The sequence below is a fragment of the Desmodus rotundus genome, chromosome X (genome assembly GCF_022682495.2).
Source record: "Desmodus rotundus isolate HL8 chromosome X, HLdesRot8A.1, whole genome shotgun sequence".
In the NCBI taxonomy this organism is placed as follows: domain Eukaryota; kingdom Metazoa; phylum Chordata; class Mammalia; order Chiroptera; family Phyllostomidae; genus Desmodus; species Desmodus rotundus.
The window spans coordinates 14,122,123-14,410,480 of NC_071400.1; the positions used below are offsets into that span (position 1 = coordinate 14,122,123).

The window sequence follows — 288,358 nt, forward strand, 5'->3', positions numbered from 1 at the left end:
GATCTCCAAAATATATAAAGAACTCACACGACTCCACTCCAGGAACACAAACGATCCAATTAAAAATGGGCAAAGGACCTGAAGAGACACTTCTCCAAGGGGGACATACAGAGGGCCCATAGACATAGGAAAGGATGCTCAACATCACTAGCCATCAGAGAGATGCAAATTAAAACCACAATGAGATACCACTTCACACCAGTCAGAATGACCATCATAAAAAAATCAACAAACAACAAGTGTTGGAGAGGATGTGGAGAAAAAGGAACCCTAGTTCACTGTTGGTGGGAATGCAGACTGGTGCAGCCACTGTGGAGAAAAGTCAGGAATTTCTTCAAAATACTAAAGATAGAACTGTCTTTTGACCCAGTGATCCCTCTGCTGGGAATATATCCTAAGAACCCTGAAACACCAATTCAAAAGAACCTATACACCCCAATGTTCATAGCAGCACAATTTACAATAGCCAAGTGCTGGAAGCAACCTAAGTGCCCTTCTGTAAATGAGTGGATCAAAAAACTGAGGTACATTTACACTATGGAATTCTATGCAGCAGAGGAAAGAAGGAGCTCCTACCCTTCGTGACAGCATGGATGGCACTGGAGAGCATGATGCTAAGTGAAATAAGCCAGTTGGTGAAAGACAGATACCATATGATCTCACCTTTAATTGGAACCTAATCAACAAAACAAACAAACGAGCAAAATAGAGCCAGAGGCATGGAAATAAAGGACAAACTGACAGTGATCAGAGGGGACGGGGGAGGGGGAGAATGGGGGAAAGATGCGGAAGGGGCAAGTCAAGGAACATGAATAGAGGACCCATGGACACGGACAATGGGGTGGGGACTGACTGTGGGTGGGGGACAGGGCAGAGGAGAGCAAAGGGAAAAATGGTGGGACAACTGTAACTGAACAACAATAATTTTTAAAAAAGAATACTATTGGGACAATTTTTTTTTTACATAAAGTGTATGATTTAATGAGTCCTGACATATGTATTCATCAATGAGACCAAGTTCAGAAACATAACAGTCACCTCAAGAGTTTTCTCCTGCCCCTGTCTGCTACTGCCCATCCTACACCCAACCATTGATCTGCTTTCCATCACTATTGATTAATTTATACTCTATTAAAAATGTTATGTTAATTTAATCAAACTGGTTGTTACATTTGGTATGATTGCTTTCATTCAACCATGAATATCATTATTCTGAAATTCAACTACATTGCCGTGTATATTAATAGCTCATTTCTTTCTATGCTGGTTAGTGTTCTGTTATATAAACATATCACATTTTGAATCTGAATTATGGTTTAAATAATATTATTATTTCAATGCCACATTTTCTGGTTTTTATAATCATACTGTGGTTGTATAGCGAATATCCTTGTTGTTAGGAAACACAGCCTGAAATATTTAGGAATAAATAGATGTGATGTCTTCATTATTTCTAATGGCTCTTGAGAAAGATATAGAATGATAAAATAACTGTCCCTCACAGACTGACTACAACAGGGAGCACATCTGACCAAACAGTGTTTCTGGTCAACCAATTTGTGTAGAGGGAGAAGTGGCCTGAGGTGAAAATATATACAGATTATGGGGAAGTGGTCAATGGCTAGCCATCTGTCAGGGGCCTGGAAGGAAAAGAATTAGAAGATCAGAGACAAGTAGTTCTGCATAGAAGCATGTAGATGGATACATGGGAATGGGTACAAATAGGCACCACCAAAGTGACACTGAACAACCAAGTAGAAAAAATAGCTTTGCCAGTTAACATTAGCTAGACATTGTCACCACCTACTCCAGAACTTCCGAGATGGACACATGAATGGTATGGTCATGCTGGCAAAGACAGCAGCTACATATGGGTCCAGCAACATTAACTCCTACTTAAGAAGTCCAATCTAGTATTGCTACTTCTGAATACCCAACTTATCTGCAATGCAGACCAACACTGTATGGCACTATTCCTTGAAAAGACATACTGACCACTGGTGGCAAGTTGCTGTATTGGGTTCTTTTATCCTGGAAGGGCCAAGAAGTTGATTCTCACAGAGATAGATAATTATTCAGGCATGAGTTTGCCTTTCCTGCTTGCAGTACCTTAGCCAGCCCCGCTATCTGTGGTCGTATGGAATTCGTGATCCATACACCTGACTGCTGGCATGGCATAGCAGCTGACCACACTACCCCCTTACAGCAAAAGAGGTGCAGTAGTGGGTCAGAGACGATGGGGTCCACTGGTCATATCAACACCACAGCATGCAGGGGACAGATTGGGAGAAGAAACACTCTAAAAATAAAGAGCAAACATTGAAGGCATAGTGTATTTTTTAAATCACAGACCTCTTTATGGTGTTGTACTCTAATATTAAGTATACATGAATCCAGGAACCACGGGGTAGAAGCAGGAGTGGCCCCAAATACCTTTGCTCCTAACATCTGACTGGGAGACTTATCTCTAGGCTCGGCAAAGCTGCGTGTCCTGTTTCCCAAAGGGGGCACATGCTTTGCAGGGAACATGGCAAGAGTCCCAAAGAACTACCAGATACAAGTCAGAGCTGATTCCAGAGCACTTTGGATTCTTTGTGCCCAGAGACCAGAAAGTGAGAGAAGGAGCCACCGTCCTGGCAAGCGTAATGGAGCCTGGTGTTCTGGAGGAGGCAGAGCGGCCTTTACAGAATGGCAGCATGGAGGAATTAAGTGTGGATCCCAGGTGACCCGCACAGGTGCATCCTGGTATTTCCTCTCCCCATTGTAACTGTGAATGGAGAAGTACTGTAATCCCAGACAAAGAGGGTCTCACACCACTCAGGAATGAACGTTTGGGTCCCACCACCAGTTAAGGACCAAGACCTGCTGAAGAGATAGCTGGGGGCAAGGGGAATTTAGAAAGGATAGTGGATGAGAGAGAGAACGACTGCCAGTTGGGGCCCTAAGACCAACTTCAATAACTGGTGTGATTATCCATTTGACTGACCACCTTCTTCTGAGCTTTCCCTCAGAAAGAAATGTCGATGGGAAATACACAGAAGCTTCTTCACTAACCTGGGTGGAGGAGCAGATCTATGATCCCAAAGGGTGGATGGCGGTGACCGTAAGAATGTACCACATGTATCTCCTACTACAGGGAGCATACACGACCAAGGTCCTCAGTTGCTACGCTGTGGAATCTAGAGGAGGTTGCTGTGCCAAGGCCACACCTCCAGCTGGCCTCTCCCCAGCAATGACTGAGTGGGAGACATAGGACTCCTTTGTCAGCTGACCTTGGCTCAAAGACATTCTGAAGGCAGGGAAAGCCTAAGACTCGTGGCAATCCAGGATACTTCCACCTAAGCTTTTCTCCTTGTCTCCTGCAGCCCAAGCCCGAATCGCATTGCAGTCTGACTGCACTCTGAGACTCTCTGCACACCCTTCTTATTTCCTTTCACACAAGCATGTCCTCTAATAAAATCCTTGCACATTTAGACCCTCATTGGCATCTGTTTTTCAGAGGATCTGGACTAACATAGTGGGAAAATGTAGACAACAGACAAATCTTGCAGAAGGGCCCATCAGAGTTCTTTTACTATTATTTTTTAAAAGATTTTTAAAAATTTATTTTAGAGGGGAAGGGAGGGAGAAAGAGAGGGAGAGAAACATCAACGTGTGGTTGCCTCTCATGCCCCCCACTGGGGACCTGGCCCACAACCCAGGCATGTGCCCTGACTGGGAATCGAACTGGCAACACTTTGGTTCTCAGGCCAGCACTCAATCCACTGAGCCACACCAGCCAGGGCTCTTTTATTATTATTGTAACCCTTCTTCAAGGTTAAAGTTATATAAAAATAAAAGTTACAAATAAATGACCCCCACGTGTTTAAAGGCAGTTATAATAAAAAAAAAAGTCAATCCAATATGGACCCTTTCGTTGTCCATAGATGAGAATTCAAATATGACTACACTATGCAAATGATAGAAGCACATTTTCTCATTTTATCCGCCCGAATTTTAGAATTTGACTTCAGACCACCCACCTTAATATTACTATTCTCACGTGAAAATGTTTCTCTCTACCTTCTCCCTCCAGTTAAACCCAGATAAAAGAGTTTCTTTTTTTTAAGATTTTATTTTTATTTATTTTTAGAGAGAGAGGAAGGCAAGGAGAAAGAGAGGAAGAAAAACATCAATATGTGGTTGCCTCTCACGTGCCCCCTACCGGGGACCTGGCCTGTAACCCAGGCATGTGCCCTGACTGGGAGTCGCACCGGTAACCTTTTGGTTCGCAGGCCCGTGCTCAATCCACTGAGCTACACCAGCCAGGAAAAGAGTTTATTAATGTCAGCACTGGGGCTGAGAGCCCACATCCTCTTTTAAACCATTGACAGAGAAAGCAGCTTTTACATGGAATTTACCTAGTCACATGCCCAGACCCATGTTTCTCTTCTTACTTGAGCAAATGCTTGGGGATATTTACATAGTGATTCCCTTTTCTTTCTTTGCTGGTCTGTTTCTACAGCGTCACTGTTTTCAGCGGATATGTGGAATAAACAGAAGACCCTATCAGTCATTTCCTTCCACCATGGTTTTTGCCTGTTGTCAGAGATGACTGCATTGACCATGAGAAGGATAGGGTTTATTTTCCTGTCCCAAGTCAAACAAACAAACCAAAATCTGGTAGGGACAGTCTTTACACTTAAATGAGCCTTTTAAAATCTCAAGTACTTTGAGCTTGAATAGAGTAATCATTAAATACATGGTAAAAAAAAAAACCCAAAACCTTAAAAGATTGAGGACTGAAAAGGGACCTTGTAGACCATGTTGCCCACCATCTTCATTTACCAAGGGACAGAGTGGGGACATCGCTTGACCATGGTGGCAGAAATGGGGTTAAAATTTAGGTTCCAAGACTTCTCAAATTAGTCCTCATTCTACTACATCATGTCCCACTGCTGATGACTTTTACCATTGTAGATTGCAAAAACAGTATCATTGTATTCTTATGAATCCAAGTAGAATGCACATGCATACATACAAACATAGCTACTGACAAAAATGTTATTACCGCATTGAAAGAAGCTCAGAAAGCAAAGGGGAAACAGAAACCATAATGCCACTGTCCAACACAGCATCTTGATAATAATGGTTTTCAAGTAGCATAATTTCAACTACTTCAAGAGCCTCACTGGCACATTTATTAGTACTCTCTCATAAAGCGGCTTGTTCAGTGTGTCTTCACTACTAACTTAAGTATGCACTGTCAGACATTTTGAACATATCTAGATTATAACTCATTATATTTTTGAACCGATCGTTTAAAATACATACCTTCACAATTTAAGAAAACATCAAAGCTGGGTGAAGATGTCTAAGGAAAGACATATAGTATTTTTTTAAATGTTTATAAAAGACCACAAGTCACATCCTAACACTTTATTGTAGGTGAGCCTTAAGACACAGGTGTTACCATTGCTATGAGGATGGATTCTGTCCTGATCCTTTAAGGATTCATGAGGGCAATTTACGTCTTTTGAGATATGTCATTCAGATAAGGATGAAAGTACCGTATTTTTTGGATTATAAGACTCACCAGACCGTAAGACGTACCTAGGTTTAAGAGGAGGAAAATAGGGAAAAAAAACCCCCTGCTCCACTGCCCCTCACCACCACCGTGAGGCGAACCAGGTAAACTACATTCAGACTATAAGACGCATCCCCATTTTCCGCCCAAATTTTGGGGGGTGCATCTTATAGTCCGAAAATACGGTATTTTCTTTTACTAAAAAGCACATTCATTTTGAAATATTAAGACAGTTCTCACTTTAAGCAAACTGAAATCCAAATTTGAACTTGCAGACCAGCACATTTGAACAATTTGCGTTGCAAAGCACAAGGTTTTTACATAAGTCCTGAGACTTGTGTGTTAAGCAAAGTAAACCTCTGTTGAAGGGGGGAAGTGACTTGTTTTAGACGTGAACTGAATTTAAAGGAAAATAAACTTTACACAAATATCTCTATGCCTTTTTCTCCAAGGAGCTGGACAGGACTTGGAAAGACCACCTTGTGAAGCCACCTGCTTTTCATAGCAATTGCTCTCCTCTAAGTCCCCTCAGCTAGGTTCCCCAAACTAATCCCCACTAAGACAATTGTTTAGTCGTATGGCTCCAGTCTATAGTGACGGAATTTCAGGCACTTGACATGTGATGGGAAAGAGCTTTTTGGATAAGAAAGCCTTCCAGGTGCTCCTTAAACCAAAAGATTCTAGTCCTGTCTGCTTTCTTTGTTATTATCCCAAAATGTATTTCTGAGCCTGTTCTTCAACTCTTGCTAAACACGGTCAGAATTTGGAAAGGCACTTTGAGATATTTGACACAATTTACAGGCTACCCCAAATCATTTACAGGCCACTCTAAACTATTTCACAATAGCTATTTCAATAAGGCTTGTGCAAAGCTTCAAGGTTATCTCAAATTGCATTAGACCATGCTTAGGAAACCAGGCAGGCAGCGATCAACTTGTGGTGTTTTTTGTCACCTGACAATCAGCTTTGGTTGTTTGTTTATTGATTTGTGTGTAGGGTAACTGACCTTTGTTGAACATTAAATTCAAAACCTGTCATAAAACAATTAGGCCTATTTCACTCGCTAACACTGTGTCTAACCTGCCAATTCACTTTTATCATGGAAAAAAATAAAAAGTTGAGCCAGAAACAAATCTAACCAGATTTTTGAAAAGCTCTTTTGAATGAATGAATATGAATCAAATAATATGTTAACCAAATTTCCTCTCCCCCTATTTTCCAGCTGATTTCTCTTAAGCATACTTGTCAAGAAAAAGGATTGGCATTTTAAGAGAAAAAGATATTTAATTAAAGCCTGAAGTTAGCATACCTACGATAATGGGCAGCAGAGTGAAGAGAAAGCGAAGACTTCCAGGCTATGGAGCAGAAGTCTGCAGTCTCAGGCCTGGTTCTGCCCTGCCTTTTTTTTTTTTGTTTCTAAGATTTTACTTATTTTTAGAGAGGGGGAAGGGAGGGGAGAAAGAGGGCAAGTGAAACATCAATGTGTGGTTGCCTCTTGCGCACCCTCTACTGAGGATCTGGCCTGCAACCCAGGCATGTGCCCTGACTGGGAATCGAACCAGTGACACTGGTTCACAGGCCCGCACTCAATCCACTGAGCTACACCAGCCAGGGCCTGCCCTGCCTTGATCAAATTATTTCTAATCTCTGAAACTCAGTTTTCTCCTCCAAATCCCTTTCACCTTCAAAAGTCTATGTGATCACTGATGTTGAAGGGAAAGCTGTTCTTTAAGTTTCAAACTTCTAGAATACCACTTGTATTAAATATATATGTAAATAATTTTTGTAAAAACCAGACGGGTATGATTCTTAAATGCTAATTTGACTGTCTTTAGGTGGTATGTTTCTGAGTGATATTGTTGTTGATGTTTCCAATTTTTAAAATAGTAAATATATATTACTTTTTAATTAAACATGTTTAAAAGGTTCAGCCTAAGTGTAATGAATCAAAAAGTCGGCATTACCTTAGAGCACAACATTAAGTTTGCTTCTCATGAGAGTTTTAATAGACTTTATCTTAGTAATCCCAGACCATTTCTGTGAGGTAGGTGGAAGTTCTCTCATTTCTAAAAATCAGCATTTTTCATCTGAGGTTCTGCAAGGACATTAAGCCCTGATGCCCTAAGATATACCTCCCACCCCCGTGAAATAAATTAACTATGCTACTATGCATCTGGAGGGGAACTAGTCATATCTCCTTGGGAGAAACTGAGAAAATCGTCACCCATATATTTTCTGTGTTCAGTAGATCATCTGAGAAAACCCAGCTGGAAAAGGATACACAGCAGGCAAACAAACCCACACAATTGATCATTTGATTTTCAGTGTTTTAAATTACACTTTGAGTTAGCAAAATGTTTTGAGTGAATTCTAAATACTGTTCTAGGTTCTAGGAATATACACAGAATGTTTTTTTTTAACCTGAGTTAGATTATGAGACTCACTCAACCAGCAGCTAAATCTCCCAAAGAACAAAGATAACCATAATTCAGACCTGTTGAGTTAACAAGGTCTCTTCTGTGTCCTAGATCAAAGAAACGGAAGCTAATTTTTGGTTCTAAGCTAAATTCCTAAAAATTTATTCTCGTACGTCATTTGGAACTCCACATGAGAGTCCACCTGCACATTAAAAGTTAATTTTAAAATTGTTAAATGCTCAAAGAAGAATTGACAATAAATGATAAGAAGGACATTTTCGAAATAAACTCCCGGAACTTCATCCAAATGTTAAAGCTATCTGATAAAATGTAAGAAGCATAAGACCCAGTGTGAATCAGGTTGGTTAAATGAAAACACAATTTCATCATATTATTTGATGAAATAATTGAGGGCTGCTCAAAAGAGGTCAGGACTGTCAGGTGGTGTCTGGCAGATTCTGCAGGTCAAATCAGGCAAGATGTGAGGTGTAACACTGAGAAGCTAGCTAACTAAGCAGGCGTGAACTCATTATACTCCATCTATGGTAACATTTTTTTCTGTTCTAAAAATGCACCAACCTCTGACCTGACTCAGAATCCTTCATGCTGTTGTATTTGTATCTACCCAAAACTCATGTGTTGAAATCTTAATGCCCACTGTGATGGTATGAGGAGGTGGGGCCTTTGGGAAGTGATTAGGTGTTCAGGGTTGAACCCTCATGGGATTAGTGCCCTTATAAAAGAGGCTCCAGAGAGCTGTAGTCCCTTTCACCATGTGAGGTTACAACAAGAAATCTGAGGGAGAGGGCCCTTACCCAGCCATGCTGGCACTCTGATCTTGGACTTCCATCCTCCAGAAATGAAAGAAAGAAATTTCTTGGGGGATCCAACATGGCAGCGGAATAACTGGAAGTTACCCTCACTTCCTCCCAAGACCAAGCTGGGATTACAACTAAACTATAGAACATTCATCCAGAATAACCAATTGAAGACTAGCTGAACAGAAGTCTTATAACCAAGGATTTATGGAAGAAGCCACATTGAGACTGGTAGGAAGGGTGGAAATATGATAAAGGCTAGCCCTATGCCCACATGCAGCAGCTGAAAATCTGCAGCGATATCTCAGCTACAAAGATTCCCCCTGAGGAGCATGGGGTCACAAACCCATGCCAGACTTTACAGCCCAGAGCACCAGAGCCAGGAAGAGGCACTCACATAACATCTGTCTGTGAAAATCAGCAGGGATTCTGTCGGCCAGAGAGAGACAAGAGTCTACTAGATGCACGAGTGCCCTCTTAAAGGGCACACAAAACCTCATTCACAGCCCCTCACCCTGAGTTCCAGTGGAGGGAAGGTGGCTCAGGGCAGAGTAAAGTAATGCGAGGAGAGACTGAGGTGTGTAGCTCTTGGAAGAGAGCTGAAAGGACAGCCACCAGAGTCCCTGTGCTAAGTTCCTCCCCCACATAGCCCACAGATGCCATCTTTCTTGGTTCTAGCACTCCCCTCCACATTGCATCAGCCTGGAGGAATGCAATAAGCCCTGACTTCTGACTCCCTATCACTCCAATCTGCAAAGCTCACACCCTGCAGAAAAGTCAGCTGCCTGGGCCCTAGGTATAGGGGTTGCGGTATGCTCAAGGGGAGTCAGAGACTGAGTTGTGTGGCCCTCGAGTAGGGCCCATTTCCTCCACCACCCTGCAAGCCTGACCAGAGCCAGCCCCTCATGGGAGATTCAGTAGCATCAGCCTTCTGACTCCCAGGGGCCCTACCCTGCCAAGCTTGGGCTCTTCAGGAGGTCCAGGCAGAATCTGAGACAGACTGAGTTGTGTGGCTCTAGGATAGAAGTCATTTTTTCCTCACACACCGGACTGGTGCAAAGTCCTTCCTTCACACAGTCAAATTTTATTCTTTGGGAGCCTGATATACACTGTTGGCCTCATCACGACAACTCCCTGAGACCCTGCCCCACCACTAAGATCTGCAGGCACTCAGCAGGTGGCAGCTAGCCTTGGTGTACCCTGGACATTGCTGAGTAGACTCAGACCCAGCAATGACACTGAGTTTGAATCTCTATCAGTCTGTTAAACACCACTCCCTCTGACCTGGTGACTAATGGAGAACCTACCTCATGCAACTTGCATAAAGCCAGAGGTTCTTTCAGTGACTGAGCCTAACAGGCAGCTGGCAGGAAGAGGAAATCAGAGGCAGTTCTCAGGGCTCTTTGGGCCTTTTGCTAACCTGCCCCTTGGATCAGTGCTGATGGAAGCTGGCCTTGCTGCCCACCTTGGTCCTTCCCACACACACCCACATCCAAAAGAGGCAGCCACAAACTGTGAATGGCAGTGTAGCTCCAAATTGGTTGCCCAGGGCCAGTCACAGGCAGAATTGGACACTGACCTGAACCAGAATCCCTCCTAACAGGCCCCAGAACCAACACACTGTGTAGCAAGCTTCAGAAAACACAAGAAGAAGATCCAATTAGCTCCACAAGCAGTACATCCAAAGGAAAATCTCAGCAGTCACCAAACATTGCTGAGGCAAATTTTGTTCCCGGTGGTCAGCACCTGCACAGTAGCTTATGCACTGTGGTCACGGTAGATCTTCACAGTCAGCCATCCTGAGGGTCAACCACATGCATAGATGAACAAACTGCAATCAGAACACAACTACAATAGGAGGGCTCACATAAGCCACACAAGGGACATGCCTTGGAGCACCCAACTCAGGTGATCAAGGAGCCTATGCAACAGGGTCCCACAAGACACCTACCATATTTTGCCGTGTATAATGCACACCCATGTTTTTGTGCATATTATACATGGGATTATTATATCCATGGTGTGTAATAGTTATACCCTTGTATAATGTACATCCTTATTTTTCTCTCAAAAAGTTGGGCAAAAAAGTATGCATTACACATGGCAAAATATGGGAGCATATAAGGCCACCCTACAAAGACTGGGAGACAAAGCAGATCAACTTAATACACTGAAACAAACACAGAGAGGCACTCTAAATGAGGAGACAAAGAAATATGCCGCAAGTGAAAGAAGAGGAGAAATCTTCAGAAAAAGAAGTGAATGAAATGGAGTCAAGCAATCTACCAGATATTGAGTTGAAAAGAATGGGTATAAGGTTGCTCAAGGAACTTAAGGGAAGAATGGATGAACTCAGTGAGAACTTAAGGAGATAGTAAGCATAAAAGAGAACAGAGAGACCATAAAAAAGAAACAGTTGGAAATAAATAATAACATATCTGAAATGAAGAATAAACTAGAAGAAATAAAAAATAGGTTAGATTAAGCAGAAAATCAAATCAGTGATTTGGAAAACAAGGTAGTAGAAAATGCCCAATCAACCAACAAAAAGAAAAAAAAGTATTTTAACAAATGAAGATAGTTAAGAGAACTTTGGGACATGAAGCATAATATCATCCATAGCATAGGCATACCAGAAGGAGAAGAGAGAGAGCAAGAAATTGAAAACCTACTCAAAAAAAATGATGACTGAAAACTTTGCTAATGAAGGAAAAAGACTTGCAAGTCCAGGAAGCACAGCGAGTCCCTAACAAAATGAACCTGAAGAAGTCCACACCAAGACTAATCATAATTAAAATGGCAAAGGTAAAAGACAAAGAGAGAATCTTAAAAACAGCAAGAGGAAGGCAGTTAGTTACCTACAAGGGAGCTCCCATAAGACTGATAGCTGATTTCTCAGCAGAAACTTTTCAGGCCAGAAGGGATTGGCATGAAATATTCAATGTGACAAAAAGCAAGGACCTACAACTAAGACTACTTTATCCAGCAAGGCTATCATTTAAAATTGAAGGAGAAATAAAGAGCTTCCCAGACAAGAAAAAACTAAAGGAGTTCATTACCTCAGTATTACAAGAAATGTTAAAGGGTCTTCTTTAAGAAGAAGAAAGGAAAAAAAGGAACATAGTTATAGAGAATAAAATGGCAATAAATACATACCTATTTAAGCATAAGCAATTTAAATGTAAATGGCTTCAAAGCTCTAATCAAAAGACATAGGATAGCTGAATGGATAGGAAAACAAGACCCACATATACGTGGTTGGGTAAAAGTTGGTTTAAAGTTTTAAGTATGTGAAACACAGGGTTTATTATTGTATTATTAGTTATCAATTACTGTATCATTTTCTATATAGACAACTGTAAGCCGATCATGTATGCTTTCTACAAGAGACCCACCTCAGATCAAAAGATACACACAAACTTAAAATAAAGGGATGGAAAAAGATATTTCATGCAAATGGAAATGAAGAAAAAGCTGGGGTAGCAATACTTATATCATACAAAAGAGATTTTAAAATAATCTCTGTAATAAAAGACAAAGAAAGACACTACATAGTGATAGCGGGAACAATACAATGAGAGGATATAAACCTTGTAAACATCTATGTACCAAATACAGAAGCACCTATATATATAAGGCAAATCTTGATAACCACAAAGGGAGAGATCAATAGTAATACAGTCACAGCAGAGGATTTTAACACCTCATTGACATAACTGGATAGATCTTCCAGACAGAAAATCAACAAGGAAATAGCAGCCTGAAATGACACACTACATCAGATATATTTAATTGATATCTTCAGAGCATTTCCCCCCAAAGCAGTAGAATATACATTGTGTTCAAGTGCACATGGAACATTTTCTAGGATAGACTACATATTAGGACACAAAACAAGGTCAATAAATTTAAGACTGAAATTATCTCAAGCATCTTCACTGACCACAGTGGTATGAAACTACAAATCAATCACAAGAAAAAAAACTGAAAAACACACAAATGTGGAGGCTAAATAATATGTTACTAAATAATGAGTGTGTTAACAAGAAGATCAAGGAAGAAATCAAAAGATACCTTGAGACAAATGAAAATGAAAACACAACAACCCAAAATGTATGGAATACAGTGGAAGTGTTCTTAGAAGAAAATTCAAAGCAAGAAACAAAAAATTTCAAATAAACAATCTGATCTTACACTTAAAGGAACCAGAAAAAGAAGAACAAAGCCAAGTGAGTAGAAGGAAGGAAATAATAAAGATAAGAACAGAAATAAATGAAATGGAGTCTATGAAAACAATTAAAAACATTAATGAAACTAAGACCTGGTTCTTTGAAAAAATAAACAAGATTGATAATCCTTTAATCAGACTCACCAAGAAAAAAAGAGAGAGGACCCAAATATATAAAATCAGAAATGAAAGAGGAAAAATAACAACTGACACCACAGAAATAAAAAGGATTATAAGAAAGTAGTATTAACAACTATATGCCAACAAACTGGACCATCTCGAAGAAATTAATAAATTCCTAGAACACATATACCCTCCCAAAACTGAATCTAGAAGAAACAGAAAATCTGAACATATTGATTACAACTAATGAAATTCAAGCAGTAATCTAAAAACTCCCCCAAAACAGAAGTCCTTGGCCAGATGGCCTCACAGGTGAATTTTATCAAACATTCAAAGAACTATCACTTATCATTCTCAAACTATTCCAAAAATTTCAAGAGGATCAAAGACTCCCAAAAGTCATTTTACAAGGTCAGCATTATCCAGATTCCAAAACCAGATAAAGACACTACAAAGAAAGAAAATTGTAGGTCAGTATCATTGATGAATATAGAATAAAAATAATCAACACAATTTTAGCAAACTAAATTCAGCAATGTATTAAAAAATACATCATGACCAAGTGGGATTTATTCCAGGGATGCAAGGTTGCTACAATATCCACAAATCAATTAACATGATGTATCACATAAATAAAAGGAAGGATAATCATATGGCCATATCAATAGACACGGAGAAAGCTTTTGACAAAATCCAGCACCAATTTATGATAAAAACTCTCAGCAAAGGGAGAATAGAGGAAACATTCCTCAACATAATAAAGGCCATATATGACAAACCCATAACCAACACCATACTCAATGGAAAAAAAACCGGAAATCATTTCTCTTAAGATATATACAACACAAGGATGTCCACTTTCACCTCTCTTATTCAATATACTATTGGAAGCCCTAGTCACCGCAATCAGACAAGAAGAAGAAATGAAAGGCATCCAGATTGAAAAGGAGAAAGTAAAACTGTCATTACGTTGCAGATGACATGATACAGTATATAGAGAACCCTAAAGGTTCCACCAAAAAGCTATTAGAACTGATAAATAAATTCAGTAAAGTAAAAGAATGCCAAATAAATATCTAAAAATCAGAAAACCAAATAAATATCTAAATATCTATAAATATCTATAAATTGGCATTTATATACCAATAATAACTATCAGAAAGGGAAACTCAGAAAACAATCCCATTTACACTTGCATCAGAAATAATAAAGTACCTAGAAATAAGTTTAACCCAGGATGTAAAAGACCTGTACTTGGAAAATTATAGGAAACTGAAGAAAGATATTGAAGAAGATACAAAGAAATAGAACATATATCATGCTCATGGATAGGAAAAGTTAACATTGCTAAAATGTCTATACTACACAAAGTAATCTATACATTGAACACAATTCATAACAAAATACCAATGGCCTATTTCACAGAAGTAGAACAAATAATTCAAAAAGTTATATGGAACCACAAAAGGCCACAAATAGCCACAGCAATCTTGAGGGAGAAGAACAAAGTTGGAGGAATCACCTACCTGATGTCAAACTACACTACAAGCCATAGTAATCAAAACAGACTGGTATAAAAACAGACATATTGATCAATGGGACAGAATAGAGAGTCTAGAAATAAGCTCACCCCCATAGGTCAAGAAATATTTGACAAAGGAGGTAAGAACATACAATGGGGTAAAGACATTATATTCAATAAATTATATTGGAAAAATTGGCAGATACATGCAAAAAAGTGAAACTAGACCACCTTTTTACACAATATGAAAGAATAAACTCAAAATGGAGTAAAGACTTAAATGTAAGACTTGAAACTAAAAGAAAAGATAGGCAGTAAAATCTCAAACATTTTTCTCGGTAATATTTTTTCTGATATATTTCTTTGAGCAAGGGAAACAAAAGGACAAATAAACAAATGGGATTATATCAAACAAAAAGGTTTTACATAGCAAAAGAAACCATCAACAAAATGAAAAGACAACCAATAAATGGGAGAACATATTTGCCAATGATACATTCAATAAGAGGTTAATGTCCAAAATTTATAACAAACTCATACAACTCAACACCAAAACAAAATCCAACTAACAAATGGGCAAAGGACCTGAAGAGACACTTCTCCAAAGAGGACATACAGATGGCCAATAGACATATGGAAAGGTACTCAATGCCACTAACCATCAGAGAAATGAAAATTAAAACCACAATGAGATATCACCTTACATCTGTCAGAATGGCTATCATCAATAAATCAACAAATAACAAATGTTGGTGAGGATGTGCAGAAAAGGGAACACCTGTGTACTATTGGTGGCATACAGATTGAGGCAGCCACTGTGGAAATCAGTGAGGAGGTTCCTCAAAAGATTAAAAATGGAACTTCCTTATGATCCAGCAACTCCACTTCTGGTTATATATTCAAAGAAACCCAACACTAATTTGAAAGAATATATGCGCCCCTATTCTCATTGCAATGTTATTTACAATAGCCAAGCTATAGAAGCAGCCGCAGTGCCCATCAATATATGAGTAGAGAAAAAAGCAGAGGTACATATACACATACAATGGAAATCACTCAGCCATAAAAAAGAACAAAATCTTACCATTTGCAACAGAATAGATGGTCCTTGAGGGGGAATTATGCTAAGTGAAATAAGTTAGTCAGTGAAAGACGAATATAATATGATTTCACTCATAGGTGGAATCTAAAGAACAGTATAAGTGAACAAACAGAGCAGAAACAGACTCATAGACACAGAGGACAGACTGATGGCTGCCAGAGGAGAAGGGGCCTGGGGGACTGGGTAGAGATGGTGAAGGGACTGAGAAGTACAGCATGCAAGATAGAGTCAACAATATTGTTATGACTATGTATGGTCCCAGGTGGGTACTAGATTTATTGAGGGGAACACTTTGTAAAGTATATGATTATCTAACCACTATTCTGTACACTGAAACTAATACAAAATAATAGTGAATGTAAACTGTAATTGAACACTTTTAATGAAAAAAAGAAAAACTCTAATGCCTATAAAAATAGAAAAAATACATAAGCTTATTATTTCTCAATTGACATAAAAACATAGTTTCAAAAAAGAAATACATTTGCCCTGGCTGGTGTGGCTCAGTGGATTGAGTGCCAGCCTGTGAACCAAAGGGTCACCGGTTCAATTCCCAGTCAGGGCACATGCCTGGATTGAAGGCCAGGTCCCCAACAAGGGGCACATGAGAGGCAACCACACATTGATGTTTCCCTGTCTCTCTTTCTCCCTCTCTTCCCCTCCCTAAAATAGATAAATAAAATCTTTTTTTAAAAAAAGAAATACATTGACTTTGTTTATAAGCCACCCACTCTGTTATTTTGTTAAAGCAGCCCAAATGGACAAAGACAATTTCCCAAGTATTTCCCTCTTCTCAAACACTGTCCCTTTGCCTCATCCAGTTATCCAGTTAAGCTGGATAACTGATTTTGAAAACATACAAATTTGACAAACCCCTAGCAACAACAGTGACATACCATTTTCTACTCACTAATTTGGCCAAAATTAAAGTTCTGGTATACTCAAATGGTAGCAAGGATTTGAACCAATGGAAACTCTCATACACTCTAGTGAGACTATAAATTGAACCACTTTGGGGAAAAATATTAGAATATCATATAAAAGTTGAACGTTTGTATTCCCTATAATGCAGCCATTCTGTTCCAGGAGCACTCCCTACATTTATAGCAGCATTGGATGTAACAGAAGAAAAGCTAGAAAGAAACCAAGGTCCATTAACAGGAGAATAGATGAGTACATTCCAGCATGTTCATATTATAGAGTCCTATACATCAGTGAAAAAAATAAGCTGCAAGTACACACAGCAACATGGATGGAAGTCACAAGCAATTTTGAGTAAATAAAGCAAGTCACAGATAAGTCACATAGAGAAAGACAAATACCATATGATTTCATGTATATGTGAAATCTAAATAACTAAAATAATCTAAAAAACTAAATAAATAAAACAGAAACCAATTCATAGATATAGAAAACAAATTGATGGTTGCCAAAGGGGAGGGGGGTTAGGGGAATTAGGGGAAAAGGTGAAGGGATTAAGAAGTCCAAACCGGCAGTTATAAAATAGTCACGGGGGTGGGGGACGGGCCTGGTCCAGTGGTTCAGTTGGTCAGCACTACGTCCCATGCACCAAATGGTTGCGGGTTAGATTTCCAGTCGGGGCACATACCTAGGTTGTGGGTTGGATCCTGGGTCAGGGTGTGTACGGCAGCCAACCAATCGTTGTTTCTCTCTCATGTTGATGTCTCTCTCTCTCCTTCCCTCCCTAAAAAAAAATTCAATGAAACCATATCCTCAGGTGAGGGAGGATTGGGGAAAAAACTATGAAAAATAGTCACACGGATATAAAGTGCAGCATAGGGGATATAGTCAATAATATTGTAGTAACTATGTATGGTGCCAGATGGGTACTAGACATATCAGGGGATCCCTTTGTAAGTTATATAAATGTCTAATCACTTTGTCGTACACCTGAAACTAATACAATACTGCGTGTCAACTGTAATTGAAAAATAAAATTAAAAAATAAAAATTCATAATAAAAATGCCTTCAAATTAAAAATAAATAAAGCAAGTCACAGAAGAAATGTAAAACTATCTTTCCATTTTCATATACTTCGGAGTTAAGGAAAACTAGGGTAAACATACTTCTGGGGTATAAGATTAATGAAAATCAAGGGAAGGAAAAGAAGTCACGATCTAAGAGCAAGGAGGCAGGACTATAGAGACACACAGGGAAATTCAATCCCATTGATGGTGTTCTAAAGTTAGTTGGTAGATATCAGTATTCATTTCACTATTTAGCTTCATAATTTATGTATATGTCACCTATGCTCTTTTGTGTGTAATTTCTGAATGAAACTTTTAATTTCATATTTCCTGTGTATATTCCCAGTTTGTTTTCAGAACAGTCTGGTTCTGTCACTTACTAGTTCGGGAATGTGGGCATGCTACTTAGCTATTCTGAGCCTCAGTAGGCTCATCTGTAAGATGAAGAAAATAATGCAATAATAATGCCAACCCAGCTGGGCACCGGGAGGACTTACTCTAGGAATTCCTTGCCTGTCACTTAGTGGTACTAGTAAGGACTAGGTCCTCTGAGGGACACTGCATTCAGATGAGCAAATCCTACAGCCTGAACTGGTTGTAAAGGCTTCATAAAAGCAGTCAGTCTTCATTGATGTGGGACTCATGTTTTCTTGTGGTATGCTTCCCACTCCTCCTCCACCCGTGAAGGGAAAAATGTCTGATCATTAGAGCTCTTTCCAAATGAAAGTTGGGGCATTATCTCCATAGCATTTGTGTCCCTTGCCCACACCATGGCGGAACAGGCAGAGAACTGTGAAACGGATACTGAACTGTCAAGATCTCCTTTTGAGGATGTTCAAGACCTTCTAGAAAGTAACTTATTGCCATTTCATTAATGACGGTCACCAAATAAATTGAGGCTGGACCAGCAGTTGAGGTCAAAACTGGTTCTCACCCTTTATGTGGTAATAACTAGGGTATATTAGCAGGCATGTGAGATTTAAAGACAAACAAAACATAATTTACAGTCTTACTGTGGCAGGCTCCGGCCAGCAGAGTCTGCGTGTGGTGACTGAAGACGAGAACAGATGCACAGACCACAGCAGTCCTGTGGAGAAAACGGGAAGGTACAGATACTCTCTTAACATGAGAGTCCTGCCGCCACTTCTCTCAAGGGGAGAGAGCACCAACCCTCGCCTAGACAAGCTTTTATTGTTTTTCTCGGGTCTTACATCAAAGAAGGATTTATTATCTACTACATAGAATATTGTTGTCTACATTTTAGGTACAAAGAAATGAAAATAACAAATGCAGAAGGGATGGGTGGCGAGCTGATTAGCTCCGTCCTTGGGAAAATTCACACAGGCTTTGGAAATTACCTTGAAGACAGGCAACAAACAACTACTGTTTCAGACCAGGGTGAGGGAGTTTTAGCAAGAACAAGCCTTAACAGTCTGGATGCATTTTCTAGGCCTGGTTCCCACGGGAAAACTCAGTTTGAGGGTCTGGCTCCTGCGCACCACTTCGCTCCTGTCGGTTTTCCATACAGGGCTGAGTCACATTTGCCAGATTTAAAACAAACCGGTTCCCTACACCTGCAGATGCTTCCTACAAGTTTTCATCTGAGGTCTCATACATATTTATGTACCTGTTTGTGAACACAGTTAAGGACACCCATGTGGACACATGTTATAAATGTGTACAGATGAGAACACACACCCATTTGCACTGGCAAGGAAGTCATGTTAGTAAGAGAAAGTTAATAATAGCCTTCTCACCAGAAAGCTCAAGCCTGCAAAGAGGAGGTGTGCTGGTAACTGCTGATAGGGGGAAATTTGAAATTCTAGTGAACGTTGGCCCCCACACCACACCAATATATATTAGTTAGAACTCGTGGTTGCAAATGACATAAGCCCAATTCCAATCAGTAAATCAAAAGAGGAAATATATGGATACACATAATCAAACCACCAAAAAGACACAGATAAGGATGGCCTCAAGAACAACTAGAATCATGACTCTCCTTGGAAAATGTTCTCCATCTTTCCTCTTTATGCAGGTCTTAGTTTTTCAAATTAGCTTACTCCTGCCAACTGGGGCCATGGCAACTCTGAACTCACATCCTTGCCAGGCTTTCCACCACTAGTGGTAAAGGAACTTCTTGGTGCAAATTGTTTGAAATAACTTAGTGAAGACTTCTGATTGGCCTGCCCTGAGTCATGTGGCTAGCTATAAACCAATCACTGTGGCCAGAGATAAGAAACTATTATTGGTCTAGCCTGAGCCACATGCCCACTTTTGTGGCCAAGAGAGAGGGATTCTACGATTGTTGGCCCTTATCAGGACCAGGCTAAGGTAGAAGTGGTTTTCCAAAATGATGGACTTCTTATTCCAAGAAGATAGAACAACTTATCATGCTCATGAGAGAAAAAAGGAGCACAAAGTTATATATATATATGATCAACTCTGCTGATTATATTGTCTTCTGTCACTTGCACTGAGAGTATACTAAAGTCTCCTTTATTACTATGCATCTATCTGTGTTTCCTTGTATCTCCTCTACTTTTTCTTTTTTTTTAAAAAAAAGATATTTATTTATTTTTAGAGAGAGGGGGAGGGAAGGAAAAAGAGAGGGAGAGGAACATCAATGTGTGGTTGCCTCCTGCACACCCCCCACCGGGGACCTGGCCCACAACCCAGGCATGTGCCCTGACTGGGAGTCAAACCAGGGACCCTCTGGTTTGCAGGCCCATGCTCAATCCACTGAGTTATACCAGCCAGGGTTACTTTTTCTTCTATAAATGTGGATACTAGATTTGATTGGCAGCCACTCACTTTCCCTTCTTGGGCTCTTCTGCTGCCCTTTCTGGCACCCATCCCCAAGTTCCTTCTAGTCCCTGGTTTCTGCTTTTAATGTTACAGGTATTTAATGTTTGCTGCCCTACTTTGCTGACTCTCTAAAGATGGACGCTACATCCAATAATAACAGCTAAATGTTTCTTGACCACTTATTACATGCTAGGTACTGTGACATGCATTATTTAATTTAATCCTCACTGTAGCTCTTATTCAGAAGCTGCTATTATTATTCTCCTTTTACAGATGAGAAACCTAAATTACAGAAACATTAACTTCACCAAGAGTCACCAAGCTGGTAAACTGTGGACCCAAGCTCTTAACCCAGTCTAGCTCCAGGCCTATGCTCTGCAATGTATGTAAACGCACAGAAAAGAAACTCAAAGAACATGCACCAGACTATTTTAAAGCCATTTGTTTGGGAGAGTAGAATGGGACTGGTCAATTAGGTCAGTCATGCTTTGCACTGTAAATGTTTACATTTGACTCTTTTTTTTTAAGTTTGTCTTTTATCTGGGCTTTGCCTCTTTTAAAAGGAAATCATTTAGGTATTAGTAGTGTGGGATTTTTTCCTATTTTTTTTTTATTGTGCTAAAATACAAGGCCTGTCCAGAAAGTATCCATCCATGTAATACAAAAAATACAGACATTTATTGAAGATCCAAGAAACATTGTACATAGGACAATGACGTCTCAGTCCCCTTCAAAGTAGGCACCTTGGGACCTCACACAGTTCTCCCAGCATCTCTCCCACTGTTCAAAACACTCTGCAAAATCCTTTGTTGGAATCGCCATCAGCTGCCACAAATTTTGGCATGACACATTTCATGCCAAGATCCTGCATCAAGATCTCAGATACAGTAGTGTTTGGAATCCCCAGATCAGCTTCTAGGTCCCGCACTGTCAGTTATTGATCTTTGTTGATTGCAGCCCCTACACATTCAACATTCTCAGGTGTTCTGTTTGTTGCAGGCCTTCCAGAACGTGGATCACTTTCAACAGATTCTCAACCATCTTTGAAGCATTTGTGCCCCACTTTTATTTGCGCTGCACTCATTGCATTGTCCCTGAAAGCCTTTTGAATCATCCAAATAGTTTCCAGAGGAATGTTCAAGCTTAACACAAAATTTGATGCAGATTCATTGCTCTACTCACTCTGTCATTTTGAAAGCAACAGCCACACAGTACACATGCTCACTCAATGGCATCTACCACACCCACTGACTAGTACAGTGAAGTTGTCATTGTTCACACATGCGCATTCCAGGCCACTCTCCTTGGCTGCTAGGTTATATCAATGTCACACAAACCAATCTTGTCATATTAACAATGGCTGGACTTTCTCTGGACAGACCTCATATAGGTGACTTAAATTTTACCATTTTAACTATTTTTGAATATACAATTCAGTAGCATTAAATAAATTCATATTGTTGTGCAGTTGTGCAACTGTCACCATCATCCATCTATAGAACTTCTATCACCCCGAACCGACACTCTGTATCCATTAAACAATAACTTTGCATTCTCCCCTCTACCCAGCCCCTGGTAACCACCATTTCACGTTTGGTCTCTATGAATTTGATTACTCTAGGTAACTCATAGAAGAAGAACCATACAGTACTTGGCCTTTTGTGACTGGCTTATTTCTCAGCATAACATCCTCAGGGTTCATCCATGTTGAAGCATGTCTCAGAGTTTCATGCCTCTTTAAGGGTGAATAATATTTACTGTATGGCTATGTTTTGTTTATGTATTCATTTTTGATGGACATTTGGTGACACGGATCCTGGCCCGCAGGATCCACTGTGGTTGCTATATTCAAATACACATACACATGGACTACAGAAATCCTGTGGAGAAAAAGGGGCTGCGTGGCCACTCTCCAAGTTAAAGAGAGGGTTCCTGACACTACCCCCCCACCCCACCCCCCTCTGGACAGGCCTTTATTGTTTCTCTGGGCACATTACATTGAGGGCGGTCCTCATTTACCATGCACAGGTTCACCACAGGTGATTACCTTTTAAGGAGGACAAAGGACAGAATGCTGCTAATTACTTCAAAGAGAAGGATGTTACAGCTCAGGGGGAAATTGCTCACACTCCATACTTAGGTGGTTTAGCATAGACTTTAGGAAGTTAAAGATACTCAGTAAACATTTGCTGCCCCAGGGTGAGGGAGTTTAGCAAGAGCAAGTCTCGTAGCAGTCTAGGTACAATGCAAGCCTGATTTCCCCTGGAGAACCTATCCATGGACGTGGGTCCTGCCCGCCAACCTCGCTCCCCACTGGCTTTTCCGAGTGGGGGCTGAGCCACATTTCCCATGCTTGGAACGGTTCCCCACAATTTGGATCATTTCCATCCTGTGGCTATTGTAAATAATGCTGCTATTAACATGGGTGTACACATAGTTGTGTAATTTTTAAAAACCTTGATAAAATACTTACAGAATGATCTCATTTATGTTTAGTGTGTATGCATCATATATATGAAATGTATGTAAACATGTAGAAAAATATCTGCGAGGTACACATAAAACTTTTGAGCCATTATTTCTAGAATGGGAAAACAGTGGTATAGTGAAGAAAAGGCCTCTGTAACTTGTTATTCTGTATATTTCTGTATTTTTTGATTTTCCATAATGAGAATAGATTAATATATGCCTTATGCAATTTTAAAATGCAAATAAAAATAAAGATGAAGATTTCAGGCATGGGCAAGAAATATTTAGAGTAATTTTTAACGTGTCATGAGAACTGAAGGCATGAAGGCTTAAATACCACTGTGCAATTTGAAATTTTTATAAGGCACATAAATAATTTTTTTCAATTAAAAAAATCTATTGGCCTTCTTCTATTTCTTCAATAACTCCCTTTAATATTTCATATAAAAGAATCAGAGAAATGGAGATCACATGGAGGGTTTTCAGCAGGGAGGGAGAGGGGAAGAATTGTGGGGGAAAGGTACAGGGAATAAGAAGCATAGTCGGTAGGCATAAAATGGACAGGGGCAGGTTAAGAATAGTATAGGAAACAGAGAAGCCAAGGACTTATATGGACAACCCCTGGACATGAACTAAGGAGGTGGGGAATGTTGGAGGGTGGGGGTGCAGGGCAGAGTGGGGAGAAAAGGGAGAAAAAATTGGGACAACTGTAATAGCATAATCAATAAAATATACTTTAAAAAATCTATTGGTAAAAAATTGAAGGCCGGCAGTGGAATTGCACTGACAATTGAGGTCCAGAGGAGGGCAGTAGAAAGCCATGAGGAGGAAACCCCAGAGAGGTTCATCAGTTTTACAAGGAAAAGGGCCAAGGATTCCAACTTTCCACGTAGGAGCTAGGACAAGCTTCGGTGCTTCTGATTCAAGTTGGAACAGTGCTGGCTAAACTGTGGGAGCAAGACAGTAAGATAAAAGGGGGGAATCATCAAACAGCAGCCCAAGAGCAGAGTTCTGGGGCAGATGATCAGGAGAGAACTTCTAGGAGTCTTGGGGACAATACAGCCCTGTTTAGAAGCACAATAAATCCTTGAACCATGCTCTTCAGATTTTTAAAGCAGACAAGGACAAGAATGGTCCAGCAGGCCAAAGATGCGGACTTGTGATTATGGGATAAGTACAAGTACAGGATCGGAGTCTGCCTTTTAAAATATTGTTTGACATTTTGTATATCATGGATTTTTGTGCATTAATTTTGATTTTTAAATATTGCATTAAAATATTGTTTATCTGATTACTGAGTGTTTGGGCACCACTTAAATTTTGTGCCAGCGGCAAGTGCCTCATTGGGCCTCAGCCTAGTTCTGGCAACAATAAAAAACAATCACAACATCTGAAGCAAGCAACAGGATTTTAAAGTATAATTTTATGTATAATTTTAATCAAAATTCTACCCAGAATTTGAGTGAAATGAATTCTAACATGGCATTCATGTGAACCTACAAATAAAATCATATAAATTTATGTTAGAGCAAAAAAAGTAGTATTTCTCTATTCATTGTGAAAATTAAGTTAATATTTAAATTCATTTGAAAACTATTTCTCAAATACTGGCTTTAAGACATTGTCAATCAACTGTCTGCCCATACTAGAAAAAAACCCTGATTTTAAAAAGAGTTGACAGATACATTCTTTCACCTTACAGGAATCACTCAATTAAGAACATTTTATTCAAAAAGGGATAAAGAACATTTTCCTGTTTTGGGTTTTTTTTTCTAGCTTTATTGAGATATAAAGGTATTTGGGGAGCAGGATTATTTAGAGTTTCAGGGTAAAAATGATTTGCATTTTCCAAAAACTATTTAATTTTGTTCTATTGCAATGTTCCCAAAACAATGATTTCAAAGATTGCCCCTCTTATAGGGCATCTTCTTTCATCTCTTCTCTATTCATTTCAGAGATGAGGAAATACACTTAAAGAAAGGCCTTTAACACACAACCCCTTTATAAGGGTTACCCAGCTTACCCATTCCAGCTTTATTTCCAGGTATCCCCACCCCGTATTAGTCATTTGGGCCATATGAAAATGAAGTTTCCTCAACCGTGTTTTATAAATATTGATTTATCTGTCTGCCATACAATAGTCTTTCCTTCCTTTCCAGGTTCCAGGAATTCCTGTTCTCATTAAACAACAAATTAAAAACCTCACCTCAGCTCAAGGGTCATCTCCTACAGGATTCCCTGCTCTGAATACATACTCCTTTTGTGGGCTCCTGTGGCCCCGGACCCTGCACAGCCTGCATGACATTATACACCCACACTCCCTAGTGATTGTTTACATGGCTGTCTCCCCAACTAGATTTCAAACTTCCTGAAGGCCGAAACCATGTCGATCTGCATGCTAAGTACCTAGTACAAACCTTCCTGTCACATAATAGACACTGAACATTTTTTGTTGTTGTTGAATGAATGAATCATCCTTGATCCCTCTCTACTCCTCATGCCCTATGGCCTATCTATCATCTAGTTCTACCAACTATCAATATATTTCTCAAATTCATCGATTTTTCTCCATCTTTACCACCACCACTCTGCTTCAAACTACCCTCTTCTATCATCTGGACAACTTCCTAATGGTCTTACTACTTTCCTCCACTTGTGCCCAATCTATTCCCTAGATAGCAACAGCCTGTGTGGTTTTTCTAAAGTGCAGATCTTATCATGAAACTCTCTAGCCAGAAACTCTTTAGTGGTACTCCATTTTGCCTAGAATAAAATCCAATGTACTTAATTTGACCTACACAGAAGCCCGTACTTCTCCATGGTGATATTATGTTGTCAGAATATGACATAAGAGAGATGATGTCATAAAGCCCTAGAACGGGCTGAACCATCTCAAATACAGTCGTTTCCTTGGTAGAAGAAGCATCTGAATGAAGCTCTGAATATGAACCTTTTTATTTATGTCCTAGTTTTGTCCATTTGGACAACTACTTGTTTAAATATAAACCGAAGTGGTGGATCTTCTACTACAGGTATGAATCTAACATTAAAATCTAGAAATTATGATTGTGTTATGAATTTAAGCACCTAATTAGACAAGCTAGCTGTGTTTAAGAAATCTGCTCTTTCTTAGATGTTACCATTTAGTAAGTCTTTAAGAATTTCTAGTATATCTGTTTTTATTCTGTGTGAGAAATTCAAGCAACATAGAAGCATAAAGAGTATAGACATATTGCCCTGGCTGGTGTAGCTCAGTGGATTGAGTGCTGGCCTGTGAACCAATGGGTTGCCTGTTTGATTCCCAGTCAGGGCACACGCCTGGGTCATGGGCCAGGTCCCCAGTAGGGGGTGTGTGACAAGCAACCACACACTGATGTTTCTCTCTCTCTCTTTCTACCTCCCTTCACCTCTCTCTACAAATAAATAAATAAAACCTTTAAAAAAGAAGAATATAGACACATTGCCTTCACTCTCCTTCTCCACCCAATGCACTAACCTCCATTCCCAACCAAACTACATAATAATATGTGAACGAATATGGCATGGTATCTAACACATAGTAGGCTTCAACAAGGGTTTTACTTGTCCCATCCTCTTTCCCACTGTACACACACACATTAACACTCAAGTACATTCACACATGCAAGACATACACACACAGTCAAAATCTTAATGGGGTGAAAAAGCCATGATGCAGGGGGAACCCAGGTAATTATGCTGATTAGCCAGAGATATCTCCCAGATGTGGCTTCTAGACTGTGGCTAGGGATACGACAGAGGGAAGAAAATGACAATCAAACATTTATGCTTTAAAAAACCTAAGAAATTTGCTTTTGACATATAGTGGCAAGCTAATATTAAACTGGAAGAAAACTTCATTACCTAACACATTTTCTGGTCATACAGTCTCTTCGACAGAAGCTAATGACGTTGAGCCAACTACTCAGACCAAGATGAACGATTTCAGAAAACATCCACACGTTCATATAATTGGTATTACGTGTACAGTTTTAATCTTGATGTCTTTTTGTTTCTTCCATTACAATTGTTTGAACGACGATTTGCCCAAAGCAGAAGCGTAAGTTTTATACCTTAAATTAAGAATGCAAAGGGGGTGGCTGTGTATGTGTGTACATATAACGAAGGTTTCATTGTTGCAGTGGTTCCCTAATGTTAATTGTAGAATTCTAAAGTGCTACCAACGTCTTGTGGGTGGATACCTATACTTAAATGACATCAGTTCTTAAATATTCTTAGTCACACTATCAACATTAGCCAAAGCTGTCTCCTATTCAGGGTTCAGCTGAGCCCCAGGCTATTAATTTCATTATAAATTAAGTCTAGGAAAATAGGACATGAGTGTTTGAATAAGACAGGGAGAATGAAAAAGGGGAGAGAGAAGGAGTTGGTCTGCATTCCAAAGACAATGAAACATTTTGGATAATCTACCGTTTTAAGAAGTATTAACCTGAAAAGTTATGACTGTTCTCATGATTTCAGTCACTGTCTTTCATATAGAAGGATCAATCTGGCCCTAATGTAGTAGTTCCCTAAATATTTCCCAGTCCAAGGACTGATGACTAAAATACAGCCATGCTTTTTTTCTTTAGCTTTAGGGGAATATTGTGAATATAAATATGCATGGATAGGTAACTTGATGTTATAAATATAATAGGAAAACAATGGCTTTGGTCTAAAGAGTATTTTTTCCCTTGTGACAAGTTGTGATATTTGTTTATCAGTTATGTATCAACTTGTGATTTTTTAAAAAATATATTTTATTGATTATGCTATTACAGTTGTCCCATTTTTCCCTTTTATTCCCCTCCACCCTGTACCACCCTTCCCACCAGCATTGCCCCTCCCCTTAGTTCATGTGCATGGGTCATACATATAAGTTCTTTGGCTTCACCATTTCCCACACTATTCTTTTTTTTTTAATTTTTATTGTTATTCAATTACAGTTGTATGCCTTTTCTCCCCATCCCTCCACCCCATCCCAGGTGAACCCACCTCCCTCCCCCACCTCCACCCTCCCCCTTGATTTTGTCCATGTGTCCTTTATAGTAGTTCCTGTAATCTCCTCTTCCCACTGTCCCCCTCCACTCCCCCCTGGCTATTGTTAGACTGTTCTTAACTTCAATGTCTCTGGTTATATTTTGTTTGCTTTTTTCTTTTCTTGCTTATGTTCCAGTTAAAGGTGAGATCATATGGTATTTGTCCCTCACCGCCTGCCTTATTTCACTTAGCATAATGCTCTCCAGTTCCACCCATGCTGTTGCAAAGGGTATAAGCTCCTTCTTTCTCTCTGCTGCGTAGAATTCCATTGTGTAACTATACCATAGTTTTGGGATCTACTTGTTTGCTGATGGGCACTTCGGTTGCTTCCAGTACTTGGCTATTGTAAATTGTGCTGCTATGAACATTGGGGTGAACAGGTTCTTTTGGATTGGTGTTTCAGGGTTCTTAGGATATAATCCCAGCAGCCGGAATTGCTGGGTCAAAGGGCAGTTCCATTTTTAGTTTTCTGAGGAAAGTCCATACTGTTTTCCACAGTGGCCTCACCAGTCTGCATTCCCACCAACAGTGCACTAGGGTTCCCTTTTCTCCGCATCCTCTCCAACATTTGTTTGTGGATTTGTTTATGTTGGCCAGTCTGACTGGTGTGAGATGGTACCTCATTGTGGTTTTAATTTGCATCTCCCTGTTTGCTAGTGATGCTGAGCATCTTTTCATATGTCTTTGGGCCCTCTGTATGTCTTCCTTGGAGAAGTGTCTGTTCAAGTCCTTTGCCCATTTTTTAATTGGGTTGTTTGTCTTCGTGGAGTGGAGTCGTGTGAGTTCTTTATATATTTTGGAGATCAGGCCCTTGTCTGAGGTATCATTAGCAAATATGTTTTCCCATACTGTTGGTTCTCTTTGTAATTTGGTGCTGTTTTCTTTAGCCATGCAGAAGCTCTTTATTTTGACGAGGTCCCATTTGTTTATTCTTTCCTTTATGTCCCTTGCTTTAGGGGATGTGTCTGTGAGGATGTTGCTGCATGGAATGTCTGAGATTTTCCTGCCAATGTTTTCCTCTGGGACTTTTATGGTGTTACAACTTATATTTAAGTCTTTTATCCATCTTGAGTTTATTTTCGTGTATGGCGTAAGTTGGTGATCGAGTTTCATTTTTTTGCACATAGCTGTCCAGATCTCCCAACACCATCTGTTGAAGAGGCTGTTTTTGCTCCATTTTATGCTCCTGCCTCCTTTGTCAAATATTAATTGACCGTAAAGACTTGAGTTTATTTCTGGGCTCTCTGTTCTGTTCCATTAGTCTATGTGCCTGTTTTTATGCCAGTACCAGGCTGTTCTGATTACAGTGGCCTTGTAATACAGTTTGATATCAGGTATTGTGATCCCTCCTGCTTTGTTCTTCTTTCTCAAAATTGCTGTAGCTATTTGGGGTCGTTTATGGTTCCATATGAATTTCTGCAATGTTTGTTCTATATCTGTGAAATATGTCATGGGTACTCTAATAGGGATTGCATTGAATCTATAAATTGCTTTGGGTAGTATGGCCATTTTGATGATGTTAATTCTTCCAATCCATGAGCATGGTACATGCTTCCATTTGTTTGTGTCTTCCTTAATTTCTTTCTTCAGTGTTGTGTAGTTTTCTGAGTACAGGTCGTTTACCTCCTTGGTTAGGTTTATTCCTAGGTACTTTATTTTTCTTGTTGCTATATCAAATGGGATTTTTTTCCTGATTTCTGTTTCTGCAGTTTCGTTGTTGGTGTAGAGGAATGCCTTTGATTTCTGAGTATTGACTTTGTATCCAGCTGTTTTGCCAAATTCATTTATTAGGTCGAGTAGTTTTGTGGTGGAGTCTACAGGATTTTCCATGTACACTATCATGTCATCTGCAAACAGTGACAGTTTCATTTCCTCCTTTCCAATTTGGATGCCTTTTATTGCTTTTTTTTGTCTGATTGCTGTGGCTAGGACTTCCAATACTATGTTGAATAGGAGTGGTGAGAGAGGGCATCCTTGTCTTGTTCCTGATCTTAATGGGAAAGCTCTAAGTTTTTGTCCATTGAGTATGATGTTGGCTGTAGGTCTCTCATATATGGCCTTTATGATGTTGAGGAATGCTCCCTTTATTCCCACTTTGCTGAGTGTTTTTTATCAGAAACGGGTGCTGTATCTTATCAAATGCTTTTCCTGCATCTATTGATATGATCATGTGATTTTTGTCTTTGCAGTTATTGATGTGATGTATTATGTTTATTGATTTGCGAATATTGTACCATCCTTGCATCCCTGGGATGAATCCCACTTGGTCATGGTGGATGATCTTTTTAATGTATTGCTGGATGCGGTTTGCCAATATTTTGTTGAGAATTTTTGCATCTATGTTCATCAGCGATATTGGTCTGAAGTTTTCTTTCTTCGTTGTGTCTTTGCCTGGTTTTGGGATTAGGATGATGCTGGCTTCATAAAAAGAGTTTGGGAGTCTTCCATCAGTTTGGATTTTTTCGAATAGTCTGTGAAGGATAGGGTTAGCTCTTCCTTAAAAGCTTTGTAGAATTCTCCTGTGAAACCATCTGGTCCAGGGCTTTTGTGTGTTGGGAGTTTTTTGATGACTGCTTCAATTTCGTCTGCTGTTATTGGTCTGTTCAGGTTTTCTGCTTCTTCTTCATTCAGTTTGGGAAGATTATATTTTTCTTGAAATGTGTCCATTTCATCTAGGTTTTCAAATTTCTTAGCATACAGTTCTTTGTAGTAATTTCTTACAATCCTTTGTATTTCTATGGTATCAGTTGTAATCTCTCCTCTTTCATTTCTAATTCTGTTTATTTGGATCCTCTCTCTTTTTTTCTTGATGAGCCTACTTAAAGGCTCCTCGATTTTGTTTATCTTTTCAAAGAACCAGCTCCTGGATTCATTGATCCTTAGAATTGTGCTTTTAGTCTCTACGTCATTTAACTCTGCTCTGATCTTGATTATTTCCTTCCTTCTGCTTGCTCTGGGCTGTCTTTGTTGTTGTTCCTCCAGTTCTTGTAGGTGTAGGGTTAGGTTGTTTGTTTGAAATGTTTCTATCTTTTTAAGGTAGGCCTGTATTGCTATGAACTTCCCTCTCAGGACTGCCTTTGCTGTGTCCCATAGGTTTCGGGTTGTTGTGAGTTCATTTTCATTTGTTTCCAGAAAGTTTTTGATTTCTTCCCCAATCTCATTCTTGACCCATTCATTGTTTAATAGCATGCTATTCAGTCTCCATGATTTTGAGTGTTTGGGGTTTTTTCCTTTGGGGTTGGTTTCTAGTTTCAGTCCCTTGTGGTCAGAGAAAATGCTTGATATGATTTCAATTTTCTTGAATTTGTTGAGGCTTGCTTTGTGTCCTATCATGTGGTCTATCTTTGAAAAAGTTCCATGTACACTTGAAAAGACTGTGTATTTTGCTTCTTTGGGATGAAAAGCTCTATATATATCAGTTAAGTCCATTTCCTCTAGGGTGTTGTTAAGTGACACAATATCCTTCTTGATATTTTGTTTGGAAGACCTGTCCATTTTTGATAGTTGGGTGTTAAAGTCCCCTACTATAATTGTGTTGCTGTCAATATCTTTCCTGAAGTCCTCCAGGATTTTCTTTATGTATTTGGGTGCTCCTATGTTGGGTGCATATATATTTACAATGTTTATGTCTTCTTGGTGGATTCTTCCTTTGAGTATTATGAAGTGACCTTCTGGGTCTCTCTTTATGGCCCTTCTTTGGAAGTCTATTTTGTCTGATATGAGTATTGCTACCCCTGCTTTTGTTTCCTGTCTGTTTGCTTGGAAAATTTGTTTCCAGCCCTTCACTTTCAGTCTGTGTAAGTCTTTTGTCCTGAGATGGGTCTCATGTAAGCAGCATATGTGTGGGTCATGTTTTCTTATCCATTCAGCTATTCTATGTCTTTTGATTGGAGCATTTAATCCATTTACATTTAAGGTTATTATCGATAGGTAGTTATTCATTTCCTTTTTTTCCTACCTGTGTTCCTCTGTCTTTCTCTTTTCCTTCCTTTCCTTAAAGCAGTCCCTTTAGCACCTCTTGCAGAGCTGGTTTGGTGGAAGTAAATTCTTTTAGACTTCTTTTGTCTGGGAAACTCTTTATTTGGCCTTCTATCTTGATTGAGAGCCTTGCTGGGTAAAGTAGTCTTGGTTGCACGCCTCTGGTTCTCATTACTTGGAATATTTTTTGCCATTCTCTTCTGGCTTGGAGTGTTTCCATTGAGAAGTCAGTTGCTAACCTTATTGGGGCTCCCTTGTATGTTACTTCCTTTTTCTCCCTTGCTGCCTTTAAGATCCTCTCTTTGTCTTGGAAATTTGCCATTTTAATTATGATGTGTCTTGCAGTGGGTCTCTTTGGGTTCCTCTTGCTTGGGACTCTCTGTGTTTCCTGGATTTGGGTGACTTTTTCTCTTACCAGATTAGGGAAATTTTCCATCATTACTTTTTCAAACAGGTTTTCTATCCCTTGCTCTTCTTCTTCTCCTTCTGGTATTCCTATTATATGGATATTGTTACGTTTCATGTTGTCCTGCATTTCCCTTATTGCCTCTTCATTCTTTCTGAGCCTCTTTTCCTTTTCTTGCTCTTTCTGGGTTTTTTTTTCTACTTTGTCCTCCAGCTCGCTGATCTGATCCTCTGCTTCATCAAGTCTGCTTTTCATTCCTTCTACTGTGTTCTTCAATTCAGAAATTGTATTCTTCATTTCCTCTTGGCCCTTGTTGATAGTTTCTATTTCCTCTTTCATGTTGATATAGTTTGCAGTGAGTTCATTGTAGTTTCCTTGTAGTTTCTGGTAGTTCTCTTTGAGCTCAGAGAGCTCAGTGAGCTTCCTGATGACCATTGCTTTGAACTCAGTATCTGATAGTTGACTTGCCTCTTTTTCAGTTAGCATTCTTTCTGAGGCTTCCTCCTTTCCTTTCATTTGGGAATTGTTTCTTTGTCTTCCCATTGTTTGTGAGACTCTTCTTGTTAACCTCTGCTTCTTAAATTGATCTATTCTGACTCCCTGGGTTTATGGTATGAACTTCTATGGTAGAATGCCAATGGGATTCAGTGGTGCTGTCTCCTTAATCTCCTGTGCTCACTGGTCTTGAGCTGATGTTCATGAGTGTAACATGGTTTAACTCTGGTCTTTTCAGCACTCCAGGTTTTGTTGTCTCACCTGTGGGAAAAAGAGGAATGGGGGGAAGAAAAAAAAAGGGAAGGAGGGAAAAAGGGAATAGAAAAGGAAAGGAAGGAAGAGGGAATAAAGAAAGATCGGAGGCAAGATAAGAAGGAATTTTAACAAAAATTAGAACAAAGGAATAAATAAAAGAAGGCAGGAAGAAGGATTAAAAAAGGCAAAGGATGGGAGGAAGAAGGAATAAAGAAAAGAAAGAAGGACAGAAAGGAAGAAGGAATTCAGGGGGAAAGGAGGAAAGAAAAAAAGAAAAAAAAGAAAAAAAAAGTCTTCTGCTGGCTTTAAATCGGTCAGGTTAGTTCTGCTGGTCTCCTGTCTGTGGAACGGGAGGGGGTGGTTGGAAGGATTGGTTTCACTTTTCTCCCTTCCTGAGCCACACTCTTCGCTGTTGTTCAGCCTTCAGTCTAGTTCCTCCGGGTCCTTCTGCTCCCCACTAGGCCTTTAGTTCACCAGCTGTGCTGTCCTTGAGTTGCACCAATTAGGGGCAACTCACATTCCACCTTCTTGCTCTTTGCTGTCTTAGATGCTAGCGGCTCTTGGTGCCGCTATGGGGTTGTTCAGCCCCCTACTGGGTCGAGTCTTTCTGGGGAATGCAGTCTCCCCTAGCCCTGCTGCTCCCCTCTGCTGGGCATTCTGCCTTCCTCCTAGAGAGCCAGTAGGCCCTGCAGGGTTCTGTGCGAAGGGGCTAGGTAGGAGGTTTTCAGAAAGGGTGCTTTTGGGTGTGGTCGCCTGCAGGCAGCCAGGCCATTGATCGGGTTGTGTGGCCCATCTCTGCTTGGGACTTGGGTTGGCTGCCGATCCCCCGCTTTGGGTCTGTGCGCGGGGGCAGCCAGCCACTGATCCGATTGCGTGCCCACCCTGGCGCTTTTTGTCTGTGGGCCCAGGCAGCCGGGCCACTTATCAGGGTGGGCGCCCACCCGGGGTTTCAGGTGTGGGCCCCAGGCCACTGATTCGGGTACGCACCCACTGGGGCACTTTGGGTCTGGCGCCCAGGCAGCCGGGCCCTTATCGCAGTGTGCGCTCACCCGGAATTTCAGTTGTGGGCCCCCAGTCCGCTAATCTGGGTCCGTGCCAGCCAGGCTTCAGGTGAGCGCAGGGGCTGCTTTTCTGCGTTCACAGTCCAGGGGCGGAGGGGGGAGGGGCGCCAGAGACCGCGGCTGCTGCGGAGAGTTCTCTAACTAGCTGCTGCGTGCCTCTATTTTCTTTTCCTTTTTGAGAAATTCTTCCTATTCAAGACCCCTGGTCCAAACAAGCACCTGGCTGCTCACACAGCCCAGCCTGGCTCTCTCCCAAGACTCCTGCAGCAGACCCTGCGCCCGGGCTGGGGCTTCAGCTGCCCTGGTCCCCGTGCTGGTCCCAGGGACCTTATTGTCCTTAAGCACTCTTCTTACCGTCTGATCTTTCAATGTCCGCTATCTTTGGTCTCCAATCTTCATATATGCTGGAATACTGTTGGCTATTCACTCTGCTCCTCAGATCAGCTAGGTATTTCACTGGCATTGAGGGGAAGTGAACTCCGCTCCCACCTATCTCGCCGCCATCTTAACAACCCCCCACACTATTCTTAACCTCTCCCCTGTCTACTTTGTACCTACCATTTATGCTACTTATTGCCTGTACCTTTTCTCCCATTCTCCCCCCACCCTCTCCCCACTGATAAACCTCCATGTGACCTCCATTTCTGTGATTCTGTTCCTGTTCTAATCATTTGCTTAGTTTTTTTTGTTTTTGTTTTTTGTTTTTTTTTAGGTTTGGTTGTTGATAGTTGTGAGTTTGTTGTCATTTTACTGTTCATATTTTTTATCATTTTCTTTTCCTTAGATCAGTCCCTTTACCATTTCATATAATAAGGGCTTGGTGATGATGAACTCCTTTAACTTGACCTTATCTGGGAAGCACTCTATCTGCCCTTCCATTCTAAATGATAGCTTTGCTGAATAGAGTAATCTTGGATGTAGGTACTTGTCTTTCATGACTTCAAACACTTCTTTCCAGCCCCTTCTTGCCTGCAAGGTTTCTTTTGAGAAATTAGATGTAAGTCTTTCAGGAACTCCTTTGTAGGTAACTGTGTCCTTTTCTCTTGCTGCTTTTAAGATTCTCTCCTTATCTTTAATCTTGGCTAATGTAACTATGATGTGCCTTGGTGTGTGCTCCCTTGGGTCCAATTTCTTTGGGATTCTCTGAGCTTCCTGGACTTCCTGGAAGTCTCTTTCCTTCACTAGATTGGGGAAGTTTTCCCTCATTATTTTTTCAAATAAGTTTTCAATTTCTTGCTCTTCCTCTTCTCCTTCTAGCACCCCTATGTTCGGATGTTGGAAAATTTAAAGTTGTCCCAGAGGTTTTTAAGCCTCTCCTCATTTTTTGAATTCTTGTTTCTTCATTCTGTTCTGGTTGAATGTTTATTTCTTCCTTCTGCTCCAAATCATTGATTTGAGTCCTGTTTTCCTTCCCATCACTATTGGTTCCCTGTATGTTTTTCTTTATTTCACTTTGCATAGCCTTCACTCTTTCCTCTATTTTGTGACCATACTCAACCATTTCTGTGAGCATCCTGATTACCAGTGTTTTGAACTCTGCATGTGATAGGTTGGCTATCTTTTCATCGCTTAGTTCTATTTCTAGAGCTTTGATCTGCTCTCTCATTTGGGCCATTTTTATTTATTTATTTATTTATTTATTTTTGTCTCAGCATGCCCGTTGCATAGAAAGGGGCAGAGCCTTTGGTATTCATCAGGGCAGGGCAACTCACTTCACTGCATTGTGGTGCTGTATGTGGGGGAGGGGTCCGAGAGGGAACAATGTCACTGACTGGACTCTCTGCTGACTTTCAGTTACTTCTCCCACTACCAACAAGCAATTGGGCCCTTCTGGTGCTGATTCCCAGGTGGATGGGTTTGTGTACATTCCAGGACCCTGTGGGTCTCTCCAATGAGCTCTCTTGTGAGGCTGGGAGTTTCTCCCACCATTGCAATCCCCACAGGTTTTTACAGCCAGAGATTTTGAGGCTTTATTTCCCTGCACTGGAACCCTGGGTTGCATGGTCTGTCTCACTCCCTAGTTGTTCCTCCTGGTTTATCTGCATGCAAATTTGGAACTGTCCAGTCTGTCAGTCACCACCTCAGTGGCCCTGTCCTCCAGCCACTGCCTTGATGCACATCCTCGCTGCCTCGGCTGCCCATCTCTACCCCTCCTACCAGTCTGAATGAATGTTTCTTCTTTAAGTCCTTGGTTGTCGGACTTCCATACAGTTAGATTTTCTGGCCGTTCTGTTGTTTTTTGTTTTTAAATTTGTTAATGTCCTTCTTTTGGTTGCGTGAGGAGGCAAAGTGTCTACCTAAGCCTTCATCTTGGCTAGAAGTCCTCAACTTGTAATTTTTTAATAAAAAGTTTAATTTCTGGAGTAAGTGAAATTCTCTCTCTGAATAGTAGATTTAAAACAACTTTGTATTATTCTATATGTAGACTATATAATTATCTAAAGTGGTTGAAACAGTAAAATACTGTGAAGAAAAAGTGAAAGCATGAATTCAACATGAGTTCGTATCTGTAACATAAGTCATAGCTTTCACCACACTCCAATTGTTACTGTTTTCAATTTTCCTAGTAGAGCCAAAAAAAGACCAAAAGTTTAAACTGACACAGTAGCTTATGTTTTTTGGTGATAGCGATAACACTCTTTTGTTTTAAATTATCATACTCCAAATTTTCTATATTTTCAGGATCAAGAAATGTGTGGCAGCCAAGTTATCCAAGTCATCCATACTATCATTTAGTAAATACAAGAAAGACAATTCATGCATTCCAGAAAAACAACCCATGCTATGTGATATGGACGAATTATCTGAGCCTTCGGGTCCAGAAAAGTCATCATCCAGTTCAGAAAATGTAATGCGTTCCTCGAGTCCAGAAATTCTATCTATATCATCTAGTACAGAAAATTTCATCAAGCCATCAAGGCCCAAAAGAGTGTCCAGGAAGTCATATAGAAAACGCAGTCTATCTAAGTCACATAAGCTAGCTTATGCCCGTAAGGTAGGCAGTCAAATTCGTTCATCCTTTGCAAATAGGGCAGTCAGGCCACCTTCACCAGCCAGTCTACAATATCCACTGATGCAAACTGAGACATCTTATCCATCCTGTCCACAAAATCAAATCTTGCTACTAAAGTCATCCAATTTACAGAAATATACTGAGTTCCCCAGGTACTCTAACCTAAAAAGGTCATTTAGTACAGGTATGGTAGACGAGTTATGTAGGTCTCAGCTAGTCAACTCTTGTCAATACTATGGGGGAAAATGCTTTGTTTGCAGAAATAATTCTGAGTCTTTTGTCAATGATATTTCTGAGGCCAAGAAGAGAAATGTTCAAAGTCTACCTTTTCCATGTGAAGGGAAGCCTCTTGCCAAGTCCTCCAATAAGGTAGATTCCAAAGACAACGCATTCTATGACAACGTGAGTGACAGTGATAAAATGATGTATGACAATGATGGTGACGGTGAGAGGGAAACAACCATTATTTCTGACTAAAACTTGACAAAGTCACTCTTAACTTCAATAACAGTAGGAATTAGGGGATCAATAAAACTAAAAACCATCTGTGAAGAAACAAACTTATACCACTACTTTATGTCCACCATCTTTAAGATATACCACCCAGAGGGAAAATCCACTTGGCAATCACTATGGTGATTAGTCCTGTCCATCTTGGAGGCAATTTATTTGAAAAATATTAATTAAATGCATTGCATAACAAATGATTGTATTGTAATTATTATTGTATTTTAGAGGCAGAAAGCTCTTTTGATGTATCTTATTTAGATCTGGTCATTTGGATGGGAACTATAAACATACAAAGATACACACATACACAAATCTAGAAAGGAATTGAAAAATGGGTACTGTGGAGTCCTCCTTCCCTTGGATTTTCCTTCAAAGTCCCAACCCAATTAAGTTTATTTTTTAATGTTTACATAAATTCTCATAGTTTAAGATTGTCTTTCTATAGTGCCCTGTGCTTGGTAAAAATGACTGTATGTGCTTGGTTATGGCTGAGTTGGGAAAACTCCTGATAGCTGTTTTGTAACACTACTGTTTCCTGTTACTGCTACATGAAGTGCAGCTCCAGCCTCCAGCCTCCAGCCCACACCTGGGGCTCCATAACACAAGTCTAAGTGTTCCAGTCTTCATAACTCCCAACAAGGCTTTTCATTCTTTTTGCTACCTTTAAAAATGATAAAAAGGGTTTTCCCTGCTGTGCATTCTCAAAAGGCCCCAGTTGCAGGTCTGATCATCTACCCATTTTCCCTACATGGTGCCTCGCCACTCTGAGTGGGCAGGGGTGGGTGGACAGGGGAGAACATTGGAGTTATACCCTCTAACTCCCCCATTGAAGAGATGTTATTCTTGACTTCTTCCAAGGGCATGGTTGAGAAAAGCAGGCAAAGTCCTGGATTCCCAGCCTATATTCTAGTACAGTAAAGTTAGTCCCTTATATCAACTAGCAGGCATAAGTTAGATGCAAGTACCTAGCTTGTAATTGAAGGCTGCAATCAAGTTTTCTGATTCACTGAAAGGACTTGCTCACAAGACTTAATAGCAGGTTATACTCATGGCTAAGGTTTATTAGAGCAAAAATAGACCAAGAGCAACAGCAAGAAAGATATGAATCAGGAGGAATCCAGAGACATCAGGCACATGGTTTTGAGTATTTCCCCATCTAGGGCCACCTACGACATGCTTTCTCTCTAGCGACAAACTAGAATAGCAGGTGCAAAATGTCTCTGCCCCAAACAGCCTGTTTGAGTCCCTGAGTCTGAGGCTTTTATTGAGAAGTAGTCACATAGGTAAATTATGGTACATGACCAGCCATGGCAACTGAAATTCAGGATCCCAACAATGAAGCCAGATGCACATAATAAATGTTGATATTTGTGTAAAGTAATCCTGACAAGTTAATATGGCATGGTCCATTGCTCCACGTGTACAAAACACAATCAGCAACTATTAACATAAGACATCCTGACAGCCACATTCCCAGAGGTTGGTCATTGCTCAATCATGGTTCCAGGTTCCCTTGAACACATACAGGTACTAAACAACCATACCTTCTATGTTAATATTTTCTCACACATCACATAATTTATTTAATCTGCAACTGGGGGATTATGTAAATTAACTGAAGTTCTCCAACATGTAGTAAGATCACATCTAGTAATTGGTTGATTTGATATATGATCTATGGTTTGCTTATGCTGAAATTTTCCTTATGCTGTACTGCCTTCTCACTACCAGCTTCTAGGGAACCTGCTGTTCACAGATCACCCAATCGATTGGTGTAAGCAAAATCCTTACTTGATTTTTAATCAGTCTGGGCCATTCTCACAGCCTTTAGGGAGGTATACAAAGATGTCTTATGTTCATTCAGATCTGACTTCCCCATGGCCCCTGCCTCTGCTGGTGGTTCTGCTGATTCAAAGGTGCCACTAAGTAGCTGCTTATATGTAAGTTTTAAACATTGGTATATGCATATAAAAAGCATTGTGGGAGATTACAGACTTGATTTCCTGCTGGTATTACCCTTTTTAAAAATACAAGCTATAAAGGGTTAGAATTGTTTGAGGTTAGCCTGGTCTTTTTAAAATTCATAAAGAGAAGCAAAAGTTCTGATCTAATTTTTAAACTGTTTACTGTGAAAAGAATTAAAGATATACAAAAATAGAGCAAGTAGAACACCCATATAAGTAAGCATTGCTCAGATTCAGCAATTATTGCCACATGGCCAATCTTGTTTCATTCATACTCTTATCCATTCCCGTTCCCATTGATATCCCTAAAAGACAATTCCTTTTAGAAATACATACACTAAATACTATTGTCTCACCTAAAAATTAACAATAATTCATTAATATCAATTATCCAGTCAGTATTCAAATTTCCCCATCTCTCTGCTAATTTTTTTTCCTGGTTCTTTTGTTCAAATGAAGTTGATCAGCATTTGACAGCATCTAAGACTAAGTTTTTTTTAAATCAAAATCACAATTTGATTGGCTAATCTGGTTTCTTATTGTAGGATGACTTTGGAGTTAATCTGAGCTGTTAGTGGCTTGGAAAACACCGAAAGTCAAGATAGTGTGGTTTTCTTATTAAATTCAGCAGATGTCTGGCTAGGCAAAGCCAAATAATCTATGCTCTATTATCTTTCCCATTTTGAAGCTAGAGACTTATAATACTTTAAAATCTGTGAATATTAATATCTAATAAAATGACTAATCGGCAGTGGCAACTAATGATAATGGCATCTTAAGAACAAGTTATCTGCATGACTATGTATGTCCTTTTTTAAACCATAGTTAATCATAGAGTAGGAGTCTACAGAATATTTGAAGCTCATTTAGTATGCAAAATTCTAAGTGAATTAACTAGGGTGTTCATGCATAAAAACAGTATAACAAATATTAAAAAAACTATGTGCCATGAGTCAGAGAAGCATTTTAGTAAAAAAAAATTACCAGTCAAAACTTGTCCCAGCTAATAATTAAAATAATTAATTCCTATCACTCTAATAGATAGTCTCTAGTAATTCTTGGTAATGTCCTGATTTAAGTAAGAGTCCTGAATTTCTATTTTTTTTTATTGCTGTTCAAGTACAGTTGTCTCCATTTTCCCCCCACCACTCCCCACCACCCCAGCCATCCCCACTTCCCGTCCTTGATCCTACCCCCATGGGTTTTGTCCCTGTGTCCTTTATACATGCTCCTGAAAGCCCCTCCCCCCTTCCCCCCTTTTTCTCCTCCCACTTCCCCTCTGGTTACTGTCAGATTGTTCTTCAATTCACCTATAAGTGGAACGTAATCAACAAAAGAAACAAGCAAGCAAACTATAATCAGAGACAGTGAAAGTGAATTTTTATTTTTTGGTCCCATTGCAGCATTGTCTCATCTCTTATTGTGCCTTACTCCTTCCTTCTCTCTCACTCTTTTTCTTTCCTTCTGTTCAGCAAGTCAGGGCTCTATGCTTAGTCGTCCCATGGCTTCCTTACATTTCAATTTTCCAGAGGGCACTGTGAAGCCAATTTCAAGCATAGCCTTTCCTCTCAGAGCATCCCTACTCTGTTTGTATAGAATCCACCTTCCTTACACTCACCTCCAAAATTCATGCCTTGCTCCTGGATATGGGACTCGAATGAATTATATTGATCTCATTTTATTTAGTACAACTCTTTGTAAAAACCCATAACTTTAAAAAAGTGCCAGAAGGTCAGATTTCAAACACTTCTCACATATACAGAGGTGGGCAAAAGTAGGTGTATAGCTGTGAGTATGGGAAACAGAGCTTATTCTCATACTATTATTTATTTATTTATTTGTATTGTTCCATATAAACAACTGTAAACCCACTTTTGCCTACCCCTATATTTTCTACATGAAATTATACAAGCATGGAGCTGAAAGGATGCTTAGAGATCCTCTCTCTTCTACCCTCCTGTGGGGAGGGGAAGCTGTGAAGAGTTGAAGGAATGATCATTAAGCAAGAAGAGCATTTTTGGCTAGGATTGGGGAGGCGAGCTGACTGTGGAATGGTGCCAGGGATCACAGATTTTTTTTTAAATATATTTATTGATTATGCTATTACAGTTGTCCCATTTCCCCCCCACACTCCACTCCATCCTGCCCACCCCCTCCCTCCCACATTCCCCCCCTATAGTTCATGTCCATGGGTCATACTTATAAGTTCTTTGGCTTCTACATTTCCTACACTATTTTTATCCTCCCCCTGTCTATTTTCCACCTATCATCTATGCTACTTATTCTCTGTACCTTTACCCACCTCTCCCCCTCCCACTCCCCAATTGACAACCCTCCATGTGATCTCCATCTCTATGGTTCTGTTCCTGTTCTAGTTGTTTGCCTAGTTTGCTCTTGTTTTTGTTTTAGGTATGGTCGTTAATAACTGTGAGTTTGCTGTCATTTTTACTGTTCCTATTTTTGATCTTCTTTTTCTTAGGGAACTCCCTTTAACATTTCATATAATAAGGGCTTGGTGATGATGAACTTCTTTAACTTGACCTTATCTGAGAAGCACTTTATCTTCCCTTCCATTCTAAATGATAGCTTTGCTGGATACAGTAATGTTGGATGTAGGTCCTTGCGTTTAATCTTGGGTAATGTAATTATGATGTGCCTTGGTGTGTTCCTCCTTGGGTCCAGCTTCTTTGGGACTCTCTGAGCTTCCTGGACTTCCTGGAAGTCTATCTCCTTTGCCAGATGAGGGAAGTTCTCCTTCATTATTTGTTCAAATAGGTTTTCGATTTTTTGTTCTTCCTCTTCTCCTTCTGGTACCCCTATAATTTGGATGTTGGAACGTTTCAAGATGTCCTGGAGGTTCCTAAGCCTCTCCTCATTTTTCCAAGTTCTTGTTGCTTCATTCTTTTCTGGTTGGATGTTTCTTTCTTCCTTCTGGTCCACACCATTGATTTATTTGAGTCCCAGTTTCCTTTGCATCACTATTGGTTCCCTGTACATTTTCCTTTGTTTCTCTTAGCATAGGCTTCATTTTTTCATCTGGTTTTCGAACAGATTCAACCAATTCTGTGAGCATCTTGATAACCAGTGTTTTGAACTGTGCATCCGATAGGTTGGCTATCTCTTCCTCGCTTAGTTGTATTTTTTCTGGAGCTTTGAAGTGTTCTGTCATTTGGGCCTTTTTTTTTTTTGGTCTTGGTGCATCTGTTACTTAAAGGGGCGGAGCCTTAGGTGTTCCCCGGGGCGGGGTAACGCTGGTTGCTGTGCTGTGACGCTGTACTTGGGGGAGGGGCCGAGAGGGAGCAGTGGCACCCGCCTCACTCTCCTCCGGACCTCAATCCCCCCCTCCGACACCCACAATCAAACTGGGCCCCTCTGGTGCTGGCCCCTGAGTGGGTGGGCCCGCGCACACTCTAGGCCCCCGTGGGTCTCTCAACGACCTCTCCCGCGAGGCTGGGAGTCCCCCCCCACCCCGCTGCTGCCCCAACCTCCACGGGTGCCCTCAATCAGAGGTTTGAGGTTTCACCTCCCTGTGCTGGAGCGCTGGGTTGTGCGGTCTGCTTTGCTCCCCACCGTTTGTCTGATTTATCTGTGGGCGAATGTGGGGCCGCAGGGTGCTACCCACTGCTCTGCCTGCCCGGCTCTCCACCACTCTGAGTCCGGCCCTCTGGGTTTATCTGTGCACGAATGTGGGGTCGCAGGGTCTGCTAGTGCTGGGACTGCCTGCGCCGTTGGTCCCACACTCCGCCAGTCTCGGTTCCACCACGGCCACGCTAGTCCTTTCCACCCCGGTGCCCATCTCCGCCCCTCCTACCGGTCTGGATGAATGTTTATTTTTTATTTCCTTGGTGTCGGACCCCCTTGCCGTTCGATTCTCTGTCAGTTCTGGTTGTGCGAGGAGGCGCAGTGTGTCTACCTACGCCGCCATCTTGGTTCTCGGGATCACAGATCTTTAAGCAGTGACAAAGAAGTGACACACCAGAGGTGAGATGTTTATGGTGGCATCAAATAGGGACTTACTAAAATTTTTCAATGTTATCAGTTTCCAAAAACTTACAGTCCCTGCCTCACTATGTGCAGTCCTTAAGAATCAGAAGCAGCAAAGGAAAGGGAACAGAAATAGGAAAATAGCTCTGTGGGTACTTCAGCCAAATATCTCCTTAATTGTAATCCACATACAACCCTCAATTATTCCTATGCTGCTGTGACCTTAGAAAACAAGGGTTAAACATGATTAATTAGTTTTGTAATTATTTGTATAATGCATAGAAAGGGCCATCTTTAAAATAAGCAGGAACTAATGATAACTTACATCGAAGAACTTTCAGATAGTTTTACTTGTTTAGAATTATCCCTTTACGTGCCCTAATCAAAACAGCAAATTGAAAAGTCTAGTAAATTAGATGAAGAAATAAATTACCACCAATCTGTTATATATATTTTACTTTGATTGAAAGAACAGCAATGACAATGAGTGAAATTGTCAAAAGTAAACCTTTCTCTGCTTTCTCTGCTGATCTTTTGAGGCTACTATAGGAAACAATAAAAACATACTGTATAGTCACTTAAAAGAGTAAAGTGATGGGAGTAAGCTATTTCAGGACCCATATGCCAATTGCTAGGCCAGTGGATTGTCAGCAAACCAGTCTGGCCTACTATACCACTCTAATCCACACCACTTCCATTTGCTATTACTGTTACCATGTACTAAACTATAAAAGTCTAAAATAGAGATTTATGGTTCTCTAGAGCTTTAAACCACTTTTATATGGTAGCCAGTCCCCCCCAAAACACCTCCATTGTTCATTAACTACATGCTGGATGCTGGAATACTGGGAAAAATTTTCTTTTGTAGCCATGACATCCCATGATCCCATGCATATATATAGTCTGTCCAGGAAGAGTCAAGCCATTGTTAATATAATGGGAATGGTTTGCCCAACATTGATGTAACCTGGCAGCCAAGGAGAGTGGACTGGAATGCGCCTGTGTGAACAATGATGACTTCACTGTACTAGTCAGTGGGGGTGGCAAATACCTGTGAAGGAGCATGCGTACTGTGTAACCGAAACATTCAAAATGACTGAGTACAGCAACAAATCTGCATCAAATTTTGCATTAAGCTTGAACATTCCTCTATGGAAACTATTTGAATGATTCAGAAGCCTGTCGCTGTGGGCCACTGGTGATTGGCAGCTTCATCACCACAATGCACCTGTTCATGCATCCCGTCTCATGCAGAGTTTTTTGGTGAAACAACAAACCACCCAGGTGACTCAGCCCCACTACAGCCCAGATTTGGTGCCCTGTGACTTTTAGCTTTTCCCAAAACTAAAATCACCTTTGAAAGAGATGAGATTTCAGACTGTTGATGAGATCCAGGAAAATACGACGGGGCAGCTGATGGCGATTGGGAGAAGTTTGTGAGGTCCCAAGGTGCCTACTTTGAAGGGGACTGAGGTGTCATTGTCCTATGTACAATGTTTCTATTTTTCATCTGGACAGGAGATATATATATATACACACACACACATATATACACAAAAACTGATATATGTATATACATATATATGTATATATGTTTTACATACATACATATACATACACACACACACACATATATATATACATATACCGTATTTTTTGGACTATAAGATGCACCGGACCATAAGACATACCTAGGTTTCAGAGGAGGAAAATAGGAAAAAAAAAACCCGCTCCACCGCTGCCCCCCCCCCCACCTCAGCAAGCCAGGTAAGCTACATTCAGACTATAAGACGCACCCCCATTTTCCTCCCAAATTTGGAGGGTGTCTTATAGTCCAAAAAATACGGTATATATCAGTGTTTTTGTTTTGTTTCTTGTTCTAAAGTTCACCCTTTTGTTCTACACCCCTGTTGTACCACAGGTAATGTGGATCAAGTTTTATTCAAATATATAAGGCCTGCCACACAAAAATCTACACTGAAACAATTTCATAAGGAGTACTTAAATAAGAGGCAGACAAATCCAAGAGATGCTGCAAGGAATATGTACTTTAAGAGTAATCGAATACCTTGGTATTTATGGGTTGAATTGTACCCCCTCCCAAATTCATATTGAAGTCTTAACTCCAGTACCTCAGAATGTGACTATATTTGGAAATTGGGTCACTGTGGATGAAATTAGTTAAGATGAGGCCATACTATAGTAGAGTGAGCACCTAATCCAATCTTACTGGTATTGTTACAAGAAGGGGAAAGTTGGATCTAGACAAGCAAACAGAGGGAAAGCCATGTGAAGATTGGAGTTATGCTGCTACAAGCCAAGGAACTACCAGAAGCTGGGAGAAAGGCCTGGAAAAGATCCTTCTGTACCACCTTGAGAGGGGAAAGAATATGGTCCTCGATCTCAGATTTCTAGCCTTCAATACTGAAAGATAAAATATTTCTCTTGTTTCCCTGGCCAGGTGGTTGAATCATTGTCCCATACATGCAAAGGTTACTGGTTCAATTCCATGTCAGGGCATATGCTTAGGTAGTGGGTTCAATCCCTAGTCAGGGTGTGTATGGGAGGCAACTGATCAATGTTTCCCTGTAACATTGATGTCTCTCTCTCTGTCTCTCCCTTCCTCTTCCTCTAAAATTAATAAACATATCCTCAGGTGATAATTTAAAATTTTTCTCTTGTTTCAGCCACCTGGTACTTTGTTATGACAATCCCAGGAAACTAATATACTTGGTGAAGTTTGCTACTGCCTTACCAATAGCTAACATCAGAAAATAGAAAAATAAGAGGGAAGTACTAGAGAGGAAGTGTCCTTTCACACCCCAACCCTTGCACTGACTCCTTCCCACTGGAAAAAGTGACTAATCTGATTGTACAGAGTGTAACATGCATTAGGTTACATGTCACTAGTAGGTAAGGTCAGTGCCTTGAAGGGTTATTTGTGTTTGTCATGCTCTCTGTACAACCTCTGACCAGGTGCGTTATGTGAGGTATACCTGGGGTCCTCATTCATTTTGCTGGCCGGGTAAGTGGACTGGAGTCTATTGAAACTCTCATTCATTGTCTCTCTGTCTCTCCCCGCCCCCCATCCTCTTCTTACACACAGGAACATGCAAGTTGGTCCCAAAATTACAATTCACATGGAGAGGTGGAGGCCCTTTTCTTAAGTCAAAAGTCTAAGCCGTATCCACATTCTACCTCTTAGCAGCACACAGTGTTTGCTTATCGGGCCTCGGCCAGCCATAACGAATAACTCAGTCCTTCGTGATCAGTACTTTGGTTTTGATTCGGTTGTTGAAGAGAAATGAGTGGTGTGGAAAACCCTAAACAGATCCTACCCCAAAGCCACAAGCCCTGGCCAACACCTCTTCAACTCCTTCTTTTGATGACACTCTCCCAGAAAAGTTATTTTTTGAAATTCTGACATTTGTTCTACATTCATGGTGCTCCAAATGCTCTACTACATAATGCACATAGAATGTACATTAATCAGACTCTTCCCCCAAACAGCTCCTATTCTTGTTTTGGTATGCGTATGTCAAAAACATTCATTGTTTATCTGAAATACAAAATTAATTGGTTCTCCTGTATTTTATCTGGCAAACTTACTCAGGGAGGACAAACAGAGAATAGATGGGATCACGTTAGATAGTCGGTTTGCTCACCGTGACACAACTTGCTGAGGTTTAACCTGGCAGGTCCATAGCTCTGTGAGGGACAGAACTTCATATAATGATTGCACTCCCCTAATCCTGGCTGAACCAAAAGTATACAACTCACCTCCTAGGAACCCGTAAATTTGTTGCCTATCAGATTTGTTTTCTTGAGAATTTTCAATAAGAGACACAGAGATTCTAGTGAGAGAACTATGTGGACGCTTGAATTCAATAACAGGTAGAGTCCAGCCAGGAAGGCATGTTAGTTAGAAAGTAGAAAACGGTAGTCAAAAGGAAGGAGACCGATAATGTAAGAGAGCCATTACATGGTCATTGAGAGAAAGAGCAAGCAATTTGCCAATTTTAGCTTCAGTCATTTTGTGGCCTGTCTGTACTTCATAGACCAGACACCTGTATAGTGTCTGTTGTATTCTTTTTTTTTAAAAAAAAATGTTTATTGATATGAGAGAAAGAGAAACATCAAACGCCTGCCTGTCATACACGTCTCAATCAGGGATTGAACCTGTAACCTAGATACGTGTCCGGACTGGAAATTGAACCTGCAACACCTTTTGGTGTACAGGAAGATGCTCCAAACAACTAAGCCACACCAGCCAGGGCTGTTGTATTCATATAATAAATTTCCCTTTTTTAAGATAGATTGACTGAGTTTCTACTCCTTGACACCACTGATCCTTGATAAGATAGGGGATGATGTTTTAAGGTTAGAACAAGAATGACAAATGGCTTTCACCTCGAGTAACTACTCTTGATCTCTTCACATAATTGTGTAGAGGGCCGGATTGTAAAAGATTATGGTATTACTTCCAAATTCATGACAAAGAATGCCAAGACTGACTAGCACTGTCTGCTATGAATGGGAGAGTAGGGACTGGCAACATATGTGCCATATATTTGCCATCCCTGCAGTTGAGGAAGAAATTAAAATAAGCATATGTCTTCCTCTCAAAGGTACCAAAGGTCATCGTAGAACTACATTGTGGAAATATGAGGTACACAGAAAAAATCAAAATGTACATAATTTTATCAACTATAATAATAGCGGTTTACTGAACTTTTGCCTGTTCCTACCTGTTCTGTATTTATGCAATCCTTAATTTCTTTCTGTGGAAGGTCACCAATAGAAGGAATATGAATCAATTATTTTCCTGGCAGGCTTCATTTGGATTATGCTGATATTTAAACAGTTCAAATACTGTCAAGGCTATAAATAAACTCTCTGTACACTCACAACCATGAATATTGTTTATGATCTGAGCCAAGGACAAAAGCCGATTAGGGAAATTACCATATATTCCTGAGGCAACTGTGGTTTTAACCAAAGAAGATACTGACTTTTCCTACTACATAATAATCATTAATAACAATTAATATTAATATGACACTTTACAGACTGCTAAAAAGTAAAGTAGTCTCAAATTTCTCTATTAAATACAAGTTGCTGATACCAGGGACTCTGTAGATATTATGCGTATGCGCACCATCCAGGAAGCATCATTCCTAACCTGGAGTGAACCAGGGCAAATATCTAGAGTCCTGTGCTTTAGGGAACACCAAATATCTGGTAGGCTGCGAAATAACTGAGGGTGGCAGCCCAGAGGAGATAAAGAAGGAAATGATCTAGTGAGTGGTTAAAAAGAAAGAAAACTGTTGTCTGTCAAATATACACACAAGTGGTCTTTAAACTCTACTCCATAGTTTCCGCAACTTTTGTATAACAAGTTCATTTGTGTAACAGTATTGGGATGGGGAGGGGAGCGGGTCTGCTGGCGATTCATAGTGATTAGATCTGGCTAAAACATCTGTGGAAGCCTGCAGGCCATTGGAAACATGCCTGCCCCCATGGTAAAGTAAAACAGCCATTAACGACAGGAGATGGACCAGTAGTTACAGAATGAGAGCTACTAGAGAAATGGCGTAATTATTAATTATGACTTACAGCTGAGAAGGAGTTGAGACATTGCCAACCATAGTCTTAGTAGTGTTCTGCAGGGTAGCATCTGATTAACTTCTGGTGAAGAATAACAAGAACACTGTCACTCTGAAGTCCGTATTCTATCTTGTTGCCTAGGTGATACTGGACCACCTGTAAGCAGGTATATAGCAAATGGAGGAAGCAGTTTTACTCTGAATGAAATGTACAGTTTAAGTACTTAATTTATTTGATGGGTTTAGTCTTTTTTTTTTTTATTGTTGGGTGTTCTCTTTTCAACCCAGGATTAACTAGGAATATTTTCATAAAGCACAAGAATAGTAGTATGGTGTAGGGATGGTGGAGTAAGGGGCCAGTGTTGAATATTTAAAGGTAGGATGACTGGAGCAGAGAGCAAACTTGGCCCTCCCAATAACTCTAAAGCAGAAGTTACTGGGCAGAGGAGTTGGCAGTTAAAAGGTGATTTGAGAGGCAGTAGGTGACTGAACCCTCTCTACCCATCCAAAAAGTTTACTTATTAATACTTAAATCCCATTCCCATGAACTCATTACTTTGGTTCAGCTCAGTCCTTGTGGTTCTTTACAAATATCTAAACATTTTAAAAGTTCCCTAATTCTTAGATTGAAGAGATTTATCAGATCTCATTCATCCATTCATAAAGGGGGATTACAGGAGAGCCCTGGGCTACGAGGCAGGGGCTAGGAAAAAAGCAGTGTTAAAAATAGGGGCAAGGGAGTTTGAGAATGTCTAGCAGAAACCCTCTGGGAAGTCCACCTTGCTCACCTCAATTGATTGCCAGCTTTGCTGGGAGTTCTCCTTTTGACAAGAATCTTCTGGTTTGCTGACGGTTTCCAGTGGAGACTGAATGCCTGCCAAGTGAGGATAAAGACACAGGTTTCCCATCACAAACAGTGTTATCTAATCTGCCTGGCCATAAAGTCTGGGGTGCCCAGAAGTATTTCATCATCTCAGGGAAGATGTATATGTGGGATGGAGCCTGACCAGGCTCTGAAGGCATAAGTTAGTTTAATAAGCAGGTGGCCCAGATCCCCGTGGCACCTCCTCCTGCCATACATACTGCTGCCCCTCCCTCAATTCATACCCGTGGTCTCGTAGTAAGTTACCTGTGACCAAACGTCTTAAGATAAAAAAGACATACGTGAGTGAGCCTAGTTTGCACATAACTTTGCATAGTTAAGCTGGCAGCATCTGAAAGTAGATGACCCCAACGCTACAACCCCACCATAGGGGACTCCAAAAAGACACTGAGGAAGGGAAATCTTCCCAGTGACAGAACTTTGAGTAGCACATCTGGTTGGCCAGGGACTTAGAAAAAGCTTCTAACAGCCATCTAAATAGTGCTACTTGGAAACCTGAAATTTTATCTGTTTAAAAATGGTATTAAAATTCAGAAGTAATAAATTATCCAATCCTCTCATTTCCCCGTGGGGAAAATAATGCCCAGAGAATGTATGGGCTGGTCCAAGGGGAACTGTAGATTTCAGCCAGAGTTGGCATCTGGATCTCAGTTTGGGGCTCTTCCCACAACAGCACATACATAGTCACTCATTCCTTTGTCAGCATTTCTTGAGCTTCAGCAGGGTGTCACCCTCTTCCCTGGGAAATAGGGATAAATATAAATAAGGCATGGTCTCTGTCCTCAAGAAGCTCTTGTGTTCGTTCTGTTTTGTGCATGTTTGTGTATTCTAGTTATATCCTGTGACAAGAAATAAGTGAAACCAAAATGGCAAAGTCTTTTTCAAGTAGAGCAGACTGAATACTTGCTGAAGAATGTCAAGTGGAATAAAAAAAAGTGTTAGCAAGTGAGGCACTAAGACCTCTATGACTCAAAAATAAAACAGACACCAACAGAGATATTAATTAATTCAAGATTGGATTTGATAGTTAAGGGGAGTTTGCATCACTATCACTGCTGGGAAGAGAGCCATTTTTAATGGATTTTGATGGCATCCTGCCTGAGTCTTAGTACCTAAATGTTGGCCTGGGTGAGATAAAATTTGAATTAATAGATCAGAAAGACTGGAGGATGGTGCAACCTACTATTATTTTAAACAGTAGAAAGTGGTTGAAATAAGGCTGTTGAATACCCCTCAAATTCATTAACTTTTAGACCTAAACTTCAAATTCAACTCTTCGTTTCCTTGCAAAGCTCCATCCCCTTCCCCAATTGACCTTTCTTAAAAAAAAAACTAAGCTCCCTTCAAAAGACTGAGACTGCTCCCTCCTGTGCATCTTTTCTCTAACCCGGTTTGATTTCCTCTCTCCCCTCTCAGCCTTCTTTCCTTAGAGGAAAAAGGTTCCCTCCTCCCTTCTCAAACCTCAGCCTCATTTTCTCCAGTCCATCCCCTCTTACTTCATTTCACACCCAGCTTTCTCAATTGTTTCTCTTTCTAAAATCTTTAGCTTCCCCATTCTACAGAATCCTTCCCTCTCTGCTTTTAGACATGTATAGGTCTCCTTTAGTTTAGAAAACAAAGTTGCTTAATTCTTTTTCCCCTTTTTCCACCATCAAGCTTTGCACATGAACAGTTTATACCTATTAACGCCTGCAGTCTGGCTTCCAGCCCAACTACCATCGAAACTGTACTCTTAAAGCTCATGCAGGATTTCTGAAGCATTAAATGAAAATAGCTTTTCTAAAGTTTTGATTTCCCTTGACCAAGAATAGGTTTTTGAAGTTTAGAGCATTTTATACCAAGCTCTAATACCACATTTTCCATGCATGCTGGACACTTTTATTTGAGCATTCTATTACTTCATCACAGTTAAAACTGAACTCATAATTTTCTCCACTGATATTCCCCCTGAATGATTTCCCTATGCATGACTGAAGGTAAGCTCTGTGAGAGCAGGGATCATCTCTCAAGTACATCACTATAGCTCTGTCACACTGCTTGGATATAGTCAATATCCAAAAAAAAAATTGTTGAAATGAATAAATGATGTTTATTCACATCATTCTCCTAGTTCACCAACCTTAATTCCTCAGACTCATTTTGAATTTACTTCTCTCCTTTGTCCCATAAGTTAAATCAGTGATCAAATCTTGTCAATTCTGCCTTCAAATGTAGTGGTTAAGTGCATGGATTTCAAGTCAGGTGGACCTGTTTGAGTCTTTGCTCTGTTATTTTCTAGCTGTGACTTTGAGCAAGTTCCCTAACCTTTCAGTTTCTTAATTTATAACATGAGGATAATAGCGGAAGCTTATAACGCTAGTGAGAATGAGATAGAGCATGTAAATGCTTAGCACAGTGGCTGGCACATAGCAAGGTTCAATAACTGATAGCTATTCAAATTATCTTTCACTACTCCCCGGTGTGAACTCACACTTCCCTAGGGAGGTCAACTTGGTACTTCCTATATTTGCAGTTTCAATTGGCTAGACTGCTTTCCTCCTTCCTGCCCTTTCAAAATGCTATTTACTTACGTGTTATGTGTCAGTATAGCTGGGAAAATATTTATTATTTTCATTATTTTTTTTCACGTCTTCTGTATTTTGCATCTAATATAACATTTACATAAGCCATAACAAAGAGTATTAACAGTTATCTTCCACACGTTCAGTAATCATAAACAGTTGGACTACAGAAAAAACCCCAAAGAACAAGGATAAATATTATTATAACTAATATCATTAGCAGACAGGTAAAGACAATTAAGCAAAATGGTTTCTGAGTTCAGCATCAATCCTAGGCACACAGGCCTTGTCAATGTCTTGTGATAGCTGTCTACCTCTGATATTAACAGCTTCTCTTCCTAGAGGAATCTTTTATGTCTCTCTTTTTTAAAGATTTTATTTATTTATTTTAGAGAGGGGAGGGAGAGAGAAAGAGAGGGAGAGAAACACTGACTATTGCCTCTCACAGATCCCCAACTGGGGACCCAGCCTGCAACCTAGGCATGTGCCCTGACTGGGAATTGAACCAGCGACCTTTTGGTTCATAGTTTGACGCTCAATCCACTGAGTCACACCAGCCAGGGCTGATGTCCCTTGTAGGCAGAGGCAAGGGTAGATGTCCATTCATGGTTAAGTGGCAGATAAAGTCCCTTCCAACGAGTTTGGAGAGAGTGTTTATTTGATGTCTTTTCCAACTTCACCCAGTTTGAAGTGGAGGAACAGTGGGGCACTATGGACCTATGCTGGTACATAGCACAGGGTTCAGGTCCACAGGATGGTCCTGGGTGGGCTTCTTCAGAATCCTGCCAGCAATGCCAAGTAAATGTTGATGTAAGAAACATCCAAATTTGCCCTTGCTGGTGTGGTTTAGTGGATTGAGCTCAAGCCTGTGAACCAAAAGGTTGCTGGTTGGATTCCCAATCAAGGCACATGCCTGGGTTGCAGGCCAGGTCCCCAGTTAGGGGTGTGTGAGAGGCAACTGATTGATGTATCTCTCACACATGATGTTTCTCTCCCTTTCTTCTCCCTCCCTTCCCCTGTCTCTAAAAAATAAATAAAATCTTTTTAAAAAGTCCAAATTTGGCCCTGGCTGGTGTGGCTCAGTGGATTGAGCGCTGGCCTGCAAACCAAAGGATTGCCGGTTCCAAAAGGTCGCTGGTTTGATTCCCAGTCAGGGCACTTGCCTACCTATGTTGCAGGCTAGGTCCTCAGTAGGGGGCCTGCAAGAGGCAACCACACATTGCTGTTTCTCTCCTCTTTCTCCCTCCTTTCCCCTCTATCTAAAAATAAACAAATAAAATCTTTTAAAAATAAAAAACATAGGAAGTCCAAATTTGTACAGAATTTTTATGAGTTTAAAACGGATGACACTTCCGGGAAGCAAGATCTCAAATGTTCTCTATTAACCTTTATTTTTTGAAAGTACTGCATATCCATAGTTAAAAAGTTAAATAGATTAATAAGTCTTGTAAATAAAAAGAACAGAACCCTACATCTCTGCCAACTTCTGATCTATAGTACTAAAGCAACCACTTTTAATAATTTTAGCTGTTTCTTCTAGTATTTACTTCCACGTTTCTATATAACATACTTATACTGATGTTTCTTGATCTTTCGATTTTTAGATAGCATTTACTGCCGTCTTTTTATGGAAAATAAAGATTTAGACCTCTTATAACACCAAACTTTCCAACTTGTTTTCCCTTCGTCCTACTTATGATCTGCTGTATCAGTAAGGCAGTGTTTTCATTGTTATGGCTATTTAACTGTCTCTTACTTTGGAGCCAAGTAGCATTTTATGATGACTCATTTACTGTCTTGAGCAACTTCTATTTTTTTCCTGGAGTTAAAAACTGCCTTGGTTTTTGTTAGTTTGTTGGCTGCCTTTTCTATGTATCATTCACTAATTCTTCATTAATTGTCTCATACAATTGTAAAATCTTTCTGAATACTATTCTCCATGTGGTCAAACACAACAGGTAATCTATCAGTTAATTAATTTTTTTTTCTTTAGATGAAGCCCTCCTATGTCCTTCCATCTTCCTCCTTTCTTTGGGTCTGGTTGCTCTCTAGGTATGACACACAACTATTTATCTTGAACTTTCTTTCATTATCATCTAGGGAATTCCCTTCACTTCTCTTTTATGTTCATACCCCATTTCCTGGATCACATATCTTTCTTGCTTTAGTCTCTCATATGATGGAATGCACATTCCAGTGGCTTCCTGAGAAGAGAGGTTTACATTTTATATCATTTACTAATCCCCAATATGGACCTATTGCTCCGGTAGGCAAGTCCACTTACCATTTAATGGAACACTTTTATCTTCACATCGTCACCATTTCTCTTGGTTAGAATGCTCTCCAACTTCCTCTTTGCAGGTCCAAATGCTATTTGTATTTTGAACAAATTTTTATGTTTATGAAAATAATATATGCACATAGTTTAGAAATTAGTTATAAGACTTGTAAAGAGGAAAAACAAAAGTCCCTTATCCCATTCTTTTCCACTCTCAACTTGCACTCCTAGAGGCAAGTACTTCCCATTATTTTAGCTGTTTCTTCTGGTATTTACCTCTTTATTTCTAAATAATGTAACTATACTGATATATTTTAAGTTAAAGCCTTCTTATTATGGATGATAAAGATTTTGTCTTCCTATGCCATAACCTTTCTAACCTCTTCTCTGTCTATCCTCCCCATATAGTCTGGGAGGAGGCAGCATTCTGAATTAGAAATAATTTTCTCACAATCTTGAAGGCCAAGCTATATCTTAGTGACTTCACTGTGGTTCCTAGTGATTGCCTCTTCCCTTCTACTGTAATAAAATACCCTATCCTTTTAATAGTCAGTTCTAGAAACATATCCCTTTAATAACATGATTACTAGAATACACCAACTTCCCCTTTTTGAAAAGCAAAACAATATTAGATCATCCACAATGTCCTTGGAATTCTGCGGTTCTCCATGATTAGTAACTTCATTTGTCAGTACCCTCCATGTCATTAATATGAGCTATTTGGAGCACTATAACAGGTAGCCTTGATCTCATCTGACAAAGTGTAATTTAAGCTAAGATCTGAAAGATGAATAGCAAAGGCCATGTGAATGGCCATTCCATTCAGAAGGCCATTCCAGCAGAGACGGTTGCATGAGCAAAAGCTGTCAAGGGAGAAGGATCTTCAGAAACTCACGGGAAGAAAGGTGTCGAGTCGGGAAGTGCTTGATGAGTGGCGGGGAGAGTAGGCCCACTGAGGCTAGAGAGGAAGGCAGGGGTCAGAGAATTCAGGGCCATGTAAATGATGGTAAAGCAAGGTTTGGGACTTATCTTAACAGTAGTGAGAAGCTACTGAAAAGTCATAAACAGGGGAATGATTTGATCTGATTTGTCCTCCCAAAATTTCTGTGGTGGCAGTGTAAAAAATGAATCGGAGAGGGCCGACAGTTAGGAAGATATGAGTAAAACTGGTCCAAAATAAACATTAAGGCCAGTCTTGGAAGGGAGAAAAAATTTTCAAATGGGCAAAAGGTAAGTCTTATGAAGTATGTTTGAAAGCTCAGTAGAGACACCTGAATTTCTTCAACTTGCTGATGGCACTGATTTAGATGCTGATATAACAGCTTCAATTTTTTCTTTTCTTTTTTTAGTATTAGATGGAGGAAATGACTCCTTCTTACCATTCCCTTCTTGCTGGATCCCTGAACTGCTGACCAACTGGCTGATCGCAGAAGCAGTGCGCTCCCCTCCTTCGCGATTGTGGACTGCGTCCTGTGCCCAAGATTTTGTTCTGCCCATTTGCCGTGGTGAGATTTCTGAGGGGTTGAGGCAAAAGGTGGGAAAGGACAAGGGGGTCAATACAGAAGAAGGGCTTATGGGAGGCTTGCACAGAAATGGGGCAGCAGAATTAAAAGAGTCTTCCATTTTGCAAAGAAGAACACTTTCCCTTCCCTTTATCCTACAGTAAGCATTATATCTAGCCAAGATGTGAAAAGGACAGAAGACTGCTTCCTCACAAGTCCTGCCGGCAGGAGATTGGGGCTTCTGCTGCAGTCAGCTGCTACACCACAAGAGTTGGTGTTATATATACCGAGGCTTCTGACAGTTTAGGCTGGAAGTTAGTTTTTGCAGTTCTGTTTATGGAGTTGGCCAAATAAAAATGCAGGCTGAAGGTCTGCTTTTTCATAGTCATTGACAACAGCTTTCTACAACACCTGGGTTTTCTTTAGAAACTGTGAAGAGGCACTGAAAAGAACAAGAATAATTTCTTCTTGTCTTAAAAAAAGAATAACACAAAGGAAAGTAACTCTAAAACATGTGTGTGAGAGCAACTCTAATTCCAGGTTGAGTTTGAATATGGAAAAAAATTACCTTGCATAAATGTCAGGTTTTGCTGAGCATATATATTGATTTGTGTGGAACTGCATTTTTATACTCAAGCAAATTAGCCTAAACCCATGAATATAGACATTGTGATGAAATGAATTAGGATTACATAGAGATAGTGGAACTATAACAACAAATGAAAATATGACAAACAAAACTGCTATATGTTGGGGCTAAACAGTTTGCTTTTAAGCTGGGCAACATGACAATGGCATGTGAGATAATACTCAATGGTGAGAGAACACTGCAAAACATTCCCAGCTCCCTAATGTTTAAAGTTGATCTGTTTGAATTCCCAAGCAAAGTACATTTTTCCATTTGTTTAAAAAATTGTATATGAAAATATAGTACTTATTATTATTAAATTCATTTCCTATTATGTATTTGATTAATAAGGATGCATTTTATGGATAAGGTCTCTAATCTTATGCCTACCACAAATGACAATGACTTCTTCTACCCCCAAATTTCAGTATCTAGAATAGGGCCTTTTACATAGTAGATGTTCAACAAATATTTAGTGAGTTAAATTATATTAGTTGCTGTGTTCAATAAAAGTAAAGCCAGAAAATAAACTCTATTTGAAAATAGATCTTTGAAATAGTAAATAGCAAAAGCTTAGATCTATTTTGCAATAAAATAAAATATCCTAATGTCTCATCAATATACACTTAACATAAACCTCAAAAATCATTAGATATACCCTCAAGTGTGAGCAAATTGATGGAACCACAATAGGGAAAGAAGTGGATTCGTATGGTCACTTCTTGGCAATTAGGGCAGTTTTGGAACATATCTTTCCGTCTCTTTCATTTGCACTTCTTTGGGGATGGGCTCCTCACTCAAAGAATCAAGTTCAAACTTCATAGTGTATTTTTGAAGATTGTTTTTGGGGTTTAGTTCATGCCTGCCGCCCCCGCTCACACATCCTGGGCGACTGCCAGGGCACTGTGTTCTTTTTCTTAGCTAATTCTGTAATTTCTCACGGACCTGTCCCCTCCACCCTAGGCTTGGCTCAACTCCGCTCTTTTTGTCAGCTCCTGTATAATCTCCCCACACTTCAAAGTCCAGTTTAAGCTTCAGCGTTTTCAGAAAAGCTTCCCAGACCCCGTTTTCAGATGCAATATCGCCCCTCCCCCATTTTTCGAACCTCTACTCCAGCAGGTATCCCCTGACTAGACTGCGACCAGCCTATTGAAGAAGTCTTTCAGGTAGTCACTTCGTTCAGCCCCTACCACATCGCATGGTACAGAGAAAATGACCAATAATGGTTTGTTGACGTGAGTATGATCCCCTGAGAGGAAAAGAAGAGCCTGTGAACAGCAGTAAAGGTCCTTCACCACCTGAGGGGAAGCCCGTTGTGCAGCTGGACCCTGTCCTCAGCTCTAGACCTGGCACGAGAATGTGATGAGACAGAAGGCTCTGGTAAACGTATTTAGTTCTTCTTTACTTTTATAGAGGGATTCGAACGTTCTTTAACGGCCTCGGGGCAAGCCATAAACAGGTGGGGGTTGGGATGCCCAGTCTTGGAGCAATTCTAGACTCAGCTTTCATATCTCGTTTTTAGTTTCGCAAATTACAGTTCTAAAGTAGGAGCCGAGGGCGTAGAGGGTTTCACAATTTACGCGCCCTAGGGACGGCTACCAGCCTTCTGGGCTTCGCCTCATTTATCCTTCTCACATATCCTATCGCGGGCAATCTACCGAGCACTCCCGGCCTCCACATCCAGCCGGTGCAAAGAGCCACGGTTGGGCCAGGCGGTCTCAGCCGCTTCCTCCGCCAACCCTCTGGGCAAACCCTGCACGGGCGAGTGGGGGAGCTCCCGGCCCGCAATACAAGGCGGAATAGGGGGTAGGGTTGTACTACAACTCCCAGGCTGCTCTGCAAGAAGTGCGGGAGGCGGGGCGGGAGGTGAGGGGGCGGGGCTTGAGGTGGAGGGGCAGGGAAATCCCGCCCCGCTGCGCAGTGGCGACACAAAGCTTGACTTAACTAGCTTTGAGAAAGTGGAAGTAAGATGGCTTAGGTGGGCGACAGGACGAGAGAAAGAACTAAGGGAGGAACAGCCGCGTAGGTGGGAGCGGAGCTAGGCGAGGGTACTGGGGTGGCCCGCGCCTTTCCAGATGAGAACGGGGCGGCTTTCATAACTAGTTCCCCTGCCCTGCTTGCTCCGGGGTCTCTACAGTGCCCTGCCACTCCTTGCTCTGAGACCTGCTGCCTCGCTGGCTCGGGGCGGGCTGTTGTGCGGCACTGTGGCTCCCCAGCCCGGGTGCGGGACGAAAGCGCGGGGCGCCGCGGCCGTAGCGGTCCGAAGAGGGGCTGCGAGTGAAGCGGCGCCGCGGCGGAGTTAGGGCCGGGGCAAGGGAGCCCGTGACTCGCGACCAAGCCAGTGGAATAGTGCCGGGCTAAGGCAAGGTGAGGCGCTAGGTGCCTCGGAGAGTCCCCGCCCCACCCCCCCACCCCTCCTTAGCCCGGAGTGGGGCGGAAGCACGCGGCCTGGCCAAAGGGGAGGGCGGGCGGTGGCACAGCTCCGGGGAAGAGTGCAGACCGCTGGGGGCCGAGTCCCGCGCCAGCGGAGAGATAGGGGCGTCCCCTCACCGCTGGAGGAGTCTAGGGCTCCCCCGCCTTCCCTCCCTCGCGCTTCGGGTTCGCCTTCTCCGCGGGCTGCTGCGGAAGCGCAGGGGCGGCGGGGGGCCAGATAAGGGGGAGCTGCAGGGCCACAGACCCCAGCACTGGCGGGCGCGGGCCGCGAGTGAGGCGGGGCGGGGGCGGGGGCGTGTGGGGTGGGCTAGGGCGCGCGCGCCGGGGGGCGGGGGGAGCGCGCAGAGCCAAAGAGGGCGGCGGCAGCGGGCTGGTGGCGGGTTAGCCTTCCTCCCGTGCGCTTGGCGCCACCGGCCCACGCTGCAGTGTGTTCTGTGGACGGCACCTTCCCAGACAGCCCGGCAGAGCCCAGCTCGGCGCCCCCAGCCTTGGACGCGATGTTCCGCCGGAGCTTTAATCGCTTTGTAAGTACACGCGCTGCGCTGCGGCTGCACGCGGTTCGCTGTCTTATCAACCCCTCCGCTAGGTCCCTCAGAACAGTTTTCCGAGAAGATTAAGTGCATCTGTGGGAGACACTACCACCCCTTTTTCATTCTTACTGAAATACGCTGCCCCGGTGACCAGGGTGGGGAGTCAGGTAGGGCTCTTAGAGTCCCTGATCCCCACCCCCCACGAACGGTTTAAGCAGAGCTTCCCAGGGTGGTTACAAACTCCGCCTGAGACCAGGGTGGGGGGCGTCGCCTAGGGCCAGATAGTGGGGGACCGACCCAGAGGCCCCTCGGTTTGCCAATTAGTTGAAGATGGCGTTTTATTATCAGGGAGGTGGCTTTCTTTTGTTTCCTCTGCTGCGAGCACATGGAGGTAAACGTAAACCTGTCTCTGTGGCCCCCCCCCCCCCAAAACCCTGGGGGCTGAGGGGTCTGGAGGCCAGGGCAGGACTCAGCCTTGCCCGGGGCTCGGCCAGGCGGACGGTAGGTGGTTGACGGTCGGAGGCTGGGCAAACTTTGGAGACCCAGACTAAAAAGCTCACCTTTAGGGGTTGATAAGAGCTAGGGCGATTGTCAGGGTGGGCTGGGTGGATGTGGAGATTCGAGGAGGCGGCACAGCCGCTGCTGAGCGTCGCGTCTGAAGCCTTGCCGCCGAACACCGAAAGCCCCAGACGTTGAACCCTTGGGAGAAGGCAGGCTGCTGCTGGACTCTTCCGCCCAGGTTTACCCGCTTCCAAGTCCGCAGAATAGGGAGTTGGGCATAGGGAAAAGCGATTTCTGCCTACTGCCTTTTGAGTAATCTGTTTTACTCCTGGAGGGTACGTTAAGAATGGAGCAAAACAGGGACCATGACTTCTATGCTGCTATTTGTAGCAACTTCCTTAATTGCAAGATGAGGTGGCGGGAATAGGATTTTATTTCTGCCAATGATGTGAAAGAAGGGGTTCAGTTTTAAGTTTAGATTTTTCTGTCCTCAGGAAAAATGGTTGAGTGCTGTGCACTCCCCATCAGCCCCCTCACAATATAGGTTTGAGAACTTCTCGACTTGGTTCTTTTAATGCATTTCTTCTTGATCAAAGTATTGCTGACATTTTTGATCATCAGTTGAGTTTGCTCTCATTTTTTCTGCATTTGAAACTTTCACAAATGTACCCTGGCTAAAAGAAAGGAGTGTGCATCCCCTTTTAGGATATTGTTATCACAAGAGTGCTGCATTGATGTTTTTCTAAATGTTCACCTCACCCATAAATATACCTTATGAAATTGAAGCTGATTATCTGCGGCACAGAACACTGTAAGTTGTACATCTCAAGGATCTTGAAATCCATAGGAATTGGCTTGTATAGGATGCTTTGCTATACAGCAAGTGACTAAAATTGGTTTCTCACATTTACCCTGAAAAATTAAAAGAATATTCTACTTAATAGTTCTGTTTCCCATAGATTCTTGGCATCTTGGATTATTGTTTGGGGGTGACAAAAAGGGAGAGGTGACAAAAAGCTAATTGTAATATTTGGGAAAAGGGCAATCTTTTCACATGATACTCTTATGGTGGAAAACAACTGGCTTCTGGTTCGTAATAAATTAATTACCTTAAAATTAAGATGTTGACATCCTTACTATTTTTTTTTGAGAATGTGAACATTTGAAATCAAACCACCCAAGTATTGGTCTAAAACCCCCTTTTGCTTTTCCTTTGCTAAGAGCGATCTGCATTGTATCAGAGTAGTAATTAAGCAGTGTTGACCCAGAAAGCCAGGGCATGCAGTAGAATTTTCAGCGGTCCTTGAGGCGCCAGCGTGCAGGTTTGAGGCTAGTACTTTGCATCCCCATCCAAAGTCTTTCTGCAGAGGAATTACTTAAGCTCACACTGAAGTGAGCTTTGACCTCATTGTTTCAGCTGGAATACCGGTCTGCTCACATTTTCCTACGTAACCATGACTATGGTAAGACTCGGAATTCCTACCAGTGTCATAAACTGGCAGATTCTCGGGAGTTGTATTTCAGGCCTAGGGCAAGGAATTAGTCTGCAAAGGATCTGATTGAATGTGAAACGTGCTATCGAATGCTCGTTGCTAAAGAGTAACTTCAAAATTTTGGGTGGCCAGATTTTATCTCCTTTAGATCAGAAAGCCACGTGTCCTGGTCTTTTGCCTGCTAGACGTTATTTGAGGGACACTTCCATTTAAATCACTATAAGGCTACCCTTAAAGATTTAGGTTGGACTGAGATTTGCACAGCAGTGTAGTCCAAGTTGTATGCTGTTTTGTGATTGCTTTTATATTTCAGAGATGGGGCTGTGATTTCTTACCAAAATTAAGGGCTTTTTTTTTTTTTGTACGACTGAAGTCTGAAATTGACTTTGAATGTGAAATAAATTATAGTGGTGGTGCTTGTAGTTGTTGGTCACTGAAAACTAGATACTACCTGATAGGGCAGGGCTTTATATTTTAAACCTGAGATAGGAAGTAACTATCTCTTGGGAGCAGCAGCATTTATGGCTTAGTAGTGTCTGCTGAATCATTTTTAAAGGGCCATTTATTTCCCCAGGATCTCAAATTTCAAGCTAAAAGACATAGACTTTCCATCCTTGGACCATGCATGGCCCAATTTGTCTGTAACCAGCTCTCCCCCTTTCCCTTCGTGTTCACTGGTAAAGATGCTGTGACTTGAAGCCTTGATTAGCCACATTTTGGCACTATCCCATGATTGGGCCAGTTCTTCCAACCCCTGCTGAGATATCCCTACAGCTTTTCAGAGATTGGGGGGGGGGGAAAGGCACTAGTGCTCAAATTGGTATCTTCAGAACAGCTCACAGTTGAGGAAGCTGCCCTGAATGGTTTGGTTGCCACTGAGGTGTGGATATGGTTTTATGTCTGCGAGATCATGGGCAAGCGCGGCATCATTGGTTCTAATGTTTGAAGACCAATCTTTAACATGCTTCTTTTTGGTTTATTATTTGAATGTTCTTGGATCATGAGTGATCAGAATGGTATTTGAATAAAAAAAGATAGGTAAAAAATAAAGAGTGATTCATTGTATTTTTTTTAAAGACACGGCCTTGCCGTCTTTGCATTAATAATTTTCTTTCCTTTCCAGTGAGTTATGACTTCCCTTTTGACAGTTTTGAGGGAGAAATTGGTGGATTTGGTGTAGGATTTTAAAACTTAGGCAAGAAAGGAGTGTCTTAGACGATTTAAGAGTTTGATGCTTCTGAGTATAATAAAAGCACTGCCTGTTGCCGGTCAACATCTCCATTCTCCATCAATTTGTCAAAATAAATAATAGTAGTTTGCCTATACAGTTTATTTCCTTTAAAGCAGGGGTGTCTGACCTTTTTGTGTCTCCATGCCACACTGGAAGGAGAGTTATCTTGGGCCACACGTTAAATACATGGCAACACGTAATCACACACAAAAAATCTCATCATGTTTTAAGTAAATTTACAATTTTGTGTTGGGCCTCATTCGCAGCCATTCTGGGCTGCATGCGGCCCTCGGGCCTCAGGTTGGACACCCCTGCATAAAGGAATATTTAATTGGAAGTCTGGGCTAGTTAAGACTTGTAAGTCAGGGACTTCTATGTTATCCTGTCTTTTACTCTTCATAAAATTCTCAGTGATTGCGGTAGCATTTTCACACGGGTTTAAAGGTTTAATGAGAATCTGAACAAGAATTCCCCCCTTTTGACTTATTTCAGGTTGAATCCTATGTAAGATGGGAAACCTATTGAATCTCTGTTACTTGAAATAAATATTTATTATTAAATTAGTTGTATTTTAAAGAACCTGAAAACAAGTTTTTGTCTTTTTTTCCTCATCTGCCTTTTACTGATTAAGCAACACAAAACGCTGAATCTCTTCTACATACCTCCTATGAGGGTTTACCTTTTGCTTCTTCTGTTTATGATTGTTGCTCATAATTCAGCCTTTTAGTGGGTAATATTGAGTGCCTACAAATCAGGTAGTTTTCAGTGTTCTTAATGAACTTTTAGCAGAGGTGAAATTCAGGCAGGTGAAGCTAGCCCTTTTCATATTCATGCAACTGTCCAACTGAGCTCATTTCCTCTGCCAGTTGACCACCAGCTGGGCTATGAGTTCTAGGAGGTAAAGGATGGTCACTGGCCCCTAGGACAACATTCTAACCCTTCTGGATCTGGATGATATGCAAAGAACTGACCCATGAGTGATTTCAAGTTTTGGTTTGTTGAGTGATGAAAAAAATCATCAAGGCTGGCTGACTGCTTTTGCCTGACATCGTTGATTTGTTTTCCCAAAGAGGGTGAAGGCATGGGGCACAAAATAAAAATACTATATTTTCATCAAGGTAGTGTAGTTTCCTGTACATCTATAGGGCTTTATACATTTTCCTCTTTTACAATGGAATCCTTGAGATGGTGGGGGGGATTTTCTGGTTTGGTGGAGGCAGGTTGAACTAACTAGGTGCTGTTTTCGAGTTTATTTCCGGTCACTTGACATTGACCTTCTTGGCTGGTAAGGGTAGGTCAGCAGTGATTGTAAAACAAACATTAGCACAACTGCAGCATATGTTAACACTGCTGCAGCTTAATGATGAATGAGTGCTCAGCACTGCAGATAAGGGCACAAGATGCCCTGTGCCAGCACGATGGCAGGCGCCTCTCGGTTACTGCGGTGTGTGGACGGATTGCTGGTTTGGCTGACTTCTTGGTTATCTATGGGTTTAGACATGATGTTGGACCATGGATATCCAGATTTGTCACCATTTTTTGCCCCGTATTTATCTAATAGAATATGGGAAAATTGGTGAGGCCTCCCCTGTTTAAGCAGATATTATTTATTTTCTTTGGCTCCTCTAGTATATGTTTTCTTAAACTATTATGGTGGCTGTATTTTCCTAGTCTCTTCTTCTTCACATAGGTATTGGGAAAAACAGAACGGTTTTCCTAATAATGATCTTGTGGCTAGTATAGCATCAAGTAAACAGTAGGTGCTAAATAAGTACTCGCTGAATAGTTTTGAACTGAATTGGTAATACAGTCTGAGTTAGTAATAACAGGTGAAAAATAATGAGTTGAGTAAGCAGCTACCAAGAATTTTTTGCATTTCAGGCGCAGCTACTATTAAGTGCAAAACACTGAAAATAATTCCCTTTCAATGGACAAAGTACTATACTATGCTTATTCTAAATGAGAAAAATAATACTTTCATGCCCACTTAAAAAGTAATGAAAAAGTTGAGCATTTATTTATGGCTGTCTTCTCCATTAGCCAGAGAGTCAATTTGGTACCCTAAATAATCTTTATCACCCTCCCCTTTCTTGGTCATTCACAGAAAATGATAATTATCATGTTGTTTCTGAAATTGTAAATAAATCCATATTTTTATTAAATTTATGCATAAGATTATATTTTCTGTTGCCACTAGCACATCAAATCTGTTTTGAAAATTAAGGCTGTAGTGTTAACTCTTCAAGAGCTCTATGTGTTTGACTTTCTGCGGTAAGCGCGCATTATGTGGTTTCAGGATACCATTTAGTGTTTGGTGCCGGGAATTTAAGATACTTTCCTCTCTTGGTACCAAATTGCCATCAGCTGGGTGGATATACCTATAGCAAGAAGGCAGAGCAAACCAGAGAAGAGTTTGAGATATTTGGAAGCAACTTTCTTGTGAAAAGAGCCTCAACCTTGTTAAAAAGGGTTAGTGCAACTTACTGTTCTGCCATTTACGGCCCCACTTGGGAAACTGGACATTGTAGTTCATACACATCAAAGTGTGTCTCAAAGTGTGGTTCTGGGATTACTTGCATAAGAATCATCTGGGATGCTTATTATAAATACAGGTTCCTGGGCCTCATACCTACTTAATTCAAAACTCATGTGACAGAGCCTAGGAAACTGCATTTTTGGCGAGCACTCCAGATAGTTCTTTGGTTCACTAAAATTTGAGAATGCCCATATGTAATAAACACTGCAGTATTTACTTTCTGTGTATACTGTTCACTCTCTGAACTTTGCTTTCTCTATCTGTAGAACGAAAATGATACCTAGTTCACAAGGTTGTTGGAAAGATATTTGGTAGACTGTTCAACACTACCAGGCGTGTCAGAGGTCCCCCACACCACGCTCAGGTTTGATGGTTTACTGGCAGAACTCACAGGACTCGGCAGATAATTGCATTCACAGCTATGATTTATTACAGCAAAAGGATAGAAAGCAAAGTCAGCAAAGAGAAAAGGCACATGGGGCCAACTTGGGAGGAAACCAGGCTCAGCTTCCAACCTTCTTGTCCCACTGGAGTCACACAGGTTGTGCTTAATTTCTCCAGCAATGAGTTGTGATACCTTGTGTGACATGCTGTCTACCAAGGAAGCTCATCAGAGACTCAGTGCCCAGGGCTTTTGTTGGGAGCTGGTTTACACAGACACCCTGTGTCTGGTATGTGCCAAAATTCCAGACTCCAAGAAGGAAAACAGGTATTTAGCATTAACCATGTTGTTTGCACAGTTTACGTGCAGTGAGTGAGCTACTCTTACCAGTTAGGGTGTTAGGGTCCTTCCCAAAATCCAATACCCTGAACACCAGCTGGGTACCAATTTTGAAAGCAGATCTTTTTAAGAATAGCAGTCTCAGGCCTGCTGTGTTAACTCTGTCCTACCCACTAATGTTAGGACACAGTGGTATTTTTCAGTGAGGGGAAATGACTTGCCCCTGGTCATTAAGATAATCATCAGAGCTGAGGTTGAGCATTTCAGCAATCACTAACTTCTTTTCATTGCTGCACACAGCCATGCTTCTGGGTTATGGGTCGTTCCTTTCAGATTGTTGAACACATTTGCTATTTGTCACTTGCAGCAGAAGAGCAACTTGCCCGTGGTAAATTGATGCACCCAGTGGGGGAGCCAGGAAGTATTGATGTTTCTGCTAGTGTAGCGTCAACACTTGCTGGTTTCCTCTCTGGAGCATCACCAGGTTCGTGGATTTTCCTTTTTTTTTTTTCCCCCCTGACTTTTGCACTTTTGCTGTTACTCCCAACCCTCCTCCTTCCATCTATTTACCCATAGTTTCAACACTTATTTACATCATTACTTCATCCTACTCTGTACATGGCTACCAGCTAGCTCATACGCAGTGATTTAAAAGTTGTTTTGGGAAACACAATTCCAAAGAGCAGGCATACCAAACAGTACTTAGTTAAGGATAATTATATAGGAAAAACTGCCAAAAGAAAAAAGTTACTGGACTAATAAATGAATTTTATAGCAATATTTATAAATATTGTTTTATTCCAGGGTTGCTTTTGAGTTTTATAGTCATGGAAAACCCCAGGGGTATATGGCTCTGGTTATTTTTAAGTATCACCTTTTTTCCGTTATAAAAAGGGAGTTAGGCCCTTGCCAGGTAGCTCATTTGGTTAGAGCATCATCCAGATACGCCCAGGTTGCGGGTTTGATCCCTGGTCAGGGCACTTACAGGAATCAACCAATGAATGTACAAACTGCTGTTTCTCTCCCTCCCTCCCTCCCTCCCTCCCTCCCTCCCTCTCTCTCTCTGTCTGTCTCTCTCTTCCCCCTCCCCCTTTCTTGCCTTTCTTTCAAAAAATAATAAATTTTTTTAAAAAAGGAAATTAAAATTATTTTATGATTTGGGTAAGGAATAAATTAGAAAATCAAACCTTAAAGTTATAGTAATCCTACAGATCAGCAAGGAGCAGAAGCTAGGAAGGCTCTGTCACAAATAAGTAACAGCTGGATAGAGCAGCTTATGTAAGCCACCCCTGTTTGTCTAAGCAGTGGGGATGTTCTTTAAGCTTTACAGTTAATGTAGTTTGCAGTAGTGTGGATTAAGGGATCTATAGTATAATGCACAGTTTACTTTGGCTTCTTTTCTGAAAAACATTCATTTGAATCACAAACTTCCCTTGAACATTTGTGCGCTACTTGGTGCTGGAGAAGTAAGAAAGGCACAGCCCTGCTCTCCAGTGGCTTGCAGTGTGTTAGAGACAGGGCAACACACGACACCCACCTCCTCACAAGGCCATCAATGCTGTTCTTTTGACGGCACACACAGTACGTGCAGCGGACATTCGGAAGAGGGCACTGAATCTCACTCTGGCTCTAGTGGCTGGGGGTGGGATTTACAGAGGAGGGAGCATGTGAACTGGGTGGCAGGGGACTCCCAGGTGGAGGCAGTTACCCAAGCAATCGTGTGGTTATTGCTTCCGGCACTTACAGCAGGGGAACCAGTTAATTTAGAGGGCATAGGTTTCAACTCTAAATGCAGCAGAAAGACCAAATCCTTGATCTTCAATGCCTTATGTTTGCTGTGGTGAAATTTAGACTTTAAAAAAGGAGCACTACACATGGACATCAGGGGGCTTTCTGCCTCGACAACAATAGCTTTAGAAATCTTCCCGCAAATGCTCTTTTCTGAAATCAGTACCTCCAGTGATGATGGTCCTCGAGTTTCTGATTTGGTGCAGGAAAAATAAGGCAGGAACTGGGGTGAAATAAGCATTTAGGTTAATATTTCATGAGACTGCTTTATACAATATTAAATGACTAGTTGTTTAATTATCTTGCTCACCTAATAAGTGCACATTTTCAGAAATCATTGCCAAATCCAATGCCATGAAGCTTTCCCCCTATGTTTTCTTCTAGTATTTTTATCATTTTAAGTCTTGCGTTTTGGTCTTAAGTCTATTTTCAATTGATTTTTGTGCACAGTGTAAGGTAAGGGTCCAACTTCATTCTTTTGCATGTGGGTATTCGGTTTTCCCACATGGTGAAAAGACTCACTTTTCCCCATTGAGTGGCCTTGGCACCCTTGTCGAGGATCATTTGACCATCTATGATTTGACTGCGTATGTGAGAGCGTATTTCAGGACTCTCTATTCTATTCCATTGATCTATGTCTGTCTTTATGCTAGTACTACCTTATTTTCATTACTCCAGCTTTGTAATATGTTGTGACTTCAGAAAGTATGACACTTCCAACTCTGTTCTTTTTCGGGATTATTTTGGATAGTCAGGGTCCTTGGAGATTCTCTATGGATTTTAGGATGGATTTTCCTATTTCTGCAAAGTCTTCCTCACTTTTTGTGTTCTGTCTCCCACAGTTCCTTTGTATATACCATTTCCTTGTCTGGTAAGCTTCTCTCTGTTGCTTGAACTCTTACTCATCTCTCAGAGCTCAGCTTACTCATCACTTTCCCAAGGAAGCTGTTCCTTATCCTTCCCTCAGCCAATGCCAGGGTAGCACTTTGAGCCTTTCCTTTCCACTCTTATTACAGTTGGTTTTATATTTGTTTGCTAACCTGTCCAGTATCAAGCTTTGCTCATAGTAAGTTCCATGAAGATAAGAACTGTGACTGTTTTTGCTTATTACTGTTGCTAATGTCTCGGTGCCTGACATAGTATATGCTCAATACATATTTGCTTAAGGAATGAAATATGATTCCTCTCTGTATTTCTAATCTTATTTCCCATTTATAATCATAGACTTTTCGAGCTTGACTGAGAGAGCAAATTGCTCATTCTTTAGACATCACTGTTATGTCCAGTTAATAAAATTATCTTTGCTCAGACTTTAGAAGTGAAGCCATTTACTCTAGGCTCACATGCTGTGCTTTGTAATACATACAACAGCATCTCTCTCTCTTACATTTATGTTTTTAGGTATTTAATATTCCCTGATGTAGTTAATAACTTTTTATATTTATCAGCATCACCATTGTTGTGCACATACTCATTTACTGGTTTGACCAAAAAGTCTGTTATGTTTTTTTCATAAAATAAAAGTTATTTTTCATTTTCACCAATAACCTTTATAATTTGGATATTTTGAGTATGTCGGCTATCTCCCACTATTGGCTTCTAGTGGGTAGAGGCCAGGGGTGCTGCTAAATATTTTATAATGCATAAGACAGCCCCTCAGCAAAGAATTATTTGACCACAATGTCAATAGTACCAAGAAACTTCGCAAACCACTTTTGACATGTTTGATCAGTCACAGCACCTTCTCCATACACTGCACAAATCTTTTTTTGCATTTTGGTTGCATTTTTATCTTTCTTGAAATAATAAAGCATAATACATCAAAAATGTTGTGTTCCATCTTCAGTATTAAAATGGCTGCACAAAAATTCACCAATTTTGATAAGTTTTTTTAAACGCGCACTGATAGGACAGCTGTCACAAAACAATCTAACAAAATTGTTCTGAATGAAGTTAAGGCAATTACTAGAGTTTTATGCAATACCAAAAGTTTTAAAGTTTAGCAAATCATTTTTTGAGCCTTATTTTTCAGATCTGGGAAATGCAGGGATTGAACTAGGTGTCCTCTAACAATCTGTCACTCTTGGACATTGTGACCTGAAGGCACACTGAAGATACGTGTGTTTTATTTCTCATTTCACATATTTTATTTAATTTATATTTTTAATGTTTTTATGAAAGTACACTGAAGATATGTGTGTATTTTTTCAGATATTACAGCGTCCTTTCAGTAATATCCCCAACTATGAAGTTTCGTATTCACTCCTACTTCACTTTTATCTCAATTCACTCCTACTTCTTTCTCTCATTTCCCCAGCTCTTCCTTCCTGTTTTTTTTTTTTTTTAAGAACAGTAACCAGTTGAATTCTGCAACATAGAGTTTATATGTTGAAGTAGAATTTTTAAATTGAAATTCGGATTGAGATAATTGTAGATATGCAGGTGTAAGGAGTAATAGAGATCCCATGTACCCTTTACCTAGTTTCTCCCAGTGGTGAGATCTTGCAAAACTAGTGTAATGTCACAATCAGGATCTTGATATTGATAATATCCACTGATCTTACTCATATTTCTCCTGTTACACTTGTACTCATTTGTGTCTGTGTGTATGTGTTTAGTTCTGTGCAGTTTTATCCCACGTGTCAGTTTGTATCGGCACAAGATACAGGAGGAAACAGTTTTTAAAAATGGCGTTTTTAACAGTCCGTGTCCTTGAGTACCCTCAGTGTTCCAGAGCGCCCAGTTTGGCTGGTGCCCACACAGTTCCAGTAGGCCACCTCAGATTACATAATCCAGAAGCAAATTGATGAGCCGAAATGTTGACCCGAGAGATAAGAGGAACTTTGGTTCTTGGGTCTGAGGTCCTGGGAGGCCAGTTGGCAGGCCCACAAAATAGAATCATTTATTTGGAATTGTGTATGCCCATATGAACCTGCTTTTAAGACATCCTGGTAAAACCTGCTCTTAGTCCATCACACCAGTAGGAATCATTCAAATCCCACCTGGTCGTTAGCAGCTAAAACCTAGAATGGGAAGGAGGAATGATGACCCTAAGAAAACAAAGGCGGGACTGAATGTGCATTGGTTTATAGCTCCATAAATAGAAACAAGTTATTCTCAGGTTGGTAGTCAAAGACCTTTGAAGACTTCATTTATGGAGAGCTGTGTGTGCTTTCACTCATGTCTACCTCAGATATTTTAAAAACACCATCTTTATTGCAGTTTATGTATTCTCCACTTTATTGACTTCATATGACAGGCCAAGCACTATGCTAAGCAGTGGGGACTGAGTGGTGAACAAAAACAAAAGCGATTTATGTACTGTAGAAGTGTAATCTAATTTACAATTAAAAAGAAGCAAAACATTTATAATGACTCATTTTCATAAGTCATAAATAAAATAAATAGAAACAGAGATATCAGAAATAGGGTCTGTATTTTGATAGGGTGGCCAAGAAGTTCCATCTGAGGAAATGGCATCTAAGCAGGTAACGGAAGGAATGAGGGACTACTTCTGCAAAGGGGGTTGGGAGTAGATATTGGAACCAACTTTTTGAAAGGCCCTGAGTTGGGCAAGAGCCAGGGACATTGGGAAACTGGAAGGAGGGTAATATGGCTGAAGGACACATTCAGTGGAGGAAGGAGAGGGAAGATGGCAGGGAAAGAGGTATAGGATTTTGGGGCACTGTCTTGGGAACAATTTGGTTCTCTTAATCTGAACTTCTTGAAGCCACAAAGGTGATTTGTAGATGTGGAACGGTGGTGATAATGAAGTTGTCCATTTAATCAATTCACACGTACTTACTGAGTATTCTGCCATGTGTCGGGCACCATTCTGCTTGTTAGGGATGCACTGGTGAGCAAAACAGAAAAATCTCTGTCCCCACAGACCTTACATTTTAATATGGGATGATGTCGTTAGGGTAAAGGGTAAACTGATGTAACAGAGAACTCCAAAATGCAGTGGCCAGCAAAGGGTAGATGTTTGTTATGTGGCATGTACTAGCCCAGGGCAAGGAGTCGTCAGCCCGCCTCTATTCCATGAGGTCATTCCATGCCAGGCTAGTGGGGCAGTTCTGTTTTCCTCAGCATTTGGTTCTCAGGTTCCAGCAGCTAGGAGAGAGGGGTCCAAGGCAAGCTTCTTTAGGAAAATGACCAGAGAGTTTCATACATCAGTGTTACACACGTACCTTTGGAGAAATCTTAGTCACGTGGTCCTCCCTAGCCACAAGGGAAACAGGGAAATGTAGTTACTAGCTGAAAAGCCAGGTGTTCAGGAAGAAAGGACGAACAGGTCTCGGTGGACAACCAGTAGACAGGGCAACAGACAATAAACAAAAATATAATTGTAGTATCTTGTAGTGATGAGTGATAAGGGGAAAATAAAGCAGGGAAGGAGGATAGGAAGTATCAGGTGGGGGAGGGTGCCAGTCTTTCATAGGGGTGACAAAGGAAGGTCTCCCTGGAAAGGTGCCATGTGAATAAAATAAAGCGCCAAATGACGTCTGTGAGCAAGAAATGTCCTTCTGAGTTGTTAGGAGGTCTACCGTAGCGCCGAGTTGGTTTTTATCACGCTTGAATCTTAGACCTTATCTGAAAATATTTAGATAGTGGAAAGGCAGCATTATGCTCCTACTGCCTGGAATCCTCTCTCCAAGGACCCATTTCTGTTCCTCCTTCATAACTAAGCTCAAGCATCACTTGCTTAAGGAGGACTTCCCTTGACCCCTGCTGAGGTCAGAACACCCTGTCTCACAGGGTCTTACAGCACCTTGTACTTCTCTTACTTAGGTCTTTCTGAAATTATAATTAATAATGAATTTTGGAACTAATTATTAGCTACCTCTCCTTCTAGAACAAGATCTGAGGGCTGTGTGCTTTTACCTATTCACTGCTCTCTCTACTCGAGCCAGCATCTAATGTGGTGCTGGACACTGGAATAAGTGCTCAAAAAATATTTGTTGCTAAAGAAAAAGAGCAGAAAAGTCCCAAATCATGTAAATTTGAGTGGGGTAGGTTTTCTAATGTCGGAATGTTTACAAAAGACAGTATCAAAGACCAGTATCCTTAACACCTGGGAGCTATTAGAAATGTACTTTTCCGACCAGTGATACAGACCTACTGCATCAGCGACTCTGGGAGTGGTGCCTGGCGGTCTGTTCTGTAACAAGCCCTCCAGGTGATGCTGATGCGGAGTCATGTTTGAGAACCAGTATTCTATAAAAAATACTGGCTGAGGGTTGATTCAATTTAAACCTTTCAAAATCAAGTCCATTGTTTCTGACCAACAGTTGGTAGTAAACTACTTTTCAGTCTCACCCCCCCCACCTCCCTTGTATCAGTTAATGTCTTCAGATGTCAACTGAAATGTAAACAGCGTCTACTTGATTAGTCAACCCAAACCTGGACTTTAAAAATTGCATAGTACTTTTTAACCTTTACCCCTCTAAACCAAGCTTTTATCTACTGCCATCCAAATCCGGGAAGTGATTGTAAAACTGATAATGCCCGTGATCCCAGCGCTGGAGAATTTGTTTTTAAATTTTTTAAATGTTTTTTATACAAGGTCAAACTATTTTTTGCTAAAGCTTAGGTTGTTGTAGTTTCTAGATTTCTGGCTAAAGTATTAGGAAGCATTCATTACCAAGCTTTAATTGCACATACTCTTCTTTGTTTAGATTCCGGGGCTGTGCTGCACCATCCATCTGTTCTTGCTGATGGATTGACTGTGTTGTTAAAGGTCACTCATCCCCAGTTTTGCCATTGATTTTAAGTTTGCTCCATCTTTGAGTCAAGGACACTATTTTGACAAAACCTGTCCCTCCTGGTGACAATTAGGTGATCCACTGGAAGTTAAATGCAGGTTTCTTTCTCGCAGAACAGGTGGCCAAGCCTCACTGATTTTCTTTCTGATACTTGGTTAGAAGCACAGGATTTGAATGGACAAGGGAGATATCCAAGAAACAAATTTTAAATGTGGTAAAAAAAAAACAACCCTTTTTATTTTACAGTATTTTTAGATTTATAAGAGAATCGCAGTTAGCAGAGGGTTTTCATATAGCCCACACGTGGTTTCCCATATTATTAACATCTTGCACCAGTAATGTACCTTTGTCAGAATAATGAACCAATATCGATACAATATAACCAAAGTCCATATTTCATTTAGATTTCCTCAGTTTTCCATTAATCTTCCTGTTTCAGGATCCTGTTCAAGATACTATATCACATTTAGTTGTATCTCCTTAGACTCCTCTCGGCTGTGACAGTTCCTCAGACTTTCCTTGATTTGGATGCTGTTGACAGCTTTGCGGAAAGTGTTGGTTAGGAATTTAGTAGCATGTCCCTCAACTGGGTTTTGTCTACTTTTCTCATAATTAATTAGACTGAGGCTATTGAGTTTTGGGAGGAAGACCGGAGAGGGAGTGGTGAAGTGCCACTTTTATCACACCATATCAAGTACGTATTATCAATATGATTTATCACTGTTGATGATGGACTGAACCACCTGTCTATACTAGTGTTTACCAGATTCCTCCATGATGTAATTACTCTTTTCCTCCTTTCCATACTGTGCTCTTTGGAAACAAGTCAGTAAGTGTAGCCCAAGAGATTGTTTTTTAAATATGAAATTCTATATAACATCTTTTTTTTACAATCCTCATTCGAAAATATGTTTATTGATTTGAGAGACAGAGGAACAGATGGTGGGGAGGAAGGGGAGAGAGATACATGAGGGAGAAACATTGGTATGTTGCCTCTCATCAACGACCCAACCAGGGATCGAACCTGCAACCTAGGTATGTGTCCTGACCAGGAATCGAACCTGCAAACTTTTGTTGTATAGGACAGCACTCCAACTAACTGAGCCACCTGGCCAGGGCCATGTCATATCTTTCTTGCTGAATGAGAAGTTCTCTTTTAATTTTTAGTGTTTCCTTTTAAGTTTTACTTTAATTAGGAGACAGGTATATGCAGTTGACATGTTTCAAATGTTTATTTAAATTGTGAAGTTTATTCAGCTAAAGGGATTTAAAATTAAAATGAGTATTTTAGTGAATATTTGTTCCGGAGCAGTTAGGAGACCCTAATATATTTTTGCAAATACTCCTCATGCTTCCAGCTGTTGCCCACATCCACTCTTATTTTTCAACCGCTGAGTCTCTGTTTGCCTGTAGCTGCTCCTAGAATGTAATTGCCTGTTAGCTAAAATCTCTATGAAAACATTTGGGTAGATGGAGTGGCCCAAGATTTTTTTGCTTGGCAAGATCTCACTCCCTAAAATGGTTTTTAATATGTTTGTGCCTCTCTGCTGTGCTTCATTTGCCAGAATAGATGCAGCTCTAAAGATTTGCTTTGTTTTCCCAACTCTTTTCTTAATATCTCATAGCAGTGACGGAGCTATTGATTTGAAGGGATAACAACTCTGCATGTGCTCTTTGCAGGTTCTGATATTTTAAGAACTGAGAGCTTTGAAAAAAGAACATTGCTTTACTTCACATAAACTCAAGGCTTGTTCAAACCAAGTAATATACAGCATGTGTCACAAAGAAGGTTTGTTCCTAGAAATCACCAGATTCAAATGTAGCAAAGGATGAGGGAGTAAGAACTAAAGCAGCGACAGTGCTTGCTTCAAGACAGATGACCAGGGTCAGTGCCACGGCGACATTGTCTCCAGCGGCCCCACTCGCTACTTACTCCATCCTTAATTCGTGTCCTTGGTGCCTAATGAAACTTAAAGCACTTCTCAGAAAGATTGTTCCAGGGGGCAAGTCCCACAGAATTTAAAGAATTAACTGTTTCATTACAGATGACTAATGTTAAGTAATTTAACTCACATTTTTCAAATGTTATTGCAACTTAGCTATTCATGATTTACCAGTTAGACTTTCTCACCTTTTCTTTTCACTTATTTATATTCAGAAGTACCAGTGAAAAGTGTTTCCCTAAATGAGACCCTTTCTATCCTCCCATCTTTCATGTCAGTACAAAGGATTATATAGATATTATGGGTCAAGCAACTTCCTCATTTACATTTGTTCAAGTGCTAGTCACAGTAACAGATGAAGATCAGAAAGTACTAGCAAAGAATTCATCGGCACATCTTGTGCTGAAATTTGTTAGCGAGTTTCAGTATCAAGACATGAGTGTGTCATGCAGCAGATGAGCCTCTAGGATGAATTTGATTAATTTTCTGCAGCAGCAAGATATCATAATCAGATGGCGTTGCTTGAGGCTCTCTCTTGCTTTGGAGTTGGATAATTTAAGTTCTGTAATTTCTAGTGGGGGGATTTCCATTCTGCCGTGAATCAAGGAACGTCTCTGCACATGGAAAGAGATTTTATGTTGGGCTGTGTGTGAGCTCAAGTGGGAAGGGTTAAAAAATTAGGAGTGAATGCATTTAACTGAATTTTGCTTCAGTTATCTACCAGGCATATCTACCAGATTTAGTGACACTGCAGTCGTGGAAGGAACAGAGATGGCTGGGTTTCATTCCTGGCTTTGCCACGAGTTTGTTGTATAATTTTTTTTAATGTAACTTTCCTAAGTGGTCCTCACATTTGCATCTGTACAGTGAGAGTGGATAGGCCAGAGCATTGCTTAGACCCTTCAAGACCTTAAAGTCTGTGGTTCAGAAAGGGAAGGAGGAGTAGCAATATGGGCCGCCCTCCCAGTTACACATTATGATCGTGGTGTATGTTACATTAGGAAAAACATGTAATGGGAATCTGATCTTCCCACAACACGTTTTACATATAGTTATGGGCATGGGTCTTGACCAAGGAACTGATGCCAAATTATTATTTTCTTCTAGATATAACCACAAATATAAAAATGAATAGTTTTCTGAGTAATATATATAGGCCATAGAGCTTTTTAAGATTTATCTTCTGGATTAGAGAAGTGGTGGTAGATGGAGATAGTGAACAGAGAAGAGATTGTCTATGTACTGAATTCCATATTCCTTTTTCCTGGTCCTTCCACATGGCTCTTTCTTTCTCTTTCACTGATATTCTTTAAGCAGCTCTTCTCTGCACATGGCCTGCCTCATGTTATCTGATGTTTGGAGGGCCGTGAGGTCCTGCTGGCTTTCATGTGTTCACAGCAATTTGGTGGACAGAGTTGGGGTAGGTCAAGCCCTGAATGAGACTTTGGCTTTAATCTGTCTTGAGTTGGGGAGAATTTTGGAAACAGACAACTAGCTCAGCCGATCAGCATGTCTGCTGGTCTCACTCTGACTTCGTGCGGTTAGGTTTTTGTAAGGCTGCTTTTGCTTAGTTGTGATTAAGAATGGCCTTGTATTTCTGTGCCAGAAACGGGTCCCTGTTCTGTTTTTCCCCTGTGGAGTCCTTGTCTGCACACAGTGGTTGGTGCCCTAGTTCCTCCAAGGGTAGAGAGATGCTTTGGTAGCCAGGCCTCTCAGGAACTTGAGATCTGCCTAGACGCATGCCTGTGGCTGGGCCTTTGCTGCCCATTGTAGATACTGATGTTCACTGACTAACTGCTTTTTATCAGGTTTCCCTGATAATTGTGTTCTGTGTCCTTTATGTTGAGTATCCTGATGCTCATTGCTCACCTGCCTGGACCTCTGCCTGTTGCTGCCCACTCTCGTTTTCCAATTATGTGCTCTTGCCTACTTGGAATTCCTCCTAGACCTTTATTTCTGGGCCCACCTCCAAGCACTTGACATTCCCTCCCTCCTGTGTAGAGGGGTCTGTGTAGATTACAGGGCCTGATCTACTACACTGACTGCCTTCAGAAGCTTAATTATCATAATCAGTGGTTTCCTTTCTCGGGGGCCTTTATAAAAATGTACTCTGAGCTTTCAGCTGGCTGAGTTCATTATTTTCTGATATTTTTGTCTTTCTTTAGAACAGATCTCCCATATTCTCATATTCACCCACTTGTTACTTTCTTGGGAGTTGCCTAGAATCATAAAATCTTCATAGTGGAAGAGACTTCCAAAGGTATCCATTTCAACTTTCCATGTGATGGGTAGCTTACCAACTCCCTAAGTAACCCATAAATCACATTTTGCAACAGCTCTCAATTGGTTTCTTGGGCCCAAACTATCAATGCAGTCATTTATTCATTCACTCAGTCAACATAGTTACTACTCTTAGCAAGGCACTAGGATATAAATTAGCGTGTGTGTGTGCGTGTGTGTGTGTGTGTGTGAGAGAGAGAGAGAGAGAGAGAGAGAGGGAGAGAGAGACACAGAGAGAGAGAGAGAGAGAGAGACACCATTCTTGTCCTTAGGCAGCTGCTACTTTGGTGGGGGGTGGGATGGGTGGAGGGAGAAATCATCACAGTTGCTCCCTAGAGACCTGCAATTGGCAAAAGAATGGGTCATATCTTCTGCATGACTCAAGGTTGGCTTATGGAGGGGCTCTACAATGGACACCAACTTTCCAGTACTCTTTTGGCTTTTCTTTTAACACCTTTTTTTAAATTGATTGTTGCGGGGGGCGGGGGGGGGTGGAGACATCGATTGAGATTGTTGGTTCCACTTATCTCTGCATTCATTGGTTGCTTACTGTATGTGCCGTGACTGGAGATGGAACCCACAGCCAACTGAGCTACCTGAGCAGGGCCTCCATCAGCTTTTCAACTACCCAGAAAAGACAGAAGAAACTCTTCATCTCCTTTCTGCCCCCGTCCATCCTTGACTTGCCCTTGGAATCATGTTTCTAAATGCAAATCTTGGTTTGTTACTCTCTTATCGATAGGCTTTCCATTGTCTACCCCACAAACTGACATCTAATTTTTTGGCACAACTTACAGAGCCCTCACCCTTTCTGGTTCATGCCTACTTCCCCAGTCTCATTACGTGCCATTTTCCATCAGGTCGTCAGTGCCACAGAACTTCGTCTAGTTTCCTGGCTATGTCAGGTTTATGCTTCTATTGTATATGCTGTTCTTGCTGCTTGGAATGACTGCGTGTCTTGTGTTCTGGGTGAACTCTGGGTTACTGAGAGCCTAATAGAAAATGGTATAGAAGGAGGAATAAATCACAACTATAGCTTTCCTCTTCTATTAAGGTGCACTTCATCCTATTGTCTGTTATTGGACCTTATACATGCACCCCCACCCCTGTCCGCCAGAAGATTGTAAGATGCTCTAGACCAGGTAGTTATCTCTATGTCTTCAGCCTTGACCCAGAGCCTGGCCTAGAATGGGCAGTCAATAAATATTGTTGAATGAGTGGATGAATAAATGAAGACAAGTTTTCTGTAGTCTGTTTTCCAGTTTAGGTCTCCCTTGGGGCTCTGAGAATGCTACTTAAATGCCTTCTACCATTGTTTTGATCGTAGCTCCCAGCAAACCCAGGACCATTCACATTGGCTTATCTACTACTAGACACCTGCCTGCAACTATCTCTGAATAGCTTGCCAAACGAGGAGAACGGCCCTTGGGGTAGCGGGGAGGGGTTGGACAACTCTTTACTTTCTCTCATCCTGCAGCCTCTGCTGCCAAGATAAGCTTTTCCTATGTCTCTTCAACACTAACCAAGAGAAAGAAATTGCACAGAATGAAAATGCTTTTTCCCTGCTCTTATAAATCAGAACACTTGTAAATTAAGGAGAATTAGTACTTGAACAGGTTTCTGTCCCATTAGGCAGTCCTTTGAATGAGTAATCTACAAACTCTGGCAATTGGTAAAGGCAGTTACTGGCCGTTTATCATTTTAGGTTAATATGTTTCAAATAAATAGCAAATGGGGACTTTTGATCATAAATTACATATTTATCATCTTCTTACTAGAGGCCTCTTTTACACAGTTTTATCAATGAGCAGTGAAAGACACAAACCTGTCATGAACTTGTCCTCCCTGTGTTCTTGTCCTTGAATCATGGATCATAAACTTACAGTCAAAATTCTGAATGTTACCCTGGCTGGTGTGGCCCAGTGGATTGAGCACCGGCCTGCAAACCAAAAGGTCACTAGTTCGATTCCCAGTCAGGGCACAGGCCTGGGTTGCAGGCCAGGTCCCCAGTTTGGGGCGCACAAGAGGCAGCCACACATTAATGTTTCTCTCCCTCTCTTTCTCCCTCCCTTCCCCTCTCTCTAAAAGTAAATAAATAAAATCTTAACCCCCCAAACTAAAAATACAATTTTGTATGTTTAGTTCTGATAAGTTGTAGATCTCTGCCTAAAATTGATGGCCATTTCTGAAGTGGTATGTATTTTTGTTTTGGTGTTTCAGGTTTATGGAGATATAATTTACATACAGTAAAAATCACCTTTTTAAGGTGTGTACAAGTCTATGAATTTTGACCGAATTACATAGTTTGTAGCTACCACTGAAATCAAGAGAATAGAATTTTTTTGCCATGCAAAATGTTCTGTCATGCGCCTCTGTAGTCAGTCCCCTCCCTGTACTGCCAACCTCTGGCAACCGCTGGTCTGATTTCTGTCTCTATAGTTTTATCATTTCCAGAACTTCATATAATGGGATCAGAATATGTAGCCTTTTGAGTCTGGCTTACTTCACTTAGCATAATGCTTTTGAGAGTCATGCCTGGTGTTGCATTTATTCAAAGTTTGCTGCCTTTGCTTATCCATTCAAAAGTTGATGAACATTTGGAGAATTTCAAGTTTTTAGTGATTTTGAATAAAGTTGCTGTAAATATTTGTGTTCAGGTGTTTGTGTGGACATATGTGTTTATTTCTGTTAGGTAAATACCAAGGACTGGGATGGCTTGGTTTCATAAGTGTGTTTAACTTTATAAGAAATTGTAAAACTGTTTTCCAAAGTGACTATACTGTTTTCGATTCCTGTCAGCAATAATAAGGCTCCAGTTGCTACAATGTCCTTGCCAACATTGTTTTTCTCTCTTTTTAAATTTTAGCCATTCTAGTAGGTGGTTAGTGGTAATCTCATTGTAATTTTATTCTGCAATTTTCCTAATGACTAATGATTTTGAATTAAGTGTATGTGTGTATACGTGTACACACACAGTTTTGAGGGTTCTGTATATTCTGGTTACCAGCCCTTTGTTACATGTGTTTTATAAATATGTTTCTCAGTCTGTGTCTTATTTCATAACTGTCTTTCAAAGAGCAAAAGTTTTAAATTTTGGTGAAATTCAGTTTATCACATTTTTCTTTTATGGTTCATGCTCTTTCTGCCCTGCACAACAAATAATTACCAGGGAAGGGTCAAGTCAAGGAACATGTATAGAGGACTGATGGACAGGACAACGCCAGCGAGGATTGAATGTGGGAGGCGGTGGGCGGGCAGGGCAGGGCAGGGGAGAGTAATGGGTGTGGGGAAAGTGGGGACAATTGTAATTGAACAACAACAAAAATTTTAAGAAAAAGAAATAATTACCAGACCTAAAATCATGAAGATTTAAATTTTTTTTTCTTAGAAGTTTTATAGCTTTTGGTCTGGCTTACATTTCAGTCTGTGGTCCATTCCGGGTTGCATATATGTAGAGTGCTCATTCCAAGTGGTATATACAGGGTCCGGCAGAAGTGACATCACTGAGTGTGGTTGGGAGGGTACGTGAATGTCTTGCACAAGACGGACAGCTATTTGAACATTTCACCTAAAATGTCATATGGTGTGCTTGAGTGTGATATTGTTATGTTACAGAATTACATGCTTATGATTTTGTAATAAAATGTTTTTATGTAATAAAAAGGGGGCGTTACTTGTGCTGGACCCTGTATATAGAGAGGTTTGGGTGGAGGTTTATCTTTTTTTACACTTTATTTATTTACTTAAAAAGAGAGGGTCTCATGCTCCCAACAGGGGAACCTGGCCCACAATCCAGGCACGTGCCCTGACTGGGAATCAAACCGATGACCTTTTGGTTCACAGGCCAGCACTCAGTCCAGTGAGCCACACCAGCCAGGTCAAGGTTCATTTTTTAAATATAGGGTATGTTCTATTGTTCCAACACCATTTGTTGAAACACTAAAAGATTATTTTTTTTATTGAGTTATCTCGACATCTTTTACAAAAATCAGTTGACCGTGTGTGTGTGTGTGTGCATCAATTTCTGTTATTCTCTGTTCCATTGACCCATGTGTTTGTCTTTTTGCCAATATCATACTGTCTGGAATAGCATAGCTTTATAGTAAATCTTCAAATCAGTTGGTTCTCTAACTTCTTCCAAATTGTTTTTAGTTACCCTAGATTATTTGTTTTTCTTTATAACTTTTAGAATCATCTTGCAAATTTCTGAACAACTTGTTTGGATTTTATTTGGGGTTGAATTGAATCTATAGATTAACTTTGGAAAGAATCACAGTATTGATGATGCTGAGTCCTTTGATCCATTAAACACAATTTATCTCTTCAATTACGTCTTCTTTGATTTCTCTCATCAATTTTTAAAGTAATTTTCAACATATGAATCTTACAGTACTTTGTTAGATTGATCCCTGTGTCTTGAATATTTATTGGTGCCATTGTAAATGGTGCTTATAAAAAATTCAGTCCCCAGGTTTTCACTGCTATATATAAAACTATACTTGATTTTTGTATAGTGATATTCTATTTTCCAATCTTGCTGAAGTTACTTATTACATCTAGTAGTTTCTTGTAGATACTTTTTGGACTCTATGCTTAGATAATTATGTTTTCTGTGGAAAAAAAGACAGTTATTTCTCCTGTCCAATTTTATCTGTATTTATTTTCCATGCCTTACTGCATTAACTAGGACTTCCATGTGGTTAGATGTATAGAACTGGTAAGAGTGAATTCCTTGCCTTGTTCCTTACAGTAGGGTAAAATCATTCAGTCCTTCACCATTAAGTATGAGTTAGCTGTAGGTTTTTCATAGATACTATTTATTAGGCTGAGGACATTCCCTTTTATTTCTAGTTAAATGAGTATTTTAAAAAAGCCTAAATGGCTGTTGAATGAATGTCATACTTTTTCTGCATCTAAGTAAATAATCATATGGAATTTCTTCCTTAGGCTGTTGATACTGTGAATGGCATTGTTTGAGTTATGAATGCTGAACCAACCTTGCATTCATAGGCTAAATCCCGTGTGGCCATTATATATTATTGTCCTTTATTTTGTGGATGAAAATCGTGGTTAGATGCTACGAAGTTGTTAACAGTTCCTTAACCATATGTGTTTTATAGGTCACTAGAACCATTTGCTGACCTTGCTTATCATAAAATACAGGTATTTTTACTTCATCTTCATTTGGTCTTCAGGCTATCAAAAGAGAACAAGGGAAAAGGCAACAAATATAGCAAGTGTCCGTGTACTAGACAGTGTACATTTATTTAAATAACTATAATGACAAATTGAGGTCCATAAGTAATTTTTACCACTGACATTTTGCATCTAGTAAATGAAAGGGTCAGAACTTCAGGTGGGTTTGTTTATTAAACCCCATTATCAACCCACTACACTGTATTGCCTTTCTTTGTAAATGAGTGCATGCCTGTGTGTAGAAGGGACGGGGTATGAGAGGGACAGGGGCAAGGAGGGCAGGAAAGAGATTGATTGGATTAGGAAAGGGAATGATATTCCACCAACTTTGGTTGCCATCTAAAAATCTGGGCTTTTAGATATCTTGGTTTGGATCTCACCTCTGCCATTTACTTGATCTGTGGCACATTTGTCTCCCTGAGACTCATTTTTATTTTAATTTGAAATGTAGAATATTAACATGGGTTACTGTGAATATAGAAAATATATGTAAAGTGCCTTGTACATAGAAGGTGCTCAATATAGTGTTGTCCATTATTCTCATCATTATTGATTTCCTACTACTCAGTGTACATTATAACTGGAAGTAATTAATTTGGGTTTAGAAAATGCGAAATGTGACTTAGCATGATTTCTGAAATGTGGATAGTTCTTTTGCCAAAATAGCCTAGAGCAAGTTCCTTTTTGTAAAAATGGACTTAGTTTCCTCTACTTTTTACCCATCTCCTTCCTAAGTCAAAACAACAGCGAGTTACTAAATCAATTTGTAGATTTGCAGGATTTAAAAAGTACTACCAAATGCTTTGGGTTTCAGAAGTGTGTGTGTGTGTGTGGGGAGGGGGGAGGGTCTGGAAGTGGTTGTCTTAGCACAGAGAGCTGGAGATGCCATTTTCATTTTACATGGGCAACCAGCCATTGATAGCTAGCTTTATTTCCTTGGTGCATGCCAATCTGATCTGACAGCTTGTAAGTCATCGTGAGTCTATTCTCGAACTGACACAAACCACTTGAGGCTGTTTGCAGGTAATGATTGCCTTTTTCAATAAGGTAGTTTTGGTGATCACAAGTCGGGCCTGTTGGCAGCAATGGCAGCAGGTGTTAGACCCGTGGAGTCAGACTGGGCCTTGGTTGAGCAAACTTGGCACTTGAGTTCAGGCTGAGAAAGAGTTCAGAGTCAAGACACAAACTATAAGAGAAAGTGTGTTTAGAAAGCCACAGAGGTAGAAGAAATGGGATCAGGAAACAAGTTACAGAGGCAAATGAAGGGCTCTTAGAGCTTTGGAGAGAGACACACAAGAAAAATGTGCCTGGGGGAAGTGGGAGGGGAAGGGCGCAGAAGTGCTGTATGTATAGAGAGCCACGTGGCTCCTCCATCTTGAGGGTATTTTTCTGGAGATCTCAGGAGAGTATCCCAGAAGAAGATTCATCAGCTATCCAGGTGTGTCCTTTCATGGTCATGGTCTCCACTGATTGATCAGAACCAGGACAGAGGTTTGTTCATTAGTCATTGCAGCTGGTCCTAATGTCAGCCATGGTTTTGCTGATTTCTAGGCCTGAAGCTGAAACACAACTGAGGCCTAGATGTATTTGATGTGGGCTTAATGCTCAAGGGCTATTCTCTGGCCTCCTTGTTGATTCCAACTCTACAGGGATCTAACTCACAGGACTAGCTACATTCCAGGGGAGAAAAGGTCAGGGGAGGGTCTGAAACGCATGACCAATGATATGAAAGGTCAGGGTCTAAACTGCATGACCTGCGATATGTTAGGGGAGGAAAGGTTACCCTGGGAGTGAGGTCCTTGTTTTCCCAGTTTTGCCCGTTGCTAGGTACCCAGGGCTTTCCGCCCTGGTGACCTTCTGTACCTGGCCCATAGTGCTTGCTCTACTCGTGACTGTCTAACTGCCTACCATAGGTCCCAGGAGCTTCTGTGTTTTGTCAGTCAGGTCTGGAGGATAGCAATGAGAAAGCTGAGTGAAAGGACAGCAGGCCATCATCAAATGACCTTTTAGTGTGCGGGACATCAGGAGGGCTGTTAGTTCCAGCTCCAGTGACGCATAGCCTTCCAGGAATGATTATGACTACTATTTGATTTCATAGCAGTACCCTCTCAACTAAATTTGCTGTTTGACAGATGAAACTAAAGGGAAATCAATTGTATTTTGAGAATTTTGGGGTATCACACCATCCCTTGATGTTGTTGCAAATCACAATTAGCAATCACTAGTCTTTTTTAAGCAGCTTTATTGAGGTGTGATTTTTTTTACAAAGTACTACACGTGTAATGTATGCAGTTTGATGGGTTTGAACATATGTATGAACCCTTGAAATCATTACCACAATCGGGGTAATATACATACCATCACCTTCTTCCTGCCCTTATAGTGTGTGTGTGTGTGTGTGTGTGTGTGGTGAGAACCCTTAACTTGAGATCTACTCTTAAATTTTTAAGTGGCAATACAATATTTTACCTTCTATTGTTTTCAAAGCACATTGACCACATATTCTCATTAAATAAATTAGAGAAGGTTTTATTTCTTCTTTATGATGGGGGGGGGGGAAACCAGACCTTAGGGATATCTTTTCCCAAAGTTCATCAGATGTTTTAGCAGTATCCAGAACCCAGTTCTGACTTTTGTCTAGTGCTCTGTGCATACGCTTCTGGGCCTTGAGCCTTATCTGGCTCTCTATACTTTATTAACCTCATACTTATTCAAAAACTAATGTTTTGGGAATAACTTGTGCCCTTCATAATTGTAACTTAACTGTTCTAGATTGTCTAGAGTCCTATTGTTAAAGCAGGAATGGTCAACAGCTGATCCTTAAACTTCTGAGTGTTTTTTAAAAGATTTCATTTCTTTATATTTACAGGGAGGGAAAGGGAAGGAGAAAGGGAGAGAAACATCAGTGTGTGGTTGCTTCTCGCACGCTCCCTACTGGGGACCTGGCCCGCAACCCAGGCATGTGCCCTGAGTGGGAATTGAACTGGTGACCCCTTGGTTCGCAGGCTGGCACTCAATCCACTGAGCCTCACCAGCCAGGGCTGGCAAGGATTTTATTAAGAGAAACTGCCTGTGTGAGAGAGAATGGGGAAGGGAGATTGGAAGGGTAGGTGTATCATTAGTCCATGTTGCAAGTCTTTATATTTACAGGGAGGGAAAGGGAAGGAGATAGTAGTAGTTTATGCAGAAGCTTTCCAGACTGAGGTGCAGTTGAAGGAGCGTTCAGAAAAGCCTTTGGGGAGTCCAGAGTCAGCAGTCAGTGCAGTCCTGTTCCTGCTGTACTCAGGTGTTGATCAGATAGGTACAGTCCATTGGAAGTATGGCTTCAGTACAGACATTAGGATGAATTTCTGAGGCAGCAGTTGAGTTGTGGTCTTTGCGTTTAGCTTTCCTCTAAGCTTGCATAAATGCCTTTCCTCTTTCCTTTAAGTCCTCCTACTTTTCTTGAAAAGGTCAGCTTTAAATGTATCCTCTATTGCAGGGTTGTGAAACTCATTTTCACCCGGGGCCACATCAGCCTCACGGTTGCCTTCTAAGGGCTGGATGTAATTTAGGACTGTATACATGTAACTGCTCCTTAACAGTGAAGCCAGAGCTTGGCGCTGCTGCTGGGTAGAAACAAGGTGGAGGCCCAGATTTGGCCCACAGGCCTTGTGTTTGCCACCTGTGCTCTATTGGGAAACTTTTCCTTGAAGGAAATTCTCAGCACGTTACATGATGGTCCCACTGCATACAATGATCATTCCCTACTCTCTGCCTGGTTAATCCTAATACACTTTCTTGAACCCCTACCACCTGTCACAGGACTGAAACACTAGTAGGTAAGTGCTCAGGAAATATTTGTTGAATGAATGAATGAGTTGGTGGGACGTGGACGAGAAGATAGATGGGAGAAGATTGTTGAGGTCAAATGAACTGCTTGAGCAAAGCTGTAGCGGGGAGGGGAGAATGAAGATCATACTCCATCTTTTTTTTTTTTTTTCAAGTAAGCATGTCTTGCCCCCAAACTGTCATTTTAGGGAAATTACTATGATGCAAAACAGTGGGAGAAGGAGTGTCTTTCTGGCAATTGAAAATGATTCATATTTGAGAACTTTGTTGAGAAAAATGTTTAGAGTATTTCCTGAGAGGAAACAGAGTTCATGAAAATGGAATTTTACTGCTGCCAGGAAAAGCGATAAAGATCAAATCTCATACAACTACTACCAGAATAGAAATTTCCAAAGAGCAGAGAGATTTCAAAGTTCTAGCTAATGGCTCATGTGTGTTCAGCATTAAGTGTAGCTGAACTGTAATTCTGTAATGGAATCTGACCAATTTTGACAATCCAGTTTATTATAAATGTATGAATTAGTGGAAGACCCATTCATCTTGACATTTGCTGACTCTGCCAGATGTTGGTCATATTTTTATGGAAAGAAACAGAGAGCTGGACAGGAACCCAAATCACTGCCAACCGCCTGCCACTGCCACATGTTGTCAGATGAGATAGACACACTGAGGATAAGGCAGAATCATTCTTTTCAGCAACTGGAGATTTAGCCCTTGATCTCTCTGTAATATAGTCACCCCCTGGTGACTTGGGTTGGACCATGTATGAGGCAGGCATTTTTTTTTAAAGATTTCATTTATTTATTTTTAGAGAGAGGGGAAGGGAAGGAGGAAGAGAGGGAGAGAAATATCAGTGTGTGGTTGCCTCTTGCACACCCCCTACTGGGGACCTGGCCTGCAACCCAGGCATGTGCCCTGACCGGGAATTGAACGGGGGATTCTTTGGTTCGCAGCCCATGCTCAATCCACTGAGCCACACCAACCAGGGCGAGGCAGGCTCTTTTTTCTCAGGCCCAAGTCCGTGCTATGCAGTCGTTTTCATGTCTTGTTTTTCCAGAGTTGCCACTTGAAAGGATGAAAGTTTCTTCATTGGTAACGTGGGGATGAATGAAAGTATAATAAGGTTACCGTGAGGATTCATCAGGTAGTCTATGCTGAGGACTTAGACTGTGCCTGGAATAAAGTATTTATTCAATAAATGGTAGCTAGCTTTTATTTTTATTATTATGCATTAGAAGCAAGCAGGGGTCTGAGGGTGAAATCTTATTTCTAGGTAAGTATTACCAAATTTGGTTGTTTATTTGGTGAGTGCCTATTCTGTGATAGAGCAGAAAGGGACTCTCTTTTTGGGGGCTGCAATGGCCCATTCTAGAATTAATCTAACATGCATAATTGCTGATACCTGTTTCTTCTCTCAAGCGAAGACAGTTCATTTTGGCTTGTACATGAGCAAAATCACTTCCTCCTCCACTGTGCTCTAACATGGTCTGGAATACTTTTCCTTTCTCATTGATCCATCTCTTTCACCTTCCAATTTCTATCAGTTTTTCGTTAGCTTACAATACCTAATTTAAGAAAGACACGTGAAAAGCAGAAGAGTGCGTGATGCATTTCCCTGCCTTGATGTTTTTGTTTATCATATTGGGACACTCTCGGACCCGAAGAGCTTTTGCCTTCCGTATCATTTTTTCACATTTTAGTGGAATAGTTCACTTGGGAGACTGTCCATTTACTTCTGTCATGAATTTCACCAAAGAGCTTCTCTTTCACGTGTGTTTACACGCTTCTCTTAGCCATTTTCCTCCTATTCCCCCCCACGTCTTGACATTACATCAAGAGCTACTCCTGTCTCACCCTTTTGAAAGCCAAAAACATGAATTGAATCATCACTCATAGGAAATAGAATATTACTACTAGTTGATATGTACCAAGGCAAAGGAAAGCTCTAAATTAAAAAGAGGTTGGGGGGAGTATTATTTGAAGTCCCAAAGGTTTCTCATACTCAGTATGTCCAAATCTGAACTCACTGTCTGCATCTTCTCTGTGCCCCTGACAGCTCTCAAGACGTTTCTCAAATGGGTTTATTTCTTCCTCATTCCCACTGCCCTTGTCCTGGGGCTGCCCCTCATCGACTTACGTCTGGAGGCAGTAACTGCTTTTCTTATAGTTCCTACTCTTCCCCCTTCTGACTGTACAGTGTTACAAGATGGTGCCTTTTTTCTTTTTTTAGCTTTTTTGAAAAAGATTTTATTTATTTATTTTTAGAGAGGGGAAGGGAGAGAGATAGAGAGGAAAACATAGTTTGTGGTTGCCTCTTGAGCGCCCCCTACTGGGGACTTGGCCTGCAACCTAGGCATGTGCCCTGACTGGGAATCGAACCATTACCCTTTGGTTTGCAGGCTGGCACTCAATCCACTGAGCCACGCTAGCCAGGGATTTTTTAGCTGTTTTAAAATTATGAAATGACACATGAATGTAAAAAAACCAAACAATCAAATGTGTAGCTTACTACAATATTACAAAGCAAACATCCAGATCAAGAAACAACATTGTCATCTACCCCCTAAGTCCCTTCAGGGGCCTGTCCCAATCATAAACCCTCCCTCCTTCCCAAATAACTGTTCTGACTTTTAAAGTAGTTATTTCCTTGCATTTCTTTATCACAAGGGCGTCTTTAAAACCATCAGTCTTGCCATATCTGGTTACCTTTATGCTAAAGCCTAGGGAATGCAGAAAGTCTCGCACGGGTTTCCTCAGGCGTACCTTTGCAGCCTCCTTTCTGTGACCACTACTCTCCCTAATACCCCAGCGACTGGCCATGCTGAATTATGCACAGGTTCCCGCATACCTCAGATGTCTCTAGGTGTTCGCCATATACGTCAGGCACTTGCTTCTGCTTTCTGGAGTTGGCTGTGTTCCCAACTCAGATGTCAGTTCTGTTGTGAAGCTGTCCTGGATCTCCCGCCCCAGACATTCTTGGGATAGAATGAATTCCTCCCATCCCTGTGCTCTGTGCCCATTATAGTATTTTACCCATGTTCTTTTATTAGCATCTGTCGTTGTCTCTGGTACATAACAGATTGCTTAATGCTTAGTAGATGCTCATTAAGATTTGCTGAATGAATAAATGTAAAAGATATTTAAAGCTCCAGGTGTCAGATTTTCTTCACAGTTGACACAGAATCATATCTCAATTATATGATCAAGCTTGCTTATTTTCCTTAAGTATTCCTTTCTATTTTACACAGTTCTTTTAAGTTAATTTATTTTCTGTCAATAACATTTCCAGTATTTAATTTACTGTTAATTATTGAGCACCAACTATGTGCCAGACACTGTGCTAAGCCCCTGTGTATTATTTACTGACTCCTCACTATATTTTCATTTTACAGATCAAGACACTGAAGCTTAGAGAAGTTAAACAACATAAGGTCCTAAAGCCTAAAAGGAGAACTAGGGTTCAAAGTCACGCAGTCTGACTAGAAATGTAAAACTCACGCTCTCTTTACCATTCTGTGTCATTTCTTGTTAAGAAAGTATGTTCTAGCCCTGGCTGGTGTGGCTCAGTGGATTGGGTGCCGGCCTGCAAACCAAAGGGTCACCAGTTCAATTCCTGGTCAGGGCACATGCTTGGGTTGCGGGCCAGGCCCCCAGTTGGGGGCGTGTGAGAGGCACCTGATTGATGTATTTCTCGAATATCTCCCTCTCTTTCTTCTTCCATTACCCTATCTCTAAATAAATAAATACATAAAATCTTCAAATCTAAAAAAACAGAGCAAAAGTATGTTCTCAGTTGCAAAGAATGGATCTTTGCAAAACATCTGTGGAACATGTTTCATTTGTGGAAGTGTGTTACCCATTGTCACTCTAGGGCTCTAGTCACTTTTTAAGTTCTTTCCACCTTCCCAAACTGCTTCTGTTCAGGGCTCTCTAGCCCAGTTAACATTAGGTGTGTATTTCTTGTGGCTAATGAGTGGTGGTTTGGTTAATGGCTCTCAGTGAGCCACAGATAAGGAGATTGCTCTTGTATTGCCGTATCTCTTCGTGGCCACATGTATTATTTAGCTTATGGCTGCTGCCTTAAGGGTCATTTGCCTTGTGCCTGGCAAGGTGATAAGTTGTGTCTTTTAAAATTATATTGGTTGTTAATGTTAATGGCTATATCTTAACTTCCCTCTGAGGTGCTAAAAGGAAATCCAAGTATAAACAATTAGAGAAACATTAAGTGGAAGAACACCAGTACAGGGATGCTCCAATAGTTGGCTCCACATGCAGACTATGGGGCTTACAGAAACTCGGACCAGGGACTCTGGAGGAATTGGGTCTGAGACCGGAGCAATGGAATGACAGCCATTTAGGAAATCGTTGTCGGTAGGTGGGCAGAGAGGAACACAGATGCATGGTGTCTGGTCTCACACATGTGCCAGTGGCAGTGGCAGTGTTAGTTGGTCTTTTTCCCCTTACTGGTCTGTCAGCTTCTCCAGGGCAGAAATTGCGGTTTTTCTTTGAGCCTCCTGCTCCCTGGTACCGCTGAGTCCTGCCGATGGCATAGATAGGGCGTTTGTTGCTCACCTGCTAGTGTTTCTTGTCTGTTTTAAAGAACCCTCTTACTGCATTTTGGTTTTTAAAGTCAGCTTTCCATTTCAGCAAATTACCAAGGTTCATCGAGAATGTTTGGTTGTGTAAAACCGTATTGCATGCAACTGTTTTTCAAAACTAACACAAATAACAGTGGCTAATGGTTTTAGTCGCCTTAGCAATGCTAGGTGCTGTTTAAATTGCTTTACACACATATCATATCTCCTAGAGTACTCTCACACATCCTCTGAGGTGGCAATATTATTATCCCTGCTTCAAAGCTCAGGATGCAAATGGGTTATCACTCGCAACTAAGATTTCTTGTAAAATAAATTTGTTGTATTAGGAATTTGAACTGCACTTTCTGTACTGTTTTGTTTAGAAAGGGCACTTGAAAAAACAGTGTGGCTGGGAGTGTCCTTCTGAAGATAATGGTTTTCTCTAGGATCACTCACATGTAAACATTTGGGGGGGGGGCCATTTCTGTTGCTGTTGTACTTGTTAGAAAAGTGACTGTGGCATTTTCTTTCAATTGATACTTTATCAATAACTTTTCTAGTAAGTTTTTTTGAGGGGGCATGTTGTTTCTTTTCCCAGACTACTCTGCTTTCTGTTACATTCTAAGCTGTAGATGGATTTCGTGGCTGATGGTCAACCGTTTGACTCTTGTCAGTTCCTGATACTGCAGATGAAATACTGTGTTTTCGTGTCAGGTAAAATGTATAAGGCTGCTGTGCAACTTGACAGGAAAAATGAACTAGAAGCACTTCTCAAAAAAAAAAAAACCAATTCAGGGACATCTTGTGATTTTTCCTTTTTCATTATCAAACCTTGTCTTGTGTCTGAAGAAAATTCACACCTCCCCGAAGATCAGGTTCAGGTTAATAGTGTTCCAGGTGGTCTCTTGCATACCCAGAGGAAGGGTCTTCAAAGGTGCTTTTTAAAAAAAAAAAGATTTTATTTATTTTTAGAGAGCAGAGAGAGAGGGAGAGAAACAGCAATGTGTGGTTGCCTCTCTCAGGCTGCCCTACTGGGGACCTGGCCAGCAACCCAGGCATGTGCCCTGACTGGGACTAGAACCAGCAACCCTTTGGTTTGCAGGCTGGTGCTCAATCCACTGAGCCACACAAGCCAGGGCCAAAGGTGATTTTCTCTTCTTGGCTAAAGAGAAGAGCACTAGCAAGAAGACTTAAGTAGCCAGATGATAAACCAGGTAGATCTCAGAAATAGGTATTATAATGCCTACAATTTGTGCAGTAATATTCTGAGAATATATTTGTTTTATCTTCTTTTGCCACAATGGGAGTAAACAAGTGGGTAATGAAAGTGGTCTTGGGGCAGAGAGCTCTGTATTTTGAACAAGTTCTCCAGGGATTCTCTTGCAGACCTTCTCAGAAGCATCCTTTGAGAAAGCCTGGATTCACCATAGGGCCCAAATATCCCCATAATTGGTCAGCCATTGAGAGAACACCTACAATCAGCATTGAGTGTTGGCATACAGCCACACACACCTACTTGTCCTCTTACACCTTTGCCGAAATGGGAACAAATGTGCATCTCTGTTCGGTTTGGGAAAATTAACTTTGTATATTTATGTGGTTGCTAGTAATAGCTGAGGATTATTGAGTGTGATGTGTGCTCTAACAGGTATTTTCCCAGGAAATTCTCAGAAAAACCTGGGGAATATAGGTACTGTTTATTTTCTGTATGTTACAGAGAAGGTAAAACTGAGGGTCAGAGAGTTTGAAATGACTTGTCCAAATCACAGAACTAATTAGGAGCAGCGGGAAGTTTACCCAGGCCAGCCACTCCCATCCGCATTCTGTTTCTGTTCTTAGCGGGTCTCAGGTTCAGGAAATTGGAATCAAGGCCCTGGCCGGGTAGCTCATTTAGTTACACCATCGTCCCAATAAGGCCAAGGTTGCGGGTTCCATCTCCTGGTAGGGCACATACAAGAAAGCAACCAGTGAATACAAAAATAAGTGGAACACCAAACAGATGTGCCCCTTTCTCTCTCTCTCCCTCCCTCCCTCTCCCCCTTCTCCTCTTCCCTCCATTCCCTTATCTAAAAATTAATAAATAAAAAAATTAAAAGAGAAGTGGGAAAAAAAGAAAGTGGAATCATAGTTATCCTTGGTTCAAGAGTCCTTGTGGGCACTCTAAGCACAAAGGCAACTGCACTGCCTTTGGAGCCAATCTGCTTTCTAAAGAAACGCTTCAGAAACAAGGCAGTTTATTTTTTTGTTATTTTTTATACTCTTTACTCTTTTATACTCTTTACTCTTTATACTCTTTACACTCTTAACTACTTTTAAGTGTATGATGCTGTGGCATTAAGTGCATCCACCCTTGTGAAGCGCCACCACCGTCTATTTCCCGAACCCTTTTCATCTTGTAGCACTGAAACTCTTTAATCATTAAATAATAACTTGCAATTCTCCCCTTCCCCTAATCCCTGTGAGCCAGCACTCTACTTTCTCTCTCTCTGATAGTCAACCCACTTTTATGTTAACAGTATGCCATTAATCTCCATAGCCACCAGCTTTGCTATTGATTTTTTTAGATAAAAATATTACAAATCAAACTAGGATTTACAAACATATACTCCGCGTTGAAACATAAAGTCAAGGACACTTTAAATAGAATTTAGCCTGCCTTAAAGAATGAGAGATTGTATCTCTTAGAACTTGAGGTCCACACCACTAGACAGCACTAGGTTTATATTTGGCAACTTGCAGAAAGGAAAACTGCACTGAAAGGAGAAACAAGCTTTATAGTTGGATGTTTCTTTGGAAAATAAGTACATTTTCAGTCACATGAATTCATGCAAATTGCTGCATCACACTAAAAATCCATTATACTCAGTAACTTTAAATAATGGGATTGTATATTTTGGGATGTTTTGGACAAAGCAAAACATATGCTAAAAGTGATGATGATGAAAGCTGAAGCCCCGCTTTACTTTTTCCTCCCATCATTTTTTAAAGTGAATTGCTCACAGGTTACTAATACCTAGAAAACTGAATTGTGTGGCTACGTGGGTATTCTACTTGCATTTCAAACACTCGAAGATACAGTTCCCTCACCCACTCCCTTTTTCTTCTCTTTCTGGGAGACTCCCGAAAATTAAAATCTCTGAACTTAGCTTCTGGTTAAGATGGAGGCGTAGGTAAACAGCTCACCTCCTCTCAGAAACACAGCATAACTTACAACTACACTACAAAACAAATACCACCTAGAATCGTCAGAAAATCGAGCTGTATGGAAGTCTGACAACCAAGGAATTAAAGAAGCCACAGTCATCCAGATGGGTAGGAGGAGCGGACATGCGTGGACAGGAAGAAAGCGTATGTTAAAAAGACAAAGGTATGATGAAATAAAGATAACCAGGAACAAGTCAGATGTCCTTGATCTTTATTCCACCTACGATACATAATATCTGCCAAGTGTAGAGAGCAGATTTCAGGGTATCAGGACAGGGGAGTAAGTTTAGAATACAACCCGTAAAGCCCATTCTAGGTCCTCAACAATAAAATCATCTAGTAAGAACAAAGATGCTTTTAGTTCCATTACAATATTTTTTTCAGTAACATTCTGTGGTCTGGGAGTATTCAGACAGGTGCATAGTGGGGATAAGTCAGGCTAAGGAACTGGCAGGGAAGACAATGAAATATTCTGGGGTCAAAAATTCTAGGGCCTTTAACTCACCAGAAGTGCAGTTCAAAGTGGATGAAAGATAACAGGGTTTTTTTCTGATGGAGACACTTCGGTTGTTTATGTGCCCTTCAGTAGATGATTTAAGAAAGAAGATGTGGTTCATACATATGTGCAATGGAACACTCCTCAAAAATCGAAATTTATTTTACATAAAATTATTCTAGAGCATATCAGAAGACAGTAGTACAGGGGAGCTATAGGGAAATCACAATAAAAAAAACATATTTAGTAGCTCCTAGGAAATGTTATAAGATTGGATTTTTACCTGACATCTTGGTGAATCTGATCAAAGGTAAGCTTGGTGTAGGTTATTTCAAATGCTGCTGTTCTGAAAGTTGTTGTGGTCAAAATCAGTTTTTAGATATTTAAAGATAGTGTTCCTGTGTTTTAATTCCTTGGATTATCTTAAAATACTGAACTGTACGTGGTAATAGCTTAAAATTTAGATCGATTTTTATCTAATCCTAAAATCAATAAGAGTGATTTCTTTTCATTCATGGTCTGTCACTGGCATTTTATGTAAATTAGGATAGATATGATTGAGAAAAACTTGATTGACAATCAGTAGTCTGGATTTTATTTTATTTTTTAAGATTTTAATTTATTTTTAGGCAGTGGAGTAGGGAGGGAGAAAGAGAGGGAGAGAAACATTGATTGGTTGCCTTTCATAAGTGCCCTGACGGGGGACCGAACCTGCAACCCTGGCATGTGCCCTGACTGGGAATCACACTGGAGACCTTCATTTTGTGGGATGACACCCAACCTACTGAGCCAAACGGTTCAGGACTCAGGATTTTTTTTTTTTAATTGAAAAGTATTTTATGTGGTTAAATATTCTTAAACTCCAGAAAGTGTAAAAAAGTTGACATTCCTGCTTCATTCGTAGCCCTAAACTCCAGAGGTAACCACTGTTAAATTTCAGGTTGTTTTTATATCTATGTGAGCACACACACACACACACACACACACCTCTTTTATACAGTAGGAATCAGCATGCATAATAGTCTTTGATTTGCTTTTTCATTTAATGTATGTTACAGATGATTTCATATTGGTATATTTTGAGCTACTCGTGTATTAACAGTTGCACAGGAGTGCCTTGTTAAACAGCCCCCTGCTGATGGACATTTGAATTATTTAGTCAATTGTTTTACTATTATAAACAATGGTGTTAACAAATATCCTTCTACATTTTATTACTCTTATGTAGTATCACACAGCTGTTTTTAAAAATTGGATTAATGACATTATCAAAAGTTTTCCTATTTGGTAGTTCGTAATTTTAAACTAAAACCAGTGTAAACAGAAGTTTTGGAACAATAAGAAGGAAAACTATCATCACGCACACTTGAATAGATACAGAAGTGGGCAAAAGTAGGTTTACAGTTCTGAGTAGACAGAGTTTTCAAATACTCTTGTATTTATTTATTGTATAATTATTGCAGTAAATATAAACCTACTTTTGCCCACCCTTGTATATGTAAAAATGTGTGTAAATATTATTTTGAACAATAATAGTTACCATTTAATGATCACCAACATTATCTTATTTAATCCTCACACTGTGGATAGGTACCATTATTGTTCTCAGCTGATTAAAGAAAGATTAAAGACTCGTCCAAGGTCCCATTGGTAGCGGCAGAGTGAAGACTCCAAAACAGTGTGTGGTCAGTAGTCAAAAGACAACCCAATTGAAAAATGGGCAAAGGATTTTAATAGACACGTCTCCAAAGATGTACAACTGGCCGATAAGCACATGAAAAGGTGCTCAACACAATTAATTGTGCAGGAAATGTTAATCAAAACTACAGTGAGATACCACTTCACACCCATTTGGATGACAATTTTTTTAAAAAAACAGGAAAATAAAAGTGTTGGGGTGGGTGTAGAGAAATTGGAGCACTTATACTTTGTTAGTGGGAATGTAAAGTGGTGCAAGCATTGTGGAAAACCGTTTGCTGGTTCCTCAAAAAGTTAGTCATGGAATTACCTTATTACCCAGCAGTTCTACTCCTAGGTAAATGCCCAGGAGAAATGAAAACACATATTTGTGCAAAAAACTTGTCCACAAATGTTTATAGCAGCATTCATAATAGGCAAACAACTCAGATGTGCACCAACTGAGGAATGCGTACATACACAAAAAGTGGTATATCCACCGAGTGGAGCATTTTGTACAACTATAAAAAGGAATGAAGTACTGGTACACCAACAGTGTGGGTGAACCTTGAAAGGACTATGCCAAGTGATAGAAGATACAAGACCACGTAGTATATTACTTTATTTATTTAAAAGGTTCAGAATAGGTAGAAAGTTAATTAGTGATGATTGGGGATTAGGGGGAGGAAAAGGGGGGATAGGAGTGACCGCCAACAGTTAGTCACCTTCTCAGGGGATAAAATGTTCTGCAACTGAATCATGGTGATGATTGCGCAACTCTGAACATATTACAAACCGTTGAATTATAACTTTAAACGTGTGAATTTTATGTATTGTCCAGCATTGTAAAGCAACAGAGAGCCACTCAGTGTCTGATGTTAGAAGCCCCTTAAGCTTTTGAGGAATGTTGATTCTGTTACAGGATTCCAGGCTGGGATTGGGCTAGTGGATCTGCTACTTTTCAAAAATTGGCAAAAAGTAAAAACAGTCTTGGATTTCTTCAAGTTGAGAAATTTGTAGCTCTAGTTGTAAGAAGTTAATTCTGAAAAATATACTGGAAAATATACTCAACAAGCAAATTAAAAATTAATATCTCAAACTATACTTTAGTATTCATATCACACATACACTGTGGTTTCATAAACCACAAAATTATTTTAGATGTATAGAGAATCCTTAACGTGATTACATGTTTTCAGTTATTCTAAAATAACTTTTTATTGCTATATTTTCTTTAAAAATACCTTAGGGGATTTTTTTTAATGGCTTCAGCATTTTTTGGAAATGCTGCATTTTCCGTTAATAAAATTGTTCTAGCTTCTCTTCTAACTCTGCAGCAGTATTTGTATGTGTCATCTGTTGTTTACATTTGAATAAGCTCCTTAGTAAGTGCGTACCACCCGGGCTGCTGTGCGGCCGATGAGTGCATTTTATATGGCTCTCAGGAATAATGAAAACAAACGTGTTCTAAGTGGTAGAATTAATAGATAAAATTACTTTGAAGTCAAAGTCCACAGGTAACAGAATTCTCCCTGAACAAGTTGCTATGTAGCACGCAGTGTAATAACAACAGCTCCAACTATATTACCAACAAAATGGTCGTGTCAGTCCTACGTCCTGGTTGTCTTCTGTTGCAGGGGATTTCTGTTCTTATCAAAACAAATCCAAGTGCCTCGCGTATCGCTGGTCCTTGGGAATTATCAGTTTCTGTGGTAACTGTTTAACGCACACACACATGCCGAGGCAGTTACTCCCCAAGGTCCCATGTGCCTCAGGCATTTTAAATACTCTGTTTTCAGTACGTGTCTGCAGCTCTGGAAGAACTGTGTACATTGTGGTTTACTTTTTCAGCGTGCTTAGAGCTGACATTTCTAATATATAAAGAGCTTTATGGAAGATTTGTGTTTATATTCTGGCTCTGCTACTTAACTGGAAGACTTTGAATGCTTTAGTTATCGTCTGTGTCCCTCAATTTTCTCCCCTCTAAATTAGGGTGGTAAAACCTATTTTGTAGCTTTGCTGTGAGGATTATTTAACGGGATTACATAATCTCGATTTATGCATTTGCCTAAGACAGTGTAGTATTGGGGTTAAGGAGGCAGGTTTGAGTGTCCACATGCAAATCTTGGCTCTGTTCCTTCCTAGGCACCTGACCTAGGATAAGTCAAATAATCTATTTGTGCTTCAGTTTCCTCATCCATAAAATGGGGAAACGAATAGTTACCTACTTCGCAGAGTGGGTATAAGGAGTGAATGAGTTGATACATAGGAAGTGCTTTGAACGATACATGGCACATGCTAAATCTTCAATAGATGTTAACCATTGTGGTCATTACTGTTATCTCCACTTCTTAGCATGCAATATCAGTGTTTGTTGATTGTGCTCACTAAACTGAGACCTTCTTCATAGCTTTTGAGCCTGGCATACAGTAGGTACTTAATGAATTAGTGAGTGAAGGAATACCTTTGTGTTTCTCAGACTTACCCTTTACCCTCTCCATTGCTTTAGAAACTAATCTCCCCCATGACTCACATGGCTTTTGGAGCTGGACTCACCATGTTTCCTAGAACAAAAATTTGGGATGTTTGGTCTAAAAACAGAATATTCTTGTTACATCCAGGCTGTATTATTTGTCATAGTCTTATATTCTAATTCATTTAGATGTATATTTCCTCTCCCACTTCACTGAGAGGGAAAGGAATTTTGTCTTCTTCCTCTCCAGTCCCCAGAACCCAACATAGAGTCTGGGGCTTGGTAGGTGCTTGATAAATGATTGCTGAATTGAACAGTCAGGAGTTGAGTTCATGTTCCTCAAGATAGAAATAAAGAGCTGCCTTTTAAAGCCAATGATAACTTCAAGATTATTAGTTGCTGTGGGATCTGAATGTGACTTGTTTGGAAGTAATACATTTTGAACCTCAAATTAGGTGCAGATCTATGAGAGGAAAGAGGCAGAAACCAAACATCTGAAAGAATTCCGTTTCATAAAATTGAATACTGATGCTTTTCTTCTGGTTGTTTTTTTCTCATGTCATTGAAAGCCTACATGTCTATTTTATTTCCTTTTCTTTCTTGGTCTGTCCCAAGTCCTTAAACAGTAAATTGGATTGGAAATAACTCATTAGTGCTTTGCAGTTACTGGGCAAGGAAAGCTGGCGTCCACGGTGCAGTTTCGCTCTCACTGCATCTCTCCACCTGGAGCAGCGTGCAAATACTTTCTCTAATTAGAGTCATTAAAAGTCTAATGAAATTCTATTTTTAAAAAGCCTTTTACATTTTCTTCTGTTAAGCAGTTTCTTTTCAATTTGTGCCATATATGCTGTGGATAATGGCCATTTTCATACTCTACAGACTTTATACAGTTGGTTTTATTTTTTCATGTAACAAGACACATATAGTGTGTAAAACTTCGTATGTAAGAAGAGGTCATTCTTTATTCAGTCTGCTAAAGATATTCTTTCTCCTGTTCGTGTGAGGATTGAGTGTCTGTCTTCTGGTAACACATAAAGGCTGCAATATTTGCCCTGTTGGAGGAATATGTAGCCTTTTCCTGTTTGGGTGTCTTGTACCGTGTAGGTAAATCCAGTCCTGATAGAAAATTCCCATTTTAAATACGCAAAAAATAAACTTTGGTACTGTAGAAATATAAATGTGCGCTTTAAAAGAAGGAACTCGTTTTGTCTTGACTGGCTGAATATACTGTATTTGTTTCTTGTTTGAATGTACCTAAAAATCAAAGTTAGAAAGTATCCGTATCAGTGACTGCTTATAGGTACTGGGTTTCTTTTTGGGGTGTTGAACATGTTATCAAGTTAGATTGTGGGAATGGTTGTGCAACAGGAACATAATAATTATGGCATCGTTAAGTGAATTCTATAGTATGTGAATTGTGTCAATAAAGCTGTTGTTTTAAAAAGGTTATTCCTGTTTACCGGCTCTACCACTTACTTTGTGGCCTCGAGCAAGTTGCTTTCCTTTTTGTGCCATGACTTTCTCATCTATGTGTGGTAGTAATAAGTGATGCGGACACTGGCCCGTAGTGTCCGTGGCGTTATGGATGAGATGAGACAAATTCACACGGGCTACAGAAATCCTGCGGGGCCGCTCTGTCAGTGAAAGAGAGGGCCGGTTGCATCCCTTGCCTGGACAGGCTTTTATTGCCTTTCTGGGCACATTACATTGAGGATGGTCCTTATTTACTTTGCACAGGCTCGCTTTAGGTGGTTACTTTTTACAGAAAACAAAGGAGAGGATGTTGCTAACTACATCAAAAAAGAAGGATATTTGCAAATGTAAAGGGAAAAGTGGTTGAACTGGTTGCACTCGTCCTTGGAAGGATTAGCTCGGATTTTAGGAAGTTACTTTAAAGATATGCAGTAAACGTTTGCTGACTCAATTCAGGGTGAGGGAGTTTTAGCAAAAAGCAGGTCTCAAAGTGCCCTAGTACAACGCAGGCCTGATTCCCCATGGGAGAGCCTATCCATGGGTGTGGGTCCTGTGTGCCAGATCTCACTTTCCACTGGCCTTTCCGAGTGGGAGCTGGGCTGCATTTCCCACGCCATGTAGGACGGTCTCCTGTAACTAATAGTACCTTCCTGATGGGCTGATTGTGGAGACTAAGTGAGTATAAACATTAAGATTTTAGAATTGTGCTTTGGTATGTAAACCCTCAAATGTAAACGGTTGTCATTGTTTTCCTGTGCTTGTACAGCTCAGAAGAGAAGTCTGCGGCTAGAGTGCCATCAGCATATAGATGCTCATTAAAGCCATGCGTATGGATTATGTTTTTTAGGTAGACCGTACAGAATGAAGGACAGACAGCTGAGGGCTGAATCTAGGGAAACACCAGCACTTAGTAATTTAGTCTGGTGGCAGGACAAGCAGATTTGGGAAAGACTCAAAAAGGAGTGTCTAGAGCAGTTAGAGGAGGTGGGATGTCATGGAAGCAAAGGGCAAAACAGTCTTTCAAGAAGGAAGATGGTTAATAGTGTCAATGCCAGACAGAGGGTAAGTAGGGGACTGTGCATTCAGTTCGGCAAGTTAGAGCTGTGGGAGTGTGAGGGCAGGAACCAGCTTATAGAGTGGGCTGAGAGTGATAAGGAGGTGAGGAAGTAGACATAGTGAGTGCATTCTTTTGAGGAGGTTACTCATTTATTAAACAATTATTTATTGAGCACCTACCATGTGCCAGGCCCTGCTGTAAGTTAGTGGTATGCCCGTGAACAAAATAAAACAAAAACTCTTCCAAAATCCCTGCCTTAAAGAGGCTTTACTTTATATTGGGCCTGTCTAGGGAAGGAGAGATAAGGCTGGAAGAGGGTACTTTATCAACCAGAGTGTGTCTGTGTGTGCATGCGCGCATTTAAGAAAAATGAGGACTTAAGCATTTCAACTAAGAAACCATTGGGAGATAGAGAGTAGAGATTATGTTGTTGACAATACAGGACAGATGGGATAATTATTGGTGCAAAAAGATTGGAAGATGGAGATCAAGAACATATATGGAGGCTCTTTATTGGTCTTGAGCAGGATGAGAGATTCCCTCTTTTAAAATTGGAAAGAGCTGATGTGCACACACCAGGGAAGTGTGAAGAAATGCCCACCAAATGAGCCTGATTTTATAGGATCAAGGTCACCCATGTAGAAAACAGCGTGGTAAGGGACCGGATGACAGTCATGAAGCTTTGAAATCAAGTACTTAGGGTAAATGGACAATGAGATGAACAGGGACAAGTGAGGGGTTTTGTGGAGTGGCACTGAGGGATTTGTAATGGCATCATTCTTCACATTAGTGTGGTTTTACCAAAACTGTTCTCAGCTTGCTTCATGCAGGAATGAGGAAAGCAGTATCTGAGACTGGTACTGGATTGTTTGTTTGTTTAAGATTGTATTTATTTATTTTAGACAGAAGGGAAGGGAGGGAGAAAGAAATATCAATGCGTGATTGCCTCTTGAGCGCCCCCTAGTGGGGGGCCTGGCCTGCAGGCAACCCAGGCATGTGCTTTGACTGGGAATGGAGCTGGCGACCCTTTGGTTCTCAGGCCAGCGCTCAATCCACTGAGCCACACCAGCCAGGGCTGGCTGGATTTTGGATTCTGTATGTCAATTATGATAGAAAGCCAGGCTGGAAAGAAATTGAAGGGGCCAGGTAAGTTCCACAAGTGAACATGGTGTTCAGGCGTCATACGGAAAATGAAGGTAAGGACTTTAAGAAACTGAGGGTGGGATGTGAAGTACAGCATAGGAAATATAGTAATAATATTATATTACCTATGTATGGTGTCAGGAGTGTACTGGAAATACCACGGAGAACACTTTGAAGTATGTGATTGTCTAACCACTGTGCTGTACACCTGAAACTAAAACAGACTAATGTAAACCGATCGAAAGAAAATAAATAAAAAGTAAAGATAAAAGACAGATTAGAGGTTTTAAAGACGCCCTGTAGTGGGAGTGAAAGCTGAAAAGTTGTGGGGGGTGTGAAGCGAGAGCTACTGTTTTTTGAGGTGTCGGAAAAGAAGCAGTACGTATTAACTCATCCTGGTCTATCACGGTAGTTAGTTAAAGTAGAGCAAAGGTGCAGATCCTTCCAGCAAAATATTTCTTGAACTTGAAAAATCTAGTTTCTCGATGGGTTGTCCATGTATTGTACATTCATTACCTCATGTAGTTACAAGTGTTTTTTTTTTTACAAATATTAAATGTTTATTCCTAGGAGTAAATGAAAGAATTTCTTCATAGTGTTTAGGGTCCTCAACAGAGTTCAAACCCTGCCTTCACTATAGAAGCTTGGCGATTGGGTCTTTATTCATGTAAATAAATTTATCTACTTATGTATTTATAAAAAAAAAGAAGAAATAATGATGGCAAAAGTAAACCTTGGGAGTTACATGGTGAATTACATTATACCACAGACAATTGCTCAACCCAGTCTTGCTTTAACATTTACAAAGCCAGTTTTGATATTAGTTATTTGATCCCGATTCAGTCAACTAAACCAAGTCCAAAGGTGATTATTACTGAGATTTATAGCCACTTACACCACAAAATCTTACAGTCTAGTTGTTAAGGAATTCTTGGGGTGGGGGGTTATTTCAGAAGGAAATCCAGTGTTCACTAGGTTGGACACAACTGAACAATAGTAAAGTTGAAACCCCTTAGGAAATTTTTCTTCTGTGTGTTATATAATATACCAGTTAACAGCTAGAGGCTATCTGGGTTTATGCAAGAGGTGCTATTTCTTAAGGTCCAGTGATGTGTGGCTTTTTACTATGAACTTTTAAATATAAATGTATAAGACAACCTTGTTTTTGAGGGATCACATTAAAATCAGAAGATCCACGATGAAATTGATATGATAGAGATTCTTACACAGTAGTCTGAGCAGTCTGTATAGTGGCTACAACTTTCTTCTTGCTCTGGGGGTTTGTTTCTTAAATTTAATTATCCCCAATTCAAATCCAATGAAACATACCAAAAATGAATGGGGCAGGCTATTTGGCAAACATACACATGTTTGCAAAGTGATTGCAAAGATGTTTCAGGATTTTAGTTGTACTGATGGAAACTTAGAAAAGCAGAGAATTAGTGTTTTCTTGCCAGGAACAGCTATTTGGAAAGGCCTACTTTGGGTCTTAAATAGAAATTATGGATAAAGGCAGTAGTTTCTGAAAAGTGACTACAATGACTAGTAAATGTCATCTTTTAGAGTATTTCATCTGTAAAGTTTATTGGGTACTCGGCTACTCCAATGTTTAAAAACTCTTAATGTAGTTTGTACTTAGTGGGAGGCCCATCAAATTCTCTTCATTTTCTCTACTCACCTGAATATGTGAACTATATTTAGACTCCTCCCATTGCTCCACCTTTTATTTATATACTCACATTTTTCTCTTAGAAATCCCTGATCTCTCCTGATATTAAAAATAAATTACTTTAAACCTTTATTAATAAGTACACATGAATGAAAAGGCAGAAACATTTATGGCAGTTTTTTCCACTTCTCTTAAAAGCAGAAGCTCTGGAAAGGGTTGCTGATTTCATTCAGTCCCATGTTGTCCACGGCCACTAAAATCAGAACAGGGAGCCGCTGCCGCTTAGTGAGAAGCAAGACTTGGTGCTGGGGTAGCAGCTGGGAGCCACATTTTATTAACGGGAAAACTGAGACTCAGAATTGGCTTTCTGGTGAAGTAAGCTTCTTGAGTTTAGCACAGGAATGATGCTTATCACTGTGTTTAGCTCTTTAGATGCTCTTTAAACATTTGTTTCAGTTAAAAGGGGGGATCGGTCTTGAAGTAGGGGGATCTCACAGATGCACAATCCCCTGTGCACATATTATGGGATTTCATTTGGAACAAAATGTAAAGTAGGTGAATTTCTGAGGCCAGTTGTGTCCAGGTATAAACTCATAGCCCTCTCTTTGTCCAAAGCCACTCGCTGCTCTGACCACCTTCTTCCCTTTAGAAAGGGTGCTGCTGGGGCAGGGTGCGAGGTTTCCTCACACTGTCTGCTTGTGTGTGTGATCTCCTCTCACTTCCAGCAGGTGTTGTGGAGCCGTGTGCTAGTTCGTAGTTGTGTGCATTCGATTACACACGCTGTTTAAGCTGTTCTGCTTCCAACTTAGTGCTTCACTCAGAGCCCTCCACTCTCTGATACTCTCTGGACTCTAATTCTGAGCCTTTTGAAGTTGGCTTTAGTTGCTTTTTTGCAGGCATTTTGAATGAAGTGTAGGTTTTCTAGTTCCCCTGAAGTCCTGAGTAAAGTCTCATTGTATTATTTTGTCTTGTGTATATGCTAATTAAGAAGTATTATCTGGTCGGCATGACACACATCATATAAAGAAATACTCATGATCATTTTGATTTTGTCAGCGTACTTCCTTTGTGCTTCCATTTTACAAAGATTGTATCTATTTTTATTCTAGTTACAAATATGTTCACATTGATTTCATTTGTGCCACTGCATTTCAAGTGTAATAACCCCGTAGATGTATTTCAATTATTTGTGTTAGGATTACATTTTTTTACATAGGCTATTTTTTTATCTGTGGTGGAAGCAACTGACTAGAGGCAGCAAAGGAATTTGCTCTTTCCCTATGCTGTATTATATAAAATGGTAACTAATATTGTTGGAGTGTTTACTACGTGAGGACACTGTCTCACCATTGCCTTATTATCAACATCACCCTCATTTGTACAGATAGGGAAACTGAGATATGTGGTTAATGAATTTGCCCAAGGTTACTTAGCTAGTAAGCAGCATAGCCAGGATTTGAACCCACACATCTGGCCCCAGAACTCACACATTCAGCGAGTATGCTTCTCTTCCTTACCATCTCATTTATGGCCACTTTGAAACAACCTGGTAATTGCCATCTGAAAGAAGGTCATTAGAATAGCAAATGTCAGAATGCCTCTGATTTTTTTTTTAAGCATTAAGAATACCATCATTAGAAGATATTTAATGAAGCAGTTAAACATTGAGAGTTGGCCTTGATCAAAGTATATTTTCATCTTAGGTTATAGCTTGATGTTTCTTGGTGATCTCAAATGGCTCTAAATGATCCTCTGATTTGGGGCTAGGTTGGTTTTGTCAAATGAGTGAACCATATCTGTTCGCCTGTAATCTTTCATCATTCCATCCATCCACTTTCTATCTGTCCACCTATGGAATTCTTCATCTGCTTATAACATTTGCTTATCCTTACTGAGGAAGCAATAAGGATGTATATTAAGAGAATTCTACGCAGCAGAGAGAAAAAGAAGGAGCTCCTACCCTTTGCAACAGCATGGATGGAACTGGAGAACGTTATGCTAAGTGAAATAAGCCAGACGGTGAGGGACAAATACCATATGATCTCACCTTTAACTGGAACATACTCAGCAAAAGAAAAATGCAAACAAGATATAACCAGAGACATTTAAATTAAGAACAATCTAACAATGGCCAGAGGGGAGTGGGGAGGGGAAAGAGGGGAGAAGGGTTTTCAGGAACTACTATAAAGGACACATGGATAAGACCCAAGGGGAGTATGGAGCAAGGGAGGGAAGTGGGTTTGGCTGGGGTGGGGGGGAGTGGTGGGGAGAAAATGCAGACAAATGTAATTGAACAACAACAAAGTAATTAAAAGATTAAAACAAAGAGAATAAGGCACAGAGCTCACAGGATCACCGGCTAATCACCTTCAGAGGGAAACCAGTGTGTAAAGCAGGAGTGTCCAACCTGCGGCTCGAGGGCTGCATGCATTCCAGGATGGCTGTGAATGCAGCCCAACCCAAAATTGTGAATTTACTTAAAACATTATGGGATTTTTGTGATTACATGTTGCAGTGTATTTAATGTGTGGCCCAGGGACAACTGTCCCTCTTCCAGTGTGGTACAGAGACGCCAGAAGGTTGGACACCCCTGCTGAAAGGTTTGCCAGTTTTATGTATCTACACCCCTCCATATGTTAGGGTCTCTTAATTAGGTTGCTGAATTTGGCATAGCTGGACCTTCAGTTTACTTTCAAGGAGACTAATTCAGGTAATTCCAGTCCAGGAGAGCAGCAGTTTGGAATAAATTTGAGATACTTAGGGGAAAAACAAGAGAGAATGTCAGTTTGGTGAGAGCAGAGCCTCTTGCTGGGAACCGCTAGCTGAAAACACAGTTGGAATGGCTAGGAGAGTCGGGCTGTGTTAGAGGAGTCCTGAAACCGAGCGCAGTATGTGACTAAAAATAAAAATCTCTTGTCATTTTATCCAGATTTTAGTTTTGGAGTATGGCACATGAAAAATATACATTAGACTTAAAAATGATAAATACTATATGATCTCACTTACGTGTGGAATCTAATGAACAAAATGAACTGACAAACAAAACAGAGACAGGCACGGGCACATGGAACAATGGAATGGACTGACAACTGGGGGGGGGGGCGTGGCGCTGGATGAACGAAGGTGAAGGGATCGGCCAAAGAACCTATAGGCATGACCCACGGACACTGACAACAGTGTGGTGACCACCGAGGGTAAGCAGGGAACGGTGGGTGGGGTCATCTATAATAATGCCAGCAATAAAAATTAAAATTTTTTTAATGATTTTGATCATAGTCTGGATTAGAAGAGGCCAGAATTACCCAAGACTCGGACATGCATTAAGCTGGACATCTTCCTGGACTAACTATGTCTGGCTCTAGTCAGCCTCTGCGTTTCAGCAATGTTTATCCTTCCTTCTAATTTCTGGGTTTGCTTAGCGTGTACTGCAGATGTATTTATATAGTTCCTTCACGTAACTCCTACTTGTGTTCTTTTTGTCAATTCAATGAGATTGTACCTCAGGAACTGTAGTTTAGGAACTGGGGTGCAATCCTAGTCAATAAGAGGTAGAGCCCAGGAACAGGGAGCCAAATGATTGGGATTTACTCCAGTCCCCTGCTCGCTGCCTGGTAACCTCCCACCGTGGCAAAAGGCGTAAGAGTGAAAGAACGGGGGAGACTTTTTGGCTGGCAGGGTGGCAGGGGGAATGTAGAGGGTAAAGAATTTAAAACCTGCCCATACACCCTGGGCTATGCAAGATACTTGGGGGCCTCGGGCCATAGGCTCATCTTTGAGTTGTCCCCTCTGAGATTTCCCAGTCCGAGGAACCTAGTTAGCTGGGGAACTGGGAAGAAAGATTTCCCCCAGGGAAATCAAATCACTTTTTGAAAAGTCATCTATTAGGTTCTATTATTTGTCAACTCCAGATTAAGATGATGTGTGTGTAAAATATTTTTAAAACCTCATTTTTTTGTGCCTTTTCTACTATCAGGGAGGCTACAAATTTTGGTAAGTGGCAATTTTGTAATGGAAATATATCACTTGTTATGTATGTGTTTGTGTGTTTGAGTTGTTTTTCTACAACACACCCACTGTCGTCTCACTACAGGGTTAGCAAAAGCTGAAGGGAGAAAAGTCACTCACATGTTTTTGATGAGAGGAGAGGTTTTCCTTACAGCCATGTTGGTCTTGAATGTTGAATTTTAATCTTCACATTTGGAGTTTTATTTGAACAAATAGCTTTCTTTCCCAACCCATTGTACTGACAGCCATTTCAACCTGCAGTCCTCCTTCCCTACCATACCTTAGCCTTTAGGAAATTCTTTCATATGTATTTGCTGTAATCAAATAGAAACAACTATTTGATCTTAGCAATGTTTAGGCCTAAGTCCTGAACTGGCATTTTGTATTTATAAACATTTAGGGGTGCGGGTGAGAAGCACTGGGGAAAAACCACTAGTCTTGTTTTCTATTTGGAGTGAAGTAGCTAGACTTTGTGTTTCAGGGTTTAAATTCCAGACCCTCTTACCTGCCCTTCCATAGTGTTCTTTAAGATTAGAAGCTATGATCCATGAAAAAGGGGTACTGATTACATGCTAGTGTTTACTCATTTATTAGTAAACCCTTTGTATAAGCTTTATTACTAATTGTTATGTCAAATATGTACAAATAACTAATGTCTGTTAATCATTGAGATGTTATGTTTTACCGCCATTTAGTTTTACTTCCGAAAAGCACAGGAGTACTGCTATATTGTATAAATGTCCTTCAACGGCTGTAACACACTCTTTTTGGGTGGGACTTTCTATAGTTCAGTGAATTTCCCTCTGCTTGCAGAGAAATCAGAGCTTTGAAAAATACCCTGGCCCAGTTTATGATTATTAAGTGAGGTGGTTTTGAAAAGAGAACAGCACATGGCTGGCTGATTGGAGTTATGTTGGTCTTTGTGCTAGCTTGTGTTCCGTAGTGCACCCTAGCTAGGCGATAGGCCCTCCTGAAAGCCTTTTATGACTTGTCCTTGTGTATTATGGCAGGTTATGTTCATGGAAATCAAAGTAATATAAGTTTAATCTGATTTTAGTCACAGAAATATTATTGCATGGAGGATTATATTCCTGGTCTGATGCCTGACCTTTTTTTTTTTAAATAAAAATGATCATAACCGCCCATTTTAATTAACTGTTCAATCAACTAGAAATGATGAATCTGAATACTGCTCAGGATAAAATTGTCTGAAGTGTGTATAAATCAATTAGCAAGGTATCACAATAGCCAGTCACATTAAATTATGATTAATGAGCTAAAGTGTCAGTAGACTATAAAGAGTTATTGTCACAATCATGGCCTTGTTTTTACTGAAACCAATCAGCGGGTTAGAAAAACACTTTCTACAAAGGCAAAGAATTCACAAAGGATTTCTTTGGGTACATGTTGACAAGAATATTTGAGGAGAATTTGGGGGGGAGACTTGGAGTTACGGTTTTTTGAAAAGCTGAATTGAGATTTTTTTCTTGCTTTACACTGCTCATTGTAAATTCCCTGTAGCAGACAGATTTTGGAGAACCAGTTATTAGTCTCTCTTTATTTGAGTTGCCATCAGGGAAAGCTTTAGTGAGAAAATAGAGTTGGGAGATCTGAATGGGGATTACAGGAAGGTAAAGAGGAGAGGAAGAATATTCTATACGGAGTGAAGCAATGGAGTGGAAGCCCTAGGGCAGGAAGGGGCCTGGGACTCACCTTGGTTGGAAAGGACGCTGATGGGCTGTGACAGAGCAAGCAAGAATGTGTGAGGCTTGAGTTGGAGAAGCAGAAGGAAGAGACCTGAGGGTGCAAGACCTTGCAGATCAGAGTAAGGATTTTAGGTTCCAGTTCTAAGATCCGTCGGAAACCATTAAAATGGGGACTGGAGGAGTGATATGATCAGGCTTGTGTTGTATGTGCTTGTTGTGTGGTCCTGGCTGGCTCAGCTCTCATTCTCTGCAGCCATCATTCTTGTCACCTAACAGATCTGTTTAAGTATTTGATTAATGTCTGGTCACAGCCCACTACTCTAAACTCCTTAAAGGCAGGGACTGTGTCTATTTTCGATTCATCAGTCTATTCCTAGTGTCTTGGGCATACTAGGGGCTCAATAAATATATTGGTTGAATGAATGGGTCAACCATATATGTTAACCACTTTGTCTTGTGACTTGTTATGACACAAGAGTGTTACTTTTTAGCTGATTTTACATAACATAAAATTTAAAGTGAACAATTCAGTGGCATTTAGTATACTCACATGTTATGAAACTACCAAGTCTGTCGCGTTCCATGACATTTGCATCATCCCGAAAGCAAACTCTGTACACATCTCCCTTCCCCCATATCCTGACAACCACCAATGTGCTTTCTGTTTCCATGGAATTAGCTCTCTTGAATATTTCATGTAAATGGAACCATATAATATATGACCTTTTGTGTCTGGTTCCTCTCGATGTAATTTTTCAATGCTTATTCATGTTGTAGAATGTACTTGTACTTCATGCCTTTGTATGCCTGAATAATATTGCATTGTATAAATACACTATATTTTGTATATTCATCAGTTGGTGGATATTAAAGTTGTCTCCACCTTTTGACTATTGTAAATAGTGCTATTATGAACAGTAATGCATAAGGTTTTGTTTGAGCATTTGTTTTCAGTTCTTTTGAGTGTATATATATAGGAGAAAAATTGCTGGCTCATATAGTAATTCTTTGTTTTGCTTTTTGATGACCCACCAAGCTGTTTTCCTCAGGGGCTGAACTATTTATATTCCTACCAGCAGTGTATGAGGGTTCCAATTTCTTCCCAAGGTGTCCCCACCAACACTTTTTATTTTCTATATCTTTTTAAAACTCTAACCATCCTAGAAGGATAAATGTGTGAACGAACCTCCTTTTATTTGCAATGAATATTTCATTCTTTGATACCTCATCACATTATTGCTCAACGTTATGAAAGATTGTAGTGAAGCTCAAATGTACACTGTACGGTATTGGATTCTGAATCTGTGAAATCTGTGTTCACCATCATTCTGGTGCATCGCCTTCTAAGAAAGTCTTGCAACTGTTAGGATAACCCCACCTTTTCCTCTTATCTACCGTTTTTAGGATCGAAGATGAGATTTAAAGGACTAATCTGACACCTACATTTCCAGCCTTTGAGGGTCATCTGTATATGCCAGGTTCTGCCATTTTTCTACCCTTAACTAATGCTACTTATTATTCATTATTTTGTTTGTCAGTTTTAGAAGGTTTTACATCATCTGAGTTTACAAAGTAGAGTAAGAATGGACTTAGAAATGTACTGACGGATTTGCATACACATCTGCCTTTTATAGTGTGAAGTAGAGTGAAATGCATTGCTGTCCGAAGAATTGAGTCTTGGAGAACATTGAATTACCAAGTACTGGTCTTAACTAGTCTGCTTGTGTTCCACTCAGTGACAGTCACTTAATGCTACAACTATATGCTGTTTTCATGGTTTAGCTGAAAACATTTTTCCTGTCCAAAGCTTGCCAGGTATTTTTAGCATCAGCTGTAAATTCTTACAGCTCTGGATGACCCCTGTGTGTGCTTCGGAAATAATCCCATTGCTCTTTTCAGTTACATACTGGAGCAGAATCTCAAACTACTGTTTGTCTTACTTGGTTAAAAATATTATTTGTTTGGGGGTGGTATGATCTTTAGTTTTAAGTAAGGTTTGTTTTTCAAAGTCATACATTTTGAATGTATGTGCTGTAATAATTCTTTGGGGTGGTTTTGTGTATTTTTCATTTTATAGCAAGAACCTTTTGTTCAAGTAAAACTTGTAATTTTTACAGTTGCCTTTATAGCAGTTAATCCTAACCTGTTTTTAAAAATCTTTTTTAATTGATTGATTTGAGAGAGAGAGAGAGAGAGAAACATTGCTTTGTTTTCCCACTTATTTATGCATTTACTTGTTGATTCTTACATGTGCCCTGATGGGGGGTCAAACCCGCAACCTTGAAGTATCAGGGTAGTGCTCTAACCAAGTGAGGTACCCAACCAGGGCCAATTCTAATCTGTTTTAATTTAAAGTTGTTTGTCCTGGGACATAAATTTCATTCTGTTTTTTAAAGATTTTATTTGTTTATTTTTAGAGAGAGAGGAAGAGAGGGATAGAAATACCAACGTGCAAGAGAAACATGAATTGGTTGCCTCTTGCACGTTCCCCAACTGGACACTGGGCCTGCAACCCGGGCACGCACCCTGGTGGGGAATTGAACCAGCCGCCCTCCCCTTCGCAGGAGGATGCCCGACCATCTGAGCCACACCAGTCAGGGCAGCTCGCATTCTGTTTTATCAGAAGAATAAATTGTTTCCCTTCCATAACAGGCACATTTGAGAAGGCATTCATTTTTTTTTCACATCTAAAGGTTATTATTAAATAAATTGACTGTTATTTTAAATGGGCATTGTTAAAGCCTGAAAGAGCCACTATATCTTCTAATTATCAAAATTAGTACCCTGAAGGCACATGACCCTTTTCCTGGTCTTTGTGAATTTTCATCATTTCCTTTATTTCTCATTTCTTCTCCACTTTGAAGTTTATGAATAAATTTCATCCTTAAAACCCTATCATCTCATTGCATATTGGTTAGTAAGTTATTCTTTATCGTTAAACATCTTTTCCCCACCCTTGGAAAGGTTTCTGGTTTTTTGGGATCCAGGTAGAAAAAGGTACCAAATGGTACAAGATCCAAAATCACATTTCAAGGGTTTTTTGTTGTTGTTGTTTTGTTCTGTTCCATTAAATTTTTGTTTATTGATTTGAGAGAGAAAGAGAGACATCGATTTGTTGCTCCACTTATTTATGCATTCATTGTCTTACATGTGCCCTGACCAGGGATCAAAACCGCAACCATGGCGCATCAGCATGATGCTCCAACTAACCGGGTTACCTGGCCAGGGCCCAAGTTTTATTGCCAGAAGATTGGGACCCAATTCCTCTGCATCCGCTTGATTAGATTATTTAATTAAGCTCTCCTCCAGTTACCTATGAAGAAATTAATGTGGGACATCCCCTAGTACGTACAGAGTCCAATCAGGAGTAGAATATATTAGAACCAAGATCTCCTGGTTTCTTGCCTCTCATAATTAAGTTGAAAAGCAAAAGCACACCCATCTGAGATCATGACCAGACACTTAAATTTTTCTTACCTATTTTTGGCATACAGGTGGAGACATCTTCACAAATTTAACAGTTATCTCACCTTATACCCTTGAATGCTATGCCAGTATACGTGATTGTGATTAAGAAATATATTAGAGTAATGCCCTGGCTGGTCTAGCTCAGTGGATTGAGTGTGAGCCTGCGAACCAAAGGGTCACTGGTTCGATTCCCAGTCAGGGCACATGCCTGGGTTGCAGGCCAGGTCACCAGTAGGGGGTGTGCAAGAGGCAGCCAAACATTGATGCTTCTCTCCCTCTCTCCTTCCCTTCCCCTCTCTCTAAAAATGAATAAATAAAATCTTTAAAAAAAGAAAGAAATATGTCAGAGTAGCAGAGCCCACATTGTGTCCTACAGAACATGATGTCATTGGATCTTCAGCGGGGGCTGGGGAGTGAGATTTCTATGGCAAATCTCACTCCAAACATAAAGAGGTTTGTTTAAGAGTTTTTAGAGCTCTTACATGAATATGCATTGTGAATAATCAGGAGGAGGATTATAGGAGCGACCTTCCTTCCGCCTTTGCTAAGGAACATCATTGTCAACTTGTTCCATGTAATGCAGTTTAAGAAACATTGAGTGATGTATTCTAATATTCTTGCTAGTTTGTCTTTGGACTGCCCAGTTAGAGGTACTCAAAGGTATATTAAAATTTCAAAAAAACCCCACAACTTTTATTATACACAAGCCATAAATAAAGCCATTAAACCATAAAGAAATCAGATACTCATTTGAAGTGCTCTTCTTTCTCTGCTTCAATATATGGAAAGTTATAAGTTATACTTCATACATACTGATAATTTCTAATGTCTCTTAAGCATGTTTTAGGAATAATTACAAACAGGTCACCTGTTAAATTTATAGCCACACTGGATGTTATAAGGCACAGGAGCTTTAAATCCAAAGCTTTGGCAGAGAGAAAGGAGATTAAGAGACAGTGTCAGTAATTCTAGTGCAGTTCCCAAGTGACCATGTGCTCTGTCCCAAAGGGAGAAATGTATTACTGGCTTTACTCCCGTGGTGTCAAATCAACAGTTCCGAAGACCTGATGGCTTATATTATGGCCAACACACTCCAGGGGAGTCCTTGAGTGGCCCTCACTTGAGGTCAAACATGCCACCTGTCAGCCTCCATGGTCATCTCTAGCCGTCTTCATGCACACCGATGAGTGGCGTTTTAAACACCAAGCACTCTGCCATTGGGCCATAGCTCACCCTGCGCCTTTGTACAGGGGTGGCAGCAGACTTGCCTATTCTAGCTCTTCTGCAAAGCCAGAAACTTTCTTGTTTTAAATAAAACATTTACATCTGAGTTATGTTGAAGCCATATCCTAGTTCTGTGCTAGCCCACTTCCTGGAGTTTTAATAATCATATAGTTGGCAGTTCCATTTTTTAATGTTTTGAGGAAGTTCCATACTGTTTTCCGCAGTGCCTGCATCAGTCTGCACTCCCACCAACAGTGCACTAGGGTTCCCTTTTCTCCACATCTTCACCAGCACTTGTTTGTTGATGTATTAATGATAGCCTTTTGGGCATGTGTGAGGTGATAGCTCATTGTGGTTTTAACTTGCATCTCTCTGATGGTTAGTGATGTTGAGCATTTTTTCACATGGCTGTAGGCCATCTGTCTGTATGTCCTCTTTGGAGAAAAGTTTATTCAAGGTCCTTTGCTCATTTTTTAATTGGGTCGTTTGTCCTCCTGGTATGGAGTCATGTCAGTTCTTTATATATTTTGGAGATCAAACTGTTGTCTGATGTATTATTGGCAAATATGTTCTCCCATACATTTGGTTCCCTTTTCATTTTGTTGGTGGTTTCTTTAGCTGTGCAGAGAAGCTTTTTACTTTGTGTAGTCCCATTTGCTTATTTTCTCCTTTATTTCCATTGCTCTAGGGATATATCGGCAAAAATATTGCTATGTGAGATATTTGAATTTTTACTGCCTTTTCATCCTGCAATTCCACTGCTGGGATTATACTCCAGGAAGCCCAAAACACCAATTCAAAAGAATATATGCACCCCCGTGTTCATAGCGCTATTTTACAATAGCCAAGATTTGGAAACAGTCTAAGTGCCCATTAGTAGATGAGTGGATAAAAAAACTATGGTACATTTACACAATGGAATTCTGTGCAGCAGAAAAATAGAAGGAATTCCTACCCTTTGCGACAGCATGGATGGAACTGGAGAGCATTATGCTAAGTGAAATAAGCCAGTTGGTGAAAGACAAATACCATATGTTCTCACTTATAATGGTGATCTAATGAATAAGATAAACCAATGAGCCAAATAGAACCAGAGGCATAGAATCATGGAATAAACTGACAGCTGTAAGGGGAGGGAGGAGCTGGAGAATGATTGCGAAGAGGTGAAAATGTTAGTCAAAGAACATATATGAAGGACCTATGGACACGGACAGTGGCGTGGGGACTGACTATGGAAGTGGGGGTGGGCTGGGTGGAAAGAGGCAAAGGGAGGGAAATTGGGACAACTGTAATGCCATAAACAATAAAACATTTTTTTAAAAAGTAAATTAAAAATAATAATCATATAATTGGTTAATAAACGTCATTTGATGCTAACAGCCTTTAGAGCCCTTTAAATTGATCTCTAAGTGTTGCTAATCGTACTGTAAGTAGCCTTTTAAGTTACATCACCGTATTTACTGTGAAGGAAATAGAGGCTCAAGTAACTAAGCCCTATGTGTCAGTAATGTTTCCCAGGGTCATGTCTTTACTGTTTCTCCTGTCCCCTCCAAACCTTGCCCCCAAAAGCCTTCATCTAGGGAGGATACTCTTTTTCAGGAACAGACGTGTCTTTCAGACGTCATGTGAGGGGGAAGTTGGCCGAGATACTGTGGTTGAACGAAAGCAAGTCGTGCTTCACTGAGGAAGTGACCGGAGTTGTGAGGCTAGAGCCCCTCCCCTATGTTTTCCTTGTTTATTCAACTCAGCTGTGCTTTACAATGGAAACTTGTTTTTTACCTACTTCTTTTGTTGGAGGGCTGTTAAAAAATAAAAAGATATGGCCTGAATGTGCTATTTAAATTAATTACGTTTACAGCTTTGACATTTTTTCCCGAGGTAGTTTTCTTTCTGTATGATATTTAACAATACCAGGAAAAACTGCATTCATTAGTCTCACCAACATACTCCAGCATGTATTTCAACTGCTAGACCTTGCTAGAAGTTCGCTTATTATCAATTTTATAATGGTGATGCTATCATTGAAATGGCAGATAAAATGCCATTTGGGACATCAGACAACTCTTTTACTATATATATATATTTGCTCTACCCAGAGTTTATCTCATTAATAAAAAATCTTCTCTGGTGACCTAGAAAGTGATTATTTTGGCACACATTTTTGAAGCTTCAGTGTATGGTATTACAGTCATTCTCTCACAGTGGGGGGACTCAGTGTATCATAGTGAATACCTAGATTGTACCTTTTCCTCTCACACTACTTTCCTGCCTAGAACCAAAAGTTCAATTGAACTTTTCCTCAGAAGTTTGATTTTTAGCCCCACTTCTTACCATGGCCCATTTATTGCAGGCGTGGTTTAGAAAAGAACTTCACAAGATGAGGAGAAATTACTATGTGCTGCAGGATACTAATTTTTTAAAAATGATAATACGTTCAAATCAAAGTTACAAAGGCAAATCAGGTCATTTGAAAAGAGTAACAAAACAGATGTGAAATGCTATAACGGAGGTCAGACCACCAGAGTGCTGTTTTAAAGTCTTAAGAGAGAGACCGGTCCTCCAGTGCTTCCTTTGCCCCCTACCTGGGGCTACACAGACTTGCAAGCCACAATTCCCAAACTCTGGGAAACTTTACAAGGATCACAGGGGTTACTACAAGTTACTTGTTAATCTGCAGCGATTCAGCTGCCACTGGGTTAGAAAATTTCCATGTGATACTATGCAGGTGGTCCCACATCTTCCCCTCCTGCCTCTGCTATTTGTAATCAGTAGTAGTTTATTCTGTTGTCTTTAAGCCAGATTGGGCTTTGAGGTCCTGGGCCTCATTATACTTGCTTTCTATTTGCATGTATGTTTTTATCCTTTTCCCCAGGGCTATGGGAAATGTTTAGCTGGATTGTCAGTCAACCTCATGGTTCCTATCCTTATAAGTTATGTACCATCCTGGCTGGTGTGGCTCAGTGGATTGAGTGCCGGCCTGCAAACCAAAGGGTTGCTGGTTAGATTCCCAGTCAGGGCACATACCTGGGTTGTGGGCCAGGTCCCCACTAGGGGGCACACAAGAGGCAACCACACGTTTCTCTCCCTCTTTCTCCCTCCCTTCCCCTCTCTCTAAAAATAAAATCTTTTAAAAAAGGTTATGTACCTCCCATATTAGATTTTAAAAGTTTGTTAAGTGTTTGCAGTACTAGCTGGTGTGTAGATATGGGTAGTGAAAATGAAAAGTTAACTTCTGAGGCCTTGTAGATATATGTGCTCAGTTTACTTAAGTTCATGTGCATACGAGGGCTTTCCAGCAGGTATCCAGCCACATAATATGAAAAATAGAGACATTTATTGAAAAAGATACAAGATACAAAAAACATTGTACATAGGACAATGACTCCTCAGTCCCCTTCAAAGTAGGTACCTTGGGACCTCACACAGTTTTCCCAGTCGCCATCAGCTGCTCCATCGTATTTTCCTGAATTTCATCAATGGTCTGAAATCTCTTCCCTTTCAAAGGTGATTTTAGTTTTAGGAAAAACCAGAAGTCACAGGGCACCAAATCTGGGCTGTAGGGATGCTGATTCACCTGGGTGAGTGGATGTTTTGCCAAAAAACTCTGCACGAGACTTGATGTGTGAGCAGGCTCATTGTTGTGATGAAGCTGCCAATCACTAGTTGCCCATAGCTGCGGCCTTCTGAATCATCTGAATAGTTTCCATAGAGGAATGTTCAAGCTTAACACAAAATTTGACACAGATTCATTGCTCTTCAGTCAGTTTGAATGCAACGCCATACAGTACACATGCTCACTCAGCGGCCTGTACTACCCCTACTGACTAGTACAGCGAAGTCGTCATTGTTTACGCATGCTCATTCCTGCCCACCCTCCTTGGCTGCCAGGTTACATGGATGTCACGCAAACCATTCTCATAATATTAACAATGGCTGGACTTTTTCTGGACATACCTTGTATTGTCAGGCTCTCTGTTAGGAGAAATACTGTTAACAAAGAAAGTGGAGGCCCAGGATGAACTTTAAGAGTCAGAGGCTACTTTCTGTAAATGGAAGATTCTCTGAATCATTAAAAAATATTCTTGTAAGAATCTTGCTTTAACTGGAACATAATCAACAGAAGAAAAAAGCAAACAAAATATAACCAGAGACATTGAAGTTAAGAACAATCTAACAATAGCCAGGGGAGAGTGGGGAGGGGACAGTGAGGAGAGGGGATTACAGGAACTACTATAAAGGACACATGGACAAAATCAAGGGGGAGGGTGGAGGTGGGGGAGGGAGCTGGGTTCAGCTGGGGTGGGGTGGAGGGATGGGGAGAAAATGCATACAACTGTAATTGAATAACAATAAAAATTAAAAAAAAGAATCTGGCATCACTAAATGCTTACAGCATTTTACTCTTATCTACTTGACTCTATTAGCCATCCTGTAAGAGAGTTGTATTTCATCTTTTTTTTTTTTAAGATTTTATTGATTTATTTTCAGAAAGAGGGCTAGGGAGGGAGAAAGAGAGGGAGAGAAACATCAATGTGCGGTTGCCTCTCACTTGGCCCACACCAGGGACCGGCCTGCAACCCAGGCATGTGCCCCGACCGGGAATCGAACTGGCGACCCTTTGGTTCACAGCCCACACTCAATCTACTGAGCTACACCAGCCAGAGCGTATTTCATCTTTAGAGCCACATTTCTGTAGCCCTGAGGTCCTTGGGGTGAGGACATGGTGTGGAGTTGTATCAGATTGGAAACAGAATTGATCTTGGTGAAATTAAACTGCTCTGTGGGTCACATTTAGATAATGCAAGTCTAACTCTGAGCTTTAAACAAGGTGTTCTCACCCAAGTCCTCACAGTCTGCTTTTTCCTAAGCATTGTGCTTGCTGACTTAGGTGTTTGCTTTTGCGGAACTAAATCTATCTCCTATAGCAATTTTTATTCAGTTAAATGTGCTGCCATTGGGTAATGCCCAATTAGAGATAATCTCTGCGTCTAGGGATGTACTTTGAATATTCAGTTGTCTTTTGATCAGGTATTTGAGAGTTTCAGTTAATATAACCGTAATTAAGTTTTAAAGGCAAGGAGATACAAAATGTCTTGTCTCCGTCTTGTTTCACTGCCTCTGGCAAAGGAGGGAGAGACAGCTTAATCACTTAAAAAAGATGCAATAAAAGCAAATTGTGAAAAGTAGAATTTTAAGGCTCGTTTTAAAGTTATGACTAAATTATGCATCCAGGCTACTCTTTTTGGCTTGTTATAATGGAGTGGGCTTGGAAACCTCAGCCATTTGACCACTGAATACATTGCAGCAAGTTTAACCAAGAAGCTTAACACTCACTGGAAATCTTTCCTGGCAGTGTAGCGCTCTCCTTGCACACCCCGCCCCTCCTACAAAACCCTCGTACAAAAATGCTGACTTTAGGGAACATTTTAATAGCTAAAAGTTTGATGAAATGCTCTTTCTTTTAATTTTGAATTCATTTGGACTTTTTAAGACCGGTTATGCTGTTCAACTCTACTAGTACTTCAGAGAAGAAAATAGCTGTGGGGCTGGGATGCAGAGAACAGTTTTAAATCACTGCCAAGGTTTCAGCTTTTAATAAGGATTTTTGTTCATTTTTTAGCAAATACTTGTATTTGCTTTAGTAACTCACAAAGAACAGTCTCATGAAAAATAAAAAAAAATAGTGCTCTGGTTGCCAAGAATGACATCAGCGATGAGTTGTTGCTAAAGCAAGTTGTTTGGGATTATATTAGGCCTGTAATTTTTATCAGTGATCTGAATAATTGATGGTAGATTAGCCACATGCAAAGTAAGTATTGAAGGAGAATCTCATTTTGCGAACAGCTTAAAATGATTGGAAGGGGATACCATGTGAAAAGCAAATTGTTTAAATTATTTTAATTACTTAAAAGTGTAGGGTTAAGGCTAAAAACTTGTAGCATTTTAGTTAAGAGCAATAATTCAATGAGCAGTAATTCTGTAACATTTTTCTCAGCCCTGGCTGCATATTAGAATTGTCACCTGGGGAGCTTCCAAAAAATGAAATTAAACTTGAAATAAAATATACAGGTATTAGTATTATGTTTAAAGCCAATGTGTGGCAAGAATTAAGAACCACTGATTTATGAATAAGTGATATATTTAAGTCGGCCAACACCTGGAAAGGATGGAGAGCATGAGCGCTGTTTCAGATCCTGTGCCAACTTTTGTACTGACCGTCTTGTATTGAGGTCTCTATTTGCCCTTAGTACTTGTTGAGTCACTGGTCTAGAGGTAATCAAGAAACAAATTACACTTCCAACAGCTTTCTGTGTTTTGAGACTTGCAAAAGCATGGGATTTTAAGATGGTGCTAGTTGAATAATAGTACCACTCTATTCTGATTTTTATTGAGAGAGTATGTTCTGGTGAAAGTTACTTTCTTTTATTTATTAATTTCTTTTACAGATTTTATTTATTTATTTTTAGAGAGAGGGGAAGGGAGAGACAAAGAGAGGGAAAGAAACATCAATCCAGTTGCCTTCCGCATGTCCCCAGCTCAGGACCCTGCCTGCAACCTAAGAGTGTGCCCCTGACAGGGAATCGAACCAGCGACCCCTTGGCCTACAGGATGATACTCAACCCACTGAGCCACACTAGCCAGGGTAAAACAATATTCAGTTTATATTGTGGAGCTATGAGGCAAGAGTACAAAAGAATAATTTTTTTATCTTGAGGAAGAAAATTAAATTGCTTTCTCTGTTAATTCATATGTTATAAATATACTTTTTAATATTCTTTATATAATACTTTTCATTATAGTATATGATGTGTCATGAAAATAGAATTGGTGCCAGTATATTTCAATTGTTAAAGTTGTTTCTGAGGACAGTTGAATAGGAAGCAGTTCAACACAGGATGGACTCTTAATAGATTAAAATTTATTATAAGGTGGCAGGAATCGTACACATCCACTTCAGACTACATTGTATGCTGTCCAAGTGTGAAATTATTTTGATTCCTACTTGGAGTTTCTCTGCCTTGGCTAAAGCACCTACATTATTCAAAATCCCAGGAATTAAAACCACTGGTTTAACACTACATTGGTAGCAAGTGGAAAATTACAGTGAATTTACACGAGTTCAGCATTGCCATTTATATGCAGACCAAAAACATTAAACAGAGCAGATTCCACCAGAAATTGCAGGTTCATCAGATTTTAGAGTGAAAACAGGCATGGAAAAGTTATCTGTTTCACCCTACCTCACCCCCAGTTCTCAGGAAGCTCTAAACTCAATCTTGCTTGGGCTGAGGAGACTGCCCTTTTATGAAAAAGCCTCGGGAGTAGACAAGCTGCAGCTCTCAGGCCTCGATTTCATCATCTAATGATGCTCACTGTCAGGATCTGCCCCCTCCCAACATACCAATTTTAATCCATTTTGTCCAAGTAAATGGAGATAGAGGTCACTTCGGCCTATTTGAAAGCGGTCCCAGAGATAATGTATGGGGGAAGCACTTAGGGAAACTGTAAACGCTATTCAAGATGTACAGAATTCATAAAAATATCATGTGCCTGGAAAATTGCATTTTGCCTGTTCCTTTTGTTCTCTGGAATGCTGTGACCTGCCAGAGAAGAAAGTTGAAGACATTTCAGAATTGGGGAAGTACTAGTTCATTTTTGTTTTGAGTTCATCAATGGCCATTGTTAACGGCGGGGAACAGTTTATATTGGCACATCCTGCACCAAGCACGCACTGACCCTCCGCCACTTGTCTTTTACTTTTCCCCTTTCCATTTGCAGAATGATCTGAGAACTGCCTTAAAAGGTAGCTCTTTTTTACTTACTCTGTGCCACGTCTTGCTTGTGTGGAAAACTAGACAACCATATGAATATTAAACAAAATGTTGTAAATTGCAGTGTACATATGGACTTGACAATTTCTGTAATTCGAATTGGCATGTTACATGGCTCGAGAGTTGTAGAGACTACAGTGAGACAGTAACTTGGAACAGAAGGTGAGGGTAAGTGCAGAAGAATAAACTATACTTTTAGTAGGTGTATTCACTTTCGTTTAAGTTTTACAAAATGGATCTTATGGAAAATTTAGTGATCTTATCAGTAAGCTGCATCAGACCCTATATTTTACTGATGCAAACAAAAGTCAGTTCCTGAATCAAAATGCTTATAGCTGCCATTCTGGTAAAGGTATTTTTTATTTCTTTCCAGAAACTGTTTGAAAATTTACCTGCTAATCACTTACTCTTGGCATGTGAAGGACCCGTACATTCAGTTGTTCTACTGCCTTGTATTGAGGCTGATGGGTAAATGGCTAAGCTATCCAGCGCTGATACTTAACTGATTTGTTTCCAGCTTGCCATGGATAGAGATTCCCACAACCTTCCTTAGTTAGCGTCAGAACTTACCTTTATATGTAGCCTCCATCTCTCCTACTTCAGTTTATCCCCGTTACTCTTCAGTTGATTCCCTACAGATATCGAAGGAAATTCCCCACTAAATAATTATTTAATAAGCTTAAATAAAAAATGGTGAGGCAAAAGGTCTTACCTATCTATATTTTGGGGGTAATTTTTATTTTTTAAAGTAAAAAAGCATGTTTCCTGTACTATATACATAAGGTACAACAAATTCAGACTAGAATACATCCAAACACAAGCATTTGGAGAATTTTGCAAGCTCCAAGTGGTTTTATGTAAAGTGATTATTTTCAGGTAGAGATTTACATCCTTGACCTTTGAATAGATCATCGAAAGGAAGGAAAGTCTTTGTGTCTGTAAAGTTTTGAAACATTTCCGGTTGAGGGGTTATCTTTTTCAAAACTAATGGAAATATATAAGTGGGTATTGGTTTCTGTCATACTTCCTTTGACTTAAATACATGATTGTCTCAAACACAGTAATACAGTACCATCAAAGGAAACCGTCCCAAATTTATGTGAGAAAAGTATTATCCTGATTTTAGAAAAGAAAATAGAATGAAGCCTCAGTGAAATACAAGGCTGAGGTAAGATGGAACTCAACTTCGGAACATCTAGACTCAGCAGATCTACTTTGTAAAAATGTAAAAGAGATTTTAGACATACCGTATTTTTCGGACTATAAGACGCACCGAGGTTTTAGAGGAGGAAAATGGGGGGGGGGACCTGTGCTGCTGCCCGCCCCCTCAGCGAGCCAGGTAAACTACATTCTGACTACAAGATGCACCCCCCCATTTTACTCCCAAATTTGGGGGGTGCGTCTTATAGTCTGAAAAATATGGTATATTTTGTGAGGTGGGACTATTTTTAAAGATTTTATTTATTTATTTTTAGAGGAAGGGAGGGAAAAAGAGGGAGAGAAACAGCAATGTGTGGTTGCCTCTCACTCACCCCCTACTGGGGACCTGGCCCCACAACCCAGGCATGTGCCCTGACTGGGAATCGAACCACTGACCATTTGCTTCGCAGTCTGGCGCTCAATCCACTGACCCCACTAGCCAGGGCTGAAATGGGACTTTTTGACAATATGCTCTGAGAGATCACAAAGGAATGCCTTTCCTGTGAAGCCAAAGAATTTACAAATTTTCTTTGTAGAAATAGCTGATCATTTTGTTAATAGAGGCAGCCACAGTATTTCTGTATTCTTACAAGTAATTATTTTGAGTTTAGAAGTATTTTGCATTCTGTTTTCTGCTGTCGGGTAAGGCTGTCATCCTTAGTGGCATAAAACTTAAATATTTCCAGTAGACCTTTCCTAAGTTAGTGTGTTGCTGTGATGGTGATGGTTGATATTCTGTGGATGAAAGAAAAATGACTGACAATAAAAATTATTGTCTCTCTAGGACACTTTGCTTAATTTAAACATTTTAGAATTGCAGTGTTGGCCTCAGAACAGTTGGCTCAAGCAACACTTTCACTAAATCAGCAACTAAGAGCTTAGTGGAGGTTGACATTCCTAACAAGGTTTTGTCTTCTCTCTATTGCTCTTTCTTTCTCTTTAGACCAGAGCTAAACATGCTTAGACAAGAATTTTGAGTTCCGCAGAAGCATGGAGAAATGTGATGAAATGCTGACTGTTTTCCTCTTTCTTTTGGTCAGTGTGCTGGAGAAGAGAAACGAGTTGGTACACGCACGGTGTTTGTTGGCAATCATCCAGATTCAGCAGCAGAAGTTTACATTGCACAGAGGTTTTGTGATAATAGGATAGTCTCATCTAAGGTAAGTTTTTAACTCAATGTATATTCATACAGTGAACCAGACAATGCACTTATTTTTATTTATGCTTCTGAAGAAGCTAGTGCATTTATATATGCATACATGGACATGCATTTATACCAGGCATAAACCAACTGTGATAATTAATCCACCAAAAGGCAGTTTTTTTGAAGCATCACGTTGTCTTGTTACAGCTGAAGTATCTTTCACTTGCCTTCCATTATTCACAGTGTCTGTTGATTATGCATCTTACTTTAAGCCATAAAGTGTGCTAAAAGTAGGAATTATTTACTTGCTCAAAGCTTCCTGTATTGCCCTTAATTGGATGGACTAATTTGTAAATAATTTACTTTTTTTTTTTGAAGAGTGCTGTCCTAGAATGACATGTGTCTCTTTCTGTTTCACTGAGGAGCTTGTCAAGTGCACTCCTGGGTTCTGAGGGTGTGCCCTGCTCGGTCCAGTGCTTCAGCAGTTAAGAGTCCGAAGATCTGAGTTTAAATCCTGGCCTGACCATTTAGTAGCTCTGTGACCTTGACCAAATTAATCCCTAAGTCTGCATGTTCTCCTCAGTGAAACAGAGCTAATGTTTGATATGTGAAAGCACTCCTTATAGTTCCTAGTACCCATAGTCATCTTTCTACAACTATTAGTTTACTAATCTTAACCTTTACCTTTGGCTGACCAGATTAGGTGCTAGGTACTGGACGGTTAACCCACTGCCACCTCTTGTGCCATGGAGCAGATTTTGATAATTTTCCGTACTCACTCACGCAACCTGCCAAGGCATATCTAAAATGTTGGTGACAGTTGGTTCACTGCATATTTGCAAACATCTTAGGACCTGCAACACAAAATTATGCAATGTTTTAAAAATTTAACATTTTATTTTTTAAATGTACATGTGATTTATCTTTGGATAGTGATGCAGTGCAGACTGTACTTAGCTAGGAGATTAACATGTAAAATATGGACAGAATGAGTGAAAACTGTGTTGCCTTATGATCTATTGGCGTGTAGAACACTATGAGTGTAGTTGCATACAATGTCTTTCCTATTAATTTTTAACCTTAGGGCAGAAAATTTACCTTCAGCCAGTAACTTCCATATGTGTGCCCAAGGTGGGCCTTCACTGAAAATTGTGACTTACCCCATAATATCTAAGAAAACAGTAAGTAGTAGTTCTTTCACTCAGAATCATAGACTTGTAGAACTGAAAGATCCTAAGAGGTCATCTTGTTCAACTCACCTTGCAGATGGAGAAAGTAAACCCAGAGAGAATGAGTAAGTGACATGGTCTCCAAGCTGAGTTAGTGATAAAGCCCTTTTCTTTCTTTCTTTCTTTTTAAGATTTTATTTATTTATTTTTAGAGAGAGGAAAAGGGAAGGAGAAAGAGAGGGAGAGAAACATCAATGTGTGGTCGCTGCTCACACGCCCCGCACTGGGGCCCTGGCCCACAGGTGCCCCTGACTGGGAATCGAACTGGCAACCCTATGCTTCACAGGCCTGCTCTCAATCCACTAAAGCCCTTTTCATATCATTGTGCTATTTGGGATTCTTTCTCACTTTTATCTCTCCTTTTGCATCAAGTGAAATATAAAGTACTTTCTAGGGAATTATTATTTTCCATAGTGTTTTATGTGGAAGATGGTAAAGTGACTTTCCATTGATAATCATTTTGTTATGATATCTTTGCATTTTCATATTTTCAAAGAACATATAAAACCCAGCTTAATTCTCAACATGTTTGGTATTTAATAGAATATTTTTCATACTTTACCTGCTTCAGTTTTGCTAGCAGATAAAATAATGCAATAGGATGTTTTTAAAAATATTCAGGAGTTCACATGGCAAATAGAGATTATGTCTAAACAAATTTGTTTATATAACTATGTATATGTTAGGGTGGGCGGGGATATCCCCCTGGCAACCTAAGCCCCCCGCCCCTTATCCTGTCAAAGATGTCAGAATATCAGGATAGGCGGTGGATATCCCCCTGGCAACCTAAGCCCGCCCCTTATCCTGTCAAAGATGTCAGAATATCAGGATGGGCGGGGGATATCCCCCGGGCAACCTAAGCCCGCCCCTTATCCTATCAAAGATGTCAGAATATCAGGATAGGCGGGGGATATCCCCCTGGCAACCTAAGCCCGCCCCTTATCCTGTCAAAGATGTCAGAATATCAGGATGGGCGGGGGATATCCCCCTGGCAACCTAAGTCCGCCCCTTATCCTATCAAAGATGTCAGAATATCAGGATGGGTGGGGATATCCAACTGACAGCCAGAGCCCGAGGGGAACCGTCAATGATGGATCACGGCTTTGTTCCAGGAGACCAATCCCTAGCCCTTGAGGGGAGCCAATCAGAATTTTGGTGTATAAAGCCCCGCCATATTCGCTGCTTGTGGCGACTTCTTCGGCTGGCCTGCACCGAGGGCTAGAGAATTTTGTCTGGGAACGCAAACCCGGAATAAAGCTCTGTACTGCCTAATTTTGTGGTTGATTGGCTTTATTCTCGGCGGAGCCTAAGAAAACCTTTCAGTATATGTTTTAGAAACCAGAATAAAGAATTTAACATTGATAGACCTACAGATCTCTTTTTTTCTCTCTAAATACTAGGTTTACAGTTTTCCTAGTTAACTGCATGTTAACCAATCTGCTTTTTCATGTAAACTCTAGAGCAGAAAAGAAGAAATGACAGTGTATGAGGGGGGACCTCAAAACACATGGAATTTATTTATAAAAAAAAGTGTATGTATTCTTACATGTTTAAACTTCAGTCATCTTCAAAGTACTCTCCATTCAATGCAATACACCTATCAAGACATTTTTTTCCACTGCTCAAAACGGTTTTTGAGCTCATCAATTTTGATGTATTTTAGTGCTTCTGCTGCTTTCTGTTTCACCTCTTCTACATTGGCAAAACATTTCCCTTTGAGGACTGTTTTTCATTGGTGAAACAAAAAATTGCTTGAGGCAAGATCAGGTGAATAGGGAGGGTGGGGCATGGGGGTCATGCTGTTTTGGTCAAAAACTGCTGAACACTCAGCGTGCTAATAAATCACCCATCATGAAATAGGCAAATGATTTGAAAGAGTCTTGAAAAACAATTCCCTGAGGTCAAACGCAGCCTCTCATAACAGTACCAGCTGGAACACTGATACAGATGGATTGCTAGAACACTCACTTAGTGGAGGAGGCCTGTACTACAAGGGTCCCACCCTCCAGGAAAAAATTCCAGTTATATCTGGGGGGGAGTCTCTCCTCATACTAACCATTAAAAGAATGAAATCTTAATACAATGAATATTTGTAAGAGGATAGTATACAGTGTGTAATGTAGAGAGCTTCATCCTTGTTGACAGAAAATCTGAGTTTGAAGGTAAAATAAGTCATTTAACCTGTGTGTCTCAATTTTCCTATCTGTAAGATGGGGATAGTAACAGTAGTTACCTTATAGGATTGTGCTGAGGATGAAGTTAAGTACCCCACAGAAAACATTTAAGCACTGTGCTTGGCTTATAGTAACAACTCAGTGGTAGTTGCTGTCATACTTACATTTCTGTGATTATTGTTATTATAGTCCTGAACACTACTCTTGATTTCTTCAGTCTCATGTGTTTTGAATGTATGGAGTTACTTCCCTGAAAAAGGAGGCCTTTGGATCCATTCTGGAGAGAGCAATAATTTTATAATTTGACTTTTTCTTCCTCACATTGTCTTTCTCTGTATTTGCACCAGAATTTTTTAATGAAGAAATATACAATTTATAGACTATGTTAGCTGCCTTCCAACTTTGTAGCAAGTGTTGATTTTCTTTCTCAACTCTTCAGTAATAAAAATAATTTTCTTTTAATTGATTGCTTTTTGTTTGTTTATAAATGTCATCAGTAATGCCAGTGTAACACTAGGAATAAGTCTTGTTAATGTAAGGAGCACTAAAGATAAAAAAAAAACCTTTGACTTACTTGAAATTTTACTTATAAAATTAGTGTTCTTATGCCCTGGCTGGTGTGGCTCGGTGGATTGAGCACTGGCCTGCGAACCAACAGGTTGCCAGTTCTATCCCCAGTCAGGGCACATGCCAGGGTTGCTGGCCAGGTTCCCAGTAGGGGGCGTGTGAGAGGCAAGCACACATTGATGTTTCTCTCCCTCTCTCCTCTCTTCCCCTCCCTTCTCCTCTGTCTAAAAAATAAATAAATAAAATCTTTTTAAAACTTAGTGGTCTTTTCTTTTGGGAACACAAACATTTTCTTTAGAAAAACTTGTTTGGGAATCACTAGAATTTTGTAGTTGGTACGAAACTCTTGGAAATCCCCTCTTGTAGCGGAAGAAGACTTGATTGTTTTAGCTTTCATGGTATTCCTCTCTTCCACTGTCTTTTTTCCTTTAAAAATCCTAAACCTCATCTTGAAGGCCATTCAGTGGGATAAAAATCAGTGAATTCCACGTAACTCTTGGAAGGCACGTTCAAGGATAATCTGAGTACTCTTATGTAAAAGAACATCTTGGATTAAAGTTCCAAGCCTAAAATTACACTAGTATTTATCCTCATTTTAAAAATCAGATAAAGTGGAGGGGAGGTGGGAGGGGATAATGGGGGAGAAAAGGGGAACGGGTTTCAGGAACCTGTATGAAGGACACAGGAACAGAGCCAAGGAGGGGTGGGATCGAGGGTGGGAGGTAGGGATGGCCAGGGTGGGGGGCTGTGGTGGGGGAAAATGGAGACAACTGTACTTGAACAACAATAAAAAAAACAGACTTAGAAAAATAAAATAATCAGGTAAAGGACTCATAGGCATGGACAAAATTGTGGGGGTTGTCTGTGTGGGGGGGAATGGGTGGGATAGGGGAGAGCAATGGGGGTGAAATTGGAACAAGTGTAATAGAACAATAATAAATAAATAATAAAAAAATCAGATTTGCGTGTAGAATTTATTAGACATCTTTTTGTCTGAGTCTTATCAAACTCCCTGAAGGTGTCTTTTTGGCTGAAGTTACTAAATCCTAATGCAGTAATCCCCTGGTTACTCTTTGTGCTCTTCTGAATTTATGGTAGAAAGAGTGATACTTAAAAAGAGAAATTTCTGCTTGGCCTTGGTGATGGAAATGAAAGTAGACTGCTGTGATGCTCAAAATTGTATTTAATGCCTATAATAAGGAGAACTGATCATCAAATGAATACAGTAATTTAAACAGAATGAACAGAATCAAGCTAGAGCTCTGCTTATTTACAACTGGGTGCTTATATACAATTAATCTTATAATATTATTTTGTTCCATCCCATCCAAATCCTAGTCCTTAGAAAAGTCAGTATTCCTTCTGATAACTCCTTCACAATTGGCTGTTAACTTTAATAGTTAGTTTATATAGTTACTACTTCCTTTTTAACTGTTTCCCTGTCCCTTGTGATATATGGACACAGTAGAACAAGTTATTTAGAGCCTTAGTACATCGTCACCATTTTAGCACCATTACTGCTAAATCTGAAAAAATTTGGACCCTAGGTAAAATCAGGTAATGTTCCAAAGCCTCCCTTTGCATAAATTGAAATAATACTCTCAGACTGTGATTTAATTCATTTCAACCCCCTCCTTTAGTAAGTGGTTAATGTTCCAGGGGCTGACCCACAGTTTAGTTAACTATAGAGCAGATGTAAAATGCATTATATATACTTGGTAAGCTGGCATTTTTGTGTAGAATGTATTTTTAGATTTATTTCAGTTTTTTATTATCACCTGAGGATGTTTATTGATTTTGGAGAGAGGGGGCAGGAAACCATCAATATGAGAGAGAAATATCAATCAGTTGCCTCTCGCACCCCTCCTGACTGGAGACCGAACCTGTAACCTAGGTATGTGCCCTGACCAGGAATTGAACCTGACCTTTCAGTTTATGGGACAATGATCCACCTCACTGAGCCACACTGGCCAGGGCATCGAACCCATTTTTTAACACATTCTAAGTGTCAGTGTTGCTTTTTGAGTTTATAATGTTAAGTTAAGATAATATAAAAGATATACTTACTGACTTCTTTGAGCAAGAACTTACTTATGACCCCTCTGTAATCGCCATTCTGATTGTTAATAAAACAAATGCTATAAACACTTTCTTCCTGTGAACTAACATTGCATTTGGTTTGTAGTGACTGAGATCGAGAGTACTGATCACCCCAATAAATCTAGTCCCCACCTGGCACCATACATAATTATTGTAATATTTTTTACAATATTCTCTATGCTATAGTTTTTAAGTTTCTTTCCATTACAGTTTACATTCAATATTATTTTGTATTAGTTTCAGGTGTGTCGCATAGGGCTAGACAGTCATATACTTTACCAAGTGATTCCCCCTTATATTTCCAGTGCCCATCTGGCAGCACACAGCTATTACAACATTAATGACTGTATTCCCTTTGCTGCACTTTACATCCCCATAACTCCTTTGTAACTACCAATCTGTACTTCTTAATCCTTTCTTGTGTTTTACCCATTCCCCCAACTCCCCTCCCTCCCATCTGGCAACCATCAAAATGTTCTTTACCTATGAGTTTGTTTCCATTTTGTTTGTTCATTTATTTTGTTCTTTAGATTGCACATGTAAGTGAGATCATATGGTATTGGTCTTTCTCTGACTTATCTCTCTTAGCATTAACACTTTCTAGATCCATCCATGTTGTTGCGACTCATAATAATAACTCATGACCTCAAATAGGAAAGAAGAGGGCATATGCTGGTAGTTTCCTCTAAAGCAGGGGTATCGAACCCATTTTCACCAGGGGCCACTTCAGCCTCGTGGTTGCCTTTGAAGGGCCATGTAATTTCAACTCCATAACAGTTTAAGGAGTAGTTAAACTTATATAGTCCTAAAATTATTTCAGCCCTTCGAAGGCAAACACAAGGGTGATGTGGCCCCCGGTGAAAATGAGATTGACACCCCTGCTCTAAAGGGAATAACCATAGTTCCTAAAGGAAGCCATTCGTAATTAAGGAAGTTAGAAAAGTGGTAGAGGATCCGTGAGGCCCTAGAAACAGAAACAAAAAATGTTTCCTTTTATGTGTTAAGATCCATGAGAGGACTCTAACAGTTCCTAATGTTTGTTTAATTAAAAATCCTTTAGTTAGCCCTGGCTGGTTTGGCTTAGTGGTTGGGGTGCAGGCCTGCAAACTAACTTAAAGGACACTGGTTCCATTCCCGGTCAGGGCGCATGCCTGGATTGTGGGCAAGGTCCCTGGTTGGGGGTGTGCAAGAGGCAACCAATCAATGAATCTCTTGCACATTGATGTGTCTCTCCCTCTCTTTCCCCCTCCCTTCCCCTCTAAAAATAAACAAATAAAATCTAAAAGTTAAAAAATAAATAGTGATATTCCAGGGTTGTTTTTTTTTTAAATCCTTTAGTTACGTAACATAAGGTCACCAAGCCAGAAGTTCAGCTGTTAGCCCGTTGTTGGGATAGTTAGGTGCCGATCTGGACTGCACTAGCTTCAAAGTGTGACTGAATCAGTGGTTTTGGTCCCTTTTATTTTTTGACACAAGTTGCCTTGGGAATCTGATGAAAGTGTGGACTCTCTTCTCCTAAGTGATGCCCAGGCGCACACAGTTGTGCACTTCATTTCGAATGGGCTTCCTTTAGGAATTCCTGAGCCTTGGGGGAGGAACTTTGTAGGTTGTTGGTTGTAATGCAGCTGCATCACTGAATGTGTATCCCTCCGCTCATCTTCATTTTTCTTGGTATTTCCTGGGGGAATCTTGAGCCCGTAAGCCTTTTAAAGAGGGGTTAGTTGTACATTCTCGTACACCTTATTTAATTGAATGGATATTTTTTCACATTATGGAGATACTTTGGAATGTTCCAGTATAAATTTAGAGCTTTGGGTTAAGGAACATGTTTTTCCTGGCTTCTGGTCTTCTTTATTAAGACAGCTATAAAATCCAGTGTCTGGTGATTTTCAGTCACCCACTCCTTGAGTTTCAGTTATCAGTGAGAAAGTCTATGGGATTTGACTGTCGGCTCAAGAAGTCTCTCCTCCTTCCCATGTACAATTTAGCATCGAAACCTTCGCCTATTACTAGTTACCAGAGCACAGGATGGTACGTTGTTGATTAAAGTGAAAGCCTTGTGTGACCCAGGGTTATGTGTACACCTCAGTTGTCATGGAGGTACTGATAGGGACAGGGTTATATCTGTGATTCTGATCAAGACTCCAAAAGTTAGCTAAGCCAGAGAAAGTAATTTGTTCATTCATCCAAGTAATTTTATTGAGTGTCTCCTTTGTGTCGGACACCATGCTAGCTGTTGGGGGAAATAATGAAAGGACGGATGAACAGCCTGCCCGTATAACTCATCGCCTATTGAGGGAGAAATTTCAATTCAAACACACACACATATAATTATCCACTGCAGCAAGTGTAATCGAGGAAGTATAGGGTGATGCGAGAGCACATAGCAAGGACCCTAATTTAAATCATGCCAGAGAAAACAGACATATGGGACTAGATGGTCCGATTGTAATGGTCAAAGTGAAAACTTTATTTCTTAAAAGTGTTTATTTACTATACCTCTAATTACATGCTTATTCATATGTGTGAGATTCAGGTTTTAACATGTTTTCAGAGTATTGAGGTAACCTGGACCCATACGACTTAGTATTATTAAGGTTTTTTAGTTTGCTTTCCAATAATATGTATTTTTTTTCTTCTTTACAGTATACACTTTGGAATTTCCTCCCAAAGAATCTGTTTGAACAGTTTAGAAGAATTGCAAATTTTTATTTTCTCATCATTTTCCTTGTACAGGTAAGAGCTCCATAAACAGGCATTCCACTTTTAGAAATTTAATTACTTCAAACAAATTTTCAGTCCATTCCTAATCCTTTTAAAAATATATATTATTGATTATGCTATTACAGTTGTCCCATTTTTTTCTTCCCTTTATTCCCCTCCACCTTGTATCCCCCTCCCACCTTCATTCCCCCTCCTTAGTTCATATCCATGGGTCATACACATAAGTCCTTTGGCTTCTCAATTTTCCACACTATTTTTAACCTCCCCCTGTCTATTTTGTACCTACCATTTATGCTTCTTATACCCTGTACCTTTTCCCCCATTCCCCCCCTCCCCTTCCCTGCTGATAACCCTCCATGTGATCTCACAGAAATCACAGAAATACTATGATTCTGTTCCTGTTCTAGTTGTTTGCTTAGTTCATTTTTGGTTTTGTTTTTCTTTATTTAGGTTCGGTTGTTGATAGTTGTGAGTTTGTTCTTATTTTACTGTTCATATTTCTGATCGTATCTTTCTTAGATAAGTCCCTTTAACATTTCATATAATAAGGGCTTGGTGATGATGAACAACTTTAACTTGACCTTATCTGGGAAGTACTCTATCTTCCCTTCCATTCTAAATGATAGCTTTGCTGGATACAGTAATCTTGGATGGAGATCCTTGCCTTTCATGACTTCACATACTTTCCAGCCCCTTCTTGCCTGCAGGGTTTCTTTTGACAAATCAGCTGATGGGCACTGACAAATTAGTCTTACGGGCACTCTTTTATAGGTAACTGTCCCCTTTCCTCTTGCTGCTTTTAAGATTCTCTCCTTCTCTTTAATCTTGGCTAATGTAATTAGGATGTGCCTTGGTGTGTTACTCCTTGGGTCCAACTTCTTTGGGACTCTCTGAGCTTCCTGGACTTCCTGGAAGTCTATTTCTTTTACCAGATTAGGGAAGTTCTACTTTATGTTTTCAAATAACTTTTCAATTTTTTACTCTTCTTCTCCTTCTGGCACCCCTATGATTCAGATGTTGGAATGTTTAAAGTTGTCCTGGAGGTTCCTAAGCCTCTCCTCATTTTTTTTTAATTCTTGTTTATTCATTCTGTTCTGGTTGAATGTTTATTTCTTCCTTCTGCTCCAAACAGTTGATTGGAGTCTCAGTTTCCTTCCCATCACTGTTGGTCCTGTACATTTGCCTTTATTTCACTTTTCATAGCTTTCACTTTTTCCTCTATTTTGTGACCATACTCAACCAATTCTGTGAGCATACTGATTATATCATTGTTTTGAACTGTGCATCTGATAGGTTGGCTATCTCTTTGTTGATTAGTTATATTTTTTCTGGAGCTTTGATCTGTTCTTTTATTTAGGCCGTATTTTTTTTTGTCTTGATATGCCTGTTATGTAACAAGGGGCTGAGCCTTAGGTATTTGCCAGGGCGGGGCAATGCACTTCGCTGCTTTGTGGTGATATATATGGGGGGGGCATCTGAGAGGGAACAATGCCGCTTGCTCGGCTCTCTGCCGGCTTTCAGTCTCTTTGTCTGCTACTCACGAGCAGATGGGGCTTTTCTGGTGCTGATTCCAGGGAAAGGAGGTTGTTTGTGTACGTTTGAAGACCCTGTGGGTCTCTCCAACAAACTCCTGTGAGGCTTGGAGTTTCTCCTGCTGCCTCAACATCCACAGGTTTTTTCAGTCAGAGGTTTTGAGGCTTTATTTCCCTGCACTGGAACCCTGGTTTGCGTGGTCTGTCTCCCTCCCCAGTTGTTCCTCCCAGCTTATGTGCACGCAAATGGGGGACCGCCTGCTCTACTAGTTGCTGCCTCGCCTGTCCTGGTCCTCCAGCTGCCACCTTGCCACAAGTTCTCTCCACCCCAGCTGCTTGTCTCCACTCCTCCTGCAGGTCTGGGTGAATGTTTCTTCTTTAAGTCTTTGCTTGTTGGACTTCCATGCAGTTCGATATTCTGTCAGTTCTGGTTTTTTGTTTTTAAATTTGTTGTCCTTCTTCTGGTTGTGCAAGGAGGCAAAGTGTGTCTACCTATGCCTCCATCTTTGCTGGAAGTGATTTCTAATCTTAAAATACCCTGTGATTAAAAAGATGCTTCAGGGCTTATTATAATAATACTTTCTAAAGTACTAATATTAATTTTAAAATTGGTATTATTTTACATATTTGTAGAGCAGCATTTTTACTAGAAATCTTGTTGAGACTCTAAAAAACTTTCATGGATTTTATATCTTTGTTCGTGCTAAAGGGCATGTACTGGATACTATTAAACACAGTGGTATATATTAAATTGAAAATAGGTTACTAGCTTACTTTTTTAAGCACTAGTTTCAGCCTAATTGAAAATTTATCACTTATCTTTCTCATTATCAGTTTTGCTCTTCATTCATTTACTTTAAGGGGGAAAGTCTGGTATTTAGATGTTTTGTTTTTTTCCCTTCATAATTTTTCTTTTTTAAATTTATTTTTAAAAAATTTTTATTGCTATTCGGTTGGTATTTAGATGTTTTAAATTGCATCTTCCATTTTTAAGTCTATAAGCTATGAAAATCTTTCCCGTACCAAAATCACCTCCTGAAAATTTTACTACATTAAAAGTACTTTTTTTCCTCACTTCATTTTTTAAAACGAAGGAGAAACATCCAGTGCAATTGCTCAAATGCCTTGTTGATGTTAAGTGCTTCTGTTTATTCACTTTAAGTTTTCAAGTAAATGGTACTGTAATTGAATTTAGCCCTACTTCTTAAAACCAATCTGGGTTGTGATATGGGAAAGAGCCAATTTCAACCTTGAATGATGGGGCGTTTGAAAAGGAGCTCCTCTCCATTCATGGTAAGATGTCTTACAGACCAATATAAAATAAATTGCGTAGAGGATTGTATTCAGAAGAGTCATTCCACTTGGCGCGCAGCGATTTCAGTTCAATTCAGTGAGCGTATACCAAGCACCTATTAAATGCCATTCAGTAGTCCAGACAACAAAGACTTTAGCAGATGCAATGAAGATCAAGATACGGCTTTTCTATCCTTAATGAATTTAGGGTATAGCCCAAAACAGTCATCTAGTCACTTAATTTAATGTAGTAAAAGTCATAAAAATAGCATGAGCAAAATGCTCTGGGGATATGGTGGAAGTTGTGATTTTTTTTCCACCCAAGAGGAGCTTGAAAAGTCTTCAAAGAGTAGGTGATTTCTGAACTAAGCCTTGAAGGATTAGAGACGGTTAGTGGTATTTCAGTCTGTGCATGAAGGCACGGAGCCATGTCAAAGCCTGTGTCCGCAACACAGTGTGTGTGGCAGGGGCAGGACCGGATGGGGGTTTGAGATGAGAGTCAGTGAATTGTGAGGGCAGGTGGAGCTCATGGTCCCCTGTCCCTCAAATGAAATCTAGTTCTCTTTTACTCTTTCCTGTTTCAGTGACTGATGACAACACCCACCAGCTATGTTAACCAGATGCTTGGAGGACATCTTTAATCACCCCTCATGAGAAATTCCTTACCATTCCTGCCATTTTTGCTTCTTAAATATCTCCGTAACATATTTCCATGTCTGCTGCCACTCCGTTCATCCATGCCATCAACTTTTATTTAGAATAGGGCAGTAGCCTCCTAAATAGACTCCCTGCCTCCACTCTCGTTCTCTTCCATTTTATTTTCCACAAAGCAGTGAGAATCTTTTCAAAATGTAGTTCTTTTCACGTGACCTCTCCCTGCTTAGCAGCTTCAATTATTTTCCACTGTTGGTGGGATAAAGAATGAATTCTAACCCTGGCTGGTGTGGCTCAGTGGATTGAGCACCGGCCTGAGAACCAAAGGGTCCCTGGTTTGATTCTCAGTCAGGGCACATGCCTGGGGTGCAGGCCAGGTCCCCAGTAGGGGATGCTCGAGAGGCAACCACACACTGATGTTTCTCTCCCATTCTCCCTCCCTTCCCCTCTGTCAATACATAAATTAATTAATTAGTTAAAAAAGAATGAATTCTAGTGTAGTGAGTCTGCTTGGTCTGGCCCATCTCCCTCTGCAGCCCCATCTCTTTCCACAGTGTTTTTCTACTGGCTTCCTTTATTTCCTTAACCTGTGCCACACTCCCTCCCACCATAGAGACGTTGTATACAGTGTTTACTGTTTCTGGAAAGCAACCCCCCTTTCATCCGGTTAACTTCTGTTTACTCTTCAGATCTCAATGAATCATTTGTTTAATGCCTGGTTTTCCCTTTAAGCCGCCAGCTATATGAGGTCAGGGAGTTTTCTCCATCTGTTTAAAGCAGCATCTCTAGAGCCTGCCTGATAATGTGCAGGGGCTGACAGTGGTGCTCAAAAAGCAGATGGTAAGTGAATGGGTGTGTTTCAGTAAAGGGGTTCATGCAAGCTGGGATGAAAACTCAGCCTGATTTCGAACTGTTTTCTTAAACTAACTGCTGTGTGGATTGCTTTTGTTTTAATGAAAGTTAACCTTCATCCTGCTACCAGAATGTGTTTTGTCTGCATTGTGGCTGAAATTTTTGCAGCAGGTAAGTGCTACATGTAAGTTACTAGCTTATTTTCATTTTACTTTCAATTTATTGTCTTTACTTAGGTCACAGTAGACACACCAACTAGCCCAGTTACCAGTGGACTTCCACTTTTCTTTGTTATAACTGTCACAGCCATCAAGCAGGTAAATTTCTTATTTACCATTTTGCCTGCATTTTATTCCTGTCTGGTTTAAATTTCATTGTCAAAGGTCTTTTTTTCAAATGTATATAGAATGGGCATTGTCTCCGATGGATTTTATATTTGGTTCCTGTTGAAAACCTGTTAAAATGATTGTAAAGTACATGCCTAATTTTCTTGCTCCTTCCTCCTCAGTTTTTGTGTGTGGCAATGTAACTCAAAAAGAAAGAGTAGGTGGAAGGTATAGCTTAGTCAGGAAACGGGAGGCAAATTTTTAACACGCATTAATTTTTTCATTGCAGTATGTCTGCCACAAAAATTTCCATTCTAGTGGCCTTTTTTGTTTGTTTGCCTGTAGCAGAGAACTCAAGAGCATAAATACTTTAATTTTTTTGTCTTTCCTGAGGATGCTGAAGGGGATGGTGGGTAGAGGAGACTTTTATTGTTTCTTGTCAAAGCTGACAACTGCCAGTTTGTAATGCTGATGTTATTAAGGGTCTAAAGAGGATAAAGGTATCCATTTGCCTGCGTGCAGCAAGAAAGGTAAGGGTTTCTTTTTAGATGGTAGCCCATGCCCAGAGTCACAGGTGAGCTAATGCCCAAAGACCTGGTGGCCCAATGGCTTCCAGGGGGCGGGAGAGAGATCATTAGTCATGGTGACTAAGGGAGTCAGGGTTGTGACCTCTACTGAGTGGTCAGCACTAGGGTAGGTGATCGGCGCAGCTGGTCCAGATGTAGCCGTGGCATCTCATGGTCTGGTTTTGCTGTGTTTCTGGGCCTGGAGCTGAAACACAGCTGAGGTCTAGATGTTATCCCTAGTTTGACCGAAACTGTCTCTGTGGTCAGCAGCCCTGATGCTTTGTTCCCGAGATTATTTGATGCTGATCAGAACCTCATTGTCCTGAGGGCTTAATGCTTAAGGGAGTGGACGGGCAAGGGAGAAGGAGGCAGGTGAGTCAGGGTGCTGGACGAGGCCAGTTTGAATCAAAAGGAAAGAAAGGAAAAAAGTTATACTAAAGAAATGAAGTTCCTGCGTGGTTACAATGTCTTTGAGGTATGTTGAGCATTTTATATGATAGTACCTTTTAGACGGTACTTATCAAACTGCTTTTAACAGTGTCTCAACTTCCAAAAATAAAGGTCTCCTTAACAGTACTGGGAACAAGGTTTCCTTTCCTCTTGGGGTTGTCTGGTCTTCTACCTTGCCTAACAGAAACCACAGGAATATTTTATCAAGTTCTTGGTTGCTAAATGAAGACTTTTGGAATGTTCTTTCCCTTAGGCTGTTAGGATTATTTTCTTTAATATCATAGAATTGCTACTTCACAAAATAGCCTGGATGGTTTCAAAAGCTCTTACTGATTCATTTTGTTCTCAGTACTGGTTCATGTTAGGGCCTTTCTTTTCTCACTGAAGTGATAGCCTTGCATTGTCATAAAGAGTGACAGAATAGGAGTGAAAATAGAAACCGAGAAAAAAGGGGGGAAGCGATCAAGGGATTCTTTAAACAGTTATATCTGAAAAGGTACAGACATATAATAAAGAAAAAAAGGAAAGTGATGTAAAAACAAGGAGAGGAGGTTGTTCCAAAACAAATGAACACCCTCCTTCCTTGGTTCTTTTTCCTTAAATATACCTCAGACAAAAAGCCCAGAGGAAAGTGAGCCATTAGACTTTCCCCTGATTACCTTTAATTCTAAAAAATGAACACCAATTTATATTCTTCTGTCACTAAGTCAGTGTAGAAGTTTCACTGTTGATCTCTAAAACAAATCGTAGATTCTCTGCCAAAATAATCCTCGCTTGCCTTTTCTCTTCTGTCCCTGGGAGAATTTAGTTTCCTCAAAGATAATCATTCCAGTAGATTATCTACAGAATAGACATACTACAGAAGAATACCGTATTTTGCCTTGTATAATGTGCTCTTTTTTGCCCAATTTTTTGAGTGAAAAATAAGGATTATACATGGTTTAAATAAAAAAGATTTTATTTATTTATTTTAGACAGAGGGGAAGGGAGAAAGAAAAACATCAATGTGTGGTTCCCTCTTGCACGACCCCTCCTGGGGACCTGACCTGGACCACAACCCAGGCATGTGCTCTGACTGGGAATTGAACCAGCGACCCTTTGGTTCGCAGGTGGGCGCTCAGTCCACTGAGCCACACCAGCCAGGGCATATACATGGGTATAATGATTACATACTATGGGTATAATAATGGGCATAATAATCCTGCGTACAATGCATACAAAAACACGGGTCCACATTATGCACAGGAGTGCATTATAAACGGCAAAATATAATATTTGTCATTAAGTCTGTAAGAAAATACCACCCAGAAAAAATTTCCTTCAAATTCAAAACTGGAAACAATTAACATTACCTTGAATAAGAGTAGAATTAGAAGAATGGATCATTGTCCTTCACAGTTGAAGAATAGTAAGGCTCTAATGCCTGTTTTCATTAATAATTAAAATATAGAATGAAGGAATCTTTTAATACAACAAAGGTATTTACTTAAGGGTGGTTTTGAAAGCATATCTTAGTTATTCTATTAAAATGTACAGTGTTATCTCTTTAGCATTATGAATTGAAATAAGTACTGTAATTATAAATATCTGCTGGCAACTCATTTAGGGGATTATAGAAATTAATAACTTCATTATGTGAGCTTGACGGTACTTTTTTTTTTGTTTTTTTTTTATCCTAGGGATACGAGGATTGGCTGAGACACAGAGCTGACAATGAAGTCAACAAGAGAACTGTTTACATTATTGAAAATGCAAAGCGAGTTAGAAAAGAGAGTGAAAAAATCAAGGTAGTAATTTTTGTAGCCCATGCTTTTTTATTGTGGTGAAAACACACCTTTTAAAAATGAACACTTAATTCAATGGCATTTGGTACATTCTCAGTGTTGTGCAACCATCAACACTGTCCAGTTCCAGAACATTTTCATCACCCCCAAAGAAACCCCCATAAGCCATCAAGCAGCCACATTCCTCCCTCCTCCCGGCCCTGGCAACAAGTAATCTCCTTTCTGTCCCCATGGATTTACCTATTTTAGATATTTTACATAAAGGGCATCATACACCGAGGGGCCTTTTTAGCTGCCGCCTCATATAATTTAATGTTCCTGAGAGTCATTCACGTTGTTGCATGTGTTAGTTCTTCATTAGTTTTTACAGCTCAGTAGCGTTACGTTGTGTGGCTCTACCTCAGTTTGTTTATCCACTTACCAGTTCGTGGAAATTTGGCTTTTTCCCATCTGTTGGCTATTAGGAATATTGCTCGTATGAATGTTTCATATACAAGTTTTTGTTTGAACACCTGTTTTCAATTCTTCTGGGTATATACCTAGGAGTAGAATTGCTAGGTGATAACAGTAATTCTACGTTTAACTTTTTCATGAACTACAAGTTGTTTTCCAAAGCACCTTGCCATTTTATATTCTACCAGCAATGTATAAGAGTTCCAAAGTTGTTGTTATTTTTTAATATCTCGGGCATTTTAATTTTTATTCAAACTGTTCAATGTTTGTTGTTACCTAAGATTCGTGTCAGTAAGATTTCAAACTTGTCTACATCAAATAATACTTTTGTTGCCAACAGTTTTATTTTAGTATTTTTATTTTTTTAATTATACTTTATTGATTATGCTATTATAGCTGACCCAGTTTCTCCCTCTTTGCCCCCTTCCACCCAGCACCCCCAACTCCCTCAGGCAGTCCCCCCCACCGTTGTTCATGTCCGTGGGTCATGCATATAATTTCTTTGGCTACTCCATTTCCTGTACTGTACTTTACACCCCCATGGCTGTTCTGTCACTACCTACTTGCACTTCTTAATCCTCTCACCTCGTCACCCATTACCCCACACCCTCTCCCATCTGTCAACCATCAAAATGTTCTCTGTATCCTTGATTCTGACTCTGTTCTTCTTGTTTGCTTAGTTTGTTTTTTAGATTGTTATTGATAGATATGTATTTATTGCCATTGTATTGTTCATAGTTTTGATATTTTTCTTAAATAAATCCCTTTAACACTTCATATAATAATGGTTTGATAATGATAAACTCCTTTAGTTTTTTCTTGTCTGAGAAGCTTTTTATTTGCCCTTCGATTCTAAATGATAGCTTTGCTGGGTAGAGCAATCTTGGCTGTAGGTCCCTGCTTTTCATGTCTTTGAATATTTCTTCCCAGTCCCTTATAGCCTTCGGAGTTTCTTTTGAGACATCATCAGACAATCTTGTGGGAACTCTCCTGTAGGTCACTAACTGCTTTTCTCTTGCTGCTTTTAAGATTCTAAGTTTTGGCATTTTAATTATGATGTGTCGTGGAGTGGGCCTCTTTGCATCCCTCTTGTTTGGGTCTGTGCTTCCTGGACTTGCATGTCTGTGCCCTGCACCATATTAGGGAAGTTTTTGTGCACTATTTTTTCTTTCTCTTTTTTTGTTTCTACATTTTATTTATTTTTTATTTTTTAAAAAATTATTTTATTGTTGTTCAATTACAGTTGTCTGCATTTTCTCCCCCCCGACCCCATCCAAACCCACCTCCCTCCCTTGCTTCCACCCTTCCCCTTGATTTTTCATGCACTATTTTTTCAAATACATTTTCAATTTCTTGTTCTTTCTATTCTCCTTCTGGCACCTTGTGATGAGAATGTTGGACCACGTGACGTTGTCCCAGAAGCTGCTTGAACTATCCTCATTTTTTTTGGATTCTTTATTTCTTCTTGTTCTCATTGGTTGTTTTTTGTTCCATTATGTCCCAAATCATTGATTTGATTGTTGGCTTTATCCACTCTACGGTTGTTTCCCTGTACATTGTTCTTTATTTCAATTAGTATATCCTTCATTTCTGAGTAGATTTTTTTCTATTCTGTTGAGGTCCTTGCTAAGTTCCTTGAACATCCTAATAACCAGTATTTTGAAGTCTGCATCTGATAGATTCCTTACTTCCATTTTGTTTAGCTCTTTTTCTGGAGTTTTCTTCTGTTCTTTCATTTGGGCCATGTTTATTTGTCTTCTCATTTGGCAGCCTCCCTGTGTTTGTTTCTATGTATTAGGTAGAGCTGCTTTGGCTCTGTCTCATGGTAGTGTGGCCTAATGTAGTAGGTGTCCTGTAGGGTCCAGTGGCACAGCCTCCCCTATCACCCAAGCTGGGTACACAAGGTGCAGCACCCTTCATGTGGCCTGAGTGCACCCTCCTCATGTAGTTGAGCCATGATTGCTGTTGGCAGATCAATGGGAGGGGTTTACCCAGGCCAGTCAGCTGCAAGGACTGGCTACGGATCAGTTGTGCAGGGGCAGGGTGGTGGTGCTCCAGTGTGGTCTGTAGCTGTCCCCTGGGTGCACAGTCTCTGTGGTTTCCCAGGTGGTGCAGGCCAGGGTCCTCCTGAACCTGTGTTTTGCCTTGGGCCACCCTGCCTGAGCTATAAAACAATCTGAGATGGCTGCTCCCTGTGCTGGGCTTGGAAATTCCCAGGTGAAGCCAAGCTGTGAATCTAGGCTGGCTGCTGCTCTAGTGCTGGGCCTGAGGCTCACTGGGGCTGGCTGTTGCTTGTTTGAGAGGATTTAGGAAGTTGTGAAGTGTGAGCCAAGACTGGCCATTCATATGGAAGAGCAGCTTAGGTGGGCTGGTAAGTTGGGTGGGAAAGAGTCTCTGGGGATCTCCAAGGTGGGTCAAACAGTGGTAGCCAGGTTGATGGAGTCTCAGGTGTGACACCAGCTTGCTGGCTCTGTGGGGGAAGGGTTTAGAAAAGGGACAATAGCCTCTGCTCACCTTGATGCCAGACCTGTATACCACTGGTGTCTTTCAAGCTGCTACCCCCAGTGCTGGAGCTCAGGGGGAGTGAGTCTGAGTAGGTGAGTCCATGTGTGGATTCATTAGGAGGAACTGCTTGGGGCTTCAGCAGTTTCTTCCACCTACTCAATCCCTGCTGGTTTGTCCAGCCAGAAGTTATGGGGACTTACCTTCTTGTCACTGTAACTCTGGCCTGGGGGCCTGGTGTGGGACTGGGATTCCTCGTTCCCGAGATATCCCTCCTAAATTTTTATCCACCCCCAGTGGATGTGGTACCAGCCTGTTGTGCATTTCCACCCCTCCTATCAGTCTGGATGGATGTGGTTTCTTTAATTCGGTGGTTGTCAGACTTCCATTCAACTTAATTTCTGACGGTTCTGGATGATAGTTGTTCTGTAGTTTAGTTGTAATTTTTGCTGTGGCTGTGTGAGGCGGTGAGCCATGTTTACCTATGCCACCACCTTGACCAGAAGACCAACAGTTTTATTTTAATTAATAATAAACTTTAGTTTTTAGAGCAGTCTTAGGTTCACAGCAAAACTGAGCAGAAATTACAGCTCACATATACTCCCTTTCCCAACACAGGTACAGCTTCCATTGTTCCCAGTATTCCTCCTCAGAGTGGTACCTTTGTTACATCAGTGAGCCTACATTGACGTGTCATTGTCATCTGAAGTTTATAGTTTACATTAGGGTTCAGTCTCGGTTTTATCTGTGTCCCTGAACAAATGTGTGGACACGTGTATCCACCACTACATTATCATACCAAGTTTGCTCTGACGTGCTCTGTGCTCTTTCGTCGCTCTATCCCTCCCTTTAGCCTGGAACCCCCACTGAGCTCTTTACCATCTGCATAGTTTTGCCTTTTCCATAATGTCATATGTAGGCTTTTCATATTGACATCTTTCACTTAGCAATACGCATTTAAGTTACCTTCACATCTTTTTGTGGCTTGAGAGCTTTTTTCCCCCCCAGTGCTGAATTACACTGCATTGTCTATATGTACAAGCTTATGTGTCCATTCCCTTACTGAAGGGCATCTTGGTTGCTTCCAAGTTGTAGCAATTATGGATAAAGCTCCTATACACATCCGTGGGTGGGTTTTTGTTTGTACGTGACATTTCAGTTCATTTGCGTAAATACCAAGTGTGATTACTGGATCATATAGTAGGAGCTTAATTTGGTAAGAAAGGGCCAGTTTGTCTTCAAAGTGACTATTCCATCCTGCATTCTCATCAGCACTGACTGAGAACTCCTGTTGCTCCGCAGCAGCACTTGTTTTCAGTCTTGTGGATTTTGCCAATTCTAATAGGTGTGTAGTGGTATTTCGTTTATGTTTGAATTTGCCATTCTCTAATGGCATGTGGTACTCAACTTCTTTTCATATGCTTACTTGTCATCTGAACATCTTCTTTGGCAAGGTGACTATGTAGGCGTTTTGCCCACTTCTCAATCAGAGTGTTCATTTTCTTATTCTTGAGTTTTAACAGTTTTTGCACATTTTGGATAGCAGTCCTTTATCAGATTTGTTTTTTACAAATATTTTATCCTGGCCACAAGGCAGCACTATTTTTAATTTTTCTTTTTTGTTACTGTGATAAAGGATACATTAATTTACCACCTTAGCCACTTTTAAGTGTGCAGTTCAGTACTTTTAAGTCCATTTAGATTGGTGTGCAACAAATCTCTAAAACTTTTTCATCCTCTAACACTGAAACTCTGTACTCAATAGACACTGATTCCCCCTGCCTCCAGCCCTTCGTATATACCTTCTATTTTCTGTTTTTATGACTGATTACTTTAGAGTGACACTTCCTATAAGTGAGATCATACAGTATTTGTCCTTTTGTGACTGGCTTATTTTACTTAGCATAACGTCTTTAAGCTTCATCCACAGGGTAGCATATGATAGGAGCTTGCTTTTAAGGCTACATAATTTTTTATTGTATGCGAATAGCACATTTCCCTTACCCGTTCATTTGTTGGTGGACATGTGGGTTGCTTCCACCTCTCGGCTATGTGAATAATGCTGTGATGAACACACATGTATAAGTAACTCTTCAAGATCTTGCTTTGACAAGATATGGAAGCAACCCACGTGCCTATCAGTAGACGAGTGGATAAGAAAGTTGTGGTACACGGTAAGATATCCCCTCACACCTGTCAGAATGGCCATCATCAGTAAATCAGCAAATGTGCTGGTGAGGATGTGGACAAAAGGACACTCTTGTGCACTCTTGGTGGGGATGTAGATTGCTGCAGCCACTATGGAAAACAGTATAAACTTTCTTGAAGAAATTGAAAATGGAGCTGCATTATGACTCAGTGATTCTACTTCTGGGTATGTATCCAAAGAAACTCAAAACACTAATTCGAAAGAATATGTGCACATTTATGTTTATTGCAGCGTTATTTACAATAGCCAGGGTTGGGAAGCAAGCCAAATGTCCATCAGTAGACCAGGAGATAAAAAACAACAGTAGTACATACATGTGACGGAGTACTGCTTGGCCATAGAAAAGAACACAGTCTTACCATTCGCGACAGCATGGATGGACCTAGAGGGTATTATGCTCAGTTAAAAAAAGTCAGTCAGGAAAGACAAATACTTATGGTTTCACTTATATATGGAATCTGAAGAACAATGTAAGTGAACGAACAATATTGAAACAGACTCATTAATATAGACAGTGTATTGGTGGTTACCAGAGAGGACGGAGATTGGGGGACTGGATAAAAGAGGTGATGGAATTAAGAAGCACAAATTGATATTTACAAAATAGTCACAGGGATGTAAAGTACAGCATGGGGGATAGAGTCATTAATATTGTAATAAGTATATGGTGCCAGGTGTGTACTGGAAATATTGGAGGAACACTTTGTAAAGTATATGATTGTCTAAGCACTCTGCTGTACACCTCAAACTAATACAAAATAATATTGAAAATAAACTAATTGAAAATGTTTTCATAAATTTTTTTTAAAAAGATCCTGCTCTAAATTAGGTTGTTTACCCAGAAGTAGAATTTTTGGATCATATGGTAATTCTATTTTTAGTTTTTTCAGTTTTCATACAGTTTTCCACAATAGACGCACAATTGTATGTTTGCATCTAGAGTGCACAGGTTTCAGCTTCTTGACATCCTCTCCAATTGTTTTCATTTTTGATAGTGACCATTCTGATGGGAGTTAGATGGTATCTCATTTCGTATTTGATTTGCATATCCCTGATGATTAGTGATGTTCAGCATCTTTTCATGTACTTATTGGCCATTTGTTTGTCTTTGGAGAAGGTTCTATTCGAGTCCTTAGCCCATTTTTTAAAAAAGATTTTATTTATTTCTTTTTTAGGGAGGGGAAGGGAGAGAAAAAGAGGGAGAGAAACATCAATGTGTGGTTGCCTCTTGTGCGCCCCCTTCTGGGGACCTGGCCCACAACCCAGGCATGTGCCCTGACTGGGAATCGAGCCAGAGACCCTTTGATTTGCAAGCCAGCACTCAACCACTGAGCCACACCAGCCAGGGCCAATTTGCCCATTGTTAATCAGCTTGCTTGTTGTTGAGTTTTGCTCCTTATAGATTCTGGCTATTAACCCTTTATCAGATAGATGCTTTGCAAATATGTTCTCCCACTTCCTAGGTTGTCTTTTTAACTTGTTGATAGTGTCCTTTGGTAAGAGGTTTTTAAGTTTGATATATTTGCATCTAACATTGATGTTTTCCTGTGCTTTTGATCTTATACCCAAGAAATCATCATTAAATCCAACGTCCTGAATCTGTTCCCTCATGTTCTTCTAGGAGTCTAATAGATTTAGATCTTACATTTAGTTTTTTAACTTATTTTTGGTTAATTTCTGTATATGGTGTAAGGTAATAGTCCAATTTCATTTTTTTCCATGGTGATATCCAGTTTTTCCAGCAATATTTGTTAAAGAGAGACTGGCCTTTGCCCATTGCATAACCTTGACACCCTTGTTAAAAATCATTTGGCCATATATGCAAGGGTTTATTCAGCTGTCTGTTCTATTTCTGCAAAAAATAAAAATGCCCTGGAACTAATGCCATTCCTATGAAGATGCCATTTTCATAGGAATTCCATTGAATATTGCTTTGGATATTATAGATATTTTTATATTAGGTTTTTTAATACACAAGCATGAAATATGTTTTCATGTATTTATGTTATCTTTGATTTCTTTTATCAGCGCTTTGTAGCTTTCAATGTACAGGTCTTTCCCTATTTTGGTTAAGTTTATACCTAAGTGTTCCCTTCCTTTTGATGGTATTGTAAATGGGTTTTCTTAATTTTCTTTTGGGATTGGTTATTGTTAGTATATAAAAATGCAACTGATATTTGAGTGCTGATTTGATATCCTGCAACTTTGCTGAATTTGTTTGCTAATTCTAACTTTCTTTGTGGACTGTTCAAGGGTTTTTAACCTCTAGTATCATATCATTTGCAAACCAGGATAATTTTACTTCTTTTCCAACTAGTGTTGTATGCCTTTTATTTATTTTTGTTATTTTTCTAATTGCTCTTGCTAGGATTTCCAGTAGAGTGTTAAATAGTAGTGCTGGGAGTAGACATCCTAGCTTTGTTCCTGATCTTGGAGGAAACGCTTTGGGAGAAAAAAATATTTCCCCATTGAGTATATTAGCTGTAGGCTTTTCGTATATGGCTTTTACTGTGTTGGGGACTTTTCCTTCCCTTCCTAGGTTATCCTAGGAGTGTTTTTATCATGAAAAGAGTGTTGAATTGTGCCGATTGCTTTTTCTGCATCAATTAAGATGATCGTGTACATTTTCTCCAGTGTGTCTATGTGTGTGTGTGTGTGGTCTGTCTAGTAGGTGTCCGGCCATGTAATATGAAAAATAGAGACATTTATTGAAGAAAATACAATATACAAGAAACATTGTACATAGGACAGTGTCACCTCAGTTCACTTCAAAGTAGGCACCTTGGAACCTCACACAGTTCTCCCAGTCGCCATCAGCTGCCCCGTGTATTTTCCTGGATCTCATCAACAGTCTGAAATCTCATCTTTTTCAAAGGTGATTTTAGTTTTGGGAAAAGCCAGAAGTCACAGGGCACCAAATCTGGGCTGTACGAGGGCCGAATCACCTGGCTGATTTGATGTTTTGCCAAAAAATTCTGCACGAGACTTGATGTGTGAGCAGGCATGTTGTCATGATGAAGCTGCCAATCACCATTTGCCCATAGCTGCAGCCTTATGAATCATCCGAATAGTTTCCATGGAGGAATGTACCATCTTAATGCAGAATTTGATGCAGATTCATTGCTCTACTTGCTCAGATGTTTTGAATGTGTTGGGTGTACAATACACATGGTCACTCAACAGCATCTACCTCCTCCACTGACTAGTACAGTGTAGTCATTATTGTTCACGCATGTACATTCCAGTCCGCTCTCCTTGGCTGCCAGGTTACATCAGTGTCACAGAAACCATTCTTTTTTAAAAAAATATATTTATTGATTATGCTATTACAGTTGTCCCATTTCCCCCCCTTCACTCCACTCCATCCTATACACCCCCTACCACCCACATTCCCCCCTATAGTTCATGTCCACGGGTCATACTTATAAGTTCTTTAGCTTCTACATTTCCTACACTATTCTTACCCTCCCCCTGTCTATTTTCTACCTACCATTTATGCTACTTATTCTCTGTACCTTTCCCCCTCTCTCCCCCCTCCCATTCCCCTGTTGATAACCCTTCATGTGATCTCCATTTCTGTGGTTCTGTTCCTGTTCTAGTTGTTTGCTTAGTTTGCTTTTGTTTTGTTTTAGGTGTGGTTGTTAATAACTGTGAGTTTGCTGTCATTCTTACTATTCATATTTTTTATCTTCTTTTTCTTAGATAAATCCCTTTAACATTTCATATAATAAGGGCTTGGTGATGATGAACTCCTTTAACTTGACCTTATCTGAGAAGCACTTTATCTTCCCTTCCATTCTAAATGATAGCTTTGCTGGATAGAGCAATCTTGGATGTAGGTCCTTGCCTTTCATGACTTGGAATACTTCTTGCCAGCCCCTTCTTGCCTGTAAGGTCTCTTTTGAGAAATCAGCTGACAGTCTTATGGGAACCCCTTTGTAGGTAATTGTGTTCTTTTCTCTTGCTGCTTCTAAGATTCTCGCCTTCTGTTTCATCTTGGGGAATGTAATTATGACGTCCCAAACCATTCTTGTTATATTAACAGTGGCTGGAGTTTTTCCAGACAGACCTCATCATGTATCTGAATCCGAAGGATAAATCCAATTTGGTCATAGCATATGATCATTTTAATGTACTGTTGAATTTGATTTGACAGTATTTTTTTAGGACATTTGCTTCAAAATTTGTTGAGGATATTCATCTGTAGTTGTATTTCCTTGTGTGTTTTTCTGATAATAGTATTAGGGTATCACAGAATAAGTGTAGTACTATTCCCTCTTCTTCCATTCTTTAGAAGAGTTTTAGAAGGATTGCTGTCATTTCTTCTTTAAATGCTTGGTATAATTCTCCAATGAAATCATCTGGTTCTGGCCTTTTTAGAAGGGGGGGGATTTGCTTCTTGCTTTTATCTTGTCACTAGTATTGGGTCTGTTCAGATATTTTATTTTTTCATGATTCACTTTTGGTGGGCTCTGTGTTTCCAGGTATTATTCTGCTTCTTGTGTTATCCTGTTTGTCTCGTCGGAAAACAGTTGTTTGTAGTCTCTTTTCCTTTTTATTTCATGGCATCAGTTGTAATGTCTTCTCTTTATTTCAGGTATTTGAGTTTCTCTTAGTCTGCCCTGGGGTTTGTCAGTTTTGTTGATTTTGCATGGTATTTTAAAATGATATTTCTATGTGAATATGGATTAAAATATGTAAGGTAATATAAATCAAATCCCCCCAGAACAAGGGAAGAAGATGGGGGGAGCAGAAAGAGAAGCAGGTAGGTGAAAGTGTCATTCCAGAATGGTTTAGGACTGTCATATAAATTTATAAAAATGATACTTCCTGTACTTTTATCAAGTGTTATCACTGCTGAGTTATTTATTCAATACCTGAAGTTTCTGGACATAAGTTCTGTGTACCCCAGTGACAAGTAAATTGTGTTGCACCTTATAGTAATGATGGGAAGAAGGCTACAAAGTGGGAGAGTTACCTGAGTTGGGTATAGAATGTCTTTCTGTTTTTCTTCTTTTTCCCTCCAGTCTCTGCATCCCAGCGGGGAAGACCCTGTGATGAACTGGAGTGGTTGGGATCTGACGTTTTCAAACCAGTTGGTAGAAACTCAGCATTTGCCGTTCGGCATAAGAACCAAGGCACCCTAAATGATTCATAGCATTACATCTGTTGCTCACAGTACACTCAGTATAATTGCAAAGCTAGTAAAAGTCTCCCGTTCCTCTTCCTTTCTCCTATTTTCTCTTTCTGATTTTGTGGTCACCCCCACCCCCTTAGAAGTATACCCATCTTCTACATTCCCTTCACTAGGCTTCATTGCCTTACCTCAGTCAGGTACAATCTTAATTGAATCAGTTGATGCTATTGTGTGAACTGCTGTTTGATCACTTGATTGAGCCTTTTCTGTAGCATTTGTATGTGTAAAGAGGCGCTTATAAACCAAAAGTGTCTATACGTGTATTTGTTGAGCAGAAGAGTGACTTGGTCCATATCCTCAGAGCAATTGGAAATCTTTGAAGGGTTTCAAAGTCAGGAAGTGACTTGATCTTTTTTTTTTTTCCCCAAAGACATTCTATTTTAAAAAGACAAGTCTGAAGCGTGGTAAAAGTAGAATCAGGGAGACCAGTTAGCTGGTGCAAATGATGGTATAGTAGGATGATAGTAGTAGAGATAATTATAAAAAATAGTAGTCAACATTGATATATTACATCAATATGCCAAGCACTCACTTTTACATTATATTAATTAATTCCCTCCTTAATTCACAGTAGTCCTATGAGGTAGGGTATGCCTTTTTTGGTATTATTCTCCCATCTTTGTAAGTGATGATAGTGGGACACAGAGATGTTAAGAAACTTACACACAACTAGTGGACATCAGGATTTAGTGCTATATGGGATGTAGGAAGTGAGACATGATGGACCTGGAGAGCATTATGCTAAGTGAAATAAGCCAGGTGGTGAGAGACAAATACCATACGATCTCACCTGTAAGAGGAATCTAATGAAGAAAACAAACAAACAAGCAAAATAGAACCAGAGACATGGAAATAAAGAATGCACTGACAGGGATGGGGGAGGGTCTAGTCAAGGAAATTGTATAATGGACACGTGGACAACAGGGTGGGGACTGAGTGAGGGAGGGGGGAGGGCGGGGCAGGAGGGAGGAACGGAGGGGAAAATTGGGACAACTGTAATTGAACAACAATAAAAAAAAGAATAAAGGTAGCTTTCTTGGTTCTGGCATGAGCAACTGGATGTATTAAATAATGCAATTAAACAAAATACTAGTGCTATTAAATAAGATGGAGAAGAGCAGGTTTAGGGACTGGTGGGAGTAAAGGGAAATTAGGAATTCAGTTTTGGCCATGTTAGTACTGAGGTACCTATTAGACATCCAGATGGAATTGTCAAGCCTAGAGCTCAGCGGTGTTTTAGGTAGAAATAGCAATTTGGATTTCATCTGCATGTAAATGTCGTGTGAAGCCAGGAGACTGGATGGAGTCACATAGAACACCGAGATGACAATCTAGAAAGAAAACTTGTAGAATTCAGATGCAGGTATTTGTAAGGGAAAGAGTATGGGTTTTGGCATTAGAAATATTGGAAGAGTTTTTTTAGGTTTACTGATTATTTCCTTTGTTGTATCTAGTCTGCTGATAAGCCCATTAAAGGAAATCTTTATCTGTGATATCATACTTTAATTTCCTAGTTCTCCATTTGCTGTATTTTTTATAGTTTCCATCTCCCTGCCCAAATTCCTTGTCTGCACATGGACACTGTCTACCTTTCATTTTTTTAAGTTGAATTTTGGACACTGTACATACAAGAATGCTAGAGACCTAGATAAACGGTATTTATATTCGGAACTGGGCAGGCCTCTTCTGTCAGTCCATTAGTGTTGGGAGTTACATCAGTCTAGTCAGGAGTTGAGCTGACTTTGGTTTTCTTGTAGCTGTTGGTATTTCAGTGCACCACTGGACTTCAGGCTTTTGGAGTGCTGGATCGCAATTGCCTTGCCTTTGTGTGGGGTCTGGTGCACCAAAGGGTTTTTCTCCGTGTTCCTTTTCCACCCTCTGCAGGTCCTACATCCCTGAGACGCAGTGGATGCCTCCCTCTCGTCGCTTTCTCCTCCTTCAGTTGCAGATTGCTCTTGTTATTCATTGCAGGGCTCCTGTTTGGAACAGAGTGGTTTCTGGGATCTCATGCTCTAATCTCAATATTAGGCAGGATTTACGCACCTTTACCTCAGGGTGGAACTTCCTGATTACTCCCACCCCACCTCCCATGACCGCTGAACTTTGCCTTTTATCAGTGCTAAGTCCTTGGTAAGAGTGAGTTTCCTGTCCCATCCCCAGCAGCAGATGGCTTTTGCTTCTACCTCCTTTAGCAGTAGTGACATTTCCCTGATACTGTGCCAGGGAGGGTTTCTTGCCTTTCTCCTAGACAGATGGCTTTTGTCTCCAATGAGAAAAGGGTCCATGACTCTGGCATACAGTCCATCATGACCGGTATGCCCGTACTGGTGAGGAAAGGTCTTTTAGGTCTCCCGCCCCCCCTGGTTTCTCATGAGCACCCAGCGGATGCCCGTAAAGAAGCACTGATGAGTTGTTACGGTCTCTTCTCTTCTATCAGGCTTGCATAGGTTCTGATGTCACGTTAGCTCCTACCAAGCCTTTTAGATTTGCTTAGAAAGCTCATTTTCTTCTTATGAATGTTTATGGAAGCCATCTCTTCACCCTGTGCTTTTGTCAACTGTGAAACAGTAGTCTCCTTAGAGGGACTTTTCACCCTTTGAAATTCAGTTCAATCGGTAGCCTTGCAACCTCAGCTCTCTGAAGAACTAAAAAGCAATAGGATTTTGTAGATTTTCTAATATTTATGTTGAGGAACAGTGCTATTCTCTGGTGGCTTGTAACTTGCTAAATGGAAACAACTCTACAGTTGATTATCTAACTGGACCATGTTGCTCCCTTTCTTTAAATGTCCTTTCCCAGGTCACCTTTGCCTTCAGGGTGAGCACTAAATCCTTAAGCCTGGCCTGCCAGGACCTTTGTGATCTAGCCCACATCCATTTCATCAGGACTCAATTTGCACTTCGGATGCAGGGAGCTAGGTAGTCAATATATAAGCAAATCCTAAATGTTGGTTTAGAAATTCTCTGTTTGTGGTCTTTCATTTTCAGGGCCTGAGAATCATCTTCAATCCTTTAATGAGTGTTTCCTTCTTGTAACGTGATTTAGAGTTTCATCCATTTTTCTTTTGTGTATTGAAGCATCGATTATGCCTTTATGAAAGCAACATAAGTTTATGTGATTGAGGAAGGAAAGATCCAACAAAATAAAATGCTATTTACAAATTAGTTCAATTATTGATGCTGTTGCTCTTGGCAACCGATGAAGATTGGTAAAGAAAATAAAATTGTTCCCAGATAGGTCTTAAAATCCTCATCTTTATCTGCCAAATTATGTAGCAAATAGGTAGGTGTGTTATTTATTAGTTCAGCATTTCACAATGAGTGTGTCTAGTTTGGTGTGCCAAATATCAACTGCTTAGCTCATAAAATGGATTCCAGTAGCTTCTTCCCTTTATCTGAGGGTGCTGTACAGAAGTGTTTTCTGAATATGCCGTGGTGTGAAAAACGGGAAGTGCTGGGCTGGATGATGTCCTACATTTCCTCCCCCCCCCCCCAAAAAAAAAGTTGGCAGTAAAGTAGTTGCAAGGTATTGGTAATAATTATAATTAATACCTATCAGATGTGTGTGTGTGCCAGGAGTTTGCAAAACACTACCTTTGTCCTCATTTCTTGCTCAAACCAGTCCTGTTAGGTAGTTAACAATCATCTAGGGCACTTACCCAAGGTCCTGTAGGTAAGAGGCAAAGCTGGGACATAAAATCAGGTTAAAAAGTCTTACCTTTTAACCATTATAATCACTTTAAATTATATTTTATGGATTATGCTATTACAGTTGTCCTGATTTTCCCCCCTCACCCCGCCTCCACCCAGCCCCCCCCACACCCTCAGGTAATGCCCCAACCATTGTTCATGTCCATGGGTCATGCGTGTAAGTAAGTTCTTTGCCTCCTCCATCTCCTGTACTGTACTTTACATCCCCATGGCTGTTCTGTAACCACCTATTTGTACTTCTTAATCCCCTCACCTCCTCACCCATTATGCTACACCCTCCCATCTGGCAACCCTCAAAATGCTCTCTGTATCCATGATTCTGTCTCTGCTTTTGGTTTGCTTAGTCTGTTTTTTAGATTGAATTGTTGATAGATACGTATTTATTGCCATTTTATTGTTCATAGTTTTGATCTTTTTCCTAAATAAGTCTTGTTAACATTTCATATAATAATATTTTGGCGATGATGAACTCCTTTAGTGTTTTCTTGACTGGGAAGCTCTTTATCTGCCCTTCCATTCTGGGTAGAGCAGTCTAGACTCTAGGTCCCTGCTTCTTGCAAGTCCCTTCTAGCCTGCAATGTTACTTCTGAGAAATCAGCCGGTAGTCTTATGGGAACTTCATTGTAGGCAGCTCTCTGCTTTTTTCTCTGACTGCTAAGATTCTCTTTATCTTTAACCTTTGGCATCTTAATTATGATGTGTCTTAGAGTGGCCCACTTTGCATCTATCTTGTTTTGGACTCTCTCTGCTTCCTGAACTTTCATGTCTATTTCCTTCACTAAATTAGGGACGTTTTCCTTCACTATTTTTTCAAATAGATTTCTAATTTCTTGCTCTTTCTCTTCTCCTGGCACCCCTGTGATGCGAAAGTTGGACCTCCTGAAGTTGTCTCAGAGGCTGTTTATGCTATCCCATTTTCTTGGATTCTTTTTTCTTGTTGTTCTGATTGATTGTTTTTTGCTCCCTTATGTTCCAAATCATTGATTTGATTATTGGCTTCATCCCCTCTACTGTTGTTTCCCTGTACATTGTTTCTTTATTTCAATTAGTGTATCTTTGGTTTATGACAGGATCTTTCTTATTCTGTTGAGGTCCTCGCTGAGTTTCTTGAGCATCCTTATAACTTGTGTTTTAAACTCTGCATCTGATAGATTGCTTATTATCTCCATTTTGTTTAGCTCTTTTCTGGAGTTTCGAACTGTTCATTTGGGCCATGTTTCTTCGTCTTCTCATTTGGCAGCCTCCCTGTGTTTGTTTCTCTGTATTAGGTAGAGCTGCTTTGACTCCGTGTCTTGCTAGTGTGGCCTAATGCAGTAGGTGTCCTGTAGGGTCCAGTGGCACAACCTCTCCTATCACCCAAGCTGGGTACTTGAGGTGTGGGCTGAGTGCATCTTCCTCTTGTAGTTGAGCCTTGGTTGCTGTTGGCAGGTCGATGGGAGGGATTTACCCAGGCCAGCTGGCTACAAGGACTGGCTATGACCACTTACCCCCAACTTCCACCCTCCATGGAGGATCAGTGGTGCAGGGGCAGGGTGGTGGTGCTCTGACACGGTCTGTAGCTGTCCCCTGGGTCTGCAGGCTCTAGAGTTTTACTGGTGGTGCAGGCCAAGGTCAGCCTCCACCTGTGTTGTGCCTGGGGCCACCCTTCCTGAGCTATAAAACAATCTGAGACAGCTGCTACTTGTGCTGGGCTTGGAAATTCCCAGGTGAAGCCAAGCTGTGAAACTAGGCTGGCTGCTGCTAGTGCCGGGCCTGGGGCTCACTGAGGCCAGTTGTTGCTTGTTTGACAGGGTTTAGGAAGTTGTGAAGCATGAGCCAAATCCAGCTCATTCAGAAAAGCAGCTTGGGTAGGCTGTAAGTTGGGTGGGGTGGAGTCTTTGGGGATCTCCAAAATGGGTCAAAGAGTGGTAGCCAGATTGATGGAGTCTGAGGTATGGCACCAGCTTGCCGGCTCTGTTGGGGAAGGGTTTAGAAAAAGGACAGTGGCCTCTGCTTGCCTTGATACCAGACCTGTATACCACGGGTGCCTTTCAAGCTGCTACCTGGTGCTGGAGCTCAGAGGGAGTGAGTCTGAGTAGGTGAGTCCATGTGTAGGTTCTTTAAGAGGAACTGCTTAGGTAGCAGTTTCTTTCACAGACTGAATCCCCACTGGTTTTTGTAGCCAGAAGTTGTGGAGACTTATCTTCCTGGCAGTGGAACCCTGGTCTGTCGTTCCTGGTTTGGGGCTGGGACTCCTCATTCCTAATATATCCCTCCTGAATTTTTATCCATGACACACGGATGAGGGGCCAGTCTGTTCTGCATCTGCATCTGTTCTGCCTCCTTCCAGTCTATATGGATGTGGTTTCTTTAGTTCCACAGTTGTCAGACCCATTCAACTCAATTTCTGATGGTTCTGAGTGATGGTTGTTGAATATCTTAGTTGTAATTTTGATGTGGTTGTGCGAAGAGACAAGCCATGTCTGCCTGTGCTGCCATCTTTACTGGAAGTCTCAACCATTATGATTTATTCCCTACATTATTAAATTATCTGCAATAGAAAGGGTTCATGATTTCTTCTCTCATTTTTTCTCTAATTGAGCTTTTGGTACTTGCACATAAGAAATTGTTTCTCATTGCTGTATTAATTGATTGTTCTGATAGCAGATGAATTGGTGGAAAATGACCTATTTGAATTTTTCAAATGTTAGGGGAAAAATAGGTGCCTGTAATTAACAGATTTTCTGAGCCCTGAAGAAGGAATTGGTACCCAACAAAAGTAGCTGTTAGCACATTGACAAGAAAACATATTAAAATATGTGTGAACGCAGAGGAGGAGTGTTACTGCCCGGTGTCTACAAAGTGCTCAAGTTGAGACACGTAGATTTCTTTGATTCATTCATGAAGTGATAACGATCACTGTCTTATGAAACATCAGTGCCAGAAACATCACAGAGCACATGGGTCCCTGGGTGCAGAAGTGTCATTCATTAGATATTAAAGTTCAATACTAAGGTGACCTGAAAGCATCACAAATCCTCGTGACCTTAAAGGGGATGCTGAATGTTGAGTAATATTCTTTCATCAGCTTTCATGAAGTGTAAAATGCTGAGTCACTTTCTGAGCCCCAGAACAGGAGAGGTCTCTGGCTACTCTTCTGATTTGCATATAATGAATGCCTTGTTTGGTATTAAGAATATTTATATTTATATTTTCTTCCATTCTAGGTCGGTGATGTAGTAGAAGTGCAGGCAGATGAAACCTTTCCCTGTGACCTTATCCTTCTATCTTCCTGCACAAGTGATGGAACCTGTTATGTTACTACAGCCAGTCTTGATGGGGAGTCCAATTGCAAGGTGACTACACCTCCACATTTTAGGCTGAGGATAGTTAATCAGAAAATACTCCTTTTCACTGCCTCCCAATCATTTGTGTTATTTAATCTGTGTGAATTTTGTATTTGAAGACAGCTCTTACATAATTATCTTTGAGCTTCTAAGCAAATTCCTAACTTTGGGGAAAAGGGTGGTGGTGGGTGACGAAACTCCATGTGCCAAATAAAAGCTAGCACATTTTTAATAGCATTGCTTGCATTTCATAGTGACGTAATCCACTCAATATTTTATGTAGGCTTTTAAAAATGAGAGTAATCATAAGCTGAAACTATAGAACTATAAAAATAATTTCAACTACTCTCACCTTACAGTTTGATCTGTTTTTATTTTAAAAGTGATGAATATTTTTCTTTAAAAATGTTTGTTCCTGGCATATAGAAAATCTAATCTGGAGTAATTTGATTGCTTTTTAAACAATACCTTAGGGCGTAGTTTGTCTAATGTTTGCTTTATTGCAACTAGGAAGAATTATAAATCTGTTCAAGTAAATTTGCTCAAACTGGAAAAATCAATTACTTTCCTGGTACTTTCTGACACAGTCAGTTTTTGGTCATCGTCCAGAGTTCCGTGGGGTATGAATGTGTGTTCTCTACATGCTGCCTTTAAGAAATGATACTAATGTGCTCACCTCTGTGTGGGTACTTGAGAGTTCTCCTTTGTTTATTCCATCTGGAGTTGAGAACCAGGACTCAGTGTAAGAAAAAGGACCTTAAATGCCTTAGATGACTACATTCTATACTTCAAGGGTATGGTGATAAACTAGTCCCATTTAAACTGTTCAAAAACAAAGTTGCATTTGAGGCAACGTCAAGATAAAAATCAAGAGATCTACCTAAAGATTCCCTAAAAGGGGAAAACATTAAGTTGATCCGATCAAATCAGCTGAAAGTACATAGGTTTTCAAAGTCAGGAGAGAGTTTTAAATATAGCTCAGGCAGTTCCATAATACTCCCCCAAAGACTGTGCAGCAGCTTTCCCTCTGTGGAGCGGTGTGGTCTTTGAGTCTGTGTCAGCCTTTCTGTGATGATTTATAAATGGACTCACTGGAGCCTGCCTTGAGTTCTGGGTAAATCAAGTACGTGATATACACTAGTAGAATATTCTGTCAGACTAAAGCAAGACACATCCTCTTCCTTCTCCTTATATGAAACGTAGCCACTTTGAGCGTTTTCAAGATCATTAATTATGCTATTTGTGTAATGGAACTATTAATGATTGTTTCTTTCTGTTGGCAAGATGGTAGCAGTCTTATCACCAGAAGGAGTTTAATTCATGTGTGGATATTTATATCACCATACACTAGGATGAGCAAAATAATAGGTCTCAGTAAAAATAAATGTATTACATTTTTATGGGGGTTTCAGTTAATTATATACATGCTGCAGATGGAATTTTCTCTGCTAGCAGTATCAAGAAACGCTTTTAGTTTTTTCATTATCTTTGGAATCCCCTTGCAGCAGGGTCATCTTTCTAATTATATGTGATATATTTTAAGACTTTTATTTATTTGGAAATGTGCATCAGTACTTGTATTATTCTGCCAGGGCCTCTTACTAAAACATACTGTGTTTCCGGAATCAGGTGGGTGGGTGTATGGTTATGAAAAGAAATACTTTCTTGTTTTTGCTTTTTCTTCTGCTTTCATGTAGACACATTTTGCAGTGCGCGATACCATTGGACTATGGACAGCTGAATCCATCGATACCCTCCGAGCAGCCATTGAATGTGAACAGCCTCAACCTGACCTCTACAAGTAAACGTCACCTGGTTTCGTTTTACTGCTGTCTGTGGGCTCTGCCTATCTTAGCCACCAGTGTTGCAAAGAAACACCCACCACTTACCAGCCTCCTCTCGTTTGTGTTTTTATGAGCTACTCCTTCCTTCTGGCAGGGAAATGAATCAGATCCTCCTTGTTCACTCTCAGCCCAAGATAAACCATTATGGGCTTAAGCATCTTTTGATTTTTCTTTTATGTTTGTGATTTGTAAGCATGGCCACTCATCAAATAGTAAAATGATGGTATCCCGTAAGACCGACCTACCAAACTCATGCATTAACCAGAGGTAACTAAAACAAACAAACCACTCTGTGTGTCTTCTGACATCAAGATAGCAGGGGCTGTGGAGCCGTGGAATTAGTAGGCACTCTGTCCTTTTTTGTGATGATGATGATGAAGTGCATGTTTGAGATAATTTTTTTTTTTTGGTCCACAGTAAACAGTGAAATGAAGAGAGTAGTGTAATGTCCTCTATTTTACTACACTTAGGTTTTCTGGAGTAGATTTGCTGATGAACAGTAACTGGGTTGTCAGGAATTTGGAATTTGATTTTTAAGCTGGTCAGTTTGGTTGATTAGAGAGCATGGTATCGACTCAGGTAGAGTAACAGGTTTTTTCCCCAGGTGTGCCAATTACTTTCATTGTAGTACACCATTACAGATGGCGTCCGTCACCTGTTCTAGCCATCTCCTTAATGAGTGCTGGTGGTCATCCTGGGTCAGATACTTGGATGCAGCTTATGCGTGCTCAGTAGAGGAGAAACAAAATACTGGTAGTCATCCTACTACAAGAACAGTGCCCTCCCTCCCTTCTTTCCTCTTTCCCTTCTGTATCCACCTTTGATATTAGGAACTAGGACCACAAAGCAAAACAGCTATTACTTGCCTACAAGGAGTTTTGCAAAGGATTTAAAACAGTAAAGCTAGACTTACAGTACAATGAGATAAGAGACGTGAATAAAAGGCCCATGGAATCACAGAAAAGGGGCTGACTGAATTAGAGACCAATATATACCCTTGCATATTTACAGGGCAGTTCCTAAACTTCCTAGTTACCTTAAATATGAAGGAGAATTTTTTTTAAGGTCAGGGGAGGTTATTCTCTAGACTAGAGTGGGTGCCCTTACTGTGTGACTTCAGAATGGCTTGTCCTTTCACTAGCCTAGTGGTAATCACTTACTTTGAAATTGCCTGTTCGTCTGTCTTAGGGCAAGTAATGTCTTTCTTACTTATTAGTGCATCTCTAGCACCTAGCACAGTACCTGCACAATTAATATATGATGAATGAACTAGCAGAGCTTCATATTTTGGAATTTTCATTTTTCTGAAAAAATATAATGCAGATTATAAACCACAACACTCTTGGGAAGGAGGGGTTAGGCCTTTTTATCCCGTTCTTTCAGAAACGCAGATTACCATATGCCATATTAAGTGATTGGATCAAGCTCAGGAATGACATCAGCTGCAAGACAGTTGGAATTTTCCAAGATAATAATGAAGGGTTCACTGTCTAAAACCAACGCTGTGGTTCTCAAAGGCCTCTCCGGGCCAGCAGCATCCGCATCACTTAGGAACCAGTCAGGAATGCAAATTACCTCCTGAATCATAATCTTGGGTAGGGGGCCCAGAATTCTCTGGTTTAATAAGCCCTCCAGTGATTCTGAGGCATGCTCAAGCAGAAGAACTACTGAACTAAATAATGGGTTGGAAAGTTGTATTTAGCACCAGAACCCTTTCTATACATGAATCTAAAACAGAAGCCAATTATTTATATAAAGTATAAATGAGAGGGGTGTTAGGTGCATATACAATGCCAAGGAGATCTTGAAAACCAATTTAGAATATTTGTGTTCTTATAATATTATTTTAAGAAGTGGGTTAAAATGTAAAACACCTTGCTGTTATTTCATAACTTTTGCAGAAATATCATGGGCATTCATAGTTCAGAGCCTTATCTCTTTTGCATTCTTTATATTTTGATCCATTTTCATACTTGTGATATATAGATTTTACTTGGATATAGAAAACTCATTTGCTATTGTCTTCTATTTGCAGATTTGTTGGACGCATCAGTATCTATAGTAATAGCACTGAGGCTGTTGCGAGGTTAGTTTGCTATTTAATTTGTCCTGGGGTGGGGGATGTTTTGCTTTTAAGCCCATTAAAATGGCCAAATACATTTTTTGTAGAGAGAGATGTGAAGGTGAATAAATCTGGAGTAACTAGCCAGTATCCCACTAGAGGGTCTTAAGTAACCAACCCTTTAATTGGTAGGGGCTCTCCTGTGGTAGTGTGTGTGTGTGTGTCCTGGGAGAGGGTGGTATTAGAAGTGATGCCGAAGGTTTCCAAAGTGGCAGAACTCCAGACACTTCGATATTCCCAGATCTCTGCTAGGCGCTGTATTGTCCTTCATTGTTCAGTGGTTTAAGGGAGTCATTGCGGGTATGGACAGTGGATAAAATGCTGGGAGAATTACCTAGACTTAAGTAAAATGAAAGGCTAATCATTTATAACAAAGCAATTCATATAAAAAGGGGTGTTTTTTCCCCTCTTCTATCATCCAGTACCTCAACTTTTCCACTTGGCCTTTATACCATACTCAAAAGGAAGTAAAAGAAACGCCCGGTTGCCCAATGATCCCCCCAAAGGCGGGTTTACTCTCCTCTCTATAAATATGTCAGTGTGTCTATTCCACCTTGACGTCCCCCCCCCATCTTTTATCTGTCACCTCTTCCTGTGTCCTGCTGTCTGCTACTTTGTCCTGTTCTGCTCTTGTTGTCTGTGGCTCATAACCCTTTTATCTCTCTGTGCGTCTCTTTACCTCTGTGTGTTACTGGCTACTCTGGTATTGTGCTTTTACCTGTGCTGTGCCCTCAAGTAACTGCAGAGGGAAGGATCTTTCGGCTGGTCCTGGGGAGTAAGCATGTGATATAAGTAGACAGATACATTCTGAACCCAGGACATAGATGTATGGGAAAAATGTGTCCCCAAAGTTGATGGTGCTATTTATTGGGTTGTTCATTTTTTGTTTAGCTGTGTTCATTTTTTATTTAGGTCTTTGGGACCTGAAAATCTCTTGTTGAAAGGAGCTACGCTGAAAAATACCAAGAAGATATATGGTGAACAGTTTTTAACATATACTTACCAGAAATACACTTCGTAAAGGCTGTGCCTAAAGAGTACATGTTAAAAATTGAACATAGATACTTGCCATTAAATCTTAGCTTATTTTTCGGTATCGGGAATTTATAGGATAGTAAACCAACTTGAAGGATGACATATTATGTGGAATTAAAATTATACTATAAATGATATATCAACTGCTGAATACAAGAGGGTTTAAAATTCCTACTTTTATAGGATGAAAAAAATGCATAGATCCAGCGAGGTGGGGAGTTGGTTATAACTTAGTTTTCATTTTATTCTGTTATTCCTTAGGAGTTGCTGTTTACACAGGGATGGAAACCAAAATGGCTCTGAACTACCAGGGGAAATCTCAGAAACGCTCTGCTGTTGAAAAGTTAGTGTGCACCACAGTTTCTTCCGTTGTCATTAAACTGGGGCAGTTACTTCTCAGGAATTCCAATAAGAACCATAATGAAAAAACAATATCAATTATAATAGCAGCTACCATTTTGAGCACTCTTTATGTTAGAGAAACTGTGCACAATGATTCGTATTTCTGATTTTGTTTAATTCTCTGAGCAGCTCTATGAAGTAATTCCTGTTAGCCCATTCACTGCACAGATGAAGAAATCATCTCAGAGATAAGTGACTTACCTAAGCTCACATAGCTACAAAAAGGCAGAGCTTACTCGATATATAAATATATTCTCTTTGCTTCTGGATAATGTTGTTATGTTAATTGTTATATTTGACAACCTATAGTTGTTATATTTAAGGAGTTTCTACAACATAGATGATAGTCTCCAGGCAAATGTTGAAGTGGAACCTGGTGGCACTTCAAGCCAGTTGACACTGGCATGGACCTAACTATTGTAGGCATGGATACCCAGCACATCAGTGACACCCTCTCCATAGCTCTACTTGCAGACTGAGAGAATCCGCAGCAGGCTTGAGGATTTCACATTTGCTTTCTCACCCTTTACTGCAAACCTTTAGGATTCAGGGAAACAGGGACAGCCTACTCCTATAAGGGTTGAGTAGGTGATGGATGGTGTATGCACATGTGTGTGTCCTATCATTTTACAGGATCCTTACTAAAGGTATACTAAGCTAGTCAGCCATGGCGCTTTGGGGAGCGCTGGTCACCAACATACAGGTCAGGCATGGCTTTTCCATTTTACCACTTGAGAGTAACACTCCAGCAGTGATAACCAAGGTTCGTACATACATAGAGGCTTGTGCTGTGGTCACACATCGTAGACAGGAGAAGCTTTAGAAAACTGAATAGTTTAATTTATACCTGGTTGATAACTTAAGTAACTAGATGGTTTTTCAACCCATAACATCTTATTTTCCAGGTCCATTAATGCCTTCTTGATTGTGTATTTATTTATCTTACTGACCAAAGCCGCAGTGTGCACTACTCTAAAGTATGTTTGGCAAAGTACGCCACACAATGATGAACCTTGGTATAACCAAAAGACCCAGAAAGAGCGGGATACTTTGAAGGTAATTTGTTTTATGCTGAAAATTTCAACTATAGCACTTTCTGACCATGCCACCCTTCATTGAAATGCTGCTCAGATAATGATGCCTTTGAGTTTTAAATAATTGGGGCAAGAAGCTGGCATGTTAATATATAACATGAGCTTGTGGTTTATTATGCAAGGAACATAATGAATGCCAACACGTAAGCTTTGCTCCTACATTCCTGTCTTGGGGTAGGAGGAGCAGACAACTTAAGGAAGTACAAAAGCATGGAGTCAAAATGTATATTTACGGAAGAATAATGACAAAATTGAGGGTGTTGCCACATACTGTGATAATCATCTTGACCACTGATCTACTTAGTGCCTTTGGGAGGTTTTGTCTTTATAGCACGAACAGTGCTTTCAGCATAGAAATAAAAGATAGAAAGTTAACTAGTTTTTTTATATTACACTTGTTTAATGGAACTGTACGTCTAATTAGCATGAACTATTTGTTTGCTTTAGGTTTTGAAAATGTTCACCGACTTCCTATCATTCATGGTTCTCTTCAACTTTATCATTCCTGTGTCCATGTACGTCACGGTAGAAATGCAGAAATTCCTGGGCTCCTTCTTCATTTCATGGGATAAAGACTTTTATGATGAAGAAATTAATGAAGGAGCCCTGGTTAACACATCAGACCTTAATGAAGAACTTGGTCAGGTTAGAACCTATTTGTACTTAAAATAAGTTAACATTGTTACAATACCTTTTTCTTGTAGTCTGGATTACCTATATATGTAATAACCATTTCACGTTTGGGAATGTGATTCAGAGAAAAAAATTGTATACAGACATACAATGAAGGCACGCAGTGTTTTCCTAACTATAGCATCAGTCATTTTGCTGGCATTTTTGATAAAGACTTCGATTTATGTGTTGAATTTGAATGTTAAAAGAAATTCTCTCTAAAACTCCCCTGGTGATGTTGACAGGTTATGGGTTACTGCTTTGGAACAGGAAACGTGTAGTCTTCAGCACCAACTCTAACCGTTTGTGGATAGAATATGGGGTAGTAAATAAAGCAATTTTATAAATGCATTTTTGTTCCATAAATTAGATTGACCAGAGCTGTCCTATTGACATTTTCTTAGTACGTTTCTGGTCAGATGGAATATAAACCTAGAAGCAGTTGTTTATCCTAGTTCAAACATTTAAATGAAGGGAAAATGTGAGGGCATGCCCTCCTCAAAATGCTTTTTGCTTCCCATACCAATGTAGCCCAGGCTGTGACCTTGTTTCTAACCTAGGTGGATTTGTTTTCCCACGCAATGCAATCTAGCTGTAATTCTTCAGGTGACGATTTCCTAGGTGCTTTTCTTATCAGTACTGAGTTTTTTTCCCTTTGTCTCAATTTACTGTGTCACGCAATGGTCTTCGCAAGCTCAGGGAAGTTTTTGGCTGCATTTGATTCTCATGATATTTAGAATGTCAGGGATGTGGAAATGTCATTCCTGTGACTGTGAGATGCAAATTCAGTTAATGGAACTGTGGCTGGAACAGGGCCTCACACTTGTTTTAAATGGTGCCAATTTGCATCTACATTTCAAAACTCTCTTCCTGAATTTGGTCCCCCTCCACCCCCGCTCTCTATTTCTGTTCTTTACACAGCCTTTACATAAACCAAAGTACCCTCTTGACAGCTACAGTCACAAGAGTGGAAAAAACTCTCCAGATATAGTTTTGTTGAAACCTGACTTCAGGACTCCAGGATTCCAAACCCTGGAATCTGCAACCCACAGTGATACTAAGTCACTAAAGATACAACAAGAAATGAATGAATGAATGCATGAATGCTTTCCCTTTAGATACAGTTCCCAGAAGATTGATTTGTAAGTGATTTCAGCAGCAACAACTGACCTTAGCCTTTTTAAAACCAGAAATTTTCATCAGGGACAGAGGTATATGAGCAAAACTACTCTAATTCCTATAGAAGGCATCAATTAGCAGCATTTTTGCATGAAAAACAAAAATTAAATTACAAACCACCTCTGGGGACCTTTCTCATGACAGCTGACATTTAAAAAAAAAAGATTTTATTTGTTTTTAGAGAAAGTGGAAGGGAGGGAGAAATAGAAGGAGAGAAAGATCAGTGTGAAAGAGAAACATTGATCAGTTGCCTCTTGCACGTGGCCTGACTGGGGACTGAACCCACAAACCAGGCAAGTGCCCTGACCGAGAATCAAACTGGGAACCGTTTGCAGGACGATGCCCAATGAACTGAGTCACACTAGTCAGTGCCTGCCAGCTCATTCAGTTGAGAAAATTCAGTGCTTGGCTGTGTGGATTAACCTACCCAAAGATGAACGTGGCTAGTGAGGCTCAGGCTACTGCAGATAAAACAGCCGTCATTCCACCTGTGGTGCCTATTGCCCACCAGAAACAGGCAGGATATCCAGGCCAGGTTCCACTAGGTAACACTCTTACCTGTTCCTTTCAGATCTCCACCTCAGCAGATTCCGTGTTACCTATGGGAACGTAATCCCTATCACTTAGCCTGTATTCACACTGCAGAAAGTGAAGTGGACCTTTGGGTGATGATCTGGTCAATTTGATCAGTGAAAAGAAACTACCATCCTCATCTCATCCATCACTTCTTTCTCCAGACGAAACCTGCTTTCTGGGTGTGATTGTCATTTACTTTATATAACCAGACCACCACCTCAATTTATGCAGTGAAAAAAACCGACTCGCCATCACTGTCAGCTTACACATGTAGAGACTCCCCAAATGAAAATGGCAAAGAAGTCTTGAGATAGTTTCTTAGCTCCCTTAGCTTTCAGTGGAACATGACACACAAAATGCAGTATAATCAGTTTCCTCTTTGATGAGTCATAATTTAAGATATATTGGGCTTTCTGTGTTGCTAAAAGCAGTGTCAATTAGTTTTCATCAACACCATTGCAAACACTTGCGTAACCTCTTTGAAAATGACCCACATTACTATTTTTAAAAATAGGGAGATATGTTGAGAACAGTGTGTTAATTGAGAAACAAACAGAAGTAGACTGCTCACCCAGTTCAGTTGGAAAAGGATGGGGCCTTTTACAGTCAGACATCAGTCTTTTAGACAACCAAATGGTTTCAACCTATTTTGAAAATAACAGTGTGGGGACAGCCTCCTTTGTCATATCCCTCCCAGTCTTGCAGCTGTGCTTAATGGTGCGTCTGAGGATACACTCTGATGCCAACAATGCAGTCCAGTGATGTGTATTGAACTTCTGTGTATCTAGGATATATTCTTGGTATTGGCGGTTATTTTTATAAGTAAGCAAGAAACCCTCAAGTTTTTCACCATTTAGTTGGAGAGATTCACATATCGTACCTAACTATAGCAATGTGATCATCATAATTCAGGAAAGCTAGGGAAGGTGGGATGATGGAAAGAGTCCAGTATGTTTAATTTTGCTTAAATCAATAGCAATGCCACTCGGCATCTATATAACACATCACAGTTTACAAGCATACTTATTGTCGAGCTTTATTTTCTATTCTTTACAGGCTTTTGCAGCAGGTTTAGTTACTTAGGGCTAATATTTAAAGTTTGGAGAAATGAAGAGAATTTCCCCAAGGCCTCGAAGTTAGTAGGTGCTAGAGCCACACTCCATTCCAAGTGTTCCTTTAGGTTGAACACTGTTGACCAATTTTGAACTGTGAAATAGGCAATTTCGTGGGTTCAGCCTTCAGTTCAGAGTCCTTTCTACCTTAGAACACCTATCTCACTTTAGGTTTTCTATCCATAAAGTGATGGGTGTGAGCCTGTTGATAGAGAGGGGCCTTTTTGGGTGGTTCAAACCCACCATGAAAGAGGAAGAGGCTGTTGAGAGTCAGAGGCAAGCAACAGTCTACCACTCTTCAGCTGTCTGCCTTCCTTTAATATGAGAATACCTACTTTTTAATAACGGCCAATCCTCTCCTCCCCCTTTCCTGAGTATGGGGTGTATGTTAGAGCGGTGACTCTCAAGTGTGATCTTGGAGCTAGCAGCATTAACATCACTTGATGAATTACTAGAAATTCACATTAACCGGCCCTGTCCTAGAGCTACTGAATTACAAACCCTGGGGATAGAGCCCATCGATCTGAGTTTCAATAAGCTCTCCAAGTAAGTGTGGTGCACGCTACACTTTGATAATTATTATATTAGGTTATAGTTTATTGGCCTATCCCTTTGAGATTTATGATACGCAGAGCCATACTGCACAACCTATTCTATATCTGCAAACAATTGCACTTTATATTTTTTAAATGACCACCTTTGACCCTCATAAAAGGTTTCTGAATGGGTTAATTAATGCTCATCCTAGCACAGGAGGTATAACAAGCAAGGATAACCTTCCGGGGGAAAGAAAGGTTAATAATTTTAATCAGAATAAAAAGCTCCAAACACTTTCATTTAACTGGAGGAAATCTAACAACACAGGAATAATACCACTTGGATTAATTTAAAGAGAGAATTCAAACTTGGCTGGCTAAGAGGTAAAAAAAAAAAGGAAGATTGGAATGCTATATTTGTACCAGTGCTGCTAACGTAAAAAGCTTTGAAAAATAATTAGAAAGCAACTACTTCTGGAGTTCATCTCTTTTCTCCCTTACATAATAGAAACCTTAATCTTGGGCTTATACTTTTTCCTGTCAGCCCATAATTTTAACTATTTAAGCATAAATTGCCAAAAGGAGGATGAAATTGTGGGTTTCCAAAAGCCAGATAGAAGAGATAAAAAACTGAGATAAAATAGAAATGCTCAAAATGACTTACTTTACATGGAAAATTTACTTTGTAGCTTATTTTTTCCATTATTTATGAAGGTATGCTTCCATTATACTTTAACCTATCATAAGACTCTGCTTTTTTAGTTTGGAAACTTCTCTGAGATGTATCTGAAAATATACATAGTACATGAAAAGAAATTTCAGTTATGGTTTTGATCATTATTGACTGACTGTGTCTCTTGATCAAGTAACTTAACATTCTCATCTCCCCTGTCCCATCTCTGTTTGGTAGCTCTTGTACACGTTGTATGAAACAGTGCATTTTACTTCAATCCAGCATATTGATAGAATATTTTACTTTTTAAGGAAAAGTTTTTATTATATCCCAGTTAGTTTAGGTTCCGGTCAAATGGATGGATATATTTGGGTGGGTGGGTGTGCACACAGCAAATAAGTGGTCAGTACGTTCTCGCTTTCCCCTTGGAAATTTGACTGTTCTTATGCAACTTCTTTGCATCAGAATGAGTGAGTATTAAATTGAAGGGTTCTTTGATACAATAGACACAATCTTTCTTCCTGTTAACCATCTATATTTGAGTAGATCTGCCTCAGACATGTGATACTGTTTTGGTGTCTTTAAAAATACTCATTCATTTGATAATATTGGTTCTGTAACTGCCGGCCATTTGACAAGCAGTCTTAGAAAAGGTGTTTTCTATGAATATGGAATTTGCTCTGCCTTATACCCAGCTAAAAACGAATCACACTGAACAGTGAAAATGTGTGTTTGTGTCCTTGTTTTTAGGTGGACTATGTATTTACAGATAAAACTGGAACACTCACTGAGAACAGCATGGAATTCATTGAATGCTGCATAGATGGGCACAAGTATAAAGGTGTAACTCAGGACACTGACGGACTCTCTCAAATTGATGGACCCTTAACATATTTTGACAAAGCAGAGAAGGTGGCATTTTCTGCATTACCATTTTACCTTCCGAAATCAATCTGTGTATGCATGTGTTAACCCTGCATAGTAGAGATGAAGAATTTGGGCCTGTGATGTAGACTGCTGAATAACCATTTGTTCTCTCATTTAACTTTTCTTGTTTTACTAACACCTCTGGAATTTGTAAACAAGTATTGTAGAATTTCTAAGTAGAGAGAATTATGGGAAATTGCATTTGGGTAAAACTTTCACTTCCCTGTCTGTGGGATCATAATTTTTTGTGCTTTGTCTTTAAAATACGAGCTGCTCCAAGAATAATGTCTATTCAAATCATTCAGGTCCCAGGAGTGTCTAGGCATTAAATGAACCAGAGTCTCCCTGTGCCGGAGCTACTGCCAGGTTGTGAATTAGATACTGAATGAACTCTTTTAGGTCATGAAGAAGTCACTGCTTTGGTGTTGGCTGGAGTTACACTAGCCCGAATGAGTTAACACAGCCCCTGGGGTATGTTAGCTGAGAACCAGGAATGCCGTTAGGTACTAGGAGAATATACAACTCAATTGAGTTCTAAGAATTTATAAATTTCTGCTAACTCAATTTGCCAGAGGTTAGACCTTTCTCTTACATTACTATCTCTGTTCTCGGACTAGTTACCAAGTGATCAAAGTGAAAATAATATGGTTATTTATTTTTTTTGATACTGTTTAATAACAGAATCGAGAAGAGCTCTTTCTGCGTGCCTTGTGTTTATGCCATACTGTAGAAATTAAAACAAATGATGCCGTTGATGGAGCTACGGAATCAGCTGGATTAACCTACGTGTCCTCTTCACCAGATGAAATAGCTTTGGTGAAAGGAGCTACAAAGTAAGCACTGAACACTATTGTAGATGAGTAAGTTCTAGACATCTGCTGTACAACACTGCACAGAGCTGTACCTGTAGTTAACAATACAGTATGTTAGCACTTCAAAATTTGTTAAGAGAATAGATCTCATATTAAATGTTTTTACCACAAACGACAAAAAAAAAGGACAAAAAGAAACTTTGAGAGGTGTCAGATATGTCTCTTACCTTGATTGCAGTGTGTCACGGGCGTTTGCATGTCTCCAAAGCCATCAAATCGCACACATTAAATATGTGCAGTTCTTTGCATATCAGTTACAACTCAATAAAGTTGTTTTAAAAACCCTGAGGGAAATTGTACACGAATATATTAGCATTTTTGAAGAGTGAAAAAAGGCATTTCCTGTACTTGTCCTGAAAAAGTGAAATTACAGGACAGGAGTTATTTTTTTCCCCCCTCTGTTTGCTTCCATAGCCTTATTTTGTAAATATTCTTTAATAAAAAGTCAGACTCCTTTATCTGAAAGTTTATGGAAAATTCCCAAAGCCTAACAATTAAGAGCAAAAAGAAAATAATAATGCATAGCTATAACTTGCATTACTATTTATGCACTCTAGCCAGACGTCTAAATGTTCATGTTATACTTTGCAAATCGTGACAATGGCCACTTTTTGTACAACACGTTATTTCTGAAGTGCTCCCGGCAGTTTTGACATCATTTGGGAACAACGGTCCCGTTTTACCCAGGAGGCCCCAGATAATTAAGTAGCTAAAAGGTCACCCAGTGTGTTCATTACAGAATTGAAATTACAAATTGCCTCTTTCTTGATTACAGTTTGTGACTGGGCATTGGCTTGCTCTGTGTTGTCATCTCAGCCAGTAAAGTGAAACACATTTGTAGATTGAGTTCATATGAAAGAGAAGAAAACAATAAAAGATGCAAGTCACCCCAGTGCGAGGGAACTTAATCATTCTTTAGAGATATACAAAGGTCTTTTTTTATTGTTTTTGACAGGTACGGGTTCACATTTTTAGGAACTCGGAATGGCCGTATGAGACTAGAGAACCAAAGAAAAGAAATAGAAGAGTAAGTAGCACCGTGTGTTTGTCACGTCTTAACCCTGCAGTCAACCTTAGCTGAGTTTAGTGAGGGCAGCAAAGGAAACAGATTGCGTCTGTAAGTGTAGGGCCCTGCTCTCCCAGTTCAGAGTTTTGTGTAAATGTAGTAGGAGGAGAAAGGCATTTTTCATAGAATGGCAGAAACTGAGATTTGAGGTAGAAAGGATACCAGTTTGGTTCACATACGAGTCCAATGCCCTGCATGACAGTCTGCCTGGGCTTGCTTTCTGAAATCAAAATGTCATTTCAGGTCTCCAACACATGCTGCAAGAAAAATCAGTGAGCATACATGAAACCTTCTGTCCAGAACCCAACCAATAAGTAGGATTGTTTTCAAGCCCAGCCAGTCACGCCAGCTTTGGCGTCAGAAGATTTGTCTTGTTCTAGATGCTCAGGGTTGAGCCTCGGGACAAGTACGCTGATGCGTCAGTGTCCCCCCAGCAAACAAAGCTACCGTGGCTTAATAGCCAATTTGAATTGGGCTCTGTGATGGATTTGAATTTCTTCATCTGAACTTGCACTTTAATTATCTGGCTTATATTCTGGCCCGCAGCTTTCCATGAGACCCATCTCACAAACCTGCTTGGGGAATATGCACCTTTGGGGAGAGATGCTCAGAAGCCAGAGGAAGGCTCTTTGGCTTGACTGCCAAGAGCCCAGAATCATCATCGGCTCAGATTGTAGCCAGTTCACGGCAGTGCCCCTATCTTGGCCAACACCAGATGAAACGTTCCCTATAGATACCTTACACACACACACACGTCCGGAATCAGTGACCTCTTCCCTCTCATCGAAAACAAGCTTTGTAATAAATATTTTTAGGTCAAATGCTTATATCCACGTTGTTTACTTTGAAGAAAATATTTCTTCACCTTTTGTTAATAATTAACTTATTTTTACCCCTTCGCATTCTTTCATTTGATTAATACAACTCAGCCATCCACACACAAATCTGATCGTATCATTCCACTGTTTAAACTCTTCAGTGGATTCCTTTTGCTCTTAGGATAAAATCCCAATGTTCTCATTTCCCAGCCCCTGCTTAGCTCTCTTACTATTCCCCTGTCAACGAGATTTCAGGCCGCAGTGAACTACTTTATATCCCCCTTCCCGTGGTACATGTGCTAGCCTGCTCCTGTGCCATGCTGCCCTTTCTTCCTCACATCGCTTGGAGAAAACACAGCTCAGGTACTACTATTTCTAGGCAGCCATCCTTCGGATGTCTTCGTTCTGTGCGCCCACATGTCCCCTGTGAGTTTCTTTATTACAGTATTCCGCAGACTGGGAGGTGCTCATCTCATGACCCTCTGACCCCCTTATCATATGGGGAGCCCTTTGAGGGACGGGACTCAGGCAGATTCCTGTCTATTTTCCAGCACCTAGCAGTGTGCCTGACACATAGTAAGCATTCCATAGATGATTAAAATAATTGGCAGGGTGGGACAATTTCTAGACGTCTTCAGATATGACTTGGTGGGACATCTCTTGGTCCCCTATTCCTATGTAGTTACTCTCTCCTTAGGATTTTAAGTATTACAACGAAAGGATACAGATACCCCTTACCGACAGTGGTGTCCTCTGACAGCACGTTCCAACTGCTGGGAAATTTCAAAAATGCAAGGGGAATCACCAGCTGTATACATAACCAGCATCCCTTACCCCAAGAGGAGAGCTCTGTTCATTTAAGATGTTTGAATATCTTAAGATGTTTCTCTAGTGTTTTATTTTTCCCAATGTGCTCTAGGTATTTTACTTTTCTCATTTTTCTTCTCATAAAGGTACGAACTTCTTCACACCTTAAACTTTGATTCTGTCCGCCGTCGTATGAGTGTCATTGTGAAGACTCAAGCAGGTCTGTATTTGTAAAACGTGACTTCTCTTTTTCCATTTTGGATTTATATGTTGACAATTTCTAGAAAGAAAATATTTCAGTAGTAGTATATGATTACCTAACATCAGGCAAAGCAGTAGCTTTCGTATAGGCCTTAATGTATTTATGTAAGTAAGCACATATGTTCGGCGTGCCAAAGTCTCAGTGGCAGAACCCTTGGTATGACAGCGCGTGCATTGTCTTGGAAACTGAACTCTACTCCTCAGTCCTGGTTGTCCAAACAGGAACTGCAAGAGTGATTTTTTTGTTCTGGGTACTACTGATCAATCACCAATAACGTCTGCATGCAACAGCCCAGTACAATTGTGGGGATTGTGGTTACTAGTCATAAAGTTCTTTTTCTTTTCTTGTTTTTGAAAGATTTTATTTATTTTTTGTACAGGGGAAGGGAGAGAGAAAGAGAGGGAGAGAAACATCCATGTGTGGTTGCCTCTTGCTTGCCCCCTACTGGGCACCTGGCCTGCAGCCCAGGCATGTGCCCTGACTGGGAATTGAGCTGGCTGCCCTTTGGTTCGCAGGCCGGCACTCAATCCACTGAGCCACACCAGCCAGGGCAGAAGTTCTTGAGTGTAGAGAGTTGCTGGTATCCCTCCCTGACCTTCCTCATTCCACACTGCTTTACATTCCCTGGAAGCCAGTGAGCCAAAGATAACTAAGGGCTCGCCTAATGGCAAAGGTTATTCTAATTTTACCCCAGCGCTCTGGCCTCTTTGACAGAGTAAAGAAGCTTGCCCTCTGCAAGGGAACCAGTACCATCATCCCAGGACTCCTCCATATCTTTGGAAGGAGTCAGGGTGGTTGGTGGTTGAATTCAGCAAGACTCATAGGGAGAACTCCTGCTTCATTTGCGGGCTCTCAGAAGCCTCTGTATCTGTGTGTGTGTATCTGTTTCCAGGTGGTTTCTTCCAAAATAGCCTTGATTAATTTTCTAGTAATTTAATTTTTAGTATTCAATCTGTTGCATATTCCTTAATGTGAGGCTGGGAAGATACAGACAGACTCTACAGGGAACGCATCCAACTTTACATTATGTCAATGTGGAATTTGCTTTGTGACTTTTAAACAAATTGGATGTGTGAGAGAAAATGAAAAAAAAAAAAAACACTTAACATTTGAAATACTGGCTGTTTTTACCTGTGCACGGGCACGCATGCATTCTACTGCCAAGGGTAAAGTGTCCAGGGAAGTGGTCAGTCAAGGGCCTTGACCTCGGAGCTATACTTTTTTTTTTAACCTGTTCAATTCAGCATTTTGCCTTATAAGGGTGAAGTTTCTTAATGCTCAACGGTCATTACTTTCCAGGGTGCACAGGCTGATATAAAACTATACTTGGACTACCATTCTACCAAGGTATTCTCAAGTCTTGGGTAAAAACAATCAAGCCACCATTTTAAAAGCTAATTGGTATAGTTATTTAAAGTGAGCCCTGGCTAGTGTGGCTCAGTGCATTGAATGTCAGCCTGCAAAGCAAAGGGTCGCCGATTTGATTCCCAGTCAGAGCACATACCTGGGTTGTGGGCCAGGTCCCCAGTAGGCAGCACACAAGAGGCAAACACACATTGGTGTTTCTCTCCCTCTTTCTCCCTCCCTTCCCCTCTCTCTAAAAATAAATAAACAAAATCTTTAAAAAAGTGAAGTAAAATGACTTGATCTTGTTTGAGATTGAGTTTGGTCCTTGACATCTGTAGATGCCGCACAGGCTCTGTAGATCAAGGTTGACAACATTTTCAAAGATCATTCAGATGCAGCTTCTTGACACAAGCACAGTCTTTTGTGATTCACTGGAAGGAAGTATATTTCAACAGAGGTGCATATTGTAAACTATGAGTTATTACTTGTGTCCGTATTGGTCTCAAGAGGTGGTAAATATTGTCCTGACAGAGAAAAGATCAAGATGTCTCATTCCATATGGGGGAGCATTGCAAGGCAGGCTCAGGATATTCTCGTATAACAGCTGGGTGGGAGCGTCCACTCTAATAGTTATTCTGTTATTAAAGTCCCATTACCAGTCTTAAAATTCTAAGTCAAGTACTTTGGTTCTTTATTTTAGGAGATATACTTCTCTTTTGTAAAGGAGCAGACTCAGCAGTTTTCCCCAGGGTGCAAAATCATGAGATTGAGTCAACTAAAGTCCACGTGGAACGAAATGCAGTGGTGAGCATACACCCCTAACCCTAAGAAATAGAAAGAGGAATGCTAGAGAGGAAGTCACAGTTGCAACTGCCGTGCAGCCCGCTCCTGCTCCTGGCTCACCGCTGTTCGCTCTCGCTGAGGAACAAGTCGGTCAGGAAGCCGCACAGCAGCAATGGCTTTTAAAGATACCGGAAAGACACCCGTGGAACCAGAGGTGGCAATTTACCGAATTAGAATTACTCTAACCAGCTGGAACGTAAAGTCTTTGGAGAAGGTGTGTGCTGATTTGATCAGAGGCGCACAGGAAAAGAATCTCAAAGTGAAAGGACCAGTTCGTGCGCCTACCAAGACTCTGAGAATCACTAAGAGAAAAACTCCCTGCGGGGAGGGTTCTAAGACTTGGGATGGATTTCAGATGAGGATCCACAAGCGACTCATTGACTTGCACAGCCCTTCTGAGATTGTTAAGCAGATTACGTCCATCAGTATTGAGCCAGGAGTTGAGGTTAAAGTCACCATTGCAGATGCCTCAATCAATCTTTTTAATAAATTGACTATCAGTTTAAAAAAAAAAGAGAGAGAGAAATGCTGGAGATAACTATGTTTATGGGATTGCTGTTTAAATATCTGTTTACATGAATTTTAGCTTATATTTATGGTCTTTTTAGATTTGGGGCTTTAGTAATATTGTTTTTCTTTTTGTAATATAAAACATTCTACAGCAAGTTTCTTTTCAGAATTTACAGCCTTGAAGACTTTTCAAGAATCTTTGTATTATGTTCTGCTTTTATTTTTACCCCCAGAGATAATTAGTTATTTTGAGCCTAATTGAATGTTACCTTTCTAGTTGTAATTTGTTCTTTTTATTTTTAACTAAAAATATGTCAGAATTTCTTCTGTATGGTAAAGCAAGAGTATTTAAAGAGAGTAGTTTTTCTATTATTATTTGCATAATTAGAGGTCTCCTATTTTGCTTCTAGGATGGGTATCGGACACTTTGTGTAGCCTTCAAAGAAATTGCTCCAGATGATTATGAAAGAATGGACAGGCAGCTCATAGAGGCAAAAATGGCCTTACAAGACAGAGAAGAAAAAATGGAAAAGACTTTTGATGATATTGAGACAAACATGAATTTAATTGGAGCCACTGCAGTGGAAGACAAGTAACTAAAAATGACGTTCTTGTTATTTGAATGACCAGTCATTCAGGGTGGTATCTGTTCGGATGGGTAATTTAATCTCCAGTTTTGAAATCTTTCATTTTGCATTATCTGCACACCAGATTTTGAACTGTTTGTGTGGTGGTTTTTAAGTTAAATATTTGTGGCTTAGAAGAATGAATTGGTCATCTCTAAGGTCTTGTGAATATTTACTAAGCCATCCATTTATGCGGATATTTATGAAATAGTCTTATGTGTAGGGAGCTTTGTGCTGGAGGCGTCATGTGACCTGGGGTGGTACCTGGTAGAATGGGTGAAATTTTGACAGAGATGAGCAGAAAGGAAATTCAAGGTAGAGCAAATAGCGTGAGAGTTCATTGTAACCTGGTTTAAGAGACTAGAGCTTGTTTTTGCATACTTTAAAATGATTTTCTTTAACTAATAGGTTGAGCTCTGACAGACATGATTGTAGGGTTTCAGCAATGATCTTCCTGAAAGTTTTAGACTCTTAATATTTTAGGAGGTTTTTCTGTTTTGTTTTGTTTTGTTTTGTTTTAAGAAATTACAAGTGCAGAATGTGAGATTAACCAAACAAAAAGTTACAAACATACATCCAGGTATATTGGAAGCTACTGAAATTCTCATGAAATTCATTTAGTCTAATTTCATTTTTATTCTCTTGCCAAAAGGAACTCAGAGAAAGCATCCATTCTCCTTTTACCCCTGCCTTTCAGAATTATGCTTAAATTCTCTTTCAGGATGGTTGACTTTCCTAATCTTAAAGCTGCTCAGGGATGGGATTCACTGACTTCCCTCAGTATCTTATTAAAACGTCTTTGGCCCTCTTTGTTTTGAAGCATGTTACATATTTGTGTGGTGAGATGTGAAATGTAATGTAATCTGCTAATGTCACAATGAATAAGAATGCTTGGTGAGTTTCTGAACATTTTAGCTAAGAATGATGATTCTCAATTCTGCCATAGGATACCAGTTATATCGAAAGAGGTCATGAATTTTTCCAAACCTCATTGATTGAAATTCACTTTAATAAGTAAAACTGTGCCAGAGAAAACACACTCAGAGTAGAGGATATATAAGAAGACCAACTGTGATAACATGCCCGGACTCTAGAAATGCTGTGAATTGTGAACGTACTCTCTTTAATAAGCCTTCTTGCAGAATCCCTGTCAGGAGTTTTTGAGAATAACAAGATCTCCTTTGTGTTCCCAGGCTACAAGATCAAGCAGCTGAAACCATTGAAGCTTTGCATGCAGCGGGTCTCAAAGTCTGGGTGCTCACTGGGGATAAGATGGAGACAGCCAAATCCACCTGCTACGCCTGCCGCCTTTTCCAAACCAGCACTGAACTCTTGGAACTGACCACAAAAACCATTGAAGAAAGTGAAAGGAAAGAAGATCGATTACATGAATTGTTGATAGAATATCGTAAGAAGTTGGTGCATGAATTTCCTAAAAGTACTAGAAGCCTTAAAAAGTAAGAAAGTGCATTAGTTTCTTATATTTATTTATTTTTAAAGATCTTTATTTATTTATTTTACAGCGGGAAAGGGAGGGAGATAGAGAGGGAGAGAAACATCACTGTGTGGTTGCCTCTCACAAGCTCCCTGCTGGGGACCTGGCCCACAACCCTGGCATGTGCCCTCACTGGGAACTGAACTAGCGACCCTTTGGTTCGCAGGCCGGCGCTCAAGCCAATGAGCCACACCAGCCAGGGCTAGTTTCTTTTATTTAGACATTGGTACAGATGTAAATCACAGCTGCTTATGCAGGAGGTTCCATTTTTTATCATACTTCGTTTGCAGGTATTTTATCCTTTTAACTTAAAACTTGCCCTGAGGATGTGGCTAACAGCCCAGTTGACATTATTTGGCACTTTCTACCTCACCTTTAATTTAAAAGAAAACACTGCACCTGTCAAGGTCTAGGGAACTAGTTCAGTTTCTCAATGTTTAGGGTCTGGGTACTTAGCATTGATATTCTGGTCTGGTCTATGTTATGAAAAAAATGCTTCTTTTTCACAGTCTCTTAAACTGAATGTAATACAACTGGTCTTTGTAATAGTCCCCCTGTATTTTGAGACCGTGGAGTCGTTTTCTGTGTGGATTTTCATGCCCCAGAATTCCAAAGGGAACCAAATTCTTGTTAACATGGACACTTCAAGTCTGATTTCAACTAGCTACTTCAGAAGAACTTGTGGGACCTCAGGATCTCAAGGAAAGCCACTGATCCACAGTAATTCAGTGATGTATTTTCCTGTGCATATCACTGACCAAGGCCAGTTACTGGAATTTACCCTGGCCAGAAACAAATTGATTTCCTCTTCAGGATTGCCACGGGATGTGCCTGCACTAAATTCAAAGACCACCCCCCGCTAGATAATAGTACTTTCCATTTCTTAAGCACGCTCTTTGCTCCAGGAACAACGTTAACCACTTTATATAATTATTCTCATTTAATCTTCACTACAACCCAGTGAAGCAGTCTTATTTTCTTCATTTTACAGATAGGGAAACTGAGGCTCAGAGAGATGAAATGACTTAATTCAAGATGACAAAGCTATTTAATAAGGGGTGGAACGAGTCTGTCCAGTTCCAGAGCCCACGCTGTATCTTTAACAATATCTGCATTCTCATCTTTCATGTGTAAACCAACTTTAAAGATGAATAGCCCACATTTATGAGGCTACGGCCAATTCTAAAGTAGCTGTTGTTCTGGTATTTGGGTATCAGTGAGAATAAGCAGGTTTTTATTAATTGCCTACGATTAATGTTTCCTTTCTTTGGCCAAATGATATTTATAAAGGCAGTCCAAATTACATGCATTTTACTTGTCCATTTGTCTTAGTCTGCTCAGGCTACCACTGGGTAGCTTAAACAGTGGAAACTAATTTCTCACATCTGGTGTGGTCCCTGTTTCTAGCTTGCAGAAGGCAGCCTTCTCACCATGTTCTCACACTGCAGAGAGAGAGGAAGCTCTGGTGTCTCTTTCTCTTATAAGGGCACCGATGCTATCACAAAGGCCTCACCCTCGTGACTTCATTTAAACCTAAATATCTCCCAAAGGCTCCATCTCCAAATACCATCATCCTATTTTGGGGGTAACGGCTTCAGCATAGGACTTGGTGGGGGACACAGTTCAGTCCATAGCACCATTCAGTAGCTCTGCGGCACTTTTATAAAAGCCAGGGCTTATGGAAAACTTCAGCCACCAGCTCCGAACATTCCTTCTTCCTGGCTCATCTGTTTAGAGTCGGATGAGTGCAGTCTTTCCCCAGCTCACATGGGTGTCAGACCCAGAATCACCTTGGACAGCTTCTGCTCCTTTGTCCCTTCTACTTCAGACCGGCTACCAAGCCTTATTCATGTCCCCAGTTTCACCACTAGTACTCCACATCACATCTCGAGTAGCGACTCGAGCCTCAAATCCCTCTAGCCCTTCTGCCAGCCAAATGGGCCTTGAATGTGAAGTACTGAGTATACCATGTCCCTGCTCGGAAACCGGGAGTGGTTCTCCATAACCCACGGCATCAGTTTGCATCTAAGGCCTCAAGTGACATTTGCAGTTTGTTTTGGTGCAACACAGCATACATTCTCTTCCCCCCACCAATTTCTGCCCTGTCTTTTGAAGTTCCATTTCAGATATTACACCTGACAAAGAACCCACTGTTGTTCCTGTGTATTTATTATGCCCATCACTGGATATTGACTATGTAATATCTTGTTTGGTTGGGTATTGTCTATCATATATGCTTCCGTCACCACGAGGACCTTTTCTGTTCTCCGAGGAAAGATTAGTTAATAATTCTTTTCATTCTTCTACATAGCCTAGTTATGGTGGATGTTTACTGCTTGCTTGCTTATTGAGCCACTGTTCTCTGTACATGAACTTAGCTCTGTGGGTAGGGGAGCAAAGAAGGAGAGCACATGCTTGATAATTCCTTTAATTAGTGAAAAAATGGTCATAAAATTACAAAGGAAAATAGGGAGAAGTACAAAATGTTATGGTGTTAGCAGTATACACCCAAGAAATATGAGACTAAAGGGAAGATGAGGCTTATTAGGCTCTCACTGCTCAAAGTTTAGTCCCAAGAACAGCAGCCCCATTATCACCAGAGGCTTGTTACAAATACAGTATTTCATATTCCACCGCAAACCTACTGAATCCTAGTCTGCGAGAGTCCCAGAAACTTGAACAACATTCCTTTAAACGTTAAACTTGGAGAACCATCAAGTTAGACAGATGAATCTGTAATGATGAGATCAGGCTGTGTCTAATACTTTCACTGCCGTGGTACTCAAGTGGCAGCCCAGATTTCCCGAGCTAATATTGACTAATCACTATTTTTTTCTTAATTGTAAAAAAACGACATGTTAATTAGTAGAATTTTCTCAGTTGTAAGTTTTCCCTCAGATGTTTTTCTTAAATACTTGGCACTGGTTACATTTTTCTCTCCTGATACCTAATACCTCTTAGTCCTGGCTGTGCATGAGAATCACCTAGAGAGCTTTTTAAAGCATACCTATGTATAGCCGAGCCCTTCCCAAGATACTCTGATTTAATTTGTCTGGGGATAGACCTTAGGCATGGCCAGTGTTGTATGTAAAGCTGCTCAGATGATGCTAATGGGAAGGCTGTGGCCGAGAACCACTAACCTAGTATAAAATGATACTTGAGGAACATAGAGCACCATATGGGGTAAACACTATATATTTTAGGTACTTCATCTTATTTGAGAAGCTAGGTAACTTGATAGGTTATGTCACTCAGGAAAAAATATTAGGAAAAGGCATTCTGTGGTCACATACCCCAAAGCCATTTTGTCTTTTCCTTCTATTGTTAAGGAGTTTTTAGACTAATGGTTTGTCTTCATATCAGAGTTTGATCTCTAATTTCCAAAATTCACCTTTAGTTTCTTTTTTAACGGACTTTTTAAAAAAATTTTCACACAAGGACATTTTTGTTGTTGTTTTTAGAGGGAGGGAAGGAGGAAGAGAGAGAGAGAGAAACATCGATTGGCTGCCTTCCGAGACCAGACCAGGGATCAAACCCGTAATCCTTCAGTTCCAGGACAACGCTCCAGCCAGCTGAGTCACACCGGCCAGGGCTCACTCTCAGTTTCTTATACGGAGACTGACTGTCAGATGTTCATTATTTTTGCACCTTTTAGAACTTCATATCATCAGTATAGGCGGCTTGAATATCAAACATGTGATGAAAAGTCTCTGTTGCACCATTAATTGAGACAGTTGCTTCTTTAGAATTTATAGGAAGCAAATTGATGATGACTCTCGTGTGTAGTCCTTCTCTTTGTAGTTTTAAGGAAATTAGGTTCCTAAATAGAAATGCATAATAGATTCAAATGCAGCATTGTTTTTCTTTTCCAGAGCATGGACAGACCATCAGGAATATGGATTGATCATCGATGGCTCCACATTGTCACTCATACTAAATTCTAGTCAAGACTCCAGTTCTAACAACTACAAAAGCATTTTCCTACAGATTTGTATGAAGTGCACCGCGGTGCTCTGCTGCCGGATGGCACCGTTACAGAAAGCGCAGGTGACTGGATATTAGTTAATATTCCATTGTGGGGAGTTTGTTACACATGTGCCAATGTTCACTTTACTTTCAATTTGTTTCTTCTTCCAAGAGCCATTATTGCCTTATTACATGTTCCCCAGCGTCATCCTCTTTGTGGTCAAAGTCAGGAGTCTTCGCACCGATTTGAATTAAACCTATGCTTCACTTTGTTGTTCCCTCCAGCTGGCCGTCCAGTTCCTCGCCTTCCAAGTTTCTCTAATGAATATTTGTGTCTGCTGCCTCCCCTAGCCCCATACATTCTTTCTTCTCATCTTACTGTGTGGGATCGCCTGGAGGACAGCAGTAGCCTCCTTGGCGAATCCATCATGCTGTCTTCCATTCCCCTGCTCACTTCCCCGCTGCAGGTGACACTCTCAATTATATCCTCCTTAAAACTTGCCATTCTCCATTTCCGTGATGGTCCACAGTTCTGACTTTTTTTCCCTACTTGGCAATCTAGTGTCTTTATTTTGTCTCATCCTCTCTCTTCTCCCTAGATTACCAGTTTTCTCTGGTCTTGATTTTTTCTTTTCATTAAGTCTCATATTTCTGGCTGCCTATAGACGGCTCCATATGGATTTCCCACTGCGACATTAAGTTCTAGCGTTCTGAACAGATCCTACAGTTTTTGTCCTTCAGGCCAGTTTGTTTCATGTCTTCGTTATTCCTGTTACCAGTGCCATTTTTCTTTTGCTTTCTAAGTCTCCAATACTTCTGGCCCTGCTCTTCCTCCCTCCCTCCCTCCCTCCCTCCCTCCCTTCCTTCCTTCCTTCCTTCCTTTTTTACAATTTTATTTATTTATTTAGAGAGAGGGGAAGGGAAGGACAAAGAGAGGGAGAGAAACATCAATGTGTGGTTGCCTCTTGCGCACCCCCCACTGGGGACCTGGCCCACAACCCAGGCATGTGCCCTGACTGGGTATGGAACTGGTGACCCTTTGGTTCGCAGGCCTGCACTCAACCCACTGAGCCACACCAGCCAGGGCTGACCCTGCTCTTCTTCACTCCGTATATAGTCACCATGTCCTCCTATTGGTTCTAACTTTTGTCATTACTGTCATGTTTGGTACCATCTTTTTAAACCTCTTACCTCCAGCCCAGTCCAAGCCCTTATGACTTTACCCAGAGACTGATTTGGTTTCCTTGCTTTCACAATTCCCCCTTTAATCTCTTTCCCCACATTCCCAAATTAATCTTGTTAAAACACTGCTTCTCTCATCATATATTCTTGCTCAGATACTTTTCAGTAGTTTCCTAGTCCCTCCGGACGAAGGGCAGGTGACTCACTGTGGCACTCAGGGCTCACCCTGTTGGCCCTAAATGTGTGCCTACACACTTCGTGTCCACCATAACTCCCATGGCCAGTGTGAATTGTCGCCCCTTTGTGTCCTTCCCACATGTCAACTTCCAAGCTTTTCTCACATCATTTCCTCATCTGGAATTCTCTCGGAATTCCCCTTGGCGTAACAAAAATTATACCCATAATAAAACCCAGCTCAAGGGCCACTTGAATATGCTGTCTTTTTCAGCTCCTCCAGCCCCCATTGATCTGCTTCACCTTGCTTCCTTGTACGCACTGGGTCCAAGGAACTTTAGAGTCTCAGTTACACACTTTTTCACTGCTGTATACACTGTGGCGTATTCTCACATATGCATTAGTCTTGCTTCTTCAGGTTCTTTAACTGCTTGCTCTACACCCATGGGATGACTGTGGTTTTGGATTCTCCTTTATATATAAATCATCCCCTGCCTCACACTTGTGTGCACGCGTACGCACACACGCAAACACGGCCCATCCTAATTTAGGGCATTGTCTATCTGCTTTCTTCTCACTCTCAGGCCCCACCACAGTCAGCTGCTCTTTTTTGTTCAACCTTGCGAACCCTGGTTAGCATCAACTGGGGGGGAAGCACATCCTGCCAGAACAGGATCCATAGAAATCTGAGCCTTTAATCAGAGGCAGTATCCCCGCCCTACAATCATTGTTGCTCACTTGCTCACCTGGATTTTAAGTACTCCATTGCTCAGGCTGGTGTCTGAATTCCTGGCGCAGTGCTGCTTATCCCACCCAGAGTGTGGGGCCCCTGTGCTGCAGTCCTCAGTCTGTTTTATTTCTATCACTGCCGTCTCTTCTGGGCTATCTATCACCTTCTCATCATCTGCCATGGCCACATAGGTGATTTTCAAGTCACTTCTCCAATCCAGATCTGTGGGTTTCTGCTTTACTTCTGTAGCTTCTTACTGAACACATCTTCTTGGGTGTGTCATTATCACCTCAACTCAGCCTTCTCTAGAGCCCAGCTGTCATTTCCCTTGTCGTTTTCTACATCTGAGCGCACTGTACATCCAGGTTTCTAGATTCAAAACCTTGAAATTCTGTTGACTTCCCCATGCTTTACCCTACCACATGATCTGTCACTGAATTCTGTATGTTTTCTAGTACATCTTTTGTCTTTTCCATCCACTCGTTTCTCAGTCCAGGCCTTTAAAAACTAATTGAACTGCACCTATAACTAGCTACATAACTTCTCTTTGCCTGCAGTCTTGCTTTTTCTTCCATTCCTCTTGTGTCCGGCTGTGTGTCACTTTCAGAATATCACTCCCAGTTGATCTGGCCCCAGGTATACCTGTCCATTCCCACTATATGAAAACTCATTGATCTGTTCAAGCCAGCTCTATTTTCTGAGCATATGTTCTACTTACCTAGCTGTATGTCTTAGAACATGGCATTTCTTTTTCTGGAATACTCCAACCCCTTTTCCCCATCCTTGTAAACCTTAGCAGTCTTTTATGATTTAGATCAGGGGTGTCAAACTCATTTTCACTGGGGGCCACATCAGCATCACGGTTGCCTTCAAAGGGCCGAATGTAACTTTGGAACTGTATACATGTAACTGCTCCTTAACTAGGGGCAAGGAGCTCGGCGCTGCCGCTGGGTAGAAACAAGGGGCCGGGCCACATAAAACAAGGGAGGGCCGGATTTGGCCTGTGGGCCTTGTGTTTGCCACCTATGATTTAGATCAAAATACTCTTGTGTAAAATCATTTCTGATTACTGTGGCATGTAATGTCCTCTTCCTTCTCTGAGATCATAGGCCTTCTTATGTGGATGACGTAGGTGACACTGTTACATATTCCCGTGCACAGATTGTTGCATATTGTTATCTTGTGTTGTTAATCAAATTATCTAATATTCTTATATTCATTCCCCATCTCTACTACTTCATCATATGCTTTTTAAAGTGTGTGACCAAGCCTTGCATCTTTTTTGGTATTTTGTACATTGTTTTGTACATGGAATTACATGCAATTAGAGTTGATGAATAACTTTTGATATATTCATTTCTTTTTCATGAAGCTATCCTAGAGATTGAAGAGAAATTCTTAATCCAGGTGACCTGGGGTTCAGTTTATAAAAAAAGAAACCTGTTTATCTCTCTAAATCTTTCATTATTTTATAGCCCATGATCATATAGCCTATTATCTTGCTGTGAGGACAAGTTTTAATCTTTTTAATGTATATTTTCATGCAGAAGCTGTCACCCTTGATAATTTCCATTGTCTTTCCTAGACCTTTCCTGGCTGCAGTTTTTCTTCCTTGAGGTACAAGTCATTACTGCACGTAGTATAACAAGTACAATTAGTTTAACCAGTACTGTAGCCCATAAAAGACCAATTTAGTTTGGGTTCTCTAATTTTCTCAAAGGCTCACAGATTATTTCTGACAGTCTTATAAAGTTTTGTAAAAGAACCCGGATGAGAGGAGGGATTGGAGGAAAGCTGGCTTTTCACAATACCATCATTTTTGTGTTCAGGTGGATTGGCTGTGGCTTTGGGGGTATGCTATTTAATACTAAATAAAACCTAACTGAATTTTGTTTAAAGAAAAGACTAAGGGGTGGTTTAGCCTTGTACAAATTATTTTTAATCACTTCAGACGGATTTTATCACTTTCAAACGGATTTTGTTTATGTTAACCGGTGAAAGCAATTGTGAGGCCAGAATTTTTACAAGATACTATTTAACTACTGGATTATATAAGCTTTTAAAAGCTGCTCGGTTCCTAGGGATCTGAGGGCTGACACATGAAGCAGTCATTGTCTAAAACCGAGTAGGAGGACAGCTGCTTACCCAACACTTCCCACAAGTAACTCCACCGGCAGATTTATTTTATTCGGTACCTACCACGAACACAGCACGGAGCGACACTGTGTCGACACCTTGAAGACACACTCAAGGAACAGTGACGGGCTTTTTACACATACCTATCTCAGATACTTTCTGCAAAACTCACCACCTTGAAGATGACCCCTTTTAAAATGCAGCTACTTACAGGAGAGATGAAGTAATACTGGGCAGTGGGAGAACTTTAGTTGCCAGCTACCTGAGTGCAGCCATTTAACATTAGATAAGTCCCTGGGAATAGGGTTGGGACTGGCAGTGTCAGCAGGGAGGAGAGAGGGAGAGGTTCCCCCAAACATTGTTGTGTCACTTCCCACTTTTGTTCCGCTAGCCCTACGCATGGTGCCCCAAGTCAGTTTTCTGGTCCCCACTGTCACACACTCAACACCTAATCTGAAAGGACACACGGCTTTAATGTAGATGAGAGGCAAGGGGTTTTGGTAGCTTCTACATTCACAGAACCAGAAACAAGTGGGCGCTGGAATTGTATTTTGAAAAGCTGTGTTGTTCTGCCTCTGAGAATTCGAGACTGTTGTACATATATGCACGAACTCCCTTTGTGTTTGCGCTGGCCTCCATTTACAAGTGTGAATGAGGCGTCTACGCCTAATGTAGTACAATCTCACATTCAACTTTGACCTTTTCTGTGCCTCTTTTGTATTTAATGCTTAGATTGTCAGAATGGTGAAGAATTTAAAAGGCAGCCCAATCACACTGTCGATAGGTGATGGTGCCAATGATGTTAGTATGATCTTGGAATCCCACGTGGGAATAGGTAAGAAACATCTAACGAGATGGCAGCTGTCAGGTATCAGTATTGCTTTTAGGTGGAGTGATGTTATATTCTACAGAGATTGTTTTGGTTGTTCATCCGGAATTCTAATTTGGGAATGATAACTGTTAATTGAATTAATGTTCTCGTATGATCGTGTAACATATCCATCCCAAAGACTGACCTACCCTCGGGGGGAATGTAGCGATACGGAGATGAGGATCTTTTTACATGAGCCAAGTAAAGTGAAAATTTCCCAAGCCTACTGGCAGCACAATTGATCATTTAGCTCTCACTTGGACAGCATGCATGAAACCGTATTGTTTTACTGTTCCTGGCCAGATCTCCTGCTTATGTTGCAGCACTGTATCTTTATAGACAGATTCTTAACTGTTTGGTACTAAGAAGTGATAATTGCTTGGCTGGTTTTCCACATGGTGACATTTATGGGTGGTTTGGGCTGCAGTGTTGAATTAATATGTTCGCACGTAATGACAGCTTCTGTACAACCTGTCCCATTCCCCACCCGTCCCCCGGTCAGGCTGCTGGTGGGCAGCCATCCTAATACGCCAGCAAGTTCGGGATTTTTTGAAGGGGGAGAAATAATGGAATTACTATGTTACGAATTATTATACTGCAGTTTGGATTCTTAAATCCCCCAATTCTTTTCATTTGGAAGTAACCCTGTGTTGTATGGAACTCTTCGTTCTACTCATTGGTTATCCAGTGTGGCAATGACCTAAAGCTGCTGGAGCTCACAGAAACTTGGGCTGCTACTGGGAGTTTCCTTCCATGAAAGAACGTCACCATCTCATTGTGACTTCAGTTTTGAGCTCCTACACCACAGACCCCAGGTCTCTGGGTTGCTTTAATATTGCACCCAGACTTGGGCTGTGCACAATGAAGCACTAAGTGGCCTTAAACTAATTTCCAGATTTAATTTTTTTTTCGCAAGGTAACTTTTGCCTTATAATGATTAAAATAATGATTCTTTTTAGTTGTGTATTGTGTTAGAAATAGGTAATTACCAGTTAAACTTAGTTTTACCATTTATTGCTGTCTCATTGTCATTGTTAAAGAAAGCACTTTTTGCTTAAAAAAAAGCTAAGCTAAAGTACATTTGAACTGTAATATGTAAGCAAGTTAAAAATATGAAAATAGCAAGTCCGTGTCTTGCTTATTCAATAAAGTACTCACCCTGTAGAGATTTTCTTTTTTTAGGTATTAAAGGCAAAGAAGGTCGCCAAGCAGCCAGGAATAGCGATTATTCTGTTCCAAAGTTTAAACATTTAAAGAAACTGCTATTGGCTCATGGACATCTATATTATGTGAGAATAGCGCACCTTGTACAATATTTCTTCTATAAGGTATGTGATCAAATATTTGCACGTTAACTTAAGTCATGGGCCCGGCTTAGTCATAGTGTTCTTCCTCCTTTTCTCATGTTCCGTTTGCTGTCTTCATACTGAAGTGTGTGGTCATTGAAACAGATCTATTTGTCCCTCACATGATCTCACCTTTAACTGGAACCTAATCAACAGAAGAAAAAAGCAAACAAAATATGACCAGAGACATTGAAGTTAAGAACAATCTAACAATAACCAGAGGGGAGTGGGGAGGGGACAGTGGGGTGAAGGGTTTTCAGGAACTACTATAAAGGACACATGGACAAAACCAAGGGGGAGAGTGGAAGCAGGGGAAGGAGGTGGAATTGGCTGGGGTGGGGTAGAGGGATGGGGAGAAAATACAGACAAGTGTAATTGAACAACAATAAAATAATTTTAAAAAATAAATAAAATAAGACATCTATTTATGGAATTGGAAGCCAGAAATTCCTTTTAATGCAAGAGATTTGAGATGAAATTTAAGTCAGCTTTCATGAACTATAGTTGAAATACAATAAAATGTACCCATTAAAAGTGTGCAGTTCTGCCCATGGCCAGTGTGGCTCAGTTGGAGTGTCGTCTGTTAACTGAAAGGTTGAGGGTTTGATCCTGATCGGGTCACATACCTAGGTTGCAGGGTCAATCTTTGCCCCTGCCCAAGTGGGGTGCGTATGGGAGGCAAATGATGTTTCTCTCTCTCTCTCTCTCTCTCTCTCTCTCTCTCTCTCTCAAAGCAATGAAAAAATGTCCTCAGGTGAGGATAAAACTGTGTACAGTTCTATTTTGATAAATGTATACACATTCATGTAACTACCACCCCAATCAAAACTAGAACATTTCCATCATCCCAGAAAGTTCGCATGTCCTCCTTCCCATTCTCCTCCACCCCTGACGCAAACAATGACTAATCTGATTTATATTAACATATATATAGTATTGTTGCCCTGGCTGGTGTGGCTCAGTGGATTGAATGCCAACCTGTGAGCCAAAGGGTCGCCAGTTTGATTCTCAATCAGGGCACATGCCTGGGTTGCAGGCCAGGTCCCCAGTGAGGGGTGCATGAGAGGCAACTACACATTGATGTTTCTCTCCTTCTCTCTCCCTCCTTTCCCCTCTATCTAAAAATAAATAAATAAAATCTTTAAAAACTTAAAAAAAACTAGAACATGTCCATCATCCCAGAAAGTTTCCATGTGCTCCCTCCCATTCTCCTCCACCCTTGACCCAAACAATAACTAATCTGATTTATATTAACACATATAGTATTGTAATATATAGCATATAATATATAAATTTGGATATAATTTATGCAATAAGCAGATTAGATAATGCCTGTTTTAGAACTACATAGAATCGTAGGTACTCTTTCGTGTCTGGCCTGTTTCATTTAGCATGTCTTTGAGTTTTATCCATATTGTATCATGTATCAGTAGTTGGTTCCCTTTTTATTCTGAACAGTATTCTAAACTACTCTTTCTGGTATTCCCTTTTCAAGTGAAATTGCACGGGTAACAGCAGATAGAAGCAGGGTTGCATTGACTAAAGGATGATGGGGCCAGGGCTGCGTACTTGCTCAGCCTCCCTGTCCTTCCCGGAGGCTCCTCAGAGCACAGTTTGGTATCGAATATAATTTAAGCCACTCATTTCACACGTAACGAACCCATCATACATGAAGGTGAAGTAAGTAGCCTAGACTATGCACGTCATTTTTAGCCAAGGTAGCCCAGAAATTGATCTCCTGTCCTGTATTATGTTCAGTATAGTTTTTTTAAAGACTTTACTTTTCATGGTAAAATCATTTCTGACTTCAAAGAAGTGGTAAAAGTACTGGAAATAATTCTTATATATTCTTTGCCCAGTTTTGCCACCTGTTAACATCTTAGATAACCCATGACATAATTATCAAGATTAGGAAATTGACATCAATTGGCACATTATTAATTAGCCTACATACAAGATTGGAATTTTGCCAGTGGTTTATAGAATCTCCATCAATTTTGAGTTTATCTAATGTTTGCTTACTGTTCAATGCGGGTTGTGCATTTTTGGCACATGTTGTCAGTGTCTTATTCCTGACAATGCTGGCTTTGATAACTTGATTGAAATGGTGTTTTCAAGACCCCACAACTTTGCTCTGTGTAATTTCATTTGAAAAGAGCATTCTAGAGGTTACCAGAGGCTGAGGCAAAGGGGAGATAGGGAGATGTTATTTAAGGGTACAGATTTGCCACTGAAAGATGAGTAAGTTCTGAAGATTTATGTACAGTATGGTGATTCTGGTTGATTGTATTGTACTATATACTTCAAAGTTGCTAAGACTCTAAGTCTTCAATGTTGATGATTATATGATATGACAGAGGTATTAGCTAACGTTATGCTAGCAATCAGTTGCAGTATAAAGACGTATCAAACCAACATGTACACCTTAAACTTACACAATGCTGTATGTCAATTATATGGTAATTTTTTTAAAAAAACAAAAGCCAAGGTCGCATATCCCCAAGTCCTGAAAACAGGCAGTTAGTGATGGAAGGGGACTTCACATGGGGAGGTGAACACAATACAATATACAGATGATGTATCATAGAACTGTACGCCTGAAACCTATATCATTTTATTAACCGGGGTCACGCCAATGAATTCAATTTTAAAAAAGAAAAGAGGCAGTTAGCCTTAGAAGTGAAACACACACACACAGTGGCTTCGAGTATGAAGCCCTTCCTGACTGCTGTGTACGTTTGACCACTGGCTTCCGAGACATGCATGATACCTTTTTTTTCTATATTTGCGTCTGTTCCTTCTCCTGGACCATAAAGCCTGTGATCCCAGTGGGGTGGGGAGAGAGCATTCTGCTGCTGAAACGGGTATTTTTTTCTGAGTTAAAATCCATTACTATTGTTATTCTATTACTCATATTGTCATAGATTTGGCCCCTATATCCTTTCAACATATCTCCATCATTTTTAAGTTTTTATTTTATTGTGATAAGAGCTCTACCCACTGGACAGATTTTGAAGTATACAATACACTATTGTTAACTACAGGCACAATATTGTACAGCAGACCCCTATCACTTGCTCATCTTGCATAATTAAAACTTTGCACCATTGAATAGCAAGTCACCGCTACTCCCCGCCCCCATCCCCTACCTTAGTTTATGGTACCACATGATGTTCTAAGCTCATCTTGTATTTTTCCTGCTGCCACCCTAGATTTGAACATTTCTTCAAGGAATACTAGTTTCTTTGATTGCAAATGATATTTAGAAATCAAGTCCTGGCTGGTGTGGCTCAGTTGGAGCGTCGTCCTGTACACAAAAGGTGTGATTCCTGGTCAGGGCACATACCCAGGTTGCAGGTTCAATTCCCTGTCTTTGCACATATGGGAGGCAACCAATTGATGTTTCTCGCATCAATGTCTCTGTGTCTCTGTGTCTCTCTCCCTCCCTCTCTCTCTCCCTCTCTCCCTCCCTCTGTCTGTCTCCCTCTCCACGCCTCCTCTCTCTGTAAAGCCAATAAACATTTTTTTAGATAAAAAGAAAATCAAGATGTGGATACTAGATGTACCCATTGCTGCTGAGCTGTAGTTGGTTGTAGGTCCTGTCAGTGGACAGAGCTAGGAAATGTGTATAGGTGTGGGAGTTGGAAGCCAAGGCATCAGTATGAATCCAGTATGTGAACTCAGTTTATACTGATACCTTTGGTTCCAGCCAACACCGCAAGGTTCATTCTAACTCTTCCCTTTTCCTTGTTTGTAACTCCTTTGTCCAGTGATGAGAAACCTGGTTCTCTTTACCCTCGATGTGTTCACGTATTTGCTCAATCCTAGAGTACATTTAAAGTAGTTTCAGAATCGCTAACTCACACTCCTGGGACCAAACACACTGACTAACTTGAGGAATATGTCTGTGTGCACTTCTTTCTGTCTTTAGCCTTGGAGTGTATGGTCAAAATACTATTTTCAAAGTTACTTTTCCCCCTCTTTTCTACCATTTCAGTGTGGTTGTGTTATTTATTTGTAATATATTCAGGTGAAGTTTTTTTAGTTGTATTCCCTTTGAGTCCTTCTTCACTAATCTTGCCTGATTTTGATTAATTTTTGATTATGTGAAACGCACAGTTCTCCTCGACATGAGGTTCCCTGAGGATGGTGCTTAGTGAGTTAATGCTCTAAATAAAAGGAGAACTATACACCAGTGACTTTTGTCAAATATTTTTTATACATAAGTTCTTTTCTAAAATGAAATTGTTGAAGTTCTCTGTAAATGCATACCAATGGAGAGAGCAAATGGTAACATTATCATGTGACCTGTTCTTCTGTCTATAGAAATTTATGTATGTATACATCGGTTTTATACACTATATATACAGAGTTTTTTCATTTTTTATTGAGATATAATTCAAAGAACAAAACTCACTGTAGTGTAAAGTACAGTGGCTTTTCGTATATTCACGGCGACGTGCAGCCATCACCGCTAATTCCAGGACATTCCATCAGTCCAGTAAGAAACCCCAAACCTATTGGCAGTCAGCCCCAAAGCATACTGCTTTGCACTTTGCCCTTTTTATTTAATATATTTATTTAATAGCATTTTTTCACCACATTAAATACTCATAATTATTGTGCAGTATCCCAAACCCCCATGTTTGGAAACTGAGGTAGTTTCCCCGACAACATCTTGATTTTTTTTTAGCACCAGTCAGCGTACATGTGAAACTGAGCCTGCACACTTCTTTTTGTCTACCAGAGAATACAATTTAGCAAAGACCTTAATCAGATTCCAGTTTATAGGTATATTATCAAGTTAATGTACCAGTTTTCAATGATTCAAGCAGTTAGGGTGTTTTTTACCCTGACTTTCATAGGAGGGAAAGCTCAGCAACTGCTTTTATGTGTCAATTTTCTGTGATGCAACCCGGGTCTTATTAACTTTATATTTTAAAAAAAATATGTAACCTTTACCTATACAGATGTGCTAAGACCCTGTCAACCAGTATCAACTGGTATCCGGGCCAAATGTGATGGTGATTAATGATAATTAACCCAGTATGTGTAATGTAATTCACTGGTTCACAAAAGTGTTTTCTTACTTAATCCTCACAAACATTTTATGAGGCAGTTAGTGTTATTTCCATTTAAAATATGTAGAATCTAGGGCTCAGAGACCTTATATAACTTGCCTTTGGAGCCAGCTGGGAGGTGACAGAACAAGATTTCCACAACAGCTGTACTTACTGTAACTCCAGGACTCTGTACATCATAATTATGGTCTATCGGGCCTTAGACTCAGTAACCTAACAGCCCCGCGCAGAGATGGGTGGTTACTCCCTCTTACCTCCCCTTAGTAGGAGCGCCCGTGAAGATTTGCCATAGAGATCTGCCAACCATCTGATCCCTAATTCCGGAGGCTTGGTTTGCCTCTTTAAGATTTTGACCTGCAATTCATTCAACTGCCACCAGATGGAAGGAATACTCTGTTAAGGAAAACAAAACACAGTAAAATGGCTAATGTTTACTAGTGTAGTCAGTAATTGAGGGTTCCCAGCAGAGGGGATTATTTATGTAGGTGGTGCCCTCCGTCTTCATAGGATCTCTGTGCCCATTATCTCTTAGTTACTGACTTAGCAGTATTCCTTTTTTGGTGCTGCATTTTGTCTCGAGATGATTTCTAGTATTTTTGACCCTCTTTTGCTGATCTAAGAAGCCTTTCTGCATATTCAGTTTGCCATTGCCTCACCCCTAGGGTACTTCAGGGGCAGGTCTTCTTGCTTTCTATTTCTCCATGCACTCTACTTTGCATAATTCAGACAGGTTAATGTTTGAAAAATGCCACTTTTCAAAAACAAACAAACCACTTTTCAACTGTATTCCAGAAACTTTACTCTCTGTTGTCTAGGATTAGTCTGGTTTTCAAGGCACCCCATAGTCTCTCCCTCTCTTACCGTATCTGTTTAAATTACATAAGGCCTTACATAGGTTCCTGCCATCAACATGTCAAAATTCATCTTTAGCACCTAATTCAACTGTTAACTTCTCTATTCGATCATCAGTTTTGTTCGAATGTGTTACTAGGTGCCAAGCACTGTTTTAGGCCTTGAGAATTCATAATGGAATAAGATAGGCAAAGTCCTTGTTCTCATGGAAATTACGTTCCAGTGGGAGGGTCAGACCTCCCCTTCCCACAAAGCACCCCCATAACTCCCACCGAGCACTGCCTCTTCCAGCATCAGAACTTCTTTAGAAATAAAGCATGACTCTAGAAACGCTACCTACGATACTTTGCATCTTGCTAGAACTGATGCATGTGATTGAATGTTGCCCTTCCAGGTGATGAGCTCTTTGGAGCTATGACACACATTCTGATGCTGTAGGAGTTACTCAGACATGAGTAACATGGAGCTGCACGGGTAGCACTTTCCTTTAGGAACATCCTCCAGAGCCTGTATATTTCACTTAAGTGTCGTCAGCCTGGAAGATGTTCGTCCTTTGAGGATGCATTAGCTTTTTAAAAACAGCCTCAAGTCTCCCAGCCTGGGAAATTATCTACGTGAGAATGTGTGACAGAAAGGAGGAGACTGGTTTTTTTTGACATGGCTCAAAAATGGGCTCTCGAAAGCTCCGCCCAAAGAGAAATCCACAGACAACATGAACAGGTGACAAGCAACACTCAAATAAGGTCACAGCCTGCGCTGAGGGGTAGCGCTCATTTGAAAGTATTGGTTCCGATAGTTTGGCCTGAAGACATTAATTTCAGTATTTAGAATCACACCTAGTAACTTAGTGTCTTGTGAATTCTCTGCTTGTGTTTTTTAAATGTTTTCAGTATTCTCCCAATTAAATGGTAAGTCCCTTAGGAATGAGAAGTTTCGTTCTGTTTTTGTATCACCCACAGTGCCATCTTTGCATAGAACAAATGATCAGCATTAATATGTTGATTGTTTGATGAGGCAGTGATAAAGGCAGGAAAGCATTCGTTGATACTGTTAGTGTCAACATACACTGTAATAATCTCCTAGCTCTTTAATGGCATCAATTGACTTCAAATATGGGCTGGGCAAAAGTAGGCTTACAGTGGTGAGTACACAAAACACAGAGTTAATAAAGCTATTGTAATAATCATAACCTACATGTGTTTTTCCATATGAACAACTGTAAACTTAGTTTTGCCCTCCTCTGTATACACTTACAGTTTTATGTCATTATACTTTGTAATGATTTTACAGATCTGATTGGCATTTAAAAGCTAGTACCGTTAGGGACCTGTCTTGTACGATCACATTTCTTCCCTAGACAAAGAATAACAAGTGGTTTTCATAAAGTAAGATCTTTTCTGCCTTGGTACGGCAAAAGTTGGTATTACTATGAATTAGTCATTTGTTTTTGTTTTGTTTTTTGTTTGAGTTTTAGAAATATTTCTTCTTATAGTATCAGTACATTTTTCTTAATTTCATGTTTGAAAATATATTTAGAAATGTATTTACTATATTTGTTTTAAAACAACAGCTCTGACTTTTCATGGGTCAAACGTGTTAAGGAAAAGTTGTAGCAAATCAGGGCTATGTATTTATTTATTTATTTTTAAATTTATTTATTTATTTTTATTCAGTTACAATTGTCTGTATTTTCTCCCCATCCCTCCACCCCACCCCAGCCAAACCCACCTCCCTCCCCCACCTCTACCCTCCCCCTTGATTTTGTCCTTGTGTCCTTTATAGTAGTTCCTGTAATCCCCTCTCCCCACTATCCCCTCCCCTCCCCACATGGAAATTAAGAACATTGTAACAATAGCCAGAGGGGAGTGAATCAGTCGTTTGTTTTTGAGTTACTTCCTTACAACTCTAGAGTAGAGACTTACTGCATTCCGATTTTAGAAGGGCTTAGGGTTGATATTAAACTATTTGGAGTAGTTTCCTGTTTTAGTTCAGAAACTTAAGTAAAAACATTAACCCTTTTCTTCATTTTTTTTCCAGAACCTTTGTTTCATTTTGCCACAATTTTTGTACCAGTTCTTCTGCGGATTCTCACAACAGGTTTGTTTCCCTAGTTATTTGTTATAATGTAGTTTACACTTGCCATTAATAATTTACCTTTTTCAGTACTTACTGGATTGTGGCTATTAGAGATGTATGACCAAAGTAAAAGGAGGTTTGTGTTTTTGTTGTTGGATTTTTTTTTTTTTTTTTGGTTCAACAGTTCGTATTACTCGCTTGCATTTTGACAATAGCAGATGTTTGTGTTTTTGCTTTATCAGTGTTCTTATTATTACTTTGTTCTTAAAGTTATTTAGTACACCTGGTTGGAATTGAGATAAGATTTAAAAGAATATTCAGGTTTTTTTCTTTGTATTAGCGTATACAGTGTTTTCCAATAATCCTAAAATGCTACAGTTTAATATTTCATCACATAAAATCGCACACCTTTGCCGTTTCTCAGGTTGATTTCCTAGAAAAACATTGACCTTTAAGCTGGCCACAAAGCTTTGATTCCTGGATAAAATCTTGGATTACTAGAACAACTCTGCAGCTTTTGTCCCCTATTGTTTTCTTTTGCTTTTTTTTAAATCCTCACCTGAGGATATATTTACTGATTTTAGAGAGAAACATCAGTGAGAGAGAAACATTGATCAGTTGCCTCCCATATGCGCCCAAACTAGGTATTGAACTCATAACCTAGGTATGTGCTGTGACTGGGAATCGAACCCACAACCTTTAGGTATATGGGACGATGTTCTAACCAGCTGAGCCATGTGGTCAGGGCTGCCCTTTATTGTTTTTTGAACACTTATTACATAAAGAATATGCTATATATTAACTTGGTATTTAAGTGGTGGGATGAGCCAGCACGTTTTTCACTTTAACAACTGAACTGGATTTTGCATTGCTTCTAGTGCAAGTACAGCTAAATATAGGAGCTATAATGCTCAATGAGTCAGAAATTTTCGTAGTTAATCTGTGAGCAGTTCATTGATATTGCCAAGATGAGCTACTGGTAACATCACCGCAGGTGTTAACAGATTGAGCTTCTAAATTTCAAGGTGTGCTTGATTCCTCACGGTAGAAGGGATTTCGTTCTAATTGCGTGGCAGTGTTTTTAAGTGAATGTATTCTTCTCAATGGAAGGTGACTGCTCTCTTTCTCTCGAACTTGCCCCTTCACCATTTGGTGTGCTCTCTCTCACATCAGTGCCATGTCGTCAGCCACATGGTGCCGCTTAAGCAGAATGCTTTACAAAGTAATCATCTAGCTGTAGGAAGCGCCATCAGCCTTCTTGTATTCAAAACTAATGGTATTAGCTACAAAGAGTTTTATGAGTTCTGAGGAGTCTGCTTTTCTTGGACATTCAGGTTACTATTGATGGAAATATTTCTGATTCCTTGCTTAGATGGACGTAAGCATGAACAAGATGTTTCAGATATTGTAGTGAAATGCTACAGGAAAATAGGCTTAATCTAGTTAAAACATTGTTTTTATTTTGAAAGGAGTCTGTTGCTTTCTGACCCTTTTAAAAGATATTTACCAAGCACAAATTGTATGAAGAAAGGAAGGACTTACTCCTAATAAAGCCAGCTGAGATCCCGACCCGGGGATGTCTGGGGTCTGCTTAGGTTACCTTAACTGCTTAGGTTTCCGTAGGGTAGTTGATGTTTGGTTTCCTATTCACTCATTTAACAAATATTTCTTGTGTGCCTACTGTGTGCCAGGCTAAGTGCTGGGGATATAACAATGATCAAAAACCTGACCCCCATGGAGCTTGCAGTGTAGTGCTAGGGGAAAGACAGACAACAGTCAGATCAATATGTCATCGAGTGCCAATAAATGCTCTTCTGAAGGGGTAAAAAAAAAAGTATAATAAATTGATAGAGTATGATTGGGGAAGAGGGTCACTATTTTAGAGAAGCTGATTTGGAACATTCTCTCTGATGTGGAGACACTTGGGCAGAGATGTTAAGGAGATGAGGGAGCTATGCGGATGTCTTAGGGCCTAAGACTTAGAGGAAAAATTTATCAGGTAAAGGGAAGGTCTCTGAGGTGCTGACCTGATGTATAGTATCATTAGTTCTGAGTTTGGCCTGGTGCTTCTGCTGAACGTAGCAACCTTTATTGCAGATATCTCTGGAATACTTACAGGTAGTCAGTCAGCCTTTTTCATCTTATGTTCGCATCAGGTGTTCTCTTCAACCCTGAGCTTGGAGAGGGAGCTATGGAAAATGTGGAAAGGTGACTTGGATTCTGATTTCTTTAAGCAAAAAGCAGCCCTTAATTTAGCAAAGCTAGAATAGTACTAATCTTTTTTCTCCATGAAAAGAAAAATTTGTAACAGGTTTAACAAACAGTATTGTCAACTAAACCTGTTGTTTGTTTTGAGAACTTTCTATCTTCTCTAATTATGCATCTAAGAATTACAGTTCTCTTTCATGTAACCTCAAAGTACCATAATGGAAGAAAACTAGATTGATGCTTCTTTTGTTTAAATGAAACTCAAGACTAAATTACACACCAATCAGTCTGAGTTATTTTTTCAATTTTTTCATTAGCGAAAATGGATGGTTTCCAATGAAAATATAGTGTTATATGCCAACAGACTAGTCCTTTCCCTTGAGAATTAAAAGGAATGTAACCCCCTTTGGGGAGTACTTTGTAATTCAGTAGAATATTTTTGCTCAGTTTAAGTCTTTGTATGGGAAGTATCTCCATGTTCTGTGTAAAGCCATATTTTTAACTTCATGGAGAATTTTGCGTGCACGTTATCTTGCTTTGTCTCTACTGTAGGCCAGAGTTACCCCTTCCCTCTGGGCTTTGTACACTCAAGGCTCTACCTCCTCCTCTCTGATTTGTGTGCCTTGGCAGACAAGGGCATGAATCTTCTCTGTCCCCAGTACTTGTCACTTCGTAAGCACTCAGTAAAATGTTTTTGCACTCAACCAATGAAAGAACTAAGGCTCTATTCAGGTTTTTCTCAACCTTTTGAGACAACTCCCATCATGATAGTAAGTGTATCTTTAGTAGCCACTGTTTGAAAATACGTAATTGTGATAACTTATGTCCCATTTAAATGCATTTTAGCCCTGGCTGGTGTGGCTCAGTGGATTGAGGACCAGCCTGTGAGCCGAAGGGTCGCTGGTTCAATTCCCACTCAAGGCACATGCCTGGGTTGCAGGCCAGGCCCCCAGTTGGGGGCACACAAGAGGCAACCACACATTGGTGTTTCTCTCCCCCTCTCCCTCCCTTCTCCTCTCTCTAAAAATAAATAAATAAAATCTTTAAAAATGGATTTTATTAATCAAAGAACATCTATATGTGAAAATACAGATGAATATGGGATATTATTTATTCAGGCCACTGGTAGTGGTTCTATGACAACATCTAGCGGTGTGTAGAAAAATGTTGAACTCAGAAAGTATTTTCATCAAAATGAGGTTCAGAGAATACTCTGCTTTTTTTCCCATATAGAAAAATTTTAAATATCAGATCAGTCTTTTACAAATGTGTTATAGCTTCCAATCTCTACTCATTCATTCCTTCAATATTGAATGCTTTTTATGTGCCAAGTTCTAAGAGCTCAAGATTGTGAAAGCCCTCCAGCCAGACACCACCAGGAACACACTTGTAGTTGATCAAATTCGGTTTATTACTCGGCGCAGTGAGAAAGAATATCACCATGAGCAACAGTGGGGCCTCTCAGGAAGAGAGTATTAGAAAAGTCTTACAAGATTTGGATTGAGTTAGGTAATTTGGAGAGGGATTTAAGAAATAGGGCCTTCCTGTGCAGGAGGTGCTCTTAATAAGCAGGGGTAATTTTATGACTATTTCATAAATCTTACCCAGGAGGAATGAAGACCAGAAGGAAGCTAATGCTATCATTGGTCAAGAAGCAGTAGTCACTCGTATTACCCAGAATGGGGATGTTGGCCATTGTTTATGATTTGGACAATATTCATACTCTGTGTCAGATGTGATTGTGGAGCGGTCTTATTTTTGTTTTGGTTCATCATAGTCACAGAATGTCCTCGTGTGATACCGCAGTTCTCCAAAATTGTGCATGTTTGGCAGGAGAACACCCCTGACTAGCTGGGAGTTGCCAGGCCAGCTCTGTGATGCCAGGGGCTGCTTTGCTTTTTCTCAGGCTACAGCTGTCACAAAAATAAATAAAAATCCCTGCCGTCATAGAGCTTAAATCCTAGTGTCAGGAAGTAGTAAACGTAATAAACATGATGTAAGTTAGCAGGTGATTGGTACTTATAGGGGAAAAAAAAACAGGATAAAGGGGGGAAATGTGTCTGTGAGAGACGGAGTGGCAAGTTAAATCAAGGATGATCTCCCTGAGAAGGTGACATTTGACCTGAGATTTAAAGGAAGTAAGGAAATACCATCTATAGGAAAGATGTTCCAGGTGGGACAACAGCCAGTTCGAGGGATGTGTTAGAGGTACAGTGAGGAAGCCATTGCTGCTGGAGTAGAATGAACAAGGAGCAGGAAGGTTAGAAATGAGGTCAGACACATAGGAGAAGCCAGATCAATAGTGGCTTTATAGCCACCCCAGAAATGTTCTTTTTTTTTTTTACCTTCAGAGCTTGGAAAAAAGTGATGGCTTGATTTGGCTTATTTTCTAATAGATGTACTCAGGGCTTTGAATAGACTTTAGGTCAAAGGGAGAAGCAGGGAAACCATTTAGGAGGCTTGTGGGGTGGTAATAGTGGAGGTGCCCAGAAGTGATCTGGTTCTGAATATATTTGAAGATAGAGCCAATAAACACTTCTTAATTGATTAGATGTGAGGTGGGAAAAGGAATCGTTAAAGGTGAATCCAAGATTTTGGTTCTTATTGATCAGAAAGATTTAGTTGCCCTTTGCCGAGATGGGGAAGACTTCAAGAGGAGCAGGTTTGAAGTGAGGACACGTCAGGTGTCCAGTTCTGGGCATAAGTTTGAAATATACTAGACACCCAAGAGGAGATTTCAAGTGGGTAATTGCATATACAGGGACAGGCCTGGCTGGAGATAGATATTGGGGGATTTGCAGTGAACGACTAATATTAAAATCACAGGACTGAACAAGGTCACCTAGAGCGTGAGTATAAATAAAAGTTCCAAACCCTGAGTTCTGCAGCACTCCATCTAAGGGCTCAGGGACAATAGGAGACTGAGAAGGAATAGCTAGTGAGGTAGGAAGAAAATGACTCATTTCAAAATATTTCTTAAGCACCATAGTGGTACCAGGCACCAAGGTAGATACTAGGGTCACACGCATTGTGGGGCCACTCACTGCAGTAGGAAACACAGGAGAAAGCAAATTAAAGGGGAAAGTTAATGAGTTTGGTTTTAGACATTTTGAGTTGCAGGTGCCTGTGGATCAGCCAGCAGACTAGGCAATTCAGTACCAGAAAGAGTTGAAAGTCATACCATATATACATATATTTAGCTTTGGTTTTATGAATACATTTATTTAATCCCTAGTAAGTGACCACATTTGTTATTATAAATAATGCTGAAGACGGTGATATTTAAAGCTATATAAAATATTAAACAGCCCTGGCTGGTGTAGCTCAGTGGATTGAGCACGGTCCTGCAAACCAAAGGGTCGCCAGTTCGATTCCCAGTCAGGGCACATGCCTGGGTTGTAGGCCAGGTCCCCAGTGGGGAGCACGTGAGAGGCAACCACACATTGATACTTCTGTCTCTCTTTCTCCCTCCCTTCCCCTCTCTCTAAAAATAAATAAATGGAATGTTTTTAAAAATATTGAACAGACAGACAAAAAACTGTGACACAAGTTAGCCACTGCCTGTATTTAATTTCCCCAAGAAGCTCCTGACTTATACTTAACTGGCCTTTATTAGCTGAAAAGTCTTTTGAAAAGTTATTAATACCTGTTAGAAATAGAGCTAATAGCATGTAAACATTCTGAATAAGATTCTGTTAAAAGGGGAGGGTATATTAATATGATCCATCACAATATGTTAGTTTCTTTTCTGTAGTTACCAGTTAGACTGACCTTAATGACAAAACTTCCTTTGTGAAGAAGAAAAAGATAAAAAATCTGAATAATAAAATGGCCATAAATACATTATCTATCAACAATTTGTTTTTTTAAATCCTCACCTGCAGTTATGTTTATTTATTTTAGAGGAAAGGGGTGGGGGAGAACCATCGATGTGTGAGAGAGGAATATTAATTGGTCACCTCACATGTACCCCAACCAGGGATGGAACCTGCAATCTAGGTGTATGCCCTGACCAGGAATTGAACCCACAACCTTTTGGTGTAAGGGATGATGCTCCAACCAGCTCTGCCATTTGGCCAGGGTATCAACAATTGTCTTAAATGCATATGATTAAGTGCTCCAATCAAAAGGCATAGGGTGGCTGAATGGATAAGAAAATAAGACCCTACATATGCTGTCTGTAAGAGACTCACTTCCAGTAGAAAGATACACAGACTGAAAGTAAAGAAATGGGGAAAATATTTCATGAAAATGGAAATAGAGAAAAAAAATGCTAGGGTAGCTGTACTTATACCAGACAAAATAGACTAATAAGAGACAAAGAAGGACTGAGCAGTTCCACTTCTGGATATTTTTTTTAAAGTGTATTTATTTTTTAGAGAGAGAGGAAGGAGGGAGAGGGAGAGAGAAACATCAGTGTATGAGAGACACATTGATTGATTGCCTCCTGCACGACACCCGCAACCGGGAACCTGGTGCATAACTCAAGCATGTGCCCCGAGTGGGAATGGAACCAGCAACCTTTGAGTTTGCGGACCAGCGCTCAGTCCACTGAGCCACAGCAGCCAGGGCTGGGTATTTATCCAAAGAAACCCAAAGCACTAAATTGAAAAGACATGTGTAACCATGTTTGTTGCAGCATTATTTACAACAGCCAAGATACAGAAGCAACCCTAGTGCCCATCAGTAGATGAGTGGATAAAGGACTGGCCCATAATATACAGTGGAATATGACTCGGCCATAATAAAGAATGAAATCTTGCTGTCTACAGTAATGTGGATGAACGTGAAGGGTATTATGATGAGTGAAAAAAGTCAGAGAAAGAAAGACAAATGCCATATGATTTCACTTATGTGTGGAATCTAAAAAACAAAATAAACAAGCAAAACAAATTGAATGATAAATACAGAGAACATTTTGACAGTTTTCAGATTGGGGAGCACTGGGTAAAAAAGATGAAGGGATGGAAAAGTGCAAATTGGTAGTTACAGAATAATCATGGGGATGCAAAGTACAGCACAGGGAATACAGTCAATAATATCGTAATAAGTATGTGTGGTGTCAGATGGGTACTAGATTTATTGGAGTGATCATTTTATAAATTAAAAATGTTTAATCATTGGGTTATACACCTGAAATTAATACAATATTGTCCCCTATAATTTAAAAGTAATATAGTTTCAAAATATTTTTTTTAACTTCCTTTGTTAGTACAAAAAGGGAAAATAACTGTCTTGTTTTAGGTTGTGATTTTTTTTTTTCCAAACACAAAACCTATCATCTTGAAGATGATCGTTACAGTACATTTCTTTCTCCTTTGCTGTTGTCATTTCAGCCACTGTATGATGCTGCTTACCTTACCATGTACAATATCTGCTTCACGTCCTTGCCCATCCTGGCTTACAGTCTACTGGAGCAACACATCAACATTGACACTCTGACCTCAGATCCCCGATTGTATATGTAAGTGGAACATCACAGTTAAAACCCCCTCAGACTTCCAGCGTTGTGGGTTTCACGTCATACGAAGGTAGGAAGGACACACACTCCTCACCTGGTTTCATCACATGGTTCTGTTCCATTCGACAGGAAAACGGGCTACTCCTACTTCCTAGGCATAGGTCCTTTACTTGAAGGTATACGAAATTATTAATTCCTAAAACTCAAACCTACATTGCCATAGAGTTCTGGAGTCTTAGAGGAAGACAATAGTTTAACTACAAAAAACAAAACAAAACAAAACAAAAAACGCCTCACACAAAGATCTTTGTTAGTTTGCGGTGTTTATTCCTACGTATAATGGATTGAACTGATGATACTGTGTTAGGCTTTCTCTTATAAACTGTCCCTTGAGATATGGCCTCTCTCCCTTTGTTACCCCCATTCTAAAACTGTTTTTTGTTGAAGAGAATAATTCATCAAGCCGTCATATCCGTTGTGTGTCCGTTGGAGATGCACACATTTCTGTGTGGATGGGTGGACGTGGCACTAGCCCCAGTTGCTTAACCTATACTTTAATTGGATTTTTATAAGTGAAGCCTAAAGCTAAGGATGAAGATGTTAGTTTACAGCAGATAACAAGCATTGCTAAATAGTGGACAGCAAGTGCAGAAGGGAGACTTGGGTGGTTGACATATATGAAGTGAGGGTGTACGAATTAAGGGATTTCTTTAACCAGTATGACTCATAAAATTCGCATTTAGTAATTGATACACATAACTAGATTTATAAAATATATCATCATCATTTTTAAAGGGAATGTTCAAACATACACAGAAGTAGCAAAAATACTATTAATATAGTGAACGTCCCTGTCCTCACCACTCAGCTTCACCAATTATCAACTCAGAGCCGATTCTTTCATTAATAACCCTGTCTTCTCTATCACAGACTTATTTTGAAGTAAATATCAAACATTGTATAAAATAGTTATTTCAGTGTGTATGTCTTAAACATAAGGACTTAAAAAATAACAGTACCTATCATCTTAAAGTTTTACAGGCCCATAATATAAAATATTCAGTCAGTGTTCAAATTTCTCCAGCTGGCTCATTTCTTTGAATAGCATGCTTGTTTGAATCAGGTTATAAGTACATATTTTGTAGTTGGTTAACATGCTTCTTGAGGTTAACCTGGCAATTTTTGTGGATGAAACTGGATCATTTATCTTGTAGAGTTTCCCCTGATCTAGAGTTTGTTGATGGCATTGTTCAACATGTTCTTTCTTTCCCTGTATTTGTTGCAAAGGGATAGTTAGATCTAGAGGGGAATCATAAAAACCTTGGTAGAAATCTTGCAGACCATCATCTCCCACTCATTTTTTTTAAAGATTTTATTTTTATTTATTTTTAGAGAGAAGGGAAGGGAGGGAGAAAGAGGGGAGAGAAACATCAATGTGCAAGAGAAACATCCATCAGTTGCCTCTCCTACTCCCCCACTGGGGACCTGACCTGCAACCCAGGCATGTGCCCTGACCAGGAATCGAACCAACGACCTTTCAATTTGTAGACTGCCGCCCAACCACTGTGCCACACCAGCCAGGACTCCCATACTCTTATTTTTAAAATGAGGAACCAGAACACAGAAATGACTTTCCTAAGGACATGGGTATAACTGGAGGCCAAACCAAACTCAGAATTCAGTCCTCCTGGTGACCAGCCTTGTGCTCTTACCAGCAGGCTGGTGGTTTTCCAACACTGAGCCAACAGTGTGATCTGTCTTCTGACAACAGCTAAATGGGGGCCAACAGTGCTATTGCCCCAGGTGAAGTGGGGTTGGGCGGCAGTAAGCAGAATCCTTCCTATTAGTCCCAGCAAGAGCTCAAGCTGATTGCCTGAGTGCCAGTCCTGGCTCTGCCACTCACTGACTGTGTGACCTTGCACAGGTTACTTGACTGAGATGTGCCTCAATTTCATCTTTGGTAAAATCTGGGTAACAATAGCACCTAATCCACAATGGTTTTATGAGGATTACACAAGTAACTACGCATAAAATAATTTAAAAAACAGTGCGTGGCCCTGGCTGGTGTGGCTCACTGGATTGAGTGCTGGTCGCTGGTTTGATTCCTGGTCAGGGCGCATGCTTGGGTTGTAAGCCAGGTCTCCCGGGGTGGGAGCACGTGAGAGGCAACCGATCAGTGTATCTCTTGCGCACTGATGTTCTTCTCTTTCTCCCTTCCTCCCCCTCTTTCTAAAAAGTAAATAAATTAAATAAATAAAACAATTGCAATAGTGTCTTTTAAAAAAAAACAGTGCCTGGCACATAGTAAGTTTTCAATAGATGGTAGCTATTTGATCTTATTCTAACACCCTCCTCCACTTCAGGGCTGTATCGAGCACTTTTGTACATTAAGAATGTGGAAAAGCTAGAGAAAACTCTTGAGTACAAATTACTGTAAGGGTTTCTGCAAGTGTAGGTCATGAACTCTGAAACAGTGTTGCAGAGAGGGTATACTTGCCACACGTGATGCAGAAATGAAAGCCATGACGTACCTGTTTCCCTTCTTGCCTGCTCTGATGAGACACTACCATCGGCCTGTCACCGTAGAGGATTCTTTTGTAAATGGGAAACCCAGGTCTCGCATGTGCCTCTCTCTGCAGTTGTGCAGCAGATACTAGATTTCACCATCAGGGACTTACTAACTTACGCATTCCCCGTACATTTTGACGTGAAACAAGGAAAACAATTAGATACTTTCATATTTTCAAGAGAAATGTTAAAAGTAAACTAGTTCTTTTATAGAGGGAAGAGGCATAGTTTGTTTCTTCTACAGCTTTAAAAGGCAAAAGAAACATCTTAGTACACCAGCTACCCCCCATCCTATGGAGGTACTCGGGCCTGTGCTCCTGGTCAAGTGCGCCCCGGATCTATATTCTCTCTCGCGTTCCCCTGCATGCTGGCTGCCATATTCAGTTTCCGGCAGCGTGGCCATTTACCTGGGTGCAGCTGGAAAGCCTCACACATAACCCAACACACCACGATGCTCCGGTCCGTCTTCCCACAGTATGTAGTGTAACTCCTAGAAAAGGTCTGGAAACACAGGAACCACTTTCTGCCTCAGCCTAAGACAGTGACTCTGAAAAGCCACGTTGGCTGGCAGTTGCTGGGCAGTTCCTGCAAGGATCTTTAGGAAGGTGCCTCCCCTGTGGCTCCCAGTTGCCTTGGGAATCTGACTTAGTGGCTGTGGGGAGAGCTAGTTTCTAGGAAGCAGCTACCTCTTTTTTCCTGCAATTTTTCTAAGGCAAACAGCAGTGCATTCATTGTTTTATGCATCCCTGGAATTTCAGATACCTTCATGACCTAGAAATGTTACTAAGTAAAAGTTGTGTACTCACCACCTTTTCAGGAAAGCCCACAGTACTCGGTACCGCTGAATGAGGATCAGTTGCACTTACATTACAAGGGCGTTTCTTACTCCATACAGCCCAGTGACATTCTCCGTAGTATTGAGGACTGGTGTGCTGCGTTTGAGGCATTAGATCCCTTTTGATAAATGTTAAGAGTAATTTGAAATAGACTCCAATAAAAATCTATGCACAAATCCATCTTCTTTCTGTAGCTCTGCTCCATTAGAATTGGTAGCCTCATTTAATATTCTGACTTGCACTGACAAGATTGTGTTATTTTTTGACAGATTTTAAACTTTTGATCTATCCGCCTTCCATTCATGAAAGCGTGACTGTACAGCTTCACACATGGGATTTGACTCAATTGAAAGATATAAAGGGCATCCCAAGACCAAACAAGGTTAAATTCCCAGGAAGAAATCATGATTAAAAGAAATATTTTAACAACTATAGTTGGAAAGCGGAGGTAGCTTATTTGAGAGCACATGGTCTGAAGTCAAGTAAATCTAGGATTGTACGCTAGGTCTGTCCCTCCCCAAGCGAGTGAACTCTGGTGTGCTGCTCCACTGGTGACTCCCGAACGATAGAATCACCTGGGGAGCTTTAAAAATACCCCGGTGCCCAGGTTAGCCTCATGCCAATTAAATCAAAATGACTTTGGAAGCCGTGCATCAGTGTGTTCAGAGATCCCCAGGTGCTTCCAACGTGCATCAAAGTTGGGGGAGCATTATGATACACCTTTTTGAGGCTCCTTATTATTTATAGATAGGGTTGATAAAAGCACCTATCTCGTGTGGTTTTTATGTCGATAAAAATGGACTATGTGTATAAAACTCTTAACCCAATTTTCTGACATATGATAACTCAATAAATGGGGGCTCATTAGTAGTGATATTATTGTTGTCGGGTGGCCAGAAGTTTAACTTAGAAGTGCTTGGACAGTTTGCTCCAATATCTAAGGCAGGAGGTGATTACACAAAAATAAACTTGTGGCTCACTCTGACCTTTTACCAAAAGCCTTTCGGTCCCTCGGGGTAGCTCCTTTCATTATAGCAGGGTCAAACTCCATATGCTCTTGGCATGTCACTGTATCTTTAAATAAACAGACTAGAGAGATTCATTAACCTGTATTTTCTTCCATTTCTCAATAGGAAAATTTCTGGCAATGCCATGCTGCAGTTGGGCCCCTTCTTATATTGGACGTTACTGGCTGCATTCGAAGGGACAGTGTTCTTCTTTGGGACTTACTTTCTTTTTCAGACTTCATCCCTACAAGAAGATGCAAAGGTAGATAAATGTGATTACTCTTTTGGTATTATGGAAAATCTTTTTACCATAGGCACTGGATCGGTCATACACATATTCTAGCTGTAATCATTTTGCAAATTTTTTAAAGGTGTACAGTATTTAGTTCTCACAACTTCTTCAGAACAATAGAAATGTTGACATACAAAATCACTTGCTATGTGCATGGCTAACTAGAGAGGTTACATGCAAACCTTCTGGAAGCTTAATTTAACTTGGCTGCAATTTTTATTAGATGAACAGAGTTTTGGGGATTTCAGGCTTCAGACTACTGCACTTTGATGTGAGCAAAGCTTTTCCTGTTTTAAAAGCGAAGTCTGGCCCTACTCAGTTCTTATTCATAGTGGCCTTCCAGGCTTGGAGTTCAAGGGGGGTAACTGTCATCTCATTAGAATTCCTTTCTCTTCCTCCTTCCCTTCCGCATGGTAGTGTAGTGTTTTCCAGAAAGTCTGCACTGTTCCTACCAGTGCATTCCCAGCAAGTGACTACATAGGTTAGCACTCGCATTGGGGTGATTTTGCCCCGGAGGAGCTGTAGGAGAGAATTGCTAGTGGGGTGAGGTCTTCCTCCAGCCACACGGTGGAAAATTGAACCCACCACCCCGCGTGCTGCTTCCACTGTGTTTGCTGTTTCAGGGCTTCCTCTTTTAAGGTCATTCATTTTTTTTTAATATTCATAATAAGAAACAAAGTTAATGTTGAAAAAGAATTTACTGAATACAGTGACTATGTCTAGAACCTAGATAGTCATATCTGTTAGGGAATCCAGATCTAGTACTTTATAGTAGGTACATGCAGCCCTTGCCAAGAAATGTGCCCTACTTAGTATCTGCGCAGCCCCTGCGCAAGTCACTTCAGCTTTCCAAGTCAACTTTGCCCATCAGTAAAAGGCAGGAATTCGATGTTATGGTTTCTCAAGTTTTTAAGCTTAATGACTCATTCTGTGACTTCCACTTTTTATTTCATGCTTATTTGGCACATGAATTATATAGAGATGACTGTTGCTTTTTAAAAAGTTTGCTGCAAAGTAGGTGGGCACTCTCCTGCAGACCTGTTGACACGGTTCATTTACTCAGCAAATCCTTCAGGTGGTGCCTGGGGAGCCTCCACCCCGCCCATGTCCAGTTCGTCACCATGTTCAGTTCATGGTGTCCAGACTCTTTAGATTTTACTGTACATATCGCTGTCCTGAATGTTCGCTACATTTACAGTCAGTTGTAGGAACCGCTATCGGCACTTAAAACATAACACCCATGTATGATTTGATCTTTTTTTTTTTTTGCTTCTATTAACCTTAATTTTTTGTTTTTATTTTCTGAAAACCTTTTACATTTCATTTTCTGTTTTAATGTTATGCACTCAGATCTTGACAGCATTTGGTAAGCATACGTGCCATTGCCATTCGTTGCCGTTGTTTGGATTTATACATCGTATCTGCTTTTCTTTCATGTGCACCTGCTGACAGCTGCAACATTTACAGCCAAAAGACTCTGCTTTCAAAATGCAAGTCAGTTTGTCTGTAAATTAGTCCTTTTTCAGAGCTTTAGTTCTTTATGACAGGAAAAGCCCATATCAGTCTCTTTAGCGAGGAGTCATGCAATGATTTGTTTTGATGAACATTACTGTTAGTGGCGTAGGATTTTCTTTCTGCCTTTATTATACCAGTGTTTTCCCTGTTTGCTGCTGCATGGAATAATGGAAATAAATGCTGCCAACCACAAGTGTGCTGTACCTGGCCAAGAAAATCTAAGGTCACAATAAAATGCAACATTTTGGCCTGATCTTTTGACCTGACGTTCCCCAAACAATTCATACAAACTTATTTTTGCAGTTATACACAAGATTAAACTTGGCTTTTGTTTTTGTTTTTTTTTTTAAGCAGGCTTGTGTGTTGTTGGTACATGTAATTATAAATTTTTTTTCAGGTGTATGGAAACTGGACTTTTGGAACCATTGTTTTTACAGTCTTAGTATTCACTGTAACTCTGAAGGTTAGATTTTTATTTATTCAACTATATTTAACACCATTTTTTGTAATGCTTTCTGGTCTTTCACTAATATGTCTTTTTTGTCTTCTAAGCTTTATTTTTATCATGGGTTGTCATCCAAGTCTGAATGCTTACCAAAATATGTATGGTATTGGAGGTTTAGCATTTGTATGGTATTTGTGAGTTATTTTTTTACTGTTTATTGTCTATCCTCTTTATTTGGTTTTATTTTTTTAATTCATACATTTTACTTACGTTAGAAATATGTTCCTCTTTCCATCTACTTTCGATATAAGTGGTATATATCAGACTGTGAGTGTATGTGTGTGTGTGTATGTTACCATGTTAAGTACTTGAATATTTCTTAAAGTTATATATTTGTTTAAGAACACCAGGCCTTAAATGAATTTGGGTACTTAAGACAGTTCAGCAGGATATATGCAAAAGAGCTTGGTAGTGATGAAATTTTATATAATGTATTCATTGAAATTTACCTATATTCGTGATCAAATGTGTAAAAATACATCGCTGGTAACATACAAGAAGGGTAGTTTTGGCAAAATCATTGACAGTAATGTAATCATGGCTCTGAAGCCTTGATGAATGCTACCCTTGAGGCTCATGAGTTGGGTCTCTCATCTAGTTGAAAGCATAATCAGGTCTCTCATCTAGTTGAAAGCATAATCAAGTTCTTTTGATCGTTCAGTAATAAACATCTCCCATGGGGTCCAAGAATGAGTTCCCTTAAATGAATTCTAATATGCCCAGTGGTCAGAACTAGAATTCAGAGGTATAATTGACAATGAATTTCTAATCAATCCCCCTCTAAAATTCTGTTCCTGGTTAATTTCTTACACCTTAAAGAACTAGCATATGTTTGCATCTACTATTTCAGTAATATTTTAGGACTACCAAAAATGGTACAATTCATCTCAGTGTAGCTACTTACTAGCAGAGTATATATAACCTTGGGTTTCTCAGTACCTCCTTTTCGTCTTCTTTAAAATGGAGGTTAAAGTAGCACCTACCTCTTTTAGCGTGTGTGTGTGTGTGTGTGTGTGTGTGTGTGTGTGTGTGTGTGTGAGAGAGAGAGAGAGAGAGAGAAGTGAATGATACATATAAAGCACTTAGAATGTGCCCAGTACAGTAAATGCTAGTTGTTATTTATTCCTGTGTTTTACAGGATGGTGATTTGAAATGGAAGCCTCCCCACCCTTTTTCCTCCTAGCCTTGTGTATAGCCCCAGGGCTTCCAGGTGCCTTTCATAGTTAAAGTTGGCCTTACTGCAACATCTTTCAGTGAGTCCCTCAGAAGACACCCACTCCCTGTTCTTTGGATGGATAGTATTGTGACATTTTCCCTAGCAGCCCAGAGGGTGAAAATGCAACACTGGGCTACATTAACAATGTTATCAATATCCTGTTTATGGGTGAGAAACTATCAGAGGGCTGAGGAATGTGGTGTCGCAGCCAGTATGGAAACTGACATACCACCTCCTCTTTGATAATTAAATGCCCTGGATATTAATTCGTGTGGCCCAGAAATTATCAGCAAGCAAAACAGACCATACTTTCTTGGTTTTAGATTGCATTTGAAAATAACAATCAACCCTGGCAGGAACATGAAGGAATTAAAATCTAAGACAACTGAAAGTGTTAATTTAATAGAAAGATACGGGTTTTTCATACAACTGTAATTGAATAACAATAAAAATTAAAAAAAAAGAGAAAGATACGGGTTTTTGCAATTGAAAGGCACACTACCTAGTCAGACCCTCGATCCATTGCTACGTGAAGCAGGTGTAGACAGCTAGTTTCCTTTGTATTTAGTTACTCTCATCTGTTGTGTTTGAGCTGTCACTATTTTTGTAGTTTGTTTACCCTTCCTAGCTCCCCCTTCCCTCTTCTACTGCTTCTCAGTGTACCTGCCTCCATGAGCTCGGGCTTCTCCTTTGGCCATCATTTCCCTGGCCGCCACTACCTGCAGGCTTGGGGCTCTAGACTCCTAGATGTTATCATTGCCTCATTCTTTGCCCTTCCTTTGCTAGTGACACATCTGTAGCCCCATCCCTACTAGCCACTTGCTTGACCACATCTCCATACCTGTATTCTAGAGTCTAGAGGACTTAAGGCCAAGTTCAGCTCTTTCATACCCTTGCTTTTTGAAAAGCCTGGACCTTGTCCTCATTTTAGTCCCATTGCCTTCTGGAAGCCTGGCCCATGCCAAGTCCCTCTGTAGGTATCATATTGTACACAAGTGATCAGATGCCATAGTGTGTTACTGCCTGGTGCAATTCGTACCCATCATGAAACCTCTTGTGTTGTATCTTTTCAGCTTGCCTTGGATACTCATTTCTGGACGTGGATAAATCACTTTGTGATTTGGGGTTCTTTAGCCTTTTATGTATTTTTCTCATTCTTCTGGGGAGGAATTATTTGGTAAGCAGTCCTATATGTGTGAGTAATATATAAATAACAAAAAAAGTATATGTATATATATGTTGTACATGCAAACATTAATTATACTTTTAAATTTTGATTATATAAGATGGCAAATATTCAATATAAATGTACTGGAAATTACTTAGCCAATAACCCTGCTAATTTCTTTCTTTCTTCCTTTCTTTTTAAGATTTTATTTTATTTATTTTTAGAGGGGAAGGGTGGGAAAAAGAGGAAGAGAAACATCATGTGTGGTTGCCTCTTGTGCGCCCCCTACTGGGGACCTGGCCTGCCACCCAGGCATGTGCCCTGACTGGGAATCAAACCAGCGACCCTTTGGTTTGCAGACCAGCGCTCAATCCACTGAGCCTCACCAGCCGGGGCAACCCTGCTAATTTCAGTGAAATTTCAAATACAAGTTCAGACTGCTCGAATTACTCAAAAGACCTCCCTTCTGGTAGCCTCTGCCCAAATCTTTCAACTTGAAAGTGTGTAAACATCTCTCTGTGAAGTGAAACTATACTTTCTAGCTTGATGTCCCACGTGATTTCTGGTGGAAATCCTCATCCTGTAAACTTTCTACACATTATAGTGGCTGACAGATAGAATATTATCCGCTTGGCCCTTATTCTCTCTTTATGGTACGTAGCTGTCATTCATGTCACTACAGAGGTGCTCGAGGTATAGAATATACACCAGTTAATACTCAGAGGGTTATATCTTAAAATCACCATCTCATTGTTTGGAGGGATAAAGGCAGAATCTACAGCTTGGCCTTAAAATTCATGCAGTTCACTTTGGTTTAATAAGCGTGTATTCAGGATTTATTTTGTGCAAGGTATTCTGCAGGATACAAAGACATGGACTGTACCCCTGCCTCGAGATTACAGTCCATCGAGGGACACGTAGCTGTGATTGGGAGAGTTATAAGGAGTGAAAATAAGTTAGATTTTCACCACCTTTCTTTACCCACAACGTGGAAGTTAGGGACACCAAACTGCACCCCCACACACACACAATTCCTTGCACAGTCAAAAATCCATGTACAATATTTTGACTCACAAAAAACCTTAAAACTACAGTCATTCCTTGGTATCTGCTGGGGGTTTATTTCAGGACCACTGCGGATACCAAAATTTGTGGCTGCTCAAATCCCTGATATAAAATTGTATAAAGCTGCAGACAGTCAACCCTCTGCATTCGTGCATTTGCAACCACAGATCAACAATAATGTTTCCCTGTCCACTTAGTTGAATCCATGTATGTGAAACTGCAGATACGTAGGGCCAACTGTATATTTACCCATGTGTTCAAGGCCAACTGAGTTTTGTTTTTTCAATATTACTGTTGTTTTCATTAGCCAGTGGCTTGCCCTGATAAGGATGCCAGCAGCAGAGAGCGTGGCTAGAGTAAACCCTAAAGATTCCAGGAGTCTGTATTCTCACTGGTTTGAGCGAAGTCATACATACACAACTTGCCGTGTTATCACAGAGATGTGAGCGCCCTGTTTATGTCGCTTGAGACTTCATTGGAAGAAACTCTTAGTATTTTGAAAGGCTTTTAAAAATAAAAGCCTTAATAAATAAAAATATGAAAAACTTAATCACTTAAGGAAGTAGTGCTCCAAACAGTATAATTACAGCATATGTTTGCACCTGTATAGGTAATTATTGAGGCAGTGAAGCTAAACCTCTATTTTCTTTAATAGTACACAAATGAATCAAAGTTAATTAACCAAATGTAATATGCAATTGTAAGTTCTGCCACAGCACCATAATTCTGTGAATCTAACTCTTACCGTAGACTATCCCTTATTAATGTAAATAAATCTCTTAAGTGATTGATATCATCATATCTATTTCAGCTCATTAGCGATACTTAACTAAAAATGAGATATTAATCTTTATTTTGTTGGCTGTAGTGTTGTCCTTAAGTAGAACTGAGTTGAGTTACTACATGAATATACCATTTGTACAGTAAAGCAACCAGCAAAATGTGACTAGAAGCCATATGACACTTCAGCTGAATGCTGGTCTCGGCTAGTATCTCGGGACATGTTCCACCCTGAGGCGTTGTGACACACTCCTCTTTGGGAGTGGTCAGTGAGAATGGTGCTCTCTGAGACCCGACCCAATCCTGTAATATCTTCTGTTGTTATTACTCCCCTGCAAAGATCTGTAGACGCCATCAAAATAAAAGGAATAAAGGTAAAAACATCAAAGGAAAAAGAAAAATCTAGAGATATTAATCAGAGTATTGTGGGTACTATGCAACAGAATACGCTGTGACTCGCTGTCACTTGTCTGCTGAGCCCTTATGGTTCAATTAACTAACTGCTTAGAAAATTAGTCAGGGTGCTTTTCAAAACCAGAGTGTGGGTAGAGCTCTGCAGAAGTGTTTGTTCTGTACAGTAGGGCCCTTAGAAAGCTTGTTTATCCCAGACCTCTTACGTTTCTCCACTTCACCGTTCTGCTCACTTTTTTTAGATCCTCACCTGAGGATATATTTACTGATTTTAGGGAGAGGGGAAGGGAGAGAGAGACATCGATGTGAGAGCTATCAATCAGTTGACTCCAGTACATGCCCCAGCTGGGGATAGAACCCCCAACCTAGGCCTGTGCCCTGACCAGGAGTGAACTCCATAACACTCTGAAGTGTGGGGGTGACGCTCCAACCAACCGAGCCACACTGGCCAGGGCTATTCTCACTTTTTATTCTTCAGTCTGGTCCTCATATGTGTAGAGCTACAAGCTTTTTTTTCATCGTTTTACATAAGCATGCACAAACATCAATTTTTAAATGGGAACCAAGTTCATCTTCAGTGAGCACTACGTGTGATCTAATAAATGGGACCAACCAGTTGTTTGCATAGGGCTCCTAATGGGAGGGTAGTCTAATGTGAATCCCGACCTTGAACAGCGGCTCTGTGGTTCAGCTCAGGCAGGGGAAGAAAACCTGTTTATGCTTCTCAGTAGCCACTTAACAGTAGTTCTGTGCATGACTTGGAATGAAATCCAACATCAGAATGAGGGGTCCTCCTGGATTTCTGAACTCCAGGGTTCAATGTCTTATTGGTAATATTCTGCTGTCTGTTAAGCTGTTTGACAGATACTATGTCTCGCTATGTGTTTATGGTAGAATCTTCCCATTTGAGAGAGATAAGCTCTACAGTTCTTTTTGTATTTATATAGGGACTTGAGGGGGTTATAAAAATGTCTTTTAAACTTGGAATATAGAGCACAAATCTACTCTCATATTACTAAAACAGCCAAGGAAATAAAATGCTATTTAGCATAAAAATTAACCATCATTTTTCTTGCATATCTTTGGAGCTTTAACATTTTCTAATACAAATAAGTATTTTCCAGTTGGCAGCTTTAAAGTTGATTGCTTGGTTGTTTTAAAGTCAAGTACATTTGCCCTGGCTGGTGTGGCTCAGTTGGTCGGATCATCATCCCATTCACCAAAAGGTTGCGGGTTCAGTCCCCCATCTGGGCACATATGGGAGGCAACCAATCAATATTTCTCTGTCACATCAATGTTTCCTCTCTCTCCCTTGCTCACTCTCTAAAACCAATAAACATTTTTAAAAATTAAAAAAGTTAAGTCAAGTGCATTTTATTATCTTTTTAACATTTTTAAAATTTTATATTTAGAGGGGGGAAGGGAGGGAGAGAGAGAGGGAGAGAAACATCAATGTGTGGTTGCCTCTCACATGCCCCCCACTGGGGACCTGGCCTGCAACCCAGGCATGTGCCCTGACTAGGAATCGAACTGGCGACCCCCTGGTTTGCAGGCCGTCACTCAATCCACTGAGCCACACCAGCCAGGGCCTTTTTTTCTTTTTTGATTATCAATTCTTGTCAAACATTTGATAAATGAAATGTGTTTACTGCTTTTGGAATGTTCTATAGGAAATTATTTTTATTAATGTAAATAAGGAAAATTCCTTTTAAATACAAAAGACAGTTTCAATTACACTTCTTTTTCACATGACATAAACTGATTTGTTTTTCCATTATGTATTTTCTTTCCACTCTAGGCCTTTTCTCAAACAACAGAGAATGTATTTTGTATTTGCCCAGATGCTGTCTTCTGTATCCACATGGTTGGCCATAGTTCTTCTAATATTTATCAGCCTTTTCCCTGAGATTCTCCTGATAGTATTAAAGAGTGTAAGAAGAAGAAGCTCCAGGGTAAGAACTAAGTTAATATTACAACCTGATTTTTGGAAGGAGCTTCAATATCTGCCGTGAACTAAAAGCCTTATTTAGAGAATTGCATTAGTTACAGCATGTTAAACCCCTCCTTACAGGTTCATCACTTAATTTCCTCTTCTGCATAAAAAGTATAGTAAAAACTTCGTTATCCAATACAGGTGGTAAGTAGATTCCTTGATAGTGTTCTATGTGACCTTTAGCAATCCATATGGAGTATCGCATATGCTCCATATGGAATTTTAAACGGAAAAATTATGTTTTTCTTTAGTCTAGAATTTTCACACCAGGAATTTCCACACCAACATTCCACCTTGAACCTTAGAAATTTCCCTGTGGGTTGTTTGCAGATTTTTTTTTTTCAGTTGATAATCCCAATTTGCCTCTTCAAAACCTCTCCCTTTCCTTTAATTATAGTGCTGCTTAATCTCTGAGTTGCTTCTAGCCCTGTCTGTCCAGCAGTGTAATTGACCTGAAGAAAATCCCCCGGATGTGGTTTCTACATCCTCACACTCCTGAACACACTTGTAAAAATTCAAGATGGTTTTATAAGTGTGTTTTTATTGTTGCTGCTTAAATTGTAAATTTTTTGCGGGAATGAGAAGTTACTACCCTCTGTCAGCCTAATTGCTTGGCACCTGCATTGCCTGATATATTTTTTAACATTTCTAGAAAAGCCTTTAAAATGAGAGGGGTAGATTAGCCTGGGAAACAAAAAAACTTCTGGCAAATTTTGACCAACATGTTAATTAAATATGTCATTCCAGCCAACATTAGCTCATTTTGCCAAACAAAACCCTGTTTCTATGATGCTGACACCAACTAGATGTTGTAGCCCCTCCAAGGCAACATTTTAAGGAAATAGTCTAAGCTATATCTACCTGACCTATTTGATCACATTTCTGAACCAGTTTAGCCACAATACTGCTTTGTTTGATTTTTTTTTTTTTTTGGCCTATCGAATTGATAGAATCCGCTGGTTGTCATCATGCAGACATAGGGAACTAAAATAATTATAGTGGGAATATCTTCAGTAAGGAAATACATAAAAGAGGCGTATCATTGATACAAGTCAGTACTGGCCCCCATCAAAAGCAGTAGACTATCAGTGGCATAAGCCACGTTGATTCTTGCTATTCGAGGCAGGTCAGTGCACAGTTAAGTGGTCAGAACAGGCCTTAATTTCCAGCTTCTGCAGGCCTAATGGGTAGAACTGGACACAATAAACTTAACCTAGCTAAGATTGCCTTAGTCTACTCTTTCATCTTTCCAGTAGACTCCCGACTAACTCCCGCTAGCCTGGAGTTTAGTCTGAGGATGGGAAAGTGACATTTACTTGTGTGATTATATTTTAATATCAGTCGAACAGAGGTAAAACAGATTGCTATAATAGGTTCCTCCCAGAATGGCTCAAGTGGCAATTTGCATAAAGCCAAATAAAAAATATCACAGTAGAAAAATGGTTTGGTACCTTTTTATAGTAAAGCATTTGTCTTGGAAAGGATCTCTGAGGTGTTCTTCCGTTCTCCTTATTTGGGAGACACTTCGGGATGGTCCTAAATGTTTTTCTTATTTGGGGTAATGGAACTCGTAGTAAATAATGGCTCCCACCCAGCTTCATGCTCTAAAGATAATAACAAATCTTAGAAGTCAGTACCTTCAAATATATCTTATCCTCTTTCTTGGGCCCTTTCTTTTAAAAAACTAGATACTTAGGTGCTAAGAGCTATTAACAGACATGAAAAAATTAGATACTGGTTGAAGATGACTTCTGTATAAATTAAATGATTGTTAAATGGAAGCAGTTTAACAAAGCAGTCACAGATAAAGACGAGAACATTCCTAATTTCTGTCGAAAGCATTGCAGTTCTGGGACTGCAGCCCTTTTTCCATAGCAGGCATAGAACGTTGCCAGGGGTTCAGCATGAAATTTGTTGGCCATGGGGTATGTACATTACAGGAAGAATTCTAGTGTCCGTGCTGTAGCTTGGCATGCCGACGTGCTGGAACAACGAGGAGACTTCCCGTCATCCCCTTCATGCATTCGATCATCCATTCATTGATTCCTACCCTCATTGAACCAGTGAACACGTTGAACCACCTGATGATGAACATCTCTCTTTACAACCAGTGTCTGAAAGGCTAAATGGTTTTTCAGACTCCGTGTGCTTTTGAGAGTTGCAGGTGAGACAGAATGTTGTAGGCGCACAGCAGTGCTGCTACTTTTCTTTTTCATTTTTTCTTTTTTGCCATTTTTTTCTCTTGTGAGAAAATGCAAGAGTAAAGTAGTGAGCATGAATGCATAAAGGCCGACTAAAACATCACAGCCGTGGGTATTCTGCTAAGTCACAGGTTTACATAAGGCCCTATTTGGCTATACCACAGAGGCAGAAGCCACTTCTAAGGTAAAGGAGAAAGCATGTCTTAATGACCAACAGCCTGACATCCTGAGCGACTTCCTACTTTGTTCAGTATCCCTTGCTAAGGCGTTGGCCTCGCTTTAAAGAGGCAAAAGATTCTTTTCCACTCAGTTGGCCTCTTACCTGACAGGCTCCCTAATGGGATAAAGGGTGTGTCCCTACCTAGAGGTAGAAGATGCTCTGACCACCAACCAGTAAGCATCTTGGATACTTTGTATCCATTGCCAGAAATGTCTGTGGCAAGTAAGCTCCAGTGCTATCCTCACATGGCTCTTGGCTCCCTCTTGGAGAAGGGACTTTAGCAGCGGGTAGTGAAACTGTCTCTGTGGGCTTGGAGAAAGAAGCTAAGCCATTTACATGTAACAATTACAGAAGCAGCCTTCTGGTGACTCCCATTCAATTCATCCCTCATTCCCTGAGGGTCCACTGTAAATTAGCTACAGTGCTAGGTGTTGCTACATCAGGGATGAATCAGATAAGGCCCCAGCTCATAAGGAGTCTCACTCTAGTTAAGTTATAAAGGGGATTCATATTATATAAACAGAATAGTAGAGTCAATGATATGGCTTGTTTTAAGACAACTGAGGTATTTCAGTGTCAGAGTCACTATCTCCTGAAGCCTCCAGTAAAAAGGCTTGTATAACAGTCTCTACCACTGCCAAGTTCTGTCATGGCAGTAACATTATAAAGAATTCCATGTCCAATAAGGTGAGGGGATTAAGAAGTACAGATTGGTAGTTAGGGAAGAGTCATGGGATGTAAAGTACAGCATAAGGAGTATAGTCAATGATATTGTCGTAACTGTGTATGGGGCCAGGTGGGCACTAGATTTATTGGGGTGATCACTTTGTAAGTTCTGTGAATGTCTAATCATTAAGTTGTATAGCTGAAACTAATAGGATATTATATAGTAACTATAGTTGGAAAAAAAATTTTAATTTTTAAAAGGAGGGGAATTTCTGCTGTCTTCAGATATAGGTGCCCTCAGTCATTTAACCCAACGGTATAGTTAAGCTAATATATTCCTCAGCTATATTTTCAGCAGTGTGCTTAATTATTTTTAAAATTTCTAAATATGTTTATTGATTTTAGAGAGCAAGGAAGGGAGAAAGGGGGGGAGAGAGAGAGAGAAAGAGAGAGAAGGAGAAACATTGGTGTGGGAGGGAAATGTCAATTGGCTGCCTCCCGTACATGCCCCGACCAGGGATCGAAACTGCAACCTAGGTTTGTGATTCCTGGCGAGGAGTCAGTCCCCCAACCTTTTGGTGTATGGGATGCCACACCTGCCAGGGCACGGTGTGCTTAATTTTTGAGCTAAGATTCCATCATTAAGGACCATAGGGCTTTTCTGTAGCTTATAAACTGACAAAGCTGCACTGCCCATACTGCTGACAGTGTATGATGAAATTGCAAAGGAAATTTAAAGTTTAGAATTTTTCGTATTTCAAAAGTTGTGTTTCCCTCTGAGTGCAGTTGTTGGGCTATCTCTCAATCAGTGAAATATATCTAGACTTTCTGGCCAAGTAGTAAATATCACTTCCCATTACCAATGGAGGAATTTCCCACATGTCTTTATGTAAGTTTTCCCATGTAAGTCACCACAATAAAAAGGGAGGCTTGACTTTACCTATTAGAGATAGGGACACTGTAATCCGGCAGGCAGGGACCCAGCAATATGGCGATGCCTGGCGCTGGATGTCTGCACAAACAAGCAGGAATCCTCCACTATGTGGGGAGTTCTCTCAGACTGGAAGACAAGGAAGAATGTCAGCTGTCTGAGCAAAATTCCCGGAGAAAGCACTTTGAAAATTTTGGAAATGCAATTTATCCTTGTAATAACAATGGTGACAATCATCATTCTGTTGAAATGCTGACCGTCACCTACGACCTTGGGTTCTGAGGATAATAGTCCTCAGAACTGGGTTAGATAAAAATGAAGTTGAACTCTAACATTGTGGCTGTTGAGATGGATCTTTATGCATTGGCCTCTCTGACATACTGGTAACTGAGCTGGTATCCAAGGTCCCTAGACGACTGCGCACGGATGTGGAAATTTCATACTGTTTCAGCTCATTATCTCCCATTCTCTGCCGGCTGTATGGTTTTGATTGCGTTAGGTACTCTTTCCACGTTCTGTACCATCTTCTGTACTTTCATATTTCCTTTTGTTCCTTGATAAAGTAACATAATCTATAAACCCCTAAAATTTGTGCTTCATAGAAATAATTTTATCTTCAGTGGCTGGATACAAGGTTTTGAGTGGACCAAAATGTGTTCCCCGTTGCAGTCTCAAACAGATAAGCCTGGGGAGTAAACATGCGGGAGGGGGACTTTATCCTGGTGTGTGCCCGCAAAATAGAAGACAAAGCAATTTTCAAAAGTTTTCTAGAAACTAAATATTTCTCTAGCTTTTATTCATTTGTAATTTGCATGTTATCAACAGGTATCCAGGTTTCTTTAAGGTAAAATACTAATAGGAAAAGATGTAGTAATGTTAAAACAGGAATAAATCAAAGTATTTGCCTTTAAAAGTTTGTTTATTGGACTCTGCTGGATACATATATTACTTTAACTGGTTTCTTTTTTAAGCCTGTTTTCAGTAGTTACTAAGTAGATAGTGTGGGTAATTAGCAGCATTGCTACACTTATTCCCATAGTCCACCGCTCATCATCTGTTTTGCTTGGGCGATGCCAGAAGCAAGTCTATAAAATTAGCTTATAACTTGAGGCATAGAATAAGAAGGAAAAACATAACCTTTTTGGTTTTCTGATTAAACTTTATCAATGTTTACTTTTTTTCTGGGTGTTTTAAAGGAAAAGTGTATAGCTCCTTAGCCTACCCTTTTGAAGAGTTCTCTGTAAGAAAAAGGAGGAAACCCATCACATTATGTTAGAATAAGGGTAGTCAAGCACTGGCTCAGAGTAAATGGGACTAAAGCGTGGTTTCACCAAATGTTTTCCCATTGTGTTAGTTTTGGGTAGGTTTTTAATCCGCAGCTGCCCAAGGGCAGTCAGTCCCTTCAGAGTGTATTCGCGCAGTCGATTGGGGAGGTAGTCACTTCAAGGTAGATGGGTGACGGACCGTGCACACAGACCTCTGATCAACGGATTTTGAACAATGTATTAATGACTTAGTAAATTTAAGATTAGAGATAAGCCTTATTTCAATGAGAAGCATACTTTTTAAATTATTTTATTCAAAATAGTCCATTTTCCCATTAACAGATAATTTGAAATTGATATACAGAGAAATAGTAGTTTGCACATATACTAGAGTATTCCTAATTCTAACTTCTACTTTTACCTGAGAAAGTAACGTCTTCAAAAATAACATGTCATTTTGACTTCAAATTCTCAAGGTTTCTTTTTAAATGCCTTACATTTCAGAGAATATTTACTTTTTGTTTTGTTTTGTTTTGGTTTCTGCATTTCTCTTTTTTCTACTGCAATTTTCCACCTTTTGTGCAATTGTGAACAAGGTAACGAAACGCCTCCCTTCCTCAGGAACATCTACTATCTTCATGCTTTCTCAAACCTCCAGCAATCACAGTTTCTCTTGGAGTGAATAAGGTGATTTCCTTTCTTAATGTACCAGCTTGCTTGCGTTCTCATCTGCTTGACACCATTTTCTGATTATGAGGAATTACTTCTCATGACTCATTTTTATATCTTCTATTGATACTTAAAGAGTATTTTGTCATTTTCCTTTAATCATTTGTTCATCTTCTGAAATTGTCACACTGGAGAGGAGATTATTTTCAACAACTTTGGACAGTAAGTCTCTGCTCCCATTGGTTCCTAGTACGCAGTAGAGCCACGGCGCGTTAGAGCTGATCTCACCAAGACAGGAAGGTTTGGCACAAATTTCTCTTGGTTCGATACACTGACGGCACTGCCACAACTCTCAGAGGTGTTCACCAAAAGGATGGCGTGGTTTACTAATCTGACCATGTTGACTCATCTACCACATAACCTACCAGTGTCATTCCAAAATTCCGAGTTTGGCACATACTAGTAATGTCCGTATACTTCCACCGTGAAAACAATTCAAGTTGGAGACTTCTTGGGTCTTTAAATGTATTCATGTAAATGTTATGCATTTGCTATAGTATGATCATTTGTTCTTTTAGCCAGAAGAGTAGTCTATAGAAAATGATTTTTTTCTTCTACATTTTTATCACCAGGTAGGTTAACCAGTCTTCAAACCCTTTAAGTATCTTTACCTCACTATTACAGAGAAATCTGAGCTGTAAAAAGGCATCTGACTCATTATCCGCCAGACCTTCAGTCAGACCACTTCTTTTACGAACATTCTCAGACGAATCTAATATATTGTAACAGGTACCTAGTGTTAAGTGGGCTGGCTTTAAAGAAAAAGATTAACAGCATTATAAAGAAAAAATGAAAATATCACTCTAAATTTTTTCTGCTGTTGGTGTGGTGAACTTTATACTATTCTTTGCCAAAATATAAAGATGCATTACTTGGAATATGGGGAAATATGAATTTTAAATTTGCTAACCCCCGAAGAAAATACTCAGCATTTCCGAGAGCTGGAGGGTAAATACAACATATTTAATTTGTAAGGGGTACGTAGTCACGGCACTACCATCATGTGGAAATGCTCGTTCATACTGATCAAGAAGTATAATTTTGATTTTTAAATGTCAGTTGAAAAATTGAAAATAAATATTCCAAAATTGCATCTGTATAATATCAAGTCAGTTTAGCACTGCATGTTCTTTTGGGAATTATGTGAAAATAATTTAATGTGTTTGTATCTCCATGTGTTGTGTCTGTGTGTTTGCAGGTTTAAATTTAATGTCCTTGTAAATGTCTAATCCCCAAATATATATTAATGACCCAATCTACTGTAATCACTTTTAATGTCAAGTTTTATTCAAGCTAAATGTTTCAACTTTCAGAGGTAAAATCTTTCCTAGCCATTCAGGGGGGTGCTAGCCTAATTCTGTATACTGCTTCATAATTAATTTTTGCAAAAATGAGTAAATTTAATTTGCCAACAAAAGAATATTTGGAAGGAATTAACATGCTCTGGGAGGCATCCGTGAACTCGGAATGACTCCGCCATATGTATTCCGTTTTCCACTCCAGGGGCCTCTGTTACCCCAGACCTTTTATCCATTATTGGGAATTTAGAGTAATTCATGACTGAGGTTTCCAAGCTTGTCAGCTTGGAAACAACTCCGTACAGCTTAGGGCAGGGCTATCATTCATGAACGCATAAAAATTAATGCTTATCATGAAAGAAATTTTAGGTCAGTTCATTCTGAAGCTAACAATTGTGTGAGTCTACCTCATAGGCCCACTCCTTTGCTGGCTGTCAACTTCCCCGCGCTCCAGCAAAGAATAAATATTGAACTAATGGATTGATTCCATCGGTTCTTCTGTCTTCTACAGTTCATCACGGTCTGCATCGCCATGTTATTTTGGAAGCCGACTAGTTTTGCCTCCATCAGCAGCCCCCCACCCCCCATTCTGAGCAGCTTGCCTGCTTGTATTTTCCCTCAGTGATGAATCTGCTTCCCAGTAGCCTTTCAAGTCTTTGACTCTTTTGCCCCAGATAGTCTTGCCCTAAGCTGTGTGGTGCATTTTAGCCATACTTTTTCCAGTGAATTTTGTATCCCCCTGGATTGCTGTCTTTAGCTTGTTCTGTGGTTTGGGGGACCAGGCTGGGTCGCAGACCCTGCTGCTGCTTTTGGCCTCTCCAGGGCCTTAACTCATACAATGCATAGTAGGGAGCTAAGGAAGTTGTGCTTCTCTTTAGCACTTGTTTTATTTTAACATACTTATTTCTTCCAGGAATATACATTCACATGGCATTAGTTCTCCTCCAAGGAAAATATTTGGCAATTAGTTTAGCCCCACTGAGCTTGTCACTTGCTTGATGAGGTAACTGCGTGACAGTGGCAATCTTATTTTCATTAGTCCCCATGACCCTGCTGTCTGAAAAACCAACATAAGAAGGTGAAACATAAAAAGGAATGGAAGGTACTGTGGAGGACTTCTGGTCAACCACGGCGAGGAAGGTGCGCCTTCCTTGGGAAAGAAACGGGGAGGAAGTAGCACACCCCATGAAAGCCTTCCACTGCTCAGGTTTGCAAAGGTTGGACTTTAGAGTACAGAATCAAAGTTAGGCTCCTTCCCTCGACATAAGACTTCTGCTTTTCAACATCCCAGATTCACTCAGGGATCCGTTGGCCTATTATGAGCCATCCCGATCATAGCATCTGATAATATTTAGAGGACAGAAAAGAATGTACATTTTTTAAGGGAAATTTCTCTGTTTTAAAAGATAATGAGAAAAACAGAAGAGTCCACTGACCCTTACATACGTGATCTACCAACAAGAAAATTAACTTCGATATTACAGGGAGGAAACCTGTTCCTTTTCATAAAGGGAAAACACTTTCACAACAGTCTTTCAAAACAATGTATCTTCAGACAGTCTCTGCCAAAATGTACACATCCCAAGACCAGTCGTGGGTGCATTCACTCAGCGGGCCCTGAGCGTCTGCCGTGCGCCAGACACTGTGCTGCGCGCTGGAGACAGAAAGATAAATACAGTGTGCCTGTTTGCAAGGAGCTCCCAGGCTGGAGGACGGGGTCTGCTGCGGGAGGTGGTCCCAGTGGGAACAACCATCAGCAGAACCCTGGAGCAGTCCAAAAGCAGAAAGCAAGCCTCTTTCTCTGCCGACCAATGACGAAATGATTAAAAACTGGTGATTGTGTCACTCTTTCTTCTTCCCTGCATGTGAATAAAACTTGGCACTTTAAGACAGTTGCTTTCCTCTTGTAACAAAATTTACTACTTGATTCATTTTTGAAAATGCTATGCAGACGGTTTCACCTTACTCTTACTACAATAAGCCCTTTAACTCTGTATATTTTAACTTTTTCAGAATCAGCATCTTGAACTGCCCATGTTATTGTCCTACAAGCATATTGACAGTGGTTACAGCTAAAAAAGAAAGCATGAAGAAGCAACTACGAAAAGTTATCATCTCAGGACACTCGATATGCAACAAACTAAACCACTCTGTTATGTCTAGAGTTCAGAATAAATGTCCATTAAAATGCCAAATGACTATCATAATCATTTACAGTTATTGTAAGTAGCCATTATGGCCAAAGCTCTCAGTTATGAATTACATGGAAGTTGACAGTAAGAATATTTAGAATTTCTGGCTTGAAATGGAATCATATAACTTACCAAATGGGTGCTCTTTTAACCCATGAAATTTGGGAATGGATTTTAATACAATAGGATGAAATAGAAGTCATGCTATGGGAATGAATAGATTTGGCTCATATTTCTCTTTTTCTTTGCCTGGTGGAAGAAATCAGCTGCTTGGATCACATTTCTTGTTCCTGCTGAATGAGAACCTTAAATTATTTTTTCAACATATGAAAGGAATACTTGAAAATTCAAGAAGACTAGATGATGATATCAATGCATCAGATAGAATAATTAATCCTTTCCGTTTACCCACATGCTAAGTTTGTCTGGATACAATACCCTTGCCAAAAAAATACCTTGAACACTTAACGTGGAAATAATGTTAGTCCTGGATGTTTTTGTCAGAATCCCAAAAATGTATTTTTTTGTTGTTGTTCTTCTGAATAAGCCCCACTTAATGGGTGTGTGGCTACTAGATTTGCAAATAAAACCTTTCCAGTCTCTTAGTAACCCCTTAAAGTAGTTAAGTTATAACAGATTTTTCCCGTATTAGCTGTACTGGGATGAGGAGAGGTGAGCAAAGCCATAGTTACATAAAAGCAAAGGTCATTCTGAACGTCGGTCTTTCATAACTTTGTAGGGAGAAAGTAAGAGTAGCTTCTTTCAGGCTTAACGGTTTTAATTTGAAAGAGGCTACATTTATGCATTTGTTCAGCACTTTTTTTTTTTTAATCGCCAATTTGGGAGGGAAGGATCCGCCCCCAGACGGTGTGTTTCAGCCTGCAGAGCCACAACTCTAGACGTAAATGTCGTCTCCTTCAGCACACTTGGCTGGGTCATGGTCTAACTCTAAACCATGAGATCCACCTTGGTGTAGTCCTCGACTTCCTGGACTAGGAGGAGGTTTTAGCCTCTTAATGAGTTCACTTAAAACATAAAAGTAAATGTGAAGTGTCATTATTCCATGTAAACATTAAGCATAACTTTTTTTGGATGTCAGTGACATTTGACTACTAGATTGAAATGGTCTTTTCAAAAGTGTGTTCATACCAGTTTCCATTTTTGTTTGCCTGTACTGTTATTAGTGTTTATACTGTACCCTTTGGGGAAAGTATTGGGTTCAGTCTGGACCACTGTGTTTCTGTAGTCCATATGGCACATTTGATTCTTCCGTATGTCGTTTGTGTGAGTGTTTAGGTGTAACTTTTCTTAAATTTTAGAAGGACATAATTTCACTCCTCAGAACCATTTCATCATCACTGACCCATTCTCACTGTTGCATTTGTTCTCATCCATCAGTATTATTTTTGAGTCTTTTGTATGGTGTCATTCACACCGTACGCACGTGTTCTGTGTTCCAGTAGCCTGTGTCTGAGGCAGTCTCCATAGTCTGTGCCTATTCCAAAGAGCTACAAAGAGAGACCCAAGAAAGCTTTGGATGTCTTGGTGGTGGTCTTATTTTTATTGTTGTTGCTGTATTGTCATTGTTTTATGTAAAAACTCTAGGGACTGTGAATACAAATGAGAGAGCCTCAGTGGATAAAGAAGGTCGTTTCATGCGGAGCCACTTTGACATAATCGGAATACCCATGGTAGCGGAAATGTAACGGGTGGCCTTTAAAATTTCTTGCAGCCAGCAAGAAAGATGAGTCAGGGGGATGTCGTGTCTCAGCCACTGCGCTTCAAGTTCACAGTGGTCGTGACGTGTAATACCATGGTTTAGATCCGTGAGGGGACCTGTCTCTCCTTTTTGAGAAACATTTTATTAATGAGCTATAAAATGCCTAGTCTGGGGTTAACAGATGGAACAACTTGAAGTAAGCAATCCCGTATGCCAAGCACTATAATCTCACCACCTTACTTTGTGACAGAGAAGGAGAAAAATGTGATAGTAGGCTCCTATTACATCATTTGAATAATTTTGAACTATCCGTGTCCTTGTAATTTCACAGCTGTTGTCCATTGTTTGAGGATGTTACCTACTAAACTGAAAAAATTAATTCCATACCTACTACATTTACACCAGCAACAGTATGAATGGAAGCGTAAATTTGCAAAATTCATAATAATTTAGTAATGACATTTTTAATAACATGCAGTATATAAATGTGCAGATTTTATGCGTGTTGACAAAATCATCTTTTCAGCTTGCAAAATGGGACTGCAATATGACATTTTTCACTTAGGCAATTTTTTACATCTGCGTTGTTGCTTTCTATAATGAATGTGAATGCCATCTTTTATGAATGCAACTTGCCTTTTTCATTACAAAAATTTTCTTTGATGTAATCAATAAACTTTGGTATGATACGATTGATATTTTAGCCTCTTTTTTGGAAAGATCTGTTTGACATAAAAACAATATGGAAGCGGTTTGGTGATGGGAAATAAGTTTCTAATTTCCTCTTTGTACAAATCACAAAAGATTGACCATTTCTCCATGCGTTCAGCTGACACTTTAGGGCAGTATCTAATTTGTGGAGGTCACGATATTGGCAGGAGTATTGAATAAGACTATCTTGTCACTGCATAGATAAAAGTCCGGCCAAATCAGCAGATATATTTTGAAAGTCTACTGTGTGCTCGGCAGTGTGTACTAGCTGCTGCCCACGCTTCGGAAGTGATGTGCTACGTGGTCTGTGTCTCCATCCCATTGAAATCACTTGATTCTTAAGTAGCCAAAGATTCAGGGATTTTACAGTAGCTTGCAACTCGGTCCAAAATGTGTGTGTGCACCTCTTGTCTCCCACTTTCCCTCCCTCCCCTCCTCCCCTCCTCTCTTCAGACTTGAAAGTCCCTTTTGAAAAACCCTGCTTGCCTTCACTGCTAAGAAACTAAAATTTCCCCACTGTAATTTCATGCATTACCTTTTTACAATTCAGTTTCTTTTTGTGGCCATTTGTTTTGTTAGGTGGGAAATGGGCTGTATTTGAAGGTGAGACCTGAGTTAAAGTTTCAGCTTTGCCACTGAAGTGACATTTCCCTCTCAATCCTCTTTCTCCTCCCTTGTGAAATGGTGTCTTGGGAGTGAGGGGTGGTCAGATGGGGTAAAGGATCAAAATTGCTTTGTAAAATGTTATTTGGTATTCGGATGAAAGCATCATGTTTTATATTTAGAGTTTGGGTTGCTTTGAGTTTTTAAATGAATAGTTGTCATTTACCAAATTGTCATAGATGTGTCTTAGATTCTTTCTACCTTCTTAGAATTAGTCTATTGAGGCTTCCTTCCCTTCCCCCAACCAACCTTGCGGGGAGCTGCCTCAATGCTGAGTCTGCCCAGGATTGGTAAGTATTGTGAGGGTCTTGAGTGGTTTGGCCCCTTCAACAAGAAGCACATGCAAAGGTTAGGGGCTGAGGTTATCACTATGGTTATTCAGTGAATGTGTCCATGCCTGAAGTGCTGGGTGCATACTAATGAAGCTTGGAGGGCTGAGTTCTCAAAGTAGTTGTCAGGGGGAGAAAGGGGACTTAATTATTTCACGACATTTTAAAAATTATTTTGACACATTTTCCCCAGCAACTGATGGAGAAAGGAAATGTGGGCTCAGTTCCTAGTATGTGGACCTACTACGCTGAAAAAATTACTGCTGTGTGTATCAAGCGAGTCCTCATTTCATAGGACTTAGGAGCTAGTGGTTGGTCTTCAGTCCTGGCTCTTTGGGTGGGGAGGAGCAAAGGATGCTCACGGCTAAAATGCCTGCTGCTGCTTCTGTCTCTTCACCAATTTGCAAGAGCCTATTTCCTACTATAGTAAAGTCATTAAATCTCAACTAAATCCTAACTAATATGGCAGTATTAGTTACCTAATACTTAGCTAATAATCCCACATTAGCTAACACATACACCTAAGCACTACTGTACTGACGATTACATATATTCACTCCCTTAATAATTCAACACCCCCATGAAATAGGTGTTAACATGTATTCATTTGACAGATACGGAAGCTGACTCAAACCGAGGTCACCGGGTTTGGTTGAGGCAGATCTTGGACCCAGGTATTCCGACTGGCGTTAGTGCATTTAACCAGGATATTATTCCCATCATTATACCACCCCCAGTGGCATAAATAAACATAAAGCATGGTGGTGTTAATGGACAGCACTAATATTACCCACGACAGCATCAGACAGACCCAAGTTGAGGGATATTCTACAAATTAACTGGCTTGTAAACTTCAAAGTGATAAAGATTATGGAAGATAAAGGCTAAGGAATGGCCACGTAAAAGAAACAGACACTTAAGTGCAGCGTGTGGTCCTCAGTTGGATGCTGAACCAGAAATTGGACATGTGAGGTGATTAGTAAACATGGTATGTACATCATGTACAATTAAAATGTTCATATCCTGAGATTTGAAATTGTACTGTGATTATATATGTTATATTTTGGGGAGCCTGAGTGAAAAGTATATGGGAATTTTTTCTAGTTTTTGCAACTGAAGTCTGAAGACATTTTAAAATTATAATTTGAAAAATTAAAAAGTTAAAACACAATGAAGCATAAAAATAACCTGAGGGAACATTAAATTGAACTGAATGGGGAAGACTGAAATATAAATTATTAGCTAACATCTGCATAGCACTTTCTGGAATGCGTTTACCTACCTCATTTAATCTTTACAACAGCCCTATGTACAGATCATTAAACTCCAGATATGTACAGATAAAGGTGAAGGCTCAGACAGGTTAGTTATCCTGCCCCTGGTCCAACAGGACTGGACCCAGGTCTGACCCACGCCTTTCCCGCTACACCACACTGCAGTTGGGGGTTTTAAAGCATGTCCTACTGGATTCCGGAGTGGCTAAAAAACCCTAGTGCAGTCATTTCCCTGGGGGCCCATCAGGATGCAGTTAGGCCTACTCCGAGTCACATCATACACAGGAATGTTGTCCCTTTAAGTGTTGAGGTGGGCGGCCTCAGGATACCCTAGGTCCAGGTTTTCCCATTTGTCCATAAACTGGGCTTCCCTTCCAACTACTGCTTATTGAGGTGTCCCAGGCGAGTTTTAGCCTACCCTTCCTCCTGCCATCTGAGTGAGAACACAAGCAGTCTCCTTCAATCTGATTATGAGGCATCGCTTAGTCACCTACCGCTACCTCTGGTATCTAAATTATGTACTTAAGGCAAGAACATTGAGATACTGCCAGCACTCCATCTCAAATGAGTCCACCCTGGTCCTCTATCAAAATCTGAGACGATTGTTATTCAGCATTTCACAAAGTGGGTTGTATGAAATAGAGTCCTAGAAAATGTTACTAGGTGTTCTTGAAAAAGTGGGTTCCCTGGGCAAATAACATTGGGAAGTTCTGTGTGTGAATGTCCCTGTTCGAGAAGTTAAAATGCGTACTAGAATGTTAAAGTCTCTGAGAGAAGAGTATTAAAGAAAGCCATTGGACTTTGTTTAACCTACTACGTTGCCAGCACTGGACCAAGAAACCCATTTTGCATCGGCCATCACAACAAGTCACTCGAGTGCCGTTTTCTGTGGTGTTTCACTTGAGAAGTGAAACAATAGCTAAGTGCTCTGCACTGGTAACTCTATGAATCACACGTCCACGCACTTGACGGAGTTCACTTTCATGATCTGAGAAAGATGTAAATACAGTTTTTAAACCAAACAGATCAAAGACCGAAGTGGAAAACAGACCATCCCATTTATTTAAAATGGAGAGAACTTAATATAGGGAATGGATGGCCTATGTGATGGCAGAGCTGAAAAGCCCACTGGGGACTCCATGCAAAGCAGCCCACAGATTAGAAAGAGTACGAGGCCAGAACCACTGTTAGGCTGGTGGGACAAAGGCGGCGGAGATTCTGGATCTTATGGCCTGGTCGCTTGGCAGCAATGGGAGTCACTGTGGGCATATCGAGCAGCTGGGGCCACAATCTCAATCACTGTTGAAGATGCAGCCTGAGGTAGAAACAGTGGCTTCTCCTGGCTGTCCCCGGGCTTCCAGCCAGTGCCTTCGATTGACTGCAAGCAGCTAACATGGGAGCCTGGGAAACAGTTTACAGGGGTCACTCGCCATCCCTACAGTACAGAGTAGAGCGGTGAGCGGTAGCCCACGACCGCACGTGTAGGATTTAACGAGTCAGGTTCAAATTTAATGTTGTAACAGTGTATATTAAAGATGAAACTTGAAGAAACTAGATTTTAGCCCCTTTATAAACCTCATCCTTTATATTTCCCAAATGAAGAAAATGTGGGAAAACGAATGTGAACTCGCCTTTGTAATGTATTTAGTGTGAGATGGATGATAATTATTTACGGATACACAGATTAATGGAAGTAGGAGGTACTTGTATGACACCACCTTCTCAATTAGTCATAAAGCCACGTTAGCACTACAAAGACTAGAGCTAAATAAAGGAGGAAGCATATCTGGATAAATGAAGTTTACCTACATCATATTCAAAATTCAAGAACATACACACCACATCTTCTTAAATGGACCTTAAATACAATTCAGGGGAGGTCATTTTGGCCTCAGGCTAGGCCAAATTTTAAAATGCAACTTTGCAAATAATAGATGACTTGTGTCTGCTTTAGACCATTCTGTGTCTTTGTGGCCTAGAGCCGTGCTGGGACTGTAGATGGTATTTAACAAATATGTATTCAATTAATGATTATTACTTTATGTCTGACTGTTGCCTGAGCCTATTTCTCAAGCGGCTTTGAGCTCACAGGGGAGAGAGAGATTACCATACATAGCAGAGAGTGTTATTCGTGTTTTCTCCTTTACGTTCCTGTTCAGATAGCCAGTCCCGAGCTCATGACCTTGGTTCTCATGTTCCAAAGGTACATCACTAAGAAGAACGTAGAGGGTTTGCAGAGGAGAGGGAAAAAGGGGAGTCATGGGCATGGAGTGTCTTGGAATTATGTGATGACAGAGCCTTTCCCCAGGCTGCTGAAGGAGAAATGACAAAGGGCTCTTGGAGTACCAAGAGCAGGCAGGACTTACTCTCTCCTACTAAGCGGCATTTTCAGGGAAACAGCAGGAACGGAGAGACCAACAGTGGGGTGCATCAAGGCAGACAAGAGGCTAGCCAGCCTTGGCAAGAGCCAGGAGAACTGGCTGTAGGCGACACCATGTGGACTGGGGGAATGGACCTCTCAGGTGTTAAGGTACGTAGACGATGATTAAGGACCCGATAGGTGCCCTCATCCATTCCCAGCACCTGGACGCTGCATTAGCCCCAAAAACCATCGTACAACCCTGATGAAAGGGGAACCCCAGGGACAATGATTTTCATTCATTCATTCACTCCTTCATTTATTTAGGTGGCCCGGCAGGATGGGGGCTAGGCAGGGTCAGAAGTTGAATTTACTTTTTAAATCTATTTATTAAGTGCACACCTGCCCCTGCATTTGCTGTGTTTCCCTAACAGCATTATGCCTCCCATCGTCCGCTGTCAATGTCGACCTAATTGGATTTTCTAGATAACTTACCCATTGAGGCATCAACACTTTTTTCTCTATATCCTATTGAGTGAAGACTTTTTATACCGTTGCTCTTTTTTTCCTGCCCTCATATACGGGAGGCACAAAATACCACCTCACTGTCTCTTGATGACCCTGGATCATCAGTATAGTAACGTCAGTTACTATTACTTCCTGCCATGTTGATAGCATATCTGCTTTCTTCTTCTCCCACCAATTTCTTTGTGAATTATAACATGTAACTGAGTAAAGATTCGCATGAGTACGTGTGTCAGATCTCCGTGTATGCCGATCTTGGACTGTATCGAGCTCTCAGGGATGGTGCCCACTCCTCCCCACCCCGAAGCCTCAGGAATCATGTAAAAAGCCTGCAGCTGGCTGAGTGCTCCTTGGTTCAACACATTTCTCCAGGCCTGTGCTGAGCCTCACATGCATGGAATTCTAGGGCACTAGAACTTGCATTCTCATTTGGCTTCCCCTTTTGTGGAAACTCCACAGGATACTGCTACTCTTTTTTACTTTCACCTCCATGCTCCAAAGCCCAACAGCCCAGGCCGTCCCTGGCTCCCAGGGTGCTGCTGACTGGCCCCTCTAGCTTGCCCTTCTCTTCGGAGAGAAAGATCAGAGACAGCATGCGAAAGGGTGAGGGAAAAGCTCTGAGTGAGCAGCTCCTGAATTTTTTTAATTAAAAAAGTTTTTTCTACAGTTTACATTCAGTATTATTTTGTATTAGTTTCAGGTGTACAGCATAGTAGTTAGACAATCATGTCCTTTCCAAAGTGTTCTCCCTGATATTTCCAGTACCCACCGTACAGTTATTACGATATTATTGACTATATTCCGCAAGCTGCATTTTATGTCCCTGTGACTGTTTTGTAACTACCAATTTGTACCTCTCAATCCCTTCATCTCTTCCTCCAGTCTCCCAACCCGCTCCCCTCTGGCAACCATCAGTCAACTGTTCTCTGTGTGTATGAGTCTGTTTCAATTTTGTCTGTTTACTTGCTTCTTTAGGTTCCACATATAAGTGAAATCATATGCTGTTTGTCTTTCTCTGACTTATTTCACTGAGCATAATACCCCCTAGGTCACAGGGGGCAAACATAAGCCCTGCGGGCCGAATCCGGCCCTCCACCTTGTTTTATCCAGCAAGCAGCTGGTTTCTACCCGGCGGCAGCACCGAGCTGTCGCTTAACTGTGAAGGAGTATTTACATGTACACAGTCCTAAAGTTACATCCAGCCCTTTGAAGGCAACCGCGAGGCTGATGTGGCCCCCCGTGAAAATGAGTTTGACACCCCTGCTCTATGTTTGCCGAAAACGGTAAGATTTCATTTTTTTGGATGACCGAGTGATATTCCATTATGTAAAGGTACCACCACTTTTATCCAATCCTCTATTGATGGCCACTTGCGTTACTTCCATATCTTGGCTATTGTAAATAATGCTGCAGTGAACATAAGGGCGCATATATTCTTTCAAATTAGTGTTTTGGGTTTCTTTGAATATATAACCAGAAGTGGAGTCGCTGGGTCATAAGGCAGTTCCACTTTAAAGTATTTATTTGTCTTATACATTCATTGATTTTAATTTTAAAATATATTTTATTGATTATGTTAGTACAGTTGTCCCATTTTCCCCCTTTATTCTCCTCCATCCTGTACCCCCATCCCACCCACATCCCCCCCTTTAGTTCATCTCCATGGGTCGTACATATAAGTTCTTTCACTTCCACATTTCCTCTACTATTCTTACCCTCCCCTGTCTATTTTCTACCTACCATTTATGCTTCTTATTCCCTGTACCTTTTCCCCCATTCTACCCCCTCCACCTCCCTACTGATAACCCTCCATGTGATCTCCATTTCTGTGATTCTGTTCCTGTTCTAGTTGTTTGTTTAGTTTGTTTTTGTTTTTGTTTTTAAGTTCAGGTGTTGATAGTTGTGAGTTTGTTGTGATTTTACTGTTCATATTTTTGATCATCTTCTTTTTCTTAGATAAGTCCCTAAGGGTTTGGTGATAATGAACTCCTTTAACTTGACCTTATCTGGGAAGCACTTGATCTGCCCTTCCATTCTAAATGATAGCTTTGTTGGATACAGTAATCTTGAATGTGATCCTCGCCTTTCATGACTTTGAATGCTTCTTTCCAGCCCCTCCTTATCTGTAATGTTTCTTTTGAGAAATCAGCTGATAGTCTTATGGGAACTCCTTTGTAGGTAACTGTCTCCTTTTCTCTTGATGCTTTTAAGATTCTCTCCTCTCCCTGGCTGGTGTGGCTTAGTGGATTGAGTGCCAGCCTGTGAACCATAGGGTCACCAGTTTGATTCCCAGTCAGGGCACATGCCTGGGTTGTAGGCCAGGGCCCTGGTGCGGGGTGCACAAGAGGCAACCACACATTGATGTTTCTCTCTCTCCCTCCCTTCCCCTCTCTCTAAAAATAAATAAAATCTTTTAAAAAAGATTTTCTCCTCTTTAATCTTGGTTAATGTAATTATGATGTGCCTTAATGTGTGTTTCTTTGGGTCCAAATTCATTGGGACTCCCTGAGCTTCCTGGACTTCCTGGAAGTGTATTTCCTTTGTTAGATTACTGATGTTCTTCTTCATTATTTTTTCAAGTAAGTTTTCCATTTCTTGCTCATCCTCTTCTCCTTCAGGCATCCCTATGATTTGGATGTTGGAATGTTTAAAGTTGTCCCAGAGGTTCCTAAGCCTCACCTCATTTTTAAAAATTCTTGTTTCTTCCTTCTGTTCTGGCTGAATGTTTATTTCTTCCTTCTGGTCCAAACTGTTGAATTGAGTCCCAGTTTCCTTCCCATCACTGTTGGTTCCCTGTGCATTTTCCTTTATTTCATAGCCTTCACTTTTTCCTCTATTTTGTGACTATACTTCAACCAATTCTGTGAGAATCCTGTTAACCAGTGTTTTGAACTTCCGGCCAAGATGGAGGCGTAGGTAGACACACTGTGCTTCCTCGCACAACCCAAACAAGGACCACAACCAATTTAAAAACAAAAAACAACCAGAAATGCCAGAAAACCAAACTGAATGGAAGTCCGACAACCAAGGATTTAAAGAAGGAACATTCATCCACACCGGTAGGAGGGGCAGAGATGGGCAGCAGGGCGGAGAGGACTCGCGGCAAGGTGGAGGCTGGGGGCCCAGGATGGGTGGTGGCTGGCAGGCTGGGTGGTCCCACATTTGCATGCAGATAAACTGGGAGGAACAGCTGGGGAGCGAGACAGACCGTGCAAATAAAGCCTCAAAAACCTGTGACTGAAAACACCTGTGGGGGTTGAGGCTGCAGGAGAAACTCCCAGCCTCACAGGAGAGTTTGTTGGAGAGACTCACAGTGTCCTAGAATAGACATAAGCCCACCCACCCAGGAATCAGCACCAGAAGGGCCCAATTTGCTTGTGGGTAGTGGGGGAAGTGACTGAAAGGTGGTAGAGAGCGGAGCAAGCGCCAGTGTTCCCTCTTGGACCCCTCCCCCACAGACAGCGTCACAGCGCAGCAAGTGGGGTTGCCCTGCCCTGGTGAATACCTAAGGCTCCGCCTCTTACTATGTAACAGGCACACTGAGACCAAAAAAAAAAAAAAGGCCCAAATGAAAGAATAGATCAAAACTCCAGAAAAAATACAACTAAGCGATGAAGAGAGCCACTTTAAAATTTTTGATGAAAATTGTTTTCCGCAGTGGCTGCACTAGTCTGCATTCCCACCAACAGTACATGAGGGTTTCCTTTTCTCCATATCCCCCTGAGGACTTTTGTGAATAAAGTTTATGAACTTTAATGCATGGACTTTGGCACAATCACTTGCATGGCTCAGAAGTGTTCTGACCTTCAGTGTGTTTGAGGTCATTAATATCAGCAGGTAACTGATTTTCAGGGAGTAATTTGACAGTGAATTCTCTGATTTGCTAAAATCAGGTGTGTCAAAGGGTCAGTACAGTATAAAAGATGCGGCATGGTGTAGTGGAAACAGTAACAGAAACAGGAGCATCTGAATTCAAGTTTTAGCTCAGCCAAATACGTTTTATGACCTTGAGCAAGTCACAATGTCCCAGTGACCTAATATGTAAAATGAGGATAACGTACCTACCTACCCTGCACGGTGGAGAGGGTTATATGAGATCACACACATTGAAACATCTAGCACGGATGCTAGCCTTAGCACATAGTAGGTACTAAGTAGTTGTAAAACATCTTTTTTTTAAAAAAGATTTTATTTATTTATTTTTAGAGAGCAAAGAAGGGAAGGGAAAAGAGAGGGAGAGAAACGTCAGTGTGTGAGAGAAACATTGATTGGTTGCCACTCACACACCCTAATTAGGGACCTGGCCTGCAACCCAGGCATGTGCCCTGACCAGGAATAAAACCCGGACAACCTGACTGGGAGTTGAACAGGCAACCTTTTGATTCACAGGCTGGAGCTCAATCCGCTGAGCCACACCAACCAGGGAAAAATTGTAAACATCTTAACATTTTTATTAAACCATAGAATGGGAAGTAATCAAAAGCAAAGAAACTTTGGGCAAGCACTCGATCCAACCCCTTAATTCTATATAGAAAAAATACTTAGTTGTGAAGAAAGGCAAATGATATATCCAGAGTCACATAACCAGGGAACTGCAGAAGCAGAACCACATGCCATGTCTCTGGAAATAGGAATCCAAAACATTTGCCCTTTTCAAATCCTTGCAACGTTTTGAGTTTCTATAACTGGCAATTGTTAGACAACTTCTCCATGTTTACCTTCCACCAGCTAGACCTGATTTTCCCTCCTGGAGAAACACAAAGCAAGACAATAGCCTCGTTGATAAGGCGTTGTGTTGCATATTTCAAGGTTGCTCTCATGTTCATCTACCCCTATAGGTGTCCTTTTCCAGGACACCTATCTCCAATGCTGTATCCTCCAGCTCATCCTTTGTATGACAAGCTTTCCAGAAACATCACCATCATGGTCACTTGTCTCTGACTAGGCTCCCATTCATCAATGTCTGTCCCAAAAACTGGCAGTAAGAACAGAGTGCAAAGTTGCAGCTCCATGGTAGAGCAATTACTTTCCTTAATCTGTGAACTCTGTTTCTGTTGCTGTGGCCAAGGACCGCATTTACTTTATCAGCCATGTTATGATGTGGGCCCAGATATTTTTACATATACTCTTGCCCAGCCACGTATCCCTGTTATTTTCCTAGGGCTGGCATAACAAATTACAATCCTACAGACTTCGTGGTTGAAAAAAACCCAGAAAATTAACCCTGGCTGCTGTGGCTCAGTGGACTGAGAGCTGACCTGTGAACCAAAGGGTCGCTGGTTCGATTCCCAGTCAGGGCACATGCCTGGGTTGTAGGCCAGGTTCCCAGTGTGGGGTGTGCAAGAGGCAACCACACATTGATGTTTCTCTCCCTCTCTTTCTCCCTCCTTTCCTCCTCTCTAAAAATAAATAAAAAAATATTTTTTAAAAACCCCAGAAATTTATCCTTTCATAGTTCTGGAGGCAAGAAGTCTGAAATCAAGGTATTTAATTATACCTGTAGAGACCCTTTTACAAAATGAGGTCACATCTATATCCGCAAAGCTGCTGTGAAGGTCTGATACTAACACTACCTCCCACCCTGGACCCCACCATGTGACTGATGCTGTCTCCCCCTAGATGGTGTCCCAGGCAGAAGCCCTCCCTCCACCTTGTCTGCGGCCCCTAAACAATATCCCTTGTGCTTCCTGTGTCTCACACAGATATCATAGAATGCTCTTTTTCCCTACTTGGAGGGGAGCCTGGAGGTCTGATTCCTGTGGGGCGTGAGTCAAAGGACAGTCTGAGTGATGGAGACATTTGCTCCCTGACCTGGGCCAGGGGCCTGGGCTATTTGCTCCCATCACTCTCTGTACTTCCCTTTTCATGTAACTTGTTCAATATTTTCCTTCCCTGCTGGTCTGCAGGCTCTGTTGAAGGCAGTGACTAAATAAGTCTTGTTCATCACTGTGTCCTTATTGCCCAGCGCAGTGCCAGCCACAGAGCAGGACCCCTAGTAAGCGTTTGTATAATGCGCAGATGCTGAATAATTCATGACACAAAATCACCTGAGAGAAAGCTGTGAGAGTCACCTCCGTCATTCTATGTGTGCAGCGGGTCATCCCAAGGAAGTGCAGCATAGGAGTGAAGTGCGTGGACTCTGTAGTTACTAGTAGGGTGACCTTGAGCAAGCCACTGTTTACTGTACGTGCCCCTTCTGTAGACTGGAGACGATAACAGAGTCTACATTCTGTGGTCGTTATGGAGGTGAACTATAAGCAAAGCACTTTGGAAAGTTCCTGGCATAAAATAGACCCTGTTTAAGTTTGATCAAATAATAATATCATACTTTATTGGTGTACATATTTCTCCCCCACTACACTTGTAAGCTCCCTGAGGGCAAGACCCCTGTCTGGTTTTGCTCTCCATGTGTCCCCTCAGTGTCTAGAAAATTGTATGAGGTCACTATTTGTTGAATGAATGAACAAAGGAACTAACGAACCTTCTGTATTCAAACTATTTCTTCTCCTAATAACTAGCCTAATTACTGTCCCTGTACCTTCCACATATCACTTAAGCGGCTTCCTTCCTATGAAGCCCCTCAGTCCCTTTGTGTAGATCTACACCTGCCACAAAGTCATCTTACAGATGCCGACATGCTACCATGTGGGTAAGTCATGAAAGTACCACAGTTTTATGTCTGAGCTGGAGTCCTCGATACAGTTTTTTTTTAAAAGATTTTATTTATTTATTGTCAGAGAAAGGGAGGGAGAAAGAGAGAAAGAGAAGCATCAATGTGTGGTTGCCTCTCGTGCACTGACAACTGGGGGCTGGTCCACAACCCAGGCATGTGCCCCGACTGGGAATAGAACCGGCAACCCTTTGCTTCACAGGCTGGCACGCGGTGCCCTGAGCCACACCAGCCAGAGTGCTACACTGGTTTTTATCCTACTATCCCAACTTGCTGAGATATTTTGAATCTTGATTCTATAATCTCTGGTATAATGCTACCTCCAAACTCTGGGATATGTAGAAATTTGATAGGCTTGCCTTTTAAGATTTAAGTCATTGATCCAAAATAAATAACTCTGAGTGCAAGGCATTACACAAGCTCTATATATTGAAAATTGTATACAGAGAAAACTTAAATATCTAAGCATTGCAATACCAGGTCACCAATCACGAATAAGAAAATTCTAGAAGTAATAACTGCTTTACAATTATATAGGAGGTGATAGAATGTAGGTGGCAGATATTAGTGGTTTATACTACTGAGAAATAGTGAACTCAAGACTGTAATTGCCTTGTAAAATCGGAGGATCAGAGTCAAGTGTCATTTTTTAGTATAGATCAGCAGGATGTATATTTGTGTGAGAAATTCCACCTGGATTTCTTTGATAATTAAACTCATATGAGCCATCGTAGGGCAGATGGCTGTGCTATTTCAAACAAACTATAACCTTTAAGGATGAACATGTACTATTGAAATCTAAATATAAACTTGCTTTGAATTTTAATTGAATAGTGTACTATTGCTTAACAGATGAAACTGATGTGAAGACATCAGAATATTTTTTGATAAATTAAAAATATATTTTAAATTACAAAAATATTTGTCAGGTGAAGATTATTTATGCAATTTGCCAATATTTCTGAAGGCTTTCGAATGGCTCCTTCCTGACATTTAAATGATCTGTTCTATTTAATAGTTTTGGAACTAGAAAGGGATGACAGATTTTTATCTTGTTTTCTTTCCATGCCTTAAAATTGGTCTGTATGTAAAATTTGAATAGCAGTTTTAACTTTTTTTGTCAATTACTAAAGGGTCATCGAAGGGTAAATAATATTGTGTTCACTGGTGGCATATTTAATACTTCCCCCATAAAGACTCTCCTTTTGATTATAAGAACTCTTCTGACCATTTGATTGAAAGCATTGTCTAATTCATTGTTTAGATTTCCATATTTTTTTAAATATTATTTTTGTAGTATTTAAAATGCAATTTTGACGACTCCACTCCAGGAAGACAAAAAACCCAATTAAAAAATGGGCAAAGGACCTGAACAGACACTTCTCCAAGGAGGACATACAGAGGGCCCAAAGACACATGAAAAGATGCTCAGCAGCACTAGCCATCAGAGAGACGCAAATTAAAACCACAATGAGGTACCATCTCACACCGGTTAGAGTGGCCAACATAAACAAATCCACAAACAAATGTTGGGGAGGATGCGGAGAAAAGGGAACCCTAGTGCACTGTTGGTGGGAATGCAGACTGGTGCAGCCACTGTGGAAAACAGTATGGAATTTCCTCAGAAAACTAAAAATGGAACTGCCCTTTGACCCAGCAATTCTGCTGCTGGGATTATACCCTAAGAACCCTGAAACACCAATCCAGAAGAACCTATGCACCCCAATGTTCACAGCAGCACAATTTACAGTAGCCAAGTACTGGAAGCAACCTGAGTGCCCATTAGTAAACAAGTGGATCCAAAAACTATGGTACATTTACACAATGGAATTCTATGCAGCAGAAAGAAAGGAGCTCCTACCTTTCTCAACAGCATGGATGGAAATGGAGAGCATTATGCTTAGTGAAATAAGTCAGGTGGTGAGGGACAAATACCATGTGATCTCACCTTTAACTGGAATATAATCAAGAAAAGAAAAATACAAACAAAATATAACCAGAAACATTGAAGTTAAGAACAGTTGAACAATAGTCAGAGGGGAGGGGGGAGGGGATAGTGGGGAGAAGGGTTTTCAGGAACTACAATAAAGGACACATGGACAAAACCAAGGGGGAGGGTGGAAGCAGGGGAGGGAGGTGGGTTTGGCTGGGGTCAGGGGGAGTGGTGGGAAGAAAATTCGGACAACTGTAATTGAACAACAATAAAGTAATCTAAAAAAAACAAAACAAGATAGACTACTTGATGTCCAGACTTCAGTATACTCTAGAAGTCTATGACTTCAGGTGACAACAATAGCTTGTTAACAAGGACACAATCAGAAGTGCTGTGGGCGGGAGGGGATGGGTGGATGTGGGAGAGGATATGGGGGGATAAGGGTAATGGCAAAAATGCAATAAAATAATGAATGATTTAGAAAAAGAAAAAAAATTCAATTTCGAGTAGGACCCTAGATTTTAACGATAGAAGTATGAAAAAACACACTGCAAATGTCATCTGTTAACCTCATTTCATCACTAGTTTCATATTCGAAGCTCTGACACATTTTCCTTCACACTCATTAAAAAGACATTGCCAGTGAGAAATGACTACGCTTTAATGCTTAGTTAAAAAAAAAAAATCAAATATCTCAAAATGACTGGAGGAAAAATGCCATAATATTAACCATAGTGGCCACTGAATAATGTCATTAAGCCTGGGCTTTGCTTTTCTGTTTATTTATGCTTTTTCATAGTTTTCAAATCTTCCACAATGAGCATGTATTACTTTTATAATTAAAAAAACACAGAAAAACAAATCAACAGTTTTTCTCAAAGTTAAAAATGTAATAAATTTGAACAGTGTAATACTCCCATTTCTTTTTTAAAGATTTTATTTATTTATTTTTAGACAGAGGGGAAGGGAGGGGGAAAAAGAGGGAGAGAAACATCAATATGTGGTTGTCTCTCATAAGCCTCCCACTAGAGACCTGGCCTGCAACCCAGGCATGTGCCCTGACTGGGAATTGAACCGGCGACCCTTTTGTTTTCAGGCCGGCACTCAATCCACTGAGCCACACCAGCCAGGGCTAATATTCTCATATCTAAGAGCTTAATCTACAGTCCTGTTCTAACTTTGTCAGTGTGAACCTGTAACATGGCTCTAGTAGCATGTAGTTGTCTTTTAACTTCATTGGAAACAATGTTGTTAGATTGCATTGTGTTAGCTGTCATATCAGCATGCATTTAAAATATCAAAATTGGTGAATTTTTGTGTAGCCATTTCAATATTGAAGATGGAAGAAATATGCAACATTTTCAGCATATTATGCGTTATTATCGCAAGAAAGGTGAAAACACAACTGAAACACAACAAAAGATTTGTGCAGTGTATGGAGAAGGTAGTATGACTGATTGAACATGTCAGAAATGGTTTGTGAGGTTTCGTGCTAGAGATTTGTCACTGGACGATGTTCTGTGGTAGACCAATTGAAATTGATAGTGAGCAAATGGACGCATTAATTGAGAAAAATCAATGTTGTACCATGTGGGAGATAGCCGACATACTCAAAATACCCAAGTCAATAAAGTTATTGGTGAAAATGAAAAATGTGTCTTTTATTTCATGGAAAAAAATCATATGGACTTTTTGGCCAATCCAATAAAATCACAGTTGGGGGATTCCTGGTGCAAAGGATGTACACATTTAAAATTCTGATACGTATTGACAAACTGTCCCTCAGAAAACTTGTATCATCTGTACCCCCCCCAATAATTCATGGGTTTGCAAACTGGGACACAAGGGCCAAATCCAGTCAGCGTAGTCAACATCTTTACTTTTAAAGAGTTGTTGTTTAGGAAAAGAAAAGACGCTAAAGAATGTGTGACAGACCATGTTGTAGCTCACAAAATGGAAATTTCTACTACCTAGATCTCCACAGACAAAGTTTACCAGCCATGGTATAGAGGAAAATACTGTCTTACTCTTTGGTAGTATTTGCTGTGCTTTGCATATTTGTGAGTTTCAATATTTTAAACAGGTAGGTGTTTGTATTTCTTCCCTTGTCAATTAATTTCCTTTGCCAATTGTTCTGTTTTTTTTTTTTTTTTTTGCCAAGTGTTCTTTTAGGTTGCTCATATTTTTTTCCCTTCCTTACTTGTAAAAGCTCTTTATTTATTAGGAAAAATACATTTTGTCATATATTTCAAGTATTTTTCTCTGTTGTCACGTATGACGTCTCTTTACAAAGGAAGCTCTGAGTATGTAATAATGTACGTATTCAGAGAATGACAGCAAGTTGTGTTCTAGATATGGTAGTGTGAGAAGTTCTCTGACAAGTTGACATTTGAGCAGAGAATTGAAATAAGCAAGAGAGGGACCCCTTTGTATATATGGATGAAGGGGAACCCCAGCAGTGGGAACAACAAATGCACAGACCCTGAGATGGGAGCTTACGTGGCATGTGGCCAAAGTGGAGGGAGAGTGGTAGGAGTTGAAATTAAAGAGGTAGTGGGGGATGAGCTCATGTAGAATGTTGTAGGCCAAGGTGAAGATGTTGAATTTTATTCTGATTTCACTGCAAGTTTGTAGTATTATGACATGATGTGACTTAAGTTTTAAAAAGGAGCACTTAGTCTAATTTTGTTGTCCATTTTTATTGTGTAAAAGATTTTATTTATTTTTAGAGAGAGGGGAAGGGAAGGAGAGAGAGAAACATCAGTGTGTGGTTGCCTCTTGAGCGCCCCCTACTGGGTACCTGGCCCGAAACCTAGGAATGTGCCCTGACTGGGAATCGACCTGGGAACCCTTTGGTTTACAGGCCTGCGCTCAATCCACTGAGCCACACCAGCCAGGGCCTGTTGTCTATTTTTAAATATGATTTATATTTTCTTGCTATAAGCTAAATATATGTACACTTTCAAATATGTAGATAAGATGGAAAGGTATAAAGCTCTCAGCCTTTCCGCCATCCTCTTGAAGAAACCTCTGTGCCAAGTGGAAAAAGAAGCGAATGCTTTTGAGAGACCGACGTTGGTCACACAAAAACAGTCCCTTTTGGTCCTTTGCCCTGGATTTTATTCTGATTTCAACATTCTAGACTAGTTCCGGTCTCAGTTGTGGCTGAATGTAGTGTGTACAATAAATCATCTCTTCTGCTGTCCTAGCTGGAGCAAAAAAATAAAAAAGAACTAAGTAAGGGTGAGAGTATTTTAGTAAGCCTCTAGGGATACATACATGTGTGTGTGTATACATATATATACACACACACACACAAATACACATACACATATTTAAGGTTGGGAGGTACCTTGAAGATCTTCTGGTGCAGCCCCTTGTATATATTTTTTATAGATTTTATTTATTTATTTATTTATTTTTAGAGAGAGGGGAGGGAGAGAAACATCAGTCAGTTGCCTCTCCTACATGCCCCAACTGGGGATCAGCCTGCCACCCAGGCATGTGCCCTGACCAGGAATTGAACTGATGGCCATTTACTTGCGGGATAATGCCCAAGCAACTGACCCACACCGGTCAGGGACCCCTGTACATTTTGAGCAAAAATCTTTTACTTTGAATCTCGCAGGCTTGTTCTGTTTAGTTTTTTAGTGGAAGCTCCATTCCCCCAGTGTTGACCTTGCAAATAAAACAATTGTAGGTCCCCTTCCTGTATTGTGATACAGTATATAGTTTACAAAAATGTTCTCTGAGTTCTTCTTCAAGTCAAGGCTTCTCTAAGTTTGTAGTTGCCGATAGCGGGTTGGTTTTGACACATGTTCCCAAATCTTTTTTTTTTTTTACATTTTTTTAATTTATTACTGATTTTAGAGACAGAGAGGATGTGAGAAGAGAGAGAGGGGGGCATGGATTTGTTGTTTCACTTCTTTATGCATTCATTGGTTGCTTCTCTCACGTGTCCTGACGGGGATCAGAACCCACAACCTTGCATTTTAAGGCAATGCTCTAACCAGCTGAGCTACCTAGCCCAGGTCCAAGTCCTCATGTTTAATTTGAAGTTAAGAGCAAGAAAGAGTCTGCTCACAGAGCAAGTGGAGAGACAGGCTATGAATTGTGGTTCCTTTTGACTGAGGAAACAGACTGAGCAGTGACTATCTTAAGGACAAATAGTTATAGTAGGGATTTTGTTGCCTTAGGCTAATTATAAGATATGGATTTAGGCATAAGTAGGTCAGTCCTGGAAGATTTTCATATAAAATAACCTCCACTGTAGCCAGTCACTTCCATTTCTTTCAGTGGTCTTTTCCTCCGAATCCCACAGATCTAGGACCAATGACTTGCAGACAGACTGCAGTTCTGGTAAGGGTGTATTTATACGGATACACTGGGATAACCTGCTTCAGATTTCTCTGCCAGTTCTTTGTCTGCCCTTTGGACAGGAATTTCCCATTTCTGGATTAGGACTTTACTACTTAGTAGCTGGGATTCCTAGTGGAACAGATCTGCTCATCTGATTTTTGCGGGCTGGGCTTCCTGGGATAGCTGTACCTTGGTGGGTTCCCTGTGGAATCCCAGGGTCTGAATCTTTGAGAAACTACCTCATGGTTGCCTGAACTTTCACAAGACTGGCTTTTAAATTTGGACACCCAAAATTCATTTTCAGTGCAGAAAAAACCTTTCCACTATTTGTGTCCAGTTCATTTTAAGCACATTTTTAAAAGCCCCACAATACCTTGAAATCACTTTGGTCCCCAGAAGGTGGCTGGGAAGCATAGACTTGGAGAGCAAAGAAAAATAGGACTTGAGGACAATTTTTTATAGAAGAATATGGTGATATTTCTCACCTTTTTTTTTTTTTTGGAGTAGAGTGTCTAGTGATGCAAAACTTTACATTTTATTTGGTTCTATAGTATTGATTTGTGTAGGCAGACACTTTCTGGAAAAGGAGATGGCATATTTATGTAAGGAGCCTGGAAGTCTACGAATGAGGGGTTGGGCTCAGGTTCTTTATTCTCTGATATGCAAAGTTGTTAAAACCTGTTTGGGTGGACCAAAGGCCTCAGGGAACATGTAAAGAATTTGGTTACAAAGAAGTAGAAAGAGTTGGGAGTTGCTTCGTCTGAGAACCCCCTGTCCTTTTGCTTTTGAACTGGTTGTAATCCAGGCTTGCTGCATATCTCTGTTTCTAGAATTTCCTGTGTCTATGCACCGGGATTGGATCACTATTTCCTAAATTCCTTGTCTTCATCTTTCTCTTCTCTTTTTCTTTTGCATTTCTTAAGTAATACTTTTTCAAAGATTTATTTATTTATTTTTAGACACAGGGGAAGGGAGAAAGAGAGGGAGAAAAACATCATTGTATGGTTGCCTCTCATGTGGCCCCCACTGGGGACCTGGCCCACAACCCAGGCATGTGCCCTGACTGGGAATATAACCAGCGACCCTATCTTTCTTAATATACTTCTTCATTTTGAAGGACTGCATTCTCTAGTAACTTCCTAAGAAAACTTTATGGGTGATAAGTTTTTAAAATATTATTTGCATATCTCAGAATGTCTTTAGTACACCTTCATATTTGTTCGACGTTTTGACTTAGTAAAGAATTCTGGGACATTCAGCCAAGAGGGAGGAGTAGGTAGATACACTGTGCCTCCTCGCACAACCAAAACAAGGACAACAAATTTAAAACAAAAAAACAACCAGAACTGCCAGAAAATCAAACTGCATGAAAGTCCGACAACCAAGGAGTTAAAGAAGAAACATTCATCCAGACCGGTAGGAGGGGCAGAGATGGGCAGCTGGGGCAGACAGGACTTGAGGCAAGGCGGCAGCTGCAGGACCTGGTGGGCAAGGTGGTGGCTGGCAGACCGGGCAGTCCCACATTCGCGTGCAAATAAATCAGGAGGAACAACTGGGGAGTGAGACAGACCATGCAACCTGGGGCTCCAGCGCGGGGAAATAAAGCCTCAAAACCTGTGACTGAAAACACCTGTGGGGGTTGAGGTGGCAGGCGAAACTCCCAGCCTCACAGGACAGTTTGTTGGAGAGACCCACAGGGTCCTAGAACAGACACAAGCCCACCCACCGGGGAATCAGCACCAGAAGGGTGCAATTTGCTTGTGTGTAGCAGAGTAAGTGACTAAAAGCTGGGGAAAATGGGACAACTGTAATAGCATAATCAATAAAATACACTTAAAAGAAAAAAATTGAAACATGATTATCATCTTCTCTATAACATGTTCCTCCTTGGAGAAGCTCAGATGAGGCTGTTCTGTCCTTCTGGCTTAAGTGCCTCAAGATAGGATGATTGAAAAAGAAGGTTGTGAGTAGAATAAATTACCATCGGGAAGGAGAGAATAGGATCTTAAGAAAAGAAATCTGGCCTGGATGGAAAGGCAAGAGGGAAACAGAGAGAACCCAAATCAGGGAAAAGGAGGGGGTCAAGTTCAAGGGCAATCTCTGGGAACTGGGCCTAAGAACATCCCCAGCCCCATCCTTCTCCTCTCATCACCCCCCGTCATAACTTCCTTCTTTCCCCAGGCCTTTTATTTTAATACACACTCCGTCCTAAGTTTATTCTATCAGAGGCCTCTGGAAACAGACCAAAGTTACAAACAGTATCCAAGAGAAGAACTAGATGATTAGGAAACAGAAAAAGGTGTTCAACCTCACAAATAACCCAGAACCAGCCATTTCAACAACAGGAAGAGACCTTGGAAGGGTTTTACACAGAGGGAGTTCCTCAGAACACTTTGAAAATGAATGTATCTCTGATTTGAAATTTTACTGCAGGATATACTTCTGTACTCACTCTCAAGATTAGATTTTTAAAATAACAGTGTTCTAAGGAGAAAAAATATTCTTAGTTAAAAAATATCAAGGTTTCAATATTCATGTATGAAAACTTAACCCTGGCTGGTGTGGCTCAGTGGATTGAGTGCCTGCCTACCAACCAAAGGGTCACTAGTTCCATTCCCAGTCAGGGCATGTGCCTGGGTTGCAGGCCTGGTCCCCACTAGGGGGCACGAGAGAGGCAACCACACATTGATGTTTCTCTCCCTCTCTCCCTCTCTTCCCCCTCTATAAATAAATGAATAAAATCTTTTAAAAAGGGATCAACCAATAAATGTGTAAATAAGTGGAATAACAAATTGGTCTCTCGCTCTCAAATCAATGAATAAAAAAATAAATAAAATCCCTTCTTTAAAAAAAGTATTTGGTTTGTCACTTTTACCTAAAAGATGAAAAAAGAAAAAGAGTGCATTGTGTTCTCAGAACAGAGCAAAGTTTCAAGCAATCACTTCCTCTAACAAACAGCAGAAATTAGAATACTTGCCTCTGAAACCGTGTTTTCCTTGGAAAGCAAAGTTTTGGCTGTTAAAATGGCAACAAATGGAAATTTTAAATAGTAACAAATGAAATAATGTTTCTGTGCAATTTCCTGAGAAAGGGTAAACTTTAGGTCAATTTCAGGGTCTGGTATCACATTAATTGATTAACCTGTTTGATTTTACTTAGGCTGTCAAAGAAGCTCGCCAGCATTAACATGCATTTCTGGGTTTATATGTGCACCGAGAAGGTATCATGATGCCAGTTCACAGTTAAATGAGATTACATGTACCAATAATAATGCATTAGTTGGGATTCTTTTGGTTGTAAATGATAGAAACTCAACTATAAACTGGTTTAAGTGCAGAATTTATTGATCTACGTAACTGAAAAATCCAGGGGGTGGAGTTTTCTTTGGGTATGGCTAAATGTAGATGTTCATGTAATTGCTTTTTAAAAAAGATTTTATTTTTAGAGAGGAGAAGGGAAGGAGAAAGAGAGAAACATCCATGTGTGGTTGCCTCTCATGCGCCCCCTATTGGGGACCTGGCCCGCAACTCAGGCATGCGCCCTGACTGGTAATCAAACTAGCAACCCTTTGGTTTACAGGCCCATGCTCAATCCACTGAGCTACATCAACCAAGGCTCATTTAACTGCTTTTATTGCACTGGTTTCATTCTTGGGCAGGCTCTGTTTGCAGCCCCAGGTTTACCTCAACCCTGTAACTTACAATTCTATTGAAGAGTTATTCTCCTTTTCATTGTTTCCAGAAAGCCCTGGCATGGTGTCTCATTGGTTTAAACCTATCACGGTGGCAAACCCCTGTGCACTAATTTACTACGCCTGGGTCACTTTCCTACCCTGGACTGGGGGTGCTGGTAGGGTGGGCATGTAGTTGAGATTATACTGAATACAGATAATATGATCAACTAAAGATCATGAATGCTTTCTTATGTTCATTAAAATTCTTTAAGAAAGTAATTTAAAAATTAGACTTTTTATTTTAAGGTAATTGCAGATTTATAAGCAGTTGTAAGAAATAACACAGAGGGAGAACCAAGATGGCGGCATAGGTAGACACACTGCGCCTCCTCGCACAACCAGAACTGACAGAAAATGGAACGGCAAGGAAGTCCGACAACAAGTAGATAAAAAAGAAACATACATCCAGACCGGTAGGAGGGGCGCAGACTGGCACCTGGGCGGAGAGGACTCGAGTGGCCGTGGCGGGAACTAGACTGGCGGAGTGTGGGACGAACGGGGCAGGCAGTCTGACCACTAGCAGACCCTGCGGCCCCACAGTCACACACAGATAAACCGAGAAGGCCGGAGTCAGAGTGGTGGTGAACGGGGCAGGCAGTGTGGCAGGTAGCACCCCGCAGCCCCACATTTGCGCACAGATAAACCGGGACGAACGGCAGGGAGCAAAGCAGACCACGCAACCCAGGGCTCCAGCTCGGGGAAATAAAGCCTCAAACCTCTGATTGAAAACGCCCGTGGGGGTTGGGGCGGCAGCAGGAGAGACTCCCAGCCTCACAGGAGAGGTCGTTGGAGAGACCCACAGGAACCTAGGGCGTGCACAAGCCCACCCACTCGGGAACCAGCACCAGAGGGGCCCAATTTGATTGTGGGTAGCGGAGGGAGTGATTGAAATCCGGAGGAGAGTGGAGCGGGTGCCATTGCTCCCTCTCGGCCCCTCCCCCATGTACAGCTTCACAGCGCAGCAATCAGCGTTACCCGCCCCGGGGAACACCTAAGGCTCCGCTCCTTTAAGTAACAGACGCGCCAAGACCAAAAAAAAAAAAAAAAAAAAAAAAAAGGCCCAAATGACGGAACACTTCAAAGCTCCAGAAAAAATACAACTAAGCGAGGAAGAGATAGCCAACCTATCAGATGCACAGTTCAAAACACTGGTTATTAAGACGCTCACAGAATTGGTTGAATTTATTCAAAAACTAGATGAAAAAGTGAAGGCTATGCTAAGAGAAAGAAAGGAAAATGTACAGGGAACCAATAGTGAGGCAAAGGAAACTGGGACTCAAATCAATGGTGTGGACCAGAAGGAAGAAAGAAACATCCAACCAGAAAAGAATGAAGAAACAAGAATTCGGAAAAATGAGGAGAGGCTTAGGAACCTCCAGGACATCTTGAAACGTTCCAGCATCCGAATGATAGGGGTGCCAGAAGGAGAAGAGGAAGAACAAAAAATTGAAAACTTATTTGAACAAATAATGAAGGAGAACTTCCCCAGTCTGGCAAAGGAAATAGACTTCAGGAAGTCCAGGAAGCTCAGAGAGTCCCAAAGAAGCTGGACCCAAGGAGGAACACACCAAGGCACGTAATTACATTCCCCAAGATGAAAGAGAAGGAGAGAATCTTAGAAGCAGCAAGAGAAAAGGACACAGTTACCTACAAAGGGGTTCCCATAAGACTGTCAGCTGATTCCTCAAATGAGACCTTACAGGCAAGAAGGGACTGGCAAGAAGTATTCCAAGTCATGAAAGGCAAGGACCTACATCCAAGATTACTGTATCCAGCAAAGGTATCATTTAGAATGAAAGGGCAGACAAAGTGCTTCTCAGATAAGGTCAAGTTAAAGGAGTTCATCATCACCAAGCCATTATTATATGAAATGTTAAAGGGACTTATCTAAAAAAAGAAGATCAAAAATAGGAACAGTAAAAATGACAGCAAACTCACAGTTATTAACAACCACACCTAAAACCAAAACAAAAGAAAACTAAGCAAACAACTAGAACAGAAACAGAATCACAGAAATGGAGATCACATGGAGGGTTATCAATAGGGGATTGGGAGGGGGAGAGAGGGGGGAAAGGTACAGAGAATAAATAGCATAGATGATAGGTGGAAAATAGACAGGGGGAGGGTAAGAATAGTGTAGGAAATGTAGAAGCCAAAGAACTTATAAGTATGACCCATGGACATGAACTATAGGGGGGGAATGTGGGAAGGAGGGGGTAGGCAGGATGGAGTTGAGTGAAGCGGCAGAAATGGGACAACTGTAATAGCATAATCAATAAATATATCAAAAAAAGAAAAAAGAATTACTACCTATGTTTTCTTCTGGGAGTTTTATGATTTCAGGTCTTACATTTAAGTCTTTAATCCATTTTGAGTTTATTTTCATATATGGTATAAGAAAGTGGCCCAGTTTCTTTCTTTCTTTCTTTCTTTCTTTCTTTCTTTCTTTCTTTCTTTCTTTCTTTCTTTCTTTCTTTCTTTCTTTCTCTCTCTCTCTCTTTCTCTCTCTCTTTCTCTCTCTCTCTCTCTCTCTCCCTCCCTCCCTCTCTCTCTCTCTCTTTCTCTCTTTCTTTCTCTCTTTCTTTCTCTCTTTCTTTCTTTCTTTCTTTCTTTCTTTCTTTCTTTCTTTCTTTCTTTCTTTCTTTCTTTCTTTCTTTCTTTCTTTCTTTCTTTCTTTTCTTTCTTCATGTATCTATTCAGCTTTCCCAACAGTTATTTATTGAAGAGAATGTCATGTATGTTCCTGCCCCCTTTGTCATAGATTAACTGACCATATAAGTGTGGGTTTATTTCTGGGGTCTATATGCTGTTTCACTGATCTATGTGGCTATTTTTGTGCTGTTTTGATTACTGTAGTTTTGTACCTATATTTTTCTTTGATGACATATAATATAACTGTAATGGTATTGTTCTTTGTATGTCTGTATTCACTGACACATTTAAACTTGACAGGCATCTTGATTACCTATGCACCATTTTATGCTCAACCCCCAATAAAACACCTAGCAGATAAAAAAAAAAAAGAAAAAGAAATAACACAGAGAGATCTCATGTACCCTTCACCCAGTTTCCCCGAATGGCAACATTTTGCAAAACTATAGTTTAATATCACAACCAGTATAATGACACCGCTACAATCAAGACACAGAAGAGGTCCATCAGCACGAGAAAATTTCATTAGAAATAAATGCTTAAAAATCCATTTTATAGGTGTACTGTATCATAATTTATTAACCCTGCTATTGTTTGACATGTAGGTTGTTTCCTATAGGCCTATAATAAATAATGCTATAGAAACTTCCTTGTATATAAATCTTTGCCAGAATCTCTGATTATTTCTGTAGGAGAAATTCCTTGAAGGAGGTTTGTGGAGTCAAGGGATATGCACACTTTAAGGTTCTCAATACGAATTGAGAGATTCGTATTTGCTTTCCAGAAAGGTTGTACCAACTTATACTCCTGCAGTGCATGAAAGTGCTTGGCTCACCACATCAACTAATGTCGCGTGTTTAAAAAGTCTTTGCCAAATGATGAATGAAAAATATCTTGGGACTCCTTGGCTTTTTAAAATAATTATTGAAGGTGAGCATTTATATAAACATATATATGTATATGTATATATTAGGTTTTTTATTGTTATCCTCCTGAGAGTTATCTGTTCCTATCTTTTGACCATTTTCATGACATTTTCTCTTTTTTTTAGATTTTATTTATTTATTTTTAGAGAGAGGGAAAGGGATGGAGAAAGAGAGGGAGAGAAACCTCAATGTGTGGTTGCCTCTCACATGACCCCTACTGGGGACCTGGCGTGCAACCCAGGCATGTGCCCTGACTGGGAATTGAACCAGTGACCCTTGGGTTCGCAGGCTGGCACTCAATCCACTGAGCCACACAGCAGCCAGAGCATTTTCCTTACATTTTCTTATTAATTTATGAATACTCTTTGCATGTTAAGGGTATTTTAAAGAGCTTTATTGTGATAAAATTAAAATACCATGCATTTTACTCATTAAACTGTACAATTCAATGGCTTTTAGTATATTCACAGAATTGACCATCAGCACAAACAATTTTAGAACATTTCATTACCCTTAGAAAAAAGAACTCTAATCCCCTTAGTTGTTATCCCCAGTCCCTCCATCCTTCCCATTCCCTGGCAACCACTATTCTATTTTTTATCATTATATTGCCTATTCTAGACATGTCATAGAAATGGGATCATAAAATATGTGGTCTTTTGTGACTTGCACCATTCACTTAAGTATATTGTTTTCAAGGTTCATCTATGTTGTAGCATGTACCCGAATTCCATTCATTTTAAAGTCAAACGATATTTCAATGTATGGATATACTGCATTTTGTTTATCCATGTATGTGTTGACAGACATTTAAGTTGTTTCAACTTTTTCGCAATTATGAATAAGACTGCTGTAAGCACCTGTGTACAAGTCTCTGTGTGGGCACATTTTCATCCCTCTGGGGTAGATACCTGGTGGTGGAATTGTTGGGGTTATATGTTAACTCTAATTTTTTGAGGAACTGCCAGACTATTTTCCACAGTGACTGCAATATTTTACACTCCCATAAACAATAAATGAAGGTTTCATTTTCTTTACATTCTTGTCAACACTTGTTATTTTCTGTCTTTTTGAGCTGCCCTGGCTGGCATGGCTCAGTAGATTGAGTGCCATCCTGTGAACCAAAAGGTTGCTGGTTCGATTCCCAGGCAGGGCACATAACTGGGCTGCAGGCCAGGTCCCCAGTAGGGGGCGCGCAAGAGGCAACCACACATTGATGTTTCTCTAAAAAGGTATTATTAAATACCTTTTTTTATCTCTAAAAATAAATGAATAAAATCTTTTTAAAAAAAAACAAATAAATTATAACCCTTCTAGAGTGTATGAAGTGGTACTACATTGTGGTTTTGACTTGCATTTAACCTGATGGCTAATAATATTGAGCATCTTCTCATGTACTTCTCCCTTCTCCATCATTTGTACATTTTCTTTAGACAAATGTCTGCTTAAATCCTTTGCTCATTTTTAAGTTACTTTATTTGTATTTTCATCTTAGAAGTATAAGAGTTTCTTTATATATTCTGGACACTATATTCAAGACTCTTGTCAGACATATGATTTCCAAACATTTTCTCCCATTCTGTGAGTTGTCTTTTCAGTTTCCTGATAGTGTTTTTTCACACACATAAAAAAATGTTTCTAATGAAATCTACTTTATGTAGTTTTTCGTTTCCTGCCTGTGCTTTTGGTGTGGTTTAAGAAAACATTGTCTGCTCTGGCTGGGTAGCGCAGTTGGTTGGAACATCGTCCTGATGTGCCACGGTTGTGGTTCGATCCTTGCTCAGGGTACCTGCAGGAATCGAGCAATGAATGTGTGAATGTGTGGAACAGCAAATAGATGTTTTTCTTTTCTCTCTCTCTCTCCTTTCCTCTCTTTCTCTCTAAAGTCAATGAAAAAATTAAAAAAAAACATTGTCCATTCAATTCATGGTCATTAATATTTATCCCTTTGTTTTCTCTAGTAGTTTTGTAATTTTAACACATTTAAATCATTGCTCTACTTTGAATAATGTTTGTATATCGTATAAGGTACAGGCCCAACTTCATTGTTTTGCATATAGATATATTCAGTTGTCCCAGCACCCTGTTTGAAAAACATATTCTTTCTCCATTGACTTGTCTTATTGCCATTTTTGGTCTTCAGGCACTACCACTGTTAGAGGTTTGTATCCTTCCCAACTATTTTCTATGCATATGCACATGCGTGAGGTTTCAAAAGTGGGTTGCTCCACCAGTATTTATTTATTCACTAATGATATGCATGTACTAATAGTCCCCACTAGTTTAAGTACTAGATCTACTATATTAAGTACTTAGTAAACTAAGTATATTAAACAATGAACAGAGGAATGGAAATTGCAAAAGGCTGAAATAGAGATGGTATAAATATTTAAAAAATAAAATTGGTATCAAACTATAAATATGGTTTTGCATCTTACTTTTTTTCACTTGACAATATAGCAGGATGTCTTTTCATAAGTGGATCAATTGCACACTTTTCTTGTTATGCTAAGTAGAGCCTTCTCCACCCCATAGTTATTAAAAATATCCTCCTATATAGTCATTTACCACTTTACAGGCTGCTATTTTTATTTATTTTTCACTTAAATTGTTGTAAAAGAACGACTGTAGCATTGGTGGAATTCTCAATGTCATCTTGTCCACAACAGAGGAGACAATTAAAAGCAGTTGCTCCTCTCCCCTCTACACATATTCAAGAGAGAGGCTGGCAAACATTCTGCTTATTGACTTGACACATTCAGACAGAGCTTAAGCTGGCTAGTGGAAAAAGTATCTCCGTGTGTGCGCGTGCGCGTGTGCGTGTGTTCCTCCTCTACTCACTCTTGCCTTTTGTACTTTGTGTGGACCTATTCTCCTCAGGTATAAATCAGTGACTCCCCATAGAGTACTTAAAAAGATCCACTTGGAATGATTGGACTATGTAACGTCAGACCACTCTCCGCATACACCATTCTGAAAAGGGTAGGATTAAATAAAGAATTGTATCCAGTTCCTGTGAAGACTTCTAGTATTGGCGTGAAACTGGGAGAATCCGTTTCACTGACTTGTTTTCAGACTTGCATAGTTTTTATACTGACAACCCCTGGTCTCTTCTCTGCCGACTGCAGCTCCTTGGGATCCCCAGGGATCCCGCAGGCCCTGCTCACTCCTTTCCTTCCAGGCCTGCAGAGTCCCATCTTTCCTCTTTCAGATCCCTAGGGGCTTTGAGGAAAGGAAACAGCTCTAGCTCCCTTCCTTTCCCACCAGGCTTCTTTACAGAGTCGTCTCACTTTGCCTTCCTATTGTCTCGTGCCCTAAGACTTGTGAAGATACCCAAGCCTCTGAGAGATGGTAGCCCAGGTATCTATACAGGCGGCTTCCTAGGACCCCAGAGTTTAAGAATCAAGGATCTGGAGGGCAAAGGATTTAGCATCCCCAACAGATGGGAATGAATGTGTGTGTATTTGCGTGAGCGCGCTTGGGGTGGGAAAGGCATATATTCCGGCTTCTGTAGAGACTCTTTCATACTCCCCAGGGGTAGTCTCCTCTTGGCGCCGGCAGGGTTAGCAGTCCTGGCGGGGCCACCTGCCTGTGCCTGCACTGAACAACTCCCCCCAGTGGCGAGCTCTGGCCAGTGCGGGCTGGGATGCTAAGGAACCGCCAAGATTTGCAAGAGTTGCCATGGGAGTGCGAGGACTGGCCAGCCCCTCCCACCACGTGTGCTGGCCTAGTCCGGCCTTCCCTCCCTGACAATGGGCGACGCCACAGGGGTTCTCCTTTTTGGCTACTTGAGCCCCTCCTTCACATCCCCCGCCTCCTCCCATCCTCTTGGAAGCTAAGCGGGGGCGTGTGTGCGCACCCTGGAGGAGTTGCCTTTGCAGTGGCAGCAGCCCGAAGCACTCCACTGGTGGGCCCCAAACTCCGAGCAAGTTCCCGGGCCCCCTGCGTGCAGCGCTTGTACCACCTCCGGTGCCCCTGGCCCCACTAGCGGATTAGTGGGCGTGGGGGGGGGACAGGCGAGCTGGCCACGGCTGGGCCCAACGCGCCCAGCGGCACGACCCCTCCGGCGGTGCGTGGACGCGCAGGGGCGGACGCAGGGCGGAGTTCAGCGGCAGACGGCCAGGGTGGCGGTCCCAGTCCCGACTCCAGCGTGCGGATGGCGGCAGAGGGCTCCTGGCCCTACCTGGACTCGCCCACTCTGGAGGCGCTGCACGTGCCTCAGGCCTCGGCGCAGCAGACCCCTCTGCTGGGCGGCAGAAGCCCGGACCTGCCTCCTGACCAGGATGGCTGTGCGTCCCTGCCTACTGCCCAGATTATCCCTCTGCAGGTGGACATGGCCATGGCCCAGGAGCGCGGGAAGCGTGCGGAGAAGTGCAGCAACAGCTACCTCTGTCTCCTGCCAACCGTCTTCACCGCAGGTAGGTACCCTCCTGCGCGCACCGCCCGTTGGCCCCGTCTCCTGCCTAGCTGGCTGGCGCGCTCCTCTCCTCTCCCGCTCCCTCCCTAGCCCGCCCAGCTCGCACACTTTGTCTTCCCTTGCCCCCCGCGCAAGCACACCCGTCCCCACTGCGGTGGCGCTCCCAGCTCCCGTTGTTTCTCTAGCCACCACCGAGCTGCAGGGTATAGCCCACAGGCACACCGTGAGAAACTGTGGGCAGCAGGGTGAGGATGTCTCCGCCGTGGTCGGTTCAGGTCCCCTCTGCAGTCCTTGCCCGCTCCTGTGTGTCCCCAGAGAGATGGGGATAGACGGTATCTTCCAACTGTGCCTTCCACAGAGCAGAAGCCAGCCTTCCGAGGGTTGACGTCCCTTGTAATATTCCCCGAATGCTGGAGAAGTAAGGGGCGGGGGTTGAATTATACATGCAGGGAAACCAAGTCTAAAAAGGCGCTGGGATTCTGAGACGCGCGGCACCGCAGTTGGAGAGAAGCAGTGCCGCCAGGGACTCGGCTTTCTCCCCGCTAGTGCATCTTTCCCGCTTGGTCCATGAGCTTCCTGCCTCTTGGGGTCCTCGCTACAAAGGCAGACGTTTTCATCTGTAAGGACAAACAAATAAAACCTAACAAACCCACAAAAACTTTTCTGCTGCTGTAGCGGTTTGCATCAGGGGTGTGAGCGGTGTAATCTGAGCTTGGTCACTTGCCATCCGTGATGCACAGACGTTTACCCAGCTGGAGGTGCCAAGTTTTGTGGTTGGTGCTTGCAGGCTCTGCAGCTCGCTCCGACTACCTCAGTTTCTTTGGGACCCTGCAGACATGGGCACAGGAGCAAGCCGAGAGCAGGATGTACCTCCGCGACTTTTAAGTGCAGCTAGGGCTTTTCAGACCAGTCTGCGAGGTACTGCAATTGATGGACATGCGTTCCTCTGCTCCCATTGTCGTTTGGTTTAGCACGTGCTAAGTCTTTCTGTGGGAGTTTTGGCATCCAAAAAACAGACCTGGTGGTAGTTTTCCACAAATGAGGTGGCCACAACACACAGTCAAATATCCCTCCTTGTTCAGGGCTGGCAGGCCCCCTTTTCCTGGGGATGATGCAGTGCAGACCTGAATGACACCAGTTGCTATGCTGTGTTTTCATGCAGGCTTGCAGTACTTTTCTGCCTTTCAGCCTTTTCAGCGGTGCCATCTATCTTGCTGTGGACCAACAGAGTGTCCTGGAAGTGCTTTGTACCTGTGCTGTTAGAACACGATGCTCTTGCATGTGAAAAGGATTTCAAGTATTTAAAAAATATTCTGATATTTAAAATATGTTTACGAAGCTTTTCATCGTGGTACAGAACTTTCTGGAAGAGCATTTCAATAATGACCATGTATAGACTACCAGAAACATGCTACATGTGCTCATGCATGATCTGCTGTGTGAGTTTTGGCATCCAAAAAATAGATTTGCTGGTGCACAGCCAGAGGAGGGAAAGATCAGCTCCACTTAGGGAGTTAAGGGAAGACTTCAGGGAAAGGGTGATGCATGAATTGAATCCTCAAGGACATATACAAATTTCCTGTGGGATGGGGATGGGGATGGGGATGGAGTGTGGTGGGGATAGGTAGGGTGAGGGGTATTCTAGGCAAAGGAAATAGATGTGCAAAAAGAAGCAGAAAGGCCACAGTATAACAGGTTTTGGAAACTTTTTTTTTTTTAATGAGTGGAGTGTACATTGTGGAAAGTACAAGAGAGAGAAATTTGAAGAGGTAGGCAGGGGTTGGATCAGGCAGAGCTTTGTAAGGCATATTAAAAGGCTTTACTTTATTTGTAGGGTAATGGGGACTCACTGGAGGGTTGTAAGTGGGGGAATAGAGCAAAGCCTTCTCCATATGGCTGTACAGGTTGTGCACTGCAAAACCCTTAGGGGCTGCATTCACACAGACCGGCCCTTGCTAGGGTGTGCATGGTGGTCAACAATGACAATGCAGGGTGGGGCTTCTTGCTTTTTTACAAATATCACGGTGGTAGTTGTGTGGAGGACACAGGTATGCAGCAGAGGAAGAGGGACCAAACTAGAGTGGCCACTAAGATGGCAATTGTAGAAAAACAGGGCAAGAGTGGATGGAGGCATGGACTAAGTCATTTCTGGGGGTGGGGTCCAGGGGAGAAGCTTGAGGACTTGAGAGAGTAAAATTTGTTTGACTTGGTGCCTAGGTGTGAGGTCTGAACAACAGGGAAGGAGACTAGGTTAATTCCAGATGTCTAGTTGGTGTGACTGGGTATGGAGAAATAGCATTAAAGGAGGAAATGCAAGAGGAAGAACAAATTTTGGGTTCAGTTTTAGGTATGTGGTTTTTGTGGAACATTCAGAAGGAGCTGACCAATAGAGGTCTGGAGCTGGAAAGAAGGGAATCTTTATTTCTCACCTCACCTGTGGCATCCATTAAACAACACCTGGCAGTGACGTGAAGTTCTTTCTTTAAATCTACTTAGATGGATTATCTCGGTGACTCAGAAAGTCTAGCATAAAAGTTGTGCACATTTACTATAAAATTCCTTTTTTTATTTTTTAAAAAGATTTGTATTTATTAATTATTTTCAGAGAGTGGGAGAGGGAGGGAGAAGGAGAGGGAGAGAAACGTTAATGTGTGAGAGATACATTGATCAGCTAGAAACCCAGGCATATGCCCTGACCAGGAATCCAACAGGTAACCTTTCACTTTGCTAGATGACCCTCACCCAACTGAGCCACACCAGCCGGGGCTGCATCCTTTCCTAATGATTCAAGGTTATCCTCTTGATAACCAACATTAAAGTGCTATATATAGTGTTGTCTCAAGGGCTCCTAAATTGTGGAGGGCTGATTGTCCCTACATTATATTGGACACAGATTGTTCTGCCTCTTGATTTGTAATGCCTGGTTTTCTAGTCTTTCCGTACATCCCCTCTCTGTTAGCTGTCATTTCTTGCTACTATTATTTTAATGGTTTATACCAACTAGCAGTTTATCGCCTAATCCTCTCTCCTCCTTCCTTCGTTGCCCCTTCTGATGTGTTGTTATGAGCTAGAAATGAGATAACAAAACTTGTTAGAATTGTCTGCAAAATAGGAGTAAATGCACTATGAGTAGGGCTGTGATAGTCAACTCCTCATGTGTATTAACTTTATCTCATGGACTCTGTGATATCTATTCCAATTGTAAAAAAGCTCATTTTTTTCTAGTTCTTAATTATATTCTGGAGGGTTGATACTGTTTAATAAGTTACTAGTAAAACCTGTGTCCTCTTGTAAATTGAGGGATGACAGTATGTGAAGTTGAAATATTTTACTTTCTTCCAAAACAAACAAGTGTCTTCAGAATCTATCAGAAAATTAAGAGGCATTTTATTCATTGCATGTCTTGAGCTTGCCTGTAAGTGCTTGGCACTAGGAGGCACTTCAGTCTTAGAAGTTGCCCCAAGGATTGAAAGTTAATGTCTCTGTATAACATCTTCTCAAGTAAGTACCCTCTGAAGGTGCCAGAAAAAGCCTGCAACTCATCTGCCCCAGGGCAGAAGCACAGGTCAGCCCAGAAGGGGAGATGCTTCTTATGTGATTGCTGCCAAGGTCTTGCCCCAGTGGGAGTTACCTCCTGGTGAGAGACCAGTGTTACTCAGAGAACTTCCTCCAATTTACTGGGTTGGTCAAAGCGTCCGTATGGTTTTTCTCTGTAAAATAAAAGACACATTTTTCATTTTCACTGATAGCTTTATTGATTTGGATATTTTGAGTATGTCAGCTATCTCCCGCATGGTATTACATTGCTTGTTCTCAATTAATGTCTCTATTTGATCGCTATCAACTTCAGCTGGTCTGCCCGACAGCGGAGTACCGTCCAGCGAGAAATCTGCAGGTGGAAACCCCACAAACCACTTTTAACACATTCGATCAGTCACAGCACCTTCTCCATACACTGTGCAAATCTTTTCTTTTTCCATCTCGGTTGCGTCTTTACCTTTTGTGTAACAATAAAGCATAATATGCTGATAACGTTGCGTATTTTCTTCCATCTTCAATGTTAAAGTGGCTGCACAAAAATTCACCAATTTTGATACATTTATTTTAAATGCACACTGATACGGCAGCTGTCACAACACAATCTAACAAAACTGTTTCCAATGAAGTTAACGACTACTAAGTGCTACTAGAGCCATCTTATGGAAAAAACCAAACGAACTTTTTAGCCAACCCAGTATTTTTCACCCAGACCCTCCCTGCATTTTAACAGCAGTAAGTACCTGACTGCCTTCTTACTTTCAGTGCTGTGAAGGTGACATTGACCAAAGACCTAAAGGAGGTGAGGAAGTCATCAGGGGTATCTGAGGAGGAGAGTGTTCCGGGCAGAGGGGATGGTTGAGATGAGAGAGTGCGGACAAATTGAAGAAACAGGAAAGGGATTGATGTGGCTGAAGCAGTGAGTGCATTCAGGTGTGTGCTAGCGCAGGCGCTTGTGCACGTGAGTGTGTGCGTGAGTGCACGTGTGCGTGCGTGCCTGTGAGCCTGTGATGAACTGAAGCCTGAGAGGTAAGGGGTCTGGATCATGCAGGGCTTGGTAAAGACTCTGGCTTTTCCCCGAATTAGATGAGGAGTTGTAGAAAGGTTTTGAGAAGGGTGACTTAGATCTTCTCTCTCGATGCTGTGTGGAGAATAGGCTAACGGTGGGGCAAAGGTAGAAGCAGGGAGATCAATTAAGAGGCTATTAAGATTGCCCTTGCCGGTGTGGCTCTGAAGGAGCATCGTCAGTGAACCAAAAGGTTGTGGGGTTCATTCTGGGTTGGGGCACATGCCTAGGTTGTGGGTTCAGTCCCCTGTCAGGACACGTAGGAGAGGCAACAGATCTCTACTTGTCTGTCACAGTGATGTTTCTCTCCCTCTCTTCCCCTCTCTCTAAAATCAATAAGTTTGTCTTCCCGTGAGGATTTTTAACAAGAGGCTATTAGGATTGATGATGGTGACTGGAACCTGAGGTAATAGTGGAAGTGTTGAGAAGTAGTCAGATTCGGGATATATTTTGAAGGTAGAAACGAAAGGATTTGCTAATGGTTTGTCCATGAGAAAAAGAGAAATGTCAACGATGACTCTTAAGAGTTTTGGCCTGAACCAAGAGGATGGCAGGAAATGTCATTAATGAAGATAGAGATGCCGGCAGGGGGAGCAGGTTTGTGGGGGGAATCAATGAGTATTAGAAGTTTGGTATGGAACCTGTTAACTATGAGGTGCCTATAAGCTATCCACGTGGACATGTCGAGTAGGCAATTGTATATAGGAATCTGGCATTGAAGGAAGGGATCAGGTCTGGGGATATAAATTTCGGGGTCCTTGTCTTATAGGAGGAGGTATTTAAAGCCTGGATGAGTGAGTATAGATAGAGATCAGTCAGAAGAGACAGTTGGTTTGTGTCCCACGAATGAAGACTCACGAATGACCTACCACTCTTCCCCAAAGCAGCATTTATTTGGGGAGGAAGGAAAGCAGGGCTCCAAAAAGACAAATCATTTCTCTGGTTTGTTGTTCAAATGGTCGTGCTGTTCGAGTATGCTCACAGGTCACTTTGACTCATGTTTCTTTCTTCACAGTCTGGAACACACGGCAATCCTTGCCTGGGGGAAAAGACGAGGTCTATGTTTAAAGCTCTTCAAAGAGGGAAACTACAACTTCACTGTTAAATGATTTTCTTTGTGGGTACAAGAAATCTGTAGGTTAGTCATTTGCTGCAGATGAATCCCTTCCTGTCTTATTTTTGCTTTAGTAGAAATATTAAGTGGCCACTATTGCTTTCTAATTGAGAAGACCTTTGTTCAGTTACCTCCTATCATTTTCAGTACATGGATAGTTTTCTTAAAAAATTATATTTTAATGGGAAGCCAAAGACTGATTGCAAATTGGAAAGAAGGACCACTTTTTACTCAGAGTAAAGTTCGAGGCCTATGGTTTCGTGAACCAATATTACTCCAAAAAATTCAGTTAAAAATAAAATAAAATACTTGAATTAGCAAATATGGTGACATTTTAATATATTAAAATTTACTCGAGGTAGATTACCTCCTCTCTGACTTTCAAATATTTGTTAATGATATTGTCACCTCTGTCATGAAGAAATTAAGCTGGCTGTTAACTCTGCAGATACTGGGAAAGAAAGCAGACTTTTTAGCAGCAATTATAGTTCACATATGTGTATTCTGTCTCTGAAAAATTATGAGCCAGCAACTTTATGGGAATTATGTGTTCTCTGTTTTCAGATAATTTTTTGCATTAATCTGAAAAGGGAAGGAGAGCCACTCCTAGCAAGGAGGAGTAGGAAACAGATTTGTTAACCAGAGGGGGAAGTGGGAGAAACGGGAGGCCATTCTAGTTTTTTTAAAACAGTTTTATTGAGATATAATTCTCATACCATACAATTAACTCATTTAAAATATACACTTCGGAGTTTCTCGTGTAATCACAGAGTAGTACAATCATTACCACAACTTTAGAACAGTCCCATCGCTCACTCCCAAAAGAAGCCCTTGTACCCATTAGCCTTACCCATTACCTGTCACTGCCCCTTTCCTCCCAGCAGCCCTTCCCACCAGCCCCTGGCAGCCAATAATACACTTTCTATCTCTATAGATGTGCCTATTCCAAATATTGAGATAAATAAAATCATATCAAATGTGATCTATTGTGACTGGCTTCTTTCGCTTAGCATAAGATTTGCAAGTTTCATCCATGTTGTAGCACTTGTCAGTACTTCATTCTTTTATTGTTGAATATTATTGTGTTATAAAGAGATAGACCATATTTTAATTATTCTGCTGGTGGCCATTTGAGTTGCTGTTATGAGTAATGTTGCTCTGAACATCCTTATGCACATTTTTGTGTGGACATATGTTTTCATTTCTCTGAAATATACACTATATATGAGTAGAATTGTTAGGTTATAGAGAAATTGTGTGTTTAATCTCTGGGGGGAACTCCCAGACTATTTTCCAATATATTTTTATATATTGCAAAATGATCACCTTGATAAGTGGTTAACATCCATCACCGTAAATAGTTATTTTTTTCTCTTGCGATAAGAATTTTAAGATCTAATTCACTATCTTAGCAACTTTCAAATGAGCAATATGGTATTGCTAAGTATTGTGACCATGCTGTACGTGACGTCCCCCCGACTTACTGACTTGATAACTGGAGTTTGAACCTTTTGAACCCCTTCACCCAAAACCCCCCACCCAAGCAATAACCTGTTTTCTTTATCAGTGAACTTTGTTCGTTCGTTTGTTTTATATTTCACATATAAGTGAGATCATACAGTATTTGTCTGTCTGACTTATTTCCCTTAGCATCATATCCTCTAGGTCCACCCATGTTGTCAAACCTATGTATTTGCCTGAGTTTTATAGTCTGAGCTCTTACATTTAGGTCGTTGGTCAATTTTGAGTTGATTTTTGGATATGATGTGAATTAGGGTCAAACTTCATTCCCTCGCATGTGCATATATCCACATGTTCCCAGAACCATTTGCTGAAAAGAATATTCTTTCAGATGTCTTGGTACCCTGATTTAAAATCAATTGACCATAGATGCAAGGGTTTATTTCTGGACTCTCAGCATCACTCCCCTGATTTATGTACAAGTCTGCCATTACCCCTGTAGCACGCTGTCTTAATGACCGTTGCTGTGAACCACATTTTGAAATCAGGAAGTGTGAATTTTCCAACGTTGTTCTTCTTTTTCAAGATTGTATTGGCTGTTCTGGGAATGTTGCATTTCCACATAAATTTTAGGATTAGGTTGTCATTTTCCGCATAAAATACTAGCTGGGATTTTGCTAGGGATTGCATTGAATCTATAGCTCAATTTAGGGAATGTCTGAACCTCCTGTGTATAGTTGTACAAATTGAGGTTTCCCAAAATATGGGGTATTCACATTAAAGGTGTGTGGGAGTTATTTACTGTAAGGCATTGTGGCCCATCAATGCTCCTATTGGATGGTTATTCATATATAGTTTTTTTATGAGTTTAGAAGGATTACAATATGTTAATTAATGCACATTATGGAATTATTTTAGAGACCCTCCTAAAAGCTTAAGAGGCAAAAAAGTAAATATCCACAAGAGTTCTCCCAAGGAAGAACAAAAGCACCAATGAAGACAAACACTGCTAGTATAATCACTAACTCAATTGCCTTAGTTTTGTGATTCCGCATTGAGCATGAAAGTCTGTGTGGGACTCTGGTGAGATAACATGGGGCAAATGAGAGGCATGTGTTTTGATACCGCATTGATCAGGACTCTGCAAAGACCTTTCCAGGTTGGACAAGACCACGTGTCAGTCAAGTGTGTAATCCTCCTTCCTAAGGCAGGAGATGTCTTTTAAGAAAAGAGATTTCAGTGCTAAACAGATAAGCTTGGGCCACTCTGCTGTGGATTTGCTGATGCTTTAAGCAGGAAAAACATTTTTATCTCTATTTTTGCATACACTAAATTACCACGTAGGCAGTTGTCTTCATGGGATGATTTAGTCCCTCTCAAAATTTACTTAAATGTATTGGATTTCTGAATAGTGAATTCACTGGGCTGTAGCTGTAATTGTTAGGCAAGTTCCTGAGACAATGGCAGCTCTCTCTGTTGTATAAGGAAAACCTGCTGTCTCCATTGGGTGGTTTTTAATCCGAAGGGGGGTGGAAGGAAAAGCTGGAAAAGCCTTCCATAGCCATGCCCTTAATTAAACACTTGCAAGAGACACAGAGGAGGCCCAGCAACTTGGGACACTAAGTTCTTGGATGGCGGCCACTTCCTCATCATTTCCCACCTGCTGCACCTCGTTTTTCTCTTGTACTTTTTGGCTCTCCCCCTTTCATCCCTCTTTCCTCTTGGTTTTTGCTCTTCTTTATTTCCTTCATGCCTGGTGCCTTATGTATTGGGTTACCCAAAAAGTCCATTTAGGGGTTTTTTTCCATAAAATAAAAGACAGATTTTTCATTTTCACCAATAACTTTATTGATTCGGATATTTTGAGTATGTCGGCTATCTCCCACTATTGGCTTCTAGATGGTAGAGGCCAGAGGGGCTGCTAAACATCTTCCAAAGCATCAGACGGCCCACAGCAAGGAACAATTTGGCCAAAATGTCAATAGTACCAAGAAACTTTGTAAACCACTTTTGACACTTTTGATCAGTCACAGCACCTTCTCCATGTACTGCACAAGTCTTTTTTGGTATGTCAGTTGTGTTTTTACGTTTCTTGAAATAATAAAGCATAATATGGCAAAAATGTTGCATATTTTCTTCTATCTTCAATATTAAAATGGCTATGCAAAATTCACTGATTTTGATGTTTATTTAAATGCGCGCTGATATGACAGCTGTCACAGTACAATCCAACAAAATTGTTTTGAATGAAGTTAAACACAAATAAGCACTATTACAGTTACTGTACGGAAAAAAACTAAACACTTTTTGGCCAACGCAATACTTTTTTGTTATTTGCATTTTTTTTGCTTTTGATAAGGCTCTTCCCCCCATTTTCTTGTTTTTTAAAATATATTTTATTGATTATACTATTACAGTTGTCCCATTTTTCCCCTTTATTCCTCTCTGCCCTGTATCCCCCTCCCACCAGCATCCCTCCCCCTTTAGTTCATGTCCATAGGCTGCACATATAAGTTCTTTGGCTTCTCCATTTCCTATACTATTCTTAACCTCTCCCTGTCTATTTTGTAGCTGCCGTTTATGCTTCTTATTCCCTGTACCTTTCCCCCATTCTCCCCCTGCCCCCTGATAACCCTCCCATTTTCTTATGTTTTTAAATTGAATTATTTATATATGATCTTTGTAAAGCATCTAAACAATACACATGCCCATAAACTGATAAGCAAAAGTCACCCCTGGGCCTAGCTGGGTCCTACTGTCTGCAGGAACGCACTGCTAACAGTTTGGGTTTGTGGCTGTAGGAACTTTCTGTGGATATGGATATTTATAGCAGTTCAACTCCATAAACATTGATTGATCACTTCCTATGTGCTAGACACTATTAGGATATTTCGGAGAGCAAAGCAGACAAAAAGCCCTCTCTTCCTGGAGTTTGTTTCTAACTAGTGAGAATGACAATAAAGAATCCACGTGGATCTGGGTATTTTACCAAACTGGGATCATACTGCATATGTTGACCTATGGCTTACATTTGGGTATGTTTATTTAAAAATTATTTCATTATGAATTTTTTAGTATTTATTTATTACACACATGGGAACGGAGGAAGACAGGGAGAGAAACATCAATGTGAGAGAGAAACATCAATTGGCTGCCTCTCTCGTGCACCCTGACAGGGGACCAAACCTGCAACCTAGGCATGTGCCCTGACTGGGAATCGAACCAGCGATCTTTTGCTTTGTGGTACAATGCCAAACCAACAGAGCCACGTGGTCAGGGCATGACATTTAAAAGTAAATAATTTTATTTATTTTTTAGAGAGAGGGGAAGGGAGGGAGAAAGAAAGGGAGAGAAACATCAATTGGTTGCCTCTTTCACAGCCCCCACTGGGGACCTGGCCAGCAACCTAGGAATGTGCCCTGACCAGGAATTGAACCAGTGACTTTTTGGTTTGCAGGCCAGTGCTCAAGCCACTGAGCCACACCAGCCAAGGCAGAGCATGAAGTTCTTGATACACACGAGTCCAGGAAATAAAATATATAAAATTATTTTGTTATAAAAAAATTTTCTTTTCATAAAGCACAAAGAGGCTACTGTACCTTTTCAGCACAAAAAGTATTTGTCCAATTTTGTCCTAGTGGGCTTATAGTTTAAATAAAACCCATGCAGAAGCTGCTAGATTTGAGAAAGTTAATTTGTTTACATGATTTTTCAAATTGCTTATATCTGAATAAGTAGATAAAATTTTATGTAATCTTTCTGTATTTCCTTGAAATAGACTGGATCAATTGCATACTGAGACCACCTCCAGCTACTCAGGAATTTAGTTAACATTACAGTGACATTCTACTGCATGTATTTTTTAAGAAATGGATCCATTTTTGTAATGTATTTATGGATATAAAGAGCCAATGGCTTTGCCCGGGCCAGTGTAGCTCAGTTGGTTGGAACTTTGTTCTGGAGACCGAAAGGTAGTAAGTTCGATTCCTGGTCAGAACACATACCCAGGCTGTGGGTTCCATCCCCAGTTGGGGCATGTATGAGAGGCAACCAATTGATGTTTCTCTGTCACATTGATATTTCTCTCTTTCCCTCCCTCCCTCTCTAAAAGAAATGAAAAAATGTCCTCAAGGTGAGGATTAAAAAAATAAATAAAGAGTCAATGGCTTTAAAATATAAAGTTGGTGTCACCATTATTACTTTAATTTATTGATATTCAAATGATCTCTCAATTAGTAAGAAGTGGAAGTTTGAACTTTAAAAGAAATCTAGTTACCACTCCCTCCCACCCCCCCCCAACAGTTCCATGAAAACAACCTTCTCTTCCCTGGAAATCAAGTTTGAAAATCAAGTCACATATATACTTTATATGTGTATGTATGTGTATATATTATATACATATTTCATAGATTATATATAATTACATAATATTATAATACTGACTTCATTTTTAATAAGTTGCTAATGACTCTGTAAAACTTCTAGGCAAAATAGAAAGGTTGTAGACAGTACTGGAACATTACTTTTTCTTTTTATTTTTTTCCATTTTTAAATTATTTTATTCTTGTTCAATTACAGTTGTCTGCATTTTCTCCCCACCCCTCCACCCAAACCCCAGACAAACCCACCTCCCTCCCCTGCTTCCACCCTCCCCCTTGGTTTTGTCCATGTGTCCTTTATAGTAGTTCCTGCAAACCCCTCTCCTCACTATCCCTTCCCCCCTCCCCTCTGGCTATTGTCAGATTTGGAACATTACTTTTGAATAACTTTGTGCCAGAGTTGAGCTGCCCTTTCCAGGACACTGTGGGTTCTCAGTCCATCAAAGCTTCATTTGTGCTCTTGTGTCACTGATGGTTAAGTTGAAGCATTAGCTGTTCAATGTACAGCTTGATGACAAGACAAACCACAGGAAGTTATTTTAAATATGTGGTGTGATTAGATATTCTTAGACTCTTTGATGACACTTAAAATTAATATATGTGTATTTGAGCGATGTCTTTGAGTTTGCATTTACAAGCCAGATCAGGTAATTAGACACAGAGCAAAAAGCAGCACCCCTGTTTTTATTTGCCATTTTGCACTTGTCAGTTTACAAGAGGGTTGGTTTTGCTTCTTTAGTTGACATATTCCAAGGACTATTAACAGATGTATGTTATTCTGTACGCCTTATAAGCTAAAGCAAATCATTTTAATTGGATTACCTTTGCAGATGCTGTGTATTTCAAAATTAGGTTTTCTGAACCCAAGAAGAGTCATGGAATAGGAGATCTGACATTTAGTCATATGTCTACATGGATATAGTGAGTTCTGACTTTAGTAGGTCGTTTTGTCTACTTTTCAAACTTGTGTTCAAACCACTGTATTTTTCACACTATAAGACGCACCCCCCAAATTTGGGAGGAAAATGGGGGTGTGTCTTGTAGTCTGAATGTAGCTTGCCTGGCTCGCTACAGGATTTCTGCTTTAAAGGATGTTATTAAATATTTTACCACATTTTTTGCTTCAAAATTTTTCCCCCTATTTTCCGCCTCTAAAACCTAGGTGCGTCTTATGGTCCGAAAAATACGGTAGCTGCTCTCCAGAGGCCCGATGTTATAATAAAAACTTAAAAAGTGGCTAATGATAATGTTTACCTGTTGCTAAGCTAGTATGCTCAGAATTATATAGTGGTGGCCATGCCTGTAGTGGTTAGGGACTGTCATTTTGTCTTTACACTCATGTTCAAACAGGTGTCTGCTCATTTGCACCGTGGGTACTGAGTGACGATGATTTGTATGAATAAAGTGATGCCCCTTGGGTTTTCATGCCTTTTCCCTAAATTTGTATTGTTAAGAAATAATCTGGAACATTCAAAATTGTGTGATGAAGAGGTTTCTTTTTTTTTAAACTGCTTTTAAGGGACCCTAGGAAACTAATTCTCAAAGACATTTATTTTCACAACAGATAATGTGGAGTTTTGAAGATGATTCCAATACATCTTTTTTTGCATTTTTATTTTTCAATTACAGTTTACTTTCACTATTATTGTATATTGGTTTCAGGTGTTCAGCGTAGTGGTCGGACAATCATATACTTTACCAAGTATTCCCCCTGATATTTCCAGTAGATGCTGGTACATCTTAAAAGCCCATTTACTGTAATTCTGACATTTTGCAAAGATTTTGTCAATTTTTATGGATTTCCAGTTTTAAAACATACATGATCAAATCACAAAAAAGAACTTTAGCACTGGAGAAGAGTAAGAAAAGGCTCTTACACTGCATGGTTTTCCTCTTCCTCTCTGTGTGAGCATCCTCATAATTGCATATTGATTTAACATGTGATTTTAAAGATGGAAAAGTGAACTTTCAATGCCAAACATTTTAATTACAGTACTTAATATTTCCACATTTGGGCACTATGTGCATGCACAGAAACACCAGTGTTTGCAAAAGTTACAGAAATGAATCATTCCCCATCTCTTGCAGCAGCCACAAATGTATGTCTGCTCCATGAAAAGATGACAGAGCTTGCTTCTGGATTCCTCCCATCCTTGGAAGCATGTCTGGGCCCGGTGACTTTAGTATAACATTAAGTCATGACCTAGAACTTATGCTGAAAGTGAGTTCCAGGAGGTATTCAGCAGAAGATAGGCCATAACACTTTTTTCTTTTATTTTTTAAACACATAATTTGTTTTCATCAGTTTAGTGCTGGATATCTTTTCTCTGTGTGCCCATGGCATCCTGGCTCAATGCTCTTGTAACTCATCCCTCTGGACTGTAATTGTCTCCTGTTCCTAAATGAAGAACCCCATTAGGGTTCTGGCAGAACCCTAAATGAAGATCCAGGCCAGTGGCCCCAGCCCCGCACAGGGCCTGGCATAAGATGGGAGTCTGGCAGAGGTTTGTTGAAAGAGAAAATAAATGAATGAGTAGAGTGGCTGATAAATGGCACAGGCACTTAAAAGTTGTGTTGAACCATGGGTTCTTGTTTTGTATTCCTGTTCTCTCCCTCCATTCTCTCATCCCTTCCTCACATTTCCCATTCCCCCCTTAGAATTCTGCTTCGCATTACCTGGGGGTAAAACAATCCCACAGTTGAGAATCTGAGAACAGTGAGGTTTGTGAATATGCTTCCCTGATTTGGAAACTATTTATTATGTGCTGTGTAAACAAGTGGTAAAATGACATTGAAAGCTTAGTAGGTAGTCAGGCAACACTTTCCAGTGTTTGATTTCACATTATACAAGTCTTTAACGCAACCTCGGAGTTCCTGTGATCTTTGTTGCCACATCTAACTGATTTCCCTTCTGGTTTAGACTGTGTAAAGTCACTGTATTTACTCTTCAGTTCTATCAGGGTAAAACTTTATCTCATGTGTTTTCTTTCAGTTATCACTAAAGCAATTTATAAGGTGTTCTTTCAACATGGATGCTTTATGAAAAAAAAATCTGTGGTAAGAGCCAAGGCCAAAAGCAAAACATTTCTATAATGATTGTGTTGTTACACATAAAGGTCCTTGCCAATGTTGATTTTTTTAAATTGATGCTTAACTGGTAGGTGTAAAAGATTATCTTACTGTCCTTGAAATTTGTATTTCACGCATTACTAATGCAGTGGAGGATCTCTTTCAATGCTTATTGGCCATTCCTGTTTCTTCTTTTGTGAAATGCCTGTTTGTGTTATTTTTATTCCATTTTTCTGTTTGGTAATTTGTCTTTTTTTTTTTTTTAAATTAACTTAGAATCTTTTATATAGCCTTGACAGCATTTTTTTCAATTATATGTGTTGCAAATATCTACACCCAATTTGTTGCTTCTTTTTTATGATGTCATTGGATGAAAGAAAAATTTAAATTTAATGTTGCCTAAACTATCAGTCTTTTCCTTTATGCTTTGTGCTTCCTGTACCCTGATTAAAAAATTTTATCCTACCCACAGGTTATACAGATATGCTCTTGCATTCTCTCTGATCTGATTCCTAATGCTGTAGGCCTTGAATCTTCACCAGTGCATGACCATTAAAACCAAATTGTAAGTCACCTGGGAATTGGCAGATGCCCTGGGGGCAACTTCTGTTCTTCGTTGGCTTACTTCTCAGGACATTTGCTCTAGTAGTGGTTTTGGCCTCTGAGGATTTCCTTGTCTTTTCTGCCAGCTCAGCCATGCATTAGAAAGGCTTTGATTTTATTTTTCCCACCATGTTTTTGTGTTTTGTAGCAGGAGGGTTTTTCAGGATTTTTAGCCCCCATTGTGACCAGTAAGGGAAACTCCTCCATGGTTTTCAAACTTGAAAGTTCAATTTTTATATTCAAATGTGATATCATTTAAGAGTTTTCCTTATATACAAGATCTGAGATATGGATAAGGAGCCATGATCTTATTCCCCGGTTTGCAGATGAACTGAAAGGAGGGAGTGGTATTCCGGCCTCGAAGCAGTTGTAACTGGGGAAAGTGAGAATTAAAATATTTGCAGAAACATAATGCTAACCAAGTCGTTGTATGCCACTGCCTGAGTGCTTATTTGTGCGCTAAACCTTTTTTTAAAAGGATTTTATTTATTTATTTTTAGAGAGAGGGGGAGGGAGGGAGAAAAAGAGGGAGAGAAACATCAATGTGTGGTTGCCTCTCACACGCCCCCTACTGGGGACCTGGTCTGCAACCCAAGCATGTGCCCTGACTGGGAATCAAACCGGCGACCCTTTCTTTGGTTTGCAGGCCCATGCTCAATCCACTGAGCCACGCCAGCCAGGGCTGTACACTAAACCTTTAAAATTATGATGTTATTTTTTCTTTTTTCTGTAACAATGGCCAACACTTCTTGAGCATTTTCTATATACTAGACACTGTTCCAAGTCTTTGCATGTATTAACAATTTCAACATTACAGTAACCCCATGAAATGGGTATTATCATTTCCCCCATTTTACCACTAAAGGAAACTAAGACACGGAGAATTTATGCAGCTTGCCCAATGCCATACAACTTGCCAGTGGTCGAGCTGGAACTGTAATCCAGGCAATCTGTCTCTGGAGAACGCACTCAAGAATACCATGCTATATTACCTCTGTGTGAAATACTTATTTATGTTGAAAAAAATCAGAATTTTATATGTATACATCACCCAAAATAACACCCCACTATAACCACCGTGCTAACTCATTGGTACTGTGATGTCATTGTCATTTATCTTTATACACAACCGTCATCTTATTTTCTTTAACATATATTTCTAAAAGTTGAGCTCCCTTCTATTTGCATTTCATGATTAAATTCTTTTGGAAGGATGTGCTTTTGAAAAAGTATATCCTTTATGCAAATGAACCTCTTTTGTTATAAACACTAATTCTCTCCTTTATTTGTTTTTTTTTGTAACAGTTTTATTGAGATATAATTCACACACCATACAATTTACCCATTTAAAGTGTAATATTTGCTGTTTTTATTAGCACATTCACAGAGTTGTGTGACCATCACCACAGTCAGTTTTAGGTCATTTTATCAGGCCTAAAATCAACAAAACAAACAAGCAAGCAAAATAGAACCAGAGACATTGAAATTAAGAACAAACTGACAGTAACCAGAGGGGAGGTGGGAGGGGATAATGGGGGGAAGGGGGAAGGGTTTTCAGGAACAAAGGACACATGGACAAAACCAATGGGGGGGGGTGGAACCAGGAGAGGGAGGTGGGGATGGCTGGAGTGGGGAAAGAGTGGTGGGGGGTAAATGCAGACAACTGTACTCGAACAACAATAAAAAAGTTAAAAGAAATCCTGTGCCTCAGCTGTCATCTCCCTGATTCCCCCACACCCCCTATCCCTAACCAAGCACTTATCTATTTTCTGTCTCTCCTATGTCTATTCTGGATATTTCATATAAACAAATTCATATAATTTGTTACTTCTTACATTTAGCAATACCCTTCAAGATCCATTCATGTTGTTGCATGTATCAGATGGGCGTTTGCGTTGTTTCCACCTTTTGGTTATTATGAATAATGATATTAACATTCCTCTACATGTGTAGATGTATGTTTTCATTTCTTTTGGATACATACCTAAAAGTAGAATTGCTGGGTCATAGGGTAACTCTGTTTAACTCTTGGAAGAATTGCACAGCTGTTTTGCACAGGGGCTAGACCATCTTACATTCCCATGAACAGTATATGAGGGTTCTCATTTGTCCACATATTTACTAACACTTGTCATTGTACATCTTTTTGATTCTCGCCATCTCCTTGGGTGTGAAGTCATTGTGGCCTTAATGTGCACTTCATAATGACTAAATGATGTTGAGCATCCTTGCATGTGTTTCTTAGCCATTTTTATATCTTCTTTGGAGATTTGTGTATTCCTTTGCCCATTTTTAATTATTTGCCTTTTTATTACTGATTAGTAAGTGCTCTTTGAGTTCAAGGTACTTATTCCTGAGCAGATAATTTACAAATATATTCTCTTTCTGTGGATTATCTTTTCATTTTCTTGTCAGTGTCCTTTGAAACATAAAAGTTTAAACTTTGATAAAGTCAAATTTATCTGTTTTTTTTCTACTATTGCTTTGCTTTTCGTGTCATATATATATATGAAGGTTTTGCTTAATGCAAGGTCACAAAGATTTATTCCTCGATTTTATTTTAAGAATGTTATTGTTTTAGCTCTTCCATTTCAATGTCTGCTCCACTGTGAGTTAATTTTTATATACGGTGTAAAGTGGGGGTTCAACTTCATTCTTTTGAATGTGGGCATCCTGTTTTCCCATTATCATTTGTTGAAAAGGCTATTCTTTCCTCATTGAACTGTCTTGTCCTTGTTAAAAAAATCAATTGACTTTAGATATATGGGCTAATTTTTGGACTCACAATTCTATTCCATTGATCTTTACATCTAGCTTTATGCCAGCACTACACTGTCTTGTTTATTATTGTAGCTTTGTGTAGTAAGTTTTGAAATTGGGAAGTATGGATCCTCCAACTTTGTTTATCTTTTTCCAAGGTTGTTTTGGTTAATCTGCCTCCCATGCATTTTCATGTGAATTTTAGGATCACCTTTTCAATTTCTGGAGACAAAAAGCCAACACAGGATTTTCATAGGGGTCGCTTTGAATCTGCATATCAATTGAGTATTGCCGCCATAATAATATTAAGTGGAGTTCGTGAATGTGGGATGGCTTTCCATTTATTTAGGTCATTTTTAACTTCTTTCAGTATTGTTTTGTAGTTTTCAGAGTATACGTTTTGCACTTGTACTTTGCACAATAAAAATGCAATTGATTTTTGTATGCTGATCTACAATATACAAAAATCTATACTCTACCCTTGCTGAACTTGTTTGTATGAACAGGCTTTATTGTGCATGTGTCCCTGTGTGTAATTCCCTAGTATTTTGTATATACAAGATTGTGTCATTTGCAAATACAGATAGTTTTACTTCTCTTTTTGGGGAATTGACTGTATTTTGGGCATCCTCAAGACCACCCCGGATTTGATGACTTTTACTAGGTGGACTCATGGGACTCAGCCTATATTCGCAGTCGTAACTAGCATTTATTGCAACAAACAGATGCAAAGCAACAATCTTAGAATAGAACTCAAGCCAAGTTTTATTTGGAGATTATAACACAAAGGGAGAGCTTTCCCTTTCCCTTCCCCTTCCCACAGGCTTTGTGTTCTATAGGTGCTTATAAACAACGGGAGCCATAGGGAACCTTCCGTGAATTGCCTGAGGCTACACCAAAAATTGGTAGCTAATTGATTGTAGAATACGCCCGTTTCTACATCCCAGCTTTTCTGTTGTAGGAGTTGCTTGCTTGGAAAATAAATACCTTTGTGCTAAGTCAGTGATCCTGGATCAAAGGCATTCCAGAAGCCTGCTCTCCTCTGGAAGCCTGAAAAGTTCTCCACTTTTAGCTTCTAGTCTTTCTTTCAAGCTGTAGCTAGACTTGCCCATGCTCTAAACTCAAACCATATCAGTCCATATGTAATCCCCTGTTCCTTTACCTACTCCTGTGTTGGTGCCTTGTATCTTTCACCTGGAAAGTCCTTTTCTATTCCCGTCCATGCATTTGAATTCTCATAAAATTTCAAGGCCCAGCTCAAATGTCACATCATCTGTGAAACCTTCCTTTTTCTCACTCTTTCAATTTAGATTTAATAATTTCCCTCCTCCCTGTACACTATATTGTATATTTCTGATATAGCACATCCTGTACTCTATACTATGGCCAGTTGTTTATGCCATAGATTTTGTTAAATTTTTAAGTTGTCTCCCTTTTTATTGAACTTATGGGGTGACCCTGGTTAACAAAATCGTACAGGTTTCAGGTGCACAACTATACAACACATCATCTGTACACTGTACTGTGTGTTCTCCACCCTAAGTCCCGTCTCCTTCAGTCACCATTTATCCCCGCTGTACCCTCCTCCACCTTCCCGTTCAATCACTACACTGTTGTCCCTGTCCATAAGTTTAAATTTTTAAGCTTTTTAAAGGGAGGAACTATTCATATTCCAATGGGCCTCAGCACCTAGCCGAGGGGAGCAAATAGAAACCCAGTGGATGTTTGCTGAATTGAATTACAATGGATTGGAAGGAGGTCTGGTAGGTTGTTAAAGGAGGGAGGATTTAGCAAGAATCTTACTTTTCTTTTGATAGCACAGAATTATGCGAGTCTTTCGTACTGTATCTTTATTGCAGAACAACGTACTGCATAGTTTGTTCTGCTATCGGCTAATGGGAATTCATTTTGTGATGGTTTCACAGTTACCCTTTCATTTGTTCTACCTTTTAAAGCATAACACGTGTCAAGACAGCACTTCAATTTGTTGCATGTGCTAAATCATTACTGTTTACAGATGGGCCAGTATATCTGACGTTCATTTTGAAAGGGAAAAATCACACTCAGAATCCCACCTGCCGGGCAACAGGATTTAGACCCCAAAACAAAACCTAATTTCATCTGAGTCCTGCACATCAGCAATAGAGAACTTTCAAAGAGATGATCTAAAAGTAAGCACCATTGTTAAGATCTTATTTCAGGCTGTAAAAATAATGGTGTTTCTTGCAAAAGATTGTATAAAAACATTCTTGATATGGTTTGGGATGAAACTCTTGCTGGAAGAAAATGGGAGGTTATGGAGCCATATCTAGTTAATAACTTGCAGTAGAGCTAATTAAGTTTATTCTGCATGCGCTTTTGAGGTTGCCTGTCTGAGTTTAGGGAACCAAATAGATGGCACCATAAAAGCATCTTCTAAAAATCTTCTACTAGATTCTGCCTTGGGTATGAACAGTGTCTGGTGCCTGGCAAATGTTCAGTCTAAATTTCTTGAATGAATAAGTGCATGAATGGGAGCCTGTTTCCTCATCTGTAAGAGGAGGGTTTTAATATATGCTTTGGAGGATTATTGCTAAGACCAGAGAAAATGCATACCAACTGCTTTATATGGCGTCTGGCCGATTGTTTATAAGTCATAACTCCTCAAGTGATATCTCCTGTTCAAGTGATATCTATTGTTAATCATTTACTACCCTTTCCCCCCTGTTTTCATATTGGTGGTGGCAGAGGGTTGATTGCCATTGAAGAGCCTGTATCTTTCTGGTTGACATTTCCTTGATTTTCCTTTCTATTTTAATGTGTGATCCATTTTGCCTCTTATTTTTAAGAAAACATGAGAATAGAGGTGTTTGCTCCTTCATGCAGTTTATTTGCCATGACTCTGCAGTGTCTGGACAAAGTGATGTGTGTGCAGCATGGTTCAGGACTCACATTCTTTTGTATATGACACGAGAGAGAGTATCATTGTGAAATAAAGCTCAAGGGTTAGAATTATTGCTGTTACACGCCAGCATCTGGAGTAAAAATACTTTCTATAAAATGAGAACGCTTATAGATGCCAATTTACCTAACTTTCTAAACCATCATTTTCCCTACAGGAGTCATTAATAAACTCAGTAGAATTGAAATTCCTTGGAATGGTGATACATACTCAAATCATGGAGGCATACTCTTGAAGAAGTAGGACATAAAAGATTATTTATTTCAGCCCAACTGCATGCTTGATTGTCGTCTCTAGTTTCCTTGCCACAGAGCTGCTCAGCCTTTGTTCAAAATAACTGTATTAATGATAGAGAAGGACTTCTCTACCTTACCGTGGCCATCATTGCATCTACATCTTCTAGAGCAAAGTGATTCTTCACCTAAAGTCTCTGTAGCTCTCTGTTGCCATCCTCCCCCCTTTCCCTTCTCCTCTGCTTCCTCCACCTCTCCTCTCCCCTCCTCTCTTCTCTTCTCTTCCCTCCCCTCCCCCCTTTCTCAAAACCAACCAGCCAACCAATGAAACAATCAACCAACCAACCAAAGAAACAAAGGAGTACCTGATCAAATAGTTTTGGGAAACACTGCATACATAGCTCATAGCCAAGGAGTTGAAATGCTTCTGTGTGTATTTGCTGGGGAATATTTCAGTGTGTCTAAACCCTGATATTTCACAAACTTATTTGTTTGTGAACCTTTGCTTTTACCCAGTGCATCTGTTCACAATTTAGAACAGTAGCTGATGCTCAATAAATGGTTGTTTAAAAAAGTTAATATAAAATAAATCTCTAAAAATGATAAAGGGTACCCGGTATCAAGGTGACAAGTGTTCTCCATCTCTGCAAGTGACATAACAAAAATTGAATGGGTAGACCTTCCTCCTCTATGAACCATCCTAAATATTTACTTCCACATCTGTTAAGATTTTAAAAATTCTTTATATTCGAAATTGGAGTTTTTATCCTCACTTGCACAAACTACCTTTTATGTTGTGAAAGAAATGTTAGTGATGACTTCACAACAAAAGCTTGTCTCTTGTTGCTTCCTGATCAAATGTATGGACTGAAGGAATTGGCAAGCACTGTTCTTGCCTTTTGTTTCCAGTTTGTGCCTGATTGTGTTTGATTTTACAAGCACACGGTGCTTCGGTAAGCCTCTTAAATGAAGCAGTGCTGCAACTGGGTGTTTTTAAGGGTGTTTGTCAGATTACCTGTTGAGTTAGCGCCCCCCATTTTTTGGCATCCCAACCAGCCCTTTTGGAGCTTAGCAACTAGTCATAAGTAAATAGAATGCATGCTTTTCATTTGTGAGTAATCGAGCTTTCCACCTGGGACAGCTTGACAAGCCTCCTATCAAGTGTGAATCTGGCCAACAAGAAACATGCTGTCATGTGGACTTGATCCAGCATTGCTGATCCAGGTGTTTTATTTCTCATGCTCTGGAGTAAGAGTTTAAAGGGTCAGCAAGAGGAAAATTATAAATCATATTTATTCTTACTCTTGTATTTCAGTAGGAAATCTGTGCAGAAATTCAAGAGTCAGATACAAAACTGGGTGGAACTCAGTGTCAACTCTTTCCAAAATCAGTACTCTATCTCTTTTTTTGTGGTTGCTCAGTGATAACCCTGTATCTTCTGTTTCCTCTCCCCTGTTATCACCTTTCTCTTCAGTCTATTTCCATCCCATAATGTTATTATTTCTTTTTTTTAATTTTAAAAGATTTTATTTATTTTTAGAGAGAGGGGAAGGGAAGGAGAAAGAAACGGAGAGAAACGTCCATGTGTGGTTGCCTCTCGTGCACCCCCTACTGGGGACCTGGCCTGCAACCCAGGCATGTGCCCTGACTGGGAATCCAACCAGCGATGCTTTGGTTCACAGGCCGGCACTCAATCCACTGATCTACACCAGCCAGGGCAAATTTAAGATTTTTAATGCCATGGTTCTTACAAAAATAAATTTATTAATTAATCTCTTTATGTTTCACACGGAGGATCATGAGGGGTAGTTCATTCTGTAACAGATACCCTATTCTAGTGTCTCGTGTGAACCCCTCGAAACTTGTTTTTGTCATCCCCTTAAGCATGGTTGACTCTGATAAACCACCTCCATATGGTATTGGGTTGGCCAAAAAGTTCATTTATTTTTTTCTGTATGATGGCTCTAGTAGTGCTTAGTTGTCTTTAACTTCATTCGAAACAATTCTGTTAGATTGTACTGTGATAGCTATCGGTGTGCATTTAAAAAAACATCAAAATTGGTGAATTTTTGTGTGGCCATTTTAATATTAAAGATGGAAGAAGATATGCAACTCTTCAGGTGTGTTATGCTTTATTATTTCAAGAAAGGTAAAAACAAAATTGAAACACACATAAAAGATCTGTGTAGTGTATGGAGAAGGTGCTATGACTGAGCGAATGTGTCAAAAGTGGTTTGCAAATTTTCTTGATACTGTGGACATTTTGGCCAAATAATCCTTTGCTGTGGGGCTGTTGTATGCATTGGAATGTGTTTAGCAGCACCCCTGGTCTCCACTCACTAGAAGCCAATAGCAGGAGATAGTCGACATACTCAAAATTTCCAAATCAATAAAGTTATTGGTGAAAATGAAAAATGTCTTTTATGGGAAAAATTAAACGGACCTTTTGGCCAACCCAGTGTGATTTGAGGAGCACTAAGAAGGGTAATATGTCATCAGTCAGACACCACCAGAAACGAGGTCTTTGAAGGCCTTTTGTATCAGAGAGCAAGTGGAAATATGGCTTCTATAAGAGATGTGGAACCACAGGCATTAAAACCAACAATCCAAAATAGCCTTGTTTGATGCCCTGTTTCTTTTAAAAAGTTATCCTTGCTCATGGACCAGAGAGAGGTAGTGGGCTTTGATTTTTGGTCCCTGTAGAGTTCACTAGAATTGAACATTAGAAATCAGCACTTAAGATCAGGGACAACTAAAACATATTGAACAATGAGTGCATGCATGTTGTTCCACCTGTAATGATCAAAGGTGAGTTAATATGCTACTGTTTATAAAACACCCACTATTATGCCAGGTATTTTGCATTTAGTTGGCACAGCACCCTGTGAGGTAGATGCTATTATGCCCCATTTACAAGTAAGGAAAGTGAGGCTCAGAGAAGCTAAGTAACTTGCACATCTGTACAGCCAGTACATGCAAGAAACTGAGATTTGAATTTAAGTCTGTCTGGCTCAAAAGCTACATGCTTAACTACTACACTGGGCTTACTCTCCAACTCTTTTCCTGACTTATAAGATGGAATAACAATACCTTCCTTGGGGTTATTTTAAGGATTCAATAAGATAAGAGATCCAAGAAGTGTCTGTAATCTCTAATAAAGCTTTGCAGAATGAAAGGCATTATCAGAAGTAGAAGACAGTCTGCTGGGGTCTCCACATGACTGTCTACCCTTTAAATATATATCCAGGTGTCCTGTAGTTTGGGCCTTTGCCCCTGGCTTTCTGGTGAGTGAGAGTAGTTTATGTCCTGGGCATAGATTCTGAGAATTAGAATACTAGTTGTACTTACTCAGTGATGTTTTCAACAGTGAAATTTCCTTGCCAAATAGCTGAGGAGTAAAGAAGAGAAGATCAGCAGTGTGTCTATGTGCACAGATCGGTGGGACCCCTGGAATTTTTAGCACAATGTGCAATTGCATGGTTCTAGCAGTACTTTGACATGTATGTCATTTCTCTCTCTTTCTCATTTGTCATAGACTGTGGGCTGCATCTCCGTGTAAAGGACATCAGTCATTTCTTAATGCAAGACATCGCCTTTTTGTCTGGTAAGCAGACTTTTACATATATTTTGACAGGATAAATCTAGGAATCGATTAGCAAAGTTAGTTGGGTCCTTATTAGTATATGTGTATATATTTTGAGAAATACTCTTTTAATAAACATTTATACATTTTGCACATAGTTGCTAAAAAATGGACATTTACAGAATAATTGGAGACTTTTCAGTATGTTTAGATATGTGATTAAAATGAAACTTACCATGCTTGTATATTTGACTTTCAGACAAGTCTTTAGAAATCCATGAGAGGGGAAAGTAGAATACATCTCCTAGGTGGATGCTGACTGGGTAAGAGGGTGGCAACTCAGATGGCTCCTTTCAGGTTTTCTCCTCCACCATACTTTGATCACTTAAGTGTTTGTTACAAATTCTGTAAAGTCATTCACCTAACCAAGCAGCTGTACTAAGTTATTTTTCTTTAGGATTTCATTTATGCATTATAAAAGAAGTTTACTTTTCTAAAATATATATCTATATTTGTATATATATATGCATTTGTATAATTTTTTGTTTATTCTATTACAGTTGTCCCAACTTTTCCCTTTTGCCCTCCTCTGCCAAGCCCACCCCTCTCTCCCACAGTCAATGCCCTCTCTGTTGTCCATGTCCATGAGACATTCATACATGTTCTTTGAATAGTCCCTTCCCTTTCCTTCTTCCATTCCTCCCTTCCACCTCCCCTCCTACAGCTATCAGTCCATTCCATGTTTCCATGTCTCTGTTCTATTTTTCTCATTAGTTTATTTTTTGTTAATTAGTTTCCAGTTATAAGTGAGGTCATATGGTATTTGTCTTTTGTCAACTGGCTTATTTCACTTAGCATAATAGTCTCCATTTCCATCCATGGTGTTGGCAAAAGGAAGGAGCTCCTTCTTTCTTTCTGCTTCATAGTATTCCACTGTATAAAAGTACCAGTTTATTTTTATCCACTCATCTACTGATGGGCACTTGGGCTGTTTCCAACACTTGGCTATTGTAAATAGCGCTGCTTTATAATTTTTTTAATTGTGATAAAATAGACTTCTGGTCAAAATGGAGATGTAGGTAAACATGCCTCAAAGAAATATGGCCCAAATGAAAGAACAGAACAAAACTCCACAAAAAGAACTAAATGAAATGGAGATAAGCAACTTATCAGATGGACAGTTCAAAACATTGGCTATCAGGATGCTCCAGGAACTCACTGGGTCCTTCAACACCATAAAAAAGACCTAGGCAGAAATGCAGGTTACATTAAGTAAAATAAAGAAAAATCTACAGGGAACCAACAATGGAAGAGATGAAGCCGTGAATCACATCAACGATTTGGAACATAAGGAAGAAAAAAGCATTCCATCACAATAGCAAGAAGAAAAGAGAATTTAAAAAAATGAGGATAGGCTTAGGAACCTCTGGTACATTTTAAACGTATGCCAGAAGAAGAAGAGGAAGTGAAGGAAATTGAAAACTTACTTGAAAAAGGAATAAAAGAAAACTTCCCTAATTTGGTGAAGGAAATAGACATACAAGTCCAGGAAGCACAGAGAGTCCCAAACAAGATGGATGCAAACAGTCCCACACTAAGACATATAATTAAAATGCCAAATGTTGGGGAAAGATGGTGGCGAGATAGGTGGGAGCAGAGTCCACTTCCCCCTGCACATGGAAACACCTAGCCAATGTACTGAGGAACAAAGCAAACAGCCAACAGTACCCCAGCATATATGAAGATAGGAGACCAAAAAGTGTAGAGGACCCTGGAAAACCAGATGGTAAGGGGATTACTTCAGGACAATAAGGTCCCTGGGACCAGTACAGGGACCAGGGCAACTGCAGCCCCAGGCCCATGCCCACCGTGTCTGCCGTAGGACTTTTGGGAGAGAGCTGGGTTAACATCTCCCTCCCCTGCCTAACAAAGCTGGAGCACCACCGAGAGAGACCTGGTTGCTTGAAGTCGCAGGGAGGGGAATAAGGACGAAGTGGTAAACTCACGGACACTGTGGGCACCAGCTGGGGAGAGTTGAGAGTTGGGCTGTGATAGCCCCTGACCCGGACACTCCCAGGTTTAGCTGGAGAGGTGGGCTGTGTGAGAGGACAGGC

The 288,358-nt window shown here is 40.4% G+C and overlaps 3 protein-coding genes and 1 pseudogene across 10 annotated transcripts; 3 read left to right on the forward strand and 1 right to left on the reverse strand.

Annotated features, from left to right (window-relative positions):
- The first annotated feature begins 37,086 nt into the window (after positions 1 to 37,086).
- Positions 37,087 to 37,785, forward strand: CXHXorf66 (chromosome X CXorf66 homolog). The gene is made up of 2 exons (XM_024555195.2): positions 37,087 to 37,262; positions 37,569 to 37,785. The coding sequence occupies exons 1-2, from the start codon at positions 37,087 to 37,089 to the stop codon at positions 37,783 to 37,785; spliced, it is 393 nt and encodes a 130-aa protein (XP_024410963.1).
- Positions 37,786 to 58,571: 20,786 nt separating this feature from the next.
- Positions 58,572 to 231,643, forward strand: ATP11C (ATPase phospholipid transporting 11C). 8 transcript variants are annotated; one of them, XM_053917150.1, is made up of 31 exons: positions 59,154 to 59,591; positions 60,111 to 60,181; positions 125,717 to 125,836; positions 134,537 to 134,626; positions 139,182 to 139,262; positions 141,967 to 142,074; positions 159,349 to 159,477; positions 161,166 to 161,269; positions 163,348 to 163,398; positions 164,347 to 164,411; positions 164,731 to 164,812; positions 165,777 to 165,927; positions 166,413 to 166,610; positions 171,464 to 171,625; positions 172,322 to 172,473; positions 173,468 to 173,539; positions 175,350 to 175,423; positions 177,513 to 177,616; positions 178,576 to 178,757; positions 179,985 to 180,248; positions 184,159 to 184,333; positions 189,207 to 189,309; positions 190,528 to 190,673; positions 198,662 to 198,721; positions 206,245 to 206,372; positions 210,907 to 211,042; positions 212,985 to 213,050; positions 215,382 to 215,485; positions 219,531 to 219,684; positions 226,362 to 226,466; positions 229,049 to 231,643. In XM_053917150.1, exons 2-30 carry the CDS (start codon positions 60,155 to 60,157, stop codon positions 226,461 to 226,463), a joined length of 3,390 nt encoding a protein of 1,129 aa, XP_053773125.1. In that variant the 5' UTR covers positions 59,154 to 59,591; positions 60,111 to 60,154; the 3' UTR covers positions 226,464 to 226,466; positions 229,049 to 231,643. The 8 variants fall into 8 exon arrangements, with proteins under 8 accessions (XP_071076448.1, XP_024411041.2, XP_053773125.1 ...); XM_071220347.1 differs by lacking the exons at positions 59,154 to 59,591; positions 60,111 to 60,181 and adding an exon at positions 58,572 to 58,604; XM_024555273.3 differs by lacking the exon at positions 226,362 to 226,466 and having other exon boundaries at positions 59,153 to 59,591.
- On the reverse strand, positions 83,504 to 83,606 carry LOC112300144 (U6atac minor spliceosomal RNA; annotated as a pseudogene).
- LOC128779985 (small ribosomal subunit protein uS10-like) lies at positions 177,717 to 178,193 on the forward strand. Its single transcript, XM_053917397.2, has one exon. It carries the CDS (start codon positions 177,768 to 177,770, stop codon positions 178,191 to 178,193), a length of 426 nt encoding a protein of 141 aa, XP_053773372.2. The 5' UTR covers positions 177,717 to 177,767.
- Positions 231,644 to 288,358: the final 56,715 nt, after the last annotated feature.

Coding starts and splice junctions, on each gene's coding strand:
- CXHXorf66 (XM_024555195.2), top strand. CDS start 37,087: ATGGACGAATTATCTGAGCCTTCGGGTCCAGAAAAGTCATCATCCAGT. Junction 37,263..37,568: donor AGAAAACGCAGTCTATCTAA/GTCACATAAGCT, acceptor CTTTGTTTGCAG/AAATAATTCTGAGTCTTTTG.
- ATP11C (XM_053917150.1), top strand. CDS start 60,155: ATGTTCCGCCGGAGCTTTAATCGCTTT. Junction 165,928..166,412: donor AAGAGCGGGATACTTTGAAG/GTAATTTGTTTT, acceptor TGTTTGCTTTAG/GTTTTGAAAATGTTCACCGA. Junction 172,474..173,467: donor TTGGTGAAAGGAGCTACAAA/GTAAGCACTGAA, acceptor TGTTTTTGACAG/GTACGGGTTCACATTTTTAG.
- LOC128779985 (XM_053917397.2), top strand. CDS start 177,768: ATGGCTTTTAAAGATACCGGAAAGACACCCGTGGAACCAGAGGTGGCA.